The sequence below is a fragment of the Rattus rattus genome, chromosome 5 (genome assembly GCF_011064425.1).
Source record: "Rattus rattus isolate New Zealand chromosome 5, Rrattus_CSIRO_v1, whole genome shotgun sequence".
NCBI classification, from domain to species: domain Eukaryota; kingdom Metazoa; phylum Chordata; class Mammalia; order Rodentia; family Muridae; genus Rattus; species Rattus rattus.
Genome location: NC_046158.1, coordinates 92,641,536 through 92,929,893, shown reverse-complemented (window position 1 = coordinate 92,929,893; position 288,358 = coordinate 92,641,536). Strand labels below are relative to the sequence as shown.

At 38.1% G+C, this 288,358-nt stretch overlaps 1 protein-coding gene and 1 long non-coding RNA gene across 3 annotated transcripts; one reads left to right on the top strand and one right to left on the bottom strand.

Annotated features, from left to right (window-relative positions):
* Nucleotides 1–31,069: 31,069 nt before the first annotated feature.
* LOC116901764 lies at nt 31,070–43,847 on the bottom strand. Of its 2 annotated transcripts, XR_004388020.1 has the most exons (4): nt 43,651–43,847; nt 41,477–41,658; nt 40,888–40,941; nt 31,070–31,171 (listed from the first exon to the last, which is right to left on the bottom strand). It is a non-coding gene; the product is annotated as an uncharacterized LOC116901764 (long non-coding RNA). The 2 variants fall into 2 exon arrangements; XR_004388019.1 differs by having other exon boundaries at nt 41,477–43,847.
* Nucleotides 43,848–71,818: 27,971 nt separating this feature from the next.
* Dph6 (diphthamine biosynthesis 6) lies at nt 71,819–198,313 on the top strand. The gene is made up of 9 exons (XM_032903900.1): nt 71,819–71,930; nt 74,784–74,878; nt 77,679–77,872; nt 159,915–159,988; nt 161,241–161,359; nt 185,559–185,620; nt 191,621–191,715; nt 194,748–194,835; nt 196,621–198,313. The coding sequence occupies exons 1-9, from the start codon at nt 71,908–71,910 to the stop codon at nt 196,672–196,674; spliced, it is 804 nt and encodes a 267-aa protein (XP_032759791.1). The 5' UTR covers nt 71,819–71,907; the 3' UTR covers nt 196,675–198,313.
* Nucleotides 198,314–288,358: the final 90,045 nt, after the last annotated feature.

Here is a 288,358-nt window from a genome sequence, read left to right as displayed (position 1 = left end):
GATAAAGAATTAGTTTAAAAGTATACTGTCACTAAAATAAACACTCCCCATGTTAAAGGATATGAACAGTAGAAAAAGAGTTGGGGATAATAAGAGAATAAGTTATAAAGATGAAAATTAAATGTATGAAATTAAGAAAAAACATTTCAGATGAAAAGATTAGTGAATGTAAAAACACAGCATTAGGGGAACTAAAACACAGAGAAGTAAACTAAAAATAAAATGGGTACAATTCATCATTGTCTTATGGAACAATATCAAGGATTCCACTATAAGCATAACTTAACTCCCCTAAAAGTAGGGGAACATAAATTATATCTGACATAATAATGGGTGAAAACTAAAATTTGATAAAAGACATAAATAAAAAAAATGGAATCAAAACTGAAAGAGGCAAGAATAACACCATGCAGAGGCTTATGATAATAAACCTGATGCAATTCAGAGGGGGAATTTAAGGATACCCACACTAAAGAAGATAAATTGTGCACAAATACAAAAAGCAAAAGCAGGATGTATATAACAAATAACACAAGTACAGGATTGGGGGGAGCTCTTTTAAAATGCAAAAAGAAAACGTCATTTGCACCACAAATTTTATACCCAACAAGGTTATCTCTTACCAAAGAAAAGTAACATAAAGACCTATTCAGTCTTACAAAATATGAAACAATTAATCTCTGTGAGACCAAGCCTATAATAAAGATAAGAGGTGGTGCAGAAAGAAAATAAAAACAAATTCAAACAAATGACAACTAAAAGTATAGAATAGTCAAAAAATATAAAACCTCATTTTCTGAATTTATATCTTTAAAATAAATATGTGGCTTGTAGATTTCAAAGCAAAATTTACTACAAATATAGTTAAAAGCCTTGGAAGAGCAAAATGAAAATACACAATTATATGTGAAACTATGTATTATTTGAAGTTGGACTGTGATGTATGAAAGTGTATAGTTTAAATTGTTCAATAATTATAGAAAATTAAGATATAGAAAAATATAAAATAAATCAGAAATTATTGTGCTACACAGCTATGAAGGCATGCAAATATTTATGAAATGTAGAAGAAACAATGCTTAGAGAAAATTTAGTTTTTAAAATGGACATTATGAAGAACTAGTCATTTTCAAAATTTCCCCAAAAGAAAAATATTAAACTGAATTAAGCAGAAGAAATGGAATAATAAAGACATAAAACCAATATACAAATAACAGGGAAACCAATAAAACAAAGGTTCAAAATGATAGAGAATATAAAAAATGCTAAAAGATACTTCTTAGACTGAGGATCTAGCTGAGAGTTTGCATGCTGGCCAACCACTGAAAACATAAGCAAGGGCCTCCGTTAGACTCCCAGAATCTTAAATAAGTTGATGAGGGAAAAGATAATAAATAAATATCCAGTATCATGAGTGAATGATATCATTACAAATTCTACAAGGATTTAAACACTTAGAAGACATTTTAATGAGTTATATGTCAATAATCTTGAAAATCAAAGTAATATGGGAAATTGCTTTTAGTGATGTAACCTTCTCAAATAAAAATGATTAAGCTGAATGGCTGAATGTTCTGCTATTAGAGAAATTAATTTCTAGTTTAAAAGAATCATATAAATAAAACATCAGTCCCAGAGGTCTTTATTGGTGAATTCTACCAAAAACACAAAAAGAAATAAAATCAGTTCCAAATAAATATGTCCAATAAGTAGAAGGAAATTGTATGCATGCATGCGCACGTGTGCATGCTTGTGTGTGTGTGTGTGTGTGTGTGTGTGTGTGTGTGTCTGACTGCGTATGCACATGTGTTCAAACACCAGACTTCAAGGGTGTCGCCTTCTACCACCTGCCATCTTATTTTTTGAATCAGTATCTCTCACTGATCCTAGTTTCTGGCCAGCTCCTGGGATCTCACTGCCTGCTTCTTTTCTGGGTTCTGAGGATACAAACTCAGGTTCTTGTGCTGTGCTGCAGGCATTTTGCTGACTAACCTGTTTTCCTAGACCCAAAAAAGAATTGTTTTCAACTTAGCAATAAAATGGTTATGATTTTGACACAAGAAAACAAAAGAATATAAAATTCTCCCTACTCTTGAGTTGCATTAAAAATCCACTAAAGCTAACCCTACTGTCTAAAGAAAGCTTCAGGTACTGTACATCAGGCAAGTCTGAAACACATGTAAATTTCTTGTTTAGATTTGAGTCCATCCCTGGGACTTCTCACAGACATGTGGGAACAAGACAATGTCCCCATCCTTTAGCACAAACATTAGGAGAAGTATTCTGCAATAGACAGCCTTTACTAGTTGGAAACTAAAACTGGCAGACATGAAATAAACAGACTATCTCAATAAAAATAACATTTAAAGCACAAAGTACTTGGGGATATATTTAGCAAGGCTATTTTAAGAGCCTTATATTGAAAACTATAAAATATTATTTTAAAATTAAAGTATCGCTTTAAATAAATTACTATTTTAAAAGTATAGTATACTAATATTCTGGGCTCAAGCACCATTAAGAATATCACTAAAATGTCAATTCAGTTCACATTACTCTGCACGTACAGTATGATCCCATTCAATGTGCATAAAATTCTACAGCTGATCAATTAAAATAAAATGAGAGAAACTGGATTAGTGGTTGTTCAAGAATGAGAGTAAAGCATTTTTAATTAATTGACAAATTTATTCTAACCTACATACCAACATAGGAACTAAAATACCCAAACAATTTCTTAATCAAAGAAAAATTGGAAAACTTACACTACTGACTGCAGATTTTATTATAAAATAAAATGATTTAGTGAATTAATATATTTTTATAAAGTAAGTATTATAAAGTAGAAGTCCAAAAGTATATCCATACATTGACAGTTGATAGAAAGTGGTCGATTGGTAAATGATAAAAGTACCAAGGCAACTTATAGAAAATGAACAACTGTTGTAGTTGTTAACCAATTGTTACCATATATAGAAGAACCACAACAGTGTTCTCTTTATAATCAAAATTAGTTCATTATAGATGAACCACTCAAGTTTAAAACTAATTCTGAACTTTCTAGAAGACAAGACTCAAAATTTCCTGACTGGAAAGAACTTCATAAATTTTATTTTGTTATTTTGTTTTCAGAAGACACTATTAAGAAATCATATGGACAAACCACACCTTGTGCCAGACTTAAAAACAGAATCTCCATGGATAGAATTCATATGACATTTTGAATTGTAGCTGGTGCAATTCACCACCTTAAGTGCCCAAGGGAACATGAAATGCCATCACTCCACAGAGTAGCTATCTACTAGGATCACAATATAGTCAGAACCAGAAAGAAGTCAATTACTTTCCATAAATCCAACATACAGAAGATTAAGCAGAAACTCATACTGGCATGTGTGGATACAACTGATCTCCATGCAATGATGGGTTCAAAGTTCAGGTCACCAAGAAGATAAGAAAATGAAATCTGAAAAGCATTCAAATCAGGTTTCCAAGAAAGGCCCTTCAAGTGTGCAGCATCTGTTAGAACGACTTAGCTTGTAAAAAAGACACCAAGCACAAGATAACTCTGGCAGGTTAAATTACTCATTTAGAGACTGACCCTCTAGTTGTCAATTCAAAGTCCATTTGTTAAGAAAATGTTTGTTAATAGTAACAGGTAGGATAAAATCCCTCCTCCCTCAATTCAGTGAAACAATCCATTTCTTTTTATCCCAATGTTGAAAATGCTCAATGTTGAAAACTGTAGTAACATGGTTTGCTTTTGGACCGAGTATTCCCAAGCCAAAAGTGGCAGTCAGGAATCCATGTCTTTCACCATATCCCAAGTACGTTCCATGCTTCTCTAGGTTGAAGGATGATATTCACACATTGTCAGGATGATAACCATTCCTTGAAGTCACTGCAGTAGAAACTTGATTTCTTTCATGTATCCTAATCTCTAGCTGAATATAGGAAACTAGAATTTGTATGTCCGAAGGAACAACACAAAACGGGGAATTAACATTTTTTTAATATTGCAAGAGTGAAGTTTTCTTATCTTTGAAAGAAGAGCTAAAAATATAGGCATTCATAATTCTATAGCCAAAGTTAATTATAATTAGTCTTAAGATATTAACAATTTACCCACTGAAACAGCAATGTCAAGATGGAAAAGAGTAGCACCTTTGTTTGTGGGAAATAAATAAACTCTTAATATATGCCTACCACTGTGGGTGTAGATAGAATGAAGACCGAGACTCAACAAGGCAGAAGTAAATGTGTTGTGACTGTAGATTCTTGGCTGGAAAAGATTCCACATACACCAAAGCTATAGTATGAAATTTTGGAGACCTGATCTATGTGACTGCAATAATCATCATATTCCTGTCTTTTCTTATTGACATATCACATCTAAACATGGAGACGCCATCTTTAACGAAGTGTCTTGGCTTTACGCACAATTATCCGCATTCTAAGTTCAGAATTCTCATTTACTTGTAAAGGAAATTATGAATTAGTACTATGAACTCTAGGAGTCACAAATGAGAATGTAGCCTGTTCAGATTCTTCATTCTGTCTTGCAACAGCTTGGTTACTTGTGAGAAAACACAACATAGAAATCAACTACTCCTGTGGGTCACTCTTGCAGTCCCATTTCCACGTCTGCCCAGATCCAAAAAAGAATTATCAATTGGTAATTCTTTATTGGATCTGTCATTGAAAGTGTTGCCAACACGGAATTGGAAAGAGAAAACAATGGGGCTTTCTGAGTAGAGCACTGAGCACAAACCCTGGAATTAGTCCTAATAATTAAGGCATCTTGTGAAGGGATTCAATGGCAGGATAAACTCATCTGTCCCCTAGTACAGGACCTGTGTCAATTACCCTGAGCATAGAGGTGGCTGGTCCAAATCAAAGGACTTAAAACATAGACTGATAGTCTGGACAAAGGCTGACACTGGGTAAGGGCAAGCCCTGGGTGCTATCTTTAAGGAAAGTGGTTTTAAATACGTTTAAATACCATCAGGGGGTTAACTGTAAACTAATTTTATTCTATTTCTGAATTAATGCTTTTTAAAATCTGCTTTCATAATTCCTGCTTATCAAGGATTGCCCTTCTGGCATAAAAACGGAGCCAAGACTCAGTTATCAAATACTACGAAGGGTTCTGTTAATTAGATAGTTTATCTTTGATGAGTTGTTGACACTGAGATGCTGTGTGTTAAATAATTTTAAAATATTCTGCAGGGCACTAATGTGGTGGCTTAGAGCATTCTTCTCCATTTTTCAGGCCCTGCTTGGAGTCAAGCTCAAATCTCTTACTAAAAATCAATGCGATGACTGTAGCATACTTCTTAAATATAGAATCATTCATATCTCATAATTCTCTGTTTGAGAGACTAAATCTCCTGGCTCGTTATTAGGCTGCTGTAGACCATTTTTACTAATCCAGCCTCTATAACATACTGCTTGGTCTTTAACTGCTTGGTACAGACTGCCAGGAAGCTCATCGTTGATGTTATTAAACATAATTCTCAGGGTTTGCTCTTTTCATAGCATTTCTTATCTTTAAAAAAAAAGAAGCTTTTGCTAATGTTTTTCCTTGGGGTTCTCTTCCTTCCCCTGTACAAAAGAATACCCAGAAAATGCAGTGTTTTTCCCATGGGGGTAAATGAAATTTCTACCTCTGTAGGGTTTTTCGATTTTCATTTTCAAAATATGGCCTGTAAAGACAGAGGCCAAGAACCAATGGCTTGAAGCCTTAGGACGGGCTGGCAGCTTTGTATTTCTAAAGGGAAACATGTGGGCTGAGTCTCTCACAAAAGGGAAGTTTCTAATTTGTGACTTCTTTTTATGAAATATTTCTCTCATTCTCTCTCTCTTTCTCTCTCTTCTATCTCTCTGTCTCTGTCTCTCCCTCTCCCCCCTTTCTCTTCCCGCCTTCCTGCCTTCTTTTTCTTTTAATGTTATGTTGCTTTTTTAAATCAGAGAAGCCTCTCAGATGCTGGGTAAGCACTGAGGGGAGGCAACATCAGCCCTTTCATGCTTGTTTCTTTGTTTGTTTATAGCTCTAGGTAGCCTCAAACTTATGATCTTCCTGCTCCCCCTCCTGAGTGCTGGAACTACCAACATATGACAATATGGTTATCTAGCTCATAAACGTTCAAAATAACAAATCAGTCTCTGTTAGCTCTTAGATTTGAAGCTCCCATTTAAATAGTGAGAGTTTTTTTCTTTGACCTCATTCTTATAATTTTGTAGTTTTCTTTTTCCATTTTCTAAAAAGAAAACCCTACTTTATTAATTGTGTCTCATAAAATACAAACTTAAGACTTCAGTGTTTAATTACTATCCATACACAGAATAGAAACATGACTCAGAAGAGATGGTGACTCAGTGAGGGTCTCTGCAAAGATCCTCCAACTCACCAACAGAGTGATTTACACCTGGGTTATCCTCCCTGTGTCCTCAAACAAGTTGGCTGTGGAAGTTTCGGTATCTATATTTCTAAAGTGCATATCCCTTCCATCTATAATATTATGATTCTCTCCATTGAAAATAGTATTATATTAATTTAAATATGTAATAAATAATTAACTAATATAATTAAGTAAATAAAAATGTTTACATGTGGATGCACTTATGAAGTAGCTATTCCAAATTGTATTGCTCAAGGGAGGTTCTGAAAAAAACTAAAACTGAGAAAAGAGGGATCACTGATTAAAGGGAGCTAGTGACAACATGGACAACTTAGCTGTGAGGAAATAGATATGAAATTTCTGAGAAAAGATCAGATTTAAAATTGAAAGGTTTGATTTGTGCATCAAATCAATTAATCAATCCATCATTGTTACATAATCAACTTAAAAATAAGAAAGCTTTCTTTTAGTTCTCTTTTTCAGAGATCTTGGTCCATAATTTGGTTCTGGATAGAGCAAAAATCACAGGGTAGTGGAGAAAAGGTGTTCACATGATAGTGGTCATGGAGCAGATAGGGCAAGAGAAGGGGTAGGAACATTATGGCATTCAAGGGTGTGCTACATATGACCCACCTTCCCAAAGTAGGCTTCACCTCCTAGAGTTTCCAACAAACTCAACACATGAGCTTTGTGGAACAGGCAAAGACTAAACTATAATGGAGCGATTACGTTACTCCCTCCCAGTAGAGAGGTGTTATGATCCAATTAAATGTCTCAAAGTATCTGGAGGAAAACACTAGAAAACTTTCTATTATTGAGCATTTTCATCCCAACTAGAGAACAGTGTATAGAACACTCTGATCCAAACTACCATCTCAGAAACAAAACTTACTCTTGGTGACTCAAAGCAAACACTGAGGGCAACCTGCAGTGTCTGTAACTGGTTACTTCTCTTGGGGGTAAGTTCTGATACCCATCATAAAAGTGCAGCATTATAAATGGAAGGTTTGTACCCGTATTTTGTTCCTCTTCTTGATTTACCGTGTCCATCGCGTGACATTTCTTGACCCAGAGAAAGTTAAAAGAGCTAATGAAAGTCAATATTTTGTGGATTTGAATGTTAGCATTGAAAATAAATAAATTATGAATTCTATCAGTACAACTAAGAACCATTAGAATATCTGAAATTACTTCTTATCCTCCAGAAAACACTTTTAGGTCCTCTTGGCACACTATCATAACTGAAATTTTGCAAGCTTTCGATTCTTATGTATCATAGACCTTAGTAGAAGAAATATTTTTTTATTATTTTTCAAGCTCTGCTTAACTTAATAAAGTTGAATGGACCAGGTTTCAAAAGGGAGGAATTGTGCCAGAGTAAAAGGTATTAGGAGGGTAGTTTCCAGATTTTAATGATTTAGCAAATGAAAATATAAAAGTTGGGCTTTTTTTCTTTTTAGACATCAAGTACTGGACACTACCCAAGGTATAAGTGCAAAAGCAGATGTTTCAAACATCTACTCCAGAGGGTCGGGTCTCTTGCCTCTCTTCTGCCTTCTTGGATTAAAGCCAGAAGTTCCTTCTCTTCTTTTGGGATGCCGAACCTTCCCTGGGGCTGCACCTCTAATTTCCCCAAAGCCTACCTTGAAGAAGAAGCATATTCCAATGTTCTATGATTTAAGCCACAAGACAAAAATATGTAGAGTCTGTTCCCAGTTGTTTCGTGGCCCTGATATACTACCAGGGTCAAATGCTTTAGCCTTGGTCTCTTGCTTGGTTTTCCTTTGATTTGTAAGAGAATAAAGGATGATATTCAAATATACTTTTATATGCATTAGTAATCATAGCCCACTATATTTAGGCCACTTAATTTATACTCAAGGCTTTTAAGATGAATAAACAAAAATGTGTATTTTAATTTTCATTAATAGAAGTCTTGGTTCATAGCAACCAAAGAACTTCCTGTAACCTCCTATATAACCATTCCTTTTAAAATGAGAAACCAGAATAGAGGTTAAGGGAATTTCCTTAGGCTATACTCCAAATGTAGAGAATAAATTATAAATTCTTTGCAAAGCATAAGTCACTCACTCACTATACATCTCTGAAAACCAAAAGATTTCCATTGTAAATTACTAAAATACATATTGCATCAACCAAGCACAGGGATTTTTTTCAAACTGCTTATTATTTGGAAATAAATCATATCAGACCATGCTTTAAGGCCTAAAAGTCTCAAGAATTTCAAAATGATTTCTGTAAAACAGGCTCCCCCGTTGAACATTGTTTTCATGCTATTCTACCAGGGCATGATACAGAATAAAAACTACAATTATGTATTAAATGAATGATGAATTGTTGATCACAGTGTAGAATAAGGTAGCTTCAGGAAGATGTGGAATAAAGTGAAACAGATCATCTCCAGGAATATTACAAAGGTTAAAATAAAATATGATAAAAGGAAGATGTACTCTAAAGAAGGGATGAACTGTTTACTTATTTGGGGTATCAGATGTTATCATTAAATGGAATGGAACATATGAGAGAGAAACAGGTGAAAGAATGGCTAGTGGATAGGATTACCAGTGAGACGGTTAATTCAAATACCAGCCTGACAAGGTTAAAGAAGATTCTGGTAACTAAAACAAAACAAGACAAAAAACAAACAAACAAACAAACAAAAACCCTTTTTCTGGGTATGTTTGCAAGAGAAATTGGTACTTGAATTGGGTTCTTGCCATTAATGTCATCTAGCACAATGAGAGTTTGAGTACAAAACAAAAGACAGGGGAAAAAATGCTAGTCATTTTCTTGGGGATGAGATATCCACCTTCTGCTCTCAAACAAAATACTAGGTCTTAGGCCTTGAACCTTTGAAATTTATAAGTAAAGTCCCACAGATTTAGATCCTTAAGCTGAATGTTTCAATACTGTCTAAACTTGCTTCTCTGGGTGGTGAAAGGGTTTGGGGGCTTAAAGATTACAACCTTTAAGCGATTACAACCATTCATAGAAGGCAAGGCAGGAACTCAAAGCAAGAAGTGAAGAGAGACCATGAAGAAATGGTACTTACTTCCTTACTCCCCCCGGCTTCCTCTTTCCTACGTAGCAGTCTACCTACAGAGGGATGGCACAGCCCACATCAATCGGCACCTCATCTGAGGGGCTTTCTGCCCAGATGTGTCTAGTCTTTGTCAAGTCGACAAAATTATGACCTTCACCAAATTCTATGATTTTTGAACAATTGGATTCAAACCATAGTGTATCACTAGCTCTCTGATTCCCAGTTTGCAAATATTATACTATGGACTTATTAGCCTCCATAATTATATGAACTGGTTCCCATGAAATCCCTTTGTCTGTCTCTCTGTTCATCGATCTTCCATCTATGTATCCATCTTAATCGTATATATTTTGCAATCATCTCTAAATTATTTATACTACCTGAAATGCAAGTGATATACATATACATATATATATATATTCACACAACGTGTATTAGAGAATCATGACAACAAAACAGTACACATATTCAATGCAGATGCTTTGTTCATAGGTGTTTCAAATATGTTATTGGTTAAATCTTCCAGTATAGAACTCACAAGTATGTAGGGCTAAGTGTGTGTCAATATTATTTGAAATGAAAGATATGACTTGAACTTTTTTTCTCTTTTGGATTGTTTTGATGACTCACCATCCTTCATAGTTTCATAGAATTTTTTTTTACTTTTATGAAAATATGGGAATTTTAGCAAGTACTTCACTGAGTGAGTAAATTGTATTTGATAGTATGCATATTTAACTATCTTCTTTTCCTATCTGTAGTGGTTTGAATAAGATGTCCCCCATAAGTCTCGTTTGAAAACTGGGTTTACATTTAATAGCAGTGTATGAAGTGTGCCCTTGTTGGGGAAGGTGTACCACTGAGTGGGCTTAAGGTTTAGAAAGCCTCTGGCAATCCTTGGTGTTCTTTTAGTTGAGAACTGGGCTATGAACTCTCAGCTGACACTCTAGCAGCACCATGATTGCCTGCTTGCTGTCATGCCCCCTCTCATGACAGTGACAGATTCCTAACCCTCTGGAAAACAACATGGGAGATATGAAGCAGATCACGTTCCAACCGATGAGAAACCATCCCCACCCACACGTCAACTCCAATCTTATGAGAACCTAACTGACCAGTTTAGCCTCACTCGGACTCTGAGAAAAGCTCAGACAAGAAGTGTGGTTAAGTCTGTGGCACATTTTTATTTACTATTATAAAAGTAACACGCCTTCCAAGAAGCCTACTCTTTCTTTTTTTTTTTTATTATTAACTTGAGTATTTCTTATTTACATTTCGATTGTTATTCCCTTTCCCAGTTTCAGGGCCAACATCCCCTAACCCCTCCCCCTCCCCTTCTTGATGGGTGTTCCCCTCCCATCTCCCCCATTACCGCCTCCCCCCAACAATCACATTAAGCCTACTCTTTCAAACAAAAAGGAAAGCACACTGTTATTTGAATAATATAGACCTCAATTATATGTATCCACTGGCTTTTTAAAATTCTCTTTGTATGGAAAAGGTAAGAGAACTGGATTTTTAACAGTTACCAAACGTAGGTACATTAGTTTGTATTAATTCTCTACACTGGATCATCCTAGTGGATAATTTACATGATTCAGTAAAGATTTTGTACTCCTATTTCTCCTAAAAACAATCACATAACACATCTCTATCCTTTAGCCCAATACTCTGATTTCTGGACATGTGCCAATATTCCTCAGAAGAAGATTAGCTTAAATTATTGCCAAACATACTTACATATTGAAGATGAAATTCTGTAAGAGTTGGGAGGAGTGTAAAAAGCCTGCTAGTTGGGCTACCATTGTCCTTTTAATTCTCTATTCTTAACTCAGTAAATTCCATTATCATGGAATACTAGTGTTGATTTTGATATTCTAGCGATGAATAGCTATACATGGTAGGATTTGTCCTGAAGACAGTGAAGTTTTTCAGGGAACATCTCATGGGGTCAAACTCATCACTACAAATACAAGCCCTAAGGGGAAACTAGTATTTTAAAAAGGATAGAAATATTCAGGAAGATAATTCCATTTAGTTTATTATGTTCTATAACTCTGTATGGGTCCTACCACTTAAACAAGCAGACATTTGAATATATGCCATCTAGTTTCTATCTACAAACTCAACCGTAATATCTGTGGGGAAAGAATTAAAACGGAAATTTCTTACTTTCTCATATTTATTTATTTCAAAGATTATGTAAAAAAAATAACTATTGTGGAAAATATTTTGAAAAGTATTATATGTCAGTTTGGATACATTCCAGGGAGAAGAATCAGATAAATAAGTCTAATACAGGTGAGAAAATACAATTAAGTGTTAGAAATAAAAAGAGAGAATATGGGGTTGGGATTCAGCTCAGTGGTAGGGCGCTTGCCAAGGGAGGGCAAGGCCCTGGGTTCGGTCCCCAGCTCCAAAAAAAAGAACCAAAAAAAAAAAAAAAAAAAAAGAGAGAGAGAGAATATTGGCTAGAGTAATCAGGGAAGTGTTGGGAAAGAGTTGAAACATTTTCTATGATCCAGTCTCCTTCTTCAAAACCACAAAGATACTTCTAGAAAGATAAAGAAGGAAGTGATTCAGTCTACCATTCTTCACATGAGATGATTAGACTTCTGAGTAGATAGACCAATGGTAATTCTAGATTTCCTTAAGTTAGATAATACAATAGTTATCTTGGTCTTTTTTAATTAATTAATTATTTTATTTACACTCCAAATGTTATCTCCCTCCCAGTCCTTCATCACAGTGTTCTTTCTCCCATTCCTCCTTCACCTCTGGAAGAGCACCGCCCCTCATCAAGTCTAGAGGATTAGGCACATCCCCTTCCAATGAGGCCAGAGAAGGCAGCCCCATTATATGTAAGTACCAGGGCCACAGACCACGCCCTTTATGCTTTTTGTTTAGCAGCTCAGTATCTAGAAGTTCCCAGGGGTCCAGGTTAGTTGACCCTATGGGGTTGCCCATCTCTTTTAGTTCCTTCAGTCCTTACCTTAGCATTTTCATCGGGGTCCCCAAACTCTGTCAATGCTTGGTTCTGCATTGTCTCGATCAGCTGCTGATAGAATCTCTCAGTGGACAGCCATGTTAGGCTCCTTCCTGCAAGTACAACATAGCATCAGCAATAGTGTCAGGGATTGGTGCCTGCCCATAAGATGGATCCCAAGTTGGGCCGGTCACTATTCAGCTATTCCTTCAGTCCCTGCTCCTATTTGTTCCCAGACTTCTTTTAGACAGAAGCGATTTTGGGTAGAAAATTTGATAGGTATGTTGGTGTTTCCAGCCCTCCACTGGGTGTCCTGACTACTGGAGTTAGTCTCTTCAGGATATCAACGCTGTTGGGCATTTTGGTTAACTTTACCCACATTGAGTCCTAGGAGCCTCCCCAATCTGAGGTCATTGGGACTTCCTTAAGGTTCCCCCCCACTCCCCACCTCATCCCCACTGCTGCACATTTCCATTCATTCTCCTGGCTCTCTGGGCCCTCTCCTGTCTCTTCCCATACTGATTCTGACCCCCATTCCCCTTTCCCTCTCATCTTCTACACAGGTCCCTACCTGTGTGGTGCCTTCGATGACTACTCTGTTACCCCTTCTAAGTGAGATTTAAGAATCCTTACTTGGGCTTTCCTTTTGTTTGACTTCTTAGAGTCTGTAGGGTGCATCGTGGGTATTCTGTACATTTTGACTAATATCTACTTTTCAGTGAGCACATACTATACATGTCTTTTGGGTCTCAGTTACCTCACTCAGGAAGATACTTTCTAATTCCATACATTTGCCTACAAAACACATGATGACCTTGGTTTTGATAGCTGAAGAGTGTTCCCTTGTGTAAACGAGCCACATTTTCTGTAGCCATTTATCAGTTGAGGGTCATCTGGGTTGCTTCCAGTTCCTGGCTATTCCGATTAAGGCTGCTATGAACACAGTGTAGCACATGTCCTTGTGATATGGTGGAGCAGCTTTTGGGTATATGCCCAGTAGTGGTGTCGCTGGGTCTTCAGGTAGAACTACTTCCAATTTTCTGAGGAACCACCAGATTGATTTTCAAAATAGTTTTATGTTGATATCCTTGAACCACTTGGACTTGAGCTTTTGTTCAGGCTGAAAAATATAAATCAATGTTTGCATTCTTCTACATGCAGACTGCCAGTTAGACCAGCACCATTTGATGAAGATGCTTTCTCTTTCCACTGTATGGTTTTTGGATTCTTTGTCAAAAACCAAGTGTCTGTAGGTGTGTGGATTCATTTGTGGGTCTTTGATTCTATTCCATTGACCAACCTGTCTGTTTCTGTACTAAAACTATGTGATTTTTTTAAATCATTATTGCTCTGTAGTACAGTGTAGTACAGCTTGAGGTTAGAGATGGTCATTCCTCCAGAAGTTTTTTTTTTTGTTTTTTTTTTATATTGTTACAAATTGTTTTGTATATTCTGGGTCTTCGTTTTTCCATATGAAGTAGAGAATTTCTCTTCCAATGTCTGTAAAAATTGTGCTGAAATTTTGATGGGGACTGCATTAACTCTATAGATTCCTTTTGGTGGGATGGACATTTTTACTATGTTAATCCTAGAGATTCACGATCATGGGAGATCTTTCCATCTTCAGATGTCTTCTTTGATTTCTTTCTTAGGGACTTAAAATTCTTGTCAAACGGACCTCTCACCTGTTTGTTTAGATTCATACCATGATATTTTATATTATTTGTGCCTATTATGAAGAGTGTTGTTCTCCTGCTTTCTTTCTCTGTCTTTATCATATTTTTATAAAGAATGCTGAATTAGTTAAACAAGCATGAAATGGAGATCTTTTCAAACTTAAATTCCCTCAACTATTGGAGGTGATTTTCAATCTTCACCAGCAACTTTACATAGAAGAGACATGACTACTACAACTGGAGTGTGGAAAATATCCTTTCAATGTCTTGCCTATATTTATTGACTTAGTAACCTTGAAATTAGTTAGAAACTCGACACTGGATGATAAAGTGTATGATTTGTAGGAATCTGACCTGACAATCTTTAGGTTGGCGATACCTCAGTCTGTCCGGAGGTGATGTATACGCCATGTAGAGAAGAAATGCAATAGAAATAAGAAAGTATAAACGCAGGGAAATTCCCGGTCTAAAGTTCATCTCATTTTTCTTAGTGCATGTTCATCCCAAAGAACAATAATAGATGATAAGCTCAAGAGATAAGTTGTGGGCTCTAATCCCAGGCTTAGTCCTTTTCTTAGCTATTATTCTTTTGTTGCAAAGAGACACTCTAAGTAAGAAAAGTTATAAAAGAAAGCACTTAACTGTGTGCTTGCTTACACTTTCAGGGGGCATCTATAATCATGGCAGCAAGCACGGGATCAGGCAGACAGTCATGGCACCGGCGCAGTAGCTGAGAGCTTACACCTTCATTTCTAGGAAGGAGACAGAGAGAGACAGCGCTTGAGTCTGGACCTGGCATAGGCTTATGAACGTTCAAAGTCACCTCCAGTGACGCCTCTCTTCCAACAAAGCCACACTGTTTAATCTTTCCAAAACAGTTTTGCCAAACAGGGACCAGGCATTCTAATATATGGGGTCCTATGGGACCATTCTCACTTAATCCACCACAGACATTTTCTTAATCCTTATGAGATGCGCAACCATCAATAATTATTTATGAGGACAACTATGGCATCATCACAGTGGAGTCTTGGGTCGATTGCACCAACAGCTATGTCAAGGTGGCTTGGAAGTGCCAAGAACTTTACTTATTGAAGCATGAAACAGTTTATCACAAGGATTCTCAAATGACCCATGCCCTGAGATAGATCTGCTAGTCTAGTTTAAAGTTCTCCAGCAGGATTCTTTTTGCTACTACTGTTTGCTATTTAAGAACCGGTCTAAAGTCATCCTGCTCACAATTTGTAGATGCGTGTTCAGGATAAGCTACATAGCTACATTGTTATTAAATATTACTAAAATGTTCAGGGAATGTTCCTTATTTCTACCTATCATTGTTTGGAACTAATAACAATTTACCCTTTTGTGAACTACTGGTGACAACCTGAAAGAAATTTCAGATGTAAATATGTGTTCATGGTAAAGCAAGGGCAAGCATTTGTGTATTTATTTGAATACTTTAAGCGGTGAGAGATCACAGTAACACAGTATATCTCAGAGCATTTAGACCAAAACTACAAATAAGTGCCGCCCTTTACCTTCCCGCACGACCCTCCTCTGCACCTTTTGCTTTGTGCTCCAGACCTAATTCTTCCTTGGCCTGTTGGTCTCTGGCTACATTCACTAAATATGAATTGGCAGGTTATTTTGCTGGTTTCCTCCCAGCAAGATTCCTGCAAGTTAATTATATGCCTCTAACAAACCCATAGCTTTTCTAAATTGTTCCTGCCTTACAACTAAAGCCATATTTTCTAAATTCTGAACCTTAGTTCACCTGCCTCTGCATTCCCACATGATAGCAATTCCCTCATCACTCTTCCCTGTTACCCTTCCTCCATTTCAGTGTCTTCTAGGCTGGTCGACACCTGGCCACACATTTACTTTGTGCAGTACTTGCCACTGACGTCTTGAAAGCCCTTAACCTTTGTGTTTGCTCAGGAGTCCAGAAACAATAAGTTCATGTTTAATAAGTAGAGCAATTTTTCAAAAAGTAAAACAACTTGAAAACCTCTCACACCCATCTACTTATGCCCCAGTGCAAAGAGACTAGAGAGAGCAGAAGGGGAGTAGGCATGAGGAGGGATATTTCCTAAGCATTCTGTAGAACCCAAAGAAGATATGAAACATTGTTTCAAACCCCATGGTAATAGAAGTGATCCCACACTTAAACCATTGCTGAACTGACAAATATCAAAGATAGGAATGTCACATTCAAAAGAATAATAGAAAATATTTTAGCTGCAGAAGAATTAAAATAAATTAACAAAAATTTCACATTTAAAGCAACAGAAACCAAGAGACAATGGAACAGTGTGTAGGAACCATGAGAAAAGACGCCCACGTAGTCTATTATATAATCTGAAATTATTGCATAAGAATGAGAATAAATATGCACATCATAAGTCTAGAAATTAGACTCTCTGCAAACATGCCCTACTTATGAAAAAATATTAAGGGCTAATGTTCAGCTCAAAGAAGGTAACTGAGCCACAAAATGTGTACAAAAACACTTTATAAAATTTTGATTAAGAAAAATAACTATCGATCATATGAGGGTAACAATAATTAGTATCTTGTGCTCTATGCGAAATAAAAGTTTGTATGCCCTAAGAAATGAAAGAGGTTGATTAAGAGCAGTTAAAGTATAAAATATTGCTTACTATGATTCCTAATCAATACCATGGGATTTCAGTATTACAGAATATTAGAAGGCAAAGTACTAGATAGCATTGTATAAGAATTGCATACATATATGTGTATGTGTATAGTGTGTGTAAACATACATATACATATGCATGTATATACAGTATGCGTAGATAGTAATAGATGAATGAGATAGGAATGATTTTCTTATATGTAGAACCAAGGAAGTACCAATATGTCTTAGTCACGGTTCCTATTCCTACACAAACATCATGACCAAGAAGTAAGTTGGGGAGGAAAGGGTTTATTCAGCTTACACTTCCAGCATCAATAGTCCCAGTAACACAAAGGCTTCACTTTAGCAGTTCTAGTATCTTGTTTATCACAGCTGATCCTTCAGCCCCAGTAACCAAAACCACAGAATCTTCACAATCAAAATAGCAGCAGCCCTGATAAGAATCATTGATCTTCCCTCTGACATTTCACACGCCAGGCCTCCATCTTCTTGCACTGTTCTCAAGATTGTCTTCCAAGCTCCTACAGAAGCTCTTAACATCCCAACGGCTCTTCTAGCCCAAAGTTCCAAAGTCCTCCCCAAAACGTGGTTGGGTTGTCACAGGATACCCTGCTATGCCAAACCGACGGTGTTTAACCTCGATAAAATGTTTTTACATTTGCATTGATATATTCCCTCCATCCAGTTTATTTCCCAAAATTTGAAAGAGGAAAAGTATGATCTGCTTTACAATATTGAAATCATTCTAAATGTTTACTGTTAATCTGGATAATCAATTATATTTCAGGTATTCACTGAAAAAAAATAAAATATAGGTTTTAGTTGACATATAGCTGCTATGCTTCTTTGGTAAGGAGAAAAACATAATGTCATTGCATAGTTTATCTCATGAAACACACACGCACATGCACTCATGCACGCACATGCACACGCATGCACGCACACATGCACGCACACACATGCATGCACACAGTTACGGACTTTCCCCTATACTGCCAGCCTGCTATAGGTTAAAGTTCTTACATAAATGCCTGAGGCTTGCTAGGTATCCTACTCAAATTTGACTCCCTATCCTAAATGGTAATGATAAAAAAAGCTAAGAGAATTCCTTTTCTGATTTAGCTTCTAAAGGAAAAGGGAGTGTGCTGTGGTCAGGAAAGGTGTGGACTCCCGTTTGATAACTTCAATTCATTGTGAGATTTAGTTTCCATAGTTTCTAGGATGAATACCAAACTTTCTATGTGTATTTGGGTGAGGGCAAAGGAAATGCTAGTGGTAATTAAAGATAAAACTCTTTTCTTAATTTTTAAATTATATTTATGTACAGAAAACTTAGTGTACGTTTAACCCAGTTTACTGGCAAGTTCTTTGGCCTTTGCCTTTTCTAGGTTGGCAATGCGAGCCACAGACTTCTGACTCAGGACTTTGCCTCCTCAGTGCTGTCATCATATCTGTCATTATAGTTGGTCCTAACAGCTTCCATCAGCTTGGCCAGAGCACCCATGTCTTCCGAGTTAACCTGTGTGAAGGTAACAGTGGTGCATGTCTTCCTGTGGACCAGGAGCCCCAGCCTGGCCTTTCCCTTGATGATGCGGTACGGCACCCCCATCCTTCGACACAGGACAGGCAGGAAAATCATCAGCTCAATATGGTCTACCTACGGGCAATCACCACCGGCTGAGCCTTCTTGTTCTCCACCAAGGTGGTGCCTGTATTGACCCCTGATCAGAGGAAGTCAGTCTCTTAGTGGCTCGTCCCCTTTGCCAGCAGCTTTCTTCTCAGCACGGGCCAGGAGCCTTTGCTTCTTCTCCTGCTTTGTCTCTGGCCTGTACTTGTGGACAAGCTTAAGCAACTGATTAGCTGTTTGCCTGTCCAAGGACTGGGTTAAATGGTTAATGGCAGAAATGACTTTGAGCCCTTAGAGAAAGAAGATGACCCTTTGCTGTTGCAGCTGGCTGTAGTGGGCCATTTAACGAAACGTGTTAGATCTCTTTTGGGCTGGATGTCCTGCCCAATGCCGAAGTTCTTGGGCCTTTTATCAAACAAAGAATTGACTACCTTTTTGGCCTCCTGCTTCTTCCGGATGTTGGGAGCCGAAGCCACCATCTTCCCCTTGGCCTTCTTTCCTTTGGGCATCTTGATAGGCTGGAGGAGAAAGCAAGAAAATTCTTTAGTAGAGTGTTTATTTGTTACTTTGGTGTGCGTGTGTGTGTGTGTGTGTGTGTGTGTGTGTGTGTGTGTGTTGTGTGTGTACAACTTTGTAGAGGGCTAGGGCAATTGCAGTGCAGTGAATTCATCTGTACATTATAATAAGCAACAAATAAATCTATTACTTAGTGATAAGGAAAGATAAAATAATTTAATCATGTAAAATTCACATAGAGATTACTATGAGACCATTCGTTCAAATAGAAGCTCATTGGAAGAGATAAGGTTCGTCACAGAGAGCACCTTTGTTTATAATTAGATGTTATAACTATATCACTTTATTATATTTTAAACTCAAATTATGTGAAACACAATGGCTGATTTCTTATAGTTCTGTGGCCTGTGTCACAAGAAAAATGCAAAAAGGTAATAAATAATTGATCATATCAAAGGAATAGAGAACCCATGGTCTGACAATGTAAAACACTTGGGAGATAATGATTTCTAAAAAGAACATGACTTACAAAAGTTGGAAACTTCTGGACTGCTAACCTGAAGTAGAAAAAAAAATAGTCTCTGTAGACCTTAATTCATCTTTCCAGCAATGATCCTCTTTAAAAAAAAAAAAACAGAATGGAAATAGAACGTCAAATACCTATGTAATTAATCATTGCCTTTAGAGCCATAACACAGTTTTGGCTTATGCTTATAATTTAAATTTAACACTTCCTAAGTGTTGAATTATTGAGGCTCAAAATTCTTAACTATGTCGGAAGACACCAAATATCAGATTTCACATTTCCTTTGATTACTTAATAACATCTCAAAAAAATGCCTCATTGTAGCATTTTCCTATTCATCCAGTAAAGCCAGTTTTAACTAACAAGTTACTTCTTTTATACTTGAGGTTCCAAGGTATAAAGTAACCAAAAAAGACCAGAAGAAATGTCATGTCAACAAACCAGAAGTTCAGCAAAGTTTTAAGAAGAAATCACTCGTCTAAAGAAGAGAAAATAAAGAATAAAAAAACAAACAAACAAAACAAAACAAAACAAACATAGAGTTTGGGTCCAACACAAACGTGTCAAACACCACAAGACAGACTGTTCTCACTCTTTCGGAGTCTTGGTTTCATGCCTCTGCTTCCTCCCATGACTCATGTGACTGTAGGCAGACATAGAGATAAATAGAGTGCAAATTAAAAGCCTTGGTGTAAATGTATAACAGCAACCAGGGTACTGTGCAGCTAAATACTAAATTACAAGATTCAAGATACAGAACTGGAAGGGCAAATGTTTGTTCTTGGGGCCTATCTGAAGCTTATATTAAATTATATTGTTTGGCTATTATTTTTTGGTATTACATACAGACCAAAATCGTGGTCAATAGACCCTCGAGCTTCTTTCTTTCCAGAGTCCATTTACAAAAGCAGCTACTATATATTTATCTAGTTTGTATTTTTTATATTTTAAATTTTTATATGTTGCTGAACATACATTTTTCAATTATGTGTTTTTAAAGACAATCAGAAAAAAATGAAAGATCATCATTTGTGGCTTTTATATGAGAATGAAAGAAACAATAGGAAAGCGAGTTGATAGTATAGTTTCACCTCTGAGACATGACTTTCTGTCTGTGCAGGATCAAAAGAAACACAAGCTTTCTGATATTAACATAGGTCATTTTTCTAACTCAGCCTTAAGCTATTTCACACACAAGATTCCTATTTTCAAAGACACTGAGTCTTAAGGGAAATGTTGTATTTTAAGCTACTAAGTCAAATTGATCAATTTAAAAATATATCTACCTAGAATGTACATCCGAAGAAAAATCCAAGAGAAAAAATAGTATTTGTTGGAACCCGGATAAACAAAAGTACTAGAACAACATTTTGAACTAAAATATAAGACTTGGATGGAATTTTTCTTGATGTTTAGAAATCATTAAACAGGAATAATAAAGAGAAACTCCTGCTTCCTCCCTCATGGATCCTTCTCTTTCTAAGCCAGCCTTTCTCATAAGTAATGTTTATTTACTTATGGTTAATATTGAAATGGTAGCATTATGAGGTACTATGCAAAACCAGAACATTTTTTTTTCCGGAGCTGGGGACCGAACCCAGGGCCTTGCGCTTCCTAGGTAAGCGCTCTACCACTGAGCTAAATCCCCAGCCCCAAAACCAGAACATTTTACTGAAGATAAAGAGGACTTCTTCTCAGTAAGGTATTAATTGCCTATGGTATAATATGTAGTAACTGCCTATTAACAGTTTTGAAAGGGAAACAGAATTTCTGATCATCACGCACATAATGGCATGGATCCTGGAATATATCAAGTTTATGTTAGAAAGGCCATCTACCTATCTGCTCCATCATCCATGCTCTCTTTGCCCCAAGTGTACCTTCCACCTTTAATACTGACAATCTTAGCTCAGCTAGAACATGAGATATTCAAGGATGATAGGAGCTTTAGGGAGAGAAAAGATTTGTTTTATCAGCTAAGACTTATTTATAGTGACCTTGAAGATAAAATCTATGACTGTTAAATGCGTCTCTGCTGCTTTCTCAAAGATTTCATATTATTGTATTATTTTGAAACAATATCTAGTATTACAGATAACACAAATGACACTTAGCATAGTTAAATCTATGAATGTGTCTTGTTTATCCTCCTTTTTTACATTAAATACAACTAGACTATATTTCTCTGTTTCCATATATAAGAAAAGTGTGAGAATGGGGATTCTAAATACCTACATTCTAAACTCAAAACAGAGTCAGAATTAGCATCAGGATCTTCCCCTTGAGGTTTGAGACAGTGAGAGTTTGCCTCAAAGTTCACCCCCCCAACACACAAACACACACACACACACACACACACACACACACACACACACACATTATACACATTCATCTGTAATGATTTAAGTTACTTGACTGCATGCAGAAAATGAACCATGGGTGCCATGGATGTACACTGTTGATAATTTGTCAAAAGTCTCCAAACTTCTCAGCTAAGGCTAGTCCTTAATAACGGACCAGGGAAAGACGGTGTGCACAAAGAGACAGTGGGAAAATTGTATTCTGTTGTTACATATGGTCTGCACTTTACTTTGTCTATGTAGACTGAGTAGAATAGTTGAGTTCAAGCAATCTCAATGGTATGCAGTCTATAACCTATGGAGATCTAACCGGCTGTCTCATGAGATATGATTGAGGCTACAGAGAAAATGTAAAAATTAAACTTAATTTCCAATTTTGGAAAATAACAGGGACTACACTCATGGGTCCTCTGAAAACAGAGTAGAATCATCACCACTTAATCTTAGGTGAAGCATAACCTACTGAAGACAAACAAGAGAGGACACGATGCCCACCAGAGAAGTCAAAGGGTGAAAGGAAGATGAATCATGAGCCCACCTGAAGCTGGAGAGGAAAAGGAAGGCTTCCGATAGAACGTGAAGCTAGAGTTGGAAAAGACACATGACCGAACTCTTAACCAGCTAAACACTTTCCTGGTAATTTGAGTGGATGTAAAGTCATGGAATTTAAGGTGGTACACTAGGAAAAATGAGTGGTCAGCATGCAACAGAGTGAACAGAAAAGTAAGTCTGAGTGAGGTTACCCTCAGTGAGTCAAAGCTACTCAGTAAGTTCATTATAGAATTTAACTTATGTGTGTGTCTGTGTGTATGTGTAAGTGTATATGTCTGTCTCTCTGTGTGTGTGTGTATGTCTATTTGTGTGTGTATGTCTATGTGTGTGTGTAAGTGTGTATGTCTGTGTGTGTATGTGTGTGTCTATGTATGTGTGTGTAAGTGTATATGTCTGTGTGTGTGTAAGTGTGTATGTCTGTGTGTGTCTGTGTGTGTGTAAGTGTGGGTGTTTCTCTGTGTGTGTGTGTGTGTGTGTGTGTGTCTGTTACAAAAGTAGAGGCTAGAGAGGCTTCTGGGTGCCCACCTCCAACATTCCCTGCCTTGTCTCTCTAAGCATGTGTTCTCCTGACCCTGGAGTTCACTCTCTTGGTTAGGTTGAAGGCCCAAAGTCTCAGTGACCCTCCTATCTCTGTCTACCTCAGAACTGGAGACACAGGTCAGCATCCAATGCCCAGTGTGTTACACGGGTGTTGAGATCTAGACCATCTCTCCAGCCCCCATTTTAAATTTTGATCACATCAATATGAATTTTAAAATAAATAAATCCCTAAAGCTGTGTACCGCACTGACATATAAAGGCCACCTTCATAAAGCTCTTTGAGAATTTGAGCACATGTATAACCATGCATTTTACTAACCATATCCAAACTAGAAGTTGTATTTGTGTCCCTATATTTCACACTAGCATAGTATACTCATCTCTTACAAAGGGTATGCTATATTTCATAGGCTTCTTATCTTATAATTAAAATCATTCTTTTTAGAAATATTTTTCTCTAAATTTTCCTGTGCATCTGCCTTGTAAATTATATATTGATCAATCTTTTCCTCGTGCTTTATTTTTGACTTGAGTCATTTCTTAGAACTGCTTTTTATAAGCAGTTTCAAGGCTTTTAAAAAGTCCTTATTTATTTATTCTGTAACAATTTCATATATGTACTTAAGATATTTTTATAATATCCATGGCTCATTGCCACATTTTCTTACCCTCCTTCTCCCTCTGAAACTCTATTTCTCAGTAGGTTTCCCTCTTACTTTCAGGTTCTTTGAGAAATGACTCACTATGTCATTAATTAATAGAATTGCTTGCATGGATACTGCTGGGAAGTTGTTTACTAAAGCTCAGGGGACACGCCACTTGCTACACTACCCAAGTCAAGGACTTGACCTCCTCTGGCAGCAACCAATGACAGTAGCTCCTCAGCCACAGGTAAGACTTCTCAAGACTTTGGAGGAAATAAATTCATGGAATTTGTTCCCAACAACCCTTTTTATAACTACAGATACTAACGTCTCCACAACTTCATCAGTACCACGGATATCATTTTAATGATTTATTTTACAAGATATAACACAGACCCTTATCATTGGAACTCACACGGTTTGGATTCTTCATCATCAGGAGTTGTGTTTTCTATTGGTAAGTTTCTTCCTCCTACCCTTTTTTCTGTATGAGAACTTTTTATAGGTTGTGATTATTAACTCTTCTATCTTAAAGCTAGCTTTATTCTTCTAGTTCTAACTCAACCTTACAACATGCATATATAAAGGCACAGGCACCAACATATTACTGTACTTAAATTACTTGTATTTACTTACTTTTCGTTCGAGATTATTCAAGGACCATGGAGATATCTCAGCATTTAAGAGCACTCGTTGCTTTTCAGAGAACGTGGTCTCAGTTTCAAACACTACTCCCAGGAAAGCTCACAGCCATGTACAACCACCGCCCCAGGATAACGGACTCTCTCCTTCTGCTTCCACAGGCATCCGGCATGCACGTGATGCACAGACATACATGCAAGCAAAGCACTGATACACAGAAAATAATTATTTAAATAAATAAGTAATTCAAGAGCTCATATCATTTGGGAGAAGAGGTTCATTATGTAGCACACGATTCTTAAACAAGCTATTACGTTCTGTTAATTGGGGCTATTACTGTGACATTCCTGCAGGATTCTTTAGGACCTAGCGGCATGTTTAGAAGCACTTAAGGACAATCTGCTCCATATGTGTGCAAAGAACTCTTTCTGTGGGCAACATTCCTCATCCATTAAGAACTACTGGGGAAGACTTATTTATATGTATTATATGCATTCCCCCACAGCATCTTAGAGTAGAAAGTTGGGAGCTGTTACGTAGTTTGGAATAATCACTGGTGCTGCCTGTGCCCTGGACCACCCGCTACCCCACCCTACCTGCCCTTGGGGGTTGGAGATGAGGTGGCACTGAGTCAACCACACAGACTGGGAGCAGGTGAGAAAAGCCACAGCAAGCTCGTCTGATCGCTGCTGAGAGTTCCTTTAATACTCTCCATGGTGCCCCATTGGTCCCAAGAAAGAATCTTTTCTAAACAGCAGTTCCCAATTGGCTGGAATTGTCTGTGGTAGCAATCCCTGGTCTCTCAGGCAGTCTTCAACTAGGTCCTCCTGCAGGAGATGCCTTTGCAACTGTGCCTCCTCCTCCCTGCATTTACTTATAGGTGACTGCTGCCATTCCTCCTATGCCCTAGTACTTCTATGGGAAATAATAGGATGGACATAAGTGATTACTCTGAAAAATAAGTGAGACAATTCCCTTTCTGACATCCCTAGTTGAGAGATGCACAGAACCCTGGTTGACTCCTCAAGAGTTAGAGTGGCTTGAAGCAATGTGAGGGAAGGAGCTGGATTTGTGTGTGTGTGTGTGTGTGTGTGTGAGAGAGAGAGAGAGAGAGAGAGAGAGAGAGAGAGAGAGAGAGAGAGAGAGAGTCCTGCGGCTTCTGTGTCTGTTGTTGAAGAACAAGGGTTCTTAGAGCCCTTCTGAAAATCAAGGAACTTAGCTTGGCCTGGGACCCGAGCTGCACTGCTTAGCTGGTTCCTGTGTAGAAACATCATTTGGAGGGAGGGAGCGTTAACAAACATGCCCAGGAGCTTTCCACTGTGCCAAGAATCTTAGTCCTGAGGCAGTGAGGGAAGAGCACAGAAGAAAGCAGGGTAGTCAGTGTGTGCTAATGCCTGTAGTTTGTAGGGGAGACAAACTGTTTTGGAGAGCATAAAGGCCTTCTAGGGCACACACAGCATCCATGAACACCTACAACAGCCTGAATTGTTCTGTTCAGAAAGACCAAAGTCCCTCCTCTCTTCTAGGTGCTCAGCTTACAAAGGATCCATTTCGTTCTACCTTTCTGCCAAACACCTCCCAACATTCTATTTATGAAAGCTTTGAAGAAATGAAGAAATGATGAATCCGGGAAAAAGTCCAGAAGCTTATTAAAGGTTGAAGTATTTCCAACTCTTAGCCACGGTTAAATTGCTGATATTTCTGTGAACTGGGAAGTGTAGCGTTTCATCATTCTCACAGGTCAGCTGTTAAAGTGATCACTGTGGCACATGTAGGGTGTCAGAATCGAAGTCTGCCCCACTAATCCATTCTTGGTAAGCAAAATAAAAATGAGGTTATTTGGTCGGGAAGACAAGTGACCAGATGAGTGTCTTAAAAGCCACGGTGAAGGTTCTTTTGTTTTCTGGGTGTGGAACACCATACCTTTCATTTGAGCCCTTGGAAAGCAAAGACAGACAGATTGCAAATTCAAGAACAGTCTGGGTTAAAGAGTCAAACAAAACATTTTCTTGCTCAAAATTATCTTTTTTTAAGGCATTCTATACTTTCTGAAATCAGAAACTGGCTTTTTGCCAATTATCTTATTAAAAGGTAAAAAAGGCTCCAAATGGGGTAACTCAGACAGTCCCCTGTCAAGTATGCACAATTTGGTAATAATGTTTATTTTACAATAGTTCTGACAGTGATTTGTTAAAAAAGAAAAAAAGGAAAGAAAAGAAAAATAATTTTGAGAAGAGAAAACTAGAAATTGGCCCAGTAAAGAGATGCCGCCAAGCTCAGGCTGATTCGAGCACAGTGACTTTCTACTCTTCAAAGCATGAACATAAGATGGAAACCTATCAAAGCATTTCTTAAACTTCTTTTAAAATTATCAACTTTTATTTATTTTGTGAATGTGTGTGTGTGTGTGCATGCGTGTGTGCATGTGTGTGTGTGTCTGTCTGTCCGTCCAGGTTCCCATGGAGGCAAGCAGTATCAGGTCACTGGTAGCTGCAGTTATAGACATTTGTGAGGTGCTGGGTGAAGGTGCTGGGACTCAGGACCTCTGAAAGTGCAGTATGCACCCTCAACCACTAGCCATGGCTCCAACCCCATCAAGCTTATAAAACCTGTACATTCTGCATCATGAATAAAAGTTCTTCTACCCTATAGAATTTATTTTTAAGAAGAGTGCAATCAAAGGGGTGCTAACTCAGATTTTATACCCTACTAATTAAATTCTCTCTCTCTCTCTCTCTCTCTCTCTCTCTCTCTCTCTCTCTCTCTCTCTCTCTCTCTCTCTCTCTCTCTCTCTCTCTAGATCACACACACACAGAGTTGCCTGCACAGTATCTTCTCTCACTTTTGCCTTGTCAATAGGACCCTGGCTTTTTGGAGAGGCAACAATCTGTCCAGCTAAAAATACTTGTTTTCCCAGACTCCCTTGCATCCTAATCAGGTGGCACAGTCCTGCTCTATGAAATGCAAGCAGACATCTGCTAGGATTGATGGGAAAGCTGTTGCTTCCAGATATAGTCGCCACCCATTCCTGCTCCCTCCTCACTCCTTCATCTTTCCTTTATGTCTGTTGAAATATTAGCATAAGACATGGCGGGCAAGCAACTTTCTTGGAATCAAAAGATGCCAAGATTGAGGGCAAAAGCCTTCTAAATATGTGTGGGAGAACAGAAACACGGAAAGCATTTAAGTTCCTGAGATCGAGATTGAACTGCACACCTACCCTCTGCTACCTGCTCCCAAACTTCATGTGTCTGGAGACGGAGCTTTGCCTGTGGAGATGGCCCTAAGAAAACAGCAAACCAGAAAAGGCCTTATAATGCCTTTTCTAAAATGTGCATTGAGTTTTAGCCCATGGAGTTCTGTGCAGACACATACAAAGGAGTAACCCCTGCTGTGGTGAAATGCAAATGCACCAATTGTTCAGCACCGTGCTCTCACTGGCATGACAGAAAAGTATTTATCAATGCCCACATTCTAGCCACAAAACCTACAAAATCTATTATTGGGGTCTATATCATGTTCCTACAAAAAAATATAATAAAGCTGTTTCCTAAAAGAGAATGTGTGTGTTTATTGATTACAGTGCTGTTGAAGGAATATTGTGTTTTAGCTGGTGAGCCTGTGCAACCTGGGATTCAGAGCACCTCTTCTATATAAATTCAAGAATATGGTTTCTCTTCGATGAAATGCCTTAAACAACATGTCCAGAAAGCTCCCAGTGGGGCAATGCAGTCAACATGCAGACAATTAAATTGATGCTGCTAGAGGACAGGGACTACACACCTAACCCCTCCCCCCTCTGCCCACCCCCACACTAGGACTCACCCATCTCTTTCTTTTATGGCTGTTCTTCAGTTGCACTCCTCATAATAAGCCAGCAATAGCAATATTTTTTAAAATAGAGTTTCTAAAATAGAAATTATGAGTCCGCGGAAGCAGCCTCGGAGGTAGAGTGCTTGGCTGGTGTGCACAGGGCTCGGAGTTCAATCAATAATGCTGCAAAAGTAAAAATAAAAAAGTGAAAGTTATCACTGAAGGCATACTGATATTGAAACTTGGGGATCTGAGAATGAGTACTGCAATAGCCAATTTAAAAATATATCTTTTTACGAGCAACATTTTTGGACATCTAGGGCCTTACTGCTTTCCCTCCGTATTGATTTAATCCTGCTATTTGCCTGAATAACTGGTGGAGGTTAATCGGAGATAGACATTTCTGATGCTCACATACAGGGTATTTGTGCCCATGTGGGTGTGCGAAGAGCATTCAGAGAAGAAACAAGCTTGCAACAGACTTAACGACCTAGTTCCCCACCGTCATGACGGCTTGAATCATTCTCTGAACTGTCAATGCTTCCAAGGGCATTCTCAGGTAAACAGTCTTCAGACCTGTTTTTGAGACCAGGATAGTTTGTGTTTTTGCTTTTACACCTGTGGACTCTGTATTCTTACACTGGTCCTGAATAGTCCCCTGACTCCATAATGGATGGCCTCTTACAGAGACAGCTGACTTGGGAAGAAGCAGAGTGTGCAATAACCCTATGTAAATTATAGGGAACCAGAGTGGAACCCAGGCACACAGTAAGTCATCCATGAGCAAAGCTTCGTATGCACACGGCTGGATGCACTGTATTTTCTATGAGCTCAGCTTCCTGCTGTGATTTAGAGCTAATAGGATACACATGTTATTTGTTTGTCTTGGTATTGGCAATATGCTTATAATAAATTGTATTGCTTCTAGGAACATACTAAGGAGCCACTGAATTAATGTTCCTGCTTGGTGGCACCAGCTTGTTCCATCCAAACGCGAAGCGTCAATGGTGTCAGAATTTTGCTTTAGCATAAAATATGAATGTGTGCCCATACATTTGCAGACCTGTGGGGTATTTTTGATTAAACAATTAAACCTAAATGCTCACACATCATGTACTCACATATAACATCTATGTGCACATACACATTTGCATCATTTGTTTACCCTTACAGTGGTCCCTAAGCTTCACAATAATATGTAATATTTATGTTTTCACTTTCAAGGAACATGCACTGTCCGTAAAAGACATTTTTAGAGATGAAGGAAATATAAATGGTTGAAACCTTGAGATCTGCCAAGGTAAGTTCTGTGAGGAAACAGTGATGAGACTATAGAAAGTCAAAACAAAGGGAAACATTCACAAAATTAAATTTTGTTGTAGAATAGTTTCTTAATAAAGTACAACCAACTAAAAACAACATTTCTTATTATGTTGTTCCTGCTGTTGTTAACACTAACGACTCTTAATATCTTAATCTGGACCTGATGTTCTATCATACAAAACCAATCTGATTTTTTTGGCTGAAGAAAGCGTGTGGCCTAGAGAAGGAAAAAGTACACCCTCCACGATTTGGCAAGAAAGGTACATTTGGAAACTGGGTCTGCTCTACATTTTTTTGAGCTAGGCTGAAGCCTGAAGTTCTAACTTCAAAACAAGTATAAAACTTCTCTTGCTAATATTATTAGTGATGAAATGAAAACAGAACAGTATATCCTTTAGAGGATATTCGAGAATTCTAAAGGCAGTGTGTGATCACATTCCCCACTGCTCAAACACAGATTCACTTCTAGTACGGAAATATCTTTAAAATCACAGGTATATGAAGATGAATGAAGAATCTAAGTATTATTTTCAAAGGAAAAATGCAAAAGGAAGAGATAATAAAACTATGTATTTAAAACAATTCGGCTACCTAATCTCTACATTCTGTTTAAAAACATAGTCACATAAAAGAACACAACTACTGAAAGTGTTTGTAATCCCAACAGAAAAGCTAGAGAGAGAAGAAATATAAGTTTGAGGCAAGTCTGAACTATATAGGAAAATCTTATTGAAAAAAATTTTAATTTGCCTTTCCACAATGTTTCGTTAAAATAGACATGTCTATACTTTATTTGTTTTCCCTCCAAACATCACTAAAGGTACATAGATATACATACTTTGCACAATAAACCTTAATAAAATGAAATGGTACATGTATCCACAATACTATGAAATAAGTACTAATGACTTTAATGTATTTATGAATAATGCATACGAGGAAAGTTAAAACATGTTCCTTTCTTTCCCAGTGTGGTGCTTTGAATGAAAATGACTACCATAGGGTGTGGCTCTATTGGGAGCTGTGGCCTTTTGGAGTAGGAGTGGCCTTGTTGGAAGGAATGTGTCACTGGGGCGTAGGTTTGGGGTTTCAGAAGCTCAACCCAGGTTCACTGCCATCCTCTCTTTGTGCTGCCTGCTGGTCCGGACGTAGATCTCTTAGCTGTCTCTCTAGTGCCCTGTCTATCTGATTGCTGCTGTGCTTTCTGCCGTGACAACAATGGATTAACTGATCTGTAAGCCAGACCCCACTAAATGGTTTGCTTTATAAGAGTTGCCAAGGTCATAGTTCTCTTCACAAAAATAAAACCATAACTAAGACACATAGTTTACAAATCGGTTGGACTCAATGAAACAATTGATAAAGAACCGATAATTCTTTTTTTTTTTCTTTTCTTTTTTTCAGAGCTGGGGACCGAACCCAGGGCCTTGCGCTTGCTAGGCAAGCGCTCTACCACTGAGCCAAATCCCCAACCCTAGAACCGATAATTCTAAACTCAGAAGAATAACTAAAAGTAAAGTATTAAATATGTGACTAGTGCAATAGTAAATCAGGTTAGAGCATCAGATAATGGCACCACGGTGCAGAAGGCAATCTTTCTCTGGAGCAGCCGTGCTCACCTGCTTTAAAGATTTCTTCATGTATTTAATGTATATGAGTGCTGTGCCTGCATGTGCACCTGCATGCTAGACGTGGGGATCCGATCCTATTAACGACAGTGGTGAGTCACCATGTGGTTGCTGAGAGTTGAACTCAGGACCGCTGGAAGATCAGCCAGTTTTCTTAACTGCTGAGCCATCTCTCCAGCCTGTGCAGCAGTTCTCAAGGTTAAGGGTCACAAGCCTTTTGGAAAAACTGTTATCACCAAAATTATTTACATTACAACTCATAATGGTAACAAAATTACAATTACGAAGTAGTAAAGGAAAGAGTTTTATGGTTGGGAGTCACCACATGGGGAAGAATATTAAAACATTGCAGGATGAGGAAGTGTGAGGACCACTGCTCTGGAGAAGGTCCATTTGTGTGATATCAGTAGTGTTAAGCCTATTCACGTTAATTTAATCACCTCGATTAGTGATTTAATATTGATTTGCATGTTATCTTATATGTAGACCAATGTTGACTATGAAGGCATGTAGGGGATGATCAAAATGTGAAGGCTTCACTCCTTCTTTAAAAGGGGAACAAGAATACCCTTGGCAGGGAAGAGAGAGGCAAAGATTAAAACAGAGACTGAAGGAACACCCATTCAGAGCCTGCCCCACATGTGGCCCATACATATACAGCCACCCAATTAGACAAGATGGATGAAGCAAAGAAGTGCAGACCGACAGGAGCCGGATGTAGATCGATCCTGAGAGACACAGCCAGAATACAGCAAATACAGAGGCTAATGCCAGCAGCAAACCACTGAACTGAGAACGGGACCCCGTTGAAGGAATCAGAGAAAGAACTGAAGAGCTTGAAGGGGCTTGAGACCCCATATGTACAACAATGCCAAGCAACCAGAGCTTCCAGGACTAAGCCACTACCTAAAGACTATACATGGACTGACCCTGGACTCTGACCCCATAGGTAGCAATGAATATCCTAGTAAGAGCACCAGTGGAAGGGGAAGCCCTGGGTCCTGCTAAGACTGAACGCACAGTGAACTAGACTGTCGGGGGGAGGGCGGCAATGGGGGGAGGGTGGGGAGGGGAACACCCATAAGGAAGGGGAGGGGGAAGGGGGATGTTTGCCCGGAAACCGGGAAAGGGAATAACACTCGAAATGTACATAAGAAATACTCAAGTTAATAATAATAATAAAAAAAAAGAAGGCATGTAGGATTATCAACTGGGATTACACAGTTAGCATAAGTAAATCAGACTTGTAATAGCTTAGCTTGGCCCCAGATGAAAATGCTGATGAGCACTGAGTAGGTCATTCAGATTCCTTTCTTTACCTAGTTTACTCTGCATCAACTTTTATAAATAGTGGCTCTCAGAAAATTGACAATAGCACCCCAAATTGACATATGCAAATAATAATCTTTAAGTAAAATCACACAGATATATTATAATTTATAAATATATCTGATAAATAAAGAACTGGTAACGATAGGTTTTTCCACCTGAAAAAGATAGACTGATTATAAATTTAATGACAAAGCCACAAAATGTCTCCAGTATAAATCTCTCTGTCAATTGACAGACAGAATGTCTCCAAATGTTAGTCAAAAACTTTGTCAAAGCCGAGTTTTTATCGGGACATTAAAATCTACTTTATGCATGGACTTCAGATTGTTATAGTGTTACTTCTCTTAGTTTTTCGAATATAGTTGTTAGGTATTTTTTCTTGAGAAATCCCCCCAAATGTGAATATATTTTTCACCCAGGAATTTGGAATTGAAATTGTAACTTGAAAACAAAGCCGCTGGTGTTTCATCTTCTTCGTCTCACTTCTCCTAGATGGGCCTGGCAGTACCTGCCTCAAGTTGGTGGAAGCCAAAAGATTCTGTAAAAGGCTGCAAACTCCACTTCTCCAGAAGTAAGGGGCTCCTAGCGCCATTTCAGAACTTGTAAAGATTTCACTCAGATCCCACGAGAGTGGGGGTGGGTATGGACTCTTACTCCTTTACTCTTTTCCATTCTTCCCCTCTCAGAGTATCAAGGGAAGTTTTGTTCCGCAAACTCCCCTTTGATTCAAAAAAAACAGAACAAAACAAAACAAACAAACTAGCTAGGCTTTCGAACTTGGCACTTTTCATTCTAATACATTCTCAATGTTGTTAGGGCTAATATTGAAGCTGATGGTAAACTTCTTAATGGTGGCTTCTGTAGGTCAGTGATGTTTCAGACCTTCAACTTTCACAGGCATGAAAAATAATGGAAGAAAAGAGATTCTGAAATATGCATAGGTGTCAACTTTACATATTCCATTTCATCATTTCCCACATAAGTAATCTGAATAAATAATTACTATGTTTTATTAACTTTGTGCTTTGAAAATGAAATTTGACACCAAAGTAGAAGATTATCACTAACGAAAAATTTAGCACCTTACTAAAACCCATAGATTTGAATTAATAAAATGCTCACTACAGTATTTGCAGTCCAATATGAACATCACCTCTAACTGAAACCAGTCAATCTTAGTCATGTTGTAAACAGAGCCACAGCGACCAGAGTCATTCTGTTCAGTTTTCAATGGTCTTCTATTATTGTTTTCTGTTTAATTCAGTATTGTATTAGAATATTGGAGCCGAAAAAGTATTTGATGACATCACTGACATTTCCTGTCTCAGAAATACAAATAGTAAAATTTCAGTGGACTCTACTAATCACTTAAATGTTGACTTCATTCTGTAGATGGGAATAGAAAAGCCCACTGGACCTGGTTTCTAAGGAGCACACATGTACGGTCTTGCATCATCTACCTGTAGCCATTGAGCAAACTGTTGAGTTTATAGTTAACAATTCTGTGTGCATTTATCAGAAGCATGCACACACAATTCTAACTGATGTGTGTTATAGCAATCTGGGTGGAAATCCCTTTATACAAATTGAGAAAATAATTTTCAATGTGTAACTTGTTCAAGCAGCTTACACAGTTGTAGAACAATAGGAATGTCAATTCTGTGAGATGTTCTCCACATTGATGGTTATTTTGCATTTCCACGCAGTCAGCTGAGGAATCTTACTGAGTGACTACCACAGGTTCAGCACCCTGCCGAATGCTATAGTGAAGCCAGAGATAGTATAAGCCAAATTATGTTTTGCACAAATTTGTGAGTACATTGTAGCTATTAGGCACATAAAGAAATATTCCCCAGCGGGATTTGCAGGCTTTTCATTCTGTCTCTTAACTTGGCAATCATCCTATGTATAGTACCTTCTATTGTATGTACACTCCAGCCCAAAGAAACTAAGTGTATTCAGCTTTCAATAGAAAAGCAATCTCCCTTCATGTAAAACAGACATTCATTCAGTGGCAATACTTTTTCTCTTTTCTTTTCTCTTCCTTCCTTCCTATCTTCCTTCCTTCCTTTCTTCCTTCCTTTCTTTTTTTGAGAGGGAGGGAATTTTTTTAAACAAAGCCTTATTATGTAGCCCTGGTTGGCCAAGAACTCTCTTCTGTAGACCAGGTTGGACTTAAATTCCTGGAGATCTACCTGCAGTGACCTAATTCCGACTGCATATTACATGTCAGAGAAGCTGAGCATCAGAATCAGCATTAAAGTGTGGTCGGTGTAAGAGGTGGCTCGGTGATAAATAACAGCGACGTTTGCTTAAAACTGAGAATATTTGGAGACCAACACTTGAACCTGTTCACTTAATGTTTTTGTCCGCCTGTCTGTTTTGAGGGAGTGTGTATATAATATGACTGGCCAGGAACTAGCTTTGCATGTACACCAGGCTAGCATTGAACTCCTAGAGATGTTCCTGCCTGTGCCTCCTAAGAGCTGGGACTAAAGAAGTGTGCCAACATGCCCAGCTTCAATTAACTCAAAATTGAAAAATCACCTGAGTAGTCAAGATTTTTCAACATTTTATCAGATGGACAAGTACAGCTTTTACGGTTTATAATACTTCTTAACATCCGTGCCAGAAATACTTTAAATATTAAATGCATTTAAGTAATATTTGGTTTCCCATCTCGTTACACAGATCTATCTGTCAATCAAAGAGGTTTCTGGGTATTGAACCTGTCTGCAATCTTATTGACCTAGAAGAATGCTAACCAATGGTTTAAAAACATCTTTTTAAGCACTCTGTCGACTTATAATTGTAGATAAATACTTTCCTTTGACAGCTTGGAATATTAACTTTAAAATTCACGAATTACTCAATATAGCTTAGCGTTTCTCAGTAGCCAAATAACCCTGGGTTGAGATTACTGGGCTCTGAGTTTGATGCTATGTGCTAAAAATATAAAAACAAGCCAGGGGCCTCGCTTGACATCCTCAGAACTTCATGTCTGAGATTTCAGACCTTTTAATCAGATGCTACATCTCAGAGTATTTGTGTGAGCCCTTAACTACTCGCAACACACACGCTCGTTTGCTGAAGGCTCCTAAGGGGGATGCTATCACTCTGAGCATTTCTACCACTTAGGGAGTGTGGCAGGGGAGTAGCACAGAGAAAATGAGGCAGCAGATTGCAATCTGAGACCACACTGGAGAAGGGCTGAGCTCTGGGTTTGAATTCAAATCTCTCACATTTTTGGATGAAAGAATTTAGATCGATCTCTTAATGCCTCTATGTAATAATCAGAAAACAACAGTAGCAGCATTTTCCTTTGGGGTTCAGAGTAAGGAATTTAACATATAAAACATTTGTCATATTGTTCTTAACTTACTTGCTCTATTATAATTTTAATAAAAAGGAAAGGACGGGGACAAAAATATATGTACATTTCTCCAGAAAAGTATGAGGTTTGGAGACATCATTGTTTTGTGAGTAAAATGACAGATGGGCAGATGCCACCCAATAGTGGAAAGATGAAGGTAAGAGAAGCTCACCCACGTGGAGGAAGGGCAGTCTAAAATGACAGTGACAGATAGGATTTAGCATCTCTTTCCTGGGTAGTGTTTGCTGTTTCTGTTTATGATTTTACAAATCTTAATATAACGAAAACAGACCCTGTTTATTTCTCATAAAATGAAATAAGCTTCCCTATAAATGTACCTTCTGTGTGTGAAGTTTCATCCTTTTAAGTTTGACTCACCTGTAATTCAAAAATATGAAGTAGACAATTCTGAAATTCAGCAAAAACATATTTATGCATGAGTGTGAGACTTAAATACTTTATTTATTTATAAAGGTAAAAACCAAAGAGAGTGATATAGTTACCTCTGCTTACAAATGACATTAAATATCATTATGGCTAAAGAGCCCTAAAGATTCTACCCAAATCCTAAAAACCAATAAACTAATAAATGGACACAGAAAAGTGGGACACAAAATTGATAAGCATTGAGTTCTTATACACTCACAGCAAATAATACTGAAAGAAAATTAAAGCTACATATCCAATTTACAAAAGCCTCAAATAAAATATATCTTGTCTCATGGATTTAAAGACAATATTATTAATGAAAATGCTATTTCAAGTGGTCTACAGAATTCACTTTTTGCCCAAGCTGGTGACCTGAATTCTACCTCTGGGATCCATAGAAAATTAGAAAAAAAGACTCAGTAAAGTTGTCCTCTGAAATCTATATTCCTGCCATGGCTCACATGTACATATCCTTACACACACGCACACACACACGCACACACACACACACACACACACAGAGATTAATAATTTTATTTAAAAAAAGAACCATAATACCAAAATTTGCATAACATCACAAATGACATAGAATGTCTTTTAAAATCCTTTGAAAAGATAATACTTGTTAATTTCAATAGTTTCTGAATCTGTAGAGATCATAACAAACAGAAAAATGTTGATACAGAAACAGACATAAAAGTCAACAGAGCCTAATAGCCTGGAGAAAAAAGAACAGAGTCACAGAGAATCAAAGATTTTTAATAAGGGTAACCAAAACTATAAACCATTAAAGGACAGCCTCCAATAACTGATACAGAGAAAAATAGACATGAAAAATGGTGTGAAATCCTAATCATATACCATACTTAAATATCAATCCAGAATTTCTTAAAAGCACAACTGTAAGAATTGAACGGGATTTGGGGGCTGTGAAACATGCCTTCAGATTCAAGTGCACGGGAGCCTGGGTTCAGGAGATTCTCTTGAACCCATGAATTTGAATCCATCCTGAACAATATAGCGAAGCTTGTCATTAATGTATGAAGAAGACTGAAGAATGTTTAAACAGTAAAACGTGATGGAAATCTTCACATTTATCTTTCTAATGGTGTCTTAATTTTGATACCAAAAGCATGGGTTTAACCAAAGAAAGAATACACAAGTCAGAACTACATCCATGGAGAAGGTGCGTGTGCATGTGCACTCACGTGCGCGTGCGCACACACACACACACACACACACACACACACACACACACACACACACACGGGGGCGGGAGAGCAAAGTGAAGATAGAGGATACACTCTGCTCAATGGGAGGGTGAATTTAAAAATCGTGTGATTGACATTCGCATCTAGAATATAAGCAACTCCTATAATTCAACAACAACAACAACAACAAAGAACACTAAAAATCTGAATTAAAAATGGACCAAAGACATAAAACAATATTCTCCAAGGAGACATAAATATGGATAGCAGTATTAGAAAATTCAATATTACCAATCATGAAGGAAATACAAATCAAAATCATAATGAACTATCAATTCATACCCGATGGAATGGTCAACTTTCATAAACCAAACCAAACAGCAGAGTGCTGGTGGGGATGTGGCGATGCAGAATGAGTGCACACTCCTGATGGCAATACAGAATGGCCAACAGCTCTCGATTCCTGTATGATCTTGTCTTCCCTCTTCTGAATAAGTATCCAAGAGTATAGAAATCAGTGTCTCGAAGAATCATTTGCATCCTCAAATTCATTAAAACATTAGGTACAGTGGCTAAGATGCAGAAATTCTATAAATACCCATAAGAGGATGGGCAGAGTGAACACAATGAACACATATCCGGGAACATCACTCAGCCTCAGAAAGAAGGGAATCCTCCCTGTGATTCAACATGGAAATGCTGGGGAGACATTGTGTTAAGTGTCATAGGTATCACAGCATGGACCCACGTATCTGAGCTATGTCAATTGAGGCAAACTCCTAAAGGCAAAAGTAGGCCAGGCTAAAATGAATCAGGAACTACAAAGCACAAGTCATATAGGACAAAAGAATTCTAGAGCTCTGATGTATAGCATGGTGCTTATGTATACAATGCTTTATATACATTTTTAAAATGTAGAGGGCGAATCTCATGTGCAATTCCTACAACTTCGGGCAGGGTCTCACTGTGGACAACCCTCCATGGCTGGCCTCAAACGTACATAAATTTGTCTGGATGGAAGGATGGAAGGAGCTAAAGGGGTTTGCAACCCCATAAGAACAACAATACCAGCCAACCAGAGCTCCCAGGATTAAACCACCGTCCAAAAGTACACATGGGCAGACCCATGGCCCGCTCCATATGTAACAGAAGATGGCCTTGTTGGGCACCAATGTAAGGAGAAGCCCTTCATCCTGCCAAGGTTGGATCCCTCCAGTGTAGAGGAATGTCAGGACAGGGAGGTGGGAAGGGGTGGGTGGTTGGGTGGGGGAACAACCTCATAGAAGAAGAGGGAGGGGGCATGGGATGGGGGACAGGAAACTAGGAAAGGAGATAACATAGAAAATGTAAATTTAAAAATCCAATAAAAATTTTTTAAAAATTTAGCATAACACAAAGGAGTCAGAAATGCCTAGTTACTACAATTATTTGACAAATTTGTGATGCAATAGTCTCTTAATTATTTATTTGTGCATATCTTATACAAGCACGCCTCTGTATGTGTTATGCGTGTGAGTGCCACTTGTACAAGCAGGCATGTTTGGAGGCCAGAGTTCAATATCAAGTACCTTCCACTTACATATTTAATTTGATTTTAGGCAAGGTCTCTCACTGGACATGAAGTTTGTCACTTGAGTTAGATTCCAAACCAGTGAGCCCTCCATATCAGACTCAACATCTCGTGATGGTGGGGTTGAAGCATGGGCCTGTCTGCCAGGATTTAATCTAAGAGCTAAGCTAGCAAAACCCCGATTCTCATGCCTGTACGTCCCGTGTTCTTCCACTAAGGACTTTCCAATCCCGAATACTTTTAACCCAGATATGGCGTTTTGTTTGTTTGCTAGTCATCACCAATCCACCCATTTATTCAGTACATCCAATTGTGTACTGGCATTTATTAAACATGTATTGTCAAGTGAACACTAGACAAGGAGGGGCAACAAAAGTGCTTTCATAGCACTTTGCATTCGTCTGATGTTACTTTAGAAATCATCCTGTATTAGAGATCTTGAGAACATAGTAGATTCCAGATAAGTTTAATCAGCATCTATAAACATGGTGCTGAAGGTTTGTAAGACTGAGGATAAGGACTCACTCAAACCTGACTCAGTGAAAACGGGCTTGTGAGATGAGACACTGCAAAACAGAAGACTTTTGCTTAAGATATAGATGGGAACGGTAGGTTTAGGGTGTTGGTGAGGTACAGCAGTTCAAAAGAAAAAGAACAACCAATGTTGACCATAGAGAAAGGGTCAACGGCAGCTGCCCACACCTCCCAGGCATTTTCATTACCAGAGCTGTCTATTTCCATATTTATAGAACTCTCTCTCTCTCTTCTAAATAAAGAATGTAGAAGCCCCCGTTCAAATTATCTCTGCGAATGAGTGCCGAACAGTACATTGAAGCCTCTTCAATTTAGGGCTGCTATTTTGATTTATCCCCATGTCCCTCCATTCATGAAGGATTGAGTTTATGGTCATTTCATACACCTGAGGGTAGGGTCAGGTATGTCAAATTTTATTTCCCAGGGACAAATAGAAAACAGGTAAGATGAGGAACTCCCCTCAAAGCAACACCACCACCAAAAAGACATCCAAATAAATAGGTGCATACAATAAGAACTTCAGCCTCAGTACCCCTTTTCTTCCAATGTCTCCTATGTCAGGCTACCCACTGGGAACTTTGCTTTCAGGTGGATTTCTGAGAAGAGAAATCCGCCATTTGCTCACTGTACCCTGGGGTCCCCCAGCTGCCAAGTGAGAGCTGAACAGAGGTGCATCAAGAGGCCTGCAGTCAAAAGGCAGTAGGATGGCCAATTGCCATCAATTTGAGCATCAAGTCTGGCATCTTGGCACCCTGCTGCTCTCCCCCTCCCCCAGGTTCACTGCTGAGAGCCTCAACCTCTAAAGCTGCTTATGCCACCAACCCCAGCCTGCTGTCCCCTTTCCCAGACTTCTCTGCATGCCCTGGGAATAAAAGAAAGCCTTTTATATACCTGGCTTCGCTTGTGAAACCATCCAAAGCCTAATGTAAATGTTTCTTTTCCCCGCTCCCACACACTCATGGGTAAAGGCAGAATTGCCACATTCCCCCTTGGACCTGATTGCTAGGCAACACTCAGCCATGTGAATTTGTCACTTCTGTTTGGCGCAAATTTCAATTTCACCTCCAACTGTAACAACACTGCTCGATATATTTTAGATGCCACTGTGGTTGGATGGCATCCCAGGAAAGATGTGAAGAGTTACTGCCAGGAATGAATGATTGGCATTGGGTAAAGCAATTCTCTGAACTCAGCCTTGGCATACCATTAATTGTTAAGTCTGTTCTGCTACCAACAACCTCTTGTCAGAAGCATGTCTATTGTAAGCCTCTGCGAAAAGGGTCCAAATGGTAGAGCTTTCTCCCTCTGGAAGATTCGAATCTTGTCGATAACGAAGCAGTGGCTTTCTCAGCTCATTGTATATTAACTTTCTCCTTCTTTCCCTCTACTGGCTGTAGTTCAGTGCGAAAAGGAAACAAGTCCCACATCTGAATATTACTGAACTGAAAAAGTCAGGTTCTGGTCACTCATAGGACACTCACCTTTCCCTTTAGTTTATTGGGTACAGTCTGTTTCCATTTATGATAACAATTAAGCTGTGCAGTAAAGGAAAGAGTTAACGATGAAAAAGATAACACCAATACCCGACACATCCTTCTGACAATAAATCTAATATCTGACATGCATAATTTATACATGGACATTAGTAAAAAAACAGAATTACATGTAAGCAATCACATTTTTAAAAATAAAACCCATGCAGTGATGGGCAAGATATAACACTATAATCTCCCAAGTTTACATCAAATATTGTATTATCCTCCAACTAAGATCTACTAATATCACACTGTTTGTTCTAATTTAGAACTTTTACTCTGTGATTGTAATTGACTGTATAAAGATTCTACCATGTTGAAGCTTTCATTACTGTGATCCATACTAAATACTCATAAAAACAATGGTTCCCCTTCAGTCACCATGTCCACCATTTTTTCCCTTACAAATCAAAACCTCCTCATAAAGCTTGGAAGAATTTTCCCAGAATAAGTCTAATTGAAAAAGAAGAAATCCGTTAGTTTTGAATGAGCAAAAATAGCATTTTCAGATTTTTGCGTGCAGTCTCTGACTCACTGGAAACAAAAGGAGTTTCTGTAACGGTGTGAATGAACCATGAAGTGTGCGTGTTCTTTTAAGAAAGGCCAAGGGTGCAGTTCTATTTTCTTAGCTCTGCTTTCATATTTATGTGTCTCATTTCCAGCTCATTGCTGATGCCTCAGTTGTGCTATCCATCACCACTTTTATCCTCCTTGTTCCTCAAAAAGAACATAAAATCCTTTTTTATGTGGTGGTAATATTATTGCAAATAAAAGCAAATACCAAAATCTTTATTAGTCTGCCAAAATAATAAACTATTTAATAAAAGCATGCTGTAAAAATAAGGTCATTTGCATCACTCAAGTTACTAGCAGGAAATGCAGAGAATTATTGGTCAAAAAAGTACAAACTGACAGCAATTATTTCTGTTGTTCCTCTGACACGTTGTGCAATAGGGTTAAAATTTGGCTGCTACTCTGCGTATTTTCTGGATTTAAGTGTCTTTAATTTTGCTCAACACTGGTTGAGAAAAAAAATGAAAAGAAAAAAAAACAGATCCTCACAAATTACTTGACTTTCTTGCAAAGAGATTTTTTTTTTGGTAAGGAATGAAGATTAACAACACTGATCTCTTTCATACTCCTTTTGCACAAATGTCGGAGCTGACCTTCAGATAACCTTGATATTCCAAGATTTATGGTCTAAATATTTACCATCTTAATGTCTAATATTAATTTTAGTTGCTGTGGTTCTGTGCCCATGCTTCAGCTCTCCTTTTGTATCCATCTTTGGTCATTTACACACACACACACACACACACACACACACACACACACACCAATAAGATGTTTTATTTGAGAGGGTTAGTTTAATAGTGGAAGTTAACAATAAACATGCTATTTCTAAATAAATGTGTAATGTTTGCTCTTTTAGCCTATTATAACGTAAACCCAGTGCTTTTCCTCTTGCAATTTCTATACTTAGCTGGCAGATTTGTAAATATATTATGATGTGTTTATAACATAGCAAATCAGTAGCTGTGCTAGGATTAAAATATCATTTGTATAATTCTTCGTTCCCAAGAACAACCTGGATACCAATTTTTCTCCTTAAAAGGAAAATGCAATTAAGTAAATATTATGAATCTTTTCAAAGTCATATGTTCAATATTTCTATTACTTGCTCCGTGGTGACATTTAAAATTGAGAAAAAGCTCTTCAAATCCTATTTTATATTATCAAGACTTTTGTGCTGTTTGTTCGGGACACAGCATCCCATCACTAGTTTTACTGGCATCAAGTTAACGTAAGAAAATGAGATGCAGTCCCTCCACAAACTGTAGAGCCTTTGGGGTTACTCAACTATCAAAATGTGGACAGGAGATTATACTGTTAAGAGGAAGATAAAAGCAACTCAATTCAGATATCATGCGCTCTTTCTATTAGTCTCCTAAAATTAACATTTGAAAATACTAGACTCCAATCACACAGAATGAGATCACAATTAAGAACAGGATCTTTCAACTAGCTATTCAGCTTAAATGAAGTCATGTGGGTAAGTCTTAATCTTGTCTAACTTTTGAACACCCATGAAAATGGAATCAGGACTGCACAGTCCAAAGGGTGTTTCACAGGGTGACATAACAGGTAAGTGACCATCTGCAAGGCAGGAAGACACGCCTTGGAGAGAACAAAACCTCGCAGCCTCTTGATCCTGAATTTCTAACCTCAGCACCAGGAGCAAATTAATATCTGTCGTTTAAGTATACTAATCTGTATTCTGTTATGGTAGCTGTGACCAACCAGTATTTAACAAAACGAAATCTATTTGCAACACCAACTCAATTGTACCACGACTGTGCAAAACCTATTCTTGTGCTGTTGTTCCATGTGTCCTTTGGATGGGGTCTCAAAAATTGCTCAAAAACTGGAGTCCACTCTGATATATTATCGGCTGTATTTTCCGGCTTTGGGTATACTCATTGTAGTCAAAAGAAAAAGGTATCTGTCATTGTGTTTCCAATGAAAGATCTAAACAAACTTACTAACTCCACTTACTTTCAGTTGATTTTTAAAATCATTAAATTTAGAAACCATGTTAGCTGAGCCATATTTCATTGCTCAGCCACCAACTTCGCTAGATCTGAATCCTCTTTCTGAAGCTACCTAATGGGTTGAAATCTGGGTGAAACTTGTATTTCACGATCTTACCCTGCTACAGTTGCCTTAGAATTATCTTCCCGTATCCTCTTAAGAAGTCCAGGCTTCTGTTACCTTCTCTTGGAATGAAAATGTTTTCAGAAGACAAGTCATCCTCTTTTCTAGTTAATGACATGTTTCAAAGACTGTTTCCTGGTCTGTGTCTTCCAGGCACATAGATCACATATAATCTGAAGAATTTGCAGTATCACAGGGTCTAAGAAAAACACTAACAAACTTGGTACATTCTACTCAATAAGAAAAAAGAGCCTGAGATGAAATTTCAATTTGGAGCAAGTGCTGTGTTTTGGAATGGTTTATACAAGATCACAGCTCTTGCTTGATAGCATCTACAAAGGTTAAGAAGCTGTCCTAAATAATGCTGGCAGCTTCCAACTAACAGAGCGGATTCGCCCGCTGTGAGTTTATCTAAAGTTTGCTTGCCATCTTCATTCTCCATTCATCCAATTCAGTACTGGGGATTGTGCCCAAGGGAAAATATGTATGTTTGAGAGTATCAAAGAGCAAGGGGTAATATCGTCCTGTGTCTTTGATGCCTGATGCCTACTGTCCAATGTACCACAGGGAAGGTTTAACAGGGAAGGACATCCTCTACCCTCTGGCTACTTAAGTCAAGATCTTATTTTAACTCTAGTCTTGGATGCTTGGGGCCAGTTCTGAAATGGGGACCTAAGACTCAAATCTATCCTCCCACAGAGGAAGAGGGAACAGCAGATACTACCAGAAACTCCCAGATGATAGTAAAGTCTTTTGTGTAGCTGGCAGTTCTGCAGTCCAGATCAGTTGGTTGCTGCTGCTCCCTTATCAGGTAAGGGGCAAAGCCTAAATTCTCAGAAAATTTTGATGATCTGAAGAGAAAAAAAAATCCTGCTACTGAAGGGAATGTGGATTTGGAGCATTATAATCTGGTTATAAATATAAATGAGACTTAATTTTTATCACATATGGCACTGTTTATAAATTCCTATTTCACACAGGAGGAAGCTACAACCCAGAGATGATAAAGGTCTCAAACCTCATAATAGACCAAGAATTCAAATTTGGATGTACCAGACTCCAAATCCACTGCTTTTCTCCCAACACCAAGTGTTCCTTATCTGACCCTACTGCTTCTGTGAAGTATTTGGCAGGTCTTGCTTATATGTAAAATAGCCACGGGGGTACAGATAGCATCATATCCTGACTAGTGAATTAGAGAGCTTGGGGTGATAAGAACAGGCACGAAGTTAAACGTGCCTTCACACTAAATAATCACAGCTCTGCTGGGATAGGTAAAACGGTTGGAGTGATGATAGGCAGAGAAGGGCAATCATCAATCTATAAAATAGTTACAAACCAGATAATCATTCTTTCTCACGTGTGTTTCACTCCACACTGTCTACTTATATCTAATGAATTAAAGAGAACATGTGACAATATGTTAGTTTTCTGTGGCTGCTATAACAAATTATCACAAACTCAGTGGCACAAAGCAAGAGACACTCTCTTGGATTTCTAGAGACCAAAAGGAGATGCTGGCTAGACTGCACACCCAAGGGAGGCTCCACAAGAACTTCTAGCTCTTCCCTTCTCTAGCTACACTTCTTGCCAGTCATTTTGCTGCTGGCCTCTATCGTCTAATGCTGCTACATCTTCTTGGGGTCCTTGTATTGTGTGGTGGTTTGTATATGCTTGGCCCAGGGAGGGGCACTATTAGGCCCTGTTGGAGTAGGTGTGCCACTGTGGGTGTGGACTTTAAGACCCTCATCCTAGCTGCCTGGAAACCAGTCTTCTCCTAGCAGCCTTCAGAGGAAGATGTAGAACTCTCAGCTCTGCCTGCACCGTGCCTGTCTGGACATTGCCATGATCCCACTTTGATGATAATGAACTGAACCTTTAAACCTATAAACTAGCCCAAGTTAAAGGTTGCCTTGGTCATGGTATCTGTTTCATAGCAGTAAAAACCCTAACTAAGACAGAAGTTGGTACCAGAGACTGGGGTATTGCTGTGATAGGCCTGACCATGCTTTAGTTTCAAAGAATATGGATTTGGGGATTTTGTATTTGGAAAACAGTGGAATCCTTTAAGTGGGGCTTAATTGCCTGTCCTAGGAAGAATATAGAAGACTTTGTTGCTGCAAATGATTTGAACTGTGCAGACCTGACCCAAGAGATTTCAGTGGAGAAGCACTTCTGTATGTGGCATGGAGACCATTTTTGTGGTATTTTGGTGAAAATGTGGTTGCTTTTTGCCATTGTCTGAAGAGTCTGCCTGCAGCGAAGGTGAAGAGATTTAGATTGATTGCTTTGAAAAAGGAAGCCTCCAAACAGTCTGGTATAAATTCTGTTGTGTGGTTACTAATGTTCCCTTTTATAAAGAGTATTTTAATAAAAAGAAGCAAACTGAGGAAGGAAAAATATAGACTATATGGTCCAAGTGTTAAAGGACCACCTGGAAGTAGAATGGAACTAAATCCTATATTCTATGAGATAACAGATTAAGGGAGTGAGATTTCAGAGTAAGATCCCACCCAGCTAAATTTAAGGCATGGTGGTACACATCTGTAATCCCAGGAGACAAAGCCAAGCAGATCTCTGAGTTCAAGGCCAGTCTGGGGCAGAGCAAGTTCTGGGTGAGGAAAACCTTAAATCCAGCCGTGGTGGTACATGACTATAATCCCAGTATTCAGGAGACAGAGCCATTATAGACCTCTGAGTTCAAGGTCAATCTACAAACCTACAATGTAAGTTTCAGAACAGCCAAGCTTAGGCAGTGAGGGAGTTGGAAACAGAAACCTTGTAATAGAATAAGGTGGTGGGATGGGGGGTTTCCAACTGCAAGTAGCAGAATTCAGCAGCTTCAACCATGTGGTTCTGGATTTAGAGCCAAAACTAAATGGGACAACTGGGACAATTGATACTGGTTAGGTGGAGCAAAAAAAACAAAAAAAAAAAACAAAAAAAAAACAAAAAGGAGTGATTAGGAAGACACCAGCATCACTGAAATGAAATCTTCCGGCAAGTGTTTTCTGAGAGCACAAAGAGGCTGTGTTCTAGAGATAGCCAAGATTGTACCTGCGCTGCAGCTGGACTTGTGATATGTAAGAATCACTGGTTTTGAAAGTATGAAGGGGTCATGGAGAGCAGCTGAGGCTTGGCACTGTGAGAGTCCAGGGAAGACCATTGGTAAATGTGCAGCCTCAATTGCAGTTGATGGCTCAGTACTGAAAGGGTCATGCAAGAAAACAGGCTTGCAACCATCAAGAGAACCTATGAGAGGCTATTGATGATATCTAGCTGCAGCAGAAGACCCCAGTATTGGAGATTCACGTACCATGGTATGATCACCAAGAATAGCAGCAGCAGTGGAGTGGAGTCAAGCAGAGCCTAGAGTGCTACAGAGGGCAGAGCTGGGAGTTCCACATCTTCACCTGAAGGCTGTTAGGAGAATATTGGCTTCCAGGCAGCTAGAGTGAAGGTCTTAAAGTGACCCATGTCCACAGACACATCTACTCCAACAGGGCCTCACCTCCTAAAAATGCCACTCCCTGGGCCAAGCATATACAAACCCTCACATATTGATATGTACTCTGTTTTGCAGTCAACTCTCCTCTCTCTCTCTCTCTCTCTCTCTCTCTCTCTCTCTCTCTCTCTCTCTCTCTCTCTCTCTCTGCTTGTTTCATAAACATTTGTTGTTCTTCTGAAGGTTGACTTGGATAACTGAAGACTGTCATAGAACCCTATTCAGTGATATTAGTCAAATTATATTGGGCAAATAACTTATTTTCACAGAATCTATGAATTAATTATGGGCATCTTCTCAAGAGTATTTTCTATACCCCTCCAAATATTTATGTAGAATTTTTTATTAAGGTATCATGAAAATTTGTAACAACTATTTAGATTTTTTGGGTTTTTTTTTGAAATTGAATTGACCAAATTTAGACAACATAATTTTCAAGTTTTACAAAATGTTCAGTTTTTATTTAAGGCACAAAAGCATAATTCCTGCTGCCCAGAAAAGCTCTATAATAAAGGCAAACATAAATATGGATAATAGATAATCATTGTTCAGTGGAAAGTATTTGGTTCCAAGTTCTATTGTTCAGTCTTCAGAGTCAAAAGACAATAAAAAATTGTTACCCAAATGTTATTTTTTTTTTTTGCTGATGTTGTCTAGAAAATCTGATAGAATAATGAAGAATAATCGGGTCTATATTCCTGGAAGCATAGACCATGATTGTACCAGATGGTCTTCCTTTGAAGAAAACAATTAACAAGCAAGACACAGTACAAAAGAAAATGTGTAAACACCAAGGGTCAGAAGTAGCCAGATTCTGGTGGGAGCTCATTGCAAAACTGGAGTCTGGGAGCATTTACATGAAAGAAAAAAATAAAAGAAACCCACCTTCAGCCATGATGCACAAAGAAAGTGTCTACAGTCAGGTCTTCACAATAAATGTAAATGATGATAAATAAATCTTTCCAGAAAGACTAAACACCGTTAGCTCCTTGCTTATGCCACACTCATGGAAATGCAACTTCTGTTTGCACAGCCCACTTTCTCCCACTGTGTGCTGGGAGCTTGATACCCATGGGTTAATTATCTTTCGAGATTTCTAATAGATTTATGTTTGAATTTTTCCATTTATTTCAAGTGTTGCCATTTGTGTCCTCAACTTGAATCAGTGTTCATTTTCTACACGTTCTATTGAATTCAGGATGGAACTCAAATGCCTGCTGCCTCATCTTCACTGTGATGACGACCCTCCACTATCCCAGCATTTGAATGAGTAGAGTCAGCATCCTCAGAGCTGCACACTAAAATGAGAGGGCCCTTTTCCATGGTTTTTTTGCAAGCAGAATATCCCCGCACCATAAGCAGCGAAACATTAAGTACAAATCAAATGCATAAAGATAATTTTAAAAGAAAGGGTGTGGATCTACAGGGAAGGGAAGATGAGTAAGAACTAGGAAGAGTTGGAGAAGGGGAAACTATAATCAATAAAAAGAAGATAAGAAAATTTTTGCATCTACACAGGGTTGATTCACCTTTTTAAAGAGCTGAACACAAAGAAAGGTAGATGGGAGACAGTCATTCAGTGGGCAAAATTTTCCTTCTTAATAAACATTTCCCCTAAATATTTCAGTCCTTAGAGCAAAAGCCCCTGTGCTATTAAGAATTTAGTAAGAATACTTACTGAATGGTTACTCAGGGGTAGGTGCAGACACACATGTTTTTATACAAGCTATGTAGGATAATGAAAATTAAAAAAATTGTGTCACAACAGCTTCCTTGCTAGTTCTACATTTTGAATTGTAAAATTGAGAATACAACGTAAGATTAATCAAATTTGTCCCCCATTTAAAATGCTGTAGCTTGGATTTGGAGAAGTGACTCAGAAGTTAAGAGCATTTGCTGATCTGGAGAAGAGCAGAGTACATTCCTGTCATATACACAGTGGTCCATAACTGAACTCCAGTGCCAGGCTTGATACTCTCTTCCAGCTTCTGTAGGCACTGCCTGAATGTGGTCCACATATATATTTCACACAAAACACTCATGCACATAAGATAATTTTAAGTTTTCGAATCATCCGTTCCTTTAATTATCTAAATTGAGTATTCTCATAATTATCAAAGTCCTTGAATAGCATTTTGTATTGTCCACATAATTATTCTCCAACAGCATGTCATCTGTGGGCTTGCAGCAATAGCATGTGCTTTATAGCAAAGTAGGTTTCAAAGCTCAGTTTCCTGGCTCCAGTACTCTTGCTCAGACGAGTAACAAATAATAAAAGCATGGGTCTTTGTCCTCCTGCCGGGATTGGCCGTATTAATTCCCGACCACACTTCTTTCCTCCTCAGATCACAAACGGTAGGATAGCGTTGTACAGGAAGAAAACACAGTTTCCCTCCTCAGGAAAACCTGGTTAGCAGAGCCACAAGAATGTATATAAGAATGTATATGTGTTTGTATATTTTTAAAGCTGTGAGCAATACTGAGAGCAGGCACTGTTGAGTCACTGTCTAGTGGGGAGTTGGGCACATATGTACACAAACAAATGAAGGGGGAAATAGTCACAAAGCATTGGTTCTAGTACTGTAAGCTTGGATGACTTATAATAGTTCTTAATTTAGAAAATAATTATAGCGGAAACATCTGAAATGGAAGCTTTCAATTGTGTCATCTATTATAGTGCAAACAAAGATTTCTAATCTTAGAACTTGGCAGGTGAGTGCATAACAGATTTTCCAATATAATATTTTGACTTTTGAGAAATAGATGGATTTGTGGAGTTTTTCTTTAGACTATTCCACAGCTATCATGTTTTTTGAAAAAAAAATCTTTGCAGGATATGGTATAAGATATTTTTATTATTAAATAAACAGTTCTCTAGATGTTTTAGTGTTAAGGACTCTGTAAGATAGTTTCAGTTTCTAAGTAAGTACAGCTTAGATTATGCAGTTTTGAAGACACATGTTATATATGTTCATCAAGGAAGAGCAGACATAATTAAAACACCAAAGATTTTAGTATCAGAGATTCTTATTGAACAGTTTTAGTTTGGGTCACCTAATTCACATTTATTTTTTTTAATTGTCTTCTTGATTACAACCATCATGAGGATGACTCATCATTATTTCAGATTTTTTATGCCTTATGAAAAACCATTTTAGGTTGTATTAATGAGAGATGTTGGTACTAATGCTATAGTACTAAAATTGTCAATTAGGACAAGAAAGGTACTCCTAGAGATTAAAAAAGAAAAAAAACAGAAAAGAAACACAAACATAAACTAGCTGAGTAATTGGTCTTTCTAAAAATACACTTACAATAAATTGGGATGCAATGCTTTTGAACGAACCAGTGTCCACCTACCATGTTCTTTCCCAGAGTTCCAAATGTTTCCATACATGCTTACCCATGGAAGTAAGCATAAATGTGCCATGAGGACTGAAAACCACAAATTCATTGTTCAAATAACACATTTTGAAGCAAAGGGCAGGTACAAAAATATTGAGCAAGTCAATTTTGTAAAAATCACTTGCAAGGCTGTGCAACACATTTTTTTTCCTACTGAAAACAGATGGTCTTTGGGATTTGCATCATACTGACAAGGAAATTAAAACCCAGAACATTAAGGGGATTTTTTTTTACTATGGTTGCAAAAGGACACAAGCCAGCATCACAGAAAATATGGTACTTTGCCCCGACAAAGTAAAATGAAAATATCAAATTTCCACAATATTATATCTTGCAGAGTAAGCTAATCTAACTTAGTAAATATTTGACTGTCCTTTTTCAGTGGGTTGCAGTTTCTCACAGAATGTTTAAGTATTTTATGAGTAAAATTCTTAAATGCTTTTAAATTTCAGTTTAGTTTTCCCAAATTATTAACACAGTTTTAAAATTCATAGGTTAATTTTCATAGTGCATGCAGTTAGAATAAGCTCAGATAGAGTAATGGTATAAAACACACTTCGGCTACACCACTAAGTTAATTGTTTATTTTGTATTTTTGCATCAATAAACTTAGTAATCCCCTGAAAAATAAGTCCAGCATACTGTTAGATTCTTACTCTCCTCATTCAAGCATAATTCTCTCTTCTTCCCCTCCTAGAAGAACAATTACCAATTTAAATTTATCACTTTTCCACAGAGATAGTTTAAATAGTTTTTCCCTAAAGGTCTTAGACAAAGCATAAAATGCATGTTTTAGCATCAATGGAGATTTTTATTTAACTCAAAATCTCTTGTTACCATGTTATTCAAACAAGTTTCACTCTAATCTATTCACATCTATTTGAATTGTGACAACTATGTCAAGCAATAAGGTGTGTGTGTGTGCGTGTGCGTGTGCGTGTGCGTGTGCGTGTGTGTGTGTGTGTGTGTGTGTGTGTGTGTGTGTGTGTGTTATGTACAGTGCCAAGGTCTAGCCTCATCATGGGGAAGGACCTAGAGAAGCAGGAATGGGAGCAGTGCTAATTCAATGACTTGGAGTCAGTAGTGAATGCAAGCTGGCAGTTGAGGTATGCTCTCTGTTACACGGGATTCTCATCATTCCTTTCTTCTCCTTCTGTCCTTCTCCCTTCTCATTCCTTTGCCTTCTTCCTTCTTATGCTTTTGCCTTCTCCTCTCTCATAATGCTTCTGCCTTCTGATCAGAGAGCCTGAACCTAGGCTTTCCTTTACTAAAGTCACATATTCAAGGCTTTGACCATTATTAATATCTTTAGAAATCCTTAAATTTACATAAATTCTATGAATACTGGATCATTAGTTCCAATCCATGCTTCCTAAAACCAGAAAGTAAACACAAAGCAAAATCACAGTTCCTAACAGTTTTTATACAGCCTGTTCTTCACGGGTATCTGGGCGCAGCTCCTGTGGAACCCTGGTACAGCAGACAGCAGTCCTTAGTAACTACTTCCATGTAAGAATAGAAAGAGATGGACTATTAAGGTTAAAAGGATTTCTTACAAAGTTTTAAAATTTATGCAAGTAAAGCAGCTAGCTCTTTCTGATATCTCTCTAGGCATTGTCATCTCCAGTCCCTCAAGTGACTAGGAGAACAAAGTTCTAACTTTTGTATGCTTATATATCATGCTAATTCTCTAATCTTTGTTTCCTCGTCCTAGCAATCCCATGGCCTCATATACTTTCCTTCTAATACTCCTTATTTCTAGATCATATACAAGTCTTTCTCCTATATCATAAACCCATCTATCATTTGCTTGTATTTTATAAATTCTTTCTTTTCCAAGCCATGACTTTTTTCTTGAGACCACTTTAACTCTCTATCCTTGATGTCCCCCAGTTCACCCTAGCTAATTAATGCAACAGTCATAATTCCAAATCGAAGGCCAAGTGTGGCAATGAAGTATTTCTACAAGGACCATGTATGCTTTAATGGTGTTTGTGGTTCTGTTGTCTAGGTCCTTTCCCATGGTCCATCAGATTTGTTCCTCATCTTCCTCCACAGCCTCGTGACCACCTCCATTTATTCCTCATTCCTGGGAACTAATTTGTTACATTTATGATTACCTCAGATTAATGGAGGAAGTATATTCCCCAGAATGAAAGACTGAAAATAAAGAGACAGCAGATCAGTTTCCAGCTAACAGCCATTGTGGGGATCAAAGGCCTAGCAATCTTCCTAGGGTAGGGACTGTGTCTCACACCTCCCCTTACTTAGCTATGTCAGATGAGGGGTGTGTGTGTGTGTGTGTGTGTGTGTGTGTGTGTGTGTGTGTGTGTAAAAACTCTTCTATAAGACACATGCTATTTAAAGTTTTATCACAGAAATAAAAATGATTTAGTGAAAAGAACATTTATAGATGAATAGAGTTGAAGCAACAGGAAGAAATGTCTTAGTTAACTTTGTTTTCTTTCAATAAAGTATCATTACCAAAGGCAATTTAAGGAAGAAAGTTTATTTTACTTATACTCCTAAAAGAGAGTTAAAAACAGGGGGGGGGGTAAAGAACAAGGAAGTAGGTGGCAGAAAAGAAAACACAGAGAAATCTTCTTTCTGTGCTCACAAAGGAAGGAGATGGAACTGGAAGTAAACCAAGGGCTATAAACTTTCTATGGTCTCCCAGCTGCCATGCTTCCTACAGCAAGCCTTAAATGCAAATTCCTCAAATAGTGGCACCAACTGGGGACCAAGGGTTCAAAAACCCAAGCCGATGAGAAAGACATTGCAATTCAAGTCATCATAAGATGCTAATGCATCCAAGCACTGAAAAATCCAGAATGCTGAAACATCCTTATTCCTGGACATGGGATGTAAGAATAGTAACACCAAGACTCACCAGAACTCAGTGAGCTCTAGAGCTGTGGGGATGAGCCAGGAGGCAGAAGCTGTATTCCTAAGGAACCCAGACATTTCAGAACCCTACATGTAAGATAATAAGAAAGTGAGGAAATTTCTGATTTCTCCTTGTTTTCTCTCCCTTCTGTCCAAGTCACCCATCTGCAAATCTCAATAACAACAACAACAACAACAACAACAACAAACACGAACAAACAAACAAACAAATAAAAGCCTGTGCAACAGGGGTGAATGTTGCAATCCAGACGGAATCCCTATTATTCCAGAGAAGGATAGGATAAGGTGAAAGTAATAGAGGCAGCCTCTGAGGTAGATCTGAAAATGAATAGTGTATCCATTTTCTCATGAAAACTGAAGAGTGAGCTAGACAGAATACACTTATAATAGACAATATCAAGATAGGTTCTTACTGGCACCCATTTTTAATATTCTCCAAGAGCATGAACATGACAGAAATATCCAGGCTAGCAAAGAGTTCGGGCCTTCAGTCCAATACTCCATGAAAAATAGACTCCTATCAATAATGATGTGGATGAGCTTGGAGATGGATCCCTCATCAATCGAGTCTTTCCATGAGGTTCCATTTCTGTTAGACAACCTGAGTCAGGGCACCTGGGAAGCCCAGCTGAGCTTCTAACCTACAGAAACTGAGCCAAGGAAAAAGGGTAATTGTTAAGCGCTAGACTCAGAAGCAGGTTTAATCTGTTACCTAACAAAAAGTAAGTAATATAATAGGGACTGGGCATACGCAAACAGTGTCCCATTGTTGTCTCATAGTATCCATTTCTCACCTCCAGTTAGATAGAGAAAATACTGTCACATATGATATGTGACACAAAGTCAGGCCACTAGTCACAGAATGAATTGAGTTTGTTTACAGTCTTTCCAGAAATTTAAGCAGTAACCAGACATTCGTTGTTTAGTAGCATGGAAAGGGAAAGGGAAAACTATTTGAATATCAAAGTAGATTCCAGGGAACTGGGCTTTTGGTTGATCAGCCTCAACTACTGTGTCTGTATCTGTTCAACTGTCTCTAACCTAAATCGGGGAAAGAAGAACACTCTTCCATTGCTGGTGGGGTTGCAAGCCGGTACAATCAATCTGGAAATCAGTTTGGTGGTTCCTCAGAAAATGTACATGGTACTAACTGAGGACCCAGCTATACCACTCCTGGGCATATACCCAAAAGATGCTCCAACATATAACAAGGACACATGCTCCACTATGTTCACAGCAGCCTTATTTATAATAGCCAGAAGTTGGAAAATATCCTTCAACAGAGGAATGGATACAGAAAATGTGGTACATTTACACAGTGGAATACTACTTAGCTATAAAAAACAATGCCTTTATGAAATTCATAGGCAAATGGATGGAAGTAGAAAATATCATCCTGAGTGAGGAAACCCAATAACAAAAATCACACATGATATGTACTCACTGATAAGTGGATATTAGTCCAAAACTCTGAATACCCAAGATACAATTCACAGATAACATGAAACTCAAGAAAAAGGAAGACCAAAGTATGGATGCTTCAGTCCTTCCTAGAAGGGAAAACAAAAATACTCACATGAGGAAATATGGAGACAAAGTGTAGAGCAGAGACTAAGGCAGAGATTGCCCTATCTGGGGATCCATCCCATATACAGTCACCAAACCCAGACAATATTGCAGATGCCAAGAAGTGCATGCTGACAGGAGCCCGATGTAGCTGTCACCTGAGAGGCTCTGCCAGAGCATGACAAATAGAGTCGGATGCTTTGCAGCCAATGGTTTAATTGAGAATGGGGAATTAGAGGAATTAGAGAAAGGACTGAAGGAGCTGAAGGAGTTTGCAACTCCATAAGAAGAACAATAATATCAACCAACCAGACCCATCCCCTCCAGAGTTCCCAGGGACTAAACCACCACCCCAAGAGCATTCAGTGATAGACCTATAGCTCCAGCTGCATATACCTTCATTGAGCATCAATGGGATGAGAGGCCCTTGGTCAAGGCTTGATGCCCTAGTGTAGGGGAATGTCAAGATGGGGAGGTGGGAGGGAATCGGTGGGTGAGTAGGGGAGCACCCTCATGGAGGTAGGGGAGGGGGTAATGGGATAGCAGGTTTCTGGAGGGGAAACCAGGAAAGGGGATAACATTTGAAATATAAATAAAAATCCAATAAAAGAACAAAAGAAAAAGAAAAAAAAGAAAATACGTTTAACATAGGAAATGTAAAATTTAACTATAGACCTTGCAGTAAAAAGTCTTGCTTAAATATTCCATAGAATATTTGGTTTAAGGGCCCAAGCTGAGACTTTAACATTAATAGAAACACGACAAAGATCATAAGTACACCCAGCAGTCTTCTCATCTCCCAGTGGCTTGCCCCAGTTAACACTAACCATTGCCAGTCCGTCCAACTCTTGCGTATGCTCTGCTAGGACTCACCTTTCCAACCAACTTCCAAAGGAGTCGCTTCATGTTGTTGTGTACAAATCTGAACCCTCCCACACAGTTACAGAATTACCTCAGTTCTTCATGTTCTTCATAGGAATTCCGAAAATCGACTCTGAGCTACTGAATATAAATAGTAAAAGGCTCTTAACACCCATATTTAGTAATAAGACATCCTGCTAAAGTGACTTACTTTCCTAGTGGAGACAAGCACGGCCTGAGCTAAGCCTCAGGGTTAGTTTACTTTAATGCACAGACATATTCTTTCCCCAGTATCTTCTAGTACCTCCCGTTAAACCAGGAAACCCGAGAGTAACTGAGTTTGAAGCATGTGTGGCTTCTTATACTTTCCAGAGACTAATCCTCTGTCCTTTCTAGTTCCGTGCCCCAAACAGCTAGATCTCTGTGAATCCAGCCAATGAGTCCCTTCAACCACTCACCATTGGTAAAATTTAAGCCAGTGGCAAGCTCTGGCAAGAGGCAGCATGGCAGATGGAAAGGCATCAGGGTCTTTCTTCCCCTGCAACCTCCATGTCTGGATGCATTCCTGTGAAAATGGCTATGACCTAAGAATATAGCTTCTTTAAATGCCCTGCTTTCATTACTCCAACCTCTGAACATATCTAAAGGTACCAGTATTCCCTTGCCTCTTTGGCGTTATGAAGCTATCTATCGTCTTTTTAGTATTGATAGTTCCTGAGTATCCTAGCATTCCTGATTCCTTAAATTCACCTGCAATGGTATGAAAACTTCTTTCCTTGGTAGCCTTTCAGATATATCTTCTTGCAACCAGTATGACTAATATAGTTGTAAGAGACAATCTTTGTGTCCACAAAATTAATGGTACAGTGGGGTATACAGATATTTAATATGTTGTGACTGAGAAGTACAGCAAGGCATCTGGCCTACACTACACTTTCCAGGAAGGATGCTGTTTCCAGTGTTAAAGACCAGGTAACAAGGAGTAGAGAAAAATTGTATGTGCATTTATATTTTGGCAAATATAATCCTCTATGTGGTTTTAACAAAAACTATAACTAAAAAGTACTTGAGAAACTTGAAAAATGAAATCAATTTTTCTTTATTAAATTCTACTACCACTTTTATTTTATAATAATGAACTTCTTAATTATTTATTGTGAATATTTGAGACAATTCATAAAATTCATAATTTTACAAATTAATTTTATCTATAAACACTGTTTATTATTTCTAAGTCAGAGAGCAAAGTTACATCAGCCTATATAATAATCAAGATAACACTCTGTGTGTATAACGAAGTACGGAAATTTTTAAGTCGTATTTATAAGGATCCATGGAAGAGGATCCTTATAGTAAATAAGGGCCTTGCACATGTTAGGCAATTGTTCTTCATGTTAGGCCTTGAAAGCTAGATTTTTAATTCCTATCAATTGTGAAGTAACAGTTTAAATATTCTTTGTATGTTCTTTAACCAAAATATTCTTTTATTTTGGTGTTATTGATTTTTATATAGTAAATTTTATTTACCTAATACCATACCTTTCATGCTTTCAGTTGAATTTAGTTATTACTTATAAACTATGATGCACGGGGAAGAGTATAGATAGGGTCTTACTCTGTAGCTCAGGGTGAACTTGAACTCATGTCAATTCTCTTGCCTCAGTCTCCAAAGTGCCTGTATTATAGATCTATACCACAATGACAAATTCATGGTTTTTTTTAAATCAGCTTATTATTACCAACTAGATATTTTCATTTCTATCACATGCTTATTTCTTAAATTCCATTTATATTTTGTGCATGTGCACAAGATCAGATACATAAAAGGAAAATGAAAAGCCATTATTAGAATCAGGGATAACATTTAAATATAAATAAATAAAAAGCCAATAAAAAAGGTATTGAAAAAAAAAACCTATGCACAAAGGATCCAAAATTAGCAGTGCAAACAAAATATAATTTTAATCTATCTCATTATAAAGAAAATACAGTTAATGTAGGGAAATCTTACTGACATTATAAGAACATAAAGTGACTGTAAGTATAATGTTTAGTCATTAACATATTAAAATAACCAAAATGAAAAATGTCTGTGTATCCTCTTCTCACTGGTATTTCCATTTTTTTTCTTGAAATTCCTTTACTTTGAATAAAAATGAGTTTTTTTCTATTTAAATTAATTTATTCAAATATGCCCACTTCCACTAAATTGACTCCTAAATTTTATTTTGATGGACTTTGAGCCATTGTGCTGGTTATTCCTATGAAGGCTTCCTTGACGATGATAATCAGTAGTTAAATCTGGTCGTATTCTCCATCTTCAGGCAAAATATTCTTTCCAAGTGAGATTCTTGAGAAACCTTTTTAAGGATCATCCTAGCTCAGGAAGTATAATGTGTGTAAGAGTGCATTTCATTATTTTTAAAAATCCAAATAAAAAAAAAGATATGATTCTAAAATTTACAGTCTAGCTTAAAAATGAGGGGACCTGGGTTCTGGTCACAGTGACAACATTAACAATATATAAAGCCAAAATTCAATTATTATATGTACATATATTTTTATCAATCTAACATTTCTAACTTGGAAAAAACATATTTTTTCAATGTATTTCATATGAAACTTATTAGGGCACATGAGCTTAATTATGTTAAATACTTGTAGCTTATCAAAAGAAAGAAACACCACAAACCGTTGTGTTATTATCCACTACTACTACGTATCCCACCAGACAGGAAATACCTTCCTAAATCCGAGGACGATAGTGGTTGAGAAAATGATGGAAACTCTGGACTAGATGAAAGTAAATAAAGATATCACTTTATCATTTGAATCATTTTAATTCTTGCACATATAAATGTAGAGAAGCAAAGCTTGTAGCAGACATTGGACTTGAGGTTCATGTACAGCACTTCAATATCTCAAACAGTTGACAATGAACTATACACTTTTTGCTATCCACCTCTAGGTTTTTGAGATATCTTGATAGAATGTATGAGACTTTAGTTATTGACTGAAAACAGATACGTTGGAAAAAAGATATAAATTATCTTAGATGCTAGATTGTTAAAAAGATACCCTTAAAAGTGACAAAACTACTAAATGTTTTGCTGAATGTGCTGATGATGCGAGGTTCAGCATTCTTTAAATAGTATTCAGATCACCCTTCAGAGCCAGCATGGGCTTCCCCTGGCTTCATTATTTGGGAAGGTGACATCCTTGATGAGAACCTTAAAAGTCTCTTTCCTTTTTACTCTATGGAAGTTAAAAGAATGAAAGAACTATGCACAGAGCGATAGAGAATCCTGCCACAGATAGAGCTGGAGAAACAAAGAACAGAACAGTGAATATAGCATGCTCCCCTGGAGAAGTATAAAAGTAATGTATGCAAACGCATTCATAAGCTCACTATGGAGAGATAGAGAAAAATGTGCAACATGAGGTGGGAAGAAAATAATTGTATTTTTTGCTCTGAAATCTACATTGTCTAACACACGCAGTCATTCCACTTTTATTTTGAGTACAGTTTGCATACTGTTTGTTTCTTCATCTTTTTACTGTTAATATGTCTGTGTTTTCATATTAAAAGTGAGGGTCCTGTAGATCAAATACAGGTGCATATCTCTCTTTTGTTCAGTCTATCTCCATTTTAGGCCATTATATATTTATACTCAATGACTGATATCGTTGGGTTTAATAAAATCAACAATGGCGTATTTTTCTGTCACATACTTTCTTCTGTCTATTCTGAAATCTTTCATATTATGGTTGATTATGGAATGTAAGTTTTTGTTTTATAGAGTTTTTAAAAGTGTTTGCAGCTTGCACGTGTCAAGTACACTTATAGAATGTATCCCTTGCCTCATTCACTAGGCATCAACATACTGATTTTACAGACAAAGGAAAGAAAGCACATTGCACTTACAAAGTAGTTTTGCAGAATTAGAATTCAAACCTAGATTTGCCTAATTCCCAATTGTGCTTTGTTAGCTTAGGGAAATGTTGGAAAATCTTTTAGCTTTTGATACAGTCAACTACCTATCATATCAATGTACTTTAAATGATTGAATATACATATAGGTATTATGAGGAGGTAAAGACATCAAATAAAATAGATTGCCAGAATTTGGGAGTAAACTAAAGAATCACCCTCTCTGAGAGAGGTTATCAGGATAATGATGAAAAGATTAAGACAGTGTGTTACTTTGTGGTAATAATGATGCTACTGCATGCAAATTTCCTTTCAGTGGTTAATAACTAATGAGCATCTGATTGAATTGAAGCTATGCAGTGTTTGAAAATTGTCATTAAAGATAGATTGGGAAGCTTTATATTTTATTAGTCCCCAATAATCTCCAAAACTCCTTCAAAAAACTCATACTTAAGTAAAGGTGAGCTTAATATATGAATGCATTCTGGAGCAGGTATCATGCCCTCCACTTAACGCATCATCAATAAAGAAATCCTAGAACTTCCCTTGGTTGGGGCAAATAATTAGAGGAAAAGAATGCACCTCAAATGTAGATATGTAGGTATACTGGCCTCCATCAAAGTCTAACATAATCTATACGCTTGTACTGAAAATAGAATTGATGAAGTGGTACTATTTGTTAGACACTTGAACCTGATTTTATAGTCATGAAATTATTATTTTGTTAATCTGACGTTAATAGCATTTAATAAAAATCTATGCTTTCAAGCATACAGTTTGCTGAATTTTGTCAATTCAAAAGTATTGTATCACCACAACTATCAAAGTTCCTCACAGGAAAAGGTTTCTCAAAGGCATTTGGCATTTGTCTTTGCATGGACCATGGACTTTGTCTTTTGACATATCCTCTATCTTGACCCTAAGCATGCTGAATGCTTATCTTTTTTTTTATTAGTATAGAATAGAGTTTATTCAGGGCATGGGGATGGAGTTGAGCAGGTAGTAGAGGCAGAGAAACTCAGAGAGAGAGAGAGAGAGAGAGAGAGAGAGAGGAGAGAGAGAGAGAGAGAGAGAGGGAGAAACTTGGGTAAGGGGAAGAGGAAGGGGGAGGGGGACAGAGGATAGGGGAGGGAGGGAGGAGGGAGGGGGAGAGGGGAGGAGGGGAGGACAGGACAGGGTAGGGAGAGGGGAGGAGAGGAGAGGAGAGGAGAGGAGAGGAGAGGAGAGAGAGAGGAGAAGAGAGGGAGAGGAGAGGAGAGGAGAGGAGAGGAGAGGAGAGGAGGAGGAGAGAGAGAGAGGAGAGGAGAGGAGAGAAGAGGAGAGGAGAGGAGAGGAGAGACCAGCTATGAGCATGTGGAAAGAAAGGAGGGAAGGGAATGGGGAAAGAGTGGGAGCATGAGAGCAAGAGAGTGGAGGGGGCAAGCAGCCCAGCATGGTAATTTTGCCTTCTCTAAACTTTACGTAAACATAACTAACCATATAAGGCAAATGCTTGTGCTTGATTGTTTTATTCTAGCATAATTTTAAACTTCATGAATGTTGCTATGCATAATATGATGAGTAATCTACATATAATTACATAATTGTTTATTTAGTCCCCAAGTGACAGAAATTTCAACAATGACGCTATATCACTCATGTATGTATTTTGTAAGTACAAGTGTGTTCATTTCTCTAGAGTGAACATCTGTGAGTAGAATTACAGAGTGATAGAGAACAATGTGCTTACCCTATGTAAGATGAGGTCATACTATGTGTCAAAAAGGCTGTATCATTTATGCATTTCTACAATAATGCATCACAGTTTCTTCTGGTGAATATCCTTGCCAACAGGGCATTGCATTTCTCGTGGATGCACATACATATCCTTTTCATTCTAATTTATCCAGAAAAGGTTTGATGAAAGAAGGAATATACTTCCAATTTGAGCTTTTCCTATTGGAAAAAGAATGGACTGACTTACATAGTACATTCTGTTTTATTAATGAGTCTTCCATGAATATGGAAGTCCCTTGCAGTAGTAGATTGGATTGAATCATTGCTTTGAAGAGTTCTGTAAATAACAGGATATACTACATATAGTGTGCATTTATCATATCCATCTACCTTCTATTGCCAACCCATGGCACCATTCCCAGTACCTAGCAATCCCAAGTTACTTTCAGGTTTTTTTTTTAAGTTTCCACCTATGAGAAAGAACATATGGCAGTTGTCTTTCTCTTGGTAATTTTGCTTAACATGATGTTCACTAGTTCCTTTCATTTTGTTGAAAGTGGCAGGATTTCATTTTTCTTTAGTGCCAAATATTCCACTATGTATATCTACCATATTTTCTTCAGCCACACATTTTAGGCTAATTATGTATCTTAGATATTGTGAACAATGTCACAACAAACACGAACATGCAGACATCTCTTTTGTATGTTGACTTCTTTTTCTTCACATATATGCCCAAGAGTAGGACAGCTGGGGCAGATTGTAATCCTATTTTTACTTTTCTGAAGAAGTTCCATAATTTTCATAGACATTTAGTTAATTTGCATTCCCAGAAAGAGTGAGTCTTTGCCTGTACATATCTTGACATGTTTTTCTTTTATTTCTTTCTAGTGGTTTCAGGTCTTATAGTAAAGTTTTGATCCATTTTCAGTTGATTTTTTTTTTTCATGAGGTGAGAGATGGGGTCAAGTTTAAATTATCTGGATAGGATATCTAGTTTTCCAGAACCATTTATAAAGGTGGCCATTCTTTCCTCAGTGAATGTCTTGGCCCCTTTGGTGAATCAGTTAGCTTCCAATGGGTAGGCTTCTTTTTTCTGGGTTCTCTCTTAAGGTTCACTTTCCTGGAGTCTCTTTTCATTTACTGTGTTTAGGCTGCTGTGAATACGTAGCATGCCTTGAGATTATGCACGATGCCTATAGCTTGGTTTTATGGCTCAAGCTCTTCTAATTCATTTTAGCTATTTATGATCATTTTGACTTCTTATACGAGTTTAAAGATTTTGCCCTCGTTCTTTGAAGAAAGTCATTGATACTTTGATGAGGATTTCTTTGAATTCATAGATCACTTCATGCAATCTGTCCACCTAAAAATATTCATGTGTGCTTTTTTTAATGTGTATATTTATCTGTATCTTCTTCAAGAAACAACATACTAAGCTGGGAATGCAATTCAGTGGTAGACTACTTGTCTTGTCTGTCTAAAATCTTTGGCTCAATCCCTATAACAATAGATATACAACAGAACCCTGGATGTCAGCAAAGATTTACACACAAACTGAAAGGGAAAGGATAGAAAATTATATTCTAAGCAAATAGAATCTAAAGAAGTATAAGAAAATATATACTTTCTTACAAACAGAGTTGGAAATAAAGTAAGAAGAGATCAGGACAATTCAACAAAACTGCATAAAATTATAAATTTAAATACACACAAAAGTACACTTTCATTTAATAAAATAAACATTCTTGGGGCCAAAGTGAGAGATGGGCTCTTATATAATAAAATTGGTGGAGTTCAATATCTTATTCTTACCAATGGATAGACTAGGTACATATCAAGACCAAACAAAAAAATAAAATAAAACCAAGAACTAAACATCAAGTTTAGAGTCATTCATAAGACATTCTATTTAAGGGTGAAAGAAATGATCTCTGCAGTGAATATTACAAAATAAAGTCAATCATTCATTAATGATCATTCAACTTGATTATAGACAATGATCAAGGTGGTTTAGTTTCAGGCTTGTAAGAATAGTTCAACATATGCCAATTTATAAACACAATGTATCACACAAACGGAATGAAGGCTAAAGATTATATCATCGTTTCAACAGAGATAGAAAACTTTGCAAATCCAAAGGCAACAGCATATTGAACAAGAAAAGCTATCTCTTCTAAGATTAAAAACAAGACAAAGTCACTTACTGCTACTTTAGCCAATACATACATATACCTTCTTTAAGCAATGAAGTAGGTTGGTCTGTTTAGTAATCACTCATTGAAGCTCCCCTTTTACTCAAAACACCTAGGAACAAAATCTAGGAGCCAAGAGCCCTGGGTCAGTGGTCTAGGCTGGCACTGTGTCCCGTCTGGCATGACTTTAGTAGGAGGTGACATAATTCCTGCCCATGGAGCCTTGCCAGGCCATTGGTCTCTACTTTCCCTATGTGTGCCGATGACTGCTGCTGGCCTAAAGCTGATCTGCTGTCTCTCCTATCTTACTTTCAATCTCTCTTTCTGGGAAGCACACTTCCCCCATTGCTTAGAGCTAACGATGTCATGATAAATGAAACAGATGCGGTTCTCAGGAATGAGGAATGGAGGTGGTCATGTGGCTGTGGAGGTCAATGAGCAGTCCTTCCTCTTGGCCTTTAGGGACATGGGAAAGGAGCTAGAAAATTTAACCACAGAGTCATAAAAGCCTACATGGTCCTTTGTAGAATTGTTCATTGTGAGAATTGACCTTGAGCGCAGAAATATTAGAAGATACATGTATTCTCTGGCCCAATGGCTGCTGCACTAATTAGCTAAGGTGAACTTGGGGACATCAAGGATAGAGAACTAAAGTGGTCTCAAGAAGAAAAGGCATGGCTCAGAAAGGAAGGAATCTATAAAACTCAAGCAAATGATAGATGGGTTTATTTTATAGGAGAAAGGCTTATATATGATCTAGAAATAAAAAATATTGAAAGGAAAAATAATGAGAGAGGGGAGAAGGCAAAAGCACAAGAAGGGAGAAAGCAAAAGAATGAGGAGGGAGAAGGAAGAAAGGAGGAGAAGGAATGTGAGAATCCTCTGCTAGAGAGAGAGCACTTGAACTGACAGCTTGCATCCACTACTGACTCTGAGTCATTATTAAATCAGCACCATTCCCATTCCTGCCTTGCTCAGGACCCTCCCCATGATGAAGCTGGACATCAGAAGCATTGGACATAAACACAAGGCAAAACTTCATTCCTGAGTGAAGCTTTGGAGAAATTTCCTTATTTATCATCTTATACCTATGGCTACTGATCATGCGTGTGAATAAGATGAGATTAATTATGGGAAGGGACATGTACAGGAAAGAGATGGCTATATATTTGTGTGTATGTATGAACAGAGAACAGCACAAACATCTACCCTAATAACCAGCTCCTCTTTTTTGAACCCCATAAAGGGAAGACAAATCATAATGGCCCTTGAGCACCTTCGCTCAGGTGGCCTGCTACTCTTGTGCTGTCTCCTGAACTATTCTCTATATTTTCTTTGAGTAGTGTTCCCCTGCCACTTTAAATCTGTGTGAGCTTTTATTTCATTCTGAAATAAGAAGACAAAAATCTGGGAAAACCTAGCTCAGACCCTATTCAACCACAAAATGTCTATTCTTCTAGTGGGATTTATATTTTCACATGTCATCCTGGTAATTATCTTTCTTCAAATTCTAGGTAAAGGATTTCTTTAAGTGTTCTTTGTAGGAGTGATATGGCGGTCATGGATTTCTCTCTCCCCCTATTCTCCCTCCTTACTTCCTTCCCTCCCTCCCCCTTCCTTCCAGTTCTCTCCCTCTCCCTCTCCCCCTCCCCCTCCCCCTCCCTCTCCCTCTCTCTGTGCATGTGTGTATCCTTAAATTCCAAATCATAACTTTGTTAGGTACACTAATAATTGTTTTCAGATTTATGTTTTCCATGATTTGAAATACATTCTTTCATGCTATGCTGAGCCTAAGAAACACATTAATCTAATGAGTTTTCCCTTTAAAGTTAACAGTATGTTTTTCTAGATTAAAAGATTTCATTCTCTTTTAAGAGTTTGACTGTAGATGGTCAGATATTTTCTGCTTATGTCTATCAGAAATTATAAAGTCGTGGTCATCTCTTTCTTTCCCCTGTTTAGAAATATGTCTTTAATCATAATTTCTTCCTTTTTGGATATGCCAGTGCTGCAAGAGTTTGATACTTTAATAATCTTTTAAGGATATAAAAGATATTATTACACTTTTCCTCTTTTCTTCATGTTGGAACACAGTATGAAAAGATAGGGTTCATAACCCCCTTTATTCCCCTTGATCCAGTATAATGGTGAGGCTTTCAAATATGCTGTATTATCAAATATACAGTCTTTCAATTCTAAGACTTCTGATCAGTTCTTTACAAAATGTCTTTGCTGAACTTTTAATTTGCACCCAAATTCATTTCATTGTTTATTTCCTTTGGATCTTGTGGAGTTGTTTGAAAAAAAAATCTTTTGAGTTCCCTGTCAGCTATGCCAACCACTTTGATAGCTTTGAAATCTGTTACTGGAGTTCTGGTCTGTAGGAAGTGTTACATTATTTTTAATGTTCTTGTGTTCTTACATTGAGGATTGCATGTATGACATAATGGACATGTCTAAAACTTTTATGGGATAACATTCTTAGGAAGCATCTTTTTCCTTTTCGTGAGGACACGCTAGGTCATATTAGTTTATTCTCAGCTTTTGGCTGTAATATAATCTCCCCATGGCTCTTCAGCATTGATTTCAGGAGGTACAGGGTTGAGTATAGTACATTCTGTACAAGATAAGAAGGCTCCATTGTCTCTGTGGGTCTCACAAGGGTGGATCCCCTCTGTGATGGCTACTCTTCATTGTCAACAGCATTGGATCTGGAATCAACCAGGAGACAAGCCTCTGGATGCACCTATGAAAAATATCCTTGCTTTGGTTAACTGGTGTGAGAAGGCTTCTATGAAATGTGGGTGGTGCCTTCCAATGGCAGCCCAATTATAAGGTGGTCAAAGGGGAAAGCTCTTAACTCTTTCCTGCTCGCCTTTACTTTTCACTGGAATGTTCGCCTTTACTTTCTACTGGCAGGTTCCTGCACTCTGTTGCTGTCGGTGCTGCTGTCTCCACCGTAGCCTGACATCAGACCTCAGCTGCTTCTCTGGCTTCACAGGATGGTCCAAAGACCGGTAGTTCCCTAGGAATTCTCTAGGTCTTCAGAGTCAGAGTGGGATTTGTGCGGCATCCAGTTTGGTGGACTTTGTAGCTATAGGCTCTTACAATCTCCCCTGTAGAGACAGCCACTGTGGGCCTACTCAGACAGTGTCATGAGTACCAATCTAATAAACCCCTTTTAAATATATATCCATTCTGCTCATTCTTCTAGAGAACCCTAATACACTGATAGTCCATTTTAAATCAAGATTAAGAAAGTATGTTGTAGCCAAATGCTACAATGCAAGATATCAATGGTGAAAATTAATTCTATGGGTCCAAGTATTCCCATATTCTGATGACTCCAAATTGTATAAATACTCATATAAGTGTGGCTTAGACAACAAAGATTCTTAAATCATTAATGTCTTCTTAGAAATAAGTATTCAGGAAACATCGTTCTGATGACTTCCTGTCTGGTATTTTAGGGAAGACATACTTGACTCTTTTCTGAGCTGTTATGGAGTGACTACCTGTAGCATTTCTTGATGTGGTTATCTAAGTCTTTATCAATCAGTACATCAGTGAGATATACTGCCAAGGAAGCAGAATTCAGTGACAGCTTGCAAGCTCTTATTACCGGCAACAGTGTTTGGCTGTGGAGACTTTCCTTAAGTAAACTGGCAAAGGACTGAGGGTTTTTTGAGACAAGTTTTCTGTTCACCTGTTTTGTTGGCCCTATGAGCGAGGCAGTATTCATTTGTATGTAATGGTTTTAGGCTATAGAACATGAGCACACAATGTGTTTGGAAGGTGGATCTTGGGGAAAACAATTCACTGAATTACAAAATAAAAATTGCTATACTGAAAAGAAACCTTTTAACTTGTTGACATTTACTGGGTTGAAGTTATCTTTATGGCATCTGTGTAGAAAGCTATGTATATATGGTTTTTACTAAATCAAGTGTTCCTAAAATCTGAGCAAATTATGTATCGGCAAATGGATAGTAGTTAAAAATAAGTTTTCCCTATTAACTTATGAGAGTTTTAAAAAACAGTTTGCCAGGATCCACTATTAGTATGTTAGTTTGATCAACATTAGTACATGTGTTTGGAAGTAAACTAAAGCATTTCCTTGAAAATACTGTTGTTTTTAAGTTAGACATTCACAAATTTAGGTTGGCCTTCCTTCAAATGCTATTCTTGGTTTGAATAAACTCTTCTCTGTATGTCTCTTGCTAGAGCAGAGCACAATGTGAGAGTCTAAATTTCCTGCTCATTCTCATGTGGTTTGGAGTCATTCTGCTTCATTGTGGCAGGCACAGAGAGATGAACTCAGAGAGCTATTTCCTCCATATCAGTGATTAAAACCCCAGGTGAAAGCCACCAGATGGCAATCCTCGGATTCATAACAGAGTTCATTCAGGCCATATTTTCAAGCTTCTCCTAACCTTTGCCTGGGCACAATAAATATCCTAAGACTTGGTGTTGCCCTGTCTGCATCACTCCACATGGTATCATTGGCATTGTAGGCGTGGAATCCCACTGAGCTGAGTATTCACAACAAAACTCACTTCAGACAAGGAAGTACAGCATTGGGCCAGGTGCACAGTATCTAAGTGGCACACATTGTGTTTATTTAAATGAAGCTAGCCAATCGAAGTCATATGTAAATCAGTAGCTCAGAAGAGAACCTGCAACGGTGGGTAGTCATGCCTCAGGATAGAGACATAAGTGATAAATCAGATCTCTATATATGACACACATTAGGAGGAAAACATGGATCTGAAAAATGAAAGGCTGAAAGTAACATTGGCCAAGGACTTACTAAGGAAATCTCTCCTTTGCCTCTCACAAGTTTTAACAAAACATTGGACTTCAAAGAAGGCTGAGCAAGGATTCATTGAACTTCAGAATACAATCAAGTCGCATTCAGTATTCTGTGTGCAAAGACCTACAAGCTAGAGTAACTGGTTATGAGGCGTAAGGATTCTCAATACACTAGGAATGAAGTCACCCACATGTGGAACCCAGATGATCCGCTTGGTGCCCTTTCCCAGTTGTACATGTGACATGACACATGCAGCAGAACAAGACTGAAAGGAATCTACTGCCCCATGACTGAGACCCATTAGGACTGGCAGGAAAACCAATAAGGACAATCTGTGTAAGTGGTTGCTAGGTGGAGGGAAATGTGGAGTGGATAGAAACAAATGTACCACACAGACAGGGGAGGGCTAAGATGAAGTGCAACAGCAAGCACTCCACTCCTTCAGGTAACCTCCATTTCCATAGGTCAGTCTTAGACAGAAGGGGTTACAGACCTCACAGAGCAGCTAGATCACCGCCATTCTTAGCAACTGTTCTAGATTCTGACTGCTGTGCTTTTAGATCCACTACCAAGGCTGTGCCAGGTCAGACTGTTCCTGAACTGTTCTCAGGGTGCAAACGAGATATTAGAACTATGCCATTGGAAGCTTAATTTACAGTTCTTGTAATGGAGAACTTTGGCTTAGGGTAAAGGTTGGTTAAAAAAAAAAAAAAAAGAAACAATACATTTGGCACTGTTATATCAGGTCACCCAAGAAATTCCATTAGTTGAAAGAACTTGGGTTGAAAGGTTTGAGTATCCCCTCCCCCACAAGGGGTAAAATGCACAATACCGAGGATAATATAAAGTGGCAGAAAGAAGCCAGAAAACCCTCTGAAAACTGGTTGACCTTGGTTAATGGCCTGAGCATATTATCCCCTCACTTATAGATAAACCTCAGTATATACACATTATAATAAATATTTTTGATGAGACTATCCTAGCATGAGACTAAACACAAAGAAATAAAACATATGTAGCTTTAGGGAGAGCAAGTTATTTTCTCACCTCCTCTTGAAAGTAGCAAGGAAAAATAATTTTAAATGGTAGAAAATTTTTAAAAATGAGTTTTTGAGGCACTTGCTATTTATTTTATCAAATCAGTCAACATGTGGATTACTGATAATCCACACAACTTTTTAAAATTAATGCAAACAGCTAGATTAACCTTCCTGGTGTTGTTATTATTTTTAGTGGCTTTTCCTGACCCTAGATAAGTGGGCATCACCCCCAGACTATCCAATTTGTCTTCCTCTCTGACCAACATAACCTCTCCACCAGTAAGGAAAACCTCTTTATTTGAAGATGTATGTGTTTTTCCTGTCCTTATCTTTCTAGTCCTATCCTACCTTAAACTACCCTTCAGTTCAATGGACTCAATTCCCAGTGATCTTGCCAAATGTATTATATAAATTACTTTCAAATTTTGATATGCTATACTATGAATGAATGTTTAATTTGAATGTTCTATGTCTAACCAGTTACCAATATCTCAAATACTTAATTGATTTGGTAAATTACCATTATCACAGAATTTTAACACACATGATTATAATACTGATACAGCAAATTATTAATGCCATGGTGACCCATACCAACTATTTGGAGTCAATGAAAGCATTTGTAGCATGGCAAAACTGCTTATGTGTATCTGACACAATTTGAGGTGTTTTACACATACTAACTTTAGTTCATGGCATTGTTATCATGGCTTTCTTTAGTAATGCATATCAATTTATTCAATTATATTGGCTCTTTAAAAAAAATTAGTAATCTTTTCATGTTTCGCCAAATCCATCATCTTGTTTTTAGATCACATCATCTCTCCCAGAACAGTAGAATAGATGTCTTCCCTAATAGATAAGTTCTCAACACTGCAGTGTTATAAAAACCTGTAGTCCTTATAAAACCTTCAACCATATCTGTGCTATAAAGTCTGAAATGGCTTACAACACCTTATATAGTCTTTCCTCTCTACTACCCAAACTTCATGTTCCATCACTCATTCTGGTTACTCTTTTCCAGTTACAGTAATCTGTCCTGTTATTTTGTCATCAAACTTGAGGTTCACAACCTGTGCCCAATACATGTCCTGCCAGCAGTCTTCAATTAAAATCCAATTAAAAGAGTCAGGTGAAAAGTATAAAGGGAGATTAACTTGAATTAATGGATGGATTGGATTAATAAGATGGATTTGGGGAGTTCACTGAAACTCTTTGAATATATATAAATATATGTGTGTATTATATATGTGTTTTTGTATATGTATACATGTGTATATATATGTATATATAATATGTATAAATTATTATTGTTGGATAATATATTCTAGCTATATGAATATATAATATATATTCAAAAATATATGTTAAAGTCAGATAACTCGCCAATAATGCCTACCTGGATACTATTTAGTTCTACATTTTTATTTTCTCTGCCTGTGATAATTCCCCGCCTTTTTTGTTTTGTTTTGTTTTTGTTTTTTTTTTGGTACATTATTTCCCACTTTTTAACATACAATTCTCATTATAACTGTATAGCGTATCACCTGCTTTCTTCCTATACCTCTACACAAACACCCTGTTCATGGATATAGGTAAGCATGACCGTCTATAATCACAGTTGATCCCAGGAGCTCTAAACAGTGCTTAGTACTTTCAAGTACTGGTGTGTGTATTTTAAATTAGATATTTTCTGCTTTCTGGAGTGCAAGTTTTTCATTTTTTGTATTGAGAAAATGCTTTTAAAAAAAAAAGTACAGGAGTGGAGGTCATGTATCCTCACTGATTCAATGGGGAAGGATATAAACCTCAAAGTTAAAAGTGTTCAGGTGTTAATGGCTTTTTTTTAATTGGTGGGGGTAAATTTTCTTGGAATTGACGAAGAAAGGTAAGAGGCTAATTCCCCTTTCCAGGGCAGTGTTTCAAATCTTGGGACTTGTGAACTTGAACTTACTATCCAGACAATCCCAGCACCTTCAAGTGATTTAACAAGGGCCATGCCCTTCCCCCGCGGCAGCTTCACAGCCCTTACTTAGGTGGTTAGGCTGCGCCTAATCTTTTTTTTTTCTTTTTTTTTTTTTTTTTTTTTTTTTTTTAAACCTGAGCTACATATGCATGTAAGAGGAAATAGGTGCTGAGACTACCTACCCTCTATGCCCGGGTGTTCAGCAAGGTGCTGAAGGGGCAGTAGGCATAGTCGCGGGCAGGCAGCGCAGCAAACACCCGGGCGAGGACCGCGTGTGTAGGTACTGCCGCCACAGGACCGGGGCCTGGCGTCTGTGGTGACCGCACGCACGCGCACTAAGCTCAGAATGAGGGTCGCAGCCCTGATCAGGTAATGAGTGGGGCGATCGCTATACTCCTGGGCAAGGCTGTTTCCTGACGCGGCCACTGTAGGAAACTCCGGAGCCACTTCTTGGGGCGCCGCGTGGGCGGGTTGGCGCCACGGCCACCGGAAGAGGCGGGGCAATCTGCTGTTCCGGGCCCACTAGGCGGCTCGCGCCCCTCCTCTCCGGCGTCTTGGCCAAGCTGAGGAGCACTAATGCCTGGGTCCTTCTCCCATGAGGCACGTGGCCACCACGCCTTTTGGACTTTTATTCGCTTTGAACGTTGAGAGCCGCTGTTAACTTCACTTATTTGTTTTCAGTTTTTGTCCATTATAATTCCCTTCAATCTGACAAATCATTCCTGGTATGTCGCTGACCTGAGCCCTCCCAGGATTGAGGAATGCAACCACACTCTTCTTACATCCCTAGCTTGCAGGGATGGGCGTAGAACCCCTGGATGGTTTGAGATTGTGTTGTTCATACGTGTTAAACACCTCCATTGAAATTCCTTCCTGGTTGAGTTGAAATTATGCTAGGATTATGCTAGATACTTTGGGTTGAAGTTGCTTTGGATACCATGAATTTGCCTTACCGTGGGCAACCCAAGCCATAGTCCAAAAGTAGTTTGAAATTTATAGTAACTTACTTAAAAGTCCAAATCCTATAGCTGATACGCAGAGCTATCCCTGATTTGTTTCGGTGCCTGAAAGTTATGAGGGACACGATGTAGCAATGTTAGTTTAAAACCCTTAAGTATATTTTTTCTTAAGGTTTAGACCTCAGAGAAGTGTGAGTTCCACTACATGACCAAAGACTTTGTGAGCACAGCGAAGAATGCACAAAAACTGTTTAAGGCCCTAGGTAACTGATGTTAGTTGACAGTATTTTATTACAGACTCTCGGCGAGTCCTATTTCAGTTTCCCTGTCTTAACAGGAAAATGCCAGATCTGTTGATTCCCTGCCATTTTAAGGAACTGAAAAGCCACCATAATTTAATAAATTTTATGCATAAGGGAATAATGAAGCTTTAGCCATCATGATAATTTGGTGAAGAGAGATAAAAGTTAAAATTAGGCCAGGAAAGTAGTGATGAATTTTAGTTTACCAAAGCTGCAGGGGTAGTAAAACATGTGAAACTGGAGAGGAGAATGTATCAGGGGAGGGTGTTCCTCAAAATACTAAGTGTTTAGGCATAAAGAGACGATGTTAGAGAAGTTTTACAGCTTGTAAGAACGGTATATTTTAGGAAATAAGTGCACAGAATAAATATACATATTTATGTGTACTGTGTATAATTGTGTATAACAAGTCCATATATTTAAGCTTCAGTTTGATAAATATGTGTGCAGTGTGTACTTGGATGCATATATTTGAATTTGTGTGTACAATAATTGATGGGGTAGGAGTGTGTTTCCAGGACAAAATGAAACACATTCCTATATATCATTAACTCAAAGGCTAAAGTACCTCAAAAAAAAATTGCACTGTTGAATAAAAGCTTGACAATTATTTAGGCAGGCTATTTTAAATTTATGCTGAAGCATAGAAACCCAAATATATTGTGATTACATTGTCTGCCTTTTGATCCCTCTGTCCTAACTGGACTGCTTGTCTAGTCTCAAAGGAAGATGCACCTAATCTTATTGAAATTTGATATGCCAAGACCGGCTGATATCCAGAGGAGGCCTCCCCTTTTCTGAGAAGAAGGGATGGAGTGGTGGGTGAGCAGGGCATAAGGGTGGACTAGACTTGGAGGAGAGGAGGGAGGGAGGGAAAGCAGGGATCAGGATGTAAAGTAAATCAGAGATCATCATCATAATAATAATTAATAATAACAGGTTCATTGCTCCTGACTGCTGTTTGTTCTTTGAGTACCCTGTGTTCAATAGAACATAGCTTGGGAAATACTTTGAAACCATATTTGAAGAGTTGACATAAATCTTTAATATACTATGAAACATTGTTTGTTAGTTAATTGAGGGGGCATAGTAAGAGGGCCCTGAAGACCTACTTAGGCACATGTTGAAAAGAGGAGGCCTGGCCTTCATAATACACTCCTTTGCCCTTTGCTCTCTCTTCCTCCTAAGGAATCCTGCAGTGTTATTGTCTAGGCAGCAATGGCTGAAGTACTGAGTATACTAAGGCTTGACTATGGATATAGGTCAGCATTTGGATTTTCATTGTATAGAATTTAGAATCAAGTATATCACAGTGTATTGTACAGTTTGGATTCAGATTTTTATATCTGAATATCATCCTTTGATGGGTATTGGTAGCCAATAGCTAGGTTTCATGTGGTTAGAACAGATTTAAAAGTGTTTTATTTTATGTTATGCATGTATATCTGTATACTACTTGCTTGCTTATAGAAGCCCTAAGAAGGCATTGGATCTCCTGGAACTGGAGTTACAGATGAGTGCTTGGGATTGAAGATTGGTCCTCTGGAAGAACAGCCAGTGGTCTTAACTACTGAGACATCTCTGTAGCCCCTAGATTTTTTTTTTTTAATTCTCAGGAATATATAAAATAAGTGTTTAGGATATCATTCTGAATAATTATGTTCACATCTCTTTTTATTTTATATAAAACCACTTTACCCAATATACTTTATTTAGAACCTCTGTATTGTAAATGCTTGTGATTTCATAAATTCCTAGAAGTAGCAACCTTAGATCTTCAGATTCATGAACTCAGTGTTCATCCTATCTGCAAATGTGTGTGTTATCGTACTGTAATTGTGAAGCAGTTCCTCATGGACTCTGGAAAGCAGAGTAAGAATGTGTTTGATTTTGTCCAGTGATTCTGTGTTTAATCAGAGGCCTGGTATTCATACCCTTTTCTCCACTGACTTGTTTTACAGTGGTGGGAAGGACAGCTGTTACAACATGATGCGGTGCATTGCCGAGGGGCACCAAATTGTTGCATTAGCAAATCTAAGACCAGATGACAACCAAGGTAAGAGTATGACCTTTTTTTTTTTTTTTTTTTTTTATCATTCTCTAAATGGTTGCAACTCACCTTTATTGTTTCACTTTGGTAGGAAACAGTCTGACTTATTGGTTCTTGGTTTACAGTATATGAATGCCACTATTGAAAAGATGACCCTAGCTCTCTTAGATGAGGTGAAGCATGCAAGGCTTCCCCTTGAACCCTCCCATGGATTGTGAGCCTCTTGAGAAGAGAGGTAGTACCTTGGACTTTGCTGTGGGTGCTCTGCAGCTCTCTAAGCTCTGCGCCTGTAGTAGGTTAGGTGTTCACTCACAGCTTACTGACAGACCAGTGAGTACTGAACTCATTTGAATTACCCAGTCTACTTCTGTTGGATATTTGAACAATTCTGAAAGTGTTGGGGCAAGATGGAAATTGGGACTATTTTATAGGAGGAAAGGAAATGGCCTTACAAAAACTGGGGGGTGGTAAATTTATACTTTTAAGATTTTATGCTGGGCTCTGGTGATGATGAGCTAGGGTTTGGGAGTAAGCATTTGCTGAGAAGGACTCTAATGTTAACTTCAAATATATAAGACTACTGCTGTCTTCATTGTGAAGAAGCAGAATCAGTTACAGACTGCGCTGTAGTGCTGAGATCCCATCTGTCCCTTACATCAGGTTGGGCAAGTGAGTCTTCATCTGGCTTGAGAATTCTCAGTACTAAAAATGAAACAAAAACAAACAAACAAAAACAAGACAAAAAAACTTATGTTCTTAGTATGTGTACTGCATATATACAGTTATTTTCCTCTCTTGAATTAGTTATGTCCAGCTTTCAACTTCAATATTAGTATATTGTGACAAGATCATTATTTTATAACTCCCAATGTGTTCATTTTGCTGGCAAAACAGTAAAATAAAAAGCAAGTATATCTTTAAATTATACTTATTAGTAGAATGAGGGCATTTGTTAGAATATTATTAGTATGAAAATTTCAATAATAAATGAAATTAGAATATTATGAATTAGCAATCTGGGACTATCATATGACACTGTAAGAAGAGAATAGCGTGTGTGGATTGGTAGATGGACAGGGCTGGGTAATAGTGGTTTGGTCAGCAGGATGTTGGAACTGTTGAGTGAGTTACTGAATGATTTTTCCCCTTCAAATGCACTGAAAGGAACCTTACTGAGGAATGCGTGGTGGCTGCATTGACGAGCAAAGCTGGATATAATATATTCACAGCATATCATGATTTTCACAATATGGCTTTCAGTAGGTACTCTGGGAGAGGATTTATTCCTACCAATGAGATAATGTGCAGTTGTCATAGACGGTACAGAGCCATGCCTCTAAGTGTGTAGTAGGAGCTTTGTGGTGTGTAATTGCAGTGCGTTAGGCAACGGTGGGGCTGTCAGTTTCGTGTGCTCTGTACCAGTTGCTGCCGTGTAGCCTCCACTAATGAAGTTATATTGTGGGAAGGACTGCATGGGGCCCTAATGAAAATATATTAGGTTTTAAAGCCATTATACTGTTTCATAGTTGTATTAATTTCAGGATGTTTCTCACTATGAAGCTCAAGTTTCTTTGAATAAATTTATTTGACCAATATCCTTTAGTGAAAATACATAAATATACCAACTTGGTAGGAAGGAAGAGTGAAAAGTTTTCAGGGTGCTTTGACTAAGTCTCTGTTTCATACTGGCATGCGGAGTAGACTTATAATAATGATGGGGGTATTGTTTTGTAGGAAGCCAGGCAGCTGTGGGGGTCAGAAATGTGATGAGCCAAAATGAGGTGGCATATGATGATGTCACTGACTGTTGAGAGATATTTACACTGTTATTTATTCCCTTTGATTGAATGTTTCCACATTTGAAAACATACATTTTGTAGTCTGTTATTTTGTAACTAAACATACTGTCAACAGTCTTACTGGCACTAAATTGTAGTTGCCATATAATTTCTCCTATATCTTCTCTGGTGAGATATAAGTGGTATAAAGATCATTTGGAGAGGTAATTCATGTTCGGTCCTCTTATAGGAAGACCTGAAAGCGTATTTGTCTATGAGAAATTTTAAGTCATCCACTTAAAATTACCGACAAACTTTTAAAACTTTTTTGACACATGATCTTTTATCCCCTCTTTTAAATATTAATATCTTAAAGAATTCATACTCTGGAGAGCACACTTTGGAAACTGCATGCCATTTTATTACATGACTGTAAGATAGTTCTTTTTACAAATAATTTTGTAATGAATGCTTTGCCTATAATAATATGTATAGAATTTTGAGATAAGCAATGATTGTATCATTTATTAGATTCAGTTATCATCTTCCCAAACATATTGGTAACTATTCTAACTAATATTGAAGTTATATGTATATGCTTTGTTTATGTATTGATTATAAAACATACCAATTATATCTAATTTCACTTTCTAAGCATGTATTTGTTTAAGAATTTTTTTTCATTTTTGATTTTTATGATTTTTGAATAACTTGAATGATATGTAATATAATTTCTAACTGAATAAACTAATTAAATATCTATTGGATACATTACACTTATTTTTAAATGTATATAATTTAAAAATATAAATGTATTGTTGATCATTAGAAACACAGATTATTAGAGCTGAACTGCAGTAAACTTATCTATGGACAAATGTACAATGTATATCATTTCACTTATAAAAGCAGGGAGATATGGTTAAACTCTTAAGGTTACTGTTGACTATTCCTCAAGTAGTAAAAGCTACTTCTTAAGGTCTGTCTGTTTTACTCTATCTTAATAAGTTTTACTTTCACTATTACAGTGGAGTCAGATGAACTGGATAGCTACATGTATCAGACAGTGGGTCACCATGCCATTGACTTGTATGCTGAGGCAATGGCCCTGCCCCTGTATCGAAGAACCATCAGAGGAAGGAGCTTGGAGACGGGAAGAGTGTATACCAGATGTGAAGGTGATGAGGTTGAAGATCTCTATGAACTATTAAAGCTCGTTAAGGTATGCAAAGTGACTATCTTATCCACGTTGAACTTTGTAATTTTCACTTGAGTTATTTAATACTAAATAACTTGCAAATTTTCATTGCCCAACTACTTTTTGAGAGAATATTTTATCTTTTGGGTGAAAGGTAACAAAAAAAACTTCTTAGTATGTCTTTATATTAGACTGTAGAAAATAAGACATTCGGTATAGATTTATGTCTAGGCCTGTCATTTTTTTATTTTATGTGTATGTGTTTTGCCTGCAGGTATGTATGTACACCATGTGCATATCTGGTACCTAAGAAAGCCAGAAAAGGAAATTAGATTCCCTTAAATTAGAGTTATAGATGGTTGTAAACCACCATGTGGGTGCTAGGTATCAGTGCTCTTAACTGCTTAGCCCCCTTGCCAAGTAATATTTCTTTATCTTCAAGATAGTGACAAAAATAGCATTTGATCTTTTTCATTAACATAATGTTTTGAATCATTACTAAACAAATTGATGAGTTCTGTTTCCTTTTTATATTACACTTTCTCATTCAAGAGTAAGACAAGGACCCGACTAATAGCCTGGCTGGTATTGAAGAGTACTGTGAGAAGGAATGAGGTTATACCGAGTTGATAGTGCCTGATAGCAGGGAGGAAAGTGCTCATGTGACAGTCAGTGATGGTCATGTGACGGTCATGTGATAGACAGATGTTAAGGTTTGGCAAACTGGACACCACTCTTATGAATCAAATATGCCATTGTACGTATTATTTTGTTGTCCCTCATTTATTCATGAATAGTTTCAGCAGACAGAATTTCAGAGAGCTGTGGACTCATTTCTCTAGTAGATACTACAGTCAGGAAATGTTAGGAGACGTTATATTGAATGATCATTCTAGCCTTCTCATTAATAATCAAGTGCTTGAGGACTGTTTTGTATTCTTCTGTAAATACAAGTGTTTATTCAACAGCTATACGTAGTTCATATAACTCGTATCGATGATGTTCTTAAGGCTGTGTGTGCTACAAATCTGAGTACTTTTACAGAAGAAACAGTTCCATCCTTTCCTGGGCTGTTGTGTCTCCTCACTCGTTAGAGAGCTCAGCCCTTTCCCAAGTTTTGTAATGAACATTTCATAATCTCAAATAATTGATGCTGGTCTGAGTTTTATACTGAGTAATAACTCTGATTAAGAAAAATACCAGATACTGAGCATGCTTAAAGTTGCTTAATTAAAACAGTTTCTATTTTGCATGTCAGAACATTTTTATCTTAAGAAGACGCACAGGGAACTATAGTTTTGTACCGTGCTATTTAGTTAGATAACTGTGAAGTGGATACTTTGCAGAGGATGTCATTGGAAGTTGCATGCTCATTATAACCGCTGTGTTTCTAAGCGAGGGGAAGGAAAAGACTTTTGCTCCCAGTGAATCTCTCTCCAGACAGCTGCAGTGAACATTGTTTATTGGAGATGTAGAAACTGAATACAGATCTTGTATTTTCACATTTATTTTTTAAAATACACTGAAACTGAATATTAACCTTTCAGTATAAATAAGTATAACAAAATGATGGAACGTGCACTAAAAATAATTGGGTTGCTTAAAAATCACCAATGTAGTAACTTTGGAGAAACCCTGTGATAATAACATCCATCCAGGAAAGGGAATGGTAATAAATTACTAATCAGTTTAATTAAAAGTGAGCAGATTAGTAGTAATTAAGAAGAAATCCCCTTTCTCTCTATGCTGTCTTTGGAGAAATGGATGCTTTGCCATTATCTTCATAGTAACCGTCAATTATGACATAAATTAATGCTAATGTTAAATCTTGACAAGTTCTGCTTTGGAATTTCATACATGATAATTATAACTATAGTTGAAAGAGATGTTATCAAGTTGTCTGGAACTAAATAGTTCCTTCTTTTCCTGTGTAAAAATATTAATTTTACTATAGGATATTTTAAAGACATCAATATCAGAAATATATTACTTTTATGAAAGAAATTGTATAGCTAGGCTTTTAGAGTTAAATCAATTTGTAAAACTTTGGTGCAGAAATTCCAGTAGAGGTCTCACATATTCTAATGGATAGCTGAGTAATTATGGAAAAAAACTAGCTTAGAGAGCCTATAATTTCCAAGTTTATTTTAACTTGCTCTAAGCAAAAGAACCATATTTTAATCTTTTGAGTGTTAGTTCAGTAGTTGAAGCCTCTGGACTTTGCTTTCATTGTTTCTAAAGGCTATACTTCTGTGTGTTTTACATCTACCTTTTGTTTTTATAGATTTTTGTCTAGGGTGCACTTTATTTTGCATATAATTCAATTTGTCTAAGTAGCAAAGTCTTAGAATTATAAACTTCAGGAAGTTTAGAGTTACAAGTTTCCTGTTTTGTTGAAGTCAGGAAAACTAAGAAAAATGTAGTAATCCATCATATCTCTTCAGTTGCTAGGTAACTGAAGTATATATCTGAAGCTGTTTGTAACATATTTGGTTTGATGACTTGTCTTTTGTCTTCTAGTATTGAAATGTAACTTTTTTCTATTTAATATGGTATAGCTTATCTTTCCTAAAGTGACTTATAAATCATATGTAAGTTTTTGTTTAAAGTGTAAACAATATAATAGTTATTTAAAGATACAAATTAGCATCATTTTTCTATAGAATCATATTTAAGGATCAATATATTTTTCTCTTTCTCTATTGATTTGGGGCTGTTTTCTTTCTAGATTTGCGCTTTCTTTCCACTATCCCTATTTTATTGGAACCTTTTAAAAAGAAATTTCCTAAAGGCAAATTCTTTCAGATTCTTATACTTTGAAATGTTTTTATTTTGCCCTACATATTTTACTGAACATTAAATATGTTTCCTGTGACTCTTCCATAATTGTTTAGTGATAAAACATCTCTTTGAAAGATTTTCCTTGGTTGATTACAGTCTTACAGTCTAAGTGAAAACCATTTATAATAGGACAGTCCTCTGGCTATAGTGACTGGATCAGGAATGGTTTGGTCCTAATAGAACAGAGCCAATGACAGAAGGGAAGCTCTTCCACTTGCCTGCAGAAATATATGACTAGGACATAGAAATTTAATAGTCTTTTGTCTTTTGCCATTTTTTTAAAAAGGAAAATACTTAATGTCAAATATGTCAGAGAAAAATAGCAGAGCCAGTGGACTTACAGTATAAGGATGACTCTGAGAGTCCTCTTTCATTATTTGTGATAATTTTCTCCTTTTAAATTCCTTCATGCCTTTTCCGGAACCTCATGAAACCACTTGGTCAGAAACTACACCCTGTAGACGGAATCTCTATCTAACTTCTATTTTCCCAATATTTTTGTTTCTGTGTCATTTATAAAGATACTATGTCCAGTGGTGGCACAGAAAGGGCCTGAACTTATAATATTTCTTTGTCATGTGTATGTGCTGGGTGTGTGAGGAGGGGTGCAGAAGTTGATATTAGATACCTTCCATAATACCTTCTCTACCTTATTTTTGACATTGAATCTTTGACCTTGCCTGAAGCTCACTCATTGGACAGAATACAGAATCCCTGGCCAGCAAGCTCCAACAGTCTCCCTTTTCTGAGTCCCTAGCACTGGAAATCCGGGCAGGCTGCTGTCCTGGCTTTGTACCTCCATGCCGGAACATCTGAACTCAGGCAACGCTTGCCTCATCTGCGTTCTTGCCACAAAGCACCATGTGCACTGAGCAATGTCCCTAGCTCCTTTGTGTCTTTTTGTCGTATGATTTTGAGAGTGCTTCTGTAATCTCTTTTTTTTTTTTTTTTTTTTTTTTTTTTTTTTTCGAGCTGGGGACCGAACCCAGGGCTTTGCGCTTCCCTAGGCAAGCGCTCTACCACTGAGCTAAATCCCAACCCCATCTCTTTTATTTTTGTGTTGAACTATTTTAAGTCATGTGTCCCCAAAGCTAAGAACTTTATTCATTGATTTTTCTGTTTTCATAAAGATGATTTTCTTTTTTCTTCAGTAGCCACATTCCCTACGTGGTTCTTAACACATAAGGAAGAGATTTTAAATATTGTCTGTTGCTCCCTCAACTATTGCTCTTTCCTTTGTGTCTTTCCCTCATGTTGAATAAGAACAAAAACAAGAAAAGCTGACTGGGATATGTTGGTTTTAGTTTTTCCAGACTCATGTCTGAAACTTGTAATTCCTGGAGTGAAGATTAGTGAGGCCTCACCTGGCTCCTTAGCCTAATTGTCTTCCAGGCAACAGTAGATCACCCTTTCTCTGCTGATTCAGTAGGTACATTCTGTCATCTACTTTCTGACTCGATCCAGAAGTGGAGACAGTCTAACTCTCGTAGTGCTTTTCTTTTTATGAGAGATTGTACCTTTGTTTCATTTTAATAAAATTTCAATAGTCAGTAACCTGTGTGAACTTCATTCTAATGGAATATATTTAATGTACTTCAGTAACTTCAACGTTCAGTTTCAGCTCTCCTCTTGAACCGTTGACGCTTGTCCTTACTCGTTTTCTCATAGGCATCTCAAGTCAACCCAGTCCTCAATGTACATATAAAACTTAAGTATGCTAATTGATTAACTTAAGTATGCTAACCTTAAAGTCCTCAATGTACATATAAAACTTAAGTATGCTAATTGATTGTTTTTATTCTTAAAATAAAATATTTACTGTTGAAGAAGAATAACTTAAACAATCACTTTCATTTTTATTTATTGAAAAAAATTTCACAATATATCCTGATTATGGTTTCCTCTCCCATAACTCTGCTGAGATCTTCCCCACCTCCCTTCACATTCCAATCCACACCCTTTCTGTCTTTCCTTAAAAAAAGCAAACAGGCGGGCTGGGGATTTAGCTCAGTGGTAGAGCGCTTACCTAGGGGCATAAGGCCCTGGTTGGTCCCCAGCTCCAAAAAAAAAAGAACCAAAAAAAAAAAAAAAAAAAAAGCAAACAGGCATCTAAAGAATAGTAATAGAATAAAATAAGATAAAACCAAAACAAATGGAAGAAAAAGAGCCAAAGAAAAAGCATGAGAAACACATATAGACAGAGACACACATATTAGCACAAACATTAGCACACACAGGAGTCCTATAAAAACGCAAAACTGGAAGCCCTAATATATACCAAAAAGACCTATAAGGGCAAGACAATACATACATACATACATTACATACATACATACATACATACATACATACATACATACATACCCTGACAAAGAGCCACAAATGATGCCATTTGCCATTGAGTTTGTTTTGTGTTGACCATCTATTGCTGAGCATAGTGTCTGCCTTTAAGAATGGCTTCTATCTTGAGACTGTATTGGGAAGAACTATTTGTTTCATTAATGAGTAATGATCAATTGAAGATGACTTCTGGATTAGGGATGAAGAAGAACATGTATCTGATTCTTCTCTTGGCACTGGGACCCTATCTTGCACAAACTGTTAATGCTACCGCAGTTCTGAGTTCATATGTGCATCCGTCCTGCTGTGTTTAGAAGGTCTCGTTTGTTTCCTTGACGTATCTGTGCTCTCTGACTCTTCTGGTCCTGATCCTTACCCTCTTCTTCAGCAAGGTTTCCTGAGCCCTTAAGAAGGAGGGATTTGATGGAGGATAACCGAATGTTCCTAGATCTCCTACTCTCTGCATGGCATCTAGCTGTGGGACCCTAATTAGTTCTCATCTACTTTAAAATATTTTAATGATTTATTTATTTTTATTCTATATGCATTGTGTTTTGCCTGCATGAATGTCTGTGTAAGCATTCCAAGTCCCTTAGAACTGGAGTCAGAGAGCCATGAGCTGTCATTTGGGTGTTGTGAGTTGAACACCAGTACTCTGGAGGAGTAGCTGGCGTTGTCAACTGCTGAGCCGTCTCTTCAGCCTGGAGGAGGAAGCTCTTCTGATGGTAGTTGAGCAAGAGCCTGATCTATGAGTATGTTAGAATGTCTGTATTAGTCATTTTATGGATACGTTCCTTCAGCAGAACAGTAGGGGTTTTATTCCCCCTGGGTCCCTAGCCTGTCCAGTTTCAGGTTCTTGGCCTCTTGAGCACTATCAGAATGGGGCCCATCTCACGGAGTGGGTCTTATGTCCAATCAGCTAGCGGTTGGTTACTCCCATAAGCTTTGTGCCACTGTTACACTGGCTTATCTTGTAGTCATTGTAGATTGAAGAGTTTGGTTTGGGGTTGCTGTTTACCTTTCTCCTAGCTTGCAGAGTGCTTTTCAGTACCATGTACACGAGTCCATAGGGAGGAAGGGTCTAGTTTGGCACCAGCTTAACTTTTAAGTTAAATGAGTTCTATCTTTAACACTAGGGCTTTACGGTTAGTTTTGGAGAGTAACTAGTAGTTTTGGCAACAGCCTGAGTTGTTTTAGGGGTTTACATGGAACCCTTGGCCAACAACCCAATTAGTTGTAAGCCAGTCCCAGCACCAGCACTGGACACTTCATTTGGTGATGAGAGATGTCCAGTTGTGGCTCTGTCTTTTCTGTTTAATAGTTTTCAAAAAAATAATTTATTGAAAGTAGTGTCAATGTAAGTTTAGCAACAAGTAAAACTATGGGACTTAATTATTAATCAAATGCAGTGTTTCTGGGTTTTGTTTCTTTGTTTGTTTCCTGTTTTGCTAATCTGTCAACTATTCAGTCAGTCAGGACTCCTGCTGTTAGAGGTTAGCTCTTGTCTCCATTGGTTGAGTTCTTCTAGGAAAAGTTGTAGTCATCTTACATAGCTTAAAGGAAAAAAAACATCCAGTTTGTTTCATTGGCCTGACATAGCATCCTCAAGCCAGTTACTATTTCTAGAAATTGATTTCATTTGACTGAGTGGCCTAGACCAGCCATTTCTGAGTACAAGGAAAGAAATGATTATTGAATTCTGTTAGTATTTGCAAAGCATAAGGAAATGATGGGTCTTCCATAAATCAGGTTCTTGCTGGCAGAAGGACGGACTATGGTAGGGGCACAAAGAGCAGCAGGTTTCCAGAATCTAGTAGGTTCCAGATGTGGACATGGTGGGAACCATGCTGAGTGATTCTTCCTTGACTTGCTCCCTGCTTTTATGACTGCTATACGGGGAGCCACTGCCCTCTTCTTTTCCTTCTTGCTTCATCTTCCTTTCTTCTTTATGTTTGTAATTAAAATATTAACCATTGGCTGGACAGCCTTGAGTTTGCCATCTGAGATCTTATAATGTAGTTATTCATGATTTCCTGACTTTAATATCCTGGAAGTATCGTGAATGTAGCAAGTTGAGAACATACAAAATTTCTGTAAAAACGCTTCATATTTTTATATTTTATTGTTTGAAAAACATCATCATGTACTCCATTACTGAAGTCAAAACCCAATCTCACTACCAAACTTGACCTCTTTCTTAGCTCTCCGTTTTATCTCAGCCACTACCATTAGATCTGTGTAACCTATTGTTAATACTTCAATGAACGTAGATCTGACTCTTCACCTTTGTTCTTAGTATGACTGCTTGTCCACACATCTTATTCAGCAGTCTCTTATGTGTCATCCATGTGTGCTGCACCCAGCTCATCCATCATATTGCTGTCCAGTACACTGCATACAGCTTACGCTAACCACTGTTAAGACGACTAAGCATGAGTCCCTGTAGTCCCACTAGTCTGATCCTGTCACTCCCACACAAACCATTCTGACAAACTGTAATCAGTAGCCACTTAAATTTGGATTTTTTAAAAAATTCATATATTTATAACCTATTGGGTTTTTTGTTGATGTTGTTTTTGATATTTCTTTATTTTCCTGGAAGTTTAAGTTCCTGAAGAACTTTATCCTTTATGAAATCTTCTGTAATTTTTCTTAGTCCTTGGCTCTCATGGCAATGTGCCTGTTTCTCTGTGTCCCTGAGCTTTTTACTGTGATCATTTCTACAGCTGTGCTTGCTGCTGGACTACAGGCCCTTCACCTGTGTAGGTGTGGTGCTCACTCTTGCATTTTTGTATGGTTAAGTACCAAGGAAAGGTGTGCTATACCCAGGCTCATAAAAGATTATTGAAAAGGTAGATGAGTCAAAAATATCAAATTATTTTTTATTTCATGATTTATGTAACTCAAGAGGACCACAGTAGCATTTCATTATGTGATGTAAATGCAGTGAGAAACTTTAGCTTTTTTGTTTTTGTTTTTGTCCAGACACTTAAGGAGCTTGGGCATCATAGTGAAGCTTTGTTGGATAAGGCGTCCCTGCATATGCAGTGCGACTAGTATCTGTACTGAGAGTCAGTTTCAGACACAGAGTATTTTGTACAAATGCTGAGCAGACAATTTTTCAGAATAGCTCTACGTTAGCAAACTTGCTTAGAGTTAAAAACTACTCTGGGAGTCCTTTTCCTTCAGACCCTGGGGGAAAGGGTCTAGAGACTTAAGTGGATTTGAGATAAACCAGAGTGTTTGAAGTAGGAGAAACATGTAATAAGGCTTCAAGATTTATAGGGAGGTCCTAGACATAGTGCTAATTAAATAGGCACATAGCCCTGTACAGATTGCTTCTGGCTCCTCAGGCCTGCACAGCTTGTCTCAAGCCCTGTCAATCTCCAAGATATTTGACATTAAGCCTGATCCATTGGCACAACAAATGTGTTTCTACAGTTGACTCTGGACTCCAAATGGAAGCGTTGGCATTATAGCTGGTCACTGTCACTTTCTTCCCTAATGCAGTGGTATTAAGGTTGTACAGTGCTTGGCCTTTTCAGAAGATAAAGTTGGACATGTGTGAGGAAATACACAATGGTAGAGCTGTTTGGGAAATACAGGTTGAATGATAGCCTTCAGTTGTTTCAGCTTCTTCACCTTCTCACTGGTCCAGACAGACTGATCAACTGACCGATCTACTTCGTCTTTCTCTTTTTCTTTCTTTTTTCTTTCTTTCTTTCTTTCTTTCTTTCTTCCTTCCTTCCCTCTTTCCCTCCCTCCCTCCCTCCCTCCCTCCCTTCCTTTCTTTCTTTTTCTTTTGTTTCGCTTTTGTTGGTGGTGGTGGGTTTTTTTTGTTATTTTGGTTTTTCTGCCAATTTTATTAAATTGGGTATTTCTTATTTACCTTTCAAATGTTATTCCATGTCCAGATTTCGAGGACAACATCCCGCTAACCCCTTCCCTTCCCCTTCTATGTAGATGTTCCTCCTCATCCTCCCCCCATTACCGCCCTCCCCCCAACAATCACGTTCACTGGGGGTTCAGCCTTGGCAGGACCAAGGGCTTCCCCTTCCACTGGTGATCTTATTAGGCTATTCATTGCTACCTATGAGGTTGGAGCCCAGGGTCAGTCCATGTATAGTCTTTGGTTAGTGGCTTAGTCCCTGGAAGCTCTGGTTGGTTGGCATTGTTGTTCATATGGGGTCTCAAGCCCCTTCAAGCTCTTTCACTCCTTTCTCTGATTCCTTCAACGGGGGTCCCGTTCTCAGTTCAGTGGTTCGTTGCTGGCATTCGCATATGTATTTGCCAAATTCTGGCTGTGCCTCTCAGTAGAGATCTATATCTGGTTCCTGTTGGCCTGCCCCTCTTTGCTTCATCCATCTTATCTAGTTTGGTGGCTGTATATGTATAGGACACATGTAGGGCAGGCTCTGAATGGAAGTTCCGTCAGTCTCTGTTCTAAACTTTGCCTTCCTATACCCTCCTAAGGGTATTCTTGTTGCACTTTTAAAGAAGGAGTGAGACATCTGCATTTTCGTTATCTTTCTGAGTTTCATGTGTTCTGTGCATCTTGGGTAATTCAAGCATTTGGGCTAATATCCACTTACCAATGAGTGCATACCATGTGTGTTTTTCTGTGATTGGGTTACCTCACTCAGGATGATATTTTCCAGGTCCATCCACTTGCCTATGAATTTCATAAAGTCATTGTTTTTGATAGCTGAGTAATATTCCATTGTGTAGATGTACCACATTTTCTGTATCCATTCCTCTGTTGAAGGGCATCTGGGTTCTTTCCAGCTTCTGGCTATTGTGTAAGGCTGCTATGAACATAGTGTAGCATGTGTCTTTGTTATATGTTGGGGCATCTTTTGAATATATGCCCAAGAGAGGTATAGCTGGGTCCTCAGGTAGTGCAATGTCCAATTTTCTGTGGAACCTCCAGACTGATTTCCAGAATGGTTGTACCAGTCTGCAATCCCACCAACAATGGAGGAGTGTTCCTCTTTCTCCACATCCTCTCCAGCATCTGCTATCGCTGGAGTTTTTGATCTTAGCCATTGAGTGAGGTGGAATCTCAGGGTTGTTTTGATTTGCATTTCCCTTATAACTAAAGACGTTGAACATTTCCTTGGGTGCTTCTCAGCCATTCGATATTCCTCAGCTGTGAATTCTTTGTTTAGCCCTGAACCCCATTTTTAATACGGTTCCTTTGTCTTCCTGCAGTCTAACTTCATGGGTTCTTTGTATATTTTGGATATAAGTCCTCTATCAGTTGTAGGATTGGTAAAGATCTTTTCCCTATCTGTTGGTTGCTATTTTGTCCTACCAAGAGTGTCCTTGCCGTACAGAAGCTTTGCAGTTTTATGAGATCCCATTTGTTGATTCTTGATTTTAGAGCATAAACCATTGGTGTTTTGTTCAGGAAATTTTTTCCAGTGCCCATGTGTTGGAGATGCTTCCCCACTTTTTCTTCTTCTAGTTTGAGTATATTTGGTAAGATGTGGAGGTCCTTGATCCACTTGGAGTTAAGTCTTGTACAGGGTGATAAGAATGGATCGATCTGCATTCTTCTACATGCTGACCTCCAGTTGAACCAACACCATTTGCTGAAAATGCTATCTTTTTTCCATTGGATGGTTTTGGCTCCTCTGTCAAAAATCAAGTGACCATAGGTGTGTGGGTTCATTTCTGGGTCTTCAGTTCTATTCCACTGGTCTATCTGTCTGTCTCTGTACTAATACCATGCAGTTTTTATCACTATTGCTCTGTAATACTGCTTGAGTTCAGGGATAGTGATTGCCCGGGAAGTCTTTTATTTGTTGAGGATAGTTTTATCTATCCTGGGTTTTCTGTTATTCCAGATGAATTTGCAAATTGTTCTGTCTAACTCTCTGAAGAATTGGATTGGTATTTTGATGAGGATTGCATTGAATCTGTAGATCACTTTTGGTAAAATGGCCATTTTTACTATATTAATCCTGCCAATCCATGAGCATGGGAGATCTTTCCATCTTCTGAGATCTTCAATTTCTTTCTTTAGAGGCTTGAAGTTCTTATCATAGAGATCTTTCACTTGCTTGGTTAAAGTCACACATAGGTATTTTATATTATTTGGGACTATTTTGAAGGGTGTCGTTTCCCTAATTTCTTTCTCGGCTTTTTTCCCTTTTGTGTAGAGGAAGGCTACTGATTTATTTGAGTTAATTTTAAACCCAGCCACTTTGCTGAAGGTGTTTATCAGGTTTAGTAGTTCTCTGGTGGAACTTTTGGGATCACTTAAATATACTATCATATCATTTGCAAATAGTGATATTTTCACTTCTTCCTTTCCAATCTGTATCCCTTTGATCTCCTTTTGTTGTCTGATTGCTCTGGCTAGTACTTCAAGTGCTATATTGAATAAGTAGAGAGACAGTGGGCAGCCTTGTCTAGTCCCTGATTTTAGTGGGATTGCTTCAAGTTTTTCTCAATTTAGTTTAATGTTTGCTGTATATGACTTTTATTATGTTTAGGTATGGGCCTTGAATTCCTATCCTTTCCAGAACTTTTATCATGAAGGGGTGTTGAATTTTTTCAAATGCTTTCTCAGCATCTAATGAAATGATCATGTGGTTTTTATCTTTCAGTTTGTTTATATAGTGGATTGCATTAATGATTTTCCACGTATTAAAACATCCCTGGGATGAAGCCCAGGGATGTGTTCTTCGATTCGGTTTGCAAGAATTTTTTTTGAATATTTTTGCATTAATATTCATTAGAGAAATTGAACTGAAGTTCTCTTTCTTTGTTGGGTCTTTGTGTGGTTTAGGTATAAGAGTAATTGTGGCTTCATAGAAGGAATTCGATAGTGCTCCATCTGTTTCAATTTTGTGGAATGGTTTGTATAATATTGGTATGAGGTCTTCTATGAAGGTCTGATAGAATTCTGCACTGAACCCATCAGGATCTGGGCTCTCTTTGGTTGGGAGACTTTTAATGACTGCTTCTATTTCTTTAGGAGTTTTGGGGTTGTTTAAATGGTTTATCTGTTCCTGATTTAACTTCGGTACCTGGTATCTGTCTAGGAAATTGTCCATTTCCTCCAGATTTTCAAGTTTTGTTGAATATAGACTTTTATAGTAGGATCTGATGATGTTTTGAATTTCCTCAGATTCTGTTGTTATATCTCCCTTTTCATTTCTGAGTTTGTTAATTTGGACACACTCTCTGTGTCCTCTCGTTAGTCTGGCTAAGGGTTTATCTATCTTGTTGATTTTCTCAAAGAACCAGCTTTTGGTTCCGTTGATTCTTTCTTTAGCCCTTTTTTTTTCTACTTGGTTGATTTCAGCTCTGAGTTTGATTATTTCCTGCCTTCTACTCCTCCTGGGTGTATTTGCTTCTTTTTGTTCTAGAGCTTTTAGGTGTGCTGTCAAACTATTGATATATGATCATTCCTGTTTCTTTCTGCAGACACTCAGAGCTATGAGTTTTCCTCTTAGCACAGCTTTCATTGTGTCCCATAAGTTTGGGTGTGTTGTACCTTCATTTTCATTAAAATTCTAAGAAGTCTTTAATCTCCTTCTTTATTTCTTCCTTGACCAAGTTATCATTGAGTAGAGCATTGTTCAACTTCCATGTATATGTGGGTGCTCTTTCCTTATTTTTATTGAAGTCCAGCTTTAGCCCATGATAGTCTGCGAGGACCCATGGGATTATTTCTATCTTTCTGTATCTCTTGAGGCCTGTTTTGTGCCCGATCATATGGTCAATTTTGGAGAAAGTACCATGAGGTGGTGAGAAGAAAGTATACCCTTTTGTCTTAGGACAGAATGTTCTATAAATATCTGTTAAGTCCATTTGGTTCATGACTTCTGTTAGTCTGTCTATGTCTCTGTTTAATTTCTGTTTCCATGAAATGTCCATTGATGAGAGTGGGATGTTGAAATCTCCTACTAATATTGTGTGAGATACAATGTGTTCTTTGAGCTTTAGTAAGCTTTCTTTTATGTATGTAGGTGCCCTTTCATTTGAAGCATAGACATTTAGGATTGGGAGTTCATCTTGGTTCATTTTTCCTTTGATGACTATGAAGTGTCCTTCCTTATCTTTTTTGATGACTTTTTATTGAAAATCGTTTTTATTCGATATTAGAATGACTACTCCAGCTTGCTTCTTCCGACCATTTGCTTGTAAAGTTTTCCAGCCTTTTACTCTGAGGTAGTGTCCGTCTTTGTCTCTGAGGTGTGTTTCCTGTAGGCAGCAAAATGCTGGGTCCTCATTACCTATCCAGTTTGTTAATCTTTGTCTTTTTATTGGGGAACTGATTCTATTGATATTGAGAGATATTAAGGAATAGTGATTGTTTCCTGTTATCTTCATATTTGGATGTGACATTATGTTTGTGTGCTTGTCTTCCCCTTGTTTTGTTGCAAAACGATCAGTTTCTTGCTTTTTCTAGGCTGTAACTTGCCTCCTTGTGTTGGGCTTTACCATTTATTATCCTTTGTAGTGGTGGATTTGTAGAAAGATATTGTGTAAATTTGGTTTTGTCTTGGAATATCTTGGTTTCTCCATCTATGTTAATTCAGAGTTTTGCTGGATATAGTAACTTGGGCTGGCATTTGTGTTCTCTTAGGGTCCGTATGACATCTGTCCAAGATCTTCCGGCTTTCATAGACTCTGGTGAGAAGTCTGGTATAATTATGATAGGTCTGATAGGTCTGCCTTTATATGTTACTTGACATTTTTCCCTTACTGCTTTTAATATTCTTTCTTTGTTTTGTGTATTTGGTGTTTTGACTATTATATGACAGGAGGAGTTTCTTTTCTGGTCCAATCTATTTGGAGTTCAGTAGATTTCTCGTATGTTTATGGGCATCTCTTTCTTTAGGTTAGGGAAGTTTTCTTCTATGATTTTGTTGAAGATATTTAGTGGTCCTTTGATTTGGGAGTCTTCACTCTCTTCTATACCTATTATCCTTAGGTTTGATCTTCTCATTGTGTCCTGGATTTCCTGTATGTTTTTGGCCAGTAGCTTTTTCCGTTTTACATTATCTTTGACAGTTGTATTGATGATTTCTATGGAATCTTATGCTCCTGAGATTCTCTCTTCTATCTCTTGTGTTCTGTTGATGATGCTTGTATCTACGGCTCCTTGTCTCTTCCTTTGGTTTTCTCTATCCAGGGTTATCTCCCTCTGTGCTTTCTTTATTGTTTCTATTTCCATTTTCAATTCCTTCACATGTTTGATTGTGTTTTCCTGTAATTCTTTCAGGCATTTTTGTGTTTTCTCTCTAAGGGCTTCTGCTTGTTGACTTGTATTTTCCTGCATTTCTCTAAGTGAGTTCTTTATGTATTTCTTAAAGTCCTCCATCATCATGATCAAATGTGATTTTAACTCTAGATCTTGCTTTTCTGGTGTGTTTGGATATTCAGTGTTGGCTTTGGTAGGAGAATTAGGCTCCAATGATGCCATGTAGTCTTGGTTTCTGTTGCCTGGACTCCTGCGCTTGCCTCTTGCTATCACGTTGTCTCTGGTGTTACTTGTTTTGCTATTTCTGATAGTGGCTTGACCTTCCTATAGGCCTGTGTGTCAGGAGTGCTGTAGACCTATTTTCCTGTTTTCTTTTAGCCAGTTATGGGAGCAGAGTGTTCTGCTTTCAGGCGTGTAGTTGTTCCTGTCTGCTGGCTTTTAGCTGTCTCTGTCGGCAGGAACCAGAGGGCCTGCCCCTACTTCTCCTAGGTCCCTGTGCGTTTTCCTCTAGAGTCACAAATGAGAGCAGAGAGTAGTCTCCTCTGGTTTCCCAGGCATGTCTGCCCCTCTGAAGGTCTAGCTCTCCTTTGGGTGCAGGGAGCTTTCAGATCTGGGCGCAGTCTGGATCACAGGGCTCCTGCAGCTTGACTGCTACAATCTTCCTGGGCCCACAGGCAATATACAATTTCTTCTTGGGCCAAGGATGTGGGCAAAGGTGGGCAGAAGTGGCAGTCTCTCCTGCCCTGCAGTCTCAGGATTGCCCACACTTCTGAGCTAAACGCTCTCTCTTCTATGGGTGCAGGAGCTGTGGGCCTGGATGAGCGAGGTCCGGGCGCCAGCTAGAAACCCCTTATTTTGGTTTTTGAGACAGGGTTTCTCTGTGTAGTCCTGCCTGTCCACTCTCTAGGCTAGCTTAGAACTCAGAGATCCTCCTGCCTCTGCTTCCCAAAGACTGAGATTAAAGGTGTGGGCCACCACTATCCCATCTGACTCAGACTTTATATCTGTATACTTTTCCTAAATCTACAAAATAAGACTCCTTCATTTTGAGAAGTTTATTATGTCTCTTCAACTGTGAACTCTCTCTACTTGGTATTGCTGGCAGTCTCTATATATTTTTTCTGAACCCTACTTATATATTATTTCTATCTTTTCTTCATCCAGTGACCTCAGATTTTACCAATTGACTTTATTCCCTGTATTTCTTTCTTTATGCTCTCCACTCTCTAGAGAGTCCCATTTATTCTTTTGCCCCTTTCCTGAAAGTGTAAATATTTATTTTATAGCTAAACATTTTGTGGTTCTTGGCTTCTAGAGTTGTGTCACTTAAGATGCTAGATTTGTGTTTCTAGTCTTTTCCTTTTTTTTTCCCCACAGGTTTATCCTGTCATTTGGTGTGGGATAGCTAAGTCATAGGATAGCTCTACATACTTTGCAAAGATCAGCTTTGGCATCATAGAGTAGGTAAATTGAGGCAAACAGCCAGTGGTGAAGGTGCCTAGAGCTGTGACTGGGCAGCTGCCTATGGCAGCCAGTGATTTTTATAGGGGCTAGCATTTCGTGGCAAAACAAAGCAAATGAAAACAAAAGGAACAAACAAACAAACAGAAAAACAAAAACAAAACAAAACAACCAAAAGAAACAAAAAACCTGTAAACTCTGTTAACTCCTTAGAGCTAGTAAGAAACGAGAGAAAGTTCATGCACACATGTATGCTTACATACACACTGAATGAGTGAAGCAAAAGGCAGACTCCAATAACCTTATATATACATGTATACATGTAGACAGACAGACAGACATATACATATTCACACATGAATGGCTAGAGCAAAGCTTCAGAAAACAGGCTCCTAGCATTTCACATAAACATACATACATACATACATACATACATACATACATACATAGAAACATACATACATATATACATACATACATATATAGATACTTACATACAGACAGAGTTGGTGGATAGAGAAAATTTGAAAATACACTAAAACAAGCTTCACGTATATACATGCATACAGATTTGATGGATGGAACAAAGTTCCAATATATTCTCACACAATCTTTACACATATACACACATACACATACATGTATACATATACATATATACATGTTGATAAATGAAAGAAACTTTATTCTTTCTCCCATGTCTTATATATCCCAGCAAAATCATTGAAGCAGTATAAAATTACAATATGATCATGCACTAGCTTTTTTCTAGTGAGTATGACTATGAAAAATAAACAGTATGTTCCCCAATACCTTTACAAGAAATAGCATCACATAGTACAGGTGAAGAAAACAAATTATGTCCAAGAACCCATGTACATTTGTAACTCAGTAACTTGTATGCACAAGCAATTTTGTCAACCAGCTATTTTTATTGGCAGGCAGCAATTTAAAGTTACAAAGAAAGGGTTAATTATTTTATTACTTATCTTTAAAATTAATCTTAAAAAAATTGTAAAAGAATCACAGATCTAAACTTTTATATAAAAATTACTCATATCTATTTTAAAACCTCAGCGTGCATATCTACTCATCAGCAATACTTATTAAATCCTATCAGGAAGCTGAGGGGGGAAACGGGTATAAGAAATCAATCCTTACCAGTCCAGCCTCAGTGAGACACGCCAGCCAGTGCTGCCATTGTTCTTGTTCCCTGACCATAAAATGTCCCTAGCTCAACTCTTAAGAGTGTGCCTTCTGCACTTCAAATTGTTCTCTAAGACTTTCTGCATCAGAGTCAGGAGCAAAACCATCTCAGCCTAGCGTCACTAATTTACTTGTCCAAATGCTTTCTCAGGGTGGGGGTCATGGCTGACCACCTACACCTCTGTGTTCTTTCCCAGGGTGGTGGCTGAATCATGAATCTGCTCCAGCAGCAATGCCTGAAAGAGATCAGGCATTACTACCGTGAGTGCCAGAGATACTGCCCAGTGAGGGACTGGAAGCCCCTTAGAGCTTTCATACACTTCTCAGGTAAGAGGGACGTGAGGGCAGCAAGCAGAGCAGAGCTCCATGACAGCATGACGTCCTCAGGACACGTGGTCCTCAGGATCACGCCGCCCTCCACTGAGGTGCACTCATCCTGCCTGTGCTAACTGAACTGGTGGGCCAGATTCCATGAGTTCTAAAGCTATGTGTCCTTCCTCCTACATGGCCCTCCACAGTACATTTTTTTGTGCTCTGGAATTGAAGCCAGAGCTTTGTGTAGCTAGTAGATCCTCAGTTCTTCTCAATGATAGATTGTTGTAGTTTTGTTTGACATGACCCTGATAGTAAATGATACTCAACATGTTTTTTCATACAGTTGCTGGCTATTTTTTATTTTGAGAAGTATCTAGAATATTTAGTTTGAAAGTTTGATTATTTGGATGGTGCATTTTGAGTTTCATATGTATACTAGCTGTTAGCCCTGGTCAAGTGACCTGTTCCTGAGTGTTCCCCTCTGGCTGTGGTTTTTCTTTGTTGATGACTTTGCTGTGGAGAAACCTTACACTTTAATGTCACTGCATTAGTCTGCTTTTGTTTTTGTTTTAGGAAAGCACAACAAAATAGCCTTAATACTGTCTCGAATATTCTCCTGTGTACTTGTCTAGTAGGTTCATGGTTGCTTTTACTTACACTTAGCTGCTTGATCCATTCTGAGTTATTTATTGTCCATGGTGAGAGATAAGGGTCAGGTTTAATTTGCACTCGGCTTTTCTGTTTTCCCAGCACCATTTACTGGGGAAGCTGTTTGTTCTTTCTCCAGTATATGTTTGTGGCGTCTTAGATAAGAATCAATGTTATATAGATGAATGGACTTATTTCTAAGCTTCTGTGTTCTTCTCTATAGGGCTGTTGTATTTTAATGGCACCACAAACGTTTCTGGGCTACCATGGTTGTGTCTTGTTTCTTGAAATCAAGTGTTATCATATGCCCAGCTTTGACCTTTTTGCTAGATTTTCCTGATTGTCCAAAGTGATTGCTTCTGTCAAATTAAGTTGAGGATTTTTTCCAGTTATGTGAAGAAAATCCTTGGTATTCCATGAGAATTTCATTTATTTTATACATTTTCTTTACCTTTTTTTAAAAATATAATTCCTGTATATGTGAGTTTCTTTTCTTATATGTGTGATACTTAATTCTTTCTTTCAATGTTTTGTAATTTTCATTTTAGGGGTCTTTTGCTTCTTTAATTAAATTTACATCTAAGTATTTGTTACAGATTTTGCAAATACATTTCTTTAATTATTTCTTTCTTGGCAATCTTATTGTATATAAATGGTACGATTTTACATATTGATTTTTTGTGTCTTGTAACATGAAGTATCAGTTCTGAAGAATTTAATAGTAGAAACTTTAGATTTTCAGTATATAATATTATGCCATTTGCAGATAGGAATTATTTCATTTCTCCTTTTCCATTTGTATGTCTTTAATTTCTTAATTTTTCTCTTTCTTACTTGATCTAGCTAATTCTTTGAGCACTATATTTTATACATACATGCCTATAATACCATGTATTTATCTATATGCAGCTATATTATATTTGCATACTCACATATATGTATTTCTTACTGTTAATAAGTTCTTATAGTCAAGATTAAAAGGACAACTAAGAAGAGATTACCTAAGGAGTGACAGATAGTTATAGAGTTTGCACATTAACTTCAGAGTTTTCTGGCCAAGCTAATAATAATGAGAATAAGAGGTTGTAGAAATGCAATTCTGAAGGTAAGTTCCCGTTGCAAATGAAGACATCAGGCTAGCTGGAAGGTTATATGGGCAGTAAGCAGGCAAATGGCAATCACAGAAATGATGGGTGTACTTTGAAACTTTATTTAAAGCTCTTTGACAGTGACTCAATAGTGACAAGAAATCTATACATCTTAAATGCACAGTCTCATAGTTAATTTGCACAGCTTTTACTGGATAACACTCATAATCAAAGTCAATTATGTAGCCATATATTATAAATATTGTGCTTTTAAATTTTATGGCATTCTGTTTTCTCCTTAATCCCAGGCAGGATGGTTTACAGCCTGCTTCATATGATTCTGGAGTCATTTACTGAACTTAATGGAAATAAATTTTTATCTTGGTAGTTCTTTTAATTGAATATTTAACAATCTCTTATTAAAAATATATGAAATATATATCACCTAAAATGGTTTGTCTTTGTTTTTTAAAAATAATTCGTGTAAATTCTCAAAAAGATACAAAGTGCTTGATAGTAGTGTAGTCTATCATAATAACATCCCATGTAGATACCAGATTCAAATTACTGTTGTAATTACATATGAAAGTTATTCATGGTTAAATCACGCAAAATAAAGAGTTGATAGGTTTCATAGCCCTTGGGCATCCGTAACAGATAGAACCTGGCTTTAGGCCTGTAAGGGAATTGCTCCTGCCTTTGTGCTGTATTTGTGGTGTGTCTCCCATGGTTTGCTGTCTATACTTTATTATAAATTCTGGTGATATTTATTTTTCTTAAGTATGTCTAGTTATATTTCTCTTCAGTAAAAATTATCTTTGCTACTGTGATGGTTAGGATTCCTGCAAAACAATTTCAAATTATCTTTCATCCTTAGCCATATTCCCTGTTTATTTGACGCTGTAAATAACTTGAAAGGTTGGATTTGTATCTTTTTTTTTCCTTATGAGACTACAGAAGTTGTGGATTAGAAGGGGCATTATATTGAACTCTGTTCATCTCGTATTCACTCACTTGTATGCAAAGTGTCAATCCATCTTTCCTTCAAGAACATGTGTAATTGCCTGTTTAGAATTTTTGTTATTTTATCTATGTGACTGCTTTGCCTGCATCTCCTTGTACAGTGTGCATGTGGAGTCCACGTGGAGTCCAGAAGATAGTGTTGGCTGCTCTAGAACTAGACTCACAGGTGATGTGACATGCCGTGTAGGTGCTGGAAATTGCCCACTCACTTGGGAGAGCAGCCAGTACATTTAACCACTGAGCCCTGGGATGCCTCTTAAGGTCTCTAAAGCAAGGATGGTAGATTAGTTAAGTTTTAGTTTCCCTTTTCCTCTCATCTCTATGGTCAGTCTCGGGTCTTTTTTTTCCCCTTTATTCCTTAACTCTCAAAATAATGCATTAAATGGAGTAATTTTATTTCGTAGTATACAGAGCTCCAATGCAATAGTAATATTTAATAGCTGTTGTAAATGAGCACCAAGAAAAACCATAACAATTATTATCTTTAGTAGTAAGTTATGTGGAAGAGAAAACAATGATAGTTATCCAGTTGTGGAACATTTCATGATGGCATCATATACTATAGATTGGGTCGAACTTATCCTGATTCATTTATCACCTATGGGTTTGCCTCTCTGGGGTCTCCTTTACACTCCTTCACTGTGTAATTCAGCTTTCTAAGGCATATGACAGAATCTTTCCTTTCTAGTGTCCTACATGAGTGCTCTGATGCTTGGCCTATTCTCACGAGAGATAGAGAGAAATAAACATAAAGATACCAGTCTTCATAATTCGTTATTTTTCCATTGGACTTTATTCTTTTAGAATTTAACTTCATTATTATCTTTAGAAATTAACTACATTATCTGTAATATTGAAGGAGTGTATTTCCATTAATTCATTTGTAAAGAGCTTTAAGCAAGGAATTCCTTTTGAAAGTTAGATGAACTGAGTTTAAAGGACTTAATTTTTGTAAGAGAATATAAAGAATATGAAAAACGTGAAAAGTCCTGTAAAGAAACTATGACATGCTCGTTACGCAGAGATCGCTGAGCAGCAGCAAAGCATCGTAGCTCTTTGTGGTGTCCATGATGCATTTGGTCAGTTGCTGCTCTGCACATAGTTATGAAGTTTAAGTTGCTGAATGGATGAACCTGTCTAGTGATCTAACTTTGGACAAAAGTCAGTCAACCTTAAATATCAATAAAAGGATGTTGACAAATCAAAAAGAAACTATCACACATCCAATTTTTTTTTCTTCAAGAAGATTCTTCTGCTGCTTAGCTTACTGTTGGTTTAGAAACCATAGAAACGGCCTCTGGCCATTGTTTTAGGACCAGCTTCCTTGTAGCCATTTTCCTAGAAAGCAGTTTCCATAAAGACCCTTATGCTAATTTTCTACCAGTCCCTTTCATCCCAAAAGCCACTGTTGCTATTTCAATTAAGTTGCATTTTCTGATGAAAGGTCACATTTTTTTTTCAGAAATAAATGAAAATTTTAGTGCCTAACAGTCTCCCCCATTAGAATCATACAAGATTTTATTTCAATATTTTTTAGGAATAACATTAAATGAAACTTGAACCACAACCAAAAGGAATAACCATTACCTTCTCCCTCTCCTCTACAGCAAAATGTTTGGCAGCTTTTGTTTTTACCTTTAAACATCATTTATACCATTTTGAAGGAAAACAGTATTTTTAAACAGCTGTTTATATGCATCATTTATGCTTTGTCTAGCATGTGTAACTTTTTAAATAAAGGTAGTACGAAGCAGGGGAGGGTGAATGGGAGCGGGGAGGGGATAACATTTGAAATGTAAATACATAAAATACCCAAGAAAAATAACATTTCAAAAAAGAAGAAAACAATTTCTAAGGGTTAGAAAGAAGGCAACCTTTCTTCATTTCAAAGGATTAAAGCCATTTTTGAGCCAGTAATAATTTAGCTGCTTTACACATTTTTTTCTTGGTCTCTAGCAATTTTTAGTGATTTTTTAAAGCCTCATCCAAATGCTTCTGACTTTGAAAGGCCATAAAACCAGAGCTTGATCATAGACATCTAGTAGCAGTTGGATCTGTGGCTTTCTGTGGAGGATAATATGATTCTTTAAGATGGTGTTTCTCAATGTGAAAGAGTGGATTTTATGCTGACTTTTGTATAAGTAAATTTGTAGGGAGTGAGTTCTATGTTTCATCTTAGGTCTAATAGTACTCACTCTTTTTTATAGTTTAAAACTGAGTTTATAACCATTAGTTTCAGAAAACCTTTTAACCCAAGAATATGACCTTTAACTGGAAATCAGTGATTCTCTGATTTTGTATCACTTGATATGCTGTGTCTCTGATGGTGAACAGTGGGCCTTCTGGAACTTGGCAGAAAATAAAGATTCACGTGTGGCTAGAACAGATGAGGATGCTGTGGAAATGTCTAGAAAAATATTATGATCTCACAGAAGATATTAAAGAATGTCATTTTAAGATTGCAGGTATAGAGTAATAGGGACTAGTGAGCATGATGCTGGCTTAGACCTCTGGATCAAGTGTTGGGAAGCTGTGGTGGAGGATCACCATGCATGAGCCTCAAAGGACGAAGAAAAGAAGTGATGGTGGCTGAGGCCTGTGAAAGGAGCTATGGTGGGCAGAGCGGGCTGTCAGAAAATAGACCTATGGGGTTATGCATTAGAGGGTGAGGGGCACTGATATCTTTTACATCACTCCTGATGTCTCTAAGACTTACTTTCTCTTTTCTGAGTTGTGATATTGCTTTTATGAGTAGTTATTCTGTTATGCCATACTTCATTATTTACAAGAATAGCATATTCTTTCTATTCACCCACAACTTTGAACTAGAAATGCGTGTTTGTTCACTTTTGGCCCTTTTCAGCATTCATTGTAATGTCCTAAGTATGAACAATACTTAACTGTTCTGTTATATGTTCTTTCTAGGAATGTTCTTAATGATTTTCATCAATCACATAGTCAATTCTATCACAAATTAAGGGCAAAATTTCTCTTAGAACTTAGCGTTTGTAAACATTTTGCCTTACTATAACTTGAGTATTTTCCATAATTTATCAATCATTCAAATTTTTTCTTCTTTGTATTGAGTACTGAAAAATCCACAGTCTTATTCTTACAATCCACACATTATCTCAATAGGTTTAGTATGTTCAATTTAAAGATAAGTAATCTGAGATACAAGTTAAGTAACTTGTCCAAGGTTATACAACTAAAATGTGATAGGACATGCATCTGTAGTCGTGTTGGAATATTATTATAGCAGTGCATGTACAGTGTAATCCAATATGCTCTATAGATTGATGATAAGGAAGATGGTAGTCATGTGACTTGGAACATAAGGTACATAAGGTCCTTAATTCAGTTATTGATATAATCTGTTCGTGTTGATCTCCTAGGCTTTCAGAGTAATTTTGGATCATAACTCCTCAAAGGATTTTGTAGGGACTGATTGTGTATCGGTGTGCTGGTTCAAGATAGGATATATATGTATTTATAGTAGCTCCAATAAATAATTTTATATTATATATTTATCAAATCTATTAATAAAATTTTAGTTTATGCACTGTGTCACCAGTAATTTTATTTGTCTGATTTATTTGTTTTTAATATATTTTACAAAAAACATTTTTTTCAAAATAAACTGAAAGCTATTTAATTTTAGATAATATTCAAAATTGGGTATATTTTTAAAAGCTGGTTATGAAAATGTTATTCCTTAAGCAAAATGAGTTAAATTTACAATATACTTGCATGGCAGAATGTCTTCAGGCCCAAGTAGTTCCCTTAGATGAAACTATCCCACCAGAGTAAGTTGCATGATAGCCTCATTCCAGGGTAAGAAGTGTGGGAAAATAAGACCTGCCAGAAAGCTGCTTACAAAAAACATATTTTGAGTGTTTACATTTAGTTTGTTATTTATTTGTGTGTGTGTGTGTGTGTGTGTGTGTGTGTGTGTGTGTGTGTGTGCATGCGTGCTCTCCACAGTATACTTGTTCAGGTCAGAGGGTAATACTTTACTTCTACCAAGTGGGGTCATGGATCAAACCCAGCTTGTCAGATCTGCCGGCAGTCCTGTTTGCCTGATGACACACCCTAATATCTCTTATTTTTACATTTTACAAAACTGCCAGATATGGTGGTGCTCACTAGTAGGCTATGCTGGAGACACTGGGCTACCTTTGGAGCTGGGAACATGGCTCGGAGGTAGAGAGGTAGAGGTTTGCATAGGATGCTTACAGACTTGAGTTCAATTGGCATTCTCTATATGAATTAATTTGTTTTTCTTATACTTAATGTGTCTTACCAGAATGGTGCATTTTATTAAAACCTTGATTCAAGATGAAAAGCAGGAAGATCTTATCCATCATTGATAGTTCTAGTTTTCTTCCTTCACTTCACTGATATCTCTAGTAAGATAACTAACATATTAAAACGTGTTCACACCATCGTGCAATAAGAAAGTATCCACAGAAACAAGAAAATATTGCTTTTGATACTAACTGGAGATTTTTCCACTCACAAAAAGAAGTAGGTTAGTGAGATAATGTTTGAAATTCCAAAAGAATTTTTATTTTTTTTACATGGGGTAAAAAAATACATCTGTAATTCAAATGTATATATGTGTGTATAACATGCATATACACGTATGTGTATTAAGATGTGCTCATTTATCAACCTTAAGAAGGTCTTTAAATGTTCATACTAAGTGCCTCCTTGGTGAAATGAGCATTTGATAAGAGAATCCCTTGGCTGGTTTGTTTTGCTGTGTTGCACGATGTATCTAAATAGTGATAGGAACTAAGAATCTGAATAGACATTGTACAAAGAAAGAATTTGACATGTGAAAAAGAAGTCTAGAACTACCAAGATGTTGGTCTTCAAAAGTGAGTTCTATTATTGCTTTCCTGGAATCCTGTATGTATATAGGTTCAAGTTTTCTGGAGGATAATTTAGCAGAACTCATCAGTCACAATTTGTGCTTCCAATTGGGAGATTTATCTTAAAGAAATAAGATATATATAAAATTGATAAATGACTGGCTATCAAAATTATGATGCATCCATATGGTGGAACGTTGTATGGCATCAAGATTGAAGTTTCAAAAAATTGTCTATAATACGGAGTAAGAAAATACGTCTTCAGTACTTGGTGTAGGAGTATTTCTGTAGGGTGCGTTTGTATAGTGCATATGGGGAACAATACCTGAAGCGTGTGGTTCAATTATCTAAATGGACAGTATTAACAATGTTTGCTTTTGCAGAACCTGTATTTTTGTCTTCTGTCAGGCATCCTTTGCTTTGGGGCTTCTTTGTTGAACATTTGGCTGGTATTTTTAAATGTCCAGAATGATATGGGGGAAAGAAACCATAATAACCAACAGGATGTCAGCCATTCCCATATCCTCTGAAAGTCCATGAGGAGGCTGTTTTCCTTCTGGAGCTGGTCTATGGAAGCTGTGTTTGAGAGATTTTTGTTTTGTTTTCTGTGACAAATGTCTGTCATTTTCTAAACAAGAGAGCCAGTGTCCTCGTTAGGTGTGTGGAGTTATTTTCATTCACTCGCAGCCCTGTTGTGTTAATACTGAATAAGCAGAGACAGCCTGGCTGGTGGTGAAAGATGGTAAGCCAGCCTCGGGGCTTTTTCTGGTCGGTCCTAGCCCTCTGATTGCCACGTTTTCCTAATTTCCCATTTCCAGGGCATCACTACAGTGACCTTGCTTGCTCAATGTGTTGCTCTGAATCCCCAAGACTTTCACATGCATTTGGAAACGGGCAGCCAGGGATTGTTTACAGGACTCCAAATGAACTGTGCACTCACAGCAAGTTTGATAAACACACATTTCCTCCTTTTATCAGTGAGATTGCAGAATGTGAAGTATGAGTTTCCAGTTTTACTCATTCCTCTCAGCCCTCTTCCTGTTTAAAAATATAGACATGCTAATTGCACGCTGCTCTGTCCCTGTTTTTTATTCTCCTCACTGGTAGTTGATGGTTTACCCCGACACTTACCTAGGCATAGTTTGGAAAACTTGCAAAAATAAACTTTCTGTGTATTCAGCTTAAAGGAGATTCATCCCAAGTAATGTAATGTGAGCACTAATTAACGGTAATGACTGCTAATCACTTTGCTTTTTATACTCCTTCAGGAGCACTGCTATTATCCAGCGTAGTTAAGTAAAATGGTTGTGCGTGAATCAACATTGCAGCATCCTCCTAGCATCTATTGCTCACAGTCAAGCTCTGCACAAATGAGACTCAACAAAAAGTCATTTCAGATGCTATGTTTGTAAAATAGTAAACTGAAATACCTGGTTAAAATTCTATCAAAAGGCTGTTGTCAGCTTGTGTTTGCAGTTATCCTTGTGGTAGATGGAGAAGACCATTCCAAGTACACTGTCCACAACTTGAGACAGTCTGTCTTAGGATTCTTTGAAAACACATGTGACTCATAGTTACAACAGCACTTTGATTTTGTTGAAAGCATTTATTTTATCCAATCAATGAAAAAACAATAGGCTAATGTTTAATATTTCTAAATTCGTCTATTGACTTCCTAGAGGGTCTTCCAGATATTTAAAGAGATATAGTCCATTTCTATAACCTTGATTCATGGGGTTGCACATTCAACCTTCATTAAAAGGGGTTGCTTTGTTATGTTTAGACCCCTGTAAAAGCTTTCTGTTTATTTACATGCATTCAACATACCTACAAACCGCCTTGCCTCAGGAGAAGGCTAAGTAAAACTCATAAATTAATAATTTAAGGGAGTAGTACTCAAATAGCATTTTGGTTAAGCTAATAAGTTAAAGCCTCAGTCGGTCCCAGCAAGTTTAACAATGCTTTACTTTTGACTTTTATTGGCTGAAAATAACTTGTTAAACTGAGGCTTTTGTACTAAAATGAAATCTTCATGCAGTCTAAATCCCTTTCCCCTATTTTTGATTTACAAGCAGGTTGACTTATTATTGTAGAATTCTTAACACTTTTACAGTTCTGTGCTTTGATTTCAGAGAAGGTGTTAATCTCCCTGGAAGTTGGAGAGTAACAAAAGGTGTGTTATATAGTAGCTTTTCTAGGGAAATTTGGATTTTATATTAGGGGTCCAAGCTTTATGATAGTACCTGTGTAGATGGTGATTTATGTCATGGATGTAGTGGTGGTATGTTTGATGTGTATTAAAGGATTATCTTCTTGCCTCCTTTTACATATTATCTCTTAATTACCATTCTCATAACTAGTGAATATCTCTTTACAGAGGTTCAGTAATTCAGGAAATTAGTTTTTAATTATCCAAATGAAATAATTTTATGTTATTGGTGGTATCAAAAATTAAATTTGGCTAAATAAAGAAGTGTAAAAAATTTTAAATGGTGATATAATCGAAGCTTTATATATACTAGTTTTATTGTATATATTGAAAGCATAGGTATCAAAAGATTGGTACTGCTTATGATTGAATTTACTGTCAAAAAATTGTGACAGAAATGATGTGAATTTTTATTGAATAGTATCCATATGTAATTGCTAGGTTTGTAAGTTACTGTGGGTAACATTTGTTTTAGATCATGGCACTGTTGTCCAGTAGATGGTATTGAGAAAACTTGCATTTTTAAATTATGTTCTGAATTTGCGTATTTCTGTGTAATAAATTGTTTTAAAAGGTGAGGATTTCAGTTTTCAGGTTTTGCTTTTCTCCAGTGTTTACTTTCCGTGAGAATGATTGATCTGTGGCTGTCATTTTACCCAAAGAGGGGACAGATGCAATTGGCCTTTCAGACAAAGTATGCAAACAGGCGGCATTCTTTCTCCTGATAGAATTATGGAAGGATCCAGGAGGTGCCACACTCCTTTTCCTATTGATTGTGAGGAGGGCTCTGCAGTGGGGTGCTGTTTGCAGTGGATAAGGAGGTGCTATGATTAGTTACCTTTCTTGGGAAAGCACCACAAAGGAAAATGAAACGGAGCCCGCTCTGTTCTCAGTCTGACAGTTGTTTTTGTTAAGTTTTTCCCCTCATTGAAGTCCAGTCTCTTAGAAAAAAAAATATACTTTTGGTTTTTTTCCCTTTATATTAAGCTTAGTAGATTTCCATTCCATTTGACCCTTTAGAGAAATTAGTGTTTTCTCTTAAGGCTTCTATTGTAAAGCTTCAAAGCTGGTGCAACAGTGCCCCCTATAGTCTTCTAAGGCTCAACGATAGATGTGGATGGATTTGCAATGTCAGGTATAGAGCAAGTTATTTAAATTTAATTTCCCCCAAAAAACAACAACAACAACAAAAAACCCACAACAACCAAGAGATCCCTTTTTCCCAAGGAGACATTCTTGTTTTTCACTACTGGCTTTACATTAGATAGAGGGAACAAAAGACCATTCCGAGTTTTCATGTAGAATTATTGGCTACCTCTTGTTGCTAACCCAGTTTTATCAGACACTAATCAGAGTACTTTGAGATCGAAGGAATCTTACAAGCTGCATGGCCTCTTCATAAAATATCTTTTTGAGGCTGAACTCCAATAAGAGTATTTAAAAATAATTTAATTCTTTTGTACTTACTTCTTAATTGGGATCTTAGTGGGCTGCCTAGAACTTAACTTTTACTTGTTCTGGAATTGGATAACCAAAGCTTTATACACGAGATTATTTAAATTCAAACCAAGGCAGTTACATAATGACTAAAGTATTTTTCATTCATTAGCATTGATTTAAATTGTAGATTTCCCTTTCTCCCTTTGGTTACTTACGTATTTAGTATTTGATTGTTCTTGTCCAAGTGGATAGCCAAGTCTTTCATTTGAAACAGAACTAAATATGTGAATTTTATAATTGATTATAAAAGCAGAGATCATGTTTAACATTTTTAGAAGACAAATATTTTATAGATTGAATTTATTATACTTCTAAAGGTGCTTTAATAAAATCAAATCAACCTATATTTGATTCTGTATTCTGTAATTTGCATTTGTATATTTGATTCCTATATTCTGTAATTTTCACTAAACAGTATATTAAACAGAGTTCTAAATATCTGAACCTATTTTATTTTTATTTATTTATTTTTAATTTGTAAAGTAGGAATAGCGTATCCTTTAAGGGTTTTGTAAAGGATTGGAAATACTATGTATAGATTGTGTGGGTACTTTCAATTTTTCAAATGGTAATTTTCAAATTTCACAGAGCAAAGTAAATTACTTTAATAGGCAGACATCTCAGTATGAAATCTAGAACACACTTAATGCACACTGTTTTAACACTCCTCTCTTGAAACTTCTGGTGACTTATGTGAATCTGAAACTTGGCACCGAATTCCTTGAAAATGTGGAGTGGCAAAATTACATGTGCATTGACTTTCAACTCCCTAAAATGCCATTTTCAAACATCTTAGACTAGCGTCTTTATCAACTAAATCTTACTAGCTGTTCACATACTTAGCAGTATGTGAATGCTGAGCTTGAGTGAACTTTGGGAGATAATACTGAGGACACTTTCACTCAGTAAACAACATTTGTTTACTACTAAGCACAAAGTACGGTAGAGAAAATAGATGAAAGTGTTTTGTGCAGTTAAAGTGGAGGTGAGTGTCCAGGGCCCTCGTCATTCAAAGAGCTGAGTTAGAAAGCAAAGGTCCTGTTCTCTGTGCCTTTGGATGGCTAACACACTTTTGTTTTATATGTCTTTCAATTTCTCCCAGCTAATACTGTACCAGGCATTTAAAAGACGGCCAGTTAAAGGATACAGCATACAGAATTTTTGAACATCAGTCTTTCTTATGCATGTACAATTTGAAATTTCATATGTATAAAATGTACAATCTAACATGCCTATGTAACATTTCGTAAGTATTTTTACTTCAAAACATCTAAAACAAGCATACATGCATTATAGTGAGAGATTTGTTTTCTACTGAATTATTTGGCCCACAAGCAATAATAGAAAGTAAATGGCAGATGTTCAGAGCTTAAGTGCTGTTGGTCAGCGGCTGCCAGTTTGGTATAGGTGGGTTTACTTGAAGCTTTAGACATTGTAGGTGACCCAGTAACAAAAATAGTCTTACAGAGAACCTCTGAATTGCATCTTCTCAATGTTCAGTGTTCTCAGTCTTTTCACTGTTACAGCATTTATTCATGTTTTATGATGATTTTGTTTAATTTTAAATTTGGCATTATAATCGTATATGTTATATTTAGTGAATTGATGGGGTTAACTTGAGAACCTTGAATGTACCAATTTCTTCATTATAATAGAAATGTTATGTGCAGAAAAATGCAAATGATAAAGTTAATAAAGTACAATAGTTTTTTTTTTTAATAATGATCGGTTGCATTAAGATGCATGTTTAAAATTTAAGAGTAGCTTACAAGACTAACAAGATGCTGTCTGCTAGAGAAGGAGGCAAAGAGTTGGCCGGGGGTTGGGGGAGGTTCTTTGCAGTAAGAGTACCAAATTAAGAATGTGCTTAATTAAAATAGTGATAAATGTAGACTACATTACTGAGGACAGTGAAATACAGCTGCTCTCCTTGGTGAGATCCTGCATAATTTACCAGAGTGTACAAAGAAGCAGGAGCAGCCACTGCCGACTGTGGAAGAAGAAACGTCCTGTTTATTCTACATACATTTCTTTTTTTAATTAAAATGTCAATGATAATTTTATAGCAGTCTTCAAAACAAATCCATCTTAAATTTTTTCGAGATGGGAGAAATGAAATGAGATCTTTACTGCTGCCGAAGGAAACAGATTAAACCTAAGGAAAAAGTAGCATGCTATCATTCTCTTTATTAATCCAGGTTTTTATTATTATAAGCTGGTATTGAATTATGTGATTGTTTTTCACATAAGTGTTCCATGAGAGAAATGTGACATAATCTTTGACTGTATTCTTTTCGTTCAAAGTCTTATGGCACATAAGCAAGATTTGGGTAGAGCCTTGTGTAATGTTTCACATAAAAGGTATGAGTGCTGGGATTTTTCAGGGTAGGGCATATCCTAAGAACCATCAAGATCAGGCAGGGGCTGTTCTCCCTCTGTTGAAGACTTAAGTTGTGATGAGGGACACTCAGGTGACTGAGACTTAAGTGCTGTCTGGAGTTGTAAAAATGGTTTAGAATCAGTTTACTTATTCAAATGGTGACCAGTAAAAGATTTGCAATTCTGTATATTTGAGAAAATCAGCCTTGTACTAACAAGAAATGTTTGTCAGTTTGTCTTGATGTTGCATTTGTGTTTTTCAGTTTAAAGGATAGGGAGGAACCCCACTCAGGGTTAGCCTTGTCTGTGCTCTAAGAGCTACCGTGTGGCTGATTTATTTAACAGTTCATTGGCGTTGTTTTCATGTTCATGAAGACTGATATTATTCCAGTTTAAAAATTACTGTATTTGATGAGATAATCTATGTTGGGTACATCATGTAGGAATCATCAGTAAAAGTTAGCTGCTACAGTATTGGTCACGTAACAAAACCCCATATATTTGAATTGAGGCAGTAGAGTGGAGCTCATAGGACCTAACGTTGTAGTGCCATTGTTCTCCATTGTGTGGGTTTTGGTCCGTCTAGGTTAGCTACCCCCGCACTGCCTCTGTTTCCTCAGGTTGTGTGTTGTGGACATGCCCCTTATTACCATAGTCATTTTTCTTTCTAGTGTTCATCACAGGCCTAGTACCTGGGTACTGGCGGGTGGTCATAAGCCTGTGCTTTTCAGCTTTGACTTAGTGCTGGCTTGATACAGATTGAAGAGATACATGAGAAAAAAAACCTAAGTAAAGACTTTCTAAAGAGATTTTGTTCTGTTTGTGTTTTCCCCCCTTGAAGTTCAATAAAATGAAAGGACAGCATTTGATGTTTCTGCACACTGTATCGCTACTATTTTAGTGTTCACTTGTGTGCATGGATCCATCCCTTTTCACTGTTCTTCTTGTCTAGTTTTTACAGTGTCTTAGCATATAGCCTAGGCTGGAATGAATTCAAGATCCTCCTGCCTCAACCTCTTCAGTGCTGGAAAGGCAGGCACCAGCTACATTGACGTTTTTACTTCCATATGTTCTGGGCATTTTTCTAAGTGCTAGAGGTTTATCTGATTAACGTATATTGCCTGTCCCAAGAATGTAGCAGAGTTTTCAGGCAGAAAGTTCGAGCTGTGAACCTGTAACCTCTGGTCAGTGGTGAAACCTTGCTTAGGTCTTTGGAATGATAGCATCCTTTGCATGTGCTGATTCTCTCACTCCAGGACTTGTCTGTCTTGAAGGGCTGGCGGCATCACTACTTACTGGCATTCTAGAAGGCTCCGTGTGACTCTGCCTGTTCCTGTGTAGGAATTATGAGGGTTTTTGTTGTTGTTTTGTTCATTTGTTTTTAAGTTATTTTATTATTTGAGTTATATTGCAAACCCCATAGTTCGGTATTTACATGATTTTGAAGGACTTTTACATAAATAGGAAAAAGAATTTACCAAAATTTACCAAAGTTAAGTCACATGATTCAGAGCTAAAGTTTCATGAGATATTAGTTCTCTGTGTCCTAAAACCATAGATAAACACCAGTTGCTTCTGTCTGTATCTTTTCTTTATTTATTGTTCTGTGTCCATCTTTTACACTAGTTGCCTTGTGATAAGAGATACCTCTATTTATGAAGTTTCATCTAATTAATCTCATTATTTTGTATATATTTAGAACTGTTGTGGATGACAATCCATTAAGGTCTTAGGTACCATGATGTGAATTTCAATTTTAGATTTATATTAAAGAGCTTCATTTTCAGGTGGAATTCTTGAACTTTTATACTTATGGTGAGATTTTCGGTTTGATGTTGGTTTTTTCTTCAGGCTTTTCACATGGTTTGTCTAGGCAATTATGTATAGAGAGCCTTAAAAAAAGAAAGACTAATAAACAATTCTAGTTTCTGGGAAATTGGCATAGTAATAAAAATATCAAGCATACTTTGTGCTTTATGCTAAATTGATTGCAATGAGTCCCTGATATATAAAATAAGCAAATAAAAAACAAACTGATCAGTACTCACTCACTACATTCCCTGTTTTTACCTAACATTTAGTATGACTGTGAGGTTCCACACCCTTTCCTTCCTCCATGCTGTGTCGGCTCGGGGTCAGCTCATCGATGAAGCTGTCTGAAAAGGCAATCACTGTGAAGCATCCTTGCAGCTCAGCAAGCTTCTGAGAACAGCAGAGGGGACCGGATGTTGCTAAAGAGGTAGTCTTCAGCAAAGTAGCTAGAATAGTGTTTGGTAAAAAGCCAGTTTAGTTACGTTCATATTTAAGTGTGTAATGTTCACTATCTTGGTAAACTAAAGATCTATTTAACTGTAATTGTGAAAAAGGAAAAAATGCTGCAGGTCCTTCATAGTAAACAGGTCCATCCCATAGAATTATGGGATGTAACTTATGAGTAGATTATGGACTTATGGACAGTAACTGTTATCAATCCTCGTAATCACTTCAGATTAAGAGTAAACTGCCTTAAAAAGTAAGTTTGCATTATTACGGATGATAGTTTTAAACAAAGTGATGTTACCATTTAATGACAAATTTTGGGTTTCTTTGTCTAATTATGAATTTGAATATATATATATATACATATCTATATGTAGATATAGATATATAAAATGTTTCTCTATTATTTTAATCTCTGATTGTGCTGTGTACAACCCCTGGGTCTTTTTGGTTTGGGGAGACAAGGTTTCATGTAGTTTGTAGTGTCCTCCAACTTGGTATAACAAGACTGGCTTTGAACTCAGGCTCTACCTACTGGTTCTGAGATTACAGAATGTGTCCAAGTGCCCAGACCCATACTTTCTTGATGAGTGGAATAGTTTCACTGTAACTTTTTACATTCCTCATCCACATTCTTCATTGCCTCTTTCTTATTGTCTAAATTTTTCTCAATTTTCTTTGGCATTTAGCACAATTTTGTTTTCTAAATTAAAGAAAATAAATATGTAAAACATATGGAGATATGCTCAAATTTAACCATTTGGAGTTAATATTTTGACATACTTTCATATATATTTATCAAAACACACATATATGTATATGTTTATATATATATATACACATGTGTGTGCATGTGTAGAACTTTGTACTTTGTCTTTTTAACCAAAATACAAAGGCTCTTTTTCTATGCCATTAAAATCTTCATGAATATAATTTAATGGCTACTTAATATTCTATCACATGGCTGTATAATAATTTCCTTAATGATTCCCTAATTTTGTAAATTAGGTTGAATGTAATTTCTACTATAAATAATAGCACATTGATATGGGTGCATAAATTATTGCCATTTAAAAATTAATTCTCTAGATGTATTTCTAGACAAAATTAAAGGAGTAAAATCTTTGATAATCAATTTTTAAGCTTGCTGATAGTTACTGTGTAGTTGTTTTGGACATTATGACCACTTATATGTTCATTGTTTATACTTTAAAATTCTAAGTCTTTATTCACTTGAGAACCCTTACCTTGGAATTCTGTTTTATAGTCCCTAGGATTTGAAGAGTGTAAGTCAAGAATAGCATTCTGTTCCTGTTTGCCTGTATTTTATTCTTGGAATAAAACTAGAGAGATGTGTGTTAGAATTGTTTAGTCATGTGTTTCAAAGCTTCAAAGGATCTCCCTCACTTTGTGAAAAGTCAGGTTCTGGTAATTTGATAGAACTAGCTCTAAGAAGTAACCATCTACAACGTGGGGTGACTTTTAGTATACTATGCACTACAATGTGCCGTGTAGACGGACACCTGTGAATGGTGTTTAAGGATACAGGTGTGATGTTAATTATTATTTTTCCATTGGATTCCCCCCCCCCAATATCTGGCCATAGCTATGTCAGCTAACTTATTTTCTTTTAGCATCACTAACTTCAAGAACATTTAGACATGATTTCTAATTTTACCTCAGTAAATAAATTATAATAATGAGTTAATCAAAGTAGTCATTTTGAGTATGTATTTTGTGTCAAATGTAAAATTTTAAGGAGAGTTAACATTATGCAAATTATTACTGTATGTTTAAACCATCATTTTATGTCTGCTGACTATGACAGAACATAGTTTGTGTTTTCCTTATTTTCTTGTTAACTTTTATTATTAGTGTTAGCAATTCTACCTCGACATTAAAAACAAGGAAATGAAATGATAGTGCCCTATTAATTCAATTCCTAGACTTACTCCTGTAATCCTTCTTTTCATAAGAACAAAACAATGCTTACTTTAGATAATGATTACTATACGTTATTTAATGTAACTACTTCTATCTGTTTCCTGTTCCTCCGAACCAGTTCTTTCTGTGTTTTCTGGTGTTGGGGAACTAGGAAGCACTAGCTTCCAAAGCACTTTTGTAATAATGCTATTTTGAGCAGTTGCTTGTGTGCAATATGAGGTTCTACTACTGAGTGACTTGACTGAGAAGGTATGAATCTGTGTGCGTATGTGTGGGTAGGCATGTGTCCATGCACATGTGTTAGTCTAAGAGTGGGTTTTTGTGTGTGAGGAGGTGTTTCTAAGAAGGAATGTTACAAGTCTTCTCCAGCTGGTTGCCTGCATTTCTTTCACTAGTGTTCTACTCTACACGTATATCTGTATTGTGCCAACCACGAGAGTTCCATGTGCCTCTTAACTTCTTCCTCTTCTTCTGCTTTGTTATGTCCTTAGTGTCCTTTTCTCTCCTCCTTCACATGAGCTTGTATATGTATATGTATATATATATATGTATCATATATATATATACGTATTAATGACAAGAATTAAGTAGAGAGAGAGTTCAGAGTGTTTGGTTTCAGTGCTGAAGTGTTTTCTTTCACCTCCTCCAAGGTTTGTGGTTTTATGAGTACAGATTGTTCTGCTCCTGGTTGTTTTCTAACTCACTGTGAAGAATAATGGGGAACCAGTTACACTCCTAGACTGCAGTCTTCAACTTTATCAGATGCATCATCTTGAATCTTATTAAAATGTCAGGCTCTTATTCAGCTAGTGTATGTGGGGAAATTTTGACATGTACCCCAGTGATGCTGGTTGTCTGAATCTGTTGAGTATTCCAGTTTGAAACTCTGATTCCCAGATAAAGCAGAATGCCATTCATTTAACATAGGAGTATTTGAATTTAAGAGAAAGTTCATTTACATATTAACTATGAAACCCAAGATTTAAAACCTAATTTCCACATCTCCTCAGTTTTCTGCATTTTGAGAAATTTTTAACCATAGAGAGTTTAAAAGGAAATTATGATTCTTTGATCTTCTATTGTTTCCCACACAGGACTTCTAAAATTTGTTCACCAGTGTAGACTACTAAAGCTGATGACATGAATTACAATTGTTTTCATAATTAGATTTATAAACTAAACACCCATTGAAGGTTGAAATCTTTTCTAGAAGTTTAAGGGGAGGGTAAAGGTGAAAGGTGAGAGGTAAGATGGGTAATTGGGATCAGAGATGGAGCTCATTTGTGGAATGCTTGTTACTCTTTGTCATTCCTATGGTTACTACCAGAAGAATCCTCTTTGGTCATACTGAATCAGTTGTCTGCTGACAGTGAGACAGTCACCCCATACACCTGGAAAGCTGTTGTTGGCCCTGCTGTGCTTTTCAATGAGCTGCGTTTTGTGTCTCCTAAGTGAACAGAGCCACAGACTTCCCTTAACAAACTTGGACAGAACTTGCAATATGAGTCAGTGTATCAGAACCTACAGCATAATGAGAAGATGCACTCATTACAGAAAGAGATTATTTGAACAAATTCTTCAGGTTAACCTGCTCAGAGCAGTCCGATAGTCAGCTGTAACCATCAACAAAACACCTTTGTCTTTGAGGTAAAGCTCTGGTTTATGTACTCATGAGAAAAATGATTGACCTCCCAGATGTGACTGATGAAGGCAAATGTTCCTACTCTAAACTCGGAGGAGGAAGAGTTGGAGGCCTTTTCCTTACCAGCAAGGGCTATGCTTCAAGATTAATTGTGTTTTAATTTAGAACAAAAAATTATCCAGCATTCCTTTTTCCCCCTTTTTTAAACCTCCTTTAGAACTAGGTAACAACATTTAAGTTATATTTCCAACCTTATTTGTCTCTGTGATTTCAATGAATATAGATTACCTTTTCTTTAGTCAGCCCGCACTTAAAAAGCTCATGTTTTGCCATAATACAGTAGAATTATTTGTGGTAATGTTACAAGTCTCTAAACGACATGAACATTATCCTGCTGTTTTATTGTTTTATAATGTAAAAGTAAATGCAGGCATTAAGAAATGTGCAGTGCTGTCAGGCTCCTCGAGGATTTAAGAAAATTGCCCTAACTGTTGAAGAACTGAAAATAATCTTCTCAGGTCGCAGAGAGCAGTTGTTACAGTACTGCCTGGCATTTGCTTCTTCTTTCTCTAACGATCGTGGTGATTTGAGTCAATGCTGAAGAAACTCAGATTTTATTTGATTTCAACAAACTGCTATTGCCTTGTAAGAATTACTTATAAAACACCAGGTTAAAAATAGGAAGAAAATAAAAGGCTCATTCTTAACTCTACCTAAGCCTAAACCACATATCTGTTTCTGGTAACTGTACAGCCCAGTTTCTTGATCCAATTTGCAAATTTGATATAATAGGTGCATATAGTGTATGTTAATCACAATGCTGTGAAATTATGTTATGCTGCATGCTTGTCATAGAAATGAGGGGACACAGAAGCAAAATCAACGAACTAAAGCCTTCCCCAGAAGTTCTTATTGTTGTTCTGGATTTCTAGAATATAAAGAAATAGGCATTCCTTTGTCCTATCTGTTTTAAAATATTTCCATTTAAATGCAGATTTTGATTTTCCATCTGGGACTAGGTAGGAGCTATTCCATTATACTACTAAGAGTGTAATCCACTTTAACACAACATTTCTCCCTAAAGGGATGGTCTTTTCTAGTCACAAGAAATTCTATTTCTCAGAATGATATTAACATTCATAATGTGGTGATTTTATCATGATTTGAAATATGTTTCATTCTGACAGTAAAAAGGATTAGGAGAACATTGTTTGTATCCTATTGCTAAAACATAGCCTTACATGGCTTAAGATCAGGTACTAGTAATTTACAAAGTGGTCTGAGGTACATATTTGATTCATGTTTTATCATATAAAAATTATAAGCCTAGTGAAATGGAAACCACTAGATTCATTAAACTGCATTCTTAAAGATTGAGTTTTACAGTCTTGTTTTGTTTTGTTTTAAATGAAACAAGGTGCGTGTTTAGAGATTTCTGAGCATGGTATGGCACTTCTTTCTTTCCTTTTCATTATGTCCTGCAAGAAAGCCTTTTGGGTGAAGAAGGTGCTGGAGCAACTAGTTACTCCTCTCAGGGCGTAGATGTGCTGATCTCTCCTCAGCCTCAGGATTATTAAACTTAAGATAGAGAGAAATTACCTTAATTAAATTGCTTGTCTCAGGTAGAGGAAGGAAGGCTCTAAAGGCCTTGCTGCAATTTGTTGGGCAAAGTCCTGGCTTGTAGAATGCAGCTGTCCAAGGCTGAAGCACACTGGGACCCTGTGTAGGATGCCAGCCCTATGCCCCTAGGCATGCTGTCATTCAGCCTGAAGATTAATTAACCAGAGGCTGAGCAGCTCTCCTCAGAGCCTGCTGCGTTCAGTCTCGGCCCATTCTTGAGTCGGAAAATGCAAGGTTTTAAAGACCTTGAACAGTCAAGAAAGCATATATATTTTTTTTTCATTGTACACACAAATCATTTTAACAGATTAAGAACTTTAGATCCCAACCAGTATATGTGTGATGTCCATAACCTCCAGGGAAGAATTTCTGATACCACATATCCTTAAAAATTTCTAATTAAGGATTTACTGAATAGTGTTTTCTAGAGAGCTCTTAATTATGGCTTAATGGTAATAAATTAATGTCAGTAATTCAGAACTATATAGCATGACTAGAATAGTGTTTTAAATTACTTTGGGTTTTAATTTTTAGTTAAAAAGCGGTTCTTAAACTTTGCTATGCTAATCTTTCCATCATTGTTTCTGCAAATATTCACAGACTCTTGAAATTTAGACCTCTGTCCACAAACAGGAGATTTCAACAACCAACCTTACATATACAATTACCTGCTGTATTGGTTATTATGATTATTCAAGTTTTCATTAAGATTGCTTTTTTCTTCAGCATAAAACATTTCTATTCATATATACATAAAAGACCTTAATATGAAAATTTTTATATGATAGGATTTTGTTTAAAAAATGACTTTAAAAATAAATTTAACATGGCTTTTGAATAAATACATCTTTAGATTGAGTACATTAAATTTATTGTTTTATATATCAGATTTTTTATAATTCTACAAAGTATCAATAATTTATGAGTAATGTTATAAAACTTATTTTCTAAATACAGTCAGAGTATATATTCGCAAAAAAGATTTTGTAACTTAAAATTGAAACAAACAAGGAGGTAACAGAATGCAATAAAGGCATATTATTGTTTAAAATTTTGAAGAGTGCAGAATACAGTTGTGTTTCCCACCCCCAACCTCTTTTCTCTGACACTGTCAGTTTTTGAGCACTCTCACTGGAATTTATTTTGTTGTAGTAAATAAAAGACAAGTCATTATTAAACAGCTTTTGCAGTTAATTCAATGTATGATTACCCTTTGCCATAGGTACTTTTAAGGGCTTTTATCCAAAATAAAATTCATTAAAAATGCAATTAAAAAATCTATTGTTAATGACTGCTTGAGTGACTAGCTCATAATTGGCTCATTACAATAAAAAAGCGACTGTTTAAAAATGGTGACAGTGAGCTACAGTACAGAGAGAACACTTCCTCTGTGATCACAGGAGCCGGAAGGTGAAGCAGAAGCCTGTGAGTCTGACTGCAGCCCCACTTTCTCTATTACATACAGTGGAGCAGGTCATGACCGAGCCGGGCTGTGCTGTCGGAGCCCTTCTTGTTTACAGGGTCCCGGGCTGGAGAGTAAACTTCGGGATACAGTCCACTTAAACGCTGCCCTTCAGGCTCCTCTGGGTTTCCCTTCGCCAGATATCTTCTCAGTTGACTTAAATTACAAAGCTGTAATCAGGAAATCTTTGGTTCTGTTGAGGCAGAGCTAACAAAGACAACGTTGTCATTTGAGCGGTCATTATTACCTGCCCCTTGTAATGTAGGGAAGCAGGGAGATACTGTTTTCTTAACTCAGAATTATTTTTTTAAAACATTTTTAGAGATTTGTTTTTGTTTAGATATTTTGGGGACTTAATATGGTATTATTTTAAATTAAATAATTTTGATTTATTTGAAACCATGAGTTTACTTGAAATATGAATTCAGAAAGAAAAGTGAAGTGCATGTGTTGCACTTTTTCCTTATCTAACTCAGGCTTGCCAGTGACTTGACATATTATGTAAACTTTGCAGTGTCAGATGTCAGCTGTTCCCTTTACAGTATAAGATTATAAACTATCGAAAAGTAGAATGAAAATGGCCACTCAGTCTCTTCTTAGAATTCCACATATAAGGCAGAAACCAGGAGCTCTAACAGTGGTTAAGGGGACTTCTTTAATGAGCCCTGTATTTCCAAAATGCTTTTCCTGTTTGAGGCTAGAGAAACAGTAAAAGTTTAAAAGAACCAGCAACTCCTGCTTTTGTTTAGTCTACAGCTGCAGTATCAATGTTGCTTTGGTGTTTGGTGACTGGCTCTGCAGAAATTTTTCATTACCTTTTTAAAGGTTGAATTCTTTTAAACTCTGAACTTTAGGCCACTGTTTGTGCAAATACAGAGTGCAGGCAAGATGGTGACATTCTGTCAGACAGTATTATCAAGAGGCTGAGGCAGGAAGATACAGTGTTCGAGGCCAGTCTGAGACATGGACACACACAAAAAATGAGCTTAATGTAAGTTAGGGTTCTCAAGGGTCGGGCTTTGCTTTGTAATTTAACAGAGCGCTCTTGTTTGTAGCATAAAGTAGCACATTGCTTCAGTACCATGCAGCCTTATGCTGCCTTGCGTCCTCTCCACGCCATATTTTAAACCTTTGAATGAACCACTTGAGGGTTTTGGGGGGGGTTGTTTGTTTGTTTTGTCTGACTTTCTCTCAGTAGAATAAAGAAGAAATGCTTGCAAAGGAAACAAACACTTCTAATCTCGTGGGATTCATGTCTGCGCTCTAGTTCATGTCTTCTGTTGCCCATGTCTGCTTCTGCAGTGTACTTTAGTACTGTCCCACAAAACTGAAAGATGAGGGAAGGAGGAGCACCTAAGACCCTCGGCTTTTGAACCCTTGAGCATACAGCACCATGGGATTTATGCTTGCAATAAACATGGCTCTTTGAAAGGACCATCCTTGGTACCATTGCCTGTATGTAGACATGAGAAACTTGGTAAAGCGCAGGTGATGTTGGTTCTAAAACTTTACTCTTTGATTCATGAGCTTATTTTATAATATTTATAGTACGATGGTTATTTGTATACAAACCCTGTGCCTTGAAGACAAGCCTGACTTTTTACTTTATTTATTTATTTATTCATCTTTTTTTCTTTCTTTACTTTGGTGTAGTTAGTTATTGAAGCCGAGATTTCTTGTAGAAGATAGAGTTGTTTATTCACTAGAACCTTAAAAAGAAAGATGTATATCTTTATTCACAGTTAAGTACAATATCTTCTTATATGGCTACAGTTTAGGCAAACTGATTAAGATTGTGCAATGGTAATATATCAGTTTATACCCTAGAATATGTTGCTTTTGAGTTTAAGGAAGAGGTCTGCCCTTTTAGCAGCTGTGTTGAGTGACAGCCATCTTCAGTATCAGTGCAGGAATGGCCAGCTCCGCTGGAACTCACAGTGTCGGTGACTGATGACAGTACAGCATTGCATTGTGTGGTACAGTTATTTTTTTCAAACCAATGCTATGGGAATATACAAGAGTGAGAGATTAGTTTTGACTTTAGGAGAACACTTGGTGGGCAGTGGGGAAACAGATGAGAAATGACTTCTCAAGAGAAGATGAATGACTTCTCTCACCAGAACTGCATTCTTCATGGGACAGAAACAGTTCAAAGTATGCCACATGCAGCTCAAGTATGTTGTAACTAGACTGTATAGAAGGACAGGCAGAGCAAGGGTGAGGGTTAGATTGGGAGCAGTTCTGGAAAGCCATGAATGCCTTCTGAGGAATATGCAGACTTTCATTATATGTAATGTGGAGTCAATGAAAGTTTGAAAGCTAAGAAGAGTTGATGGATTTGGAGTTCTCAGTAACACAGCTCATCCATAGGGACAGAAAATAGCCAACAGTAACAGTCAAAAGGCTGAACTCGGGACTGTGTAAATGGACTACGGAGATCATCAACATGTAATAAAACTTGGGCTCATGATCAGGAAAGCTTACACACCATGATGATTTACTCTTGGCCATGTTGCTGCTATGTGACTTTAGAGAACTCACCTCCCTGTGCCTCAGCTTACTCATCTAGAAAGCAGAGATAACTGTGTTGTACAGAGCTGCTGTGTTAGTACAGCGCTGTGATGGTAAAGAGAATGTCCCCATGGAGTCTTGGTAAGGAGTAGGAGATGGCTAAACAGAAATTTTGTAAGATGAGAGAGCTTTAGATATGATTATAAGCTGTAGAAGTGGAGGGGTTATTGAAGGTATTGATCAGAAATGAGGAAGCTGATTGAACACGACCCAGAGTTTTGGAAATAACAAAGTGAAAGTGTAGTTAGTTAGCTGGCTCTGGGCAGAATGTGCTGAATTTAGAGACGAGAGATGGAAAAATAAAGGCATGTCCATCTGACACCTGCAATTTTCCTCTCTCCTTAGAGGCAAGATGATTTACTGCAAATGAGTGAAGATGGGCATAGGAAGGAAGATTGAAGTTGCTAAACTATCCAGAATCTGAGGGTTGCTTGGACAAAGGACACATTAACATTGTAATTTCAGTTACACTAAATGAAAACTTATAACTTCTGTAGGTAAGGCCACTTTTTAAGAAACACATTGCATATATACTGATCAGAGGTGTGCAATGATGTATTTCATCAGTGAAGACACAAGTAACAATTTCCAGAAGTCGTGATGGACTCAGTGAAGTTTCTGTGAGGACAACTGTCTGAGTTAATTTTCCAGGTGGGTAAAAACAAGCCTGTGGGCATGCCCATGAGGAATTATTGAGGAGGTTAGAGTAGCCTCTGGGCATGAATATGGGAGACTATCTTAATGATTCGGTTAATTGAGTTATACCAGCTGTGGCTGGCACCATTCTTTGTCTTGAGGTCCAAGCTTGAATAAAAAAGGAGAAAGAGAAGCATGCAGAAGCCTTTCCCTTTGCTCCCTGACTGACTCAGAGTGAGCAGCTGCTGCCATGGCTTCCCTGCTACAGTGGCCTGGAACTTGGGACTGTGGCCTGAAGTGAAGTCCTTCTGAATCAAGTTGCCTTGATCAGGGTATTTCACCATAGCAACAAACAAAACATGGTATAGTCATCTCATTATAGTTTCATAAAATCAGCGATCAAAGACTACCGTGATGTTCAGAATCAAATGAATGACACTTCCTATGTCTATATTAATAATAGCATTACATAGAAAGAGGTATCTAGATTCATATTTAATCTGTTAAAAGAAAACATTTACACAAATATTTTTAATTAATTTTCTTACTTAGTTTATCAAGTAATATATATATACTTTAATACTTGAGAAGTTTTATTAAAATATTCTAGCCATGTTTCTATTTTTCCTATTATAAAAGCTGTACCAACACCAAAGAGTTATCCATTGACTGTTCAGTTCACTGACAACTGGAGTCCTCATGGTGTCGGCTTCTCAGTGCACTCAGCACAGCTCTGAGCTGAAGGGTCTGCTCGCCTCAGGGGTCAGTGGCAAGCACTAGCACTTCAGAGGTTATGGCCACGGTTCACCTTGTTTGCTCTTGCTTCTGGTAACAAAGCAGGGTTTCCCCTTTCCTTCCTGTTTCTCCTTTCTTACTGTTTTAACTTTTGACTGAAAAAGAATTTATCATTTAGGAAATAGAGAAGATCAATTTCATATCATCCTCTAACTTCAAAAATATCGATATTAGGAATGCTTTAATTTGAGATGTATGAACTTGTGTGACATCTTGGTTTTGATATGATACTGCCTTTATCTGTTTAGTTAGTTGATGTATTTTGACTGTACATATTTATGGAATACAATCAAAATTTGGATACATGTATATAAAGTGGAATGATAAATTTTATCAATTTGTTTCCTTGAAGTACATGTGTAGGGGTGGTATATATGTATGCGTGTATATATGTGTGTGAATGTATGCATGCATGTGTGTGTATTTATATGTTCTCTTCTGTTTCTTTATAAATATATAATGGTTCGTTATGGATAACTATAGTTATCCTGCTGTGGATGGAGCATGAAACCTAATTCTTCTAGAATTCTGTTGGGATTTCCAGTTTAACACTTTCCTAGCCTCTAGTGACCATTGTTCTGCTCTCTCTATCTATGTACTGCCTAGCCTGCTCCCATGTCTGACCAGGAACATGGACTTCATCTTCTATGTCTGTATCTTCCTTGCTCCCTTAACCATATTTCTGTTCCATGCCACAAATGGAAAAATCTCCATTCTTGTTGTAGTTAAATAAATTTTCCACTAATGTGCCACTATTATCTAAGGATATACATGTATACATACGTTCACAGGTATAGTCATAGATATATAACAGTGTAATTCATGGTGCTAGGCAACCGTGGATGTGCAGACATTTCATTTGCTTTGCATACATGTCTTGGAATAGCATTAACAATTGACATGGTACATACATGTCTTGGAATAGCATTAACAATCGACATGGTAGATCTGACCTTGTTCTTAAGGCTCCCTCGTGCTCTTTTTCTTATTCACTGTAGTAATTTACACTCACACCTGTTCCATGGTGTGGATTTTTAGTTATAGCCATTCTAATAGAGGTAAGGCTTTCCTTTCTCCACTGATCTTTTTCTCATGGTCTTGTTAACTGTTTATGTAGGTCAGAGAAATATCTGTTCAAACCATCCCCCCAGTCATGGTCATAATTAAATAAAATTAATTAGAATCACAAAGAAGCTCTGAGCAACATTTAAAATTGAGTATTTACTCACATAAATAAACATTCAATAAGTCTGCCACCCATGCTTTTGAACATTTCTTTACTGTTGTTTTGAATATTTTTTTCAGTTAAGAATGGAAACATCATGATTATAGGTCAGTTAGCACAAATAGTGAGTCACGTTACAAACACCTTCCAGCTGGATGATTAAAGGAGAAGTGCACTGGAGAGCATGGGATCTGATCTCACATTAGACAGGGAAGGTCAAGGGTGAGGGTGGTTCTGATAAACTGAGTGTCCTTATTACTCTGGTTACACAGTATTTACTCTTATTAAAGTACAGCCTCATGTAAAAGCATGTGAGTGAAATGACAATCAGAATGTCTTTCTGCTCTTTTCATAAAGATAATAATTATCTAGTATAACAACTTATGGTTTTGAAAAACCACACCAAAATCTGAACTTAAATATCTTGTTTGGAAAAGAACTTAATAACTTCTAAATAACTTTAGTTTTTAGTGGGAAATCGAAGGTTGTAATACCCAATTTTTTTGTGAGGTTTGTATATAATGGAAGATTCTAAGAGAATTTACATATATCATCAGTTGATCCCATGATAGCAGTTTTGGGGACAGAGCTTTATGTCTGAGACGAAACACATGTACAAACAGGAATGCTTCAGCAAGACCTCTGGTGGGTTGTTTTTCTGGAAAGACTAGGAATTTAGTATTAAGAGACATTTTCTTCAGCAGAAAATGTTATAAGTATGAAAGAAATTATTAAATATTTTTCCATATTACTATTACCAGTCATCACTGCAATATTAGGAAAAGTAAGTTACATAAAGGAAAGCATCAGAAGGGAAATGGGAAAGGAATAAAGGACACTCCTGAAATGAGAAACTCACACAAGGATTAACCAAACTAAGTTGTCTCTCACTTAAAACTTTAAACATTAGCTTTCACAGGACAAGTCCGTATTAGAACTTGGTTTGTAACTTATTTCTAATTGGAAAAGTCTGCATTAGTTATAGCACATTTGAATAGAGATGGTGCTTTTTGGGACAGCCCAGTTATTATCATATGAATAAATAATTTCCAGGGAACAAAGCAATGCAAATTTAGTCATTGTTTGAACAAGTACATAGAGTCATAGCCCACATAATGTGTACATTAATCAGTTGAGTTATTATTTAAATAACAAGAAACTTCCTGAGGTAATACACTCGTGCTTCTAACAGCAGCCTTAACCTTCTCCTTTTCCTTGATCACTGGATTGCATTGCTCGCCAATGCAGTTCATAAGAAAACAGGGGATGTCAAGTTAAATTGACTTGGGTTATGATGACAGTGATGTACTCAGTGATCGTGTATGCTTATGAAAAGGATAAGACTCATGACTGATAAAACAAACACACAAACAAAAACCAATTCCTGATCATTAGAGAGTCTGATAGCATCCTGGGAAAAATAAATTCAGCATCATAGAGAGTGATTCTGGTACTTATCATGTAGTAGCATCTTGTATAGTCACTATTCTGGAAATATAGAAAAGAGAGGACTTGCTGCAGCATTGGGTGAAAGTGTACCTCGTTTGGGTAGAAATGGCAAAGGATCAGACTCATATCTATTTTTTATTGGATATTTCTATTTGCATTTCAAATGTTATCCCCTTTCCCAGTTTCCCCTCCAGAAACCTGCTATCCCATCCCTCTGCCCCTTCTATAAGGGCGCTCCCTTACCTCCCCACACACTCCCTCCCACCTCCACGCCCTGACTTTCTCCTACATTGGGGCATCCAGTCTTCACAGGACCAAGGGCCTCTCCTCCCATCGATACTCAACAAGACCATCCTCTGCTACTTATGTGGCTGGAGCATACGTCCACATTTTCTGTATCCATTCCTCTGTTGAAGGGCATCTGGGTTCTTTCCAGCTTCTGGCTATTATAAATAAGGCTGCTATGAACATAGTGGAGCATGTGTCCTTGTTATATGTTGGAGCATTTTTGGGTATATGCCCGGGAGTGATATAGCTGGGTCTTCAGGTCATACTGTGTCCAATTTTCTGAGGAACCTCCAGACTGATTTCCAGAGTGGTTGTACCAGCTTCTTATCCCATCAACAATGGAGGAGTGTTCCTCTTTCTTCACATCCTCACCCACACCTGCTGTCACCTGAGTTTTTGAACTTAGCCTGGTATTTTTGAACTCTGACTGGTATGAGGTGGAACCTCAGGGTTGTTTTGATTTGCATTACTCTAATGACTAAGGATGTGAAACATTTCTTTAGGTGCTTCTCGGCCATTCAGTATTCCTCAGTTGAGAATGCTTTGTTTAGGTCTGTACTCCATTTTTAATAGGATTATTTGATTCTCTGGAGTCTAACTTCTTGAGTTCTTTGTATATATTGGATATTAGACATCTATCCAATGTAGGATTGGTAAAGTTCTTTTCCTAATCTGTTGGTTGCCATTTTGTCCTAATGACAGTGTCCTTTGCCTTACAGAAGCTTTGCAATTTTATGAGGTCCCATTAGTTGATTCTTGATCTTGGAGCATAAGCCACTGGTGTTCTGTTCAGGAAATGTTCCACTGTACCCCTGTGTTTGAGGCTCTTCCCCACTTTCTCTTTTATTAGCTTCAGTATATCTGGTTTTTTGTGAAGGTCCTTGATCCACTTGGACTTGAGCTTTGTACAGGATGATAAGAATGGATCGATTTGCATTCTTCTACATGTTGACCACCAGTTGAACCAGCACCATTTGCTGAAAATGCTATCTTTTTTACTGGATGTTTTTAGCTCCTTTGTCAAAGATCAAGTAACCATAGGTGTATGGGTTTATTACTGGGTCTTCAATTCTACTCCATTGATTTACCTGCATGTCTCTGTACCAATATAATACAGTTTTTATCACTATTTGCGCTGTAATACTGCTTGTGGTCAGGGATGGTGATTCCCCCAGAAGTCCTTTTATTGTTGAGGATAGTTTTTGCTATCCTGGGTTTTCTGTTATTCCAGGTAAATTTGAAAATTGTTCTTTCTAACACTATGAAGAATTGAGTAGGAATTTTGATGGGGATTGCATTCAATCTGTACATTGCTTTTGGCAAGATGGCCAATTTCTTTCTCAGTCTTTTATCCTTTGAGTAGAGTTTGAGTTAATTTACATCCAACTGCTTTGCTGAAGTTGTTTATCAGCTATAGGAGTTCTCTGGTGGAATTTTTGAGGTCACTTAAGTATACTATCATATTATCTGTGAATACTGATATTTTGACTTCTTCCTTTCCAATTTGTATCCCGTTGACCTTCTTTTGTTGTCTGATTGCTCTGACTATGTCTTTGAGTACTATATTGAATAGGTAGAGGGAGAGTGGCAATGCAGCCTCATCTAGTCCCTGATTTTAGTGGGATTATTTCAAGTTTCCATTTAGTTTGATGTTGGTTACTGGTTTGCAGTATACTGATTTTACTATGTTTAGTTATGGGCCTTGAATTCCTGCTCATATCTCTTTATGACTGAATAATTTCTCAACCAGAACTTGGTGTAGAGAAAGTAGGAAGGATCAGTCCACTTTGTATAAGTGCTGAAATCCTTGCTCCAAGATTATTTTACTGCCTTCTACCCAGCATTTCAAGTGAAATTGATGATGCAAGAGAAACAGCACAGAAATATAAGTAGTGTACACTATTGTATTACATAATTGAAAAAGAGACAAATATAGAGAGCAATAGAACATTATTGACTGCCTTTCTCACAAAATTGTAACTTTTAGAACTTCCTGTGATAAGAGGAATAATTAGAAATGGCTATCTCATTAATAGCTTTGTTGCAGCCAGGACCAGAGTACACTTTCTGTGAAAAACAAATGACCCACAATGCAGGGGTCTTGTCACTGTTATTGAACATTTTATCAGCTCTGTCTATTTTAGCACACGAAAGCTCTTAGGCTCTCAGACTGCTAGGGAAAAGATTTGTGGACTATTAAGAATGCTGAGGTTTTATCTTGGTAGTGGCATAGGACACTGTCCTCCAGAGGGGGAGGAACCACTCGTTAACATACTGAAGATACTCTTATTGATCTTGATATGTCACTTTACAGTCACCTGTGGAAGCTTATGTCTATGGATAGCTTATGTGTTAGATATCATTTCTAAACTCTTGTAATGTTAGGACGCTAGAAATTGTTTAAATTGTTTACTTTTAGCAGAATAGTTGTAGAATGATTGGAACTAGTGACCTACACTTTGAATTATATCAGTTTGTGCCTTTGGATATATTACTTTTTTTTCAATTTGTGTCTCTTCAGTACTAGGTATCAGACTGTGTACCTGTTTTTTTATAAAACTGTGTCAGAATGAGCTGAAAGATCACTTAAAACTTAAAATACTGAAGTATTTGCTTTAGGTTTATGCCACTATTAGTTAATTTTCTCTTTCTGTAGTTAAAAGTTCCTGAAAAATAGCAACTTTGGAAAAAAACAGTCTATTCTGGATTACAATTCCCAAAGCAGTGTAATCTTCCGTGGTAGGGTAGGCCTAGCATCCGAATGCTGAAGCATTTCAACCACAAGCACAGTGAGCGCATTTCCTCCCCAAGCAGGAGCCAGAGACAGAAGAGGAAGTAAGCCAGGCTACAAAGCCACAAAGCCTAACTCCAGTGATGCCCTTCATCAGGGCTCCACCCTGCAGTGGTTACTGGACCTTCCCAAACAGAATCATCAGCTAGAAACTAAGGATTGAATCAAGTGAGCCTGTACGGCCATTTTATATTCACTCAGCAATAGTATGTCTTTCTTTGATAACAAATACAACTAAGAGCTAGCAATAAAACAAGACATTCCAGTTTCTATCTTATTAGCATTTGATTGAAATTTGGAAAACTGCTTTTGTTCGTTTGTTTGTTTGTTTGTTTGTTAAGCACCATGTAATTAGCCATGATACTGAATTTTGTTTTCTCAAATTCCAGTGCTCGTATGGATATTTTAAAAACAAACCAAAACCTAAAATACTTAGGGAAACTCCATCAGACAAGAAGCCTTAGTTGGTACAAAAAAACATGCTTTAGAGAATAGCACTGATAACCTTGCTGGATATCATGGATATTAAAATGATAGTGTATTTTAATATCAATGACAGTTTACAAAGTGTGTAAATAGTTGTAAATTCACTATTGAGAACCTAAGATTAAACCTGTAATATAAAGGGATGCTCACTAATGCTATTATAATATTTTGGGGGATTAACTTCATTATCTTTTACTTTCTTCATTTGACAAATGTTTGTTGAGGACTTACTGTATAATAACCCCTTCGTTCATTACTAGGTATATATGGTAAAGAGATACAATGTTTTTGAGCATCTGCTTAGAGTCTAGTAATTAATGTCTATGTTAATAACCAATTAATTACATAATTAACCATGAGTGCCTACAGACATTAATCAAATAAACTATCTAACATAAAAATGCAGTTAAAAGAATTGATCCCACAAAAAAGTAGAAGCCATGAAAATGAATTAAACAGAAGATTACAAACACTTCTGGAAGCAAGGCTTGGGCACGTGAGGTTGCTCCAACCTGATAACATCCTAGTAGCTGCCAGCAAGTTGTCTCTGTGTGAGAGATGGGCTTGAACCCAGGTGTCTACCAGAGAGGAGAACTGCCTAGTGTGAGTAGTTAGAGATCAAGAAAAACAATAACAACATCAACAACACCGTGCGATTGTGATAGGTAGTGAAGCTGAAAACATGAACAATGGTTTTATGTGTAAGTATTTACCAAGTAACTACACAGGTGCTGTTCTCTGTAGATGCGTCAATTCATTAAGAATCTTTGGATTGAACTTGGAGGAAAATATAAGTCTCCTAATTGTATCTCATAGATAACATTATGACTGTTCCTGTACCAGCTTTCAGTAACCACTGTCCCTTCTCAAAGGGGACCTACTCTCCTGATTTTAGTCCCCATCATTTATTTTAACATGGCCCTAGACTTTATGCAGTCAGACTCATACTGCTTATAAATTTGTGTTTGTTTCTTTCCTTTGTGTATATATGGTAATTCTGTCTTTGCATGTAGAAATAATCTGTCTGCTTATATTGTCATATAGCATTCCAGTGTGTGAATACATTGGAATAACACACTGATGTTCATTTGAGCTTTTCCAATTTGAAGTTATTATAGAAACTTTGCCTAGGACTACTTTTACAGATGACATGACATATCTATCATATACTCTTTTTTCTGCACAGGAGTCTGGGTCAAAGTGCATGTATATGAAGAGTTATAGGTACTGTTATATAGTTTTCTAAAATAATCAGAACACTATTCGCTGTCACCAGCAACAGAATTCCAGTTCTTCCATGGCCTTGTCAGCACTTAACATTGCCAAACAATTGGCATTAATTAATCTTGTATGATAGTGTGCGTTTAGGTTTTACTTTGCATTTTTCTGGTGATACTGTTGATTTCCCTGTCTGTTTATCTCCTGGGAAAGTCCCTTATCAAGAGTAAACATAGATTTCTTAAGATTACTTAGAAGAAACTCCTGAGACTAGGAGAGCCAGAGCTCTCTTGTTTTTATGAGGTCCGCTAAGTATTCTTCTAAGTACTCTAGTCGTTTTGAGTTAGAGTTCACACCTTTGTCCTCATCCCCCCCTCGCCATTATCTACTTGAAAGCCTCCTCCTCTCTATATCTGTAGTCCTCATTTACCTCCCCACCCTTAATTTACTTTTCACTGTGCAGAATTTAAATTTTGCAGGCTAATCAGAAGTAGAGAATTCCTTCAAATAAGCTATCTATGAGTTTCAAAATGCATACATTCTGGGTAATGTATTAGCATCTTGTGTAAGTCCTGCTCTGACCCACCTACATCCTAAATTGTCTTTGTCTTTAGTATACCAGCACTGTGTATCCAGCCTGTGTTTAGCTAGAAGCAGTATCCTGATGATCAGCTCCACAGTGAGAGTACTTTGGTACTTGTGTTCAAGTAGTCATGTTACATTGCATGGCCTAAACCCCAAGTAGTGCTACTAGCATTTCAGAATCAAATTTATCATCCATAAAATTCTAGAATAGATAAACTTAACTGTTACTCCTAGCAATATATGAAATGACTTTTCCTGGTGTCTGACAATATTCCATTCTACGTCTATAGCTTCTTTGCTGTAAAATTATTTCCTTAATTAATATGTATCAATAATTGAGGCAAAAGCTTGTGGTAGTTTGATAGGGATGGTCCTCATAGATACATGTGTTTGAATGTTTGGCCATAGAGAGTAGCGCTATTAGGAAGTGTGGCCCTTTCGGAGTAGATGTGGCCTTGTTGGAGGAAGTGTGTCTTTGTGGGGGCAGGCTTTGAGGTCTCCTGTGCTCAAGGCTACATTCAGTATGGATCACAGTCTCTTTCTGGTGCATGCAGATCTAGATCAGCTTCTACTCCAGCACCAAATCAGCCTGTATGCTGGCCGAGCTTTACACCATGATACCTCTGAAACTGAGGTAGCCCCAATTCTTTTTCCTTATAAAACTTGCTGTTTCTCTTCATAGCAATAAAACCCAAACTTAGACAATTTTTTTTTATTTTTAAATGGGTACTTTTGTTACTTTTACTTAAGTTCTGGGATTTCTTTCCATTTTAGTACTTTTTACTTTTGATGGATATATATTACTAAGTAGGCTAGTCTACTAACTAGCCATCCTTTAAAATAAATTTTTATGGGGCTGAGATTGCAGAGCTTAGTGGTAGAATTCATACTCAAATACAGGAGGCTCCAGGTTTACTCCTCTGCAATCTCCACCCTAATTCTATAATGAAACCTAAAGAATAACAGATTCTTGTTAATATGTTATATTAGGGATAATATTTACATATGTACTTCCTATAAAACACACACTGAATATCTGTTATACATTTAGTTGTTTAAATATTCCATGCAGGTTTTCTTGTGGCTGTGTATTTGCTCTCCAATCAGGACGAATCGTGTGAATGTATTTCATTTTTATTGCAGATGAAAGGATGTTGGTCAGTAAGCACAAGTGTCAGATGCGTAGAGAACAGATTTAAGACAGGGGCTCTCCCACTTAGAAGACAGAGCCGGAGGGATGGCTAGGTCTGGATGGAGTGGGAAGGAGGACGAAAAAGGGAAGCATGGCCAGGTATGGAAGAGACAGGAGAGAAATCTAGAGGGCCAGGAAAATGAATAGAAATAAGTAGTGGTGGGAGGGTGAGGAACTTGAGGAACCATTGAAAGTCCCAGATGCCAGGGATGCAAGAGGCTCTTAGGGCCCCACGTGGATTACATTAACCGAAATGCACAGCAGTGGGGAGATAGAAACTGAAGAGACCTCCTCCAGTAAATAGAGGGATGGGGCCACCTACCTCTCACAAAATGTTCCACTCAGAATTGCCCCTGTCTAAAGGAAATGCAGGGACAAAAATGGAACAGAGGCTAAAGAAAAGGCCATCTAGGGACTGCCCCCCCACCTTGTGATTCATTCTATCTACAGACACCAAACCCTGACACTATTGCTGATGCCAAGATGTGCTTGCAGACAGGAGCCTAGTATGGCTGTGCTCTGAGAGGCTCTGCCAGCACCTGACTAAGACAGATGCAGATAGTCACAGCCAACCATTGGACTGAGTCTGGGACTCCAATGGAAGAGTTAGGGGAAGGACTGAAGGAGCTGAAGGATTGTGGAACCCACAGGAAGAACAATATCAATTAACCAGACCCCACAGAGCTCTAGGTACTAAACCACCAACTAAGGAGTATACATGGATGGGTCCATGGCTCCTGCTACATATGTAGCAGAGGGCTGCCTTCTGTGGCATAAGTGGGAGAGGAGGCTCTTGGTCCTGTGGACACTTGATGCCCCAGAGAAGGAGTATGCTTGTAGAGGGGTGAGGCGGGAGTGGGTGGGTGAGTAGGTTGGGGAGCACACACTTAGAGGCAAAGGGGAGGGAGATAGAGTGTAGGGGTTTCTGAAGGGGAGATCAGGAAGAGGGATAACATTTTCATTGTAAACAAATAAAATGATTAATAATAATATAAAAAGATATTGATTCTCCCAGATAGAAAATAGAACCATACCACCTCTTAAGTAAAATAGAACAGTAAAAACCAGATTAAAGTAATCTATACATTTGGTTTTATATTTGTAAGGTTCTGTCTTATGCATAGTAAACCAAAATAGAAGTTTTATTTCTTTGCATGACTGCTCTGATGTACTGTAGTTCCAAGATGACTTGGGAGCCACCTGCCAGAGTTCAGATCCCAGTACCATATGGTACTTAAAATTGAATCTTCTTTAAAAAGTAATTTCAAGCATCTGCTTCAAATTTCTCATTTGTTAATCAAAAGTAAAAGAATATACCTCGTGTATATAAAATTCTTTATAAAGTTTGTTCATTAACAACCTGATGATTGATAGCAATCTTTTCAAACCTAGAGTGATCTGTCAGTTATGAGTGGTAGAAATCATCCTTTTGAGAAGAAGGTATTTTTTTGTTCTTAGGAAATCCTATTAGTCACCACACAATATTGGATATTGATATATATTACTTACTATAGCCAACAGAGAAGAAAGGAACATCAGAAAATTCAATTCTACTATGTGGTAGATAAGTTTTTATTCATTAGCTGGTAGATATTGTAATGTATGAATTGAAAATTTGAAGAAGAAAAAGTAAATTATTTCTTTCATGATAGCTAATTGTCCTAGAAATTTTAGTTGTCATTTTGTCACATCTGGGATGAGGGAAACTCAACTGAATAACCTCCATCAGATTAGCCTTTAGCCATGTGGGCATTTTCTTGGTTGCTAATTGATGTTAGAGGATCCAGTCCAGTATCACCCCTGGGCACATGGCCTGGGGCATATAAGATAGGAAGCTAAGTAAGCCAGTAAGCAGCATTCTTCTGAGGCCTCTGGCTCTGCTCCTGCCTTAAATTCCTGTCTTCTTTTCCCTCAATGGACTACAACCTTTAAGCCAAAGAAACCTTTTTCTCCCTAAGTCACTTCCCATGTTGCTGTTTATTCTTGCAAGAGAAAGCAAACTAAAAGCTAATTTTATATGCCAACTTATTTTTATACAGAAACCTGGCACACAGATATGTGCAGATATCTGTGTTCTGGGTAAGTTTTGTGTCCTTGGGGGCATTTATGGAAAGTGTTAGCATTTGATAAGACAGACTGTGTAGAACATTACCCCCCCCCTGCTGTGAGTGAACATTATCTAATTCTTTGAAAACCTGAATAAGGATCCCAGCCCACAGCTCACTGCTCCCAAACCCCTTGGGAGAAAGAGCTCACCACCTGGACAGGTGGGCACTCCTGAGACTGCAGAGCAGGAGAGACCACCAATACTGCCCACCCCTGTGCACATCCCTGACCCAAGAGGAAACTGTATAGGGCCTCTGGGAACTGGAAGATAGGGGCACTCGAGCGGCAGGTCCCCTATGGTTCAGACACCGCCTGGACCGTAAGGGACCCGGTCAACAGTTCTGTGCACCCAAATCCCATGAGACGGAGAGCTAAACCTTCAGAGGGGCAGACACACCTGGTAAGCCAGAAGAGACTACACTCTGCCCACATTTCTGACTCCAGAGGAAAACACCAAATGCCATCTGGGACCCCAGGGCACTGGGGACCCAGGAAAAGGCAGCACAGGCCCTCCTGGTTGCCGCCCTCACAGAGAGCTCAATAGCAGCCCCCCACAAGTAACTTCAGTCATGGGACCACAGTTAAGACCAACTTTTCTGCTCCAAGCGACCTGCCTGGTCGACTCAGGACACAGGCCCACAGGAGCAACTGAAGACCAGTAGACAGGAAAGACTACATGCCCAAAAATAGAACACTCAGTTCCCATAACTGGCTGAAAAAAAAAACAGGAAAACAGGTTTATAGCACTCCTGACACACAGGCCTATAGGACGATCTAGCCACTGTCAGAAATAGCAGAACAAGATAACACCAGAGACAACTTGATGGCAAGAGGCGAGCGCAGGAACGCAAGCAACAGAAACCAAGGCTACATGGCATCATCGGAGCCCAATTCTCCCACCAAAGCAAGCACTGAATATCCAAACACACAAGAAAAGCAAGATCTAGATTTAAAATCACATTCGATCATGATGCTGGAGGACTTCAAGAAAGACATAAAGAACTCCCTTAGAGAAACGCAGGAAAATATAAATAAACAAGTAGAAGCCTATAGAGAGGAATCACAAAAATCCCTGAAAGAATTCCAGGAAAACACAATCAAACAGGTGAAGGAATTAAAATGGAAATAGAAGCAATAAAGAAAGAAAGAACACATGGAAATAGAAAACCAAAAGAAGAGACAAGGAGCTGTAGATACAAGCTTCACCAACAGAATACAAGAGATGGAAGAGAGAATCTCAGGAGCAGAAGATTCCATAGAAATCATTGACTCAACTGTCAAAGATAATGTAAAACGGAAAAGGCTACTGGTCCAAAACATACAGGAAATCCAGGACTCAATGAGAAGATCAAACCTAAGGATAATAGGTATAGAAGAGAGTGAAGACTCCCAAATCAAAGGACCACTAAATATCTTCAACAAAACCATAGAAGAAAACTTCCCTAACCTAAAGAAAGAGATGCCCATAAACATACAAGAAGCCTACAGAACTCCAAATAGATTGGACCAGAAAAGAAACTCCTCCCGTCACATAATAGTCAAAACATCAAATGCACAAAATAAAGAAAGAATATTAAAAGCAGTAAGGGAAAAAGGTCAAGTAACATATAAAGGCAGACCTATCAGAATCACACCAGACTTCTCGCCAGAGACTATGAAAGCCAGAAGATCCTGGACTGATGTCATACAGACCCTAAGAGAACACAAATGTCAGCCCAGGTTACTGTATCCAGCAAAACTCTCAATTAACATAGTTGGAGAAACCAAGATATTCCATGACAAAACAGAAATTTAACAGAGACATAGACAGACTAAGAGAAGTCATGAAGCAAATGGACTTAACAGATATTTATAGATTATTCTATCCTAAAACAAAAGGTTATACCTTCTTCTCACCACCTGATGGTACTTTCTCCAAACTTGACCATATAATAGGTCATAAAACCAAACACAATATCTTTCTAGAAATCCAGTGCTACAAAGGATAATAAATGGTAAAGCCCAACATAAGGAGGCAAGCTACACCCTAGAAAAAGCAAGAAACTAATCGTCTTGGCAACAAAGAGAAGAAAAGCACACAAACATAATCTCACATCCAAATACGAATATAACAGGAATCAACAATCACTATTCCTTAGTATCTCTCAACATCAATGGCCTCAACTCCCCAATAAAAAGACATAGATTAACAAACTGGATACGCAATGAGGACCCTGCATTCTGCTGCCTACAGAAAACATACCTCAGAGACAAAGACAGACACTACCTCAGAGTAAAAGGCTGGAAAACAACTTTCCAAGCAAAGGGTCTGAAGAAGCAAGCTGGAGTAGCCATTCTAATATCGAATAAAATCAATTTTTCAACTAAAAGTCATCAAAAAAGATAAGGAAGGACACTTCATATTCATCAAAGGAAAAATCCACCAAGATGAACTCTCAATTCTAAATATCTATGCCCCAAATACAAGGGCACCTACATACGTAAAAGAAACCTTACTAAAGCTCAAAACACACATTGCACCTCACACAATAATAGTAGGAGATTTCAAAACCCCACTCTCATCAATGGACAGATCATGGAAACAGAAATTTAACAGAGACATAGACAGACTAAGAGAAGTCATGAAGCAAATGGACTTAACAGATATTTATAGAATATTCTATCCTAAAACAAAAGGTTATACCTTCTTCTCACCACCTGATGGTACTTTCTCCAAACTTGACCATATAATAGGTCATAAAGCAGGCCTCAACAGATACAGAAAGATAGAAATAATTCAGATACACTCAAACTAATAGAAGAAAAAGTGGTGAAGCATCTCGAACACATGGGCACTGGTGAAAATTTCCTGAACAAAACACCAAAGGCTTATGCGCTAAGGTCAAGAATCGACAAATGGGATCTCATAAAACTGCAGACAAAGGACACTGTTGTTAGGACAAAACGGAAACCAACAGATTGGGAAAAGATCTTTACCAATCCTACAACCGATAGAGGGCTTATATCCAAAATATACAAAGAACTCAAGAAGTTAGACCACAGGGAGACAAATAACCCTATTAAAAAATGGGTTCAGAGCTAAACAAAGAATTCACTTCTGAGAAATGCCGAATGGCTGAGAAACACCTACAGAAATGTTCAGCATCTTTAGTCGTAAGGGAAATGCAAATCAAAACAACCCTGAGATTTCACCTCACACCAGTGAGAATGTCTAAGATCAAAAACTCAGGTGACAGCAAATGCTGGCGAGGATGTGGAGAAAGAGGAACACTCCTCCATTGTTGGTGGGATTGCAGACTGGTACAACCATTCTGGAAATCAGTCTGGAGGTTCCTCAGAAAATTGGATATTGAACTACCTGAGGACCCATCTATACCTCTCTTGGGCATATACCCAAAAGATGCCCTAACATATAAAAAAGACACATGCTCCACTATGTTCATAGCAGCCTTATTTATAATAGCCAGAAGCTGGAAAGAACCCAGATGCCCTTCAACAGAGGAACGGATACAGCAAATGTGGTACATCTACACAATGGAATATTACTCAGCTATCAAAAACAATGACTTTATGAAATTCATAGGTAAATGGATGGAACTGGAAAATATCATCCTGAGTGAGGTAACCCAATCACAGAAAAACACACATGGTATGCACTCATTGAAAAGTGACTATTAGCCCAAATGCTTGATTTACCCTAGATGAACAGAACACATGAAACTGAAGAAGGATGACCAAAATGTGAATGCTTCACTTCTTCTTTAAAAGGGGAACAAGAATACCCTTGGCAGGGAATAGGGAGGCAAAGTTTAGAACAGAGGCAGAAGGAACACCCATTCAGAGCCTGCCCCACATGTGGCCCATACATATTCAGCCACCCAATTAGACAAGATGGATGAAGCAAAGAAGTGCAGGCCAACAGGAACCGGATGTAGATCTCTCCTGAGAGACATAGCCAGAATACAGCAAATACATAGGCGAATGCTAGCAACGAACCACTGAACTGAGAACGGGACCCCCGTTGGAGGAACCAGAGAAAGGACTGGAAGAGCTTGAAGGGGCTCGAGACCCCATATTAACAACAATGCCAGCCAACCAAAGCTTCCAGGGACTAAGCCACTACCCAAAGACTATACATGGCCTGACCCTAGGCTCCAACCTCATAGGTAGCAATAAATAGCCTAGTAAGAGCACCAGTGGAAGGGGAAGCCCTTGGTCCTGCCAAGACTGAACCCCTAGTGAATGTGATTGTTGGGGGGAAGGCAGTAATGGGGGGAGGATGGGGAGGGGATTACCCATGGAGAAGGGAAGGGGGAGGGATTAGGGTGATGTTGGCCTGGAAACCAAGAAGGGGAATAACAATTGAAATGTAAAATACTCAAGTTAAAAAAGATGGAAAGAAAAAAAAACCTGAATAAATACAAAGGTAGAGGGAACCAAGAATTTGCCCATCTCCCACCCTCTATCCCCACTTGTGAGCTGGACCTCATTCTTTACTCTTTAGACTTGGATGAAAATCTGTATCAGCTCTCCAATGAGAATGAAGCCTGTCTGGCCATCAGTCCTTCGGACTGATTCCTTGTCTTCTTCGGTTCCTAACTTTTAATTCAATAATTATGAGTATTTATTACAAATTAAATCATAAAGTCCCTCTTATCATGTAAGCCATGTCATATAGTAGCTCACTATATATAGAGATATAAATATGTATGCATATATATAATGTGTATATGTACATGTGAATATGCATATACTTGTATTTATAGAAACTTATACATGTATACATACAGACATGCAAACATTCCATTTTTTCTAGAAAAGCTTAAAATGGTCTGATTTTATTTTTGATGTTGGTGGTGACAAGTCATAGGACTAATAGAAGATTACACAGAAGAAGTAGTTGAATTTGCTTTAGAAAACTACCTAAACACTGCGGTCTATTTCGTTTCTTTATCTAGTCCATTGGTTTCCTAAAGCTGTGACCCTTTAATACAGTTCCTCATGTTGTGGTGACCCCAACCATACAAGTATTTTTATTGCTGCATCACTGTAGCAGTAATTTTGCTGTTATGAATTATAATATAAATATCTGTGTTTTCTGATGGTCTTAAGGGACCCCAGTGAAAAACGTCATTTGACCTCCAAAGGAGTTGCAACCCACATGTTAACTACTGCTCTAGTCACCGCCCTGTTAACCAACCTATATAGCCAGCTAATCTCATTCACTTTATGCTATGTATTGAATATGCTACATTAGTTTTCTCTGACCTATAGTCATATCGCCTTTGTAACTCTTAACTCTTCATTCTTCCACTCTTGAATAGTGTGTGTGCGTGCGTGTGTGTGTGTGTGTGTGTGTGTGTGTGTGTGTGTGTGTATTTTTAAATTCCCTAGGCAAGCTGAGATAACACAGTGTGTTTAAGCAATGTGACTTTCGTCAGACATTGCATTCTTCCAGATATATTTTTCCAAATGGAAAGATGGCTCAACGTTTTCTATTATTATTTTAGATGAAATGTTCTGCAATATGTTGTTGATATCATACTGAAGTAAATACTGTATGCTTAAGTCTCTCAGGGACCTTCAGGAAAATGAGATGCATGTCTCAGGAGGCTATCTCAGAGCAGAGAAATTCTGAATAAAATAGCATGAATGAAGAGGCTCACATGAATTTATTACAAGAATATATTCTTTTGTATAATCCTAGATGTAAAGAAAATGAGATGTTGCTACAACAGATTGCTATCACTATGTGGCTCTGTGTGGTCACATATGGCTTGAAAACATCGTAGTTCATAATTGTTCCTTTTTTGGTCAGATATAGTAAGGGATTTTGTGTTACACAGAGGGAGTATAGCACATTTGTGTCTTTTGTATCCTTATTTATTGAATCTAAGACAAACCTCTCTCTTTATAACTAACAATTCCACTCTTCTCTTGTGCTCCACTCTCTCCCCCCAGTGGAGTAGAAGAAGCCACAGGACTCTCAGACTTTACTGCTAAGTGAAGTGCAAATTAGGACAAAGACTGACATGCACTTGAAAAGGCACCAGTGAGCCTGGCATAGACTTAGGCTGAGGAAGGAGGTAATTACTCAAATAGTCTTCTTTTAGCCGTGGGCTCTTTTCTTTAAGGTTGGGTGCCCCTTCTGCATAAAGGCCTTTCCTTCTGGGCTTAGGTATTTTCAGCAGTTTTCTTAAAGTTTATTTCCCAAAAATACCTCTGCTACTTTTTTCAGTAATAGTCATTATTAGGCTTTTTAAATAAAGAAGGTGTGTGTGTGTGTGTGTGTGTGTGTCCACACACATGGACACATGAGTGCATTGTGTGCATGCATGCTCACACACGTTTTCCTTTTCTGTGTTATGTTTAGGAGATATCTGTTTCTAGGTAAATATTTTTCTGATGACTTAAATTTTCAAGATGTTTGAGATGAAATTTCCTTCTCTGCAAATTTTTAGAGAATAAACTTAGCTAACATTCTAGTAAATATTTTATCTATACAAAGTTATTCCTTTAAGTAATGTATTAATTGGGGTCTCTCATTACAAGTGTCATGACAAACATAAGTGATGAGGATGGTAATGAAAAGGAGGAGGGAAAAGAGGAAAAAGAATTATTTATGTTTTATGAAACAGGCTCTAATTTATTATAAACAGCCTTCAACTTCCCATGTAGCAGAGGGTTGCTTTGACTTCCTGATTCTCCTGCCTCCTCCTACGAAGTGCTGGCAATACAGGCACGTCCCACCAAACCTAGCTTTAAAAACATGCTTCAAAAACAAGACATAGTTTTAGTAATGTGAGACCCGGCATTAGAAAACGTTTTTCCAACTATGCTTCTTTTTGCTGATCCTGTCCATTTTATTTGAATAGTATATAGCTTTCTCAGATTTTTGGATGAAATGAGAGAAAAAAAAAAAAAACACAGCTAGGTATTCTTTACAAACCTTCGTGTCTTTCCGTCTCTCTTAGACTCACACTGAATGTTCTTAGTTCCAGTTACAGATATCTGTAAAATAGATTACTGCCTGGTAGTGGAGTGACCACTGTTTAACCAATTTATTTTTAGGGGTTGGCATATAAAAGTAGTTATAGTTAACACATAAACAGTAGTTGATTGTTGTGGGGGCAAAGATGAAAAGTAGATGATGAGTAACTCAGTATGCATTCCCTACAGTTCTTGTCTAAAGTTCTAAGTTCTAGGTAACTTCATGTACAGATACAGGTACATACATACATACATACATGAATTCATGTGGGAGGTGTAGCATAGAGCTTATAAGCTTTCATTTTTAGGAAATTTAGCAAAACCGAAACCTCTCTATTTTGGAATTGTAGTGTTACAGTCCACGACTAGACTTTTCAGTTCTATTTCCCTAATTGTGATTATTGTTCCTCATCACTTAAATGTTCTTTATTATAGACCTTCATTTTACATAATGAACAGTTCATTATTTCAGACAAAATAAAGCAAGCAAGCAAACAATAAATGTTGTATATAGTTACAACTCCTTTTAGAAGATAGCGATGGTGGCAATGTAAGAGGCCTGAACTGAGAAACAGAAATGTGCTTCAAAGTCACCTGCTCATGTCCCCACTGTCTAAATATAATGATACAGTAAAAGGCTGGGTAACTACAGGCTTCTTGTGAGCAGATCAGGTGAGGCAGTGAATTCAATAGGTGGGAGAGAAATGTAGAAATAGACACTCCATTTTATGTCCTGCTCAGAAACAGGTGAAGGCATGTGATTTGGTGGAAAAAAAATGGTAATTGAAAAAAGAGCTGGCTACATTGTTGATGTGTATAGATGAGAAAGTTAGATTTGTTGTTTAAAATGGTTGGTGTCCATAGATAATACATAGTGTCCATTAACAGGAATCACCTGATCATTTTAGTTTTCCTGTCCTGTCAAAGAGAAATAAAACAATTTACTAATTTGACATAATACTGTATTCTGGTATAAAAATTATGTAGTTTAAGCATTAATAAGATAATATAATAGCAATACAGAAATCCAATTGCCTTCACCAAGAATCTCTAAATTATAAAGATTTAATAAGTTTCCAGTGGGCCTTTCCAGTCCTCATCTCTCTCTACCAACCATTGAACTTTATTAACTGTTATACTTACTAGCTGTGTACTTTAAACAAGCTATTGGACTTTTCTCTGCTTTAGTTTGTGCACCTTTATGACCAAGATAATTGTCATATCTAGCATAGAGTCATGTTTTAAGAATAGAATGGCAAAAATGAGGACGGGGGATTAAAGGGAATGCTAAGAGAAATGAAAGATGAAGATAGTTACCCATAAGCAAGACTAGGGGCCTTAGTAGAAATCAGTACTGATAACAAACTGATCTCAGACTAGCCTGAAGAACTAACTCTGTGAAGATTAATTTCTCTCACTCACCAAGTAGTCCATAAGGAATTGAATTCTACCCAGAGTTACCTGAACTTAGAAGCAGACCTGTCCATGTAAGACCCCACTCAGTGCCTGGGTATGAACACCCTTTGTGTCTGCATAGTCAACCAACTCCCAAAGCAAATAAGGAAATAAAATAGGATCTGTCCTGAAGGTTTCTAGACTTTCTCTTGTCATTCTGAAGCAATAAAGAATACAGTGCATCATCTACTTACTGAGCACTTACCTAGAACTAAGTGCGTAAGTACTCAAGAGGAGCTTCTACGTATATAGGAGAATATGTGTGTTTCATACAGAAACATTAGGTTATACAAAAGATGTGAGCACCTCAGGTTCTTCTCCTTAAAGGTGTCCTATATCTACAGAAGCCTTGGTCCATACCACACGTTAGGAAACCATTAGTCTGCTTCTTTATATATAGATTCGACTTTTCTAAAGATGTAAGGTAATTGAACTGTCCACTACAGAGTACTTTACCTGACCTCTTTAAGCATAGTGTTTTTGAAGTCCATGTTTGATGTACACACAATATTCTATTCCTTCCTACTGGTGCATTGTATTGTTACACAGATATATTTCTCTGTCAATTCACTGTCAAATGATAAAATTATTTCAGTTTTGCTTTCTTTAAATAATTCAATGAATAATCTTGTTTAAGAATGTGGGATTATTTTTGGTTCTAAGTAAGTAACATATGAAACTTTGATTATATGTGGTAATCTTAATTCTTCAATTCTTAAGAAATTACCAGACTTTAAAAATATGACTTACTGTTTAAAAATTCTTTTAGTACATTTTTAAGATTTGGTTTTATTTTATGTGTATGAGTGTTTTGCCTACATGTATGTTGTGTACCTTATGTGTGCCTGGCCCCAACAGCAATCTCAAGAGGGCATTGTATTCCCTGGAACTGAAGGTAGAGATTGTTGTGAGCCATGATGTGGATGCTGGGGATTTAAAATGGGTCCTCTCCAAAACCAGCAAGTGCTCTTAACCATTAAGCTATCTCTCCACCACACTCATTTTAAATTCTTAACCTTCAATGGATGACAGATAAAGTTTTCCCAGTCAGCATCATGTAATGTTAATTTCTTTGAGACTAAATTTTTTTGTACTTTGAATTTGCTAAAGTTATTGAGTATATGTTCATGTGCATATTAACCATTCTGTTCTTTAGTGGACTATCTGTTGATAATTTTGCTTAATTTTGAATCACTATTATTCTTAGATACCAGTCAGAAAGTTCTTTATTTAGGTATTGACATAGGGTTACAACCAGATAGACCCATCAAGTTAAAAGTATCCTGAAAGGAATATTTAATTATTACTTAAAGTACTAATTACCAAGAATCATAACCAAGTATACAGTGCATTTTAGAATACTAATTGATTGCCTTATAGCCATATAACTGACAGAGGCTCCCTGACACTGCCTGATATCATGAGATAGCACCACGACCACCACCACCACCCTTCATGTCACTCTGCTGGTAAAGATCAAAATCCGCTGATGCTGTCAAGGGAGTGTGTATTGTATCTGTGCCATCATCAACTGAGGGAAATAGTAAGGTTGGAATTGTCTGGATAGAAAGCTTTTTATCAGAAATAGGATTTTTTTCTCTCACTCTATACCTTATCTTTTCATTTTCTTTACAATGTTTATAGAAATATATTTTAAACTTTTAATAAAATGTAATTTGTTTGGTTTCCTTTTGCCTTTTCTATGAATCATTATTTATATTTAATTTGTCTAAGCCATAAATATCTATTTTACTTTATGTTAATATTAGGGTTTTTTTTTTACCAAAAACAAATCCAGCTAATAGATTAAACATTAAACTGTAGATTTCACATCTCCCAAACATACCTATGTGTATGTAGCTGGTTTAAGACACTACAGAGCATGGGTTACTGTGGGTTTTCATGGCAGCTCTTTACTTAGGAACAACATAAGTTTATAAGATCTTGGGAAGTCTTGCTATGCCAGGCTCAGGTTATTCGAGTTTTTGTGTATTCACTATGGCTTGGTGACTGCTTCATTTACTTTATTTTTGTGATGGTGGGTATTGAATGTAAGACCTTGTACATGCAACCATCCCTACGAGGCTCCAAATTGAATTTCAAATGTAAGTCATGATTACTCTGAGAGTGACTTCCTGACATAGGAAAAGAATTCTCTATAACCAGTGCTCTTTAAATGCTATTATTTTAAAAGTAGAATCCACAGAAATGTCAACATGTCTTCAAATAATCATCTGACTTAGGCGGAGCATTGCATTATTTTCCCTAACGTAGTTATAAAACTGCTATCTTGAATATGACCTATGGATAAAATTTTTAAAATCCAGGATTAACTTTTCCTCATTAACCCTCCACCCCATATTTAGAATTTCATTTTCTTTTAAAATTAAGGTTTGTTTTTAGTCAAAGTTTAGTACTGATTTGTTTCAGTGATTGCATGCCAAATTAAATTTGTCTTTAGTCCTGTAAAACTGCCATGTTAGTCCTTTACAAAAAGTAACATATACTAAATTGACTTAACCTGCTGTGTACTTCAAAGCACAGTACGTGGGACTCAGTGAGTTACAAAGGAAGGAAAAGCTCACTAGAGAGGAGCACACTGAATGTCAATGTGCCAGCATCCAGTAAGGCCTGCCATTCTGTGTGGAGGATGGGCCTTACACTGAGAAAGAGTGTGAGAGAAAGACAAAGTTCAGGAAACTGCCTGCTTTTATATCTTGCCCACAACAATGGACTCCCAACACCTTTCAGTTAATTTTAGTTTATTAAAGACCATACCAACTATTTAGGGGATACGTTTGGGAAGATAAAATCCAATAGTGAGTATATTATTTAAATAAATGACCTCATTTTTCTTTGGCCTAATATTTTTAATGTGCGTGTGCGTGTGGGTGATCCAAAGGCCGGGAAGAGGGCATCAAATCCATGAAACTGAAGTTTCAGGTAGTATTAAGCCTCCTGATGTGAGCCAAACTCGAGTCTGCTGTAAAAACAACAAGTAGTCTTAAGCACTAAGTCATTTCTTCTATTACTTGGCTAATTTGAAAGAATAAACCTAATATTATTGTAGTAAAATTGAAATACATTAGGTAGCTTTTTAAAGGAAGTATTAAAATGTTTCTTCTAGTTGTATGTGTAAAGCTGACAAAACACTGTGCTTTTTATTTAGGCAACCTGTGAACATAAGCATACCGGTAAAGCTGTGGTAAACAGACACCCTTGACTGTTACTATGAGGGATGCAGGTGGCAAGGGGACCATTAGTCATTAGTCTGTAAGACAGAACCAGAAAGCTGTGGCATTTCCTAGGGCCTGCTGAAACTACTTCTTGACCAGTTTAATTTTCATTCCGTAAATCACTGTTCCCCTAAGTGTTTCCTAAAATGATGACTGCTTAGAACACTTAAGAAAGGAACACCACCTTCTCTGCATCTCAAAGACCTCTTGCCTAAAAAGTGACTTCAGTGGGTTTGTGTTAAGCTGTCAGTGTGGTGATGATCCATATTCATGCATGGGAAGAAATGTGGACTTCCTTAGTTACTGTGAATCCCTGGCATTTAGGAGCGTGTTTATGTGTGAGCCAATATGTAAGGTGCTCCTCTGTGATTGGTCTTCTTTCTGCACGTTGCACTTGGTGAAGAAGAATGAGAATCTCGTCACAGTTGAAATGCTATCTAATTGTAATACAAGAGCAAAGTAAAGATGGTGGGGATTAATTTGAAATTCTCTTTGTCAGAGGACTCAGGATTTCTGCTCTGCTTTATAAATGTATCAGTCATAGCTTCTGCCCATTATGTCTTTCAAAGATAATTTCCTATTCTTTTTCAGACTTAGTTAGTTCCTTACAGTGGGAACTGATATATCAGTTTATAAACTCTTTTATAGTTAAAGCAATCTTAATTAGGAATCTGAGAATGCTTTGAAAATTGTAATATTCTCTGGAAGTTTAAGGGCTTTTCAGAGTATGGAATTAGAGTAGGGCCTTTTCAACCCTTTTATGAAAACAGTCTGGACTTGGAAAGCATACATGGTTTTAACTGGTAATACTACAAATGATTCACTGCTCATTGTTACAGATTAAAACAATCTTAATTAACTAAAAGTATTGCTGTAGTTATTTTCTATCCCAGATGTGAAAGAAAACTGATTGAATTACGCGCGGTTCATTTGAGATACTAGGCAGAACTTTGCAGAGTCAAGACGGTGAATTCATATGTACCGTTCTTCAACAAAACACAAAGTACCAGTCTTCATTGTGCCTCTTCTAAGATGCATTGGTCTGAAGTTCTTTTTCAGGGAAATTCCACTGTGAAGACCCTTTTAAGAATCCCTTGTTGGAAACCTAGTCTGTACTTTTAACTTTCGGCATTGAATTGTTTACATTCCTGTACTATATTCATGTTTCTATGGATATGGATAAAATAAGCCTAGTCTTTCTCAACATTACAGATTTTCTTAAAAATGGAAAAGGAAATTTAGATGTTGAGCATAACATTCTTTTCAGACATTGCTTCATTGGTAGGCAGCCCAGTTTAGTTCTAGTCTTATCAGTAACCTTTGCACATAATGTGATATTGTCTGAATGTCTTACTTTGTTCAGCCTTCCCCGTCTCTGATGAAGCCTAAGGCTGCTGTTTCCTTGAGTTACTGATAATTTTTTATCTGATTAACTGACACATTTAGTTGAAATCAGACACAGCCCTTAGGCTGGGCATGGATTTAATTTAAAAAGTATCAAAGGTTTACTCTGTGTGCTATTTAATCATCATGTTTATCAGGCAAAGAGAAATTACCGGAAGGACCATAGGGAGAGGGTTATCTTAAGGAGCAGTAGCTTGGGAAATTGATAATGGCTACAAGGTAATTTACTGCTAACTTTTACATTCATTAATATAACATTTCCCGCTAATAATTACAGTGTATGTAATATACTAATTAAATTGAAAGCATTATCACTAATTTTCTTTTTGCTGAACCCTAAGATAGCTGGATAAGAAGTGAGAATGTGAAATTGAAGAAAGCCTATGTAGTCACACCAATTTAAACAGTTGGATAGCTGGACAGATAAAATATTTGTAGAGATGGAAAATGAAACACTGCAAGTCTTTAGGAGAATTCATGTTAGGCTGTGACAAGGAAATGAGATTTCCAAATGAATGAAATGAGTATGTACTGTAGGTCTGTAAAATATTACACTGGTCTGACCTGTAACAGCCATACGTCCACCAGGAGCTGGTGCGTCACTCACTACCTTTGGTGAGGATAATAACCCCACTCTAATGCATGAATATGCCTGCTTGATGGAGTACACAGAGAGAGGCTCAGGACCTTTGCAGTACCCATGGCTTTCATACGGCTCTTAACAATGCAACATGATTCATTTTCTACTTGAAAACCTCATGCTACATAACAAAGCAGAGTACCCAAATTAATATTTAAGAGAAAACCAATCTCCCTCAAAGATTTCATAACAAAACAGTAACAAATAATCTAAAAATGGATGTATTTCAAGTTTCAAACAGTGTTACACTTTGATGTATGGTTATATATAATTGTACATTTTAATCTAGCAGTAAGCCTCCAGGGTTTTCCCCTACTTTCATTAATGATATGCATAGGGTATAATAAAATCTAAAATAATATAATCATTTTTTTCTTTGTGAAAAATAAAACCCATAATTGAGAAGTCTTATCTTCATGGATATAATAAGTGTTAGCCTACTTGCTAAATGCCTTTTACCACAAATCACAAAGGCATTTCTCTTATTTATTGTAAGTCTCACATCATGCTCAAATTCTTAGGACTGAGTTTAATATTTTCCATGGGAAGAAATATTCAATATTAGAATAATATATAGGGAGAGAACCATAAACCCCTTATTTTGAGTGCACTGAAATCTGGACAAATTATACATAATGGCTAGTCATTATCAAAAATATATATGTAGCAAGAATTCTGTTTCTACCAGGGGACCTGGATCAGTCAAAACAATTTATTACATTTATAAATTTTATAAAGTTTTTATAATTTAAATTACCTGACTATTTTAAAGCATTTAATTGAAAATTAGTAGACTTTAATCTATATACATTTTTGGGTTGTTCTATTTAGTTTGTAAACATTCCCAGAAATATTTGCTTAATTTACTACTTTTCATTATTAGAGATATATTCATATATTTTAATCCTGCTATTTGAGACTAGAAGCCATGACTTATATTGCTTTTTAACGTTCTTTCTATTTTAATTTTCTTTGTGTCTTCCTATTTACACTTGTGGGTGAGTGCATGTGTATCCATATCTATATGCATGCATGTGGAGGTCTGAGGACACCTGGGATGATACTCATCAGAGACCTCCCAATTTTGATTGGAACACGATGTCTTACCAACCAGGAACATCGCGGTCCATGTAGGCTCCTTGGTTTTTGACTTAGTCTCTGGAAGCTCTGAAGGGTCGGGTTAGTTTGCACTGTTGGTCTTCCTATGCGGTTGCAATCTCCTACAGTTCCCTCAGTCCTTCCTTTAACTCTTCCATTTTACTCCCTAACCAATCCAATGGTTAAATTAAATTATCTGCATTTACCTCAGATAATTGCTGGTAGAACTTCTTAGAGGATCGACTGCTATGCCAGGCTCCTTTCTGGACAATACAGCTTCAGTAATAGTGTCAAGATTTGGTGTGCACACATTGGATGGATCCCAAGTTAGGCCGGTCATTGGGTGGCCTTCCTTTTAGTCTCTGTTCCATGTTTGTCCCTGCATTTCCTTTAACAGTTCTGTGTTAAAATCGTAGAGATGAGTGGGTGGCCCCTACCTCATCTGGTGGCCATGTCTATTTACTTCAGGTCTCTTCTGGTTCCATCTGCCCACTGTTGGACATTTCAGCTAAGGTCATCCCCATTGCTTCCTGGTGGCCTCTCACAACCCAGGTCCCTGGGACTTTCTAGAGGTTCCCCCTGCTTCTAGTTTGAGAGGAATGATGTTTGGTCAGTACTCACCATTAATTCTTCTCCTGGATGCAAAATTAAGTTATTGAAAGATAACCTGATAACTTTATAAAGTTGTAAATAGATCTGTGTTTTAGCTCAAGGAACTCGTCATTTGGAGGTTGTAACAGGTCAGATCTTAAATAATTGCAAGAAATGTAGTCTTCTTGGACAATATTGGTATTGGTGTTGGGCTATTCCAGTTGTTTCATTTGTCTTCTTTTGTTTTTTAACACGAATTCATCAAATAAAAGGAAAATAAATATGTAACTGATCTTCATTCATTATTTACTCCACTTTGCTCCATCACATTTGCTTCTATAGCATCACTGCTAGAGCTTTGGACCTTAGTAATTCTAAATTCGTAACATCACTGCAAACAGTAATATGTAGATTAAGTCTAACTGGATTCTTTCCCTTGGAAATCTCCCTCTTTTTAAGAGGGTAAAGGGTGGAATTAACTTGGCTTTGAAATCAGCTTTCTGCCAAACTTACTGAGGGCAAATATTTAGAGGAATGTGCTGCTGTGATGATGCTAATTTATTTGTTGACCAGACAATACATTCACGAGATTCAGAATTCACAGAATTTCTTACCTACTCAACTCTCCTCCATTAGGTCCAACCAGTGTTGTCAGTATCTTGTATATGATTTTAGATGTGATTCAATTAATCAAATCTATAAAAGAAATAGATACACTGTATAAAATGTTCTTTTTCTTAATTCCATTTAATAACATAATGTTACTCCATTATAATTCTATGATATAGTTTTACAGTTAATATAACATAACTATACTGACATTATAGTTATAATAGTTATAAGGTCAGTCTACCATAGAAGTTTTTACTTGGAATTTGATGTCTAAAGGAAATAATTTGCCATAATAGAAGATACTATCATAATCTGAAGTCAGCTCTTCTTGAGAAGTATTCCATTGTACATTTCATATTCATTTTAAATTTCTCCCAAGAAGATATGCTAGGTTTTGATAGTATTTATGACTTTATTTTTACCAGTGTTTTTTAAAAATCTTTTGCACTTATAACATGAAGGTTTATTATTTTACACCTCATCACATGCCTTCCCTACTAAATTCTCCTTGTTCCATTTTTACCACTAACCCATCATGTCACCTAGAGTCTCACTCCTCTCCCTTGAAAGATTCCCTCCCATGGTCCTTGCCACTTTCCTGACTTCTAAAGATAGTTCAGATTAAACCTGCATCTCTAAGATTCGGTGTTGCCATCCACATATGAGAGAGAACATGTAGTCTTTGGATTATCTCATTTACAATGATTATTTTCAGTTCCATCAATTTTCCTACAAATTCCATTTTTAACAATTCATTAACATTCCATGGGTACCACATTTTTATTATCCATTCATACATAATACATCCTGATTATGGTTCCTCTTACTTTACTCCTCCCAGTTTCTCCCCATCTATATTTTTAAGATGTTTCTCAACCACTGAGAGTTCTTTTGAGAACTCTGTTTGGTTCCGTGTCATATTGTCTAAGTTACTTAGATACTGCAGTGGTGAGACACTGTTACCAAAACAACTTATAAAAGAAAGCGTGTAAATTTGGGGCTTATAGTTTCAAAGTGAAACCCCAGGACACTCTTGGTTGGGAGCATAGCAGCAGCAAACAGACATGTGCTGAGAGCTTACATCTGATCCACAGTCATGAGACAGAGAGAGAACTAACTGGAAATGACTTAGGTTTTTGAAGTCGCAAGCTGAACCCTGGTGACACAACTTCTCCAAGAAGATGACATTACCAATGGGGACCCAATGGAGGGCGAGGGTTGGTTGGTTGGTTTTTGTTTTGTTAGCCTTTTCTGTTTTCTAGACACTAACCCTCTGGATAATAACTATATTGTAACCTTCTTTTCCCATTCTCTCAAGTGAGGATGTTCTTGGCTCTTCACAAACTTGCTTAATTTTAAGAGGCCCTATTTATCAGCTCTTGATCAAATGACTACACTACCTTGGGTCCCATTTTAAAACTTCCTGTGCCTGTAAGATCAGCCATATTCCCTAATTTTTTCCTCCATCAGATTCAGGGTGTCTGGTGTTGTGTTGAAACTCTTGATCCATTTGAAGTTGAGTTTCCTACAAGGTGAGCAATAAGGATTCAGTTTCTTGATTTTCTTTTTCCCCTTTTTAAAATTGAAAGTAGATTTCTTTTTCATTCAGATTATAATTCCTGTTTCCCCTCCCTCTAATTCTCCCATATCCTTCCCACTTCCCTTCCCACATCCTTTCTTTCTCTCTTATTAGATTACAGACATTAATAATAATAACAACAACAACAGTAAATAAAATAAGATGAAATGAAAACCAAACCAGAATCAGACAAAACAAACAAATGATGCAAAGGAAAAGTACAAGAAATTCATTTAAGCCACGCACACACACAAAACATAAAAAAGAAATTGTAAATCATATTTAAGTAAAATATCTATTAAGTTAAAAACAGTACCCAGACAAATCACTGTGAGACAAAACTCCAAAAATACTCCTGAGTTCATTTTCTGTTGCCCATCTACTTCTGGCCTTGATGCCCGCCTTCGAGTGTGATTTGTAGAACCAAGAGGGCTATTGGAGAGACCTAAAATTTCCTTGTGAGTAGTTATCATCTGGAGATATCTTCTGTTAGGGATGGGGTCTTGTTCCTACTTACTCTCTCAGCAATGGAACCCCATCCGTCTAAAACCTGTGCCAGCCCTGTGCATAATTCTACATAAGGCTATCCAGATTTTTCAGCACCATTTCTTGAAGATGCTGTCTTTTCTTCACTGTGTATTTCAGGTCTCTTTGTCAAAGAAACCAAAAAAATTGCTGACTGTAGGAGCACGGGCTAATACCTGTGTTCCATTGATCAACGAGTGTTTCTATACCAAGACCATGCTGCTTTCTTACTACCACTCTCTACTATAACTGCATGTCAGGAATGGTAATAGCTCCAGCAGTGTTTACTGTTTAGGGTTTTACTGCCTATCCTGTCTTTTGCATTTCCATATTAATTTTAAGGTCGTGTGTGTGCTTCTAAAAGGGAGAGAGAGAGAGAGAAGAGAGAAGAGAGAGAGAGAGAGAGAGAGAGAGAGAGAGAGAGAGAGAGAAGAGAGAAGTTGCATTAGACTTTTTCATGGGAATTATATAGAAAGGGAGTGGATCCAGATAGGAGGGAAGTTGGAGAGGACCTAGGAGTAGTAGAGAGTGGGGAAAATATAACCTGGATAGATTATGTGAGAAAAAAATCCATTTTTAATAAACGGAAAAATATGAAGATGATAAACCCGAAGTTTACATTTTTTTTTGTTCTTTTTTTTTTTTTTTTTTTTTTTTTCGGAGCTGGGGACCGAACCCAGGGGCTTGCGCTTCCTAGGCAAGCGCTCTAACCACTGAGCTAAATCCCCAACCCCCGAAGTTTACATTTTTTGACTGTTCAGTAACTCACCTTGAACTTGCCGTCACAGTGTTTGGAAGTACTGTGTTTCTCAGTAACAGCATCCAATCATTCCAGCATTGCTTCAGGGAAGCTTCATCATCTTCAGAGAAATGTTCAGAATGCCTCAGTCTTACTTCAGTCAGAATAACTCATCAAGGAAATTAAAATGTAGGTGAGACTGCAACAAAAGGAACCCCTTATACACTGTTGGTAGGGTTGTAAATTACTGCTGCCACTATGGAAGTTACATAGGCGGTTCCTCAAAGCATTTACAGTAAGCTACCTTAACCTGTCAACAAAAATGCCTTGCCTTCAAGAGGGAAAACACCTACAGCTCTACCCTTCTTTTCAGTCAGGTAATGTTAAGAGAATTTGGGTTGAGTTGATGTACCACTATTACAAAGACAATGGGGAAGCAAAGTAAAATAATGCATTGTTGGGTATCAGATAGAAGTAACTGACTAGTCATTTTGATCTTCTGCAATTTCTTATCATTTAATTTTCAACCGTCACAACATTTTCCATTATTTAATTGCAAAATCTCACAAAAGGAAAAGATAATACTGCAAATTAGTGACCTAGTCTTCTGTCTTGAGATCAGTGTTTAATGGAACAAGCCAGATAGTAATCGCTTTCCATTTTAGAATGTTGCTATTGATCATTCAAAAATTAATTAATTAATTAATTAATTAATTTAATAAATACTTTAGTGAACTTTATTTGGAAATTCTGTGTCACATCCAGAAGTATTTCATTTAAATGGTATGTTTCTATGGTTATTTTTATTTTCTAGACTAAAGAAAGAATTATGAGTTTAAAGAAAAAGCATATGGTACTTACCCAGCCATATATAGTATCTAGGTTAGTTATCCAGGTTGCAGAACATCATTGACATTCATAAGGGTTTTTTGCTCAATAATGCTGTGCTGCCAGAAGCCCAAATATTGCCACTTAGAGGCTAATGCAAGAGTATGTCTTAAAGGAATGATTCATATTAAAAATGTTAGAATGACTTTCAGATGAAAAACACTTTAAATTCAACAGATCATTTTTTTCTCAACAGGCAAGAACTCATTAACAGAATAATACTGGTAACAGGCATTTTTCAAAAAAAATAATATATCTGATAAATGCAAGATACATATCTTCTCATTGGTAGAATAAGTAGGCCTCATATTCATTTATAAAAAAAAAGGGGTAGCTTGTTTCTAATCTGGGGGTTTCATGGGCCAAATATTGAACACTGAGACAAGTGAATAATATTAATCAACAAAATCTAAACCTGGTTCTATATTTCTACCTTTAAATCTCCCTAGAATCTCAGCATAAGACTATCTTTTGTCCGATCACCTGCCGTCATAATTGTAATCCTTGACTACAGCTTTGTGTATGAATAAGGACACACAGCATTAGTTACATATCACAGAGGAATCCGTTTCTAGTCATTAATGGAAACCTTCCTGGTGCACTATTTTTAAGAATACTTAACAATTCTTGAGGACTAGGTCATACACTTGAATGAATACATCTATGTTTACACTTCTCTCATGCTTAAAATAGCATTGAAGAGTCTATAATTTGCTTAATATGGAAGGAACACTTAGCAGCAGCTCCAATGAAGTCTAACAACTAGACATGGTCAGATTTGATAACAGATAAGTTATTTATACTTTTACAGTCTGAATTATATGTATATAATTAAGAAAGAAAAACAGTAGACAACTCTGAATGCCTAGATTTGGAGTATAATTTTTCATCATTAAATGTTAAAGTTACTGAGTTAGATACCTGTAATCCCAACAGTGAGGAAATGGAGGGTCAGGAGGAATTCAAGGACAGCCTGAGATGCATGACCCCGTGCTCAAGAAACCAGAATTAGATAAATAAATAGTCCATGGTGTTCCTCTCCATCAAGATTGTCCTTGTGTATAGTCCACTGAGCTCTACATAGACATGCCACAGTCTAGTAGAGTCACCTATAGTTATCACCACAAAATTTTAATTTCCCAAGGATACACTGTGATGTTTTTTAAATGTTTCTTTAAAAAAAAAATAGTATAGGACACACTAGACTTTTTAAATTGGTAATTGGTAAACAATGAATAATTTTGCCTCCCAAGTTGCCAGGACATAAATGTGTGTGTGTGTGTGTGTGTGTGTGTGTGTGTGTGTGTGTGTGTGTGTGTGTGTGAATTTACCCATTAAGAAAACAATAATATGATGTTTCAAGAAATATAGAATATTAAATAGAAACAGCAAAAACAAAATGCTGCTATTGGGAAATAATTATTATCCTCTTATGATCTATTTCTGTTTCTTTTTCTATGTCTATCAAATTTTTTAAAACATGTGTTTTTATTTGATGTACATTTCTTTCAGCTAATTTTCTATCATAGTTTCACATCTTTATATCCTTGCAAAATGTGTTTTCCATGACTACTTTTATTTTTTCTTCATAATATTCTATGATTTGTTCAACTATTCCTATTATTTGGGATTTTATAATTTTCTAGGTTTTCTTCAAATTATATGTACAATATAAATTTGATGGATATCCTCACCTATAACTTGTTTATAGTTACTTTCACAGACTGTTATTTCTTGGTATTAAAGAAAATACAATGTTTGTGAGACCAGGATGGTATACACTGTGAAATGGCCCTTCAGGATGCATGTATAGCACCTAACTTAGCATGGTGTCCGCAGCTATGTACTTCCCGTATCCTCATCAGCTATGAATGGTTATTACATTTCAAAATATAAAATAATTCTTATAAATTTGTCTACTTTTAAGCTGTATTTTCTTTACTTTTTAAAAGTCTTGACATCACTTGTATGTAGTCTTGTAAAATTGCATATTATTATAGTTTTGTCATTTTTTTCTACTAGTTGGTTAACCTATGCCTCACTTACTTAAAACAAAGATGTCTATTGCTGTCATATATGTTGCAGAATATTATTTTCTTAGTTGTGTTGTAGGTGGTTGGGGAAATACAGAAACATTGTAAATTTTCATGGTCAGCTTTATTAAACTTTAAACATTTACTGACTTATGCTTTATGTTGACTTTGCTAGAACAAAAGCCACAGTGAGACCTTTTCTCAAAGAACTGAAGACAAACATGTAAGAGGCAGGTCTTTAAAGGTCGTGGTTATTTTCTGGCCGCATTAAAAAGAAAGTGGTCCAGGGTGGAAGTGGTCACAAGTGGAAGAGCAGATGGAAAGTCAGATGTGGTCTCAGGTGCTCCAGCAGGGGTCGGGGGGTCGTGGCGAAGCAGGGATGCAGTGCAGACTGCTGTGGTCACAGGGAAGGCACCTCTATCAGGAATTAATAGTCCTGCCCAGGTGAAAACCCTAGGGAGTGCAGTGCAAACTCACTAGGCAAGATGTGCTCACTGCTGTAACAGCGGAGTGTGTGCTGTAGGAACAAACAAGTGCTCCTTGATTGGTTTGGAGGTCTGTTCCATAAGACAAAGTCCATTTCTGGTCTTTTTGACCCAATTAAATTATTAAAAAATAAATAAATTTTTTGTTAATTGCAAAATATTTTAATAATTTTTAATGATTAGCAATGTTCAGAATGCAGTTTTGTAGTGACTTGGTTTTCCCTGATGTTCCTCTCCCCTGCCCTTTCCTACATCCTCTCCTCTTCTAGTCTCCCATAGTCTTTCTTTTGATTTCTTATATTCTATTACCCCCTTCTCCTCCCCAATTCCTTACAGCCTTTTTCCCTCTTCATTCTTTCCTTTCTAGCCCTGTATCCATAAACACTCATATACACATAAGTGAAAATTTAAATCTAGGAATCACATATGAGAATAATAATGCTATATTTTATTTGTGTTTCTGAGTGTTGTTCTCAAAGACTATTCTTGTGTGCTTTCTATTGTGATGACAAAATGCTAACAAAACTTAGGGAAGAAAGTCTTTCATCTCATATTCTAGAGTTCATAGAGGGAAGCTCAGGCAGGAACCTCAAACAGAACTGAGAGTCCATGGAGTATTGCTGCTCCCTGGCTAGTGCTTAACTAGGTGTTTAAAAGAGCCCAGACACACTGGCCTAGAGATCTTACAGCCCAGAAGGTGGTGTACCTCCCATATTAGTTAGCACTCAAGAAAGTGCACCAGTGACATACGCATAGGCCAATCTGATCATGGCAGCTCCTCAGCTGAGATTCCCTTTCCCAAGTTGACTCTCCTCTGTGTCACTGACAGTAAATTTCAGCAGGAACACTAATTTTAATTTACATTTCCTTGATCACTAAGGATAGTTAACGTTTTTAAAATATGTCTTGACCATGTTTATTGGTATTTCTTCATTTGAGATTGGTTTCACTTGTTAACCCACTTATTGTTCTAAGATTTGTCTGTTTTGGAACTTGATTTTTGCAATTCCAAATATATTATAGATATCAGTTCCTTGTCTAGAAAATAGCTGGCAAGTTTGTGTCACATTCTGAATGCTTCTATTTTCTGCTTGTAGTTTTCGTTTCTATATAGAGCCTTTTAATTTCACGTAATCTCATTTGCCAGTCATTGGGGGGTTTTCTTCTGCTATTAACATTGTTTATGGAAAGGTCTCACCTATGTCTATACCTTGTCCTTGTTTCCATAATTAACATAGCAGTAGATACAAATACATATAAATATGGATATGTAAGATATATGTTACATATATGTAACAGTGCTTCATAATTTATTAGGCTAGAACTTCAGAGATATGTAACAGGATGACAACTAAAATGTTGATCTTAGAGGCCTTACATCCAAAATATACAAAGAACTCAAGAAGTTAGACCACAGGGAGACAAATAACCCTATTAAAAAATGGGGTTCAGAGCTAAACAAAGAATTCACAGCTGAGGAATGCCGAATGGCTGAGAAACACCTAAAGAAATGTTCAACATCTTTAGTCATAAGGGAAATGCAAATCAAAACAACCCTGAGATTTCACCTCTCACCAGTGAGAATGGCTAATATCAAAAACTCAGGTGACAGCAGATGCTGGTGAGGAACACTCCTCCATTGTTGGTGGGATTGCAGACTGGTACAACCATTCTGGAAATCAGTCTGGAGGTTCCTCAGAAAATTGGACATTGAACTGCCTGAGGATCCAGCTATACCTCTCTTGGGCATATACCCAAAAGATGCCCCAACATTTAAAAAAAGACACATGCTCCACTATGTTCATAGCAGCCTTATTTATAATAGCCAGAAGCTGGAAAGAACCCAGATGCCCTTCAACAGAGGAATGGATACAGAAAATGTGGTACATCTACACAATGGAATATTACTCAGCTATCAAAAACAATGACTTTATGAAATTCATAGGCAAATGGTTGAACTGGAAAAATATCATCCTGAGTGAGGTAACCCAATCACAGGAAAACATACATGGTATGCACTCATTGATAAGTGGCTATTAGCCCAAATGCTTGAATTACCCTAGATGCACAGAACAAATGAAACTCAAGACAGATGATCAAAATGTGAATGCTTCACTCCTTCTTTAAAAGGGGAACAAGAATACCCTTGGCAGGGAATAGAGAGGCAAAGATTAAAACAGACACAGAAGGAACACCCATTCAGAGCCTGCCCCACATGTGGCCCATACATATACAGCCATCCAATTAGACAAGATGGATGAAGCAAAGAAGTGCAGGCCGACTGGAGCCGGATGTAGATCTCTCCTGAGAGACATAGCCAGAATACAGCAAATACAGAGGCAAATGCCAGCAGCAAACCACTGAACTGAGAACGGGAACTCTGTTGAAGGAATCAGAGAAAGGACTGGAAGAGCTTGAAGGGGCTCGAGACCCCATATGTACAACAATGCCAAGCAACCAGAGCTTCCAGGGACTAAGCCACTACCTAAAGACTATACATGGACTGACCCTGGACTCTGACCTCAAAGGTAGCAATGAATATCCTAGTAAGAGCACCAGTGGAAGGGGAAGCCCTGGGTCCTGCTAAGACTGAAACCCCAGTGAAAGTGATTGTTGGGGGGAGGGCGGCAATGGGGGGAGGAGGGGGAGGGGAACACCAATAACGAAGGGGAGGGGGAGGGATCAGGGGGATGTTTGCCCAGAAACCGGGAAAGGGAATAACACTCGAAATGTATATAAGAAATACTCAAGTTAATAAAAAAAAAAAAAAATGTTGATCTTTTGGTACCTTCACTACTACGTGACAGGCCCAGAAAACTTCTTCAGTACAGCCATAGAAGAAAATTTCCCTAACCTAAAGAGGTGCCTATGAGTGGACATGAAGCTTACAGAGCACCAGTTAGATTAGACCATAAACGAAAATCCTCCTGCCACATAATAATCAAAAACTAAATGTACAGAGCAAAGAGAATTTTAAAGGCATCGTTAGAAGAAGTTCAAGTAACACGTAAAGCCAGATCAGAATTACACCCAATTTCTCATCTGAGACTCAAAAACCTAGAAGAGCCTGTGTTTCTTGTAGACCCTAAGAAAATACAAAACTTTCAGTCACCATAGAAGGAGAAACCAAGATATTCCACGACAAAATCAAAATCAAACAGTACCTTTCTATTAACCCTGCCTTACAGAGGATACTAGAAGGAAAACTCCCAACTGAATAAGGTTAACTGCACTCACGAAAACACCAGAAATAAATAATTCCACATCATTAAATCCAACAGAAGGGAAACATGCATACACACACACACACACACACACACACACACACACACACACACACACACGCACACACACACTCAACCATTTGTGGAAACACTATTACTTCAATTGTCAAGTTGCAATGGTTAGTAAAACAAATGTGTTAGCAATGAAGACTTCTATCTTAACTGATTTCTTCTTTCATTCTTATGCTGATGGATTTTGTCTTATACATATCAGAGAATTTTTGCTCAGAATAATAGTAATTACCCCGAGTCACTCCCTTCATATCTGTATTATAAATGGCCTTTTCCTCGTTCATATTGTTGCTGTGTATTATTCCTCCCTTGGTTAACTGTATTGTACTTTAACAGCATCTCATTCTAGACCTATTCTTTTACATCCCTATGTTGTCGTTATATTGATTCCCATTTGCCTTTAGAGCCACTCTAGCTTCAGGCTATCTGCAAACATGATCACATGTGAATTTATATTCTCCTTCAGTTCCTCATGAGTGTGTTGGACAAAGACCTTTACCTCTGGGGACCATGCTGATGTTCTCATTTCAGACTGTATTGAGGAGAATCCACTCCTACTTGCTGTGTGCAAATTCTGCGTATGTGATACTAGGCAGTGCCTTAACCTTTTCTGATTATTAGATGACTCTGTGCTGCTCATCATTTTTCAAAACTATAGCACCATACAGCACTATTTTTTTAGGTCTTTTACTGTATATAATATCATATTAAATTATTAATAATTATTATAATAGTTCTATAGTACTATTGTGCAAATTTTATAAATTATTCAGTCTGGGGAAATATTGTCCTTGGAAGAATTTTCTTAAGACTCTCTGTTGAATTTCAGTGTCATTAAATATATGAATGTAAAAACATTTTGGAACTGCTTCTAAGTCATTTCTTTCTCAATGAAAGCAGGTCTGTTGTTAAAATTTAGTAAAGGAGTAATTACTTTTGTTGCCACTGGGTGGATGATTAACATGTCTGTACAGATAATTTTTCTAAATATGTATTTGCAGGACTAACTTCTGTCCAAAGGTAGCTTCTTAGATAATATGCAGTTCGTGTGTAATTTTTGGAGTATGATACAAACCAGATGCCTAGTTTTTAACTTATGTGTTTCTCTTTCATTTTCAGGAAAAAGAAGAAATAGAAGGGGTATCAGTAGGTGCTATACTTTCTGACTATCAGCGTGTACGAGTAGAAAATGTGTAAGAGAACACAATCTGTCTAAACAACTAATCTAAAAATTGGGGTTGAGGACTAAGCCTAGTGTCAGAGTGTGCGCTCGGAACATGCAAGGCTAGAAATGTAATCCCATCTCCTCCAAAAATAAAAAGCACTGCTAATGAATAAAAAATAAATAATTGTACCTCAAACATGAGTAAATATGTTATGCATGCTCTACAGAGCTAAACATATCCTTACCAACTAACAAAAGCCACATGTCTTCTACTTTTTTCCTTTGAGAAATTCAGATGTGTATACAACTAAATATTGCCATAACCCCACTCTTTCCCCTACCTCCTCTAAGAACCTGCAAGTCTTCCCCTCGATGCCCTGCTTGCCTCCTGCCCCTCCTCTGCTGCTCTTCAGTGACAGCGTCTGAAAAGTGTTGTCTATGTGCACATGATACAAGCTCATCCACTGGAACATGCGCAGCTTCTCAGCGACCATACCCCAGGGACAAACCAAGTATTCTCACAAATTTTGGTTAAATTCAATATATAAATAAATAATACATTGAGCTTTTGGCCTGAGGTATAGGTAGTACTTCTCTATCAGCAAGCCAGTTCTTCTAAAACCTAGCCAAACGGTCTCAAAACAGTTAAGAACTTTCCTTTCCTGTTGCCCTAAACTCTTAAGAGTATGAAGATTCTGATAAACTTGTAAAGCATGAGATTATCACATCTGTTTGTGTAACTATGCCTTCCTCTATTTTCCAACCTATGGAAGCATTATAAATGAGAATAGTTATTAATTGGCATTGATATGCTGTTTGGCATTGATTTAGACATTTTTTTATTTTTTCATTTTTCACCATTTGTGTTTGTGGATGTGTATGTGTATGTGAGAATGTAGATATGTGCATCCCATGATGCACTTGTGGAGTTCAGTGGACAACTTATAGGAGTTATTTCTCTCCTTTCACCATGGGATTTCCAGAACTGAACTCAGACAGCAAGTCAAGTGCCTTTATTCTGTGAGCTATCTCTGTCACCACAAGGCATTTTAACGAAGGAAGGAAGGAAGGAAGGAAGGAAGGAAGGAAGGAAGGAAGGAAGGAAGGAAGGAAAGAAGAAAAGAGGGAAAGAGGGAAGGAAGGAGGGAGGGACAGACCATTATAAATGTTTAAAATCCTTGAAAGAAACATTATATTTAAAATCATGTTGCTGGGGACCCTAATATGCTAATGAGATAAAAACATATCATTTGATTTTTTTTTTCCTTTTTACTTTGCAGATGTAAACGACTCAATCTCCAGCCTTTAGCTTACCTTTGGCAGAGAAACCAGGAAGATTTGCTCCGAGAGATGATAGCATCTAATATCGAGGCTATTATCATCAAAGTAGCAGCTTTGGGTATGTACCCAATTTTCAGAACAGTTGTCTACTACCCCATAGATATGGATGGAAGAAGGGTCAGTGATTATTATATAAGCATGTGACGTCACAAATGAAGTGAATACTGTGTGTGTGTCTGTGTGTGTGTGTGAGAGACAGAGAGAGAGAGAGAGAGAGAGAGAGAGAGAGAGAGAGAATCTCATATGAAGTATATGCTTAGTGATTAAAACTGATAATATGGTTTTCTAAGTTCCTGTCTAATTTGGAGTTAAAGTTAATGTAAACAGAAAATACAGGAATTGTTGGGGTGATTCTTGTCTTTTGTGTCTTCCTCCTCTTCCTCTTCCTCCTCTTCTTCCTCCTCCTCCTCATTCTTTTGGAAGCTTCTTAAATTACATAGTTGTCACCATTTACCTTGTATTTTAACATTCTTCATATTGAACGGAATGCTTTTCTTTGTATTATTTTTAAAGGAGCATTTTTTTTGTCAAGAATCATGAAAGAAAAGCACATCAGAGTGTTATTTGATGTGTGAGCAAAGGGAAATTGCAGTTTTGAACTTAGATTATTGTATTCATTTTGATTCATGTTTGAGGACAATGCATTTAATCCATGAACCCGTCACAAAGATTACTCCGAAGGTTCAGGTGGCAAGACCTAACTGTGAACATCCCTTCAGAGTGTTCACCCATCCAGCAGTCTCTGAAGTGATTTTATTAATAAATTTGTGTTTTCAAATAGCATTTAAGAAAAGGTGAGGAGGTGCATGCCGCACTTAACAATACTTGGTAAATACCACTCAGCTCTATTTGCTGAATTCTCTCCAATGAATGTGCAGCCATTCTCTTTCACTGTTAAAATGAAAATGATTGACAAAGTGTAATCTTGTTTATGAGAAAAACCTACTGAGCAGCTCAGTGGTTGTTTGAGTAAAATGACCCCTATAGGCCCATAGGGAATGGCACTATTAGGAGGTGTGGCCTTATTGGACAAGGTGTGCCCTTGTTAGAGAAAGCATGTCACTACGGGTGGGCTTTGAGGTCTCAGAAGCTCAAGCCAGGCCTGGTGGCTCTTTCAGTTTTTTTCTGCAGCCTGCAGATCAAGCTGTAGAACTCTCAGTTCCTTCTCAAGCATGATGTCTGCCTGGATACCACCCTGCCTCCTGCCATGATGATAATGGGCTAAACCTCTGAACTGTAAGCCAGCTGTAATAAATATTTTTTTATATAGGAGTTGCTGGGATCATGCTGTCTCTTCACAGCAATGAAACCCTAATTAAGACAGGCTCTTAGATTACAGTCTACATGAAGCCATATTTATTGATGGGGTTCTATGTAAATCTGTGCAGAGTGTACTCTGTTTCTTTCCATGATTCTTAATCTCTGCTGAATTTTCTAAGCTGAAACAGTGCTGTCCTGAAGTTCATCCTATACCATGCAGGAAGATACTGGGTTTGTTTGGTTTTGTACTACCAGATCTTACCATTAGAAGGAAGGATAAAGGCAAAGAGTTTGACTTTGCCCCCTTTGTGATAATATATAGTAGTGTTGTGTGTCTGCATTTGACATGTGCTTCAGAAGGGGAAGAGAGGGGACTGGAGAGATGGCTCAGCAGCTAAGAGCACCAAATTCTCTTCCAGAGGTCATGAGTTTAATTCCCAGAAACCAAATGGTGGCTCACAACCATCTGTATTGGGGCCTGGTATGTCAGAAGACGGATACATATACATAAAATAAATAAATAAAACTTAAAAAAAGATTTAAAAAAAAGAAAGGGAAGAGAAGTATTGAATTACTGGTTTTAAACCTTTGAGTAAAGAATACAACTGAATTAATTTATTTACCATTTGTATCTAACTAATAAAAGTTGAGGTCTAATTTTAACATTTGTAGCACATGATTTCTTTTGACTACCTGTAGATATGTATGTGTGAAGTTTATTCTAATAAACACTATTGAAGGAAATTTTCCTGAAGGATCACAGTCCCTTTAAATGTATAGAAACATATATATGATAAAGTATAGGTTTCAAAGCCACCCTCATCCATTAAAATCATCTGAAAATTTTAACAAATAAAACCTTTTATGATAAAAGAAAATCCATTTCCTGCAAAATGGTTTTATGATAGAAAAACTCAATTCTACATGGACATGTAAAACATGTTACCAATAAGTATATTGTATAATCTCGTTGTCTATATTTGCTACTTTTCTATTGCTGTAGTACAACACTGTAATGAAAAGCCACCTGTGGAAGACACAGTACATATGGATTAGAGTCCATCATGGAGGGAAAGCCGGACAGCAGTAGCAGACATGGCAGCAGGAGCAGGGGAAATGAGGAATTGCTGTAAACTCTCAAAGCATAAACCATCCCTCCACCCCCAGTGACATACTGCCACCAGCAAGGACACACCTCTGGAAGGTTCTCTGCCACACCTGCCCCCAAAAGCACACCAACTGGTGACCAAGTATTCAAATATCTGATTCTATAGAAATTGCTACTCCTTTTCCCCCAAAGGATTGTGGACATATTATAATACAAAATATGTTTAGTCAGCTTCAAAAGTCCCTGAAGTTTTTCTCAATACTGCTTAAAAGTTCAGAGTCTCTCAAGACTCAGGATAATCTCTTAACTGTAACCACTGATGAAATTAAAAAGCAAATCTTATACTTAACACATAAAATGACAATGAATACATTTTACTATTCCAAAAGGGTGCGGTAAAGACATAGTGAGGAAATGCTGGCCTGGGGCAGGCCTGGAGCCGTCGTCTAGAGCGCTCCTGGGACTCCTGGTTGGTAGGAGAGGGCTCGGGCTCAGCCTCTACCTTTGCTGCCTGCAGTAGTATTTGGCACATAGCAGTGAACTGAAGTCTCTACCATGAACCGCTTATTATATAAAGAAGTTTCTTAACTGTTTCTCACAGAATTAGAGATATTCTTGGTTTTGATTGTATGTCAGAGATTGACTGAAAATATTCTTGTTAAATCATACATTTTTCAAAAGGAAAGGTGTATAAGTATTTTGTCTTCATTTCTTTTTCTAACCATTATCTTTCCCATAGCTACAAACATATGTAATAATTAATTATATTTCAGAACTTTGTGAATATACTTATAAATACCCTGTTCTCTATTGTTATGTGAATCACATCTATCTTTTTTTTTATTAACTTGAATATTTCTTATGTACATTTCGACTGTTATTCCCTTTCCCGGTTTCCGGGCAAACATCCCTCTCCCTCCCCCCTTCCTTATGGGTGTTCCCTTCCCCACCCTCCCCCCATTGCCGCCCTCCCTCCGACAGTCTAGTTCACTGGGGGTTCAGTCTTAGCAGGACCCAGGGCTTCCCCTTCCACTGGTGCTCTTACTAGGATATTCATTGCTACCTATGAGGTCAGAGTCCAGGGTCAGTCCATGTATAGTCTTCAGGTAGTGGCTTAGTCCCTGGAAGCTCTGGTTGCTTGGCATTGTTGTACATATGGGGTCTCGAGCCCCTTCAAGCTCTTCCAGTCCTTTCTCTGATTCCTTCAACTGGGGTCCTATTCTCAGTTCAGTGGTTTGCTGCTGGCATTCGCCTCTGTATTTGCTGTATTCTGGCTGTGTCTCTCAGGAGCGATCTCCATCCGGCTCCTGTCGGTCTGCACTTCTTTGCTTCATCCATCTTGTCTAATTGGGTGGCTGTATATGTATGGGCCACATATGGGGCAGGCTCTGAATGGGTGTCCCTTCAGTCTCTGTTTTAATCTTTGCCTCTCTCTTCCCTGCCAAGGGTATTCTTGTTCCCCTTTTAAAGAAGGAGGAATCACATCTTTCTACATAGTGATCTGTAACATACCCTTTTTGGCTTTGAATTTATGTTAGAGTTTTTTTTTCTATATACTTAATGTAGATGTTCCTTGTGTTTTGTTCTTTAGAAAATACTGTTAAAGTATAACAAATACAAAAAACTACATCAGTGCTAAGTATATACCTTGATGAAATATAGCAGAGCTGAAGTGAGCTCCCAAATTTAGATAGCATGACTACCACTGTCTTCATCAGTACGTGCCCTCCCAACGTTGGCAAGTCTCCTCACACCTAATTATTTAAGTTTCTCTCACTTTTAAAATCATCCTTGTCTGCATGTCTAAGTGCATATCCATGCACCAGGACTTCAGGATGCTCGGAATCAAATTTAGGACTGTATAAAACCATACTAATTCTGTACTCTATCTGTATTTCCTTTCTCCTCTAGTGAATTTTTTTTTATTTTGAAGGACATAGGAGGTACTATTACTAGTAAATCAAATTACTGATGGGAAATAAGGCCCATTGTCTGTTGTTACATCTTCTATTCCTTCCATTAACTAAAATAAAACCCTTAGATAGACCTTATGTAATTTTCTTGTAAATATATTAATTGCATACTTGTGGCAAAAGAGTAAGTACCTTGATTTGAAAGATCAGTGGCAGCATTTGTGAGAGGGGAAGTCCTTATCTGGACTGCTCTTATCAGGATGCATTTTGATATAAATAAGAGAGATCCAGCCAGAGAGAAAATTCAAGACCAGTTTTGCTTGTCACTGGAAATTGTTCTGCTTCCTTAAAGATATATTTGCAGCATGACAGTAAATGTTTTTGAAAGCATATGTAGGTATATACCTTCCTCCCAATTCAGCAATTTAAGACCGTTTTGTAATCACATAGCTAAGTGTCGTGTTTGTCCTTACCCATTGAATAAAGTAACTAATTGAACATGAGAAAAATCAACTATGTTTTTAAGAGTTATGTTAATCGCCAAGGAAGTACTGGCAGGAGCCTGCTGGGAGGGGCCCTAACTGGGAGGTGGAAAGGAAGTGGCACAAGTGTGTCTCACAAGATTAGCCTCTAAGCAATTCAGCCATGATTGATGACTGAGAGAGAAGGACCTAGCTAACTGGGGTGGTGGCATCCCAGGGTTGGTGGTCTTGAGTTGTATAAGACAGAAGGCTGAGCAAGTCATGGGAGCAAGTCGGTAAGCAGTGCTCCTCCAAGGAGTCTGCTCGGTTCTTGCATGCTGGCTCCTGCCTTGAGCTCTGGCTCTGACATCCAGGGTGATGAATATAAGCTAAGGGCTCCAACTGCATATGTAGCAGAGAATAGCCTTGTTGGGGCACCAGTGGAAGGGGAAGCCCTTGGTCCTGCCAAGGCTGGACCCCAGTGCAGGGGATTGTCAGGAGGGGGGTAAGGGGCTGAATGGGGGAACACCAGTTAGGGGGGGTGCTTATGGGAAACCAGGAAAGGAATAACATTAATAACATTTAATATAAGTAAAGAAATATATCTAATAAAAAATTAAATTAAATTTTAAAAAAGGGAATAAACCCTTTCCTCCCATGATGCTTTACATTGTGGTGTCTATCACAGCAATAGAACTCTGATGTAGATCTAGGCCTGCGTTTAATGTTGCATTTAGAGAACACAGTCTTTTTTTTTTTTTTTTTTTTATTATTAACTTGAGTATTTCTTATTTACATTTCGAGTGTTATTCCCTTTCCTGGTTTCCGGGCAAACATCTCCCTTCCCCTCCCCTTCTTTATGGGTGTTCCCCTCCCCATCCTTCCCCCATTGCCGCCCTCCCCCCAACAATCTAGTTCACTGGGGGTTCAGTCTTAGCAGGACCCAGGGCTTCCCCTTCCACTGGTGCTCTTACTAGGATATTCATTGCTTCCTATGAGGTCAGAGTCCAGGGTCAGTCCATGTATAGTCTTTAGGTAGTGGCTTAGTCCCTGGAAGCTCTGGTTGCTTGGCATTGTTGTTCATAAGGGGTCTCGAGCCCCTTCGAGCTCTTCCAGTTCTTTCTCTGATTCCTTCAATGGGGGTCCTATTCTCAGTTCAGTGGTTTGCTGCTGGCATTCGCCTCTGTATTTGCTGTATTCTGGCTGTGTCTCTCAGGAGAGATCTACATCCAGCTCCTGTCAGCCTGCACTTCTTTGCTTCATCCATCTTGTCTAATTGGATAGCTATATATGTATGGGCCACATGTGGGGCAGGCTCTGAATGGGTGTTCCTTCTGTGTCTGTTTTAATCTTTGCCTCTCTATTCCCTGCCAAGGGTATTCTTGTTCCCCTTTTAAAGAAGGAGTGAAGCATTCACATTTTGATCATCCGTCTTGGGTTTCATTTGTTCTGTGCATCTAGGGTAATTCAAGCATTTGGGCTAATAGTCACTTTTCAATGAGTGCATACCATGTATGTTTTCCTGTGATTGGGTTACCTCACTCAGGATGATATTTTCCAGTTCCAACCATTTGCCTATAAATTTCATAAAGTCATTGTTTTTGATAGCTGAGTAATATTCCATTGTGTAGATGTACCACATTTTCTGTATCCATTCCTCTGTTGAAGGGCATCTGGGTTCTTTCCAGCTTCTGGCTATTATAAATAAGGCTGCTATGAACATAGTGGAGCATGTGTCTTTTTTATATGTTGGGGCATCTTTTGGGTATATGCCCAATAGCTGGATCCTCAGGCAGTTCAATGTCCAATTTTCTGAGGAACCTCCAGACTGATTTCCAGAATGGTTGTACCAGTCTGCAATCCCACCAACAATGGAGGAGTGTTCCTCTTTCTCCACATCCTCGCCAGCATCTGCTGTCACCTGAGTTTTGATCTTAGCCATTCTCACTGGTGTGAGGTGAAATCTCAGGGTTGTTTTGATTTGCATTTCCTTATGACTAAAGATGTTGAACATTTCTTTAGGTGTTTTCAGCCATTCTTGGTATTCCCCAGCTGTGAATTCTTTGTTTAGCTCTGAACCCTATTTTGTAATAGGGTTATTTGTCTCCCTGCAGTAACTTCTTGAGTTCTTTGTATATTTTGGATATAAGGCCTCTATCTGTTGTAGGACTGGTAAAGATCTTTTCCCAATCTGTTGGTTGCCGTTTTGTCCTAACCACAGTGTCCTTTGCCTTACAGAAGCTTTGCAGTTTTATGAGATCCCATTTGTCGATTCTTGATCTCAGAGCATAAGCCATTGGTGTTTTGTTCAGGAAATTTTTTCCAGTGCCCATGTGTTCCAGATGCTGCCCTAGTTTTTCTTCTATTAGTTTGAGTGTATCTGATTTGATGTGGAGGTCCTTGATCCACTTGGACTTAAGCTTTGTACAGGGTGATAAGCATGGATCGATCTGCATTCTTCTACATGTTGACCTCCAGTTGAACCAGCACCATTTGCTGAAAATGCTATCTTTTTTCCATTGAATGGTTTTGGCTCCTTTGTCAAAAATCAAGTGCCCATAGGTGTGTGGGTTCATTTCTGGGTCTTCAATTCTGTTCCATTGGTCTATCTGTCTGTCTCTGTACCAATACCATGCAGTTTTTATCACTATTGCTCTGTAATACTGCTTGAGTTCAGGATTGTGATTCCCCTGAAGTCTTTTTTTTATTGTTGAGGATAGTTTTAGCTATCCTGGGTTTTTGTTATTCCAGATGAATTTGCAAATTGTTCTGTCTAACTCTTTGAAGAAATGGATTGGTATTTTGAGGGGGATTGCATTGAATCTGTAGATCACTTTTGGTAAAATGGCCATTTTTACTATATTAATCCTGCCAATCCATGAGCATGGGAGATCTTTCCATCTTCTGAGGTCTTCTTCAATTTCTTTCTTCAGAGTCTTGAAGTTCTTATTGTACAAATCTTTTACTTGCTTGGTTAAAGTCACACCGAGGTACTTTATATTATTTGGGTCTATTATGAAGGGTGTCGTTTCCCTAATTTCTTTCTCAGCTTGTTTCTCTTTTGTGTAGAGGAAGGCTACTGATTTATTTGAGTTAAGAACACAGGCTACTCTTATCAGTGAACAAAACTTAGTATGCCAACTTCACTACCCGAAGCATGTTTTCCATTTCTAATTTTCCTTTTTTTTCCCCCATTACACTAATAGATAACAAGGCTTGAGGAAAGCAGTGGTGTAAAAACCTGATCAAATGAATCTACAATATATATTCTTAAAAGCATGTAGAAGTATATGCAGACCTTCCGTCCAGTTCAGCCATTTAAGACCTTTCTGCTGTCACAAAGCTTAGTGTCCTGTGAGTATTCATCAAACCCTGTGATATCTTCTAAAGAGATTATCACCAAGACCACTGTTTTACTGGCCCTCTGGTCTAATAATACATCTACTGAACTAGAAAACCTAATTACAGAAGAAAGGGTTTATGTCAAAACAGGTAATGAATGAAAACATTGTTAATTGTGAAGGATGAAAAGCGATGCACAATCGAATTAAAGTTATGTCAAGGGACGTAATCCAGAGTCCCAGCTTAGATATCTCTTATCAATCTGGGGGCTAACCCTCCCTAGCAGGTGGTAAGAAAATTCTGGACCTTTATTCCACCAAAAAGGGGAGTCGACATGAAGGTGCCACCTGAAGTAGCAGTGCTGCCAGCCGTCTGCATGCCTCACTGTGGTCACTCAGAACCTTCGGTTCTCACGAAGTTCTGGGGTGGCTTAGTTACTGCTTTGATCATTTCAGTGCTAACAGCTATTCCTAATGAACTGTGTATTTGTCAATGTTCAATAGTAGAAGCTTTGCACTCTGAGTATGAGTCAAAAGAGTATTGCTAAGAAATCTACAAGAGCCTCGTAGAAGTCAGGTTCTATTATCTGCATAGCTTAATTATTAAGTAATGAATAAAAAGGTGTTTATCTAAGGCAGTGGTTCTCAGCCTTCCTAATGTTGAGACCCTTTAGTACCGTTCTTCATTTTGTGATGATCTCAACCACAAAATTATTTTGTTGATCCTTCATAACTATACTTTTCTGATTACATAATGTAAAGATCTGATATGCAGGATATCTAATCTGTGATCTATCTATAGGGTTACAATCCAGAGGTTGAAAATCACTGAATTCTAAGGGGTTTAGAAGACCACCCTCAAGGAACATGTATTTGATGTGATATAATCTAATGAATGGGTACTACTGGTAAAAAAATCCATGAAATTATAAAAAATACTTTTATGAAAAATGTATAATATGCCCAAGCAGTATTATATTAAGTATAACATACCTGTTAGGACTTAGAGGCAGAGGACCTTGGTGGGTCAGAATGCTGCAACAGAGATCATGTTGTGGGGAGGGAAGGGGGAAAGGCTATCTCAGAGTGGAGGCATGAGAGATACAGACAGGCAGGCAGACAGATAGAGCAAGGGAAATAGAATGAGAGAGAAGAAGAAAACAGAGCAATCTGCAATGGCAGGGACCTCTGCAGGAACAGGGCCAGATGACTTGGCTTCTGGCACTGCGTCCCTAAGGTCAGGTTTGGGAAGCACCTGATTTCTAGTAATACCATATAACCATCTTTAAAACATTTTTTAAATGTCCAAATTGTATAAACTTCTTTAGGTTAATATAAGAATAGCACATGCTATAGTTTGGTCAATGTGTTTTAATGATACTTAGGGGCTTTTGATTGTAGTGCACACACATACAAAGTAAAATGATTTTAAAATAACAGTAATCATCTTAGGATAGCAATGCCTCTACCTGTGTAATATCTGACAGTACACTCCCCCTCCTGCCTTTGTGATTATGTAGATCAAACCCATAAACACCTTGTACATGGTGGGCAGGCCCTCTAGTACCCAGCTGGACCATCAGCCCCATCTGCTTTATTTCTAAGAATCCATCTGTTTTATTCTATACATGTCTAAAGTTCAAAAAGTAATTTTAAGTAAATGTACAAGTTCAGTTGTTATCAGATCTAAATTTAGAACCCACCAAAATTTCTTGCCTGCTCACTATCAATATAATTCTTTCAAATTCTATTTTTTTTCTTCCCAAGCCCAACCACCAAAAAGAAAAGTTATTTTTATTTTTATATGTTTTCATGTTTCGGCTTCTTACTAATGAAATTCTGCAATATAAGACCTAGTAGGACTGGCTCCTTAAGAATAATGTTTGCAAGTTTTACCCATATTATATCATGTGTCATTTCTGAGTATTTGTGTGTCTATATAATATTCTGTTACAGAGATATTTTATACTACATATTACTAAGCTCTTCTGTCCATGAACATTGTGTTCTTCTTACTTGAGGGCGAGTGTGAATACTCTTCCTGTGAACATTTATGCAAGTTTTCTGTTACCATGTGTTTGCATTTCCCTTGACTATATGCTTAGGAATAGAATTTCTGTATCATGATGCCTTATATATCTAATTTTGAGGAACTGCCAAATTGACTGCCAGAGTAATTTTTACCGTTTTAGTTTCCTACCAGCTTTCAAGGAGGCTTCTTGTTTTTATATATTATTAACATGTGGTGTTTCCTCTTTCTTTCTATAGCTCTCTTGTGGATATAATTGCATTTCATGCCATTATTCTATACATTTCTAGTAACTAATGATGTTGTCATCTCATATACTTAGTGAATGATGAGAGTTCAGATCGTTTGAGTGTATATGCACATGTGTGTAGGATCAACCCCAGGGTCTAAGCCATGCTAGGCAAATGTTCTACCACTAAGCCTTCTCTGCAGCCCCTTCTGCCATTTTGGAATTGTTGTATAAGCTGTATAACACATTCTGAATATAATTCCCTTATAAAATTTGTGATTTTTCAAGTATGTTCTCATACTCTGCTGTGGTGTTTTTTTTTTTCCTCCACTCTCTAATGTTAACCTTTAAAGGAGAAAATGTGTTCATTTTGGTATAGTTCAGTGCATTAACTTTTGTAAATCAATTCTTTGATAGTGTACATAGTTATGTAGTCTATCTTTCCCTTTAAAAGCTTCATACCTTTAGCCTTTCTGATTGTGATCCTTCTTCTTACTCACTTTTATCTGAACTTTTCTTTATCTCTGTTGTTTTGTCACAGAGGTCCTTGCCAGTGCAGAGGCCCAGCCTGAGTTTATATATCACAATTGAATCAATCAGTAGTAATGGACAAAATACATGTGAAAGATTTTAATAAGCCTTACTATGATATTTACTATTAATATGTGTTATAAATCCACTGTGTTTAATTATGCGTTTGACAAAAAAAAAAAAAAAAAAAAAAAAAAAAAAAGGTGTGTGAAACCTAATTCTGTGAAACAAAAACATTTAAGCAAAAGCCATGCTTTCTGAATGGAGAGGCTCCACCTGATTGGCCTAGGTGCTCAGAATTTCATAGCAGCAAGGTGTCCTTAAGAGAGTTGTTCTGGTGCATGGCAGCTCACAGCACCATGAAACTGCGTCATTTTTGGTGGTGGTGTTGTGGTTGTTATTCTTAGATACATATTGTCAGTTGTCAAACTGAGTTGATCAAAGCAACCATTGAACCACGTGCTTTTTAAGGAGCGTTAAATCCAAATTCTTATTTTGTTGTTCAAACAACATGTTGTGACCATGCTTGTTATAAATCTCTACCAAAGTAAGATAATCTTCTTCAGAGAGCACTTGTGGTTATAGAATTGTATTTTCTGTAAATCTGTTAAGATCATTTTGCCTGCACTGCTGGGATGTGTCACATGTCTGTGACAAGTTCTCTAAGCAGTGCTTGATTCATTGTCCTGACCCTGTTCAGGATTTTCTCATGCAAGGTTATAAGATGACTGGTCTAGAAATTTCTTTTATAGTAGTGACAGACGTGGGTAATATGGCTTCATAACACAAGCTTCACAGTGTTTCCTCTTTTTCTGCTGTCCAAAAACATTTCTGTGTTATTAGTATTAATTCTTCTTTAATGTTTTGACATGTATATTACTTAAGCCATCTGAACATAGACATCTCCTTAGAGAAAAATTTTTATGAGAGATTCTTTTGCTTTTCTAGATTAGATTTCAGCTTCATCAAATCTTATGTCATTAGATAAACTGAGTTTGTCTTTAAATGTTCAATGTCATAGGGATAAGCCTGGTATATAGTGAGGGCCTGCGTGGCCAAGACTACATAGTGAAGTCCTGTGTGAAACAAACGTGACAGAAGACGCCCGCTGTGGGTGTGTTCCCCTCTGCCTGCTCTGTAGAAGCCCCTTTGCTTTTGCTTTCATGAAATAGCTCTTAGTTTCAGATGCCATGCCGTCCAGGGTAAGCTTCTGGAATTGTTGACCAAGCAGGCTTTCTGTCAGGGTCTCCTGCTCTATTCCTTCCTCAGCTTGGCTTCTGCTCTGCATCAACCTTGGAACAATTCTGCAATTGAGCTTTTGTTTATTGATTTCTACTGGACTCAAATTTATGTAGTCAGCTTTCTATTTATCTGAATTATAAAAGGTATTTGATATAATTTTCCTCTTTCTTGACATTTTATTAATTGGCTCCCATTGTTATATTTGATAACTAACTAGTTAAATGTTACTTTCTTTCAGACTTGCCCAGTGGTTAGTGTACATTGACTATATTTCCTTCCTGGACATGTTGTATTACCTTGCATTCTAATCTCCACATGTATCTATCTTTCTAATGTATTGTTTTTGTTTATATAGCATTTACGTATATTGCCTCCCCTCTCCCTCTCACTGTACTCTGTATGCCTTTAATGTACTTGTTTAACTCTGGGATAACTTACTACTGCTTCTATAACTCACTTTAATATACTTCAATTTAGCTTTGCTGGTGATAAATTCTTTTCCTCTGACTAATTTTTCTTTCACTTGGAATCCATTTTCATGATACTATGGAGAACACAGCATTTATCATCATTGTCACTATATTTTACCTAACACAAGCCTTGAAATGTTTTGACTCATCTGCCTCATGATTTATATATTTTTAATTGTTTATACTTTAATTATGTGTTTATATCTGTTTTATGAAGGGAAGGGAATTGTTGTATGCTTGTGTGTTTCCTTGTTCACTAGCTTGCTTGTTTGTGACAATGTTTTGCTAACTGGATCAAGCAAGTTTGAATTCACAGTCATACTCCCTGGTCCTGGGATTAAAGGCACGCACCACATGACTTTGTTTTCAATCTCACTAGTTGTTCATTATTATTGCTATTTTTGCTACCAGTTTTATCAGACACTATTTAGGTATCCTAAAGGTTCATCGCGAACTTCGCTTATCATTTCTTGTAGCATTTCAGATCTTCCTTCTGATTGAAGTCCCTGACCTGCCTCTTAATGTCTTCTACTGAGTCTGCACAAGACAAGTACACAGAGGTCTTCTTCGTTTGTTTTTTCTGTTCTATAGCATTTATTTATTTATTTATCATAGATGTTCTATATCTTTGACACATTCATAATAAGTCATGTCAGCTGATTAACTCACTGGGGCCTTTGCCAGCCTCACACTCTTACATGCTGTGCAGAGGATATTTTAGATACGATGTAGTCACATCCTTAGAAAACTTTAAGCAGTGTGGCTATTTCTAGCTTTAAAATGTTAAACAGGAAAGACATAAGAAGCACATCTGTGATTGACATTGGTGATGGCTTACATTGATGACTTAGAGTAGGTTTTCTAAAGAAAATGTTTGCATCCAAAACTTAAAACATAGTTATAATGGTGTTTCACAAAGCCCAGTTTTATAAAGGTCTTAAAGAGCAATTACAACAAAAGATTTAAATACTAATTAGATTGGAAATCACTGATTTCATTTTATTTCTTTGTTGGCGCGAGTTTTTTTTAAAAAAAAAATCTTATCAGAGTGCATTTCTCACCTGCCTTGAGCAGGTGTAATTAGACACAAGCAAATTTAACGGAGCCAGTGTGCTCTGGGGCCATTCAGCTGGGCTTTGTAATTGCATTTTTTTTTTAAGTATGAAGGTTGTCTAACATATCAACTTATCAACTATTAAAAAAAAAAGTAGAAGTCAAGGGTCCTTGTTTATCATAGGTAAATTAACACATCCATTTGCATTGCCACATAACAGACTGCAGACAGGAAGGAGTGAGCACTGCTAATAGTATGGAACGTCCCTTCTGCATTCATCAGCACCGCCACGATGCCAAACTACTTCTGTCTTTCCTACTTTATTTTCTCCCACTGAGAAAGTTTCACTTGAGCAACAACATACTTGAACCGGTTTGGAATTTTTGAACATATTTGAACTATCATTTGTGATAATTTTCATTTCCAAATTAAAAAGGCTAAGTGACTCTTAGACTGTACTCCAAAATAAAATTTTAATTCCTAACCCTTTACCGATGGAAATGAGGCTTTGGCCTGTTTGTTTATTTTTCTCCAATGACCTCAAACTCTTAAGTGATTATTTTGATATTATAGTTGTAACTCATCAAAATTATATTTAAGAAAATATTTCAAATTCCATTCTCATATTTTTGGTTGTGAGCCTAGACTTTGTCAAGCCATCTCTTCAGACCTCAGAGTTTATTCTATTGCTACTTAAAGTAGAACATAATGTGCTTATATTTTTCAGGGACATACCTGTTATGTCATGCCAGACTGTATACCTTAGAGATATAAAACCAAGGATCTCAGTTACTTAAGTAAATGTACGTAATAATATGAACTAATAAGAAGTCAACATCAACTTGTTAGAAGAAAGGCCTCATGATAATTAACATCATTCTTTCTTTACCTAACCCTCCTTACCCTTTTAGCCAGTTATTTGAATGTGTGCTTGAATCTCATGCTCTTTACATTTGCAGGTAGCTTAGAGATTATTCAAATTGATAATATTTTTAATAATAGAATCAGTACTGATTCATTTCAACTGGATAAATATGCCTACTGCATCCCACCAGGAAAAATGCAGCAGGAATATCTATATGGTATAAAATAGATGCTGTTAATTGCTAGCCCTTGAAAAACATCCTTAGCAAGTTTTGCATTCTGTTTCATTTGTGTCGGCTGTACCTTGAAGTGGCAGAGCAGCTAAGCAGATTGTCAGGGTGGAATTCATAAGTCAATACCGAGTATTGTGTTTTGCAAGTAATAAATAGTTCCCTTTACAATTACTGTTCTAGTAAATGTAGGGGCAAGATGGCATAAAGAGTTGGGTATTTGCAGAAAATATTAATGTAAAAACACAACCTAAACACAGAGACAAGAATGCTTTAACAATAGAAATTTCCAGAACGTAAAATAGTTAAAGTACTTTGTTGTATTTCCTACCATGACTTCCACTTACTTTTTTAAGAAGTATGAATACTTTGAACTTGGCCCAGAGAAACAACTGTAATTCAGCGAGCAGAGTGACCAGAACATGGAAGGCTGGCAGTGCTGTGTGAGCACTGTTTAAGGAGTTAGCTCTTTAGCCTGCGATGGAGGCTGCAGGTTATTGCACCAAAGGGAATAGGTATTTTCAGTAGCGATCTGCAAGATTTGAAAGACTGCTAGTGCTTTTTGTGACTTCACAGGAGTGCGCTTAAGAGCAAGAAAAGTTACAGGTGAAAGGAGGCACAGTGTGGTCTGGGGCTAACATCTGGTGCTGCCGTGTAATGGCATAGGAGGTGCCCAGGTCTTCTACTTCTGACCCTTGCTCCTTCCTTATAGAATGGGCTCTGTGCCAAGACAGAAAAGGTAATAGAGGTTGGAATGCTGAAGGATGGAGACTGGCTCCCTTTCGTAACTTTTGAGTAATATACTACTAGCTTCGGAAGTAGTTTGTTCTACAGAAGACTTTTAAAAAAAAAAAAAAAAACCTGGTATTGGGCAAATAAGTATGCACTATTTAGTAAATAAACTGTCCAAGACTGACCCCACTGAAGATGACAGTCGTAACTGAATATGGCAAATCAGTCTAACAGTACTAACGGCAACTCTTGTTAGTTCTCTTTCAAATCTGTTGGTTATGCTCAACATGCTGATAAGAAACTTATTGTGAATTGCCACTTTCAGACTTCCATTTCATGAATATTAACTTTGTTCTATCTTTTTAATCCCTCATTTGCCTGTTGGGCTTTTGTTTACTTTCTTAATTTCGGAGCTCTGCTTCCTTCCCTGCTATCACCATTCCTCTGGTGTGGATCTTCATATCCTACCAGGAAGGAAACCTGTGCTACTGGTGACCTGCATTTTCTTTCTTCAGACTTTGAACATAGACTCACTTAAGTCTCTCACCCTTTTGGCCATCATTATCAGATGCCCATGACCCACTGCTAGGGAACAAAAGAGAAATTGTCCCTGAAACTTTGTTTCCCTTACTTAGCAAGTTTGACAATTAATGGCAGAAGTTTCTCCTGTGGCCTCTCTTCCTGAAGATTGTGCTTATTTATTTCCCCCAACAGTCTCATGTGACCTTGTTAAAAGCTTCATGTAATTCCCAAATAAATTACATTTACTGTTTTGCTTCTATCTAGTATTTTATTGACATTTCCTGATAAGTTTAATAGGATGGAGAGAAACAGTGTTCTCTTTATAGACTCAGTGGGCGATTTGACCTCAGCCAGTTAACCTTATCCCGATGTAGAAGGAAGCTATTCTTAATTAGACTCTATCAGTTTCTCCATTATCAACACAAGAGCTTCTCATATATACCTCTATAAATCTTAATTTCATTGTTGTTCTTTCCTAAAAAAGGCTTCATATTAGCAAAGCAGCACTGCTTAGAAACAGTTGCTGATTTTCAGATGCTCAGGGTGTCACACTTTATTTCCTTCAGAAACTCTCAGCTGAACGCCATCTGGCCAGGGTGATTTATTGCCATGGAATTTCTCAAGTTGCTCTCTTCTTTCCCCCTAGGAGATTGATTTTGCCACCGCACCACTGGTTATTCTCAAAGTGCCCTTGGAGTAGTCCTTTCCCCCCAAGTTATTGATACAGGTCCTTGCGACTCAGGACCCAGCGAAGTGCCCTGCCCCTGTGCACCTCCTGTTTGAGTCCTCTTAGCTGAGGAGCCCAGCACCTCCACTCATGCTGCCTGTTCATCCTCCTGTTACTTTGTCCCTTTCATACTCAGAGTCTTCATTTCCCAGCAGTAAATCTCTGGTATTTTATTTCTTAAATACCATATTATAAGATGATCTAGACACTTTCAACAAATTTATGAACAGTTTTATGGAGCTGTTTTCAGTTTTCCTTTTGGCTATGCCCAGATTTCTCTTTTGACTTTTCAGATAATGTCATGGTGCATAATATCTCGTAGTTACGGTCCTCTTTCTTTTAAGTAGCGAGATGTTTTTTAACCCTTTGCTTCTCTCAGAAGGTTGCTAAGTAGGATTTCCTTTCCAAATTTAATGCATAATTGTTAAAGTCTCACCCTGTGCTTCCACAATAGAGATGCCCATACTAATTAGAACATGTGCTTTAACTGCGTAGCCTTCCCAGTGGCTGGCTTCTACTCCCACACAAGCACACTGTGGTGTTCTATACACTACCTTCATCTGATTCTGCCTCTAACTGCTGCCCAGACAAGCCACGCCAAGGCACGTTAATTATTGCTCTCTCTCAGTGTCCTCTTCTGTCATTCACTTGATAATAATGGACATAATTAAAATCCTGCATTGTAATAGCCTTCCTAGAGAGAATGCTGAACAGCAAAGGTTAACAGCAATTTACGTTATTCTTTTATATTCTACAGTTAACAATTTTTATACCTGAACTTGGTTCAAATAATTATTTCGTTAAAAAGATTGCTTAATATGATTTAAAGTATAGTTAATTTTGATTTAAATAATATCTGTCTTCATTTAGAGTAATTTAGTACAGGTTTTTTAAGCTTCAAAGTTTTACCATACCCAATTGTCTCATAAATTATTTACCATTTTTTACTTATGAAATAAAATCAAGGAATAGACCTCAACTTTTAAGTATATTTAATAGACTTTTCAGTTTGAAATACAAATGCAACTAGTCATACAACTGAGTAGTCCTGAACAGAAGCATTCTTTTCTTGCTTTATAAATAGTTATAGGTTATAACAGTAGAGAAAAAGAATGCTGATCTGGTTTATTTTAATACTAGCATATTGTTTCTTCAATTAAGGCAGGGTATCATAACAAAAGTTAGCCCTGGAATATCTCATTCTGACATGAATAAGTTCTTTGATTTTTTTAATAAATTGATATCCCATTCCCAAAACACTTTGCACTTATATCTTCAAATATATAATATGAATATCTATCTTACTGTATGTGTGTATATAAGGATATTTGTATACCGATATGTAAATTTCAAACTGTGGTACCCTCTCATAATGCACTATTTTTCAGTATGATGTCGTCATTTAAAAAAATCATATAGACCAATAGGATAGAATAGGAAACAAAGAACCCTGAAGTAAATCTAATCCTCTCTTCTGCACTTCTGCAAGTGTACCAATAACATAAGACAAAGGATAATCAATGCTGGAAAGGGAGAAAGACAAATCCTGCACATCTCATTTATAGAATCTAAAAGTGTGAAAGAGTACAGAGCAGCTGAGGAGGAGGGGCCCTACAAGATGAATGAATTCTGGAGCGCTGTGTGTGTAGGACTGTCACTGTAGCTGATCGTACTATGTTGTGAACTTTTGCATTCTATTAGCTTTCAGTTTTTATTTTGGTAATTTTTTATATTATTTTCAACTGACCTATAAATATTGTGTAGATTTATAGACTACACAGGCTAAGTCTTTACTTTTCAGAAGGGCAGTTTGAAAGTGACCTTGCTCCTTAGGCTGGTCCAAAACTCAGACTATGGCTGAGACTAGCCTCAGATTGTGCTGTTCCTTCTTGCTTTAGCCACTGAAGTACAGGATTACAGTCACAGACCCGCATCCCTGTTCAGAAGTGGTTTTTACCATTTTGGAAAACAGTAAGTGGGGGTCAGAATCTGTAGGGCAATGGTGGCGCTTGCCTAGCAGCAGGAGAGCCTGGTTTCAGTCCCCACTGCCCATTCCCAGAATAAATAGTAGTTATGTAAGGTGATAGAAAGTTAATTAGCTTCAATATGATGAATTCTTTGAAATGTCTACATACGTGAAAGGACTAAGTTGAATACTTTAAGTATACGTGATATTAAGCTGTCAAATATAATTTAATAAATTTGGCAAGGAGGGAGGAGAAAAATAACTCCATCAGATTTGCATTTTACACAGTTCAGTCTTCCTGTCATTAAAATGTCTGCTCCTCGGGCTCTTTGCTGTATTTTTGACTCACATTGAGTGTTGTCCTACAGTCAGTTCATCTCACAGCTTCTGTTTCTATTTCCGTATCTGCCGTCCAGACCTCTCTGCTGGGCTCTGACCCCATTTTCTTCACTGCCAATTAGAGTCTCTTCTCTGGAAATGCAACACACTTCTAGAATGATAGTTGCCATTTATTTTCCTTCCATATTTTGCCTATGTTTTGTTGTCTTGCACCTAAAACAATGGTAGTGGGCACTGTTATCTTTTAACTTGTCCCGAAATAAAAAGCTCAGAATCATCTGGACCTTTTTTCTCTCGTATGTTCCTAGCTTTACAAGTGCTGTCTGTATCATACCTAGTATGCATTGCTCTCAACTCTGTTCCATTCCACTCTTGCTAATGCTTTTGTTCAAGTACAGCCTGTCTGTTTACACCTGAGCAGCGGCCTGTTACTCATTTGCCATGCCACCTCCAACCGTGTGTCCAGTAGAGGAAGAAGACTGAGGAGACTGCCCTTTCTAAATTTCAAACTGGATCCAAGGTCAAATTGGACCACACACAGCTCTGCAAGAATTCATCAGACTTCGTAGCTATAAACTCTTACAGTAAAAACAACTCATAAGGACCCCATTCTTTTTTTGCATCTTTATTCTTAGCTCTTTGCTTTCTCACAGTCTCTGAATTTACTAGGCTTGCAGGTTCCAGTAGCCCCACGCTTAAAGGGAATGAGAGCGGGTATTTCTTAAAGAGATATTTCTAACATCCCTCTCTGTTGTACAGATATATTTCACGTTTATTTGTTCTTTTCATGATTTGCACAATAGTTTTAAAGTAGAAAAGAGGAAATTTTGATCCATTGCTAGTAAGTATTGATTATTACAACTGTACAATTATACTCAATGTGATTTAAGTGATTCCATAAGAATGAGTCTACTTTATGATATAAAATCTCAGGCTATAGATTTAAGAAAGAAGGCCCATATCAAAAGACAAGCCTCGACACAGTGACTTAAGAAGGTTAAGCATTTGGTGGCCTAATTAGAAGAATGGAAGGTAAAATGTTGAAATGACATCCTTGCCTGACTATAGGATTTCAAATGTCAGCTCATTCTTATCTTAGATCTCAAAGAACCATCCTTTCTTCCTATCTGTCATTCTTAACAAAACTCATTCCATTTCATTTCCAAAATGTGCAAAAACGTTATAATGCTATAGGGTTTGAACTAAATGTTTCATTTATTTAAAAACAATTAAACCTTGCAATATGGGGTTACTTGTTCTGTTAACTAGTAAGTATTTCAGAATAGCAAGAAATTATGTGGCACATGCACCAAGTATATCTGTGTGCCTGTGTCTGTGTGTGCATGTATGTATGCCTGGGTATATGTGTATAGGTCTGTGTGTGTGTGTGTGTGTATGTGTGTGTGTGTGTGTGTGTGTGTGTGTGTTGTGTGTGTGTGTGCGCGCGCGCGCGCGCGCATGCGCGCACGTGCCTGTGTATGTGTGTATGTGTCTGCATGCATGTGTATGTATCTGTGTATATGGGTGTATAAGTGTGTATGTGTATGTCTGCATGCCTGTGTCTGTGTGTGTATGTAGGTGTAATTGTGTATGTGTGTCTATGTGTGTTGTTAAGATATAATGGATATTCAGTTCCTGCCTGCAATAAATTAAACAAAATTATAGGCTGGCCAAAAATTGCTTCTCGGACTGATTATGCCTTTTCCAATATCGATAGTGATTTTACAGTAAAAGTGTACACTGCTGAAGTTAAGATGGGAGCACAATTCATTTCACTGGACTCTGTAAAACATAGCATTATCAACTCTTTCGTGATGCTTCCCTCATCGTATATCGGGCTGTCCTGAAGAAATAAACCTCCACTTGCCTTCATGACAGGAGATAATAAATTGGCTGATATAATTCAGTTGAGATGTTGAAAACTGCATTGAAAATAATGGGGCATAACATTTTAGGGTTAACATTTATTCATAGATGATGCAATTAAATAAAGCAGGCATTAACTTCAAGGTCAGTCAGTAAAGTAATAAAATTGAATATTTTAATTGAATTGTAATCGTTTCCCATTGATACATGCAACTAAAGTAAAATGGATGTCAGCTCTGCAAATTATAGTTCTTCCTCCTAATTAATTTCTTAATTCTGCATGGAGCTACCCAGTGCCTAGGCCTTGTTGTGGGTTTATTCACCCACCCATCTTCTATCAGGGAATGTCTGTGTGATGTGATTAAACGGTTAGATGTCAGAATTTATAGTCAATCTTTGCCTGTACTTTGGAGAAAATCTTGTTAGTAACTTAAGATCTCATGCCTGTGAATTAAAGCATTCTTGAAATGAAATGACATCCTACATCCCCTGGACTGTCATCTTCTTCGTTAATATTTTATTTCTTTATACCACTATTTATATCAACATTAATAAATGGCTCAGTGAATAAAGTTCTTAGGAGACATGAGTACATTGAGGTGGCATTCCATAACTGGCCATTTGAGGAGATAAAATAAAAAGATTCTGTGAGATTGAAGAGAAGCACAGTTAGTGTATTTTCACGATCTAGACTTCACTAGGAAACAGTCACTAAGTGGGATAAATCTGAAGAAAACTTGTCTCTCAGACGAAGGATGATGAATTGAAGCTTCTGAATAAAGTTTGCATTGAAAGAGCCCATGAGCTATTCTCGTTTCTTCATAATGCTCCCAAGGTGTTTAATGTAATGTAGGTTTACAGAGAGAAACAAAAGGCGAGTAATCAGAGAGATGTTTCACTTACACTGACACTGTGTTGAGTATGGGTACTGTTTCATTTTGCTTTGTTCTGTTCTGTTGCTTAAGAAAGAGAATATTGTACCTTTTAGACCAGGTGCATTAGTAATTAAATAATTACCTAAAATTTTAGTAATTGACTGTATGATGTGAATTTGAATATTACCAGATTTTTGCTATTCATATACTTTTAAATAGTTCCACATCTTAGCATCATTTTAGCATGAACAAAGCTGTATTTCAGGGTTGCTCTTTAGTTACAGTGGATTCTTCTTCCAGGAAAGCAAACAAGTTAAACGAAGAAATGATTCATAGCTTTCAAAATTTGTGTTTAATTTCAACTCAAACATTGACTTGATTATTTTTAGAATTTCTAAAGAAGTCCAATGATAAATTAATTTATTATATTAATCTGATGCTGTATTTCAATTCTCAATTATAAACATTCTTGAATATCAGAATTCTCTATGCATAACATCCAGTTAGAAATTCCTAGAAGGATTAGAGGAGGGAAACCATAATCAGGATATATTGTGTAAGAAAATAATCTATTTTCAATAAAAGAAAATCTTAAACCCAAAATTTAAATTAAAAAAAAGAACAAAGATCTTATCACTGCATATTTATTGCAAACTAGATAGTAACTTTATACATTTAAGGGGATCCATTATACCAGATATTTATTTTTAAAACCATTCTTCGTGATCAAAAGTAAACTATAGACAGATTGTACTTGCAATGATAAAATGTTTCTAAAATAAAAATTTAGAAAACTATGTGAAACTGTAAGAAAATGAAGAATTCAATTATATTGGGTTTTCATTTACATGTTATTAATTATGGAGTCATTGATGCTCTAAAAATTAAGACTTTATTGGGAGCTCTTTTGTATCTGACTATTTTGGTTAATAGGACAGGTGGTCTTCCTTCCACATTCACTACTAATAACACCCTTGTAGGAAAGCCAGACTGATTTAAAGACATCAAAGACATAAAGAGAGTGGCTTAGGCCACTGCCTTCTCAAGGACAGTAGCTTCAATCCCTAGAGGTCCCTGGCTGTTATCCAAGAAATGTTTTCTAAAAACATCCTGAAATGCATCTCATCTAGGTAGTAATCATGAGGTCCCTAATGACTTGTCACTTTCTAACGAACAGAAAAAATGAAGCAAGTGCAGAATGCACTCAGATGGAGTTCTCTTCCAGGCTGCAGGAGCAACCTAAGAAGACATTATTGAGAACAACACATTGGCCTGACATAAGGATTACTATATACAGTGTTTAATGTAGACAGATCTCTGCAGAAAAATACCTACGCTGCCATATTGAATTGAGAAAGTTTAACTTCTAAAATTGGGATATTTATTGGTAAAGAATGGTACTCTATTTAAATAGGCACATTATTTTGAGAGCAGCTATGATTTAATTTCATAATATGAGTGTATGCATATTGAACAATTAACTGAATTAATTTTATAAGTGTAACAGTTTATTCTCTTTTCCATTCTTATTTTATAATTGCATTTGAAATTAAAATAAAATAAGCATAAGACAGAAAAATCACATTATACACTGTCTTTAAATAAAATAAACCACGCCAAATAAGATGCTGAGGTTTTCTATTTCTTTTTTTAATTACTTTTGTTTTGTTTTTTTGTTTTGTTTTGTTTTTTGTTTTTTGTTTTTTTTTTACAATCCAGCCATTGCCCCCTCCAGGTCCACCCTCACACACTTCCTCATCTCATTCTCTCATTCCTCCTCCCCCCTGTCTCCAAGAGAATGTCCCCCCACCCACCAAGCCTCCCCAGTCCCTGGAGCCTCAAGTCTCTTTAGGGTTAGGTGCATCTCCCACTGATTCCAGGCTGGGCAGTCCTCTGCTGTGTATGTGGCGGGGGTTGGGAGTGCTCATATCAGTTGGTGTATGCTGCCTGCTTGGTGCCTCAGTGTCTGAGATCTCAGAGGTGGGTTAGTTGAGACTGCTGGTCTTCCTATGGGGTCACCCTCCTCCTCAGCTTCTTCCAGCCTTTCCCTAATTCAGCCCCAGGAGTCCCCATATGCATTCAACCCAATGGTTGGTTGTAGGTATCCCTGTCTGTCTCAGTCAGCTGCTTGTTGGGACTCTCAGAGGACAGCCATGCCAGGCTCCTGTCTGTAAACACACTATGGCATTGTATTTCCTTTCTTTCAAATTATACTGTTTTCATCTTCTTTACAATTCCCCAGATTGAGAAGTCACACTAAAGGAAGTATCTTTCTACTGACACAACTGTAATAAAGTAAAACTGATTTTTAGGGGCAAGAAAGCAACTATCCCAGGGAAATAGGGAAGTAAATTCTGGAAAAGTAAATTTTTGCTTTAACATCAAAACAACTTACAATACATATACATTGCTTTCCTGGGTGAGGAGGGGTCAAGGGAAGGAAATGTGCTTTTACAGCTCTAAACTGACACCTAGAAAAATCTCACCTTTCTTGACAGGCTTGGATCCTGATAAGCATCTTGGAAAAACCCTGGGTGAAATGGAACCTTATCTTTTAGAGGTAAGAACTCATCTTCCTCTTTAAAATATCAGCATCTAAATGAGGAAAGTGGTACCAAGGCATAGTGATTCAAAGAATGATTTTTGTTTCAGAAAAATTTAGATGCATTCATTTTATGACTGGTGAAAGGTTAAAACTTCATAGTGTGTCTAGAAGTGTGCTTAAAATGAGGTAACACAAGGTGGGAGGAGTTTGTCATTGCAGGAGTGAGTGAGGTCAGAGGGAGGTGCTCTGGGGACCCGTGCTCATGTTCTCCCGGACCACATGCACCGCAGGCTTAGCATGCGCCCCAGTGCTGTGGAGCTGAAGCACCTGCGGCCTGTCTGCCTGTGGCACGGGAGTGGAAACTCCTGGAGGCTATTAAATCTAGTCCTCTTTACAACAATGAATGAACTGGCCAAAAAGCAAAGGGATTATCCCAACATTTCAAATAGCCTCCCTCATCCTAACACTCTCAAGTTCTACGAGTGTTCTACATATTAAAATAATACTTGTTTTCATTATTCCTTTCTGTTATCTCTATTGGATTATATTGGAGATCGGGGGCAGAGTTTGGGTTTGATGCAGCATTGATAACTGAAGCAGTGGTATTGTTAGAATATGAGGGTTTTTGTTGTTGTTGTTGTTTTGGTTTTTTTTGTTTTTTTTTTGGAGCTGGGGACCAAACCCAGGGCCTTGCGCCACTAGGCAAGCGCTCTATCCTGAGCTAAATCCCCAGCCCTAGAATATGAGGTTTTAAACCTACAGTCAAGATGTAGATATACAATAATTTTCTGAGAAGAGAAGAGCTCTGCTAAGTATTTTGTATAATAGCTCAGTTCCTTGCTGTTGTCTCTGGGTGTAGTCAGGGACAGTCGCCATGAGCTGCTACATTCCACAATAACTTTATACGTTTCATATTGGTTTTGGAATTGTTTGTAGTTGATTATTTTGTGGTTTATCAAAATATACCAAATGCATAAAAGTTCCTAAAATACTAATTCCTTCTGGTTAATAAAACTAAGCACTTGTAATGTGCCAGTCAGATAGTAAAGATTCAAAGGGAAATGAAACAAGTATATAGTTATAACAAATTATGTTCAGTTTTTAGAGAAATTGGTGTCATTTGAGTTTACATCTGGTTGCTCTCTGTGTTCAGTTGGCGTCTTCTTCCAACCGTTGATGGCCCTAGTTCTTTCTGCAGTTATGTCTTGTCACTGCCACCAGACTGAAATTAGCTCCCTTCTCTCCCAAAGCAATACTGGTATATAATGAAGCCAGTTTCTAGAAAGTGAAAGAAAAGAAATGAGAGACTGTGGCTTTGACAAAAGAAGTTCTCACAAGTCCTCTCTGAATTTTGATATTATAAATTGAAGGGCTGCAGAAAAGCCAATTAAACAGGGTGGCTGTAGATAGTAGCACTGTTTGTGAGCCTGAAAGGAAGGAATTTAAATGCTTTACATAAAAACATAACTAAATGAAAAGAAAGGTGTGTTTACCATTATTAAAATATTTTATAATATATACTTATTTTGAAATATTACCATACCCCGTTAATATGTCCCATTGTGTGCTTCTATTTCAAAAGGCGATTTTAATTCTGAGAGAAAAATAAAATGCACATAAAGTTTTAGGAAGTGTCAAGATGTTGGTTAGAGGTAAACCTGAGTATAGTTTGGCATTTTGATGTTTAGTTAGAAGAATTAAAATAAGGGAAGAAACAGGGGAACAAAGGCCCCAATAGCCTACTTCAGGTAAGGAGCTTGATTCCTATTGTACACACAGGTGGATGCTGCTAGACGGAGTAGAGCCGCTGGTCCTGAAGTAGCTGCTGGTGCTACTCCAGGGTTTGTCTAGTACTCAAACACAAAAATGCCATATAGCCTATGTATTATACACATATATGTATATATGAAACTTTGTGAATTTTATATAAAATTTAGGGCTTTCTCTAGAATATCCTATTATGTATGTTCAAAGTTGTCAAAATCTGAAATGTGAAACACTTTCAGATATTCAGTTTATACCAAGACATGAGGCAGAAGCTACGGATTTTCAGACATCGCTCTCCTTCCTTCAGAGTTTGTCTTGCCAGACGCTTGTGGGCAGATTAACACCACATAGTGAAAAGTTTCAAATACTGAATTGAGGATTAACTACCTAAACAACAAGATGTAAAGGAAGTCTTTGAGGAAGAGGAAACCGTTATTAGTACCTGACTGCTGTATTTAAAGAGAAGCAGTAATAGCAGTCATGTTAGTTACAAGCTGCCCCAATCTGTAGCCCTCACAGTTTTGTGAATGTTTATTGCAGAAGCACTCTTGATCTCCAATGCAAAGGATTTTTGGAGATTGAATATTAAGTATGTTCAGAATCAGCCCATGTTCCCAGTTCTGTGCAAACCGCTGAGATGGGAAGTAACAGACTGAATACTTGGCATTTTAATGTTTCCTTGGAGAAAGAAAAGTAAAAGAAGAAATTAGGGAACTGAGGGAAGAAAAGCCCTATTAACCTGCAAGGGAGAAGCAGCGGGATTCCTAATGCAGGCACAGGTAGGAACTGCCAGATGGAACAGGGCCACCGCCCAGAGTAACTGCTGAAAGATCTTAAACAAATTTGAATGATGGGTCAAATTTACCTGGGCACTGGCCACCAAGTAAATCAATGTGAATGAAGATTCATTAGCAGGAAGGCATGCAGAGACAAGAAGAAACTTGATCTAAATGAAGTTAAATGGGTGCTGATAGATCCGTAAGGAGAAGGTGAAATGGAAAGGTAGGCCCAGTCTTGCAGGGCCTTCAGAGATGGGCAGACAGCTTAGCATAAGAAATAAGATTTAGAGGTCTCTTCAGTTGCAGTCCCTGCTATTAAAGAAAACTGAGGAAATACAGTGTAGCAGCAGTATTCATAGATTAGGAATGAAAAAACTAGAAGACCATGAAACTGTTACAGGAAACAGATGTGACATAGAACTACATAGAAATATTGTGATGGGAAGATGAAAATGACATTGGCATCAAACTTCCCACAGGCTGGGAAAATCAACAGTCATTCACACACAGTGAAGGAAATAAGAAGCACTTGTTACTGTAGAAGGCAGCAGGGGTTAGAGACAAAAACAAGGCAAGCTTGATTTTTACACAGACTGGATTTTTATGTCATAACTTATAACCTGGATGAAGATGTTTTTAACCAATGAAGTTGTAGATTGAGATGGTTGGACAGAGGGCTATGGTTGGTCATCAGTGTACCTCAGAGAGTCAGACAGTCTGACTCCTTGTGCACCTCAGTTCTCCATATAAAACACATGGAGAATGCTGCTCTCCCTCTGGCCCACTACATGGACTCTGTTTTCTCTGGCATTTGAGCTGTAAGTTAACTCACTACTTACTGCATACCATTGCTAAGTGGTCTGTGCATGGCTGCTTAATTATCTGACAAACCTATGAGGATGGTAGTATGAGTACTTCATTTTCAGATGAAGATTCACTTCTGAGGAGGGGTTTTTCAAGGTCACATAACTGGGAATATCAGCTATAGAAGTTATGTCTAAGTCCCAACTGATCTAAGAGCATACATTGCATTCTGCTCACGAGTCATTTTGAGGTGTAACTAAATAAAAGTAGCAATATCTTAGAAGAACAAGTAATATAGGCAGTGCTATTATCAAGAGGAGAACAGCATCCATCAGTGATGGCAGAAGCCAGGAGATTCATGCATAAGACAAAAGAGTATACTACAAAGAGCCATGGTGGGGTATCTGTACCTATAAACTTCATTAGAGGAGAGTCTTCAGAAATGAAATTATGTGGAAGCCCATGGAAGGCTATCAGGGAGACATGAGAGGTGAACAATGTAACAGGCCACAGAAATTAGAAAACTACAAACAAGTTAGGTCCTCGCAACAAATTTTGAGCAGTGAGTAGACTACTACCCACCCAGTTTCCTCGTGTAAAAAGGTGGGAACTTCCTTACCTCATATCCATTCCGTTAATCATTCATGTTGATGGCATTCAAAAATGGATGTCTCAAAACAAGGTACTTTGACATTTGAGCAGAGCTAAAGCAGGAAGGTCACTCTGACCTTTGGTATTCTCCCTGGAGCAGACAATGAAGGAGTACTTTGACCTTCCTCTAACGTAAGTGTGAGACTTCCATTGCAGATGTGCCCTCACTGTACCTGGAGGAAGGGAACATCATGTAGATGCCCAGGAAAGAACCCTGACAGACAGATGGATAGCATGCTCTTCTTGTAGGATGTGTTTGTCTGCTCACACTGCTAAACTCGGTATCTGAACAGTAGTTGTAGGTCCCAAGAAATAAGTAAATCTCTGAATCAATCTATGCAACATGGAATTATATATTAGAATACCATTTATAGATGAAATTGTAGTGCTTTGTAAAAACCTAATGGTCTTCTGTATGTGAGAGTGAAAGAGAAGCTCATTCGATTTGGCTATCTGCATCTTTGATGTCAAAGTGAATAAAAGCTAATGAGATTTATTTAAAAACAAGGCATCATGACTTAATAAGAAAGCTTTACAACTAATGTTAATACTCTCCGCTAAGGGGATAAAAACATAAACATGGGAGCTTTAAGCCCTTTAACTTTGTTCTGTAGTTACTCATCTACAAATAACATTATTGTAAATGTGCATAAATAAATAGATATGCCCCTAAAACAGATTCTTGTTTCTTTTTTTAATTGGATATTTTTTATTTACATTTCAAATGTTAACCCCTTTCTCAGTTTCCTGTCCATAAACCCCCATCCCCTCTGCCCTTCTTCTATGAAGATATTCACACACCTACCCACCTACCCCTTCCCGCCTCCCCGCCCTGACATTCTCCTACACTGGGGGGTCCAGCCTTGGCAGGGCTAAGGGATTCTCCTCTCATTGGTGCCCAACAAGGCCATCCTCTGCTACATATGCAGCTGGAGCCATGGGTCTGTTCATGTGTACTCTTTGGATGGTGGGTTAGTCCCTGGGAGCACTGGTTGGTTGGTATTGTTGTTCTTATGGGGTTGCAAACCCCTTCAGCTCCTTCAATCCTTTCTCTGACTCCTCCTATGGGGATCCATATGGCATCTACCTCTGTATCATGTTCTGGCAGAGCCTCTCAGGAGACAGCTATATCAGGCTTCTGTCAGTCTGCACTTCTTGGCATCAGCAATATTGTCTGGGTTTGGTAGCTATATGTATATGGGCTGGATCCCCAGTTGGGGATGGCCTTTCCTTCAGCCTCTGCCCCAAACTTTGTCTCCATATCCCCCTCCTGTAAATACTTTTGTTCTCCCTTCAAAGAAGGACTGAAGCTTCCACACTTTGGTTATCCTTCTTCTTGAGCTTCATATGGTCTGTGGATTGTATCTTGGGTAATCCAAGCTTTTGGGCTAATATCCACTTATCAGTGAGTGCATATCATATGTGGTTTTTGTGATTGGGTTACCTCACTCAGGATGATATTTTCTAGTTCCATCCATTTGCCTATGAATTTCATGAAGTCATTGTTTTTAATAGCTGAGTAAACCTCCAGATGGATTTCCAGAGTGATTGTACCAGCTTGCAATCCCACCAATGGAGGAGTGTTCCTCTTTCTCCACATCCTTTCCAGCATCTGTTGTCACCTGAGTTTTCTATCTTAGCCATTCTGACTGGTGTGAGGTAGAATCTCAGGGTTGCTTTGATTTGCATTTGCCTTATGACTAAGTTTGTTGAACATTTCTTTAGTACTTCTTAGCCATTCGATATTCCTCAGTTGAGAATTCTTTGTTTAGCTCTGTACCCCATTTTTTAATAGGATTATTTGATTCTCTAGAGAATCACTTCTTCAGTTCTTTGTATATATTGGATGTTACCCTCTTGAGACACATGTCTTTAAAAAAGGTAATTTTCTGTAACCTGCATTAGATTTTCAAATCAGTATCCTGCATTGGTATTCAGGAGAGAATAGCTTGATAAATGAGTGTTTTGAGAACATCATTTATTTTTATTTTTCTTTACTCCTCCTGATTCTCAGCTCTCCAAGAAGTATGGTGTCCATGTGTGTGGAGAAGGTGGGGAGTATGAGACGTTCACATTGGACTGCCCTCTGTTCAAGAAGAAGATCGTTGTGTAAGATACCATTTCACCATCTCCCCTTTTCCTAAATATACGGGATAGAAGCAACCAGCACTTAGCTTGAGGCAGCTTTGGCTGTAAGAAATAGAACATGTCCTCTAAGTTCACAAACACTCAATTTGTTTAATCCCAAGGAAGTTGTGTGAATACTTAAATCAATACCTGACAAGACGAGGCCTTCATAGAAGGCTGTAAACTTTTTAGACATTGCACTTTCGTTTACTTGCTGATTACGGCCTGCAGTAAAACTAGTGCCTACACACTGACACTTTTATCCTTTCATGAAGTGTGAATTGCCTGTATTATTTATCTCTCATTACAGCTGCGTTTGATAAACTGCCACATCAGTAGCCTGTGGGTTCCATTAACTCTGTCCTCTTTTTCCTCTTTCTTGGCTTTAACATGTTAGAATGATGGCACTAGACGTTTCTCTTCAGTTGTTGGGGTTATTTTTACATGTAAACTTGATTTTGAAGGTGACGTGGTTTATGATGAGTACTGTGGTACCTCCACCAGGAATTGAAGAATTAGTATAATGAAGGCCAGGACCTTTGTCTGCTTCATCACTTTATTAACTGTCTCTGTCGTGCTGCACATCCTGTCTGACAGAGGAAGATTTCTTCCATTTGTTGCTCTTGGGTTTGCTTTTTCTCCTTAGCTCAAGCTTCTTGGAAAAGATTGTTAAAATTATACTTGATTGAATGAGCAGCTTTGATCTTTTCAACATTCAGACTTGAATTCTTTGGACAATTAATGAATAAGGGAATAATCTAGGACCATTAAGATTAAAACGGTTTTGTTCCCAACTCCAGCATTCCTCACTCTTGCTTTCATGTTCTTCAAACATCTTTGGCATTAATAATTAACATACCACTGACTTGTCATTTTTTTATGGAGCACCTAATGTTTCCATCAAATTCTGCAGGTCACTATTGATACCCATTGTTTCTACCTTTATAAGTTTGAAGGGAAAATATATCTTTGTGTTAGCTATGATACAAGATAGCAAAGTTATTACATAGAAGTTTATAGATAGGAGAGATTTTTAATGGCTGTGCTGATCACAAAGAATTTTGTAAACAGGAAATGTACTTCCATGAAACACTCTCTCTCTCTCCCTTTCTCTCTCCCTCCCTCCCTCTTTCTCTCTTCCTGTCTCTGTCATTCTCTTCCCCCTTCCCTCCCTCTTTTCCTCCTTTCTTTCCTATCTTTCTGTGTGTGTCTGTGTGTATGTGTGTGCGAGTACACGAGTGCATGTGTGCATACATGAAAGCTCACATATATAAGAGAGAGGGAAAGAGAGAGATGAGAGATATAAAGAGGTGTAGACATGCATAACACAGCATGCGTGTAGATGTCAAAATCACGTGTGGAGGTGGGTTCTCCTTCCACCTGCATGCTATCTCTATAATCTTTCTCCTTCCCATTTTATCTGGCAACATATTTGCATTGATTAATCAATAAAAGTTCATTATACCTTTTCATCAAAAACTTGGTTCTTTAAAGGATCAATGTTTATAAGTTGTTTTTCTTTTAATGTTATCTTTTTAATGTGAGGGTTCATATTTAGTAGTAAAGATTCATGAATATATATTGAGTTTTTAATCATCATCTATTGGGATTGCATAACTTTCTAAGCAGAAAAACTGGATTCAAGTATGTTTTACACTGACCTCGAGAAGTTAAAGACAGAGTCTAGAGAGGTGGTTCCCCTCTGCTGTTCAGAGCTGTACACACAGCTCTTGCAGAGAACCCAAGTTCAGTTCCCAGCAATAACATCTGGCAGCTTAGAGCTGCCTGTAACCCCAGATCTCCACAGTCATTGTCGTCATGTGCACATAGACACACAAAATATACACTTTTAAAATAAAATAGAAACATAGAAAGAATTTTAACTTAAAAAATTAGGGTCAAAATAACAGATCTGCAGAGATGGTTCAGCAGTTAAGAGCACTTGCTGCTCTACCAGAGGATCCAGGTTCCATTCCCAGAATCCACATGGTGGCTCAAAACCATGTGTAACTCCAGTTACAGGGACTCTTACGCCTTTTTCTGGACTCTTACATTTACCAGGCATACACATGGTACACATGTACAGACTAAACATTCATATACAGAAAACTAATATAAATGAAGTTTTTTTTTTTAAAAAAGGAGTTAAAGATTATCTTTGCAATTCTGCCATGGTCAGAAATTCTAAGATTAATATGTGCAATGGAAGTAATTCATGAGAAATTAGATGAGGAATATCTATCTCTGCATTTTCAGTTGAAATGCAGAGCATTATCTCCATCTCAGTAACAAAAATCACTGTTAATATAATTTTACAAATAATCTTAGTTATTTATAAGTTCTTTACAGGGCATCTTTATTAAAACCTCAGTTAATTTACGTGTATCCATATGGTGGCCGCAAGCAGTTCATACCATATTACCTGAAGGTGCTAATTACCTCTCTTACAGTCTGTGTATTAGCATGATCGTACGGTGCAGAGTTCAGCCAGAGCCCCTCAGAGGCAGCAGCAGCTTGCTTTTGTGATGGGTGGTTTAGGCAATGCCCAATTCACTGAATCGGTTGCCTCTTCAAAGTAATTTATTTTTTAAAGATTATTATTATACCACCCTCCATTTTCCTCAGAACCCTACAATATACCTCTCTTTGCTCCTTTTCCAATTTATGGACACCATTCTCATTAGTGCTGTTATAAAACCCTCTCTCTGTGTGTGTGTCTCTCTCTCTGTCTCTGCCTCCCCCACCACCTACACACACACACACACACATACACACACGCACACACACACACACACACACATACACACACGCACACACTGAAGACCAGGCGTGACTGAACACCTGCAGTCTCCATTCAGTTTGATGGAAACTGAGTATGAGCTGTGTGTCCCTTTACATAGGAAAAGCAACAGTGTTTCTTAGCATTGAAGGATTGCAGGTCTCTTCTCTCAGCAGGAGGAGTGAGAAGGTTCAGGGATGTTTATGCTAAGTATCCTAAACTGTGTGTGTTGCAGGGACACTTCTGAGGCAGTCATCCACTCAGCCGATGCATTTGCACCTGTGGCTTATCTGCGGCTCTCAGGGCTGCACTTGGAAGAGAAGGTCAGTAAATCTCAGATTGCAGTGATTTCAAGGCAAGTGAGAGGTATATATTAGTTCTGTTATATGATACTCTTAACACAGTGGTTCTCAACCTGTGGACCATAACATCTTCTCCCCCAGAGGACACATGAAAAATGTCTTGCATATCAGATATTTACAGTACAATTCACTCAAAATTACAGTTATGGAGTAGCAAGAAAATAATTATATGAGAAGCTGAAGGGGTTTGCAACCCCATAAGCACAACCATTCCAACCAACCAGAGTTCCCAGGGTCTAAACCACCACCCAAAGAGTACACATGGACTGACCCATGGCTCCAGCTGCATATGTAGCAGAGGATGGCCTTGTTGGGCATCAATGGGAGGAGAAGCCCTTGGAGAATGCCAAGGCTGGATGTCCCAGTGTAGGGGAATGTCAGGGTAGGGGGTGGGAAGGGATGTGTGGGAAGGTAGGTGGGTGAACACCTTCATAGAAGGGGGAGGGGGAATGGGATGGGGATTTATGGACAGGAAACTGAGAAAGGGGATAACATTTGAAATGTAAATAAAAAATATCCAATAATTAAAAAAATAATTTTATGGTTGAGGTCACTACAACAGTAGGCAATAGAGCAGGAAAAGAAATAAATTTGCTTAGTCAATAACTAATACCTTTACAAATGCTTTTAGTACTAAGAATGTTCTGTAACACAAGACATTTCTAAAGAGATTGAAGGTTAGTTTTAAAAATGATAAATACTAAGAAAACATGACAGTATAAAAACCAGTAGTAAGCCATCTAGTGTGGTAATTTGGTTGTAATACATAAGCATTTGTATTACATAACACTTAATAGTTAATTGAATTTTTATTGTACAGGGATGGGGGAAGAGAGGAAAAATTTTCTGAAACAATAAAGGAAGCTGTAAGTGAGAAAAGGTGAAACATTAGACGAAGTGCAGTGAAATCAAACAGGAGTTTTAAGGGAAGTACAGAGCAGGTCATCAGGACGGAGCAGATGCCTGTCAGTCTATCTTTGGAGGTAGGTGAAGATCGGTGTTAGATCTTTGCATGAAAGACCCAGAGAAGTTACCCTCTGCTTTCAAGTGAAGTTCTGTGAAGAAGAGTCATGATAGGAAACAGAAATAATTGGAAAAGGTCTTATGTCCTGTTTTCTTCCCCACTTCCTGAGGCACTTTTGCAGCTGCATGTGTGTTACATGGAATCACGGTGACATTTTCAGAGTATGCAACATCTCTAAAAATAGAATGAAAACTGGTCCCCACACCTCAGGGTAAGTCAGTAAGAGAGAGCAATGACTAGACCCAGCAAGATGACAATTACAAGAGAAAACATTGCCATCAAACCCTGAGAAACATAATACATAAACACACACAAATAAATAATTATTATGCATGCCACTTCCTACAAAGTTAATGATGAATAAGATGGATACCAATATAATATTAGACTAGACTAAAGGTAAACATTTATAACCTTTTATCAAAAATTAGTAACATCACAGAATGGCATTATTCCATTAAACACCTTCTGAATTCACTAGAAGGAAACCTTCCCTCTTCTCCTTTTGGATCCATGAGCACAGGTAAGAACCTAGTACACTATTCTCCCACTTATGCATTCCTCCATTTGAAATTTAGCTTCACCCAGTAGCTCCCTGGGGTTCTCTGGTACTTCCTTGGACTTCGCAGGCCATTAGCCCACTGTAGATAACTATTGTTTCTTTATGATTTGATTTACCGACATTAACAAATATGTCATATTTGCCTTTTTTTTTTTTGTAGGTGTCTTCAGTACCTGGGGATGGTGAAACAACTAATTATATACACAGTTCTTAATATTTATACTGCATTTTAAAAATTATTATGACCTACTTTTCTTATTACAATTTTTAATTCTTAAAAAATATTGGAAACATTGAATAATTGGGAGAATTTCAGTGAACTCTTCTTTGATTTTGCCATTTCTTCAACTTGCTTTCTTCTACAAACATAATTTATCTTTTATTCCTATTAGATTATTATTATATCACCCATCACTTTCCTCAGAACCCTACTATATACCCCTCCTTGCTCCTTTTCAAATTTATGGACACCATTTTCATTACTGTTGTTATAAAACCCTCTCACTGTGTCTCGCTCTCTGTCTCTGCACGCTCCCCCCCCCGCGCCTCTACACACACACACACACACACACACACACACACACACACACACACACACACACACACACACACACACTTTCCTAAATACATAAATACAACCTGTCCCGACTGTGTAGCATTGCCTATATTGTGTTGTCAGGGTTGGCCATTTGCTGTTGGATAACCAAGTGCCCTGCTCTCCCCATGGGTTTTCCCTCCACTCTAGCATGTCCGTCAGCGCCCTCACTGTTCAGCTCATGTTTAGGGAGCCATGAGAAGACTTCACGGGTGCAGCTTCTGAGGCTCCTGGGAGAAGCAAACCCCCTGGGCCTCTGGCTCTCACAGTCCTCTCTCTCCCCTTTACTCTCGTGTTGGTAACGAGTCTCATGGCCTTTGTGTGGCGGGCCCCTGGATTTCCTTTGATTCCTCTCCAGCCCTCTTCATTTAGCATTTCCTACTTTTTTCTCCCCTCTTTTTCCCACCCCATGTCCTGAAAAGAGGTATCAGAAAATGAAGACCCTGATCTTTGTACTTAGCTCATTGTAATCACGTGTCACTGCAGTAATTTCTCTTTTCTATTTTTTTATATAATCATTCAAAATGTTATTCATCATTGGATAATTAGAAAGATTATCATAAGTGGCTGGTTATTTTATGATTGATTTTAAAGAAATTTTAAGTATCACTTATGAATACCTAATATATATTTTTTCAAAAACTATTTTTCTAGAATAATTTTATGTTCACTGCAAAACTGAATGGAAAAGCACAAAGTGCCCATGCTTATTTTTTGTGCCACTGGAACACCATCTGCCTCATATCGGCATACTATACCAGAGAGGTATTTTGTAACTGATAAACCCTCATTGCTAGATCCTTATCCAAGGTCCATTTTTAACCAGAAATGGTGGTTGCCCCTGTAATTCCAGAACTTGAGAAGTTGAAGCAGGAGCTGTGCTGTGAGATGTGGCCTGGATCACCTTGTCTCAAAAACAAACAAAAACTTCATAGTTTGTACAAAGTCTCACAATTGTGGTTTTACATTCCATGGGATTTAACAAATGTTCAAAACCGTAGATGCATCGTTATCCCCCTATAACATAGTAGTTCTGCTGTCTTAATAATCCTGTGTGCTCCACCTATTCATCCTTCTGTCTGCTCCAGCCCCTCCCTGGCAACCACTGATCTCTCTGCTCTCTAGTTTTGCAATTTTGAGGATATCATGTGGTAGCAATCCTTCACTTATTAGTACGTGTTTTGATTCCCTTGTTTCTCATTATGGTTGTTTCTACTTTTTGTCGAGTATGAATAAAGCTGCTATCAACATTCATGTATAAGTTTTATGTGAATATCAGTTCATTTGTATAAAACCGAAGAGCATAAATACCTGATCAGCAATATTCTAGGTTTATCTCCATTGCTATGATATACATTCTGATAAAGAAACAAAGCAACCTGGTGGAGGAAGGGTTATGTGGCTTACAAGTCTGGATTAGCATCTGTCATTAAGGGCAAATGACTGGAAGTCATTGTAGCCACGGTACTGAGCAATGACCTCCTTTATGTTTCACTTCCATGTATCTCTTACATATCTCATAGTCCTATCACTCTCTCTTTTAAAGTTGTGCCTTCCCAAACTCATTCGTTTTCCACTTATAGCAGTGGTTCTCAACCTTCCTAATACTGCAACTTTGAATACAGTTCCTCATGTCATGGTGACCTCCAACCATAGAATCATTTTTGTTGCTACGTTACAACTATAATTTTGCTAGTTTGTAATAATAATGTAAATATCTATGTTTTCTGATGAACTAAGGCATACCTTGTGAAAGAATCATTAGACCCCCCAGAAAAAAGAGTCAAGACACACAAGTTGAGAACCACTGCTTTATAGTGTTCAGATTCCTGCACAAAATCCCATAATAGTTATACAATATTTTCTACACTAATAAGATCATATCTATAACTGGACACCATATGTCATAATGCTCAGAGGTCTTTCATTACTCTTGGTCTCAGGGCTCCGTATAAGCATTCTTACTTAGAACAAATTGATGCTCCCTTGTTTTACCACAACTTTCTGCCTTCCTTGATCTTTTTAAACTGTTTACACCCCACCCATAGCCAGTATTGAATTTTGATAGTCACATTTAACCACACAAGTTAAATTGCCCCAAACCTTTCTTCACTTTCTGTGGCAACTTTATTCAGTTATTTAAGCATTTGTCATTTCTGCTGGTCTGCAGATTTTTTGTAAATCAATCCTTTTTCATTTTCTTGTCATTTGAGTTATCTATAAGATCTAAGAATACCAGATAAAATCTTGAAAATATCTTTTAATGAACTATGGAAGGTTTACCAACCAGGGAAGGGAAATAAAAAAAAGGGGGGGGTTTGTCCTTCTCTGCTGTTCTTCCCTTTTCTCTTTTTTTCTTTACTCTGGCTATGAGATTACATATTGTTATTTTAAAGAAATTGGGTTCTTATTGATTCTTTTTCAAGTATCAATTCTATGTCTTCTCATCAGTTAGAAGCAGGATACTACTTAAACCATTCTTATGTATATACTGAATTCCTAGACAATCCCAGCTATTTTTATAAGTTGGAAATACAATATAGAATTAAACAGCCAAAAGTTATTGCCTTTGGGACCTTGGATTCTGTGAAGTAAACCAAGCAAAAATTCAAGTATATGAGGTGACAGTAGAGAATTTACCCTTAGGAAGAGACTGGGATACAATCAGGCCTGGCTTGAGCTTCTCATATCTCAAAGCGATGAATACAGTGATTACAGACAGAATGGGTGTGATGATCATTAGAGGAAGTGAATATGACCTGAGGAGCCTAAGCTGGTTATGGTACCAGATTTAAACCAAAGTGAGAAAAATAAAATACCAGTCTTCACATGAGGTCACTCCCAGGTTCCCCATCAAAAGGCCTCTTGTGACTTCACATGCTTGTAATTCCAGCCCTGAGAAAGTATGACAGGCAGATCCCTTGCACTCACTGCCATCTAGCCTACTATATTTGACCTGTTCCAAGCTGCTGTTTCAAAATGCAAGGTAAAAAACTCCCAAAAAATGACACCCAAGATTGTCCTCTGACTCCACATGCACATATATGCAGAGGCACATACACACATTGTAGACTACGTTCACAGAGTTTCAGGGTATAAAAGCAACACATGGAAATCTGTATTTCTGTGTATCAACAATGCATAATCTAAAATGAAAAGCAATAGAGCAATCTGATTTCCAGGACCATTCAAAAGAATAAAACATATTTAGATTAATGTGACCAAGGCTTGTCACTGTAAAACCTTGTGGGGGAAAAAAAAAAGGGAACATCCATAGATGTGGCAGTTTGAATAAAAATGGTCTCCTTAAGCCCATATGGAGTGGCACTATTAGGAGGTGTGGCCTTGTTTGAGGAAATGAGTCACTGGGTGCTGGCTTTGAGGCCTCAGAAGCTCAAGCCAGGCCTAATTGTGTCTCAGTCTCTTCCTATTGTCTGCAGATCCAGAGGTAGACCTCAGCACAGTGTCTGCATCCATGCCACCATGCTTCCCACCATGATAATAACGCACTAAATTTCTGAAACTGTAAGGAATCCCCAATTAAATATTTTCTTTTCTAAGAGTTGCTAGGATCATGGTGCCTCTTCAAAGCAATAAAAATCCTAAGGCAATAGACCCGGTATCTATTCAGCAGTTCCTGGAAACTTCTGAAAATGGACCATATCCTATCCTAGGACATCCACATCATAGATCACAAGACAAACTTTAACAAATGCAGAAGAATTAAAATAGTTCCATGCACCCTATCTGACCATTTTGCAATAAAACTTAAATTCATTTGCAAGCAAATCTATAGTGAGTTCACCAATTCATGAAACTACACAGCTCATTACTAGATGATAAATGAATGGGTCAAAGAAGAAATAAAGAAAGAGAAAACTTCCTGAAACAGAACACAATGCCTGGGACATATTAAAAAACATATATTAGAGGGAGTTTTTAGCCCTAAGTGACCACACTTAAAAGGGAAATGAAAATCAGCACAAGAGTAAACAACTTAACAATGAAACTCAGGAACTTGGAAAAACCAGACCAAATCAACCAGAGATCCAATAGGCAGAAATTTTAAATGAGAAATTTCAAAGCAAGAATTAATTAAATAAAAATAAAGAAAACGTGCCCTCACGGAGAGCTGAAACCAAGCCCTGAGGAGCGACTTCAGGCCCAAGACCAGAGGTAAGACCAACTTTTCTGCTCCAAGTGACCTGCCTGATAGACTCAGGACACACAAAGGCAAAATTCCTCTGGGACCAGACAGGTCTGGTTTCTAGCTAGTGCCCGAAACCTTGCTGATCCTGGCCCACAGCTCTCTGCTCCCAAACCCCGTGGGAGAGAGAGCTCCTCGCCCAGACGTGTGGGCAATCCTGAGACTGCAGGGCAGGAGAGACTGCCACTTCTGCCTACCTTTGCCCACATCCCTGGCCCAAGAGGAAATCGTATAGGGCCTCTGGGAACAGGAAGATAGGGGCACTCAAGCTACAGAAGCCCTGCAGTCCAGACTGTGCCCAGATCTGAATGGACCTAGTCAAACACTCCCTGCACACAAATCACGTGGGAGGGAGAGCTAAACCTTCAGGGGAGCAGACACACCTGGGAAACCAGAGGAGACTACTCTCTGCCCACATTTCTGACTCTAGAGGAAAACACCTAGCACCCATCAGGATGCCCTGCGCACAGGGACCCAGAAGTAGGGGCAGGCCCTTCTGGTTGCTGCCCTCACGGAGAGCTGGAACCTAGCCCTGAGGAGTGACTTCAGGCTGGAGACCAGAGGTAAGATCAACTTTTCTGCTCCAAGTGACTTGCATAGTGGAGTCAGGACACACACCCACAGGAAGAACTGAAAGCCAGTGAACCAGAACGACTACACCCCTGAAAGCAGAACATTCTGTTCCTATAACTGGCTGAAAATAAAAACAAAAACAAAAACAAAACAAAACAGGAAAACAGGTCTACAACAATCCTGACACACAGGCTTTTAGGATGGTCAAGCCACTGTCAGAAATAGCAGAACAAGGTAACACCAGAGACAACCTGATGGCAAGAGGCAAGCACAGGAAACCAAGCAACAGAAACCAAGACTACATGGCATCATCGGAGCCCAGTTCTCCCACCAAAGCAAACATTGAATATCCAAACACACAAGAAAAGCAAGATCTAGATTTAAAATCACATTTGATCATGATGATGGAAGACTTTAACAAAGACATAAAGAAATCCCTTAGAGAGATGCAGGAAAACACAAATAAACAAGCAGAAGCCCTTAGAGAGGAAGCACAAAAATCCCTGAAAGAATTACAGGAAAGCACAATCAAACATGTGAAGGAACTGAAAATGGAAATAGAAAAAATAAAGAAAGCACAAAGGGAGACAACCCTGGATATAGAAAACCAAAGGAAGAGACAAGGAGCCTGAGATATAAGCATCACCAACAGCATACAAGAGATAGAAGAGAGAATCTCAGGAGCAGAAGATTCCATAGAAATCATCGACACAACTGTCAAAGGTAATGTAAAACAGAAAAAGCTAATGATCCAAAACATACAGGAAATCCAGGACTCAATGAGAAGATCAAACCTAAGGATAATAGGTATAGAAGAGAGTGAAGACTCCCAAATCAAAGGACCACTAAATGTCTTCAACAAAATCATAGAAGAAAACTTCCCTAACCTAAAGATAGAGATGCCCATAAATATACAAGAAGCCTACAGAACTCGAAAGAGATTGGACCAGAAAAGAAACACCTCCCGTCACATAATAGTCAAAACACCAAATGCACAAAACAAAGAAAGAATATTAAAAGCAGTAAGGGGAAAAGGTCAAGTAACATATAAAGGCAGACCTATCAGAATTACACCAGACTTCCCACCAGAGGCTATGAAAGCCGGAACATCCTGGACAGATATCATACAGACTCTAAGAGAACACAAATGCCAGCCCAGATTACTGTATCCAGCAAAACTCTCAACTAATATAGATGGAGAAACCAAGATAATCCATGACAAAACCAAATTTACACAGTATCTTTCTACAAATCCAGCACTACAAAGCATAATGAATGGTAAAGCCCAACACAAGGAGGAAAGCTATGCCCTAGAAAAAGCAAGAAACTAATCGTTTTGCAACAAAACAAAGAGAAGACAAGCACACAAACATAATCTCACCTCCAAATACAAAGATAAAAGGAAGCAACAACCACTATTGCTTAATATCTCTCAACATCAATGGACTCAATTCCTCAATAAAAAGACAAAGATTAACAAACTGGGTATATAATGAGGACCCAGCATTTGCTGCTTACAGGAAACACAACTCAGAGTCAAAGAGACACTACCTCAGAGTAAAAGGCTGGAAAACAACTTTCCAAGCAAATGGTCTGAAGAAGCAAGCTGGAGTAGCCATTCTTATATTGATTAAAATCAATTTTCAACCAAAAGTCATCAGAAAAGATAAGGAAGGACACTTCAGATTCATCAAAGGAAAAATATACCAAGATGAACTCTCAATCCTAAATATGCTCCAAATACAAGGGCACCTACAAACATAAAAGAAACTTTATTAAAGCTCAAAGCACACATGGCATCTCATATAATAATAGTAGGAGATTTCAACACCCCACTCTCATCAATGGGCAGATCATGGAAACAGAAATTAAACAGAGACATAGACAGACTAAGAGAAGTCATGAACCAAACGGACTTAACATTTATAGAGCATTCTACCCTAAAACGAAAGGATAAACCTTCTCACCACCTCGTTGTACACTCTCCAAAGTTGACCATATAATCAGGCACAAAACAGGCCTCAACAGACACAGAAAGATAGAAATTATCCCATGCACCCTATCAGACCACCACGGGCTAAAGCTGGTCTTCAATAGCAATAAGGAAGGAGCGTCCACAAATACATGGAATTTGAACAATGCTCTACTCAATGATAACCTGGTCAAGGAAGAAATAAAGAAATTAAAGATTTCTTAGAATTTAATGAAAATGAAGGTACAACATACCCAAACATATGGGACACAATGAAAGCTGTGCTAAGAGGAAAACTCATAGCTCTGAGTGCCTGCAGAAAGAAACAGGAGAGAGCATATATCAGCAGCTTGACAGGACACCTAAAAGCTCTAGAACAAAAAGAAGCAAATATACCCAGGAGGAATAGAAGGCAGGAAATAATCACATTCAGAGCTGAAATCAACCAAGTAGAAACAAAAAGGACCATACAAAGAATCAACAGAACCAAAAGCTGGTTCTTTGAGAAAATCAACAAGATAGATAAGCCCTTAGCCAGACTAACCAGAGGACACAGAGAGTGTGTCCAAATTAACAAAATCAGAAATGAAAAGGGAGACATAACAACAGAATCAAAGGAAATTCAAAAAAATCATCAGATCCTACTACAAAAGCCTATCTTCAACAAAACTTGAAAATCTGGAAGAAATGGAAAATTTCCTAGACAGATAACAGGTATCGAAGTTAAATCAGGAACAGATAAACCATTTTAACAACCCCATAACTCCTAAAGAAATAGAAGCAGTCATTAAAAGTCTCCCAACCAAAAAGAGCCCAGGTCCAGATGGGTTCAGTGAAGAATTCTATCAGACCTTCACAGAAGACTTCATACCAATACTATCCAAACTATTCCACAAAATTGAGACAGATGGAGCGCTACCGAATTCCTTCTATGAAGCCACAATTACTATACCTAAACCACACAAAGACCCAACAAAGAAAGAGAACTTCAGACCAATTTCCCTTATGAATATCGATGCAAAAATACTCAATAAAATTTTTGCAAACTGAATCCAAGAACACATCAAAACAATCATCTATCATGATCAAGTAGGCTTCATCCCAGGTATGCAGGGATGTTTTAATATGTGGAAAACCATCAACGTAATCCACTATATAAACAAACTGAAAGACAAAAACCACACGATCATTTCATTAGGTGATGAGAAAGCATTTGACAAAATTCAACACTCCTGCATAATAAAAGTCCTGGAAAGAACAGGAATTCTGGAGTCTTTTTTTTTTTGGTTCTTTTTTTTTTGGAGCTGGGGACCGAACCCAGGGCCTTGCGCTTCCTAGACAAGCGCTCTACCACTGAGCTAAATCCCCAACCAAGAACAGGAATTCAAGACCCATAACTAAACATAGTAGAAGCCATACACAGCAAACAAGTAGCTAACATTAAACTAAATGGAGAGAAACTTGAAGCAATCCCACTAAAATCAGGGACTAGACAAGGCTGCCCACTGTCTCTCTACTTATTAAATATAGCACTTAAAGTACTAGCCAGAGCAATCAGACAATGAAAGGAAGTCAAAGGGATACAGATTGGAAAGGAAGAAGTCAAAATATCACTATTTGCAGACGATATGATAGTATATTTAAGTGATCCCAAAAGTTCCTCCAGAGAACTACAAAACCTGATAAACACCTTCAGCAAAGTGACTGGGTATACAATTAACGCAAATAAATCAGTAGCCTTCCTCTACACAAAAGAGAAACAAGCTGAGAAATATAATAGTCCCAAATAATATAAAATACCTCAGTGTGACTTTAACCAAGCAAGTGAAAGGTCTGTATGATAAGAACTTCAAGCCTCAGAAGAAAGAAATTAAATCTTAGAAGATGGAAAGATCTCCCGTGCTCAAGGATTGGCAGTATTAATATAGTAAAAATGGCCATTTTGCCAAAAGCAATCTACAGATTCAATGCAATCCCCATCAAAATTCCAATCCAATTCTTCAGAGAGTTAGAAAGAGCACTTTGCAAATTCATCTGGAATAACAAAAAACCCAGGATAGCTAAAACTATCCTCAACAATAAAAAGACTTCCGGGGGAATCACTATCCCTGAACTCAAACAGTATTACAGAGCAATAGTGATAAAAGCTGTGTGGTATTGGTACAGAAACAGGCAAATAGACCAGTGGAATAGAATTGAAGACCCAGAATGAACACACACACCTATGGTCACTTGATTTTTGACGAAGTAGCCAAAACCATCCAGTGGTAAAAAGATATTTTCAGCAAATAGAGCTGGTTCACCTGGAGGTCAGCATGTAGAAGAATGTGAATCGATCCATTCTTATCACCCTGTACAAAGCTTAAGTCCAAGTGGATCAAGAACCTCCACATCAAACCAGATACACTCAAACTAATAGAAGAAAAGTGGGGAAGAATCTCGAACACATGGACACTGGAGAAAATTTCCTGAACAAAAACCAATGGCTTATGCTCTGAGATCAAGAATCGACAAATGGGATTTCATAAAAGTACAAAGCTTCTGTAAGGCAAAGGACACTGTAGTTAGAAAAAACCAGCAACCAATAGATTGCGAAAAGTTCTTTACCAATCCTACAACTGATAGAGGGCTTATATCCCACATATACAAAAAACTCACGAAGTTAGACTGCAGGGAGACAAATAACCCTATTAAAAAATGGGGTTCAGAGCTAAACAAAGAATTCACAGCTGGGGAATGCCGAATGGCTGAGAAGCACCTCAAGAAATGTTCAACATCTTTAGTCATAAGGAAAATGCAAATCAAAAGAACCCTGAGATTCCACCTCACACCAGTCAGAATGGCTAAGATCAAAAACTCAGGGAACAGAAGACGCTGGTGAGGATGTGAAGAAAGAGGAACACTCCTCCATTGTTGGTAGGATTGCAGACTGGTACAACCATTCTGGAAATCAGTCTGGAGGTTCCTCAGAAAATTGAACATTGAAATAACTGAGGACCCAGCTATACCTCTCTTGGGCATATACTCAAAAGATGCCCCAACACACAACAAAGAGACATGCGCCACTATGTTCATAGCAGCCTTATTTATAATAGCCAGAAGCTGGAAAGAACCCAGATGCCCTTCAACAGAGGAATGGATACAGAAAATGTGGTACATCTACACAATGGAATACTACTCAGCTATCAAAAACAATGACTTTATGAAATTCATAGGCAAATGGGTGGAACTGGAAAATATCAATCTGTGTGAGATAACCCAATCACAGATAACACACATGGTATGCACTCATTGATAAGTGGCTATTAGCCCAAATGCTTGAATTACATGCACAGAACACATGAAACTCAAGAAGGATGACCAAAATGCAGATGCTTCACTCCTTTAAAATGAACAAGAATACCCTTAGGAGGGGATAGGGAGGCAAAGTTTAGAATAGAGGCAGAAGGAACACCCATTCAGAGCCTGCCCCACCTGTGGCCCATTCATATACAGCCACCAAACTAGATAAAATGGACGAAGCAAAGAAGTGCAGGCTGACAGGAACCAGATGTAGATCTCTCCTAAGAAACACAGCCAGAATACGGCAAATACATAGGTGAATGCCAGCAGCAAACCACTGAACTGAGAACAGGACCCTCATTGAAGGAATCAGAGAAAGGACTGAAAGAGTGTGAAGGGGCTTGATACCCCATATGAACAACAATGCCAACCATCCAGAGCTTCCAGGGACTAAGCCACTACCCAAAGACTGTACATGGACCCTGGGATCCAACCGCATAGGTAGCAATGAATAGTACGGGCACCAGTGGAAGGGGAAGCCCTTGGTCCTGACAAGGCTGGACCCCCAGTGAACAGGATTCTTGGGGAGAGGGCGGTAATGGGGGAAGAATGGGAAGGGGAACACCTATATAGAAGGAGAGGGGTTAGGGGGATGTTGGCCTGGAAACTGGGAAAGGGAATAACATTTGAAATGTAAATAAGAAATACCCAATTTAATAAAGATGGAAAAAATAAAGAAAAATGCAAACAAAGAATCTGTGAATCTAAAAGAATCTGATTTTTTTTCTGAGAAGATAAGCAAGATTGAGATTCTTTGGTCCAATTAAACCAGAAGAAAGACATAACCCAAATTAACGGAATCAGGAATGAATGGGTAACAAAATATTATAACACACACCAAAGAAATTCAGAATACATAAGGAAATACTTTTTGAAGATCTATACTCCATTAAGTTGGGAAATCTAAAAGAAATGGATAAGTTTCCAGATTCACCCAAATTGCCAAAGTTAAACCAAGAGGAGATAACCTAAACAGACTACTAATAAATGAGGAGATTGAAACTGTAGGAGACAAAACAAAAAACTTTCAGAGTAGTGAAAGCCCAACCAAGAAAGACAACTTCCACTCATTAAGTAACTGTGCTCTCTGGGTTGGGGATGATGGTCACTATGTTGAAGAACAGCTGCTGTTACCAACGACATGAAACCATTTCCTCTGCCCAATAACATCCCAGAGATTCAGGTGGGATTCATCAGCCTGTAACTGCCTGCAAGTTGTCTGCCTGCTTTTAAGTCATTCCAAGTATAATCACGGGATAAGCATGATGGATTTGGAAGACATCGGTCTTCCTGCACCTTCCAGGCTATGAGAAATACATGTTATTCTATATATCCTCACAAGCCTCAAAACAATAAGAATGTTTTCTTCCCTAACACATGGAAGGATATAACAGGAGGATTGCTATGAATTCAAAAGTGAAGCCCTATCTTAAACAAAACAACTACAATAAACTCTGTTTTCCATTTCCGTGTCAAATTGTTTTTATAGCCCCTACACTCAATATTCATATCTGTAATGGAAGAAAACGGATAGTAATACTACACTTTCATGATTTCATTTTCCACAGTTAATTCTATTCCGTATTTCATCATATTTTCCTTAGGCATACAAAACACATCTTCTTGTCAAAATCTGCCTTTTCTTTCAGTTGACTAAGGTCTCCACTTTAGAAGTAAGATTACTGGACATATACCCAAAAGATGCTCCAACATATAACAAGGACACATGTTACACTATGTTCATAGCAGCCTTATTTATAATAGCTAGAAGCTGGAAAGAACCCAGATATCCCTCAACAGAGGAATCAGTAAAGGAAATGTGGTACATTTACACAATGAAGTACTACTCAGCTATTAAATGATTTTGTAAAATTCTTAGGCAAATGGATGGACCTGGACAATATCCTGAGACAAAAGAACACAAATGATATGTACTCACTGATAAGTGGATATTAGCCCAAAAGCTCAGAATACCCATGACACAACCCATAGACCAGATGGAAATTAAGAGGAAGGAAGACCAGGGTGTGGATGCTTCAGTCCTGCATTGAGGGGGAACAGGATGATCGCGGGAGATGGAGGGAGGGGGAACCAGGAAGGGAAAGAGAAGGGGTGAAAATAAGGGGGGAGGTGTCAGGTACTGGAGGGTACAGCAGAGAGGAGGAACAAGGAGTCAGGAAATTGAATAAAAATATGTAGCAGTAGGGGCTAAGGAACTAGAGATAGCCACTGGAAGGTCCCAGACTCCAGGGAAATGAGAGGCTCCCAGGACCCAATGGGGATGACATAAACCGAAATACCCAACAGCGGGGAGATAGAACATATAAAGACCACTTCCAGGAGACAGGCACGGACCCTCATCAATGAATGGGGCCACCCACCTATCTCAAAGTTTTTAACCCATAAATGTTCCTGTCCAAAGGAAGAACAGGGACTAAAGGACAGGCCATCTGGGGACCGCCCCACCTGGGGATCCATCATGTCCTCAGACACCAAACCTGACACTGTTGCCATTCCCAAGAGATGCTTGCTGACAGGAACCTGATATAGCTGTTCCTTGGGAGATTTGGCCAGCAACTGACCAATGCAGATGTAGATGCTTGGAGCCAGCCATCAGACTGAGCTCAGGTACTCTGGAGGGGGAGCTGGACTGGAAGAAACTGAGGGGGATCGCAACCCCATTACAAGAACATCAACTGGCCTGATTACCAAGTGCTCCCAGGAACTAGACCACCAACCAAGGAGTATACTGGGACAGATGCCCGGCATCAGATACATATGTAGTAGAGGATGGTCTTGTCTGACATCAACAGGAGGGGAGGCCCTTGGTCCTGTGGAGGTTTAATGCCCCAGTGTAGGAGGATGCTAGAGCAGTGCAGCAGGAGAGGGTGGGTGGTTGAGGGAGCATCCTCATAGAGGCAAAGGGGAGAGAGGAGAGGGCAGCTGTAGGATTGGGGAGAGAGGTGTTGTAGATGGGTAACCTGAGATTTGAGATGTAAACAAATAGAATGATTAAGAAAAAATAAGGAAGGAAGGGAAGAAGGAAGGAAAGAAGGAAGGAAGGAAGGAAGGAAGGAAGGAAGGAAGGAAGGAAGGGAGGAAGAGAGAGGGAGAGGGAAGGAAGGGAAGGGAAGGGAAGGAAGAAAAGAAAGAGAAAGCCAAAAAAAAAAAGTCCTTACTCTAGATAAGTACCAAAAGTTCCTGAACTTCTGTTTGAAATAAGATAGGGACACCTCCCTGTGTATTCCTTAACACATGATTTAATAGAGAAGCAGAATTTTCCATTGATCTTTCTTACAAGTTCAAATAGAGGCATGAGTACCCATCACCAACTTTTATTGGATTATTGCTATTTATTTTTTATTGATCCAATTTGACATCTTTCTTTGATTATTTATTGGTCAAAGTAAGTGAATATCTAATGAGAAGATGTTTAATTTCTGGGTCACATTTATGACCCTAACTAATTATAAGCTGTGTTATTTCCACTCCATATAATAGGGCTTTCTGCTTGAAACAAATATTTTTAAAAGGCAGAGTACATCTGTAAATGGGTCTAGCATTTAAGATTGGCAATTCATTTTTTTTCTTTTCTTGTATTGGATATTTTCTTTATTTCTATTTCAAACGTTATCCCCTTTGCTGATTTCCCCTCCAGAGACCTCCTATCCCATCCCCCTCCCCCTGCTTCTAGGAGGGTGCTCCCCCAACCACCCTATATGGCATTCCCCTATACTAGGGCATCCAGCCTTCACAGGACGAAGGGCCTCTCCACCCATCGATGTCTGTCCGGCAATTCATTTTTATTCCTTGTACTTCATGTACATCCTGCCAGCCTATCATCTTTTTAATCAGCATCTATTACCAGAGATACTGTAACCCATCTTACAACTCAGCAGATATATGATGCTTCACACTTAATTTATTATACCAGGTTATCAAATTAAAGTTGTTTAATCTTCCTTAAATACAGTTAACTTTTACTGAAGATGAATGGTAATGATTGCCTAGCCAGGAAAAAAATAAGTTCTTGAGTTTCATTACATGGGTGTTAGTTGAGTGGTCCCTATTTGTTATCTAAGAAAAATCCTATGTTCCACATGTGAAATGAATGGTAAATATTTTTAAATTAAACATTTTTAATATATATATGTATATATATATATCTTCTTTTGCCATATTCTTATAGTTCTCCTATCAGACTAAACTAAAAGCTTCATAAAAGGAGAGATTGTTTTTCTTATTGACTGCTGATGTCAAGAGTATATATGTCATTACAGAACTGAGCATTTAGTAGGCAGTCAATATAGGTTTACTATATTAAGTTGAATTGACTTAGCCTTTAAGTTTGTCAAAGGATAAATGATTTATCTATGAACCATCTCTGAAAGTAGTTTAGCATTCTACCTATTCATCACTACCTCAGATAAGTAGTTAGCAGAACAATATAATAAAAATTGGGGCAGCCACATTTACTAGGAAGACACCATAGACTTGTGTGTAGTGTACTTAGAGCCAAAGCTAGCATCACCTTTTCTTTTCTTTCTTTTCTTTCTATTTTTTATTTTTTTATTCACTTTATATCCTGATCACAGTACCCTTCCTCTCCTCCCTGTCCCACTTTCACAAATCTCTCCCCAGTTGCCCCCCCCTTTTCCCCAGAAAAGGGGATCCTTCCCTTGGGTACCACCCCATCTTGGGTTATCTAGTCCCAGCAGGACATCCTCTCCCACGGGGCCAGGTAGTCCCAACCAGGCCGTCCAGGTAGGAGGAAGGAATCCAATGGCAGGGAACAGAGACTGAGACAGCCACTTGTCAGGGGACCACATGACCACCTAGGTACACGTTTGCTACAAATGTATATAGGGTTGAAGTCCAACTCCTGTATGCTCTGTGGTTGGTGGCCCAGGTTCTGTGAAACCCCGTGTTCTGAGTTTAGTTGACTCTGTAGGTCTTCTTGTGGACTCCTTCCCCTAACTCTCCCACAAGACTCCCTCTGCTGTGCCTAGGTTAGCTGTGGGTCTCTGCATGTTTCCGTCAGCGGCTAGATGAAGCCTCTCAGGGGACAGTAATGCGAGGTTCTTACCTGCAAGCACAGCAGAGCATCATTAATAGTGTTGTGGATTGGCTCTCTCACATGGGATGGGTCTCAAGTTGGGGCACTCATTGGTTGTCTGTTCCCTCAGTCTCTGCTCCATCTTTAGCCCTGCACAGCTTGTAGGCAGGACTAATTTTGGGTTGAAGGTTTTATAGGTGGATTGATGTCCTCACCCTCCTCTGGAAATTCTGCCTGGCTGTAGAAGGTGGTCAATTCAGTCTCTATATATCCCTCTAGTGGCGGTCTCACCTAGGGTAACCCCCAAAGACTCTCTTTGCCTTCCCCTGTCTTGGGCTTCCAGCTAGTCACTAAAGATCCCCCCCCCACTGATTTCTATTCTCACTCCCAGCCCTCTAACACCACCCCTCCCCATATTTGACTGCCATCCCTCTTCAATCAATATTTAGATTTCCCTACTGAGTGAGATTAGTGCAGCCTCCCTTCAAACCTCGTTATTACCCAGTTACATTTGATCTGTAGATTGTAGCATGGTTATCCAGTATTTTATAGCCAAGTGGGAACATACCATAGGTGTCTTTCTGGCTCCCAGTTACCTCACTCAGGATGATGTTCTCAAGTTCCAACCATTTGCCTGAAGAATTCATGATGCCCTTGTTTTTAATAGCTGAATAGCATTCCACTGTGTAGATGTCCGTGAGTGCATAGGTACAAGCAAATGGTGGTTATTCACAGAAAGCAAGGGAACCCAGTGCAGCTAGTTTATTTGTACATATAAAATCATAATGTCAAACTTCTTTTGATTTCTTAATAGAAATTAAGTCTCTTTTCCCTATCTACTAGGTTATTTTTGGTTTTGTTTAGTGTATTTATCTGATGATAATGGAACATTCAAGTAATTACTAGATGTATCTTAAGCATTAAGGCACACGTATAGATGAACTAGGATTGTGCTCTGAGCATTTGAATTTGACTATTGACCTACATGCATTACATATTGTATTTCACTCAATTTTGACAGAAAAAAATAAATATTTTAGGTATGATATTAGTCTTCAGGTTTTATACAAAAAAACAAAATGGAGTTCTCCATCTTTTCTTATTGATATAAATGTAGATGGGTACTTGAAGCCTTGATTTCCATCTGTGCAATTACTGCAGAAATAAAGGAAATGGGTGAGAGTACAGATAAGAAGATCAGCCTTGAACAGAGAGCTGTTAAGCCAGCTGGCAACACGGGTTTACTGAGGGCAATTCACATTCAGCTATGCCCAGGTATGAAGGAATTCAACTGTTTAACTAATTATTTAATTCCAACTTAAAATGGCAGAGGAAATCCTGATGACCATGAATTAATCCTCTTGATTGTTCTAAAATCTGTAAATTAAAACAAATAGTTTTAGAGAAAATGTTTAACATTTTCACTAACATTCATGTTATGAAAATTCATATAATGAAAATACTTTTTTAAAGAAAAAAATTCAGGTAAAAGTCTATTTAGAAATTTTGTTTAATGATGGAGAAATTCTACTTTATTTCACAGTTATACAATATGTATTTTCAAAGCCATTTGAAAACCAACTGTGTTTGAAGTTTGGGGGTGTAGAGCTCAACGATTGAGAAAAGAGGACTTACTGCGCTTAGAGACAGGACTAGAGCTCCATTCTTAGTACCTGCAAGGCGGCTCACAATGGGTCAGACTCCATTTCCAGAGCATGCAGTGCAGCCTTCTGGCCTCTGTGGCCTCCCTGGTGCCTATGTCATATAAACATACCTTCATGAGAACATGCATATAATGTTTTAGTGAAAAAGGAAAAGGTCGTTAGAGTGTCTGAGGAAGTGCTCTATAAGGTAAACTATTCTTTTAAAAATTGGCCACTTAGTGCTAGAGTTAAGAGAAAGGTATGTATCCTGCCCCGTTCCACTTTTAAATATAAAATGAAAATGGATGGCAAATTTTTATATCTTAACTGTTTGGTGCCTATTTGACCCTAATGTTATCCCACTACCCCCCTGTATTGATACGCAACTGCCAGTTTATGAGGACTGATATGAACTTAATTTCTTAAGATGTGCTTTAAGTTTGTTCATTTGTCTTTTCTTTACCTATGTCTGACAAGCTGATCAGTATATTCGTTAATTTATACAGTTATACTCATGTGCTAATGGTGTGTCTTGATAATTTTTCTGAAATAAGGTCTCACTATGTACCTCAGACTGACATTGAACTAACTGTAGCACAGATTGTCCTCAAACCCATAACTCCCTCCCACCTTGGTCCCCTAAGTGCTGTGCTCATATTGCCTGCTCTACCATATCTGCCCTATGGTAAGCCACATCTGCGTCATTAACGTTTTTCCTATGGAATTATGTAACTGATGCGCTTGCTCTTTGTCCTGTCTGCCTTTAATGGCTACGACATCTCCTCCTCTTCTCTGAGTTAGGCAAAGCATCACTCCTTGCTATTAGAGGGTGCTTTTGATCTTCGCATGACAGCCATGCACTGAGAGTGTGTGTGACTGCAGTGTGACTCCTACCGTTTGCGTCGTTCATTGATCACTTACTTCCATTGTCAGTATTTACTTCTTTGCCATTATCAGATATCGCATTTTACTACGAGCAGATAAACCTCTCACTTCTGCTCTACGTTTAACTTTGAGTGGATGCAAATCGCCCTTACCTGTCAGGTTCCTTACATTTCCTGATTCATCATTTGCTTTCATGCCCACTAGCTTTTTCTTGGTTCTTAGCAGACTCAGACAAACTGCTCAGATGAAGTGAACTGTATTAAGAACAACGCATTTAATAGAAAAAAGAGCACCACAAAGAAATCGTAACCTTCCATATGGAAATTATGGACTGGCTTTGAAAAAATAATGAATATTTCTCTTACATATTTATTATGTGTATGGGTGTTTTGCTAACATGTATGTCTGTGCACTATGCATGCCTAGTGCCCCCAGACACACACACACACACACACACACACACACACACACACACACACACACACACACAGAGGCATCAGATATCCTGGAACTTGAATTACATTTAGTTGTTAGTCTCCCTGTGGGTTCTGGAAATCAAATCCCTTTCCTCTGAATGAACAACCAGGGTATCTCTGAGCCATCTCTGGCCCCCTTTTATTTTCTTTATTTCTTTTTTTTAAGATTTATTTATTTTTTATTCATTCATTCATTCATTCATTCATTCATTCATTATAAGTACACTGTAGCTGTCTTCACACACACACCCCAGAAAAGAGCTTCAAATCCTATTGCAGATGGTTGTGAGCCACCATGTGGTTGCTGGGAATTGAACTCAGGACCTCTGGAAGAGCAGTCAGTGTTCTTAACTGCTGAGTCATCTCTCCAGTCTTCTTTATTTCTTCATAATACAATATTATGTTAAAGTTGCTGTTTTTACTTCCTAACTTTTGTATAACATTGACAGCAATAATTATCATCACTAATAGTGTTCACTGTTTACTGTGAAATAGACAGTTGTCTGGGGAATTCAGATACACTATATATTTCAATCTTAAATGTGAAATCTTTAATATATTATTAGGCGCTGCCATACTCACTGTTTTGCACACCTTATATGTTGTAAACTGGGAACTCAAACACAAGCATCAGACCTAGACCTGAAAATTTTTGAGCATTGTGCTATATGGACTTTTCACTTTTTTCCAGTTATTTATTCAGTTGTGTGAATTTATGTGTGGCCATGCATGTGGAGGAAGTCAGAGGATAACACAAAGGGTATTTTTCCATTCCATGAATTAAACTCAACTCAGCAAGCCCAGAAGCAAGCCCCTTTACTTACTGAGACACCTTGTGGCCCTGGGAATGTACTTTTAAAAGATATATCAAGATAGTGTGTTTATGGGCCCACGTTGAAGATGCATGCATACCGAAAACATTCCTATTGGTAGAAGGAACTGTGCACACTACTGGATGAGAGAAGTAAACATCAATATCACACAACTGCAAGACCTATAACCTACACTAGTGACTTTCCTGTAAGATATCCTGGTACAATAGTCATGAAGATCTTATGGGAGTAAAAAAAAATCACATTTTTAATTGTACTACAGGTTCACACCATGAAATGTAACCAATACCTTACACTGCTAAAATTGCCAAGAACCTGAAACCAAATAAGTAATGGGCCAAGGGGCAAAACCTGCTCAAGCAATGGTTCGCAACCTTGGGTACCAACCCCTTTTACAGGGTCGCATATCATGTATATCATATAGTTACATTACAATTCATAAAAGTAGCAAACTTACAGTTATGAAGTAGCCACAAAAATCATGTGATGGTTTGGGGGTCACCACAACACGAGGTACTGTACTCGGAAGGTTGAGAAGCACTGTCCTAGAGGCACGTAGCAGTAGAATGAGTACACAGGACATGCAGATATCCTTAGATCCGTGTCTCACTCTGTGTCTTCAGACTGCACATGATAATTAACTCGCAACCCAACCCTGTGCAGAGCGAGACGGTTTGGAGCACTTGACTCTCAATGGGACGTCTTTGTCAAACTCATTGTCATCAGGGTTCAGAGATCTCTGTGGGAGATGAAATAGACTCTAAGGCTAGCGGTGGTGTGGCATCTTCCAGACAAAATAGGCCTGTGCCCATATGAACTCACAGACACGATGACAGAACGCGCAAGACCTGCACAAGTTCAAACCAGACACAATCCCAGCATGGGAAGGGGAAGCGAGCATAACATCCCTAAAGAAGAAGCTATTTACAGTTGGTGCCTGCTAAGAGAGGGAAACTCAGTTTTCTCCAGTGCAGTGACACTGGGTGTATCAAACATACTCCACTTGGCCCCGTGATCAGGAGTGTTTGACCAAATGAAAATGGATTCCAAGGTTTTAATTTTTGCTTAAAGTGGGGTTTTGATTGGTTTTGTGGTTCTGTTTATTTTTATGACATTTTTGTTTGTTGTTTGTTTGTGTTTGTTTGTCTTGATTTCAGAGGGTTTTTTGTTTGAGAGAGTAGAGAAGACAAAATATAAAATTTGATGGGTAGGAATGTAGGAAGGATCTAGCAGAAGTTTGGGAAATGAAAGAATATTATCAAAATATGGGTGTGAAAAAAATTTTAAGATATCATTGTAGAAAACAAAATAATGCATGAGGTTAATGCAGCTAAAATTTATGCAAGTAATCCAGGCCAGACCATACATTGACTCCTTTGTATCTTTAAAGCTATCTTATTTGTAATGTTGTCTAGTGTTAACATTAATTTCTTGTTTTGCCTGTATACATTCATGTGCTCTCAGTATGTATATGTGTGTGCTGTGTATGTAGCCTATGTTTGTGCAAGGGCATGTGATGCTTTTTCATGTCAGGAGAGAGTTTGACATTGTCTGGTTTTCTCCATCGCTCTCCACCTTATATATTGAAGCAGAATCTCTCCATTTAACCCAGAGTTTTTCCTCTATCCAGCTTGTTCTGGAGGTCTCCGATCCTTGCCTCTCCCTGTCCTTGGAGGGCAGCCAGTCCTCACGCCTCCCAGTTATCTGCTTAGAGGTTGGGGACCAAACCTCCACTTCTCACCCTGTTTCCTCAGCTCTAACATTAATTTTCTTCTGAAATTACCAAAGTGTATTGGTTGCAAAATATCCAATTGATCTATACAGATATGTGAATTATTGTTACAAATGTGATCATTTTCTAAGTATATTAGGACATTTAAAACATTAGAAAAGTCCTTATCAGTCTCCATCCTGGAGACTTATTTCCAGAAGGACAAAGTTTTCAAAACTGCCTTGGCATTTGAGCACCAAATTCTGTGTGTCATCTGATGCTGTTACCTACCTTGGACCCCAGTTCTTTGCCAAGTAATAGTTTCCTGCTGTAGTTTTTTTTTTTCTTGGATTTTTTTTATTTCAAATGTTATCCCCTTTCCCCCACCCAACCACTCTCCCCTTTCCGCCCCCCAACCCTGACATTCCCCTACAATGGGGGGTCCAGCCTTGGCAGGACCAAGGGCTTCTCCTCCCACTGGTGCCCAACAAGGCCATCCTCTGCTACATATGCAGCTGAAGCTATAGGTCTGTCTATGTGTAGTCTTTGGATGTAATCCCTAGGAGCTCTGGTTGATTGGTATTGTTGTTCTTATGGGGTAGCAAACGCCTTCAGCTCCCTCAATCCCTCTGTAGATTTAAGCTATTCTTTTCTCTTTTCCTCTGCCTCAGGCCTTTGTCTGTAGCCAGAGAAACTACTCAACCTCTCCTTATCTTGGGGAAGTTGGGAAGTTACTAATACCTTCAACCATCCTCAACAATGGGAGATAGAACAGAAATTTGGAATTAGCATATCTTTCCATTATGGTATTCTTCTGATAAGTGTGTTTGAAGCACATAACAAATTAGTTGGTGAGTCCCCCATAGTCATGAACTATTTTTACAGGGCATTTTCCTTCTCTATCTCACACTCTATGGTTTCTCAGTGTACTGCCCTGGGATTGTCCCCCAAAGAAATAATTATTCATGTCCAGGTTCTGGTTTGGAGCATTCTAGAACAATGAAATTAACACAGCAACTTAGAAAAAGAATCTTGTTACCATAGAGAGATTGCAGTCCTTTTGGGCGTTGCTTTTTATATTCAGAGATCCAGTGAAACTCATTCAGCCTATGTGCATGTTATAATAGAATTATTGATTTGCTTCAGGAAATGATAGATTTATGTTTACTTTATATGAACATTTCAATGTTTAAATCTATATTTTTAAATGAAATTGTTTGAAAAACACCTGTTATTGTACAATTATCACCTCTAAATATGCACAGTGCACTTTATAAAATCCATGCTGTGTTGGGTGTACTGCCATTATGGCAGCTTTATGAGGTTATCAGACTACAGTAAGGGTGAATAATAAAATTGTTGATTTGATTCCCATGGTTATAAATTTCATTTAATGGATTTTGATATTTGATTTTTGTTTCAAGATTTAAAAAATATCATGTTCAGCAAAAGCTTATGGTAATTTCTATTAGATCAGTACAGCCACAGCCCTCTTCGCCTATTTCATGAGGACACTAACTTCCTAACACTTCTCTCTAATGTGCCTCATGTTTGGGAAGGAAGAAACTTACTTTTAGAATACAAAAAAAAAAAAAAGAGAGAGTTAACAGGTTCAAATACTGTGCATTTTATCATCCACTAAATCTAAATTTATGAATATTTGGTATAAAATGACCTTTAATGATTAAAACAGACTGTCTGGTGATATGCCTTTATTTGGGAACTCAGAAACATGAAGATTAGAGAGAGCAAAATATTATAGATTTGAATTATCTCTGAAATGTCTTCTATAGCGTCATGCAAATAGCTGTGGCTCCTTTCTCTGGTCAGACCTCTTGGATGCTTGTGTGGATGTCTGCCTCCTAAAGTGCTTTTGTTAACACCATAATTTTAAATTAAGTTTTCCAGAAAGCTGCTCCTGCTGTACATTGTGGCATCTAAGATTAGGTCAGTCGCCATAAATCTCCTTTATGTACTTAATGCAAGGGAGATACAGCCGCCTTGGGAATCCTGGAGCCGGATCCCTTGCTTTGCTCCTCTTACAGGATATTGACATCTAAAACAAAATGCTCCCGTTTTGCTTTGCATCTCTCTTCGTTTAAAACTTTAAATAAAGAATGTTTATGCAGGGTTCTTTTTCATTCATAAAAATGGAAATCACCCTTAGTGTCTGCATGAGTAGGCTTGTATTCTTGTTCACGAATTCGCATGATAGATTGGCCCATAAAATCTTTACGTTAGGCTTGTGCAGCTGAGTTCATGACTGAATACAGAATGATAAAGAAGTCTTAGCATTTTGTAGAAAGCGAAGAAATCATGCCTTCTAGATGGCCCTTAAGCTAGCTTTTAACTGCCTGGAAATCAGCTAGAAATGTATAATCAAACTTGCCATTAAAGGCACAGTGTGTAGCATAAATCTTTGGGACATAATCTGCAAATTAATGCAAAGGGGTTCTTTCACATTCATTTGGTTTTCATTATATTTGCATGGAAGTGTGCCAATCCAAACACATTTTTTTTTTACCTTTCTATGCATCAGAAGTTAAAATAGAAATGATGGATTATGTCACTGGCCAGTCCAACAGCCTGTTTCTTTCAACGCATTACTGTGTATTTACTGTTTTAGGTATATTGTTTTCAATTTCTGGCAGAATAGTCAGTTTTTGATCCTTGGTAGAAAATGTCAGTGCTCACATTTCCTGTGGGGTTTTGGCCTTTTTGTGAAAAGGTAGGGGGAGCTAAATGAATTATGATGCTGTCATCTGAAGAAACCACAATATATTTCTTTGCCAAATTTTAGCAAGAACAGAGCTGATCATCTGCTCGTACAAGCCTTTCACTGAACCCTACCAGCAGTTCACACAGGCTGCTGCCTGTTCTCTTTCATGCTGTTGAGAATGTAGCATGCACATGTCCTTTTAACCTTCCCTTTGCAAGGTTAATGGATTTAATAACCCCCAAGGAAGATGTGTTTTGCCACAGGGAGTTAGGAGTCTAAATTTATGAATTTAGAAGTCCATAACTGAGCTTAAATAAAACTAACACCAGGTTGCTTCATAATGTAAACAGGGCAGGGTGAATGCACTTGTCTTTCACTAACTTCTGGAGAATGGGCACCGTTCTCATCATTTTTCACTCTGCATTTTTATGCTCTGTACATATTTCCTGCAGCATCCGTACATCTCAGAGAACAACATCTTCTGAGTGTTTGTGTAAGCACTGTACTGATGGTGGACCCTTGTCTATGGTACTTAGCTCTTCCTCCATAGGCATCAGTTTACATTAACTTACCGTTTTTACTAACCCATGAGGAAGTGGCTTTTATTCAGTTAGTTACATCATTTTTCAACCAATTCATAGCGCATCATAGGAATAACAATTTTAATCCCTAAGGATGATTTATATTGACTTCTTATGCTTTCTTACTCTAACTTAGGTCTTAACAGTGGACTGCAAACTCTCTTTCTTGAGTTTATGTTTAAGCGTTTGGCTCATTTTTGGTCTTGTTTTTATGTTTGCCTCATTACTTTTCATTCTTTGGCTACCCATAGCCTAGGGTACCCCCTTTCCATGACACACGCGTAGCAATCTTTTTGCTGCCTACTCCGTGTCACAGCCTACGTGCTACAACCTAGTTTTAGTGACAAAAAATAAAGTAGTCCTAATTTTTTTGCACTCACGTGGTCTAGAGTCTAATGAGATAAGGGTATAATTATATATATAGTTATATATTATAATTATAATAAGTAGGTAAGATGTGGAAAAACTGACATCCAGACTGACGGAGAGTGGACAGAGAAGGATGCATGCTGGACTTGATTGCAAGTGTCAGGTAGTTAGGAAAGATGGCAGAAACAAGGATGGAAATAATGCCTATCAGGCAATAAGTGACCAGAGCCAGTAAATGACACTGTATGCCTAAACACTAAATAATGTGATAACACAGGTGACATGAGAGGGAAAACAAATGAAGGCAAAAAAAATCAGTTATGTAAGTCAGCTGACAAGGAAGCAGTGCGCCTGTGTCATGTTGCCTCAATGTTCTGCCACTGGGCTAAGGAAATGACTGAAGAACAGAGTGCGCCCTCGGAGAGCTTGAAATCTACTGGCAACAGTGCCTGCAATCTGTGTTTAAGGGCTAAGGTAGATTATGACTAGAGGAAAAAATAAGCTCTGGGGACAATTCAAGAAATACTTTCACTTTATGAGTACTCCCAGCCATGTTTCCTTACAAATTATTCCATATATGTTTAAACCCAGATGTGATCGCTTCTCCTTTTGGACACTGAGGAAATTTGAGATGCATTACTACTTTTCATGTAAGTTTGCCTGACTTCATCCAAGTACATGAAGGCCATGATGCGTCCCAGGACAATGGAGATAAAGGGAGTAAGGAAAGCAGTCTCTTTACATGGAAAAGAATTTAACTGGACACAGCACGCCCGCGGCTTTGTTCTACAGGACTGTGAATCCTTCAGAGTTCATTTCACCAGGAAATGCGAAGATGACTAAGGAGGGCATTAGACCTACTAGATGACCACGGGTTTTAGATGACCCACTAGAGGAGCCAAACTAAGGAGAGTCAGAGAGTAGGGGAGCACAGGCTCGGTCTTAAGTTACTGAAATATCCTGTTCGCTGAAGCATGAACTGAGGACCCTTGAGTTAACTGATCTGTTCCATTTCCAGTGAAAGAGCTTGAAGGGACTCGTGACCCCATATGAACAACAATGCCAACCAACCAGAGCTTCCAGGGACTAAGCCACTACCCAAAGACTAGACATGGATTGACCGTGGGCTCCAGCTGCATAGGTAGCAATGAATAGCCTAGTAAGAGCACCAGTGGAAGGGGAAGTCCTTGGTCCAGCCAAGACTGAACCCCCAGTGAACGTGATTGTTTTGGGAAGGGCGGTAATGGGGGAGGATGGTGAGGGGAACACCCATATAGAAGGGGAGAGGGAGGGGTTAGGGGGATGTTGGCCTGGAAACAGGGAAAGGGAATAACAATTGTAAATAATACCCAATTTAATAAAGATGGAGAAAAAAAAAAACAAACCAAAAAAAAAAAAGGAAAAAGAAAAAGAAATTCAAGGCCTGACAACGTTAGAGACCAACGTCTCAGAGTGAATGTGATGAGCACATAGATGAGAACCCATTCTGTGACTCTCAACCTTGTTTGCAGAAGCTTCTCTACCCATCTCAGCCTGTGCTTCTGAAGAACAAGATTATGTTCTTTCAGAATTTCAATTACAGGAAGCTTTTACCTCCCAGGCTTTAACTCCAGAGCTGAGGACAGGTTCTAGAATGCAAATACCAAGGCTTTCCTCCTGAGACAGACAGAACAAAGGCTTGAATGAATTTTTAAGGTAGTAAGACAACAGGCCCATTCAGATGAAGTTTTCAACCCTATTTTAGTACCCTTGCTGTAGTCTCCCCCCCCCCCCCGGAACTGGGGACCAAACCCAGGGCCTTGCGCTCGCTAGGCAAGCGCTCTACCGCTGAGCTAAATCCCCAACCCCTTTGCTGTAGTTTTAATACTTGCAATATTCTCTCAGCAGCTTGGCTCTCTTCTTGCCCCTATCTGAGGAGTTCTCTCCTGGCCACAGGTGCTATGAAATCTCTCAGTTCTTCCTGTCCTTCCGTGCAGTATTTCTTTAGCTACCATGGCTATTGAACATGGGGCATATTTTATTGTTTTCAGTTGGTTCATTTTCTTTACCCCTTAACCAAAATGTAGATATTGCCGGGGGTGGGGCGGGGAGGGGGTAGAGATAGCGTGGAAGAGTCTTGCCACACTGAAGGGACTCATTGAAGTGTTGAGAGAAAAAGCAACCCACAAATACATTTGTAGCATAATTAATCAGTATCAATGAAAATTAAAAATGAATGATTAGAAAGTTATAAAATTCTCCAAGGCTGAGTAGCTTTCATACATGATTATAGTTTATATCTGACAAACAGCAGTTATATATAATTATTCCCAAGGAAAATAATAACATGCTTATAATAAACAAATATCTAAATTAAAAGTCTAAAATGCATTCCTTTTTCATAACTTTAGATATCAATATAAATAAGATTTACTATCTCAGAAGGGCATACAATAAAAAACAAGGGTGACAGGAATGTGAACTTGTGTTCAAGCACCAGCAGGGAAGGACATAAGCTCGAGTCCATGCTGACACTTGGTAATGGTTTTTGTTTTATTTTCTCTATCCTAGTTGTTTGCTCTGACATCTCATGTTGACTCCAAATTACATTTCTCTAGTAACTAATCCAATGTAATATCTCCCCATGAGTTTACTAGTAATCTTTTTTGGTTAAAAAAAAGACTATTTAAATATTGTCAATATTTTCTGTTGTGCTGTTTGACTTTTCAATTGATTAATAAAATATAGATATGAGACTTTGTCAAAGGCGAATTGCAAATGCCTGTCCTATTCCATGACCTACTGTCTGTTACTCTATCCATGATATGTCTTAACAACAGAATTTATGAGTTTATTTAGGTACAACTTACCCCTTTTTTATGCCTAGCATGTCAATAGACTACTTAATAAGCCATTTCTAGGCCTAATCCAGAAAGCAATGTTAAATTTTCACAAGTTTTTTTTTATATTTCAGGTTTTATGTTTTCATGTGGGCCTACAACTAAAGTAACAACCCCTTGATGAAAAGGACAATTGCAGTATTCTACAGTCATTTTTCTCATAAATTTTGTATTGCAAAACTGTGACTATTTCTATAGTTTCATATGTTCTGTTAGTTGACAGTTAGTCCAGTAGTACAGTATTTGAATTACCATAGCTCTTATATAAGTTTTGATATTCAGCAAAATAATCATCCAGCTTTGTTCATCAAAATTACATTGGTTCATTTTAATTCTGTTTCTGAGAAAATTTTAGAATTAATAGTTCAGTTTCCACCAAAGAGGAGAAATTTGTATGAGGAATGCATTAAATTTGTAAACTAACTGGACATAGCATCTATAATATAGATTATACGATTGAAAACTTCTAACTCATGTACTTGCTATACACTGCATATGAATTATTATATTCCTTGTTTAAATTTTATGGAAACGTTGAAAAAATGGCATTAATAACTGAAATACTTGTCTTTATTGTTATTATTGTTATTATTATTCTTACTTTCCTCTGATTTGGGAAAATTAGGTTTACCATCACTCCTATTCTTCTCCCTCCTATAGTTAAAACAATTACCATGCCTACAGCTCTTCTAAAAGATGCCTTTGGAGACTCTGTTATCTCACGGTAAAGGGAGACACATTGGCTAAACCTGCCTTATGTGTACAAGGCCAGGCATCCTATTAGCTCATTTATTTTACCAAAATGCTGTTTATTATGTTCCTGCCTCTCTTATGGAGGATGAAACTGGGGCACATGAGAGTTGGCAAGGCTGCAGTTCCATAACTGAAGCTCCCTGCTGGTGCTGTGGCTTCTGGAGATAAACTACCCATCGGCATCAAGGGAGCAGCCCTCAGTCTGAGGCTGGAGGGTACAGTGAGGTTGCACAGACTTTCCTCATGCATTGTGGCTATGAAATTTTAAGTAATAAACTTTAAAAAAAATGACCCAATGTAATTTTGATACCAATAGTTTCTCAGTGCTGGCACCCATCCGGATCTTTGTCTAAATTCTGATTCTGCATTCAGTTCATAAAAAACTAAAATTAATTCCCCAACAATGTTAAGACACTTGGATGGTGAAACACCTGTAGAACATTAATTCATAGTTGTAGGTAAATTCACCTTTGGAGGGCAATGCACACAGATAGATGATGTAGTGTTGGGTGAGGAATAGCCTTCTATTACAGCATCTATATGTGGCAGTAGGTCACTATTTATAAGGAGGTCACTGGCAGCTGTGATGCTTGGAAAGCTACTGATTTAGGGAGCAAAATGACGCCGTCAAAGGCATCTCTGCTGTTCAGACATAGACATCTGATGACATTCTGTGCTCTTTCTAAGCAAGAATAGCCTCGGAACAAAAAAGGAAGCAAACGGTCCCCTCCTTCCCTAAGTGGAGCGTTCTCTTGGCTACCATCCCACAAATATGTTTCCTTGAAACAAAACCAAAAATGTGCTTAAAGACAGACCTAAAACTAAGATCCTCTTCAAAGAAAGCTGCCTCAAAGCCATTTTCATGAAATGGTATGTCCACAATCTCTCATAGGACACTGTCATCAGCAATAGACTTTAAAATGCAGACTTCAGGTCTTGGCATGCATCGTTGAAAAGCAAGTTAGGTATTTGAGAAGGGGATATTTCAAATACATCTCAAACTTATCCAGGAACTTTGCATTTATTATTTTGATTGTTTTCCCTTCTTTAAATAAGCAATGTTTGAATAAAAACATTGCATATTTAGTATGCAGTCAAGTGGTTCAAAGCCATTGATAAATTCATCCTGAAATCTGTAGTTTTAAGAAACCTGTGTTTGGAAACTTGCCATCAGATAGATTATCTAAGATTGCAAAATTGTTTATGAATTTTTGAGGATATATGATAGAGTCCAAGCTGTAAGAAAGAGTGGAGAAAATCAGTTAACTTCACATCAACCAAGGATGTATCAAAGAACACTGAACAGGTGTATATCCTGGAAAGAAATATGAGAGATAGGAAAGATGTAGAGGATTCTACTTAAAAAAAAAAAAAAAAAAAAAAAAAAAAAAAACGGGATAGCAAGTAAGTCGTGGATGGTATAATTTTTTAAAATAGAAGAATACTGCAACTTGTTTTTAGAAGATATGGTTCTTTTAGCCACTGTGGTTGTCTGTACAAAACTTTTCCAAGATAGATCCACTAAAGATTCTAACATGGAACTGGGAGGGACTCATGAGCCTCCACCCCTAACAGGCTCTGTTACAGTTACCTGATTCTGGGAGAGAGAAAGCATCATCAAGACTGTAGAACTCCACACCCACATTGTACCCTTGTGGTTCACCAACCTTCCGCTTCTCCAGAAAATAGACCCACGGACTTCATGGTTTCATTGGGTTTTATTCTAGATTCACAAAGTGTTTCGTGTTCTTGCAAATCTTCTAACTTTTTTTTTTTGCTTCCGGTTACATATTCATTTATGTTGTCATATGGCTGTTCATTTTTCATTACTCTTCCTGAGGATAATATTAAAAATGTCACAGTGAACATTATCCTTAGCTTTTTCAGGCAATGGAGTATGAATTGTTTTCGTTTTTGTTTTTGATTTTTTTTTATTAACTTGAGTATTTCTTATATACATTTCGAGTGTTATTCCCTTTTCCGGTTTCCGGGCAAACATCCCCTTCCCTCCCCCCCTTCCTTATGGGTGTTCCCCTCCCCACCCTCTCCCCATTGCCCCCCTCCCCCCAACAATCTAGTTTACTGGGGGTTCAGTCTTAGCAGGACCCAGGGCTTCCCCTTCCACTGGTGCTCTTACTAGGATAATGAATTGTTTTTCAGTTTGGAATTTTTTGCTATTGTAAAATATTTAAACAAATTATACTCTTACCACAGCAGCTTTGAGTTTCTGCTGCTCCACTAATTCACTAACATATTTTATTGTCTAATTGTTAATGTTCGCTATGCTACTACTGCTTTTTTAAAAAATCCGTCATGTGTTTGTGTGTGAGAAACAGTGTAGACACTCATCATGAATAAGCTTATGAGTTGGGGGTGGCAGGACAATTTTCAAGAATCAGTTCTCTTTTTCTCCCATGCAAGTTCCAAGGATCAAACCGAAGTAAACAGGCATGGCAGTAGGTGCTTACCCTCTGCTGAGTGGTCCTTCCAACCTCAAGCCAGTGTGAGCCAAGTTATCTTAATGTTTGATCAGTAGTTCTATGAGCACACAAATTTTTGATTATTGAGAATTCTCTTTAGAAAACTACATTCTCAGTGATAACAGATGCTGGTGAGAATGTGGAGAAAGAGGAACACTTCTCCATTGCTGGTGGGACTGCAAGCTGGTAAAACCACTTTGGAAATCAATCTGATGGTTCCTCAGAAATTTGGAAATAGTTCTATCCAAAGACCTAGCTATACTACTACTGGGCATATACACAAAAGATGTTCCAATATATAGCAAGGACACATAGTCCACTATGTTCATAATATCTTTATTTATAATAGCCAGAAGCTGGAAAACCAAAATGTCCCTCAACAGAAGAATGGATATAGAAAATGTGGTACATTTATACAATGGCGTACTATTGAGCTATCAAAAACAATGACTTCATGAAATTTGTAGGCAAATGGATGGAACTAGAAAATATCATCCCGAGTTAAGTAACCCAGTCACAAAAGAACACACATGGTATGCACTTATTGAAAAGTGGATATTAGCCCAAAAGCTCACAATGTAGATGCTTCAATCTTACATAGAAGAGGGAACAAAATAATCACAGATGGTTGAGGGAGAGCGGGACCTGGGAGGGAGAGAGGGGGGAAGGGAAAAAGGGAGGGGGGAACAGGTGTTAGAGGGACAGGAGAGAAGTATGGAGGGTCAGGAAATTGAATACAAATATGCAACAGTGGGGGATGGGGAACGGGGTAGCCACTAGAAAGTCCCTGACTCCAGGAAAGTGAAAGACTTCCAAGGACCCAACAGGGATGACTTTAGAGGAAATACCCAACAAAGGGGAGATACAACCTGTAGAGAACACCTCTAGTAGTTGGGCCATCCAGAGACTGCCCCACCTAGGGATCCATTCCATCTGCAGACACCAATCCCCTACACTATTGCTAATGCCAAGAAGTGCTTGTTAACAGGAGCATGATATGGCTGTCTCCTGAGAGGTAAAGATCAGATACAGACAACTGTCAAAAGGACTGAGCCCGGGGACTCCAATGGAAGAGCTAGAGGAAGGACTGAAGAAGCTAAAGGGAATTGCAATCCCAAAAGCTAACTGGTCTACCCAGAGCTTCCAGGGACCTAACCACTAACCAAACAATATACATGGAGGGATCCATGGCTTCAGATACATATGTAGCAGAGGATGGCCTTATCTGACATCAGTGGGAGGGGAGGCTCTTGGTCCTGTGGAGACTTGATACCCCAACATAGGGGATGCTAGAGCAGTGAGGCAGGATGGGTGAGTGGGTGGAGGAGCACCCGCATAGAGGCAAAGGGGATGGGGGAAGGCGGGATGGGATGCGAAGGTTATAGAGGGGTAACCTGGAAGGGGGATATCATTTGAAATATAAACGAATAAAATGATATATCAAAAAAAGAAAGAAAACTGCATTGTCAAGATTCGAATGCAAGATTTTATTGAATTGTCTGCCATAGTTTTTAGATGATTGGTAAGAGTTTATTAGTGATTAAAGTTATTGCAATTAATATCTAATACATACTAATTTAATTAATATCTGATTTATTAATAATACCATAAAATCAATACTATTTTAAGTGTGAATGCATTGTCCAATATGTGTTGTATCATAGTGTCTATACAGTGGTTTTCCATTTCTCTCTTTAATAATATTTGATAAATTATTACATCATCTGTCTTTAAAGTTAATACTTTTCACATTCAATTTAAGGAAAACCTTTCTTTGTTTCAAGGGTATGTATGAAACCACATCATCTTCTGTATTGTCTTGGGTTGTTGTTGTTGTTGTTGTTGTTGTTGTTGTTGTTGTTGTTGTATCCTCAATATGAACTGAGAAGATTTCCTTAAATTTCTCCCTCAAAAAGATTAAACCAGTTTTGTATAATACAAAAATATGTATAAGCATTTAACTTCTCTCACCCACAGAAACTTAATTCAAACCGTATATTATTTTTTTCTTTTAACATTATGGTGAGTTGAACAGCTTCTTGTTATTGTAATTATATAATATTCTAAATGTGAAATAGTAAAGTATTAGTTTTCTTTTTATTACTTTTAAAATTAAGACTATAATATAATTCAACATTTCGCCCTTTCCATTCCTCCTCTGAGCCCTCCCATATGCTCCTTGTGCTCCTTCCAAGCAATGAGCTTTGTTATGGTGTTTTACATACATTTCAAATGCACTGCGATTGTTCTCACACCATGACATTGTCATGTCCCCCCTTACCCTTCTGCTGACCCCTTACGCTTTCTACTTTACTTCATTTGAGATGTGTTGTTGTTTTTTTTATCATGTAGAAGGAAAACTGTGACATTTATGTCCATAGGTGTGTCTTATATGATTTAACAGAATGGTCTCTAGTTCCATCCGTTTTCCCTATATATCAAGTGATTTTGTTCTGCCTTGCGACTAAAAATATTGGACACAGATTTTCTTTATCTTTTCATCCATTGATGGAAACCTAGGCTGACTCCATAGCTTGGCCATTGTGAACATCCCTCCAGTAAAAGTGCATCTGGAATCTCCTCTATTGTTTGCTGAAGTAGATTCCTTGGAGCACTGACTCAGGAGCAGTGTAACTGCATCATTTGGCAAAACAGCTTTCAGCTTTTGAGAAACCTCCATTTCCACAGCACTTTTACCAGCACACACTGTCAACAACAATGTATAAGAGTTTCTTTCCTTCCACGTCTTTACCAGCTGTTCTGGTTTTATTGTTGTTTCTTTGGTGAACTATGACCTTATGAATGAGGTAAGAAGGAATCTCAATATAGATTTGACTGGAATTTCACTGATGGACTTTTAAAGCACCTATTACTCACTTATCCAACCATCATTGAGGGGGAAATGCTATGTTGTGCTTGCAGAGAGGAGCCTAGCATGGCTGCCTAGCATGGCTGTCCTCTGAGGGGCTCTACCAACAACTGATTGAGTTGGCTGCAGATACAGCCAACCATTGGACAGAGGTCAGGGACCCCTAAAGAATGGAAGAGTTAGGGGAAGGACTGAAGGAGCTAAAGGATAGTGCACCCCATTAGAAGAACAACAATATCAAATAACCCAGACCCCTCCGATCTCCAGAGGCTAAGCCTCCAACCTAAGAGCGTAACTTGGTGGACCCATGGTAGCACACATATAGCAGGGGACTGCCTTGTCTTGCCTCAGTGAGGAAGGATGCACTTAATCCTGTAGATATTTGATGCCCTAGGGAAGGAGGGTGGTAGGGGTGAGGTGGGAGTGGATGTGGGGGGAGACAAGCTCTCAGAAGCTAAAGGAATGGGGATGGGATGAAGAACCCATGTAGAGGTGACCACAAAGGGGGGATCATTTGGAATGTAAATAAAAGAATTAAAAAAATAAAGTAAATATAAAAATGTCAGTCGAGTTGATTGGATCACTAACAATTGGATTATTTATTCTTTTGCTGCTTAATTTAATGTCTAATAAACATTTTTTCCTCATTCTATAGGTTGTCACTTCACTCAGGTGGTTTTCTTCTTTGCTGTGCAAGAGCATTTTAATCCATGCAATCCCATTTGTCAACTCTTCTGATTCTAAAGCTATTGGAGTTCTATTTAGAAAGCCATCACCTCTGTCTGTTGACACATTTCTCTTTAAATTTTCCTCTAGTCATTTCAAAGCATTGGGTCTTTTGCTCAGGATTTGGAGACGTTTTCTGAATCTGTATGACTTTTAGAATTTTTTTCCTAAAAAAATTAAATTGAAAATTTGATGACCAGTGAATTTTGTAGAATGTTCTCTATACTTTGTCCCTCTGTCTTTGTAGCTCTCTCAGTTATCCCTCCCTCCTCCCAAATATCGTATTGTCCCTTTCTGTATATGGAATGGATCCCCAGTTTCTGGATGGCATTTTCCTTCTGTCTCTGCTCCACACTTTGTCTCTATACTTCCTCCCTTGAGTATTTTGTTCCCCCTTCTAAGGACTGAAATATCTACACTTTAGCCCAAAATCTCAGAATATCCAAGATACAACTTACAGACCATATAAAGCTCAAGAAAAATGAAGTTCTGTGACTTCTTAAAAAATTCTTGATGTTGCATATCTTTCTTCCCTTCCCTCTCTTCCTGCACTCTCCTCCTTCTACCTTCCCTAGTTAATTTTTTTCTCATTACAACCTTTGTAGTCCCTGTTTTCTACTGTCTTCATGTCTAATCTCCCCATTACCCTACATTCATAATCCTTTCCTGGCTTCTCCCAGTACTTCCAGGTTAATTTAGACATTTGTGGCTATATAGTTTTTTTCTTAGAACTAGTTTATTATTTACTGCTGAGAAACACCATGCAATTCTGATGATATTTCTTTAGAAAGCAGCTTAAGTGTTCAGTCCTGCAACCATTAGCAGGCTTTCTTTGTTCTGCACTTTGAAAATTTATGTATAATGTAATGTGAAAGATTCTTTTCTGGTTGTATCTATTTGGGATTCTAAATGATTCCTACACTTGATGCCCTTATTTTTGCATAGATTTAGGGAATGTTCTCTAATAGCTTCACTGATAGATTTTCTCAGTCTTTAGTTTGTTTCCCAGCTTCTTCAGCCCCAGGAGTCTCATATTTGGTCCCCTCTTTCTGTCCCAGAATTCCTGAAAGATGTGGTCATTATTGCTATTTTCTTTTTCTTCATTGCTACTTAATTGTAATAATTCCTCAATGTGTCTATGCTCTGTGATAACTTTCTTCTGCCTGGTCCCATTCATGGTAATGTTTCTCATTGGCTTAATTTGTGACTTTTGCTTTGTTGTTTTATTTTTAGAATCTCTGTTTACTAAGTTTATTACACAAGACTTCATTTCTTTATTTATCTGTTTATCTAAGACCCCTTTAAGATCGTCCATAAATTTAAAAAGTAGACCTGCAAATTCCATATTTCAACCATTTCTCTTTTTTGAGGCTGTCCATTGACACATTGTGAACAGAGCTATGCATCTTTGTCTTTGATGGTATTTTCCATCCTCGTTAGAGGGGTATTTGGAGACCTCATCTTCTCCTTAAGTTCTCTCAGTTGATCTTAATAGAAGACACATAATCAGGTTTTCTTTGCTTGGTTTTTCCATGATTGGCCTTGTCCAATCTTATTCCCTCTAACCCATATCCACCCTTATTTTTAAGAACTATCTCTTTTAAGTAGCAACTAGCTGTACTTTCGATCCAGTTTTGAAGCCTTTACTTTTAAAATGAAACAATTACTTTTAATGTAGTTGTTGATATGCTTGCAATAGAAGTTCATTGAGAGATGGACTTGGGCGCCTTGGTAACTGCTTTGGTGAGTAATAAAGCTGTGTGGTGATCTTTATATTGCAAACGCTTTACAATAAGGTCCAAGGATGATCTTATCTTCTGATCCCACTGCCTTTTTGTTTTGTTTATTATCATCTCAATATTTACTTTTGTTAACCCTTGCTTCATTTCCCAGAGCACATGCTACTTGCTGATTTGTATAGTCAATAAACGTTTATATTTATAAGTAATTTTACTCTTATTTTCATTTCACTCCTTCCTGGTTTTGGTCTTCATGTTTAGAATCCCTGTTTTCTTTCTGAGGTATGCAAGGAAGAATTCACTCACTTTCTTTTCCTTTGAAAATATATTTATCTTTAGAGACTCTTTTTCTGAGTATAAAATTATAGAAGACAGTTTTCATTCAAGAGCTTGAACATATCATTCCATTGTATTTTAATATTTCTATTGTGTACTCAACAAAAACGTTTATTGCATCCCTTCGAAGTTATGTATTTGTTCCCTTAAAGTATTTCTGATCCCACCAACTTTTCATTTCACCAGTTCTACCGTAATTAGACTCAGGTGAGGGGTTGTGTGTGTGTGTGTGGGTGTGTGTGTGTGTGTGTGTGTGTGTGTGTTTGACTATCTACTGTGAGAATCTTTCCCCCTTTTTTTTCTTCAGTTGATTCTCTTCCATGTTTCTTCTCCTGGACTTGTTGGACTGAAGGTCCTGTTTAGGAATATCTCTGGAGGAGTCTGATCTTGTATCTAGAAAATTCTTGTGACCTTTCATATACTTTTTTCACCAGATCTCATGACAAATATTTTCTGGTGTTGCTTTGAAGTCAATAACCCTTACAGCAGCATCCATGGTCTTTGTAGCCTGCCTGTCAGACTTCTGCTTTCGGCTCTTACAGTTTCACAGTTCCAGCATCGTCACCTAATTCTTGTTTTTATAAATTCTTGCTCTTTAGACTTTATAAATTTTTCAACATTTCACCTATTTTAGACTTATTAGTCGTAACTATTTTGAGGTAGTTAGATGATTTTTTTAATGAGAAATTTAGGGTTTTGTTTCCTGCCCTGTTTTGTATCAGACCTTACTTATTTGTTAAAGTAATGCTAAATGCTGTATTTGTTAACCTTAAGTTCTCTCAGTGACACTGAATAATGTGGCTGTTCTTGGTGCCTCTGGTTAAGTATTGTAAGATTACCCATTATCCTCCAGGTAATCCTGAAACTCAACTAAAGAACTGGTAATACTCAACTGTCCTTGATAAAATCAAAATTTCTCTTATATGGACTTGAATTCCCCATTGAAATCATGGGCTTTGTGGGGTCAGAATTCCTTCCTCTCCCATCTTTCTACTTGTTCCTTAAGACCGTGAGACGGCAAGCCTCTGTCCAGTCCCTTCCTGGCTCTCTGTCTAGCTTTTTACTCTCTTATGTTAACCACTTAAGTAACTCATCAAGTAAATTCTTATTAGTCACTTAGAGAACCAAGATTTGTTGTTGTGTTTACACTCTTAACCAGATGTCATGTGTTGTGCCATTGGTTGTTTCCGTTTGGAATAGCCGAAGGATTAAAAGTTTAATGTTGGAAGAGTTAAGACATCATCTCTGCTGGCTCCCCTCCCACGCACTGCAGAAATGCTTCCTGCAGCATCCTTGGCATATGCTCATCCGGTCTCAATTTGGATCTCTTCAGCAAAGGAGATCATCATTTCCTGAAACAATCCATTCTGTTGGACAACTCTATTTTAAAAATCCTTATGTTGAGCTAAAATATGCCTTTTTGTAACTTATACTCATTTACTCATTGTTTCAAGTTTTCCTTCTGGAATTAGTCAAAACACAAGAACATTTCAGATAGCAGTGTTTGAAGCAGATCTAAATGGCATTCTGTGTGTGCGTCCTGCTATTTTATTGCTTTCTGGTTTCAACTCATTGAAAATAAATTACTGAACTTGGACTAATAATTACCAGGACATTCAGTAGTGTTTATAATATTCCATTTGTAATATACAAATTCTTCTTATATTTCAAAGATGAAAATGTTTGTGTAGTTAATTTGAGGTTAATACACAATATGTATGTATTCATATATTATATAACATTTACATATACATTTTAATGCTATTTTAAGATTGGTTCTCCCAGCTCAGACTATCTAGAGACTTATAAGCTTCCTGCTTTAATCTTCCCACTGTTGGAAGTGAAGGTATGTACCCCATCCTCAGCTTGAATTTAATCATTTTTATAGAAAAAAGAAGGAAGTCTACCATATGTTTTCAGGGATGATATTCCATAACTACTTGTGGATATGCAAAGAAAATGAATCATTTGCCAAGATGCACAAAGAGTCCACAGAATGTATGTACATCGTTGCTTAATCTTAGTTCTTATGGGTTGTCTTTAAAGGCTGCTGTTAATTATTAATAACAACAATCACATAGCATTGGATGTTTATTGAGTATTATGTGTGGTGCATTAAACTTGCCTTTACTTTGGAGTGAAATTTTGCTCAATAATAACTCACCTCCTATTTATCTAACTGTGACACTGACAGTTGAGGGTGGTGCTGTAGGTAGTTATACTGGGACAGTACACTATCCTGGAAGATCTGGATGTACAGTCATTCTTTTTGTGTGACACTGTGTTATATGTGTGACGGGGAAGGGGGAAACAAGAAAAGCATATGGGGTCCTCTGGAGCTGGAGTTACAGGAGGTAGTGACCTCCCAAAATGGGTGCTGAGGACCCAAGCCAACACAGTCTGCACAGTCATTCTTTGAGACTATAATTTGATTAATTAATAATTTATAATTATATTAATAAACCAAGATGATCTCTACTAGCTGATGATCCATAAATACAGATACAAATAGATGACAAATTGTTTTAATAACACTGAAGACATAATTTATCACCTTCTTATCATTTGGCTTTGTACTTCCATCATGCCCTGTTCACATTCCTGTATGTAAAATTTGCACTTTGCTTAATAAGCTATCGAAAGGGAGGAAAAGACAATTGTCTCCTTCCCTCAGCTGAAATGGAGACTAGGAAAGTTGGTGATCCTCAGAGGCCTACCTCAGGCAGGCCCTGCACTCATGCTATGAACAGCACTACAGTTTGAAGAGTCAAAGCCCCTTCAGTAATTTCTCTCCGACATGCAAAGCCCAGATAAAGAACAGAATAGGAGTACCCAGGCTTCAGTTACTCCACAAAATGTCATATTTCCGAAACAGACAGTCCTAAGGGATTTCCCATTCTCACTCTTACTCGAAGCAGCATTGTCACCCTTGGATATCCAGTGAGTGAGTTGGTGCTGATGTCTTCTCTTCAATCTGATTATCATGAGTTTCATAGTGCCATAGTTAAGCATCCTCCAATCACTCAAACATGTGTCTGAAGTTAAGTCCTTGGACAGAAGCTACTATGACAACAGAAAATTTTTCTCCTAAGCTCCAGAACTAGAATTGCAAATGTTGGCACAGGAGAAGTACTGCTGACAGCAGAGGTCACATAGTGATCTCTAAGTGACCTCTAAGATTACAGAGATTCACATAGCCAGAGCAGCAAATGACTGAGACATCTGGACAATAATTCTACAGGAAATTTTCAGAATCTGCCAGTTGGATTAATACTCAAAAATATTATCTCCTCCCCTCAAATAAGGTATTTTAACCAAATCTTGATCACAAACCATCGTTGCTAAAGTGTCTGAGCTAAGAGGATGATTGATTCTCATTGTGCAATGTTCCACACCTTCCAGGTGCACTAAAGCAGCAAAATTAAGCACTTTTTTGTGAAATGATGTGTGTTCCATTTTTGTTCGTAGAAGAGGAAAATATAGTACAAATATTTGTTTTCCTTTTTTTTTTACATTCTTTATAAGAAATGAATGGTTTCAGAGACAGACAAAACTTTATGAATTAGAGGCCAGTCTGACATAAATAGTGACTTTGAGGACAACTAGACATATCTAGAGAAATCCTGTCAAAAATTGCTAAAACAACAACAGTAACCAAATCGGAAGAAGGAAGGAAGGAAGGAAGGAAGGAAGGAAGGAAGGAAGGAAGGAAGGAAGGAAGGAAGGAATTAAGCCTGTTAACATTGATCCTGTCTCTAAGAAAAGACAAAGTTCACGATTTTCTCGTCTCATTAAAGGAGCACCATAGGCTAATATCTTACCCTGTGCTGTCTCTCGCCTTCCCTGCATTCAGCCTGTCGCCCTTAGCTGTCTCTCTTGCATCCTGTCTGTCTCTCTCATCTATTAGGCATTGTCAGGTCCAATCCATGTACATCACATGCATGCACAATCTTACACACATGCACATGCACACAAATACACTCATACTGTGATGGGCTGAGGAAAGTATTTTTTCATTTTTAGTTATTTTAGATCATGATGTCATTTTCTCTGTCCCCTACTGACCCACCTTCTTCATACCATTTTCTTTGTATCCAAAAAAGAGCTGCCAAATTGTAATCATGATACACTAATGTTCTGATCTAGAATGAAATGAGTCTCACATGACTAGCTGCTAAGCTCTTATACCCATCTCAGCCCCCCACAAAATTGTCAGAAGGCCAAACTACAGTCAGATTCAGTTCCCAATTAATAGTTTCCTCACACACCTCCCTCTGTGATGAGTATTAAGGATGAACTCGTGCATGTGACTTCAGTTCATAAAACGTTTACAAGGGCAGCTGGAGTGCATAACATTTGATTGTTACATAGATAAACATTGGAGAACACGTGTGAGCTGGGCAGCGTTAGTACCAGATGCTCCGGTAACATATTTTCAATGTCTATCTCTCCCTCAGCATTCTACTTTGGTGGTGGCTCTTAATCTGCTTTGAGATAAGTTTGGTATGAACTCCATCTCTGATGCCCATAATCTATAATATCTCTGATCTGTTATTTATAATAGTTATTATGTTTAGTGTCCACTATTCTAAATAACATAGGCCCTGTTACATTTTCTCACACATATCTTGTTAAAACACAGATATTTCAAGTCCTTCATGTTTATAGAAGAAGAAGAAGAAGAAAGAATTTTCTTTAGGCATAAGAAATACTCTGGTGTGGAATTTCGAAATTACAGTTCATCTAAGATGTTTTATGTCTCTTTATCGGGGAGGCAAATTTTTTCATCTAGAACAGAAACTTCATAGCTTTCTCAGATCCAGCATTTCCCATGGCTAGTGATATTTGTTTTATTGGTAAGATTGTTTATTTCATTTCTGGGATTTTCAAATAACACACACTTATATATGTTAAATACCATAAATATAAAACAATTAATCATGCATAATATGTGTGTATAGTAAACATATATCCCCATACATAAATGTAGGCACATGTATATATTAAACATACATACATGCATTAGATACATGTTATTAAAATCACATGTATAATATAAACATAAGCATATATTAGACAATGCTTTCATACATATAAACATATGCATGTTTAATTGCTTTGCATTTGTATTTGCTTTTGGATATGTGTTTGTTTAAGGATTCATACAGCATGGCATGTATGTGGTTAGAGGACAGTTTGCAGGAGCCAGGTCTCTCCTTCTACCATGTGGGTTTTGAGGGGCAGTTAAGATCATCAGACTTGGCAACAAGCAGCTTTTACCGCTGATCTTCTTGAGCCTGATTACATATTTGTAGAGAACGTATTTAGATTTTAGAATAAGCAAGTCTATTAGCTGACCGATGTCACTTGTACTTTTATTTTTCTGAAAAATGATAGAAGCATTTAATGTTCTAAAGTAGTTTTTCTTCATAGTTTGACTTTACAATTATCTCAACAAACTACAAAACATATGTACTCTGTACATTTCTGCATTCAACTCACATTCAGTGTCTCACTTGCTTTATCATATGGATTCTTGTCATTCACTACATATAGATATGGTCAGAGCACATGAAATTCATATATATGAACTCATATTATATATATATATACATATATATATGCAAGCACAGCTTCCTGAAATTTTTGAAAATTAGCAAATTACTCCTATGCTCTTCAGAGTCTACTTCCTAAAATAAGAATATTGTCTTATGTAGAAGTAAACTTATGCATAACACTTTTACATTTTCCCTCTGCATTGTAATTTAGTGTGTTGACCAAGTGGCATGTTTTATGCCATTATTTTTCTTCTAATATAGGACTCCTCTTTTTTTCTCTTTTTTTCTTTATTAACTTGAGTATTTCTTATTTACATTTCGATTGTTATTCCCTGTCCCGGTTTCCGGACCAACATCCCTCTAACCCCTCCCCCTCCCCTTCTATATGGGTATTCCCCTCCTCTTAAGATCACATTTTGCATAATCTCTCTGGTTCTGTGAAGCTTTTCTTTGTCTCTTATAACACTAATATTTTTCAAAATTGTGCTTCCTTCACGTGATGTTTCCTAATGGGTAGGCAGTGGCTATGTGTATTGTTCTGAACCCTGAGTAAGTTCAATCATGTTGTCCTCAATGTCACATGTAAAGGCATCCTACATTCACCCCTCATCAACACTAAAAGTAATCCAAAAACTTGGGTCACTACTGAGTCTCTCTACTGCATGGTTATAAATATTAAAATAATCTATGTGAAAACAATATGATTATAATATACTAAGGGAATTCTTTGCAACATACCTGATGTAGGCTTTCCAATTCCTTTCTGTATCATGGCTCTCCATCCTAGCCTTTTCTATTCTAGCCTTGTGTGGCATCTGCCCATTTCTCACTCACTGACCTTTCCTGGTCTGGGTCTTGGGTTAGCAGCAAAGCAACAGACAGGTTGAGTATGTTCTCTGCAGGAGAGACAGGTCTCCAGGAACCACAATAGCTCTGGAGTTTTCTGAGATGAGAAACTTATTTGGAAGGAAAATTCAAAACTGCTATAGGATGAGAGCAGAAGGTAATGGCCAATAGTTATAGATTTTGATGATGCTCCCACAGGATTGTTAGCCCCTACAGCAAACTGGAAAACATGGTACAAGTGTGTTAAAGCAAGGAGTTCAAAAAACCCTGAAGTGAAGAGGCCTGCCTTCATGTGACAACACCACCATAGTACAAACAACTCTATGAACTCCAAGGATTTTGAGTGACAGGGAACAGATTGGTTAAGCAACGTGACCTCAGGAGAGGTGCAGCACGATTCAGGTAGGGAATGTTGCATAGTAATCTAATGTCCTCAAAGACTCAGATGTTGGAAATTTGGTTGCAAGGATGTGTTCTGGAGAGACAGTCAAATATTTAAAAGTGGGGCTCAATGGTAGGATCAGTAGATAAGAACGCGGTTGCTTCTTTCTCTCTTTTTCTTCATGACTAGGTACTGAGTAATCTCACACAGCCAAGTGCTTGCCAACTTCATGACCCAGCACTCCTACCTACTGTGAGGCAAAGTAAACCTTTCTGTTGTGTAAGTTGATCATACCTGTTGGGGTTACAGGGGACATCGCAATTCATGTTGGAAAGAGCAGTAGCTAAAAGAAATGGTTGCAAGAAGGAAGTGATTTCTGGTGTCTTGCTTTAGGCTCACAGCTAAGATGCATGGCAGAATTCTGGAAGAAGAGAGCCAATTAAATTCACTGTTGAATTGTTTTCCATGATAAGGAGTATGTTTTATTTATATGCAATATTATGAAAAATATTTTAGCAATGTACTGTATAATAGACTTCAAGCTCACCTTCAAGGTGCGGAGGAAAAAATGTTCTGAAGTTAGCAAGAGTAGTCTAATTAGCATTCTTATAGAATGAGCTGTAGATTTACTAGAGACTTACTGAAGAGAAAAATACCAGAGCCGCAGACTAGCACATCAATCTTTTGAGGCTCCCTGACACTCTTGAAGAGGATATCCTGGCACAGAAAGCATATTGCTGTCTTAAGGCTGTGGCCCTGGGTCAGAGCGTAGTAAGAACAAAAGATGAGCAGGTTTGAGAGGAACCAGCTGGCTAAGGTGATTCAAAGTGCACAGATGTTAAAGGCTGGTTGTTCCAACAGCATCGTTACTGAGCATGAGAATAAAGAACAGAGATTACAATTTTTTTGAGACTTGATTTACTGTGTTGACCCTTCAAGTATGGCTATTTGTGCATTCCTTTTTCTTTCATGCTAATTTTTAACTTTCTACTTTTATTTTAATATCATTTTGTATTTTTTAATGGAAAAAAACTGTTAAAAACCAACTGAATATCCTGTGAAAATTGAAAATTAAGTCACAGCTTATCTGTGTAAGAAATGTATATAGAAATGTGTTAATTCTAAGACCTGTAGAAGGTGTGTGTGTGTGTGTGTGTGTGTGTGTATAAGTGTGTATGTCTGTCTGTCTATGTCTCTCTGCCTCTCTCTGCCTCTCTATGATGTGTGTGTCTATATGTGTATGAGTGTGTGTCTGTCTGTCTATGTCTCTCTGTCTTTTCCTCTGTCTCTGTCTCTCTATAATGTGTGTGTGTCTGTGTGTGTATGAGTGTGTGTGTGTGTGTGTCTGTCTGACTATCTGTCTCTGCTTCTCTCTCTCTCTCTCCCTCTCTGTCTCTCTCTGTCTCTATACTGTGTGTGTGTGTGTGTGTGTGTGTGTGTGTAAGTGTATGTTGAGGCAATGTTTTATTTACCTAGGCTGGCAGAAGATGATCCACGTTTTGGTGACAGGTGTACACCACCACACCCAAAATTTTCATAGGCTTTTTAAATGGTCTAGAGCACAGTAACCAAGACTTTGCACTTTTCTCTCTGTCTTCCTCAAAAAGAGCTTCTGACACAGGAGCTTTTGGGACAAGTAGAGGAATGGTAGATCTAAGGCAATTATCAACTTCTAACATGTGATTCACTGTGTGTGTGTGTGTGTGTGTGTGAGAGAGAGAGAGAGAGAGAGAGAGAGAGAGAGTGTAAGGGGAGATCCAGAAGTAGACGTGAGGAGTGGTCTGAGTCGAATCTTGGGAGTAAGCAGAATCTAAAGACATAATTGGTTTGGAAAATATTAGCTTTGTAGTTACAGGGCATGGGTGTGTATGTGGTTAAAGTCATGGAAAATAGTTCTACATTCTTAAAGGTTATAGCTTTTGATTCCACCAAAACACTAAACTCTTAGTGAACATCAGGAATGGTACCAACAATTATACAAAGATATTACAAACTCTAGAAAAGAATTATTGTGCCCTTTAAAAATAATTAAAACATCATATACCATAGAGTCAATAGCATACTTCCTGACTCAAAAATATTCAAGTTTGATTATTCAGTAAGTATTCTAGGGATTGAAAACTCCTTTTGCATAGCTCTGTAGCATCCCTGAGCACATGGTTTGGTCATGTGAAAACTGCATGACGTGTCCACCATACAGGGTCAGGGTGGCATTTACTACTTCTCTTATGAACCCATGAAAACAGTAATACTGGTAGTATCCCTCTGTGAATAGCTTGTTTCTGTTTCCAATTCTAGGATAATGCTATGGTATAAAATAATCAGAATTACAAACTTGATAATGACACTCTGTAAGTCTGTCGCATATACTTGAGATTTGCATTCATACGATGTGAGTGAAAATAATGTAGCTGCAGCTTATTTGTTTGCTTTCTTTGTTCTTTCTTTCTTTCTTTCTTTCTTTCTTATTTCTTTCTTTTTTACAATCAAAATAGCCTCATGGAGATGAGCTTTGAAGAATGCCTTAAACATACTCTTTTTTCTTTTCTCCTTGGGTTAGTATCACTTGAAAAATCAAGGTAGGCCTTCTTACTGGAACATCAGAAGTAATGCCTGGTATGAAGAGGCTGACACTATACTTAACTACAGTAATCCTGCCCAACACACACAGAGACCGATAGATAACCAGATTTGGCATTTCAAATATTTTTTACCCAAGGCTAAAGCTTTAGGGTGTTTTCGTGGAATTAGAGAGTTTAGAGATGAAAAGCACGTCATTTATTATTTTCTCTCTCTGTCAGCTTAGGATGTCTTTTCAAAACCTTGTCTGTAACACTGAGCCTATCCTTGAATGTCTCACCTGTTGAAGGATGCTCCATCATAAAGTGCTCTCAAATCTTGGAATACATGCATCCAGGGTCTTGTAGGCAAACAAAGCCAAAGAAGCAAATTTGCTGGAAGAGGAAATTGGACTTAGAATCCTGAGTTTAGTCCAGCATTTGAGTGAAGATTATGCAGCACAATCCTGAAGGTCTCTCTCTCTCTCTCTCTCTCTCTCTCTCTCTCTCTCTCTCTCTCTCTCTCTCTCTCTCTCCTATTCTGTTTTGTTTAGTGTTTCTTTGTGAGATATGTACAGAGGTTCCTAGATGATTTTGTCAGGTAGATAATCTGATAAATGTGTCATTTCTCTGTCAGACAGAGAAAATATTTAAACATTTTATGTAAGACTGTAATCATCAGAAAACTATATTTTTCAAATATTTTATTGGTTGTTTTAGTTATTTGCATTTCAAATGTTATCCCCCTTCCCAGTTTCCCCTCTGAAAACCCCCTATCCCATCCCCCTACCCCCTGCTTTTATGAAGGTGCTCCTCCACCCACCCAGCAACCTACTCCTACCTCACTGCCCTAGCATTTCCCTATGCTGGGCATCAAGCTTTCACAGACCCCAGGGCCTTCCCTCTCATTAATACCAGATAAGGCCATCCTTTGCTATATATGCAGCTGGTGCCATGGATCCCTCCAAGTGTACTCTTTGGTTGGTGGTTTAGTGCCTGGGAGCTCTGGGAGGCAGGGGAGTCTGACTGGTTGATATTGCTGTTCTTCCTATGAGGTTGAAAACTCCTTCACCTTCTTCAGTTCTTTGCCCAAATCCTTCATTGGGGTCCCTGAGCTCAATCTGATGATTGGCTGCATCTATATCATCTATATTGGTAAGGCTCTGACAAAGCCTCTCAGGGACACCCACATCAGGCTCCTGTCAGCAAGCACTTACTGGCATCAGCAATAGTGACTGGGTTTGGTGGCTGCATATAGGATGGATCCTCAGGTGGGGCAGTCTCTGGATAGCCTTCCCTTCAGTCTCTGCTCCACTATTTGTCCCTACATTTCTTTTAGACAGGAACAATTCTGGGTTAAAATTTTGAGAAGGGTAGGTGGGCCCATCCCTCAACCAGGAGGGGATAGGGGTTCATACCTAATCTCTGGATATGGTCTCTACAAGTTCTATCTCCCCTTTGTGGGGTATTTCAGCTAATGTCATCCCTATTGGGTCCTGGGAACCTCTTGCTTTTCTGGCATCTGGGACTTTCTGGTGGCTACTCCCAGTTCCCCATCTCCCATTGCTATATACCTCTGTTCAGTTTCCTGACCCTCTGTATATCATCTCTGTCTCCTCCCATACCTGATCCTGCCCCCACCTTTTTCCTTCTCCCCCTCCTTGCTTTCTCCCAAGTCCCTACTATCCTCTACCTCCTGTGATAATTTTGTTCCCCCTTCTAAGTAGGTTTAAGGCATCCATACTTTGGTCTTCTTTCTTCTTGAGCTTCATATGGTCTGCAAATTGTACCGTGGGTATTCCAAATTTTTTTCTAAAACCCATTTATCAGTGAGTGTATGCCATGTGCGCTCTTTTGTGACTGGGTTACCTCACTCAGGATGATATTTTCTAGTTCCATCCATTTGCCTGCAAATTTCATGAAGTCATTGTTTTTAATGGCTGAGTAGTACTCCATTGTGTAGATGTACCATATTTTCTGTATCCATTCCTCTGTTGAAGGGCATCTGGGTTCTTTCCAGCTTCTGGCTATTATAAGTAAGGCTGCTATGAACATAGTGGAGCATGTGTTCTTGTTATACGTTGAAGCAGAAAACTAGATTTTTATTTCTAAATATTTACCTCTTTATATTTGTATTATGTTAGAGTAGTGACAATTTATAGAGCTCTTAATCATGGGAGCAGGAAATAGTTTGCTTTATTTCATCTCCAATGGTGTTTACATATGACCTTGGATATAAATTCTTAAAATTAAAGAATTAACATCCAGTTTTTTTCTCTATTATAACTTAATGTGACAATATCTGACCTCTCAAGAAAAGAAAAACAATATTAAGTCAGGTAAGGTGTCTCCTGGCTTTCATCGCAGCAGCTCAGGAGGCTGAGGTGGAGGCTTGTGGGTCTCTTCAGACTGAGACTTTGAATGACTTGTGTTTTACTCAACAACTGTCCCTCCACCAAAGCAGCCACCTAAGTTCTCAGATGGCCTAAGCAGCCTTTTGCTATAATGTGGATGTTTCTCTACCAATGTTGGACAGTTCACCCTCAGTCTAGCAGCCTTGAATTTACATCTCTAAAGCCGTCCTTACACAAACTTAGACACTTCAGTGTGGTAGAAAAACAAAGCAGAACCCACTGCTCTCTGTAATTTATGTCACCCATGCCGCTAGAAAATTTTACTTTATCAGTGAGTTATTTCTGATTTCAAAAACATAACCTCTTAATGACAATGAAAAAAATTGCACAAGATTTTAAGTCTGGAATCTGGCTCCCAGAATTTTTTTCTGTCACCATGACACATATTCTCAGTGTTTAAAATTGTTGTCAATAACATTTTGACTTTACACTGGTACAGAGGCCCCTAACATCCCATGGAGACCCTGCTTCTGTTTTAAATTTTGCTCTAGTGCAAAGGATGGTGGGTGGATAGCAAACTGTATTTGTGCGCTGCTGGAAGGAAGCTGTGCGCGTGCTTAGCTGGTATTGTTAGGTGATGCTGGACAGCAACTTCAGAACTCAGCTCCCAGTTACTTGTGCGGTTGTGAGGGACACTGGCCCTTTTCAGTGCATGGCGCTGCTCAGTGCTCACCAGATAAGCTGTATTAAAACCCAAGGACTGAAGGAACTGAAGGGGGACAGCTCCATGAGGACAACAATACCAACCAACCAGAGCCCCCAGCGACTAAACCACCACCCAAAGAGTACACAGGGTTAGACCCATGGTTCCAACTGCATATGTAGCAGAGGATGGCCTTGTTGGGCACCAATGGGAGGAGAAGCCCTTGGTCCTACCAAGGCTCAATCCCCCAGTGTAAGGGAATGTCAGGGCAAGGAGGTGGGAAGGGTGGGTGGGTGGGTGGGGAAACACCCTCATAGAAGAAGAGGGAGGGGATGGGATAGCAGATTTATGGATGGGAAACTGGGAAAGGGGATAACATTTGAAATGTAAACTAAAAAATTACCCAATAAAACCATTTCCAGCCTATGATATTTTAACTGTAGCACAAATTTAGGAGAACGTAACCTCATCTTAAATCAATGAGCACCTGTGAGATATGGGAATGTCCTTTAATATCTCTGACCCTCTGTGGTTTTAGTTTTCATGAGGTGGTAGCAGTAATACCTGCCTTCAGAGCTCTTGTCAGGATCTGATGAAATAATGAATGTAAATCCTCAAGCTTAGTGTGCATTATTGTTAACACCCGCGCCTTAGAAAATATTCTGGGATCTTTTGCATTTAACAAAGTACAATATTTCCATCTGACTACATGCTGATAACACTGTAATTTACAGAAAGATTTACAAGATCCAAGTTTGAAGATGTGGCTCAGTGGATAGAGTGCTTCTCTCCCATGCCCGATGCCCTCAGTCACCTCATCACTCCATCAGCCAGGTATGCTCTACTTGCCAGGAATTGTAGCATGCAGGAGGTGGAGGCAGGAGCATGAGAAGTTTAAAGTCATCTTCAGCTACACAGCCAGGTCAAGGCTAACCTGGTCTGCATTAGGCTCTCTCTCATAAAATAAAATCAAATTAATATAAAAAATAAAGTTTTAAAATGCAAAAATGAATGGTAGAAGAAAGATGAACAGAGTCGGTATTTCTCAAGTGTCTTGATGGGAAAGCCAGATGGTGCCCTTATTTATTTATTTATTTATTTATTTATTTATTTATTTATTTATCTATCTATTTATTTATTTATTCAATCACTCGTTCATCCATCTATTTATATAACGTACTGTTGAACTCCATCAGAAATGGGACTTCCATATGGTATCCCTTTATGGGGACTGTAAGACTTTTCCATAGGAGATAGAAGCCTTCTGAGGATGCTGCAGGTACAAAGAGTAATTGTGACCAAGTGGATGCACTCTAGCTTTTCTCCTCCACACAATTAATCCAATAAACTCTCAGATTATGGTTACAAATTTAATTTTTACACTAACAATTCAAAAACTCGTAGCTTACAAAGACTGGTGTAGTTCCACACCAAGCTGTGAGCCAATTTGTGTTCAGAAGACTGCTATTAAAGTTTGAATGCTAGTGAATATTTAGCTGAAATGTCACAAGGGAAAAAAAGAGGAGGAAAAGGAAAACCTCCTTCATTATGAATATGAGATAATTACTTTTCAAAAATCATTGCAACCCAATCCAAGAAGGGGCCACAAGGTTTAATTGTGGGTGTGCTATTTACAGATTAATTAGGACATTTAACTTCACTTTTTATACCACAGAATTAATCCTATAAAAATTAGTGATCTCGAAGGAGTCAGTTGTCAAGTCTGACAGGATCTCTTTGCCATAATCTATTAAAATGCTGCTTTTATCTTGTCTTGCCTGTGTCATATTTTATGGATTTTTTCATAAACACTGCCTATACTTCATAAATGTCTCAATTTTCTAGTCTATTAACATTACTTCAAAAGCAATTGATAAGAGAGTAGGGCATGCATGAAATAATACACCAATGATGTGAACCGCTGCAGGCAAGAACGGTGGGCAGGATCTGCACAGCTTGTGAGCTGGAACAATGAAAGTATGTCTCAGCCACCACAATAAAGGAACAAATGATCGTTTTGATAGTAGAAAAAAAGAACTCCAGTAATTGGGCAGATGAAAAATGTGTTACACAGGAAATAGAGCACACTTTGAAAATGAGAAAATAAATACCCCCAAGTATCTATTTACACTAGGGGGAACCTTTTTGGTTGCCAAAGATGTGGTATTTAACATGGTTTGGCTTAGATTTTGACAATAGTGGAATTCTCTACATAAATCATACTACATGTAAATAAATATATATTACAAGTATAATATGTGTAGTATGCTTCAATTATAATATATGTTAGAATTAATTTTCTTGAATCTTTGTAATTTTGGTATTTTCTTCTTTGTCATTGCTGTTATCTTTATTTAGTTATTAAGTTTTTGTTGTTTTATTTTGGAGACACATTTTTGATGCTGCAGTCAAGGATGGCCTCAAACTTCTGTTTTACCGTTGGGTAAAGGTTAGTTCGTAGACAAGTAATTGATCAAAATGCTGAGGCTGAGTGATGGTTGCGTGCTCAACCTTGAATAGAGCATCTATCTTACCCCCTCCGAGGCTCAAAGAACAAAGAATATCAAAGAAGAAGGTTGGGAATAAAGGAGAGCTGAAGGGCGGGAAGGAACACTGTGAAATGCTCTTTTCTGGATACAGCAACGCTGCTGAAATCAAGATGTGAGAGAAGCTATGGCTATCTGCCCAAAACCTGGAGCAGCTGTCCCATCACCATTCTATCATGTATAAGAAGGCGCTCCTAAGGTCCCAGCTTTGCCTGCAGAGCTCTAGGCAGGTAATGGTTGCTAGGATGTAGGAGGCATATTCCAAGTGGTATGTGGTATAGTTTTGATGAGTTGTCCTTGATAAGATAAATAACTCCCCTATCTATACCCATGTAAATAATCCTAATTAAATGCAGTGTGATGGACACCGTCACACACACACACACACACACACACACACACACACACACACACACACATATTAAGTGAAGGGAAACTTGTTGAGAAATAGAGGTTTGGCAGGAAGAAAAAGGGGGATTAATTCAAGAAAATATGACCAAAGTACATTGTATGTATGAAATTGTTAAAGCATGATTTTTAAAGTTTCTTTCTTTAAAACATAAAAGCAAAACCGTTTTGCAGTTGCTCACGTCAAGAAATAATCTGCCATAATTTCAGTGTGATAATGCAATGCCAACATTGGACATCAGATGATGTCTCTCACATTCTGAGAGAAGATGACAGACATATTAGTGACTCTGTCTAGTGCAATTCTGTAAGGTAAGCAGCATAGTTGGGTAATGTTCAAGACCTGGTGCAATTACACCGTCACATGAGCCTGAGACCTCACAGAGACACAAGAGAACATGACCAAGGGCATGCTTCATTTCTTAACTGTTTCGGAGAACACTGGAAAGCACCAACACTTGGAATGGACCTAAGGAGACAATGACTAAAACCATGTGAGAAATGGCCAGACCCAGCACAAAAGCATAGAAAATATGCTCTGCAGTATTATGTAAACTCGGTTCATTCCAGCACACCCCCCTACACATGCAATTTATTTCTTTTCCATTTCAGAAAAAAACATAAGTAGTCCAGCAGTTCTCAAGTCAAAACATGGAAATGTTCACATTTCTTCATTGTCTAGTGCATCCTTCAGCAAATTGCACTACCTCTGCTCCATACTTTGTCCATTTCTATCTGCCTGAAGCCTGTCTTCTCCATCCATATGCTCTTCATCCATGCCATCCCCATTCTTTTCTGTGATGTAGAACAGGCCTGTGACCAAGTCTCCTGCACATTTCTCTCCCCTGTAACTTCTTCTCTGCATAGAATTACTAGAAATCTTCTAATAATATAAAAGTCACACAATGTGGTACCACAAAATTCAGTAGATCCCACATTCACAATAAAAGCAAAGTTGATCTATATGGCTTATAAGCAGTATATGATAACCCAACTCCACCCCATCCTGCTAGCTTACCACCTACTCTTCTTACTCGTTTCTCTGTACCCTGCTGTAGTTCATACCACTCATCAAAATGCATAAACAACTTTACCGTGGGGGTCCCAGGTGCAAGGGATATGTCTACAACACAACTCCCACATGGAAGGCTCAGGGAAAACCTTACAAGAAGGGATCAAATGGTGATAAGAATCAGAGGACCAGAAAAAAAGAAACAAAATGATGTCTCCGAGAATTAACAAGGAATCTCAGCTCATGGTAACTCAATAATACCAGGAGACATATTATAATGGAAGGGGGCTGTCTCACAGGTCTCCATCCACAGACAAGAACCAAACAAAGTACTTTTGAGAGAGCGAGGACTTGTTTTTCCAACTGATGAGCCTCCACATTGTCCAATTCTAAGTAGTCAACCCTGAAATCATACACATCTAAGCAACACTAAACAGGCTCAGCAGATACCATTGATGTGTGCATGTGTGCGTGTGTGCCTGTGTGCGTGCGTGTGTGTGTGTGTGTGTGTGTGTGTGTGTGTGTGTGTGTGTGTGTGTGTGTAAAAATAACAGAGAAAAAGATGTCATAAATTTGAGACAGAGTAAGAGGTAGAAAGGAGACATCGAAGGGGCTGGAAGAAGAAATGGAGAATTTCCTCCACTGGATGATATATTTTGTTTTTAAAATTAAGATACATATTTTTAAAAATAATCAGGTAGTGGGAAATGACAAGTCTGAATAGAAAAAAATTGATATCAGAAAACTGAGCCCAGTGGCTTGTAAACATGTACTGAGAACTCAAACCAGCCACAGTTCAGCAGACTAGTGGGAAAAGAGCCTGGTAGGTAATATTCACAGTGGAAATGGGAGGAGAGGCAGTGAATATGGGCCCTGACTTCAAGGAATTTGCTATTAAAGGGAGCTGAAATATTGTCTTGTTGACAGAGGAAATTGGGTATGAGAAGTGGAGTAAGAAAAGATTGTTTTTAAGATGGGAGTGATTACAGAATATTTTATATGTTAACAGTCATAACCCATTCCAATAGAACAACACACAGGGTAGTAAAAGAATAGTTTCAGAATACAAGTCTCCATAAGGTTGAGTAGGTGGAAACTTGGAATTGAAGGATTAATCTTAGATAAGTGGGGAATGACTTTGCAGTTGTCTACGGGAAGATGCAGCATGAAGGGAAGAAGCTATGTCATCAATTTAGAGAAAGGGAGATAGATAAAGTGGTTGTCAAGAGACTGAGAAAATTTAAATAGGAAGTGCATCAACTGTCAACATCCCCTGAGAAAAAGAGTCTCAAACGAGTAATAACTGTTTTTATAAGATTGGCCTTGGAGGGGGTACGTCGTGATTGCTAGTTAACATAGGAGGGTCCGGCATACTGTGAATGGCACTGTTCCCCAGCCAGGCATTCTTGGGCAACATAGGGAAGTCAGCTGAGCAGTGGTCTAAATGAGTCAAAGTGCAAGTCAGCAAGTGGTGTCCGTCCATCATTCCTGTCCCCAGGTTTCCGCCTTGAGTTCACGGCTTCACCGAAGCTGGAACACTCTCTTTCCTCCCCTAAGCTGCTTTTGGTCAGAGTTGTTGTTGTTGCTGTTGGTGCTGTTGCTCTCTTGTTTGTCGTTTGTTTGCTTCCTTGCTTGTTTTGTCCCAGCAACAGAAAGGAAGCTAGGACCCTAGGGAATTGTAGTGGGATTGGGCAGCAGAAATTTGTAATAAAATTTTAGCATGATCTCTATCTGTGTAGTTGTTTTTCTCTAGCATTTTTCAGTGGCTAGAGAGAGAGAGTGGATCACATGTAGTTTTCAAGGGCTCTGTGTCTAACGGGGACCTTTGTGCTGCACTATAACATGGCAAAGGGGCACCGTGACAAAAGTCACTAAGCAAGAGTGCTAACTCCAGGATTCTCTCTCTCTCTCTCTCTCTCTCTCTCTCTCTCTCTCTCTCTCTCTCTCCCCCCACCTTTTATCATTTTATCTCCTCCCCTTTATATAAAGGCATTGATACCACTACAGGGACTACACAGTCATGATTGGACCCATCCCATTTACACACTGATCTGTAGATTAGCTTTCTAACATGTGAACTATTCAATCCTTGGCAGGTGGACTCTGCTCACGTGTAGAAGCCACCAAGGATGTTGACCAGTAAGTCACAAAGGCAGTGAAGCAGGATCCAAGTCAGTCAGTGGATGAGTGTGGGAACCCAAGGATTAATATCTAAAGATATGAGTGGGAACCCAGGGATTAATATCTAAAGGTATGAGTAGGAAGTGACAGTTGACCGGTGGCAGCTTGAGCTGCTAAGAGGTTAGAAGTTCTAAACAAAAGGGCAAAACTTCCAGATCCGGGTCCTAGAATATGAAAGTAGAGAAGGGAAAACCAAATAAAACAAAAACGTCTGCGTAGGACTCAGGAAGAGATGAAGAATTGAAGCATATGTGGTCTCACAGGGAGCAAAAATGTTGAGGAGAAACATTGTGGCTATGGAAGTGAGATGTCACCGAGAAATTCTGATTTCTGCAAGGCCTAAGGAAAGGTTTAGGGAGGTCACAGCAAATGAGAGTAGAGTAGGAGGCTTAGCCCAGGACTAAAGTGGATAGGAGGAGCTGTGGGCAGTTAGGTTGTATCAGCTTTCTGCTCAATCTTGGTTTCTTTCTAATTTGCAAAGATGAGGTGATAGCATTTTAGGTAACAAAAGTGGCCTCAATAACAAAGCTCTTTTGGAAATAGTCCTTCAGTCCTGACGTAGCTGTCAACCATGTGGCTAGAGCAGTGAGAAGACCCAGTTTCACTGAGCTCTTGTAAGTCACCTTTCCACAGAACACACATTTCCCTATATTCTTTACACAAGCTTCCCATTTCAGGAGTGCCCCCTAATTCCCTGACCTGGCTAACCAGGATCTTATTACTTTTGCCTTTTACCTTTCCCCATTGCCACAGGCACAGGTGTGCCTCTGTCTTTGAGAATGTGTTAGTGAGTTTCACTCCTTTACTACATAAGACCCTATAAGAAAGGGACTGTGCACATTTTTATCACCATTTTATCTCTAGCATAGTGTACGGCCCATAGCTGGTACTGAGCAAGGATGAGTAATATTGATTAAACTGGGTCTTCAGACATCAGTAATGGGAGGATAGTACAACAGAACCAACAGGAGATACTGTGAAAGTTCAAGGAGGGCTTTTGCTCTATTCCAGAGTGCTCTGCACCGTGGCATGGTGATATAGTCTATAAATGGTTTGGGGTTCCATAGCAGCTGTCCATGGAGGTATACTGCCGTGGACCACAGGTTGGACACACTGGCAAGATGCCTTTTGAACATCTATAGTCCCAATCAACATGATCTAGTTGGTCTTGAAAGGGCAATACCAAAGAAGCTATGTGTGAAAACAGAAACTGTAAAGATTTTTATTAATAACAATGATCTGAAAAATTGGGTGAAATGGGAATTGTGGGAGCAAGGAACATCTAGAACAGTGATTCTCAACATTCCTGATGCTGCAACCCTTTAATACAGTTTCTCGTGTTGTGGTGACCTCCAATCATAAAATTATTTTCATTGCTACCTCATAACTGTAATTTTGCTACTGCTGTGATCATAATGAAAATATCTGATATGCAGGATGTCTGATATTTGCCCCTGTGAAAGTGTTGCTTGATTCCCAAGAGGGTCATGGTCTTCGGGTTGAGAGCCACTGATCTAGAGGTAAGAGGATACACAGATTCATTAAGATCTCAGTCATGACTAAGGAAATGAATAGCATGTCACCTCTCAGACTTGCTTGGTAGGGCAAGACAAAACTTGGGAAGAGAGCATTAGTGGTATAGCAAATCTATAACCTGAAGGATAGAACAAATTGCTGTGTTAGGAGTTGATTCGGGAACTGGGGCATGTTTCAGAATATGACTGCATCAAAAACCCAATGACAGCTACTGTGGGAATGAAGTCAGCCAAGCTTGGAACAATCGGCTGGATGGCTAAGGTGTAACACTTCCCCAAAGCAGGGCTTAGAACCTAGAAGTTGGAGTGCCAGAAACTTAGGGGTGATTGTGCTCCCCTTTAATACTAAGTGAAACTAAGACAATGAGACAGTAACAGAGAATTAAGTCATCTTAATTAGTTTTAAACTCAAAGTTTTTATATGAATGACCACATGGGAAACGTTCATTGAGCTTCTATTTTCCTTTTGTACCTTCCTTTCCTACCCAACACTCTGGGCATTTATCGTACACATCCTTCGTTTTCCCTGTTAAGACTTGCTTCGAAGAAGTGCCTTTCCCCCTTGTTTCTGGGTCATCATTCATAGCAAAGTAGGACATCCCTGAACGGTCCCTGACTTTCATTTTTCTGTCACAAAGGAATTCAGTGACTCACCTCTAGCAACTGCATTAACTCCTCCAGGCTAAGAGGGCACTGGCCAGAGTTTCAGAGGAAGTAATTTACTAAATGGTGCCCTTGTGGGCAGAAAGGCTTAGCACACATAAAAGAGAGAAACCACAGATTCCATTTCTCTTCTTCTGAGTGTTGGAAACAATTAGGGTTAATTATGTGTTTTTGTGTGCGAGTGATGATGTGAATCTCAATGACATATATGAAAAAGAGAGAGACCTATTTTTAAGTGAAATAGTTCTGGTTTAGGTCCATTATAGCTGCACAATGCCATGATGAGATATGAAGAGATAACTAAATTATTCATATTATAATTTTATTTGTGTTCTATTCTTTATTTTTCCTGTAAAAATGTCTCCATTTGTTATTAAAACTAGCATGTTTGATAAAGAGATTTATGTTAATTACACAGAAAGATGCCTTAGTCAGAATTCTATAGTGAATTTTAGAGTTTCGTAGTGTGAGCTCTTTGTGGTATAGAATATTTCTTGCTAATGGTTCATGCCATCTATATATATAGTGATCTTTGAACTCTGTGTTCATTATTATGGTTATAGCTATACTCAAATGGCAGCATATTATTAAAATATGAGGTAACGATTGAAGAAATGAGATATAATTATGCCGGCGAAGGAAAACAAGCCTTCTAGGAGTGAATTTTTAGAAAGCAAAATAATACCTTTAAAATGTTATGCTCAAAGTAAACACATTATGACAGATGAGAAATGCCAGGGTTTCAGACAAAGTGGGGGTGGGGAACGAATGCAGTATCAAAGTCCCTCTCCAAAATGTGGCTCACTGCAGAAATGTGCACTTTCTAGAATGGCCCAGCCTCCTGGGATTTCCTTCTGGTGCATTTGAATATTTTATTACCCAAATGAAGAAATACCAAAGGCATTTTTATTTTAGTTAGGCCCAAAACCTCGATCTGACCTGTGGATAGAGTCATAGCCAACTTCGCAGTAGGCCTGCTTCTGTGGCTTGCAGCCTAGAAGCCTGACGAAACACCCAGTTCCTGCTGCACAGGCTCAGATCTGCTTCAACATCAGCCCTTAACAGTGGGAGAAACCAGGAGCTCAGAGTGAGAGCCTAATCACAGCTCAGAACAGAAACCAACCTGAGGGCGGACCCTGCACGAGAGGTGTTTCTGATGGGCCAAGAGAAGATTATTGAGACACCGAGATTTTCTATGCAGAGCGTAAGTTTGCTGTTACTTAGGAACAGGCAGACAATACCCTCGGCACATCGTTCATATAAAGTAGGTTACAAGCAATCGCAAGTATCTGAGTGCATTTAGGCTGCGCACAAGTAGAAAGGATATATTTTTTACATGGTTTTTTTCCAGAAGTAATTGTAATCGAAGAAATTATTCATGAAATCGTTCAGAATTATGTGAGCATTTAGATATTTGTACTGGCTAGGCTTAGGCTAACGCTCGAGGCTTGAGTCTGTAAGCCAGAGTAAAAGATGCTCATGAAGAAGCGAGAAAGCTAATAATGAAAAGTGCTTTAGGAAAAGGAGTGGCAGTGGCCAAGATCAGAGAGGAGATGAGCAGAGGGCCGAAACTCAGGCTGAAAGAAAGAAGTGCTTGTTCACAGGGCAGGAAAACAAGGCCTGAAGAAGTCTCAAAGCAAATCGGGGGAAAATGCACACATCATAGAAAGGTACCATGACCCCAGATTTTTCATTAATCTCCATGCACATACCATTTCGTTCCTCACATCTGTGCAGCATCACTCATACGTAGATGTGGTGGAACTATCTGTCTAAAGCCCTAAGAGATCGCAATAGCACCTTGTATATTTGAAATGCTGGACGTCAATCCTAGAAGAGTGTGTGCGTGGAGTGAGAAGACCTTCAGCGTTTATGAGTAGGTTTTAGACATTTTCCTTTAAGTGAGTTTCTCCTTCGTAGATCTTATCCAAATAATCTAGAAAATAAAATGGAGAAGGAGGCCCATAGGAGTAAACAAAGCCAGTCTCCAGAAATGAAGACAGCGCAGGTGTGTGATTTAACATCTCACTGTAGCATAAGCATCTTTGGAATGGAGCACATTCTCTGTGATCATTTACATGGAGAATGAAATAATTTACCTGATTCCTACATATTGTTGATGGCCAGGTTATAAGACTATAGGATTTTATTTCAAATTCCAATTGCATTGTGAATGCTTTCTTTTTAAAGTCGCAACCTGGTGATTCTCTACAGTATCTTGTTTTATTTTGTTTTGTTGTTTTCTTGTCTTTAAGGGTTGGCTTAATTTACTCCTAGTAAGCTTGAGTCACAACTAAATAGCTTTCTTTGCTCCATGGCATTACCATAGATGGTAAATATTGTTTCTTTTATTAAAAATTAATATATTTGAATTAGCTACCTGAGATTGGTTTGGGTCTGATTATTTTACCTTCTAAAATCTATCATAGTTTCTTAGTCAGCATTTCCTGTGCTTCTAAAAAGTTTCACATAAACTGACAGCAATGGACACCCCTATCACTACGTAGCATAGCCACAGTGTGAGCAAAGGGAGAATGCTTTAAGTGGCGAGAGAGGGATGGAAGGGGGTAATTATTTGTAGCAATGCTGTTGCTGTTGTTCAAAATGAGACAGAGTAACAGTGGCAGCAGTCATTTTGCTGAATCAAAGTCCATGTTAGTCACATTATACACTGCCACAAAGGGTTGTTAAGGCTGGTATTAGCATGTACCACTGAGGACACTGGAAGGACTCGATCTGTCACACTAAATCGCCTTCTTGCCCTCAACCATTGAAGTCTCCAGCTTCTCTGACATGTTCTTTCATTAATGGCCTGGCCTTGACAACTGATCCTAATTGCCTCTGAACCGCACTTCATGTATTATTGGTGTCTGCCTGCCCTGGTTCATGTCAACAAGCCACAGCTTGCATAGGGTGTGCCCAGTCTTTGCTGAAGAGACATTCATAGCGTCATGTTTCTCTGAGGGGCTTGAGTCTCACTGGGAACAAAGTAGAAAGCTAAAGATCTCCCTGTCTCTTCTGAGTAATACCTTAATGTTGATTCGTACTGAATATATATTAAGTTTGTCTATGACTCGCTGAAACATTAAAACAATTATGCAGCCTTCCATTAGGGCACAAATGCAAAAGCTGACTTCCATGCCTTTATTGCAGAGAAGAGGTAAACTATATGCTTATTGTAGAACCCTTGTCAACCTTAGCTCAGCTTATATTCCTGTGCAACTTTCATATAGTTTACATTCCTTTTTGGACTATGCATAACAATTTCAATTTGATGTATGATAATGGCATAAAAGGACTATAATATTCCGTAATTTCCAGTTAGAAATATGCATTAGACCAGAACTCCTCAAAAGAAAATTATTACATGTGTGAATAGGATATTTTAGTCTTAACACTTAAAAACAGATTTATTGTACTACATTTTCTAGAAGTAGCTAAAATAATCAATTTCAGTGCATTACACGCATAACATGCGTTAAAAAGCCTTTATTTTATTCTGACATTTCAGGAAGCATTTATAAAGGACAAAACAGTTTAGACACATTTTAATTTATAAGGTGAGTTATTTGCTCACAGAAATATATTTTAAAATCCAAAACATCACACTAGAGATACTCAGGATATTTACCTGATTTTTGGAAGTGTTTTATTCAAAATTTACTTGATGGCTCTGACAGAGCTTTGCCGTCTTCTCTCTGCACGATGACGTGAGATCCTTGCAGTCTTTCCATCCTGTTTTTATTTGTGGAAGGCAGTTTTCTGGTGATCCTTTTAAACATGTGAATTCTACCCATGATCATAAGAAATAAATCACAGAAGCTCTCTGATGCTAGGTATCGTTTAGCTTCATCTAGACAGTGACATTTGGACCACTAACAGCATAATCATGGTTATTGCTACAAATTGCTCCATGTTTGAGTTTTAATGTTATAAGTAAATTATGCCACTGGATAAAATATATGTTTCTTTGGGAATTAAACATGTTTACTTCAGCAATGTGGCCATGGAATGGAATAGAGACCTTAAGCTTCTTTCGTGTGGTTTTACCGCCACCTTCTGAAGCCTAGAAGAATTGTTAGCTGTCTTACTCTGTAAGTCTTACTCTGTCTTACTCTGGTGACCATTTGCTGTGGTTGAGGATGCAAAACTTCAGTCGAGAGCTCTGGATGTGGAGACCCTCTCTTTTTCATCACATTTATTGTAAGTTAATTCTAATCCTTCACTTTAGGTAATTACAAGTGGATGCAAGAATCCATAAACGCATAAAATATAATGTCTCCTCATTTACTCCCAGGCCCCGCCCTTTTTGATAAAGGGGAGGCTTTGTCCAAAAGTTCAGCTGATATAAATTTGATTCAGCAACGCAACTTACATAGTTGCCTGGCAGCAGTGGGCTGGTGGTGGCCACAGCTGGGATCGTGAGGAGGGGACAAATCTTTTCCTATCATTCAATCAGACAGGATGCCCTTCAGCAGAGCAGCAAGCCCCCTTGATTCTTCAGAATTAGTGAGATTAGCATGAAGCACATAATTCAGGATGATGGAGTTTGTCATAATTTGCATTGTCCTGGAAAAATCCGGGTTGATAGAGCGATGCATCTTGGAGCCTGGCATGTCCCACGGGCAGGTCACAGAGGAATCTTGGCAGAAATAATTTTGTGATATGTGCATCAGTTGCAAATGCTTCATAAGCAATTTGTCAAAATAAAATAAAACAAACAGGAAGATGTTAAGAACACAAAGTCAAGTCACTATAAAAGCATATCCAAGAGTCGGTATGCCATCCTCTGTGCCACATGGTCTGTATTTAGTCAATGCATACAATGAATGGCTTCCTTCTCCTTTTTGTTCAAAATCCCCAAAGCCCTATTGGCTTTTCTTTTTTTTTTCATGATATAACTGTATAAAACATTGGGAAATACATGTGCATTTCCACAAGATTATTTATGGGTGTTCCTGACGGAAGGTCCGGACACAGTACCATTAGGAAAGGATTTCTGAAAGATTGCTTCTGACCTTGCTAATGTTCCCGGACTTCATGTAGAAAAGGATAATCAGTGCCTGGTTGACAAAATGAACATGACAGTGTTACTTATCTGCAGCAACGTTTCTGGAAATGGGCATGAAGAATTCCGACAAGCGAGGGAGCGTACTTATTTAGCAGAGCATCCCAAGAAAGAAAAGTCCAATGTCAGGTACTGAAGAGGGCTTATTTATGGAGCTCCTGACAGTGATGCCATGGGCTTCAGTGCTTAGGAATTTCTTCTATGTAAGAACTCTGTAACTGGCGTTCACAGGTTATGTTATTTATCATTTCAAGATCTCCTTATGCCGCCGAGACATTTGCGATGCCTCCTTTATTTCTCTTTGTACATCTCAAACAAAAGATTAATGCCGGCAGTTGAGTAACACTGATCTTTTATGACAGTTGAACATTTGTAGGTTGAGGGTTGAATATGAAAAAAAATTAAGGAGAATGAAAACAGAGCCATTTGTGACAACTGGGCTTCTAATAGAAATGTTGTTTCATGCTATGGAAATAGATAGGAAGAATACTCTGTTTTTTTCAGGTGGTTATAGTTGTGGAATTAGACTTTATGAAAACTAAAATTACCCCAGGGCACAGCTCAACAGGAATAAATCTTTCAGCACTTGGTATCTGGAAACACGATACCCATGAAACCAACAGTGGACTACAATTACAAGCAGATCAAGGCGAGCTGTGAAGTCTTTAAAAAACATTATTTATTGACTTCTACAACATGAGGGTGACTCCACCTGATGTTAGTTCAGACCATTCTAAATCATTTGTTGTTTGCAAAATAATACCTCTCTATCTAAGTGTGTTTTTAAGCTTGCCCCCCTGTCTCTCTTCTTCATAACTGGTTGCTGTCAAACTGTTTTACTAATCAGGGATAATAACTGCTTCATGGCACCGGTTATCAAAAGCTAGCTTTTTAGGAACATTATTTCCCAGATATATCATCTCTTGGCTCATGAGATTTTTGTTTTGGTGTTGGTTTCTTATTTTATTGAATGCTGTTTGCTCATTTGCAACACCTTGGATCTATCCCTTAAGAAGATAGCTTGTATACTTGCTCCCTTAACATTTGGAAATTAGGACTCCATTTTCCTCAGGATCGCATCCTGTTTGGCTATTTTGTACTGTCCCCATTTTTGCTAGATCCTACTGTGCAAAAGTAATAGGTACCTGCTGCCTTCCCATGAGGTTGCTTTCCTACCAGGCATGAGTATGTTGAGCCAGGTGATTTGGTTAGTTTGTGCCTAGCATTTCCCCTTATATGGAAAAGCCATATACTTTTCAATAACTTTTAGCAAGAGAAAAATATACCTATTACCTTTCTTGACAGAAAATTATGTTAGAGGACATTTAAAAAAGAAAATACCCCCCAATAATACTTTTCACAAACTTCTAGTAACTAGAGAATTTATAAGCCTTTTAATCCAAACTTTTCTAGGTTGGATAAACCAGGTGATATGCTAACTAGACCCAGTTTGGAAGTGCCTGTAAGCTTTATGAACCCATCTCTGAGAGTCATGACCCCATTACATCGCCATTCTGGTTTTCTACTGTCTTGTGAGCTCATCCAGTCATCTGTACCCTCACTCACTTTGTGTTTCCACTGTTTATGGATTTGCCTCTGTGTCCTTGAAGGACGCCATGTAGAAGTGTATTTTCCAGAGTGATGGAGAATGAAGTAAACAGAGGACAATGAAACAGCATGTGGGATTAAGAGAGAGTCACTGGGCTAAGTAGCTTCTGCAGAACTAACAGCACTGACACTCTACAAAGCACCTCAGAAAATGAAGAGGTAACAAAAGACTCTCTTACTAACACGCTACCATCACATCTGGACAGGTCCAGGCTCAGTGCTTTCATGGAACAGTCATCCCGGCTGCATTCTCAGCATACTCAAGAATTGTCATGGTAACAGAGAAGCCAGGTCCTTAGCTCCTACTCTGTGATACAACCCAAATCACTAATGTATTTGAAAATGAGGTTGTGGATTTTGCCTTCGACAGATGTCTTGATGCAGCGCACTCAGTTTGTTTTCTGTTCTGCTTTAACTAACTTGTCTTTAATAAGTGCAGTGCCTCCGAGATGATTAATGAATCTCGTAAGCTTTATCCATTGCTACCCAACTTCACTCCTGTCTCTATGAGGGCTCACCTTGATTTTAAATCTGCTTCTGAGGATCATGTAGGCTGGAAAGGAAGTCTTAAGGAAAACATGTCAACTCTGCAGTCAGCCAGAGATCTCACTAGGAAAAATATGCCACAGAGATGTCCGTTTTATTTATTACAGGCTACGTGGGTGACTTATTTGAGCAAAGGAGAATGGCAGCTTAAGACATGTCTAACGAATATGATGTGAAGTATTTACTTCCAAACAGAGAGGAGATCGATTAAGAAATTACTTATTTAGCAATCATTCATTTTGGGTCAGGGACTGAGTTCAGCTGCTAAGAGCACTTGTTGCTCTTGCAGGGCTCCTGAATTCAGTTCCCAGCACACACAGTAATTCACAGCTATTTATAACTCCAGTTCCAGGAGATGCCTCATTGGATACCCAGGTATGTACACGGTACAGTTACATACATGTAGGCACCCACACATACATTTAAAAACTTAAAAATCATTTAGGAATAACCATTATTAGTTTAAAAATATGTGGCTTCTCTAAACGTTTTGGAAAGTTGGTACTCACAAATGAAACACAATGAAGAGTAGGAACAAACAGTGCTTTCCAGTGATATTTTTCTCTTCGTGAGTAGAGACATCTCCAATGGGTCTAATTCATAAATGCTGGAAGATGCATGCCAAAATTTCCCCTTTTTATTTGCTATAAGTTTTCATCTTTTAATACAAAAATTATTTTGTTCATGGCTCAGCTCTGAAATACAACCATAAAATCTTTTTTATTAGGACAGTGAGAGGGAAAACATTTCTTCCCTTATCCAGTATGAGTTTTCATAAACCCTGCTCCCTGTCCTAATAGGGCTTCATCAGATGATGGAGAATTATTCACATACATACATACATACATACATACATACATACATACATACATGTATATATATATAAAGCCTTATTTCTGAACTTGTAAGGTAAGCATTTTGAAAACAAATTCTCTCTTTTCCTCTTCATTAATTTTCCGCTCATGCTTCTGTACCCATCGCCTTAGTTAATAGTTGCTATGGCTGTGATGAAGCACCATGACCAAAGCGACGTGGACAGAAAAGGGCTGCTTTTGAGAGAACAGAGTTAGCCAGAGCCAGGCTGACTCCATGACAGCCTGCAAACTAGCAGTTTGGGACACTAGGTCTAAGTTTTTGTTTCCCAGAACAGGAACAGTTCAAAATAACTTATTTCCAGGAAAACCTACTCTCACGGGCAGCCAAACGGGTTACGGTGTTTCGTCACAGCTGTAATATCATGCTTCACAAATCACAGACCCTTGCAGTTTCACTCACATGAGCTAGAGAAATATAACCAATCTACAGTGCCAACTCTACCTACTATCAGCTTAAAATACTGGAGAATATATCACATATGAAGAATCTCAAAGATAGTCTTCAAGTATATTGGTAGTTTTGTGTGTGTGTTTGTGTGTGTGTGTGTGTGTGTGTGTGTGTGTGTGTGTGTGTGTGTACCACTTCTCAATGAATAAAAGCCAACTACATTTTTTTAATTAAAATGCTAGCCACTGATTGTACATGAAGTTGAGGTATTTTGGTGTTGATGACGGAATTCCAAAGAATTCATTCCTGGGCTCGAGTCCAATTGACACAAAGAGAACTGGCAGCAGCCAGTCATGCCAGTCTTGCTTTTGACCAGGAAAGTGAACTAATGTGAAAATAAATGACCCAAAATGATGGCCATTCCCCCTTCAAGAGCATAAGAAGCCTTGTCGGTAAAAGTCCTGCATATAACAAGAAAAATAATGAGGAAAACCTAGCTCCACTAAGTACTCTAGACATTCTAAACTGCGACCGGTCTGATGACTAAAGGCTGGTCAGGAGCCGACACTGACATCTATGGAGACTTGCAATGTTCCACATATGACAAGTGGTTTGTCACTTAATCCTCATAGTCACCCTTTCAGAGAAAATTAGTGCGCTCACTTAAGTCACAGAGATGGGTTCAGGGAAATTGTGTAATGATTCTGAAAGCACTCAGCTAATAACTGGGGAACTAACAGTACCAACCTCTATTCTATGGGACTCCAAACTTCCTTTCTTATCATACAGTATTTCTCATCTTTATAAAACACAAAGGAGCCCAATTCAAAAGGAAAACCTGAGTTCCCCAATCACAGTGCAGAAGACTCAGGTAACAGGAATAACAAAAGGCAAGTGACTGACCTGTTAGTATTGTTTTGTTATAATAGAACAGAAGAATTTGTTATAAGTTGAGTGAAAAAAAAAGAGATGATATAATTTGCATGTGGTATTGTCTGCTTGGTATAGCTGACCCCTCTCTCCAGCCTGAATACTGTACTTTTTTTTTAAAGACAAGGGGATATCATCTAGGCTCTTGAACACAGGACTAAAGGTGTACACCAGTCCACCCACCTACAGGAAGTGTCTCCTTTAATGGAACGTGTCTACAGCATGGGAGCCTATGAAGTGATAGAAACAAATAGGATTGAAAACAAGAGAAGAACAACATAGCAACAACGGTTCACTGCATGTGAGACTGTGCTGACAGAGGCTCTGAGAAGCCAGCGCAGTCTGCCCAAGTCACCTACAGCAGCCTTACAATGTAGCCCTGGTTTAAGAACTCGATCTCTAGACCAGCTTGGCTTGGAACTCATTGCAGTCCTTCCTCCACTATCACCTGAGCTTTGAACTACACGTGTGCATTCCCATGACCTCCCTAGGTGTCCCTGTCGGACCTCTATAGCACATGCTCCTTAGGTGTGCTGACTCTAGGACGTTACTTGTTGACCTTATGCCTGAGCTTCAGTAAGGACTCAGGTATGAATGACTGAATGAACGACTTCCTTTCTATCTAGTTTTCCTTATTATCTTTCTACAGAGTGATTCCTGCACACTGATATATTGGGCAAAGGAATGAATATTGACGTCATAGCTTTGGGAAATACTGAAGAAATGAAAATGATTTTCCTGGCTTCCAGCTTCCTGCCTAAGTCAAAAGGAAAATCTCCTTCTGATTATTTAACTATTTTACTGAAAGCTTGTTATTAGGTCATGCTTTCTGAACGCATTTCGTTATTCAGGGGTCAAATACATCAAGAACATTTAAATTACAATATTCAAATAATTTTTCGACGTTGTTTTTCCTAGGACTTTAATTTTCTGGGTTTTGCAGGCAGGTATACCCTGATAAATGTGTTTTCAAACGGACTGATTAGGTTTAGAGAAAAGAAAGGAGTGATGAGATGTAATCATGAGATCCAGAAATAAGGGTAGGCTTTACAAAACAAGAGGCAGGTGCCTTTCTGGGACTTAGAAGACAGTTCACTCAGAACTAGGAAGGTAGTGTGAGTAGGGGTTGGTGACGATTACTTATCTATTTCTACATTACATTTATTTATTTATTCATGTATTTATTAATAAATTCATTTGTTGGTAGGAGGCATAGAAAAATCATAAGTACTTGTCCAACAAATGTCTAAGGGAGCTAACCACTTGTTTTTGTATGTGGAATAACCTGTTTTTGTTTCTTTAAAGATTTGTTTTTATTTTTATTAATGTGTGTATCTCTCTCTCTCTCTCTCTCTCTCTCTCTGTGTGTGTGTGTGTGTGTGTGTGTGTGTGTGTGTGTGTGTGTGTGTGTGTATGTGTGTATAGATGCCCACGGAGGCCAGAAGAAGACATAGGATTCCCTGAGATGGATTTACGAGTGGTGGTGTGGGAACTGCCTGATGTAGATACAGGAACTGAACTCAGGTCCTCTGCAAGTACAGCAAGCTCTCTTAACCACGATGTTAGCTCCCGGCCATAACTTGAACTTTCAAAAGCTGCGTATTCACAATGATACGTATAAATAAAGTTGAGAGAACTCACCTTCCGCAAGCAAAGCATAAAGGGAGAAATAATTTTATCTGATATATTTTGCAATTCTTTGTTTTGTTAAATTAAATATTAAAAATTTAAATTTGAAAGCTGTATCTTTAAATATTTTAAATTAGTTGACAGATATTTTTCTGTAACTGTTACAGCTCAGTCTGAAACCGTTAAGCATTTTATATTTGGATTGCTTTCATGAACACTAATGGGCTTTCTGGGGTTATGTGTAGTTGTGTGTTCTCATTCTACTCACGGTTATAATTGCCTTTCAACTTTTGAAAGTTTAACCAGTTAAACATTTTCGTACCACATCGCATCTCCTCCGCAATCCTTTCAATATATCAGCTGGGTATCTGTCCTAACCTCCACTATAGCTTCTTGCTATGTTTCTTCACATTATCAGTTGCCGAAACCTACTGTTGCTGTTTGCCTGAAGACTAATATTTACTGCTCTGAAGCCGTGCTATGTTTGAGAACAAGAAAAAAAAAAGGAAAATGGGACTTAGAGTTAGAGCCAGAAACTAAAAGTCAAAATACTCAAAAAAAGAGATTCATGTGTGTTATTAGCCTTCTTGGGTTTTGATAGTAAACCATCTCAACCAGATGTCTTAAACTGCAGGAAAGTAGTTCTCCAGCTTTGAAGGACAGCAAAAAGTCCGTGATCTCTAGTCGAGTCCCCAGTGAGGGCTGACTTCCCAGCTTGCAAACTCACTGCATCCTCACACGGCTTTTCTCCATACGTGTAGTATAGAAAATTTCCTTTCCCTTTCTTATAAGGTCACCAATCCTGTTGAATTAGGGACTCACTTTTATGGGCTTGTTTAACTTTAATCGCCTCCTGAGAGCCCTATCTTCAAATACAGTCACATCAGGGTTTAAGACTACAGCATATCAATTTGATGGGGGAGAGAGACACAATTCAGTCCACGCTTCCTAGACGCAGGGCCCTTTTGTAAGCACTTTACATTTATTAAGTCTTCGATGCTCACAAAACCCCTGTGAAATAGTGACCTGTCTGAGAAGTGATGAAGCCTCCTGCCCCTCCCGTGCTGAGGTAAATCAATCGTCTGTGTGAAGCCAGGGTTCCTCCCATGGCGGTTTCTACCCACATGGAAAACCATGTCTACCCTCTGCCCCAGGGTTTTAGTCCCCTCCCTGTATGAGGAAGACGGTTCCTTAACCCATCCGGGACAACTTTGCCCTGTGTAGCATCTGACAGTATTGATAAAAAGGAGCCTAAAGCAAATGGCCGTATAGATGACTCTAACTCCTGCAAAGTCTGGGCCATGGTTTCCTGTTAGTCACTGCCCCGGCTGTCACTGTTGCTCTGCATTTATGGGGTATCTTGATCCCAGTGTGGTCCTAACAATTTTAGTTGTTAGAAGCATATTTTTAATAAAATGCTTTATCTTCTCTTTCTGAGGAAATTTTTGAAAAGTGTGTGTTTTCTATTTTCTTCAAATTGTTTTTAACTCATGGGCCATTAATTGAATCCTTCTATGTCTGAGGGAATTGTATGACGCTTTGGAAAAGCAACTTTGTAGAAAGAGGCTGAGTTACATAACATCCGAGTTTGGCTGAGGGAACTCCTGTCTGCAAATCTGGGTCCTAGAAATGGTCACATCCTACCTCAACTCTAGCGTCTCTCTAGTCAGACTGATAGCTAAAGAACACGTGGCTTATAGATCCACAATCTTGGCATCCCCTTCTGCTTCTGCCAGTTCCCAAACTGTGACCTTCAGCAAAACACCCAGCTTCTCTGAGTCTGTCTTGAGCTGTACAAGGGACATTGGGTTTTCATAATGAAACTGTGTAAACTAAAGGATGTACTGTCTTTAGCTTGTCTACCTTAGATGCTCAACAAAAGTGCTTTCTTTCCCACTTGAAGAAGCTGAGACATGTGTGTGTCATGGAGCTATTTCTGCCCAAATTTCAAAAACCAAAGCCCAGATGTTTCTGGTCACCATTGACGTGTTCTCGATTTTAAGGATGACACCCGACAGTTGGTGACTCTGCCAAAGCACAGACAGGTCCCCTTTGCACTATAATCTCTCTAAAGGCATCCTCCTGCTTCAAGACTACAGTGACCTTCATTCAGATCAGGGCAAGTTACATTTTCTCACCACCATTCCCTTCTCTTCCTTATTTCCTCCTTGTAAACTTAACACCAATTGGTACCATTCTAGTGTTGCATAAGAAAAGTCAGTCCCAGCTCTGCAAATTAAACCTTGCATGTCCGTTAATGTTTTGAAACTTCCCCTTAACAATGCTGTATAGGACCAGTGAAATGTCTCTGTGGGTAAAGTCCCTTGACACGAGTTCTTACATCCTGAACTTGAAACCCAGAAGTGAATAACTGACTCTCAAAAGCTGTCGTTAGCTCCCCTAACCACAGCACAATCAATAAATAAATATCATAGAAATAATTAAAATTTAAAGATATTTTTTATTAAAAAATAAGACTACAGGAAATGAGTGACTGAACTCCACTGAAGTAGACGTATTCATATGAGCTAAATGCACAAAATAGATCCGAATGTTTTATACTCAAAAACTTCTGGCATCTTGTAAATTCTCCCTTTTTGTGCAGATTTAGGTAGATCAGATTACCGGACACATTATCTTAAGAAAGCACTTGCAGTGAGAGGGATGGACTTGCAGCCAGTCTTTGCTACTTTGTGGGCTCTTCTTTCTCCCGCCCTTCATACCCCACGTTTCACCCTCTACCACTAGATAGCAGCCACATTGAACTTTTTGCTGGCATCTAAAGAAAAAGTATCCATCCTTTGTCTCTTGATGTTCCTTCTATGGCATTTGAAATCAAATCTCCCATTTTTATCCTTAACTTTGAGCCCCACATTGAGGTGCAACTTATGGTTGGCCTTTGCTACTGTCTGGGTTCTTCAGTTCCCATCCTTCATCGCCTCTGCACCCAGCTTCACAACCAATTACTGGATAGGAGAGAGAGAATAGGGTAGACTGGGGGGAGAGAGGGGGGTCTGTATGATTTCTTTCTCGTTTCTTCTTTGAACTCGACAACTAACAGACTGCAAACAGCCACCCCTGAACAGCCACCAGCCACCTATCTCAGGGCCTCATGTCCTCTGGAAGGTTTCCAGAACCCCAAAAGTCACACAATCGCCGAAATTATCTGCAGCTGGCAAACCATCCCTCCGCTAGAGCACAAGGGAAACCATAGCCAGCTGCTGCAGACAGTCCGAAGCTGCCCCATATTCCCACACCTGAGATTTAAATGAAAACATTCCTATAATATTTCTGTGTTTTAAAGGAACTAAAATTCCAGAATTCTCACTATATGGCTCAGTGGTTAAGAGACCTTACTGCTCTTGTAGAAGACTCAGGTTTGATTCCCAGCACCCACGGGGCAGCTCACAACCATCTGTAGCATCAGTTTCGGGGAATCCAGTGCTCTCTTAACCGCCATAGGCAGCAAATATTCACGCAATACACATATACACAAGAACCAAAACATTCATACACATGAAAAAAATAAAATAACTTTAAAAAGCAGAACAGCCACTAACAAGTTCCTCTCAGACATTTTACAGGGTGGCAAAGGCCTGTTAAGCTGAAGGAGTCGAAATGTCTTAATCTAGAAGGGAATGGCTTGAGAAGGAACTAATGTCCGTCCAATATGAAAGAGCTTTAGACCGTTCTCAAGTCATGTGTCCTATCTTTATAATTGGACAAGCTGCACAATTAATCTTCAGATTATTCTAGCAAGCCAATGACCGACCATATGGCAGGTTGAGTCTAAACACTTATTCTACACTCTATAAAGACCACATACTATCACAAGCAAACCATCAAACTGGAGTTATTTGGAACTCCCAAGAATCTAATTGTGATAGGATTGGGAAAGATGAACTATGAACTGAGGAACACTTCACTGAAGTAGTAAGGGCCCAATGGGTTAAAAAAAAAAACAGCAGCAGAACGTTGACTGACACGGAAGAGACCCCCAGTTCTCCCACAGATCCAGTCTCATGGGCCAGAGAAAAGCAGAAAAGAGCACCCACCCTGGTGTATGACCTTTTGGCACACAAAAGTAAAAGTGACCGAGTCCAAGTCCAGGCATCTCGCCCAGTCTGATAAACAGCTCCTTGCTGCTCACTCACCCACCACAGTTTATAAGGCCCTTTGGAAGCAAGCCCCTGGCAGCCGACTTTACTGCTCTCAGTTCTGCACTTTGTTTGGTTTTCAGTGCACTTTATACAGTGCAGGCGTGTTTCTACTGTCTGCATAGCCCTCAGTGGTTGTTTGTTTGTTTCATCTCATCTTTAATGTCATTTAATGTCCCTGGTGTCATTCAAAAGGATGACTGACATTGTGGTCGTAATTTTGTGCTCTCACAAGGATCATACATTCTACTGAATATCTATGATTCCTCCCAATTCTTCTTGTTCAGTACTTAATGGTTTTACATGTATCATATAAAGAACATATATGTATAAAGTCCTGTGGTGCACGAGGTTTCTGTTTTCTTTCAAGAAAGCATTTAAGAGTATCTCAGTGGTGGAGCATTTATGTATTATGCCTAGGGCTTGGGTTTGATCCCTGCCCTCAAGCATGCTGTAAAGGAAATCCTCTAATGTATTAGCTAGGAACAGTACCAACTATTCTAAACACATGGAGCAGTGAGCGACAATACAGAACTTGACCTCTTTGAGATATTCGATACCAAAAGAAGCAATGTTTAACAGCATATATTAGCGAACTGGTACTCACCAGAGTGTATTGGACTAGCACTGTAGCAAAGTTTACTTTTAGTTATTCAAAAGTTCGAACTCTCAATAGTTCATGAACCAAAATAAAGCAGAGGTCATACTGTGCTTAACTAAAGTTTCATGGTTATTCAGTAGTCAGACATTAACTATGAACTTACTTCTTTTTATTACATCCATCTACAAAGCCAGCAATAACCAGTCAACATAATATAACAGCTAGCCACTCTTTCTTTCTCTTTCTCCTTCCCTCTGCAAAGGGCCCTCTACATACAGTACTCTATGCAACTGTGTGCCCCATAAACATCTATTTCCAACTTCCTTAGCATCATATTTGGACTGCTGTGGTTCACGGTACTTGGAAAGCATCTGCTTTGGTTGCTCCTAGAACTGTGTGGTTATTCACGTAACAAACGCAGCTGAGCGGCCATCCCTGCACTGCGTGAGATAAATTAAGTTCTAACTGACCATTTCTCCTGTAGCTATTTGGGGCTGTTAAGTGTTCAAACTACACATGGTTTCACACAAATATACAAAATGTCTTCCCACATGCAACCTAGAGAACCAGTTACAGTCAACCAGATAAAACCTAGCTAAATCATTCGGATCTAGAAGTATCCTTCTGAATACTTCGGCATCGGTGAAACAATTTAGGGCTTTGCTACTCTGAGTCACTTTACATTGTCCTGTTACTTCAGAATCCTGCCGAGCATGTGTTGTTGTAACAGCAATTCTTTCAACTTATTAAATGTCTCTTCTGTTTTTCATTATTACTATAATTCCTATGTGTTATTACCAACTTGTAAAAAAATTTATTTCCAAACTGATGCCTTTTTCTATTATGAGAATTAAGGGTGTGTTTAAAAGACAGTAGGATAGTCTTAATGAGAAAACAAGGGAGATGGATTTTTTTTTAAAGCCAAAGGCATGCCTCCCTGGGTGCTTGGACCTTCAGAGCCTTTACCTCATGGAGCAGAGGAGGACTCTCTTGCAGATGGAGAAAGTGATGTGGAAACTCACGCAGAATTTGTCCTCCTCTCCTTTGCCCCCTGTGCAAAAGAATCTGTCAGGTCTCATTCCTTTCTTTGAAGACATGCCTAAAAATGTCTGCTCAGTCTGGCTGCACGTAGGCATGTGTAAGATTGTAGATGCCTTCAAGAAAAAATAGCATTCTGGAAAAAAGATGCACTTTAAGGGTTATCAAAAGGAAATATTTTGGCTTCCTATGACTGAACTGATTTCATTATTGTACGGCGTGCTTAAGTTTGAAGTTGTTTTATTGTCTTTATGGTAAAAAGATGTTTATATTTTTTTTTGTTTTCTGACTCAAGAATTTCTAACTGATGCTTGGTTATTTTTCTAAATAAACAATACCTAGTCTCAGCAGTCTGTTACAGTCTACTTATTTCAGCAATCGCTGTGAGCGTAGGCTTATTGTGAACTTTCACCTAGTTCTTTATGAATGTCTGACACACTTTTCTAAACTTTGATTTTTGTATTTTTCTTACAATGTATCTATCAGAGACCAAATACTTTCTCAGTGCAGTATTCTCTGAACACCTGTAGATCTAGGCACTCTGCCCTTCTGTTCCCAGGATGCTTCGCACATTGCACTTCTTCATACTATTGGGAATTCAGTTGTGGCCTTACCTCATATTTATCCCTGTGTTTTGATGCCTATATTGGTAAATATTTGCTGAATTAATTAACCCACAACTTTATATGTATTATATCAAACTGATATTTTATTTAAAATTCATTCCAACATATATTACATATAATTAAGTGAACTATCATCTCAAACTGATATTTTATTTAAAATTCATTTCAACATATGTTACTTATAATTATGTAAACTATCATTTTTAAACAATAGTCTGTGAAATAAAAATTTAAGATGCTGAGGGCTGTTTCACATGAGTACTCTTGGATTTGCAGGCAGTAACTCTCAGGGCAAGGTCAGAAGAATGTGTGGGGGTGAAGAAGAAGGAGATTCCTTGCAGAATTTTTTACTAACATCATGTAAAATTAAAAATAGTAAGCCATTTTGGTTTCAGACAACACCTGTAAACCAGTGTTTCCAGAGAGCTCTAAAAACTAAAGAGATTCCATTATGGTTTCAGCTTGACCACATGATAATGGTAATATAGATATTCACCAGTTGGAACAGGTCAGTAGAAACTGTAGCTGCTATTTTGAGCAAAGCTTTGCTAATAATGAGTGAGAAACTGACATTGCCTGTAGCAGAAAGAAAGGGAAGAATTTAGGTTAAATGAAGGTCAAATCAAATCTAGTTTCCAGTGAGAAAATGGCTGTGAAGGAAATAAATTAATTCTTGGATTCTTTCATGATGCAACATTTAAGAAACACACTAGATTGTTTGTAAAAAGGATTTTGTTCCCTACTTAAGAGCAGGAAAAATATGTCATTTAAGAAATTTTTATTTGTATATTTGAGTAATAAATGAAGCTTGGTCTCTATAAATGAATTTCTTATTTTACCTGTATGAAAAGTCACCATAAACTGAAAATATATAGTATAATTCTATGTAAGATATCTTCTCATAATTATCTACATACAGATTCAAAGACCTTATGGGAGAATCTTCTAGAATTAATTAATGCCTGTATATCTTCCTGTACCAGTCTCTCACTGAGAGTTTGTGGCAAGTAATGAGAAATATCCATCAAATGTCTGAGACCTCTAGATGAACTGTGGCATGTAAGCATATTGCTATTAGTGTTGATTGTTATGATATTTCAATAAATTATATTTGGTACTATCAAAGGATCTGAACTTATTACCTCACTTTCTTTTCTTCCTTAAGATTAAAACACTAAATTTCTAATTATTAGTAAGGTCAATGTTTTGCATAGTTCTCCGACTTCCACTTTGTACCTAACAATAAGTGAGGCATGTAACATTCTAGTGGCAGATTTTAAGATGTATGTCAAGGCCCATGTATGTCAAGGCTTAACAAGTAAAGCACTTGCCTCTCAGACCTGAAATCTGGGTTCTGCCCAGGGACCTATGGGGGAAGGAGAGAACCGTTGAAAAGTCATCCTCTAACTCCACACTCATGCCATGGTGTACACACACACACACACACACACACACACACACACAAACACACACCTTAAACACATTCACACCCATCATATACAAACATCTTGCACACATCATACATTCATGCCATAAACACACATCTTACACACATAAACACACATTATGCACACACCACACAGACACATACCACGTGCACACACATCACTCATGCATCACAGTACATCCACATCATATGCATACATAAACATACATCACATGCACACACGTCACACATACATACAAATCACATGTACTCATACATGCATACACATCACGCATACAAACACATCACACATAAGGATCAATAATAGAGTTTTGGCAAACAAGTGCAAAATCCCTCGTCAGCATTTAAGATCATCAAAACCTAAAACATTTAGAATTATTTAAAAACATGAAAATCAGCAATTACAGATTAAGACTGTTCTGAATCATTAAAATAAAATGGAGATTTTTATGGGCCATACTTAGTTTAGAAATTATGCAAAAAATGTAATCTTACCTTTGGAATAAGCAATCTGGAGGCCATCTTATATAAATCCATTTATAATCTTTAATGAAAGAAAAGTAGCACACATTCATATGAATATAGTAACTGCTGTATAATCAAGAGTTCCAGGCAGTCTTCCTAATATTCCACCACCTTTTTAAAAAGCACATCAGCTCCAAAATAGTAAACGTAGGAAAAAATACTAGGGCTGAGGACCAGGCTGTGGGAAAACTCATCTCTATATGATCTCCTTCACCAGGCAAAATCAGGTAAAAATATCTTAATCCATGATTTGGACCACTTTTAAATTAAAATTACCATTCTCAAGAATGACTTCTATTTTTATTGGGGGGTTTCCCATTCTAGAATTAACAATAAATTTGGCTAAGATAATTGTAAAATTTCCCATTCTTTTTTTAAAAATTGAATTGGATTTATTTTCTTTTCTGCTGAATTTCTACAGTTTCATCACTCCTATATTCTAATACATCACTCTATCCTAGGCTGTTTTACCACATATTCAAATGTGTGCCTAATGTTCTAGGAAAGCCAAATTTATTAATTGTGAGTGATAAATATGAAGGAATTCTGTAATGGTATCTGCAAAAAGCAATCACTCTTGGGACAGCAATCAAGAAGTCTAAATGACAAGACAAAGACAAAGCAAGGAAGAAATTGGACAGACCTTAAAGATAACAAAGACTTTAGGGTATGACTGGATTTCATGTTAGCTCCATGGTTCAGGGGTGTGAGAGCAAGGGGATATGAGATTAGGAGCACTGTTCTCTGGACAAACTATATGCAGTGTTGCATCAGAAGATAGACTCCTTCCTTGTAAGCTGAGTGACACTGACTATGAAATATATTTGAAGCATCCCATTACAGAAGGGAAAAACCCTTAGTTATCTGGGTAAGAGGTAGAAAAAGAAGGACTGAGGTCTGCAAAAATGACTTCTAGGAGAGAATGATTTAGTAGATAGTGGGCTCTGACTTCTGGGAATTTCTTTTCATAAATCAATAAGCAAGACATGAATAAGTATAGAGATGGGTAGGCGTTAAAATGTTACAATATGTGTCAAATGAAAAGGATGACTTAAGGTTCATCAAAAGGAGTTAATGAATATCACTATGTAATATCCTCTAAGAGGTCAACTGATGTCCTGAGGTCCAGGAGTCTGAAATGAAAACCAGCATGCACTGCTGAAATGACAAGCTTCCTGAAATGATTACAGGAGACTGAAGACTCAAAATCATATCTAGAGGATAACACACTCGTAAAGGAGCCTCGTTATAGAAAATGCAGGAATGAAAAATAAATGAAAATTATCATATGCATTAGTATCAGAGCTGATGGAGATTAAGGAGCCACTGTATAAAAGCACATTATTTATCCTAAACACAGAGAAAAATAATTTCTAATATGTATTTCACTTTTGCCTGAATATTAAAAGCCAATATATTGAATTTTTTTTTTGAAAATTTGGTGAAGTTTGTCAATCCTCCTCTTCCTCTTCCTCCTCCTCCTTCCGCTCCTCCTCTTCCTCCCTTTCTTTGTCCCTCTCCCTGTCCTTTCCTCCCTCTGTCTCTGTCTCTGTCTGTCTCTGTCTCTGTCTCTCTGTCTCTGTCTCCCTGTCTCTCCGTCTTTCTCTGTTCTCTGTCTCTGTCTCTGTCTCTGTCTCTGTCTCTCTGTCTCTCTGTCTCTCTGTCTCTCTGTCTCTCTGTCTCTGTCTCTCTCTCTCTCTCTCTCTCTCTCTCTCTGTCTTTCGTGTGTGTGTGTGTGTGTGTGTGTTGGGTTGGGGTGAGCAGAACCACTAACAAAAATAACACTGAATTTTATGGGGAATCTGTGGGAACCTGTTCTAAAGTTTTGTGAAATTTTTTTATGTGGCTGTTTGAGGATCTATATCTACTATTCAGTATTTTGTTTTCGTTTTGTTTTTTTCTGTAGATAAAAGTGCGAAGATCTGATCTCAGGGAGCTGTACAAGCAACCATTGAGACATTACCTATCTCTGGTCTTCAGACAAACCTCTCTGAAATTGTCACTGTCATCACTAGCCAAATATAAAAAGGAATCACAGAGCATTACAATTGAAAAAAACGTTTTGATAATACTTGAAGTGAAAATTGTATTTAATTATAGAAATGTGTTCTTTTGATTATTCATTTGTTTTGGAAATGCTGGAGGTCAAGCCTGGGTTTGTTTTTTTTTTTTTTTTTTTTTTTTTTTTTTACTAGTGGATTCTTTTTTTTTTTTTTATTAACTTGAGTATTTCTTACATACATTTCGAGGGTTATTCCCTTTCCCGGTTTCCGGGCAAACATCCCCCTCCCCCCTCCCCTTCCTTATGGGTGTTCCCCTCCCAACCCCCCCCCATTGCTGCCCTCTCCCCAACAGTCTAGTTCACTAGGGGTTCAGTCTTAGCAGGACCCAGGGCCCCCTTCCACTGGTGCTCTTACTAGGATATTCATTGCAACCCACGAGGTCAGAGTCCAGGGTCAGTCCATGTATAGTCTTTGGGTAGTGGCTTAGTCCCTGAAGCTCTGGTTGGTTGGCATTGTTGTACATATGGGGTCTCAAGCCCCTTCAAGCTCTTCCAGTTCTTTCTCTGATTCCTTCAACAGGAGTCCTGTTCTCAGTTCAGTGGTTTCCTGCTGGCATACGCCTCTGTATTTGCTGTATTCTGGCTGTGTCTCTCATGAGCGATCTGCACTCACATTTTGATCATCCGCCTTGAGTTTCATTTGTTCTAGGCATCTAGGGTAACTCAAGCATTTGGGCTATTAGCCACTTATCAATGAGTACATACCATGTATGTCTTTCTGTGATTGGGTTAGCTCACTCAGGATGATATTTTCCAGTTCCAACCATTTGCTCATTAATTTCATAAAGTCATTGTTTTTGATAGCTGAGTAATATTCCATTGTGTAGATGTACCACATTTTCTGTATCCATTCCTCTGTTGAAGGGCATCTGGGTTCTTTCCAGCTTCTGGCTATTATAAATAAGGCTGCGATGAACATAGTGGAGCACGGTCTTTTTTTATATGTTGGGGCATCTTTTGGGTATATGCCCAGAGAGGTATAGCTGGATCCTCAGGCAGTTCAATGTCCAATTTTCTGAGGAACCTCAGACTGATTTCCAGAATGGTTTAGCAGTCTGCAACCCCACCAACAATGGAGGAGTGTTCCCTTTCTCCACATCCTCGCCAGCATTTGCTGTCACCTGAGTTTTTGATTTAGCCATTCTCACTGGTGTGAGGTGAAATCTCAGGGTTGTTTTGATTTGCATTTCCCTTTATGACTAACGATGTTGAACATTTCTTTAGGTGTTTCTCAGCCATTCGGCATTCCTCAGCTGTGAATTCTCTGTTTAGCTCTGAACCCCATTTTTTAATAGGGTTATTTGTCTCCTTGCTGTCTAACTTCTTCAGTTCTTTGTATATTTTGGATATAAGTCCTCTATCTGTTGTAGGATTGGTAAAGATCTTTTTCCCAATCTGTTGGTTTTGTTTTGTCCTAACCACAGTGTCCTTTGCCTTACAGAAGCTTTGCAGTTTTATGAGATCCCATTTGTCGATTCTTGATCTTAGAGCATAAGCCATTGGTGTTTTGTTCAGGAAATTTTTCCAGTGCCCATGTGTTCCAGATGCTTCCCTAGTTTTTCTTCTATTAGTTTGAGTGTGTCTGGTTTGATGTGGAGGTCCTTGATCCACTTGGACTTAAGCTTGTACAGGGTGATAAGCATGGATCGATCTGCATTCTTCTACATGTTGACCTCCAGTTGAACCAGCACCATTTGCTGAAAATGCTATCTTTTTTCCATTGGATGGATTTGGCCCCTTTGTCAAAAATCAAGTGACCATAGGTGTGTGGATTCATTTCTGGGTCTTCAATTCTGTTCCATTGGTCTATCTGTCTGTCTCTGTACCAATACCATGCAGTTTTTATCACTATTGCTCTGTAAAGCCTGGGGTTTTGTGCAGATCAGGCTAGATCTCTACCACTCCATTCCCAGTCCAAAAAGCATTCTTTCGATGGTAGATTATGTGTCAAAAACACTTTCTCTTAATGAGACACAGAGTGTACAGCCATAGTCTTGCATTCATAGTTAGCCAATCATACTCCTTTTTAGTTACTCCCACAAGATTTCGAGAAGCAGGATGAATATGCTTACAAATTCAGTACCAAATGGACTTTGAGGAATGTGAGGGATGGGTGAACCCATGGTGAGAATATTAGGGACAAGAATATGGAGTGCTCAATCCCTGATACTATTTTTTTCTTTTTTTTCTTTTTTTTTTTCATCTTTATCAACTTGAGAATTTTTATTTACATTTCGATTGTTATTCCCTTCCCGGTTTCCGGCCAACATCCCCAACCCCCTCTCTCCCTTCTCTATGGGTGTTCCCTCCCCATCCTCCCCATTACCGCCCTCCCCCAATAATCACATTCACTGGGGGTTCAGTCTTGGCAGGACCAAGGGCTTCCCCTTCCACTGGTGCTCTTACGAGGCTATTCATTGCTACCTATGAGGTCAGGGTCCAGGGTCAGTCCATGTTTTTGAATCCCTGATACTATTAATGATACTCTCTTATGCTTGCAGACAGGAGTCTAGCATGGCTGTCCTCTGAGAAGCTCCACAGACAAATGCAGATACCCACAGCCAAACAGTGGATGGAGCTTGGGGACTCTTATTGAAGAACAGGAGGAAAGATTGCAGCCCATAAGAGGATAGAAACTCCACAGAAAGACCAACAGAATCAACCAACCTGGACCCTTGGGGTGCTCAGAGACTGAACCACAAACCAACGAGCATGCACTGGCTGGACCTAGGCCTCCCGGTTCAAGTGTAACAGATGTGCATCTTGTTCTTCATGTTCTTCCCAAACAACTGGAGCAGAGCTGTCTCAAAAGCTGCTGCCTGTGTGTGGGGTATGTTCCTCTAGCCCGGCTGCTTTGTCTGCCCTCAGTGGGAGAGGTGGCACCCATCTTTCCTCACAGAGACTTGGCGTGCCAGGGTTGGGGGGATACCCAGGGGGTTCTTACTCGCTCAGAGAAGAAGGGGAAAGGGGATGAAGGAAGGATTTCGAGAGGGGTTGGCCAGGATGGGGGCAGTGAGCAGTATGTGAAGTGAATAAGTAAAATAACAACAACAACAACAACAACAATAATAATAATAATACAAAAAATAAGAATATAGACTTCTAAGGACAAGGAATACAGAAGAAAATGGGAACGTATTAGAGACCCTAATAAAAGCACAAACAGGGGTTGGGGATTTAGCTCAGTGGTAGAGCGCTTGCCTAGCAAGTGCAAGGCCCTGGGTTTGGTCCCCAGCTCCAAAAAAAAAAGAACCAAAAAAAGAAAAAAAGCACAAACAATTCCCACTAATAAAAACACAATGTCTTCATTAAGTGTCAAGGACCAGCCTTAGCTTGGATAGGGACCGTGAGAGAAGGGGTGTCTGGGAGCAGATAAAACAAATGACTGAAGTCAAATCATGGGTGCAAGCTGGCAGCCTATGCTCTGACGGAGACAACTTTCTGGCCAGCTTTCAATCTGTTCTGCTTTAGCTCTGCTTGAGACAGTTCTACAAGTCGTTCTCTCTTGCTGTCCTAAAATAATTCCCCAGATAGCTGCTAGAAAACACTCTAAAAGAGTCGTGTCAGCACTCTATGTGATTCTTGGGATTTTTGACCAAGATCAGAAATCCTGTTAGAAAAAATTCTTGAAGAGCTGTTTTTGCTCTCCAAAGATCTTCAGACAGCTCAGTTCTCGATAGAGAAAACTTCTAAAGAACCACCTCCACTTTCTGCTAACTCATCTCCGGCAGAACAAAAGCCCAGTTTTTTTAACTTACACATCAATTCAGTTATGTATTCCAGGTTTTCTTTTCATTTCTATGAATCAGTATTCTGTGACCCCAGTCCCTTAATTCTTAGGAGACAGAAAGCACACATTTCCTTTTAACATTGCAAAAGAACTCAGTGATCTGCCTGCCTCTGTTAAGCAGAGACATTGTCTTAGTTAGGGTTTTACTGCTGTGAACAGACACCACAACCAAGGCAAGTCTTTGAAAGGACAACATTTAACTGGGGCTAGCTTCCAGGATGTAAGCTATAGGTCAGTCCAGTATCATCCGGGTGGGAACATGGCAGCATCCAGGCAAGCATGGTGCATGAGGAGCTGAGAGTTCTACATCTTCATCTGAAGGCTTCTAGGAAAACACTGACTTCTAGGCAGCTAGGACAAGGGTATTAAAGCCGGCTCCCAGTGACACATCTACTCCAACAAGGCCACACCTTCAAAGAGTTCCACTCCCCGGGCTGAGCATAGGCAAGCCAGAACAGACAGTAATCTATCTGGGTGAGACCCAGTCCTGAAATTACCATTTTACCTCCCCAGGGCCTGGACATGCGGTGTCCCAGGCTGACCTTGAACTCAGGAATCTGCCTGCCTTTGTATCTTTCTGACAAGTTGGCTCATAGTGTAGCTGCCCCTGGTCTTTAGGTTCATGAAGCTCCTCATTGTTCACTTCGCATCTTTATATTTTTGCATAGTTGAGAAATTATATATTTTTGAACTCATGTTTTTAGAGTTCTTTTCCACAGCCTTAAGGACCGTCCTGAAGGTCCCAGCACTTACTATTTTACTTTAGCCACAACTTTGCCTCCTGGACTCCTGCTGTCTGATGATCATGGACATTTGATTATCATTAACGTTAACAGGGATGACTCAGAGGGATGTAAAATGGGTGCATTATTATACAAACAAGCCTTGTGCCCATGGCAGCTATCCACACTTGTGGAAGCTCATGTCCACTGGCCCTGTCCCAGCAGACTAACTTGCAGTGAGTTTTGTTCATATATATACATATATTTATATATGGTATATTATGAAATGATTGCACAAAGAATAGTATATCAGTGCATAAATCAAGAGCAGAGATATTCATTATTCATTATTACTCATTCATCATCTGTCATTTGCATCATTTTCATTGTCAAATATTAAATATGGTACATGTTCTAACTTTAATATGACTGACATCACAGTAGGCTTGTTTACTACAAATAGGTAATGCCTTGTGCACCAACACTAGGATAGTCACAGCATCAGTGAGGAACAGTTCTTTTCAGGTTCACTGTAATACCGTATATCGGATACCATTAATACCTTTGTATTTGAAGACCGCCATTGGTTGGACCATCACTCTTCACAATATGACTATTCTTAACCCAGACTTCCGTTTTTCTTACTTAAAAAATTATTTGAAACAGATTATTTCTACTATCCCTTCTAGCCCAAAAATGCAGTGAATTGAGGAGGAGAAAATGTCAGAGTATTAGTTTAAAATGCGTATAGTAAACAGATGTCAAAATCAAAGTGTCTTCTTTCTGCTTTACACTTATTTAACGATTGTCACTGTCCCCACACCCAGCTCTTTCTTCCAGGAGAAACATTCATGTCCTCCTTTGTAATAAAAACAACTCAAAAGGGTTCCCTGTGAGAAAATATGATTTACACCCTAATTTCTGACCAATGGGTATTTGTTTTCTTCAGGAAAGGCTCAAGAACAATTGCTCCCTTAACAATCCTTATCAGGTGATTCACACCAAGTGAAAATTAATGTAAATAACATGAGGACTAACAATGTATGGGCTGGGACAGTGAACAGAGTGCTGGAATGGAGATTCTCAAATAAACTCTGCTAACATCCTAAGGAAACAAGATGTTAGTTTCCAAAAAGTCCAGCAGACATTTCTCTGGAGCTCTTCCCCATAACCCACAGGAGAGCTCAGCATTACAGTTCTATTTGCGTATACCTCCAAGAAGTATTTAATTTGTCAGGGCTCCCAAAGAACTCCCATCCTACTGAATTTGTCAATAAGATTTTAAAGTAAATTCATACAGTTCAATTCTATGGCTAGACAAAGAATGTAAATGACCCTCTTGGACTTGTGAGTTTGAATCCATTTAAAAGCCTGTAGGTGTTTCTGTCATGAGGACCTTTGTTCCCACAGAAGAATTAAGGGAGTAACATGGGAGAGAATAGAGGTAAAGAAAAGGGAGCAGAGGGGAGAAATACAAAAGAGTGAGGAAGATTAAATTATAATATGGCTAAAAATGCCATAAGGAATCATACTATTAACTATCTACCTACACATTGCTATAACACACATACATTTGATATAAAACACACATATATAGTTTAAACAACATTTCCCATCTGGCATGACAATGTTCCTTTCAGGATCCTGTAGACCACCTAACCAAACACCCAACACCCACCATAAGAAACCATTATCGAGCTATTGGTCAGGGTAGTCCTCAAATGTTATAGGCCATTGCCATTGCCTTTGGTTGCCCCAAAAGATGAAAAGCAAGTACCAAATTGCTGAAGACATCATGGATTTCACATACTGGGCCCAGAGGCTCCTGAGCTGGAATTGATCTGAAATCCTTTTCTATGAAGACTAGTTTCCATGGTACCAGAAAGTGCCATCTAAGCTTCCAAAGATAGGAAACAACCAACGGTCTTTCAGCTATGACACAATAGCTGTATGGGTGCAAGACTGGCATAGATAATTAACAGTCTACAACAACTCACCAATGGTCTCCACAAGAGGGAAACATGCCTGGAACTGGAAATCTAGCCAACTACTCAGAACTAGTAAAGTCATGGATCCTGGAGGAGAGCCTACATACTTCACTCTATTAAACCAGCATAATATCTAAGTGAATTCTAAATACCTGCCTTTATACCCACAAATAAGTGCAGCCCTTGTGCCTTATTAAGCAAATAGCTCCGTGCACGAGATGGAGAACACCTACCCACAGTAGATGCATCTAAACAAGTTCCCACCTAAGTCTCAGGGATCACTGTAGAAGAGGGTGAAAAGTCGCCTGAGCCAGAGGATCAGGGAGTTTGCTGTGAGACTCTGTCTCCTAGGAATGTCAGAAGCTACATCCATAAAGTCTCACCAACGCTAGAGCCTAAACATGAGCTAAGCAAGAATGGTGCCCACAGACACGCTGCAGTGGATGGGCGACCACCCAAGAGGCCTCAACCCTACACAAAAGAAATGTAGGCAGCTTTGGAAAGCTGAGAGCGAAAGATTCAATCTTCCCCAGAGAAGAGCACATCAAACGGTTCTATGATACTAAACAGTCATCCCTGAAAACATGCAAGCAGCATTATACATATTGAACAGATTATATTTAAGTGTGTGTGTATGTGTGTGTGTGCGTGTGTGTGTGTGTGTAATAACCATTAATGAAAAGTAGACACTAATTTCAAAGTAATCAAGGAGGGATATACGAGATGGCCTGGAGTGGAGAAAGAAGAGTGGTGAAGGTTACTGTAATTAAAAAAATAAAAACAACTAAAGGCTTTTCAAAAATAGTCTTTCCCAGGGAAGGGCATAGCAATTGGTTCCTTATAGAGGAATTTTAATCCAGCAACATGGCTGCTCTGCCAAGGGATGACATCCAAAGACCTTCTAGGTTCATGTGATTCAGCTGGAATCCAGGTACACCTTTAATCCCAGGAGACAGAGGCAAGCAGATTTCTGAGTTCAAGGTCTGCTGGTATAGAACAAGTTTCAGGTAAAGAAAAGCTGAGGTCCAGGCATGCTGGTACAAGTCTTTAACCCCAGCACTGAGGAAACAGAGGCATGCAGGTCTCTGAGTTCTGGTCGGTCAGTTTGGTTGAGTCAGTGAGTTGACAGGAACTTCAGTTCCTGGTCTTCAGAGGCAGTCATTGCAGGGACAATTTTACACAGACAGGTAGAGAGAGAACAAGCTAAACACAGGTAAGACAGAATGAGCCCGAGAGGGAGAAGGAGACAGAAGATTAGAACAGATTGCCAGGTTAGAGACCAAGCAGAGCAATTCAGTGAAACATCAGTTTGAATCAGTCACTTTGAAGAGGAGTTTGGGATAGAATGGCTCAGTTGAACCAGCCAGCCAGAGTTCAGAAAGAACTAGAAAGGGTAAGCTTATTTAGAAATACGCCTCTGAGATGACAATTACATCAGGTGACTCAAAGATCTTTGTAGTTATTCAATACCAAATGGCCAGCCCTAAAAACACATACATATAGGTAGCATTATAAGGAGTGATCAATTATAAGTAGTATATGTATGTATGTATGTATGTATGTATGTATGTATGTATGTATGTATAATGTATCTATTTGAAAATCAATAAAGAGAAAAATTATCTTTACAGATTGTTTTAACCCAAGGTTTTAAATTCTGTCTTCACCATCCTCTCACATGTTTCTATGATCTCTTTGAGAATTTTTACAAATTCTTTTACAAAGCCAATTCCCCCAGAAGTTCATGTCACTTTAGTTTGAATATAATTTTCTTTGATTTTTAACTAGATATTCTCCCTGCAGCTCAAACACGTTACTCTAACTTTGTGGAGCAATCCCGGAGGACTTGAAAGTGTCCATTTAGTTTGGAGTGTGTGAGCTTATTCAGTACCTTTTGTAAATGAAGCTTGCACTAAATTTATTTTTCTTGCCTGAATACTAACACAGACCTATTATTCATTCATTCATAAAACAAAAGGTCTCAGTTCTTTGTTGGTTTCAAGGAAGCCTGGTCAGCATACTGAGTTCTAGAGTCCTATGCCAGTCCCGTCTACATAGTAAGCCAGTGATTCTCCATCTTCTGCTATGACACTTTAATATATTTTCTCATGGTGTGGTGACCCCTAACTGTAAAATTATTTTGTTGCTACTGTTATGAATTATAATGTGAATATCCGTGTCTTTGAATGTTTCTTAAAAAACCCCTATCAAAGGGTGATTCACTTCCAGAGGGTTTTTCTGAGTCACAGGTTAAGAATCACTGTAGTGAGTTCTAAAGTTGTTGGACTTTCCAGGCTACAGAGTGACCCTTTATCTCACTATGAGAAAAAAGAAAGGGTTTTCTAAATAATTTGAATGTTTTCCTTAGACGGTTAATTATCCTATCAATTTAGATTTTTCTTTCTCATTATCCAGCTAAGCAATATGATATCATAAAGGGGGTACATAACACATACATACATAACCTATGCACATATATACATAATTACCTATATTTATAGATATATGGTTGAATGTAAGTATACATAGTTGTACATTAGTATCCACTAGAAATGTTAAAATCTGCAAATGATCGTGTCCTTTATTTAAACATAATAGAATTTGCATATGATGTATATGCATCTTCCTGTCTACTAGTTGGAATAACTTCTAAAGTATTTAATATTCCATATACAATATAGATATTATATGAATGCTATACAATATTGTTTAAGGGAGAATGAAAAAGAAAATCTTCATAAGTTCAATACAGATTCAATAAAACGTTTTTATATTTGTGTGTGTGTGTGTGTGTGTGCAGGCATGAGTTGGAAAGTGCCATGGTGTGTGTGCAGAGGTCAGAGGACAACTTTGGGAATCAGTTATCGTCTTCCATCATGTGCATTCCAAGGATCAAACTCAAGTTTTCAATTTTGGCAGCAAATGCCTTTACGTTCTCAGGCATTTGGCTGGCCCAGGAATGAATTTTGTTTTTACTACTTTTTTAGACTATAATATAATCACATAATTTCCCTTTTCTTTCCTCCCCCCACAAACCCTCCAGTATATCCTTCCTTCTTCTTTTCCAAACTCCATGCCTCTTTTCCATATACATACATACATACATACATACATACATACATACATACATACATACATATTCAAAATGATGGAAGATCAATGGGTTCAAAGTCTGGCTCAGAACAGCAGGTCTATGTGAGAGGATTTGAGGAGGTTCCAGTGCAGGACTAATGAAGAACCTTTTTTCATGCTCGAATTATGCTTTGCTTACTGCCCGGTCATAATGCACCTTCATCTGCAGAACTATCACCATTCATAATCATAATTTCCATTTGCTAACTGATGTTTCTGCTATTTAACTTATTGCCGACGTCTTACTCTGTAGCCCTAGCTGGCTTAGAGCTCAGTATGTAGACCAGGTTGGTTTTGAACTAGCAACAGTCCACCTGCTTCCACCTGCCAAGTGCTAGAATTACAAGGATACAGAACTAAGCTTGGCTGTGCCTCCCATTTCCTGGAGCGGGGACGCTAGCAAAGTGCAAATGAAAACCACAGTTGTAAATCGAGTTACAAACAAATTTTGCTTCAGGCATGAGCCATAAATTAAAGTAATGATCACTTCAAGATGGAAACCCCACCCCCACCCCCGTCTCTTAAAATCAGAATGAAAGTAGGTCAATGAATTTTGGGATTATTTTAGAGTATGTACAGTATTGTATTGTTTGCCAGTACCTAATTTACAATTACAGAACTCCATGAATATTGAAATGATTCAGCTTCCCATTACAAATGTATGTGGCAGTTTGGTTGTTGATCAGTTTATGAAGTTAATGCAAATGGAACTGTCTTCCTGTCAGCATTTGAAATCTATAATGCAGTCATGTTGTATATTCAAGGACAGGCCATTGACAGTCAATTAACAAGTTTGATTGGTATGTCAACTCATTCTTTTGAATTGTTAATAGTATGTTAATAGCGTTCGTTTCTTTGTGCAGTCCCATTTGCGGCTTCGCAGTTACAGCCATTTTTTTTTATAATTCTCAGTAACCTAAAATAGTGCCTTAATAATAGATTATTAAACACCTGTCTAGCATAGCTTAGGGAGGTTTTTCCAGACTGGGAGTTTGCCGTGGATCTCTTTGATATTCAAATCAACAAATGATAGCCTTTTTATTCAAAACGCAAATTCTTTTGATGGTTAGCTTGTTAAGAAATATTCAGCTCTAGTCTGACCTGATCTGGGTTCTCATGGAAAAGATCTGATGCCGTTTGAAGGTTCATAAACGGAATGCCAATGACAATTTGTTGTTGATGTTCCGCCGCCGCAGCCCTCAGATGCCGTTGGTTGAAGCGCCTCTTTAGCCTCACCAAATAAACCTCGCAGGTAATGATCTGGAGATTCAGCTGATGCTTTCAAAGCCAAGAGGGCTCTTCTGTGGTCTGGATTTCTAAGCATGGAGGGGTTACTTAAAATGGTGCTTCAGAACTGACAGATAAATTCAAAGACACGGAAACGTGGGGGGAGAGTAGAAACGTAGGAATATTTTTAAGTGACTAGCATATTACTTAGAGTTTTGGAAACCTTCAATTGTCGATCAGATCTGCTCCCCACAGCAGATTTATTTCCACCTTGGTTTTTGTTGTGGTTGTTTTGTCTGTGTGCACAGGCTCACTCTCACTTTTCTGGGCAAGTCGAGGAGACATTAAATGTATTATTCGCGAACGGTGCTTTGGAAGGAGGTAGTGACTGCGTTCGCACCGCCATGTTTTATTCATGTGGTTCCCATACACCAGAATATAAGAGTCTGCCATTCCTCTAGCCTAAAAAAAAAGTCTATACCAAGGAAGCAGTAAAAAATTTTATTTCTTTCCTCCATTCTTCTCTTCCCTTGATAATGCTTTCTGTGACCCACTGTTTATACGTTGTTTCATAGGCGGATGTTTAAAATAAAACAGGGAGGGAAAACCCCGGCGACACAGTTTAGAAATTTAGTTAATATTTTACTGTTCTGTGGTTTCTATGAATTTGGAGAGCTTAATTTGTGTGTATTTGAAAATTAAAATTAGACCATTACTGAAGGGCAACTATTCAAATACTGCTAACACACCAATTAGTAAACTGAGGTAAATTCCTGCTGTAGAGTTCCAAACCCTGCTGTCTTTACTCCCAACTCTTACACACCCAGCTTGCTGCCTTACTCGGGACCTCTTGTGAAGGACACAGATTCTAATTCACATTTCTCACTGTATTTAAAAAAAACTGTTGAGGCCCCCCCCATACAAAAACCTAATGCAACCATTTATGATTAAGAACTCTACTACGTAGCTTTTTCTATGTAGTGAAATAAAGTTCTATAGACTGTGTATTTCTGTATGTGGACTGTAGCAAAAAGAAATCTGTAAGTCAAAAGAAAAAAATTGTCATCCAATGTAGTTTATTTTTCACAATGTACCCTTAGGTAAGACCGTAGCACTGTGACCCAGCTCCAGAGGGAACTCCAGAGGAGGAGGAAGCCATAGGCATGCAAGTGTTAACTGACGGTGGGTTTTATGTTTATGTCACTTTAACTTCTGGCAGTGTTCCTTGGTTTGTTTTACAGATTGCTCATCCTAAAAGATGCTTGGCTGCCAAGTGTTAATTTCTTCATCTCTATGTAGCAGCCCTAAGAGTACCTATTGCATGAGGAATAAATGAGTTAATGTCTGCAGAGCACTACAATAGTCTTAATCACATTGTTTTGCATGAGCATTTGCTTTTAGTATTACTTATGAAGACTAACACTGTTGGCGGTGGCAGCCATTTTTGACCATTTACTTGAGTTCGTTGCGTATACAGATAGAGTAAATTTTATACTCTACAAGGCCTTGATTAGAACCTGAGATTTTTTTTTAGTTAATGAGAGGTGTGAATGAGGGAAAACATACATGTAAACTGACCAATCGCAAAGTAGTTTAATTGATGAGGACCCAAGAACTATGGGAGCACTGAGAACAAAGTCAACCCCAGTCGTCTTTCTTCTGGTCATAATCAGTCTCTTCCTCCTTGGATTGATAGGTTATCTGTGAAAGGGATTTGCAATTCGGTATCTTTTCTGGATGCCAGAGCTTCAGCAGTCAACAGAGTAGCTTCAGAGAAAGCCATCCACCCCGCCCCCCACCTGCAGTTTGCAGCTTTCTAAGGTCTTTTAATTCTAGGCCACCAGCAAACCAAAGGCCTGTTGTTTTGGTGTATTCTTTTCTGAGCCATACCACTTCTAACATTTATTACATTTATTGTTTCATATGCCTTTTCCTTTCCTCTCTATTCCTTTCCCATTTTGAGTTTTTGGAATCGTAAATCTTTGTCTTTTTATTTCAGATCCATCCACAATTGTCTCGGTGTTTCTGGACTTAATGGAAGGAATCACA

Coding starts and splice junctions, on each gene's coding strand:
- Dph6 (XM_032903900.1), top strand. CDS start 71,908: ATGAGGGTCGCAGCCCTGATCAG. Junction 71,931..74,783: donor AGGGTCGCAGCCCTGATCAG/GTAATGAGTGGG, acceptor CTTGTTTTACAG/TGGTGGGAAGGACAGCTGTT. Junction 74,879..77,678: donor AAGACCAGATGACAACCAAG/GTAAGAGTATGA, acceptor TCACTATTACAG/TGGAGTCAGATGAACTGGAT.